This window comes from Myotis nattereri (assembly GCF_964212035.1).
Source record: "Myotis nattereri genome assembly, chromosome: 10".
Taxonomy (NCBI): Eukaryota; Metazoa; Chordata; class Mammalia; order Chiroptera; family Vespertilionidae; genus Myotis; species Myotis nattereri.
In genome coordinates this window covers 39,109,417-39,375,511 of record NC_138085.1, presented here as the reverse complement: position 1 = coordinate 39,375,511, position 266,095 = coordinate 39,109,417, and the positions used below count along the sequence as shown (strand labels likewise).

Genomic DNA, 266,095 nt, shown 5'->3' with positions numbered 1-266,095 from the left:
AAGAACTACTTTTCTAGAACATAGATTTGGTCATGTTACTTTCTAGGTGAAAAAGCTTCAATGGCTCTCGATTACCAAAGCGTAGGCTCTATGACATGGCTCAAAACATTCCTTGTGATCTGGACCTAACTTGTCTTTGTAGGTTTTGTCAAGTCCCTCAACCAGATGCCCTCAACCCCAGCCGCCACCAGACTCCAGACTCCAGCCACACTTGAACCCTGATACCCTAGACCCCAGTCATCCTTGACCCCACATGACCTTGACCCAGACGCACCAGATCACACACAGTTCTCTGAAAAGGAGGACAAATCACTCCTGGGACTTAGTGCCTACCATTCCCTGAGTCTGGAGCCCCTTTCTCCCTTCCAGGCCAGATAAGAAGGCAAATACATAGGATCGTCATGGAGAGACGAGATAGGGCAGAGAGAGGGCCCCTGAGGGACCCCTGTCTGGGCATTACCTGCTCCCTGGAATAGCTGAGTGCTGGGGTCTCCCGCTGTCGGCACTGCCTCTGGCCCCAGCCTGTTTCTGCTGTTGCCACCCCGACCACTGCCTCCACAGGTCCGCTTCCTGGCCGGCACAACAAACTCACTTTTGTTTCCAGTTAAGCACCAGGGGAGGCATGGGGTGAGGAGAGGCAGGCGAGGGAGGTGGGGGGAGAGAGAGAAGGAAAAGTATGAGTGACTGGGAGGCTGGAGAGAGAGGACTAGTTGTGAGAGAGAAGAGAGATGTAGTAAGTGTGAGAGAGATTGTGTATGTAAGAGAGAAAACTATATTGTAAAGGGAAATAAAGATACTGTGAGTATGAGAGAAGTGTTACGTGTGAGAGAGAGAGAGAGAGAGTGTGTGTGTGAGAGAGAGAGAGAGAGAGAGAGAGAGAGAGAGAGAGAGAGAGAGAGGAGAGGGAGGGAGACTCTTAGGTGCCCTGGAAGAGAAGGGCTCTGTGGCTGCAACAGAACCTCAAGAAGGCAGCCAGGGGCTCGGAGGGGACTGGCAGAGCTGCCCCTCCTCCTCCCCCATGAGCCCTGCCCTCAGTGCCCGGAGCTCCAGGAGAGCCGGGCACCTCTCCTCAGACCCCTTTATAAGGCAGAGGCAGGATTTGCCTTGAGACTCCCCGGGGCCTCCTTAAGAGCCTTGGCCGGCAGGGGAGCTGGCGGGAGTGGCCTAAGCCCTGAGGTGGAGATGGGGTTGTTGGGGAGAGGGTTGCTGGCAGGTAGAGGGGGCCTCACATTTCACAGCAACCACGCCTGGGGCTAGTTTCTCTCCTCCTAACTTTAAATGCTTCTCTTCCTCTTCAGCTACTTCTAAGACAAGTCCCAAATGTCATCGCTCAGTGGGTGTTTTCTGAGAGTCCCCGGACGGGACGGGACGGAAGGTGGGAACCGGTCACTTCAGGGTGTCCCGCAAACCCCACCGGGGAATTACTGCTCTGCCCAGAAACTCCTAATCTCCTGGGTTCAGTTCAACAAGTGCTTACTGGGCACTTAGAATGTGCCAAGGTTGATTAGAGGTCACTGCTCCAAGGCGCTCTGAACCCTGAATTCACGAAGGCTTAGAGCCGGAAGGGAGCTTAGCAGTCGCCCAGCCCAAAGCCTTCATTTCACGGGTGAAAAAACCAAGACCCACTTTATAGCACAGAAGGTCCAACAGGCCCCGCGAGGGGAGCCTGGAGGAGAGCCCAGCCTGCTGACCGCTGCCCCCCCACCGCCCTGCTGGCTGCCTCACTTACCACATTTTCAGACCTGAGGCCCGAGGGTCAAATATGGTCACTTTAAAGCTGAGAAAACACCAGCAGAGGGTCAGGGCATGTGTTCAGCTGCAGAATCTAAGCCAACCCCACCATCAAGGAGCTCCTGCCTCGGCAGGCTCCATCACAGGCAGGACAATGAGGGGCTGGGTGCCTCCGAGCTCCCAGGCGCCACAGCTCACACTGCACGGTGGGTGCTGCCGGCCCAGCACCTCCTGTGCACCACAGGGCAGCCACTGCACACCGCACCTCAGGCACTGAGGGTGACCTGGACCCTCCGAGAAATACCAGACACCACCAAGGATGCCAGAGGATTCTCTCTACTCGTGTGGTACTGCCTCAGCCCAGATCTGGCTTCCACTCCTGACTGCTAATTATGGGCAGTAGGATCTGGGCAAGGCAGTAAGCTCTCTGAGCCTTCGTTTCCCCATCTAAAAAGCAGGAATTTTCACACTTCCCTCACTGGATTGTGCTGGACAATGAGATACTATATGTGGTGTGGTTGGCACAGTGCTTGGTACACATCAGTCACTCAAGAAATGATTTCACGATTTTTGTTGTTGCCAACAAGTGACACCTTCCTCCCTTAAGACCATCACCAGTCTGGCCTTTCTAATACTCCAAGGGCTCAATCCTTTTTAACTTCTAGATGGCCATGCTACTCCCACACTGCTCCCCTACCCTGCACCCTGCACCCCTCTCCTCTTTCTGCTCCTTCCTCCCACCCAGGGAAGGTGTAGCACACCAGGTGCTGGGCTGCTGGACCAGGTGGCTGTAATGTACAGCATTATATAGCATTTAGTGACTCACACACCTTAGCGTGCCCAGCAGTCCCGGTTTGCTTGGGACTGACCTGGCGTTAGCACTGCAGGTCCTACGTCCCTTGTCTTGGGAAATCCCTGGATCCCAAGCAAACTGAAGCAATTGGTCATCCCACAAACATCTTTCCGTCTACAGATGAGGATACCAAGGCCCAGGGACTGCACAGCCAGGTCGGGCTTGGCTGGTTGTGTTTCTCTTGGATCTTGGCTCCAGTTCTTATTAGCAGCCTAGAGAAGTGGAAATGCAACCACATTGCGAAAGCTGCTTCTGTCCACGTGCTCCTCATAGCCTTTCTAGAGGTCCTCAGGACCAGAAAAGGCATTCTCTCCAGGGCAGGAAGCATCGCTCTTACTGGTTCTCACCACAGCTGGATAGTTCTATTCCCAATTTATGCTCTGCTTGAGTTTAAATCGATTGGTTGCAGAGTATTGACTTCCTAAAATGATACTCACACTAGAGGCCCGGTGCACAAAAATTTGTGCACTGGGCGGGGGGGTCCCTCAGCCCGGCCTGTGCCCTCTCTCAGTTTGGGATCCCTCAGGGGATGTCCACCTGCTGGCTTAGGCCCACTCCCTGGGGGATTGGGCCTAACCTGGCAATCAGACATCCCTCTGGCAGCCTGGGAACCCCCGGGGGATGTCCACTTGACAGCAGGGAGCAGGCCTACACTGCAGTCGGACATCCTTAGTGCTGCTGAGGAGGCGGGAGAGGCTCCCACCACCACCGCTGTGCTGGCAGCCATCAGCCTGGCTTGTGGCTGAGCAGAGCTCCCCCTGTGGGAGTGCACTGACCACCAGAGGGCAGCTCCTGCATTGAGCGTCTGCCCCCTGGTGGTCAGTGTGTGTCATAGTGACCAGTCATTCCCAGTCGTTCTGCTGTTACAGTCAATTTGCATATTACCATTTTATTATGTAGGATAGCGGCCTGGTGCACGGGTGGGGGCTGGCTGGTTTGCCCTGAAGGATGTCCCAGATCAGGGTGGGGGTACCTCTGGGGTGCCTGGCCAGCCTGGGTGAGGGGCTGATGAAGGCTGCTTGCAGGCTGGCCAAACCCCCCAGCGGGGACCCTCACCCCATGGGGGTGTAGCCAGCCTGGGTGAGGGGCTGAGGGCTGTTTTCAGGCTGGCCATGCCCCCCAGCGACCCAAGCCCCCAGCCTCTTCTTTTTTTCTGGGATTTATTTATCTTCTATAATTGAAACTTTGTAGCCTCGAGTGGAGCCCAGGGCTGGCCAGGGCAGGAGGGAAGCTTGGCTTCCTCCATCGCTGGGGGCAACCCAAGCCTCCTGCTCACTCCAGCTCTGTGGCTGCCGCCATCTTAGTTGGGTTAATTTGCATACTCACTCCTGATTGGCTTGTGGGTGTGGCTTGTGGGCGTGGCTTTAGTGTAGCAGAGGGATGGCTAATTTGCATGTTTCTCTTTTATTATATAGGATTGGGGGAAGGGGCAGTATGGAGAGAGAAAGAATAAACAAGCCCACTGCTGAGGCATATTCACTACCTACCCATACCTTTCACCACAAGGCAATCGGCTGCTTGGAAACGTGCCATTCCCGGCCTGTGTGGAATATGGTGACTGAGCAATGAGGTCTTACAAAGGACAGCGGTGGGGCGGGAGGGGCACCCACAGGCTTTGGAGTCAACAGACCTGTTTTCAAATCCCAGCTTCACTGGTTACAGCAGCATCACACTCATCCCTTTGAGCCCTGATTTCTCTATTTGAAGATGGGAGAGTAGTAGCTCCCTGTTATGAATGCTATACAATTAGTTAACAAAATTATAATGAACTGCCATTTCGTGGTACAAAACTCCTTCACATACACTGCCCTGCAGGATCCAGGCCGTTCCTCCGTGAGGCGGGAACTAAAGGTGTCTCCTGTCAGTTCTGCATCTGCACAGCCTGCCTTATGCTCTGGCCCTGCCACATCTAACCACCCCGGCCCGGCCCAGGCCCCCACATTCTGCATGGACCCCGTCCGGTGTAGTGGGAGTTCCCACTGGGCCTACGTGGCCAGGCCAGCTGGACCTCCTGCCTGGGCTGTCTGGATGGATTCGCAGAATATACAGGACACTCCGCGAGGAAAAACACATGTGGTCGGGTGCTCTATAGCAAGGAGAAGTGGGAGACTCAGACAATTATCTAGATGGTGCAGGTAAAAGGGTTCTGGCAAAAATATATATATATATATATATATATACATATACATATATATATATATATATATATATATATATATACATATACATATACATATACATATATATTTAAATTTCAGAGAGGAAGGGAGAGGGAGAGCGAGAAACATCAATGATGAGAGAATCATCAATCGGCTGCCTCCCATAAGCCCCCTACTGGGGATTGAGCCTGCAACCCGGGCATGTGCCCTGCCTGGGAATTGAACTGTGACCTCCCACAGGGACCAGGCTATTTTGGCGTGTCCTGCTCTCCTCTTGCAGGTCATTGTCCCTGACCCTGTGAGGTTGTGGAGTGGGTCCGTATCTGCATCACACATGCAGTGCCCCATAGCCTGGAAGGAGTGAATGACTGAGGGGTCATTCTACCACCTTCTCACCCCATGGAGAATGGCAGGAACCAGCTCGGCCCCCAGGCTATAGACAACAGCTGTGGCTGCTGACTTCGTTAGCAGCTCTGTGGCTCCCTTAAGTCAAGCACATCTAGAACTGCGCCTGGAATGTATTCTTAGGAGTAGGTGGGTTCTATGGAAAGTTTTAAAGTTTGTGTTTCTATTTTCATGATAATCTTTAAAAGATCTCTTTTATCGCTGCAAGGGAAAAACTTTTCTATTGTTATCATTCAAAACTGGAACACATTTTGCCAAAACCGGTTTGGCTCAGTGGATAGAGCGTCGGCCTGCGGACTGAAGGGTCCCAGGTTTGATTCCGGTCAAGGGCATGTATCTGGGTTGCGGGCACATCCCCAGTAGGGAGTGTGCAGGAGGCAGCTGATCGATGTTTCTCTCTCATCGATGTTTCTAACTCTCTATCTCTCTCCCTTCCTCTCTGTAAAAAAATCAATAAAATATATTTTAAAAAACACACAAACTGGAACACATTTCTATGGGCTAAAACCTTAATGAAGATATTATTTCTCGCCCTAGCCGGTTTGGCTCACTGGATAGAGCGTCGGCTTGGGGACTGAAGGATCCCGGGTTCGGTTCTGGTCAGGGGCGTGTACCTTGGTTGCAGGCACATCCCCAGTGGCGGGTGTGCAAGGAGGCAGCTGATCGATGTTCCTCTCTCATCAATGTTTCTAACTCTCTATTCCTCTCCCTTCCTCTCTGTAAAAAATCAATAAAATATATTTTGGAAAAAAAAAAAAGATATTATTTCTCAAACTGGGACCCAATGCCCCCCTGGGGCTCTACAAATGTGCAAATACATTTTCATGGATCCACAGACGTTATTTTCTTTTTAAAAGGTGTCCCTACTTTACTTCAACTTGAAAGATACAGCCTGACATGTCCTGTCCTCCTAGGCTCTCCCATTCTCCCTCCCCCAGTTCCATACCCATTCCAGGGACAAGCCAGTAACACATGCACGTGGTATGGGAACAAATGTATCAAAGGATTCCTCCCATTCTCTCTCCTTTGGTTTCCAGGTAAAAGCAGTGTTCCTTTAATTGAACCAGAAACCACCAAAATAATCCACCATTCATGACGCCATGTGATGCACCATGTCACATCAAGAAATGCTACTTACATCCTGGCCGGTGTGGCCTAGTAGATTGAGCATCATCCCATGCATAGAAAGGTCACCCGTTGATTCCCGGTCAGGCACATGCCCGGGTTGCAGGCTCGATCCCCAGTAGGTGGTGTGCAGGAGGCAGCAGATCAATGTTTCTCTCTCATCATTGATGTTTCTATCTCTCTCTTCTCCCTCCCCCTTCCTCTCTTTCTAAAGTCAATAAAAACATGCCACTTATTAGCTCTCCTCCAAACCCTCTGAGCAGAGAACGCTAACTCTAAACCATGTGCCTCTCCCCTGGCTCAGGAGGGACCCAGCAGACTCAACTTGCAGAGGGTGACTTTATCCCTGAATGTGGTGGTGGCAGTGGGGTGACAGGGAAATGCCCCTGAAAGCGAGCCTGAGGCATCCAGTTCCAACGTGGGGAGCACCCAGTTCCCACCAGGTATGATCTCCACTTCGTCTCGATGTTCTTACCCCTGAGCATGTGTGTGTGCACATGCATACGCATGCGTGTTTGTGTGTGTGTGTGTGCGCGCGCGCGCGTGTGCACGCACACAGATGTATTTTAATCAGCACTTCTCTCTTACCCTGGGCATATCCAACGAACTCCCCATTAACCCATCTCCCCTGTAGACGCGCTTACTCTGGGAAGGCCACAGGCCTGGTAGACTGGGTGCCTGAACAGTGGTTCGGGGCAGCAGCAGGGTTGGGGGGGCTCTGAAGGCCTTTGGGAGCATGTATGTCAGGTCTTCTCCCACGGGGACGCTAAAACCCTGTGATAGCCTCTGGCATGCCTCTGAGGGTTTAGATGGTAAAGTCACTAATTTTGCCTTGCTCGAGACAGTAAAAATAGGTAATAAAAACCAATTAAATGTCAGGCAGGTTTGGGATATGATGGGAGTACATATTTGTCCCTAGAAATAGTAAAGTCACAATAGAATAAAATGTCTCATCCGTGCTCTAAGAACTCCGGTTGTTTACTCCTCTTGAGACTGATATCTTTCTTTCCACGGGAAAGAACAAAAGAATGATTTGCAATCAGCCCAGAACTGACTTCTGCAGCCGCAGAGGAAGCCCCGGGCTCTGGGCCTGGAGAAAGGGCCCAGGGCTCCGCAGCCGCCCTGCAGGTCCTGGACAGCTCTGCCCAGTTCCTCACCGACAGGCAGGCCATGACGGAGCAACTCCCTCTGCCGAGCACAGTGCCTCACACCCAACGGGCGTGTTCGTATTGGTCCTTAGGGCAACGGCCAGGTGGCCCCTAGGAATTTAGAAATGAAGGAAATAATCCGGAGCATTAAGCCATGAAATCAGCATGGAATGGATCAAGCAGAGGACTGAACTCCCCCCAGAGAGAGGCGCTCAGCTTGACTAAAGGCGGCCGGGGCAGCGAGCCCGCCCGCAATGGCAGCGGCGGAGAGAGGGGGACTGGGACACCGGGCCACGTCTCAGGAGGCGCCCTCCTGCCCGGCCATGCCCCGCCTGCACCCACAGCAGACGGCCCGCCAGAACGCACCCCTCAAGAACTCACGGGTCCTGCTGGCACGGTCCGCACTGCTGTCCCCGCTGCTTGCCCTGCTCCCCGCGCCGGCCGGGTCCCTGTCCGGCCACAGGCCCCAGCGGACCTTCTGCTGGCCTGAGGGCTGTCCCTTCTGGTCTCTCTTCCTTTGAAGGTAACTGGGGACGGAAAGCCCAATGTGGATGGAATGGCAGTCTGTGGGCACAACACAAGACGGGGGAGCCAAGAGTTACTAAAAGCTGGCATTTCTCCTTAACAGCCTCCAGTCCCAAAGAGCTAAGGCCAAGAGCAAAACCCGAGACGTGGGATTCCTGGCCAGGGCACTGCCCGAGGCACGGGCTTGACGGAACCCCACTCCAAACAACTCGGTGTGGCTGGAAAAGCTGCCCTTGGCGCTGCAGCCTGAACTCTGGCAGCATGAGTAGAACCCCCAGCTGCCTGCTCATCCAGGCAGCGATGACCACATATGGCCTGTGACGCAGGACAGAGGCCCTCAGGGGGTCCCAGGCTTAGTCCCAAACACCAAGCCCCTCCTTGGCTGGTATAGAAAAGCCCCGTGCACCTTATCAAGGGCCATTTTTACTAACAACCAAGGGCTACATGAACCACTTACCAGAAGAGCACGTTATTAACGGTTTCTCAAAGCTGGTTGTGTAAACTAGAATTTTCAAGAACTATAGTTACCAGGAACCTTAAATTCAGAATTCTACTAGGAAGCCTGGCTGCTGCGCAAACCGCCACCACCCTCCCCCTTCCCCCCACCAACCACCCCAAAGGCCGGGGCCACAGGGACAGCGGAATTCTCCCCGCCCTCAGGAAGGACTGCTGCTACCAGCTTCTCATCGGTGTTGTCTTGCAGTCAACAATTTTTAAAAATAATGAATAGACTGTTCAGTACAGTTTTAGACGTACGGAACAGTTGAGCAGATAGTACATAGACTTCCATGTGCCTACCCCCCCTGCCCCCACCTCCACAAAGTTCCCTCTTTTTTTTTTAATTGAGGTATAATTGACATATAATATTGCATTCATTTCAGGTGTGCAAAATAATGATGTGATATACACTGAGTGGCCAGATTATTATGATCACCCCATCAGTACAATGAAGTGAATTAGTTATGCAAATAATAATAATAATAATAATAATAATAATAATAAAACCTTGAGAGTATTTGCTTAGGAAGTTTTCAATATTCAGTATTTTTGGAAGTTCAATGAAGTACTGATGGGGTGGTCATAATAATCTGGCCACTCAGTGTATGTATACACTGTGAAGTGACTACTACAGTAAGTTTAGTTAATATCCATCATGACATAGTTACATTTTTTTTTCTTATGATAGGAACTTCTAAGATCTACTCTCTTAGCAACTCTCAAGTATACACTACAGATCGACTATCGCCACCATGCTGCACACTACATCACCAGAACTTACCTTATAACTGGAACCGTGTACCTTTGACAGTCCTTACCCATTTTGTCCGTTCCCCACCACCTGCCTTTGGCAGCCAGTCATCGGTTCTCTTTTCCTATGAGTTGGGCTTTTTAGATTCCATATAAATGAGCTCATGCGGTATTTGTCTTTTTCTGTATGACTTATTTCACCTAGCATAGTGCCTTCAAGACCCATCCACGCTGCTGTAAATATCAGCATTTCCTACTTTCTAATGACTGAATAATATTCATACATATAAACAGTGCTGGACATTGTTGTTTCCATACCTTGGCTCTTATGAATAATGTTGCAATGAACATGGGATGCAGACATCTCTTCGAGGTAATGATTTTGTTTCCTTCAGATACCACAGTATATACCCAGTTGTGGGATTGCTGAATCATATGATAGTTGAATCTTTAATTTTTTGAGGAACTTCCATACTGGTTTCCATAGTGGCTGTACCAACTTACATTTCAACCAACAGTGTACAAGGGTTCCCTTTTCTCCACATGTTGTCTTTTTTTTTTTTTTTTTTTTAAATATATTTTATTGATTTTTTACAGAGAGGAAGGGAGAGAGATAGAGAGTTAGAAACATTGATGAGAGAGAAACATCGATCAGCCACCTCCTGCACATCTCCTACTGGGGATATGCCCGCAACCCAGGTACATGCCCTTGACCGGAATCGAACCTGGGACCTTTCAGTCCGCAGGCCGACGCTCTATCCACTGAGCCAAACCGGTTTCGGCCACATGTTGTCTTTTTTGTAACACTCATTCTGACAGGTGTGAGGTGATATTGCATTGTGATTTTGATTTGCATTTCCCTGGTGATTAGTGATGTTTAGCACCTTTTTAAGTACCTGTTAGCCATTGGATATCTTCTTTGGAAAGGAATCTATTTAGTTCCTCTGCCCATTTTTTAATTGAATAGGTTTTTTTGGGGGGTGGGGGTTGCTATTAAGTTGTATGAGTTATTTGTATATTAGTAATTGGATGTTAACCCATTATAAAAGAGGTGATTTGCAAATATTTTCTCTCATTCTGTAGCTGCCTTTTCATTTTGTTGATGGTTTCCTTTGCTGTACAGAAGCTTTTTAGTTTGACATAGTCCCACTTGTTTACTTCTGTTTTTGTTGTCTTTGCTTTGGGTGTCAAATCCAAAATAAATAAGTTGTTGCCAAGATCAAAGTCAAGGAGGGTACCCCCAATATTTTCTTCTGTGAGTTTATGGTTTCAGGTCTTATAGTCAAGTCTTTGATCTATTTTGAGTTGATTTTCATGTTTTGTGTAAGATGGTGATCCAGTTTGTTCTTTTACATGTGACTGTCGCATCACCATTTACTGAAGAGACTGTTCTTTCCCCAGTGTGTACTGTTGGAAGTGGAACATACGTGTGTGGGTTTATTTCCGGACCCTCTGCTCTGTCCCATTGATATATATCTTTTTAATGCAAATACCATACTGCCTTGGTTACTATGGCTTGGTGATATAGTTTGAAATCAGCACGCAGGATGCCTCCAATTTTGTTCTTCTTTCTCAAGATTACTTCGACAATTTGGAATCTTTTGTGGTTCCCTACAAATTTTTGAATTATTTGTTCTATTTCTGTGATGCCATTGGAATTTAAGGATTACATTGAATCTGTAGATGGCTTTGGGTAGTTTAGACACTTTAACAATATTAATTCTTTCAAACCATGAGCATAAGATATCTACCTTTTCATTTATTTGTTCTACTTCAGTTTCTTTTATCAATATCTTAGTGGTTTGTTTTTTCTTATTTTTCTTTGTTAAATGGCATTTATTTATTTATTTATTTTTTTAATTAAATCTTTATTGTTCAGATTATTACATTTGTTCCTCTTTTTCCCCCCCATAACTCCCCTCCTCCCAGTTCCCGCCCCACCCTCCGCCCTCACTCCCCACCCACTGTCCTCATCCATAGGTGCACGATTTTTGTCCAGTCTCTTCCCGCATCTCCCACATCCCTTTCCCCCCCACAAGAATAGTCAGTCCATTCCCTTTCTATGTCCCTGATTCTATTATGATCACCAGATTATTTGTTCACTTGATTCTTAGATTCACTTGTTGATAGATGCATGTTTGTTGTTCATAATTTGTATCTTTACCTTTTTCTTCTTCTTCCTCTTCTTAAAGGATACCTTTCAGCATTTCATATAATACTGGTTTGGTGGTGATGAACTCCTTTAGTTTTTCCTTATCTGTGAAGCTCTTTATCTGACCTTCAGTTCTGAATGATAGCTTTGCTGGATAAAGGAATCTTGGTTGTAGGTTCTTGGTATTCATCACTTTGAATATTTCTTGCCATTCCCTTCTGGCCTGCAAAGTTTCTGTTGAGAAATCAGCTGACAGTCGTATGGGTATTCCCTTGTAGGTAACTGAGTTTCTTTCTCTTGCTGCTTTTAAGATTCTCTCTTTGTCTTTTGCTCTTGGCATTTTAATTATGATGTGTCTTGGTGTGGTCCCCTTTGGATTCCTTTTGTTTGGGGTTCTCTGCGCTTCCTGGACCTGTAAGTCTATTTCTTTCACCAGGTGGGGGAAGTTTTCTGTCATTATTTCTTCAAATAGGTTTTCAATATCTTGCTCTCTCTCATCTTCTGGCACCCCTATAATTCTGATGTTGGTACGCTTGAAGCTGTCCCAGAGGCTCCTTACACTATCTTCGTATTTTTGGATTCTTTTTTCATTTTGCTTTTCCAGTTGGGTGTTTTTTGCTTCTTCACATTTCGAATCTGTGACTTGATTCTTGCGCTCCTCTGGTCTGCTGTTGGGTGTCTGTACAATATTCTTTATTTCAGTCAGTGTATGCTTAATTTCTAGTTGGTTCTTTATCACAATATCGAGGGTCTCATTAGATTTCTTGAGGATCTCACTACATTTATCGGTGGTCTCACCAGTCTTTTCGAGGGCCTTACTAAGTTTATCGGCAGCTTCTAGACAGTTCTTGAGAGACCTTAAAAGTGTGGTTTTGAGCTCTATATCTTCCATTTCTGACATTTGTGTCCTGTTTCTTTGTCTCCGCATTTTTTTATCTTTTCTTGGTGCACCCCCTAGTGGTCTTTGTGGGCAGTCTTGTTGTAGTTAAGCCTTGATTGTTGTCGGCAATAGTGGGGGTGATTTGACCTCCAGGCTAACTGGCTATGAGAGTCAGCTGTGTCTGCAGTGGGGGAGCTTCTGTGCTGGATCTCTAGGGCAGTGCTAATCTAGCCTTTGCCTGAGGCTATCCGGCAAATGGCTCTGTGCAGGGCTTGGGCGGGGCGGGTCCCTGGGGATCTACAGGGCGGGATGGAGGGAGCAGTTATGGCTGCTCTCAGTTCCATCCCTAGGGGCTCTGCCTCACAGAGTCCCAGCAACCGCTGCAAACCTCGGAAAGAAAGCTGCCTTCGAGTTCCGACCGAAGCCAGACAGTCCCACTTCTCCCGTTTGAGTCTGGGTCCTAGAGACTTGCCCGGATCTGGAGCTCAGAGTCTGAAACTCCCTCCCGGTTGAAAACAACAACCACGCCCTCCGCCGCCAGCCCGCTCTGCGCGCACTCCGCACCTGAGTATTTCACTTCAGCACTGCGCCTCCTCTGAGTCTGGGTATGATAGTCTCTTTCCTCCTAGTTGTAGAATTTCCACTCAGCCAGCCTTCCTGTGGTTCTGGATGATGTCCGTTCCGTCTTTTAGGTGTACCCTTGAATTGGTTGTTCGAGGCAGCAATCTCTGGCGTTAACCTATGCCGCCATCTTGGTTTTCTCCTGGGGCCTGCTCCTTTGAGTGAGTCCCTGAAGTGTGTCTCCAAGAAGAGTCTCTGAAGCCAGTCTCCTACCAGTTAAATCAATATCTTAGTGTTTTGGGTGTACATGTCTTTCACCTCTTTGGTTAAATTTTTTTATTCCTAGGTAGTTTGTTCTATTTGTTGTAAATGGGATTGTTTTCTTTCTCATAGTTCATTAGTGCACAGAAATGCAACGGACTTTCCTATGCTGATTTTGCACTTTGCAACTTCACTGAATTTGTTTATTGGTTCTAACAGGTTTTTGGTGAAGTCTTTAGAGTTTTCTATATATGAGACCATGTCATCAGCAAATAGAGACAGTTGCATTTCTTTTCCAATTTGTATGCTTTTTACGTATTTTATTTTTGCCTAATTGCTCTGGCTAGGACTTACTGTGCTGTGTTAATAAGAGTGGTAAGAGTGGGCATCCTTATCCTATTCCTGATCTTGGAGGAAGAACTTTTGACTTTTCCAGATCTACATTGACTTGATATATTTTCACGGAAGGGAGAACTGCCTCTGGGCTCAGACTCCTGAAATGCACGTGCGGGATGCACACGCTGAGGGCAGACATCACACAGACGTTGCATCAAGCTGCGCCTGGGAGAGTCACTGCCCGGCCGGCCCCCTGGCTCGTCCTTCAGTTGTCTGTGGTCATGGACATCGTCCTCTCTGGGACTCGGTGTCCTCATCTGTAACTCAGGAATACAAAGTCCTTTCTTTACTGGCTGGGCAAGGTTTTTCAGAAGATAGAATGACATGGTGTATGGGAACATGATTATGAAATTGTAAGGGGCTAGATACGTAAAGGGACTTATTAAAGAAATCAGGGGAGATGGTTGTCAGGGACATAGTTCACTTTCCACTCTGCATCTACCTTGTTCCATGTTTGTTTGTGTGCTTTTTAAATATTTTCCTTCATGATCTTTATTTTATTTTTTTAATCCTCACCCAAGGATATTTTTCCATTGATTTTAGAGAGTGGGAGAAGGAAAGACAGAGAGAAATATCAATGTGAGAGAAACACATCGATTGGTTGCCTCCTGCAGGTCCCTTGACCAGGGCCTGGGCCCAGGAGGAGCCTGCAACCAAGGTACATGCCCTTGACTGGAATCGAACCTGGGACCTTTCCGTCCACAGGCCAACGCTCTATCCACTGAGCCAAACCAGCGAGGGCCATGTTTGTTTCTTTTTCAGTGTCTTTTATTTTTTGGCTCCCATCATCAGAGCATGGCCATTAAGCTGGTGAACCATGGGGAATGGCTAACCCTCTTCCTTCTTTGCTCTGTGGGACCTCTTCTCCCACTGCGAACAGTTGCAGTTTGCTCGGGGCAATGCCAAGTTCTCCCAGGAACTCCTCACTGCATTCTTCTCCCGTGGCAGCCTCAGAGTGTCTCTTTACAGTCCGCAGCTCAGCAAGCTTCCAGCTGGGCAGCGAGATCAGCCTTTGCCTCCACGTGGGGCCACAGCCTGTCTGGTTGCCTCTTATAAGCACTGTGGCTGCCTCTCTGAGTGTAGGATCCTTGGGGGCCTCTGAGTCAGCAACGGAAATACCTCCACTCAACACTCTCTTGCACTGGTTTAGCTGAACTGCCATTTTTAGAATCCATAAAAGGTTGATATTTGGCATTAGTATGGTTTGTAGATGTTGTAAAATTAGGTGAGTTTCATTTTGTGCCCTAATCCATACAAGCAAAGTGCCACTTTCCTGTTCCAGCCTGACCACGTGGTCCCTTTAAGACACAGGGAACGCTGGCTCCACAGGATCGAGAAGAGACAATGTGGGTGAGTCAGGAAAAGGGACCAGCTCTGCAGATTCCCCAGCTGGAAGGGTGGTTATAAGAATATTCAAGGGATTCTCAGACCCTCCTGGGCTCTGCATCAAGTTCTCAAGGCGACCTTACCTTCTTGGTCCTGGCATGGCCTCTTGTAGCTAGCAGGGTCCAGCTCCCCTACCCCAGCCTCCTCCTCCTCCACCTTCATGACTGTAAAGTAGAAGACGAACACAGCCTCAGTATGTGTGCGACACGAGAAGCTAGACTTTCAAGGAGAAATGGTTAAATCCACACGCATAGTGGGAGACCTTAACGCAGATGAAAAAATTCAGGCAAAAGAATGTACAGTGGGGCCTTGACTTACGAGTGTCCTGACTAACGAGTTTTTTGAGATACCAGCTGTCTCTCCGCAGATTTTTTGCATTGAGTTGACAGAGTAATTTGAGTTAACGAGCTCCTTAATGAGCTCAGTCTCAGAACGAATTAAACCCGTAAGTCAAGGCCCCACTGTCCAGCCGTGGGCAAACTACGGCCCGCGGGTCAGATCCAGCCCGTTTGAAATGAATAAAACTAAAAAAAAAAAAAAGACCGTACCCTTTTATGTAATGATGTTTACTTTGAATTTATATTAGTTCACACAAACACTCCATCCATGCTTTTGTTCCGGCCCTCCGGTCCAGTTTAAGAACCCATTGTGGCCCTCGAGTCAAAAAGTTTGCCCACCCCTATAGACAAATTGAAGCTCAACTATCTCCAACAAAAAGAGAACACACCTGTTTTTTCCATTACCAGTGGAACATTTACAAAGAGAGCATGTTTACTAGGTCACAGAAAAGCCCTAGTACATTTTGAAGAATTAAGAATTTTGAGAATTAAGCAATTTTTTCTGTGTCACAGAGCCAGGCATGGTGGAGCCAAGATTAAAATTGGAATCTCCCTGATTCCTGGATCCAAGGAAGGGAGAGAGGAAGAAGAGGACAGAAAGAAATGAAGACATGAGAGATGGGAGGAGGGGTGGTCTAGATAAGCCTCCCACTTCGGAGTGGTACCGGGCCCTACCTAAGGCCTAGCTGAATTCCTGACACTCCCAATGGCCCTATAATACCCCCTTTCCTCTTCAGCTACCTTCAGTTGATTTGAGTTACTCGTATCCAAAGAGTCTTCACCAGTACAACCATCCACAGTAAAATGTTACCTAAGGAATTGTGTCAGCAACACACCAGCCCCTGCCATGTAGCAAATGAAAGAACTTGTACCAGCAGTTTTCCCTACACCAGCCCCTCTACTGTCCAACTAGCCACCGGTTATTTTCCATCCATCTTTAGATCATAGATCAGCCGTGGGCAAACTACGGCCCGCGGGCCGGATCCGGCCCGTTTGAAATGAATAAAACTGTTGAAATAAAAGACCGTACCCTTTTATGTAATGATGTTTACTTTGAATTTATATTAGTTCACACAAACACTCCATCCATGCTTTTGTTCTGGCCCTCTGGTCCAGTTTAAGAACCCATTGTGGCCCTCGAGTCAAAAAGTTTGCCCACCCCTGTCATAGATGGTACTGGTGGGAAACATGGCTTCACAGTGAGCGATCAGATCAAATTATCTTCTGTTCTCAGTCACTTAAGGGCCCCATTCCACTTTACTGCCCCTGCCAGCAGCCTGGAATCATACCTGGGGTCCCTGGGAATCCAAACCCGACTGTACGGTTAAGGACTGGGTGCCACACCCACAAGCAGACACTCGGGGCCCCTGCCCAGCAGCCTTCTCATCCCCTGCAGCAAGGAGATGGAGGTACAGCCAACCTTATGGATGGCCAGCACATTTTGACCATCAAAACCCTAGTGACTGAACCACCTGCCATTGAACACTCCCCCCATCTCCATCCACAGGGTACATCGACGTGGTCCAACAAATCCACTTTGTTCCAAATGTTTGCATAGACACCGGAAGCAGAACAAATATTTCAATTTCTAGGGAAGAAGGGCATAATATGTCCTTAGTGAGATAATAAGCCCTCACGATTAGGCGTCGTGTCTCTGCAAGAAAATGAACTAGGTCGTGCCATGTTCATCAGCCTTTTGAGAGCTTTTTCTTCCATCCTATCTTTTAAGCCATTTGACCTTATTATCTCTAAGAAAATGGGACTAGCCCAGCAATGCACACAGTGAGCCCCTCTGAGAGCCCAAAGTAGTCCATTAAAGGGCTCATCTGGGATTATTTTATAAACTAAATTGACAAGAATGACATAGGGTAGCGGTTCTCAACCTGTGGGTCACGACCCCCTTGGCGGTCGAACGACCCTTTCACAGGGGTTGCCTAAATACATCCTGCATATCAGATATTTACATTACGGTTCATAACAGTAGCAACATTACAGTTATAAAGCAGCAACAAAAATAATTTTATGGTTGGGGGTCAGCACAACATGAGGAACTGTATTAAAGGGTCGTGGCATTAGACAGGTTGAGAACCACTGACATGCTGGGCTTTTAAAAGCTAAGCTAGAGCCCGGCCAGTGTGGCTCAGCGGTTGAGCATTGACCCAGGAATCAAGAGGTTAGCGTTGACCTATGATCCAGGAGGTCACGGTTTGATTCCCAGTCAGGCTCAATTCCCAGTAGGGGGCGTGCAGGAGACTGCAGATCAATGATTCTCTCTAGTCATTGATGTTTCTATCTCACTATACCTCTCCTTTCCTCTCTCTCTACAAATCAATAAAATCATTTTAAAAGTATTTAAAAAAAATAAAAAGCTAAACTAGAAGCTAGAGAAAGGCCACCCTTCCAACATTGCACCTGCACCTTCCCCTTCCCCACCCCCACCCCACGCATGCCCCAGGAGAGGAAAGACAAAGCAAGCAAACAGAATATCCCTAAGCAAACCACCAGTAACGAAACCAGGGGCTGCATTCAAGGCCTAACTACAGAAATGCATAATGAAAGGAGGCCAGCCATGATTCAGTTTCTATCCCGAGATGTTACATTAACAGATGTGATTTATTTTCCCATAGTTTTCCTGGAAAGAGGCAAATCTCAGGGGTTTTTCCTACTTTATAAATATTTCAGCCAGTCTCATAAATTTGGCAAAGACGATAGAAATGCACATGCCTACAAGAAACGATTCTCAACTCCATCAGAGGAGAACAAAAAAAACACCCTAACTGAACAGGGTGTCAGAGGGAATGAGTCTCCTGTCATTTCTATTCATGTGGCGTGATGTTTTGTGGCCCAAACCAGCAAACTCAAGGCACCAGGTGACTAATACATCTTTTTTAAGGAGAGGCAAATGTCCAGTGGTCATTGGGAGCATTTGCCCGGCTTTCGTGGTGTTTTCCTTCTCCGTGCGTGGGGCTCAGCCTGCGCTCTCACTGCGAAGCACGTGTCCCTTGTGCACAGCCTGTCCACTCCCCCCGAAGCTCCGAGATGCAAACTTACCGCCACAGTCTCAGCACCAGAAACCACGACCCAAGTCTCCAGAAGGCCAGACTCCCTCGCTCTGTTGCTGTTGGATGGCAAGGACACACTGTGATTTCTAGGCTGAAGAGTATTTGGGGCATAGGAGATTGACTTGTGGGCTCGCGGCGGCCAGCCATGTGACCAGGGTGGGGGGAGGGACAGTCCTGCAGGGTGAGCCTGTTGGCTAACAGACCGGCGTAGTGCAGGGTCTTAACAGAGCCGGCCGAGATCATAGGCAGATGTCTTTGCTCTAAATTTCTTCTTGGATTTTAACTTGGTGGTATTTTATTTTATTTTTATTCATTTATTTTTTTAACTTGGTGATCTTTTTATGGGAGTGTTGGGTCTCAGCCTGGATTCTGAAGGGTTGGTTTATCTCCCTGCATTGTTTCTATTCTTTTTGGATTCTGTCTTGCAGGGATGTTAGAGGTGGAGGTCTGAGTCCTTACAGATGATCCAGCCCCACCCCAGGGTCACCCATTATTATAGACAGGTGGTGGCTTATCCAGGAGCCTGCAGAGGCCTGGGTCTGGTATTACTTATTGAGGTGACCCTGATGGCTGGCACCCAAAATTACAACTTCCTTCAATGTCTTTAACCTGTAGATTGTTGCATTTGAGAACTGCTGAGGTGCCAATAGTAGACCTTATCACATTGTAGGTGCCTAAATATGCACCTATCAGATTGGGACATGGCTTAGAAGTTTGGCAGTCTGTACTCGTGATCAATGAATGAGTTTGTATAAACGTGTGTACTTATGTTTCTTATCTTTATCACAATCTTCATTAAATACTCCAAGGTTATCTTTTTTTGAGGGAACAGGGGAGATCAAAAGCTGGAGAGGTCCTGGATCTCAAAGACTTGAAGACTTTTCAAGACCAGAGCCTTGTGAGTAACCTTCTAGTTCACTTCTGCCTCCCCACCCACATGGTCCGTGCTGGCTGCCTGCTAACAAAAAGGGAAGTGGTAGTAATGATGGTGGAAATGGCAGAGGTGAAAGTGGTAGGTGTGGCAATATGGTAATTGTGCATAAACTGAGGTGGTAAGGTATAGATGAAGGTGGTGAGGTATAGATGGAGGTGGTAAGGTGCAGGTGGAGGTGATCATGTATAGATGGATATGGCGAGGTGTAGATGGAGGTGGTGAGGTGTGTATGAAGGTGGTGAGATATAGATGGAAGTGGTGAGGTGTAGATGGAGGTGGTGAGGGGTAGATGGAGGTGGTGAGTTGAAGGTGGAGGTGGTGAGGTGTAGATGGAGGTGGTAGAAGTATAGATGGAGGTGGTGAGGTGTAGATGGAGGTGGTGAGGGGTAGATGGAGGTGGTGAGGGGTAGATGGAGGTGGTGAGGGGTAGATAGAGGTGGTGAGGTGTAGATGGAGGTGGTGAGGTGTAGATGGAGGTGGTGAGGTGTAGATGGAGGTGGTAGAAGTATAGATGAAGGTGGTGAGGTGTAGATGGAGGTGGTGAGGTGTAGATGGAGGTGGTGAGGTGTAGATGGAGGTGGTAGAAGTATAGATGGAGGTGGTGAGGTTTAGATGGAGGTGGTGAGGGGTAGATGGAGGTGGTGAGGGGTAGATGGAGGTGGTGAGGTGTAGGTGGAGGTGGTGAGGGGTAGATGGAGGTGGTAGAAGTAAAGCTGAAGGTGGTGAGATGAAGATAGAAATGGTGGAGGCAGTGGTGGTGGTGGAGGAAGGGATGAGAAGACCTTTTAAATGATGGCGTAGGAGGTTCATGTGACCTGCTGCGAGTACATAAAAGATTAAACAGTAAAGCCTCTGCATTAGGAGTCTAGTGAACCTTATTCTGTCCCCAGAGCTCTGTGACCCTGGAGCAGAGCTCCCACTTAATAAATAGTGGCTTGTCATGGGGAACTCCCCTCTCCCCAAGCACTTTCCCTTCCCTACTAAGTAGAAGCTTCTGTCCTTTCTGACGTCTTGAGAAAAGTACTCTCTACTCCCCTCTCAGCTGGAGGGTGAGTGGCTGGTGTGTTTGAGGAATCTGGGGGAATACCATGACCTGTGCCATGACTCCTCCTTCTGAGAACCACCTGCCCCGGAGAAGGCCTGAGCTGCCCTCCTCACTCCTCTCTTTGCAGTAAACTTTCCAGGACAGGTTCTGACCCAGGTAGGGAGTCTTCCAGTGCTAAGTAGATCAGCTTGATTCTAGAGGGGAATTGGGAAGCTCAATTGTTATACATCCTAAACCAAATCCTCCCATCAGCTTCACGTGAAATCAAGCTATCTTGATTTCTAGCTGTCTGACTTCTGTATCTTATTTCTCATTTGATTTCAAGCATAAAGGAAAGATCATGAGTAAATATCATCCCCAAATCCCAAAGCCGATGGATCAATCAAAGAACCTGCATGGAGTCGACGGGACTAAATGGTCTCTAGGTTTCCTTCAAGCGCTAGCAGCCTAATTGTTTGAATCTGTGTCTCTGCAGCATGACAGACATTCATGGAGCTGGGGTGAAGGTTGAGACTCTTAGTGGACGACTTCCTAACTTCTGACTCTCTTCCTTCCTGCTTTTCAGTCCAGTGAAGAACTTGAGTCTTTAAACATCGTCCTCTTCCCCCTCCATAGTCCCTCATGGCTTCATGTACTGCCACCTCCGGTCTGGACCCCACTGTGCCGAGCCAGCACTGCCATGGGTGAACCTGAGAGGGGGCGGTGAAGGATTTAGAAAAGACAGGCAAGAGAAAAAGGCTGAGGCTGGGTGGGACACTGCTCTCTGAGGGAGAGACAGCGCCACGGCCTGCAAGCCGAGTCTTTATTTTATAGCCAGTTTCCACGAGGCGAAGTAAGGGCATGGTCACAACGCTCTCGTGGGTTTCCAGTGTACTCAGTTACATGCACTGGATCAAGCTTTGTTTACTTGCTGCACCTCCCCCAGCCCATATCACTCAGCCACGTGGGACCAGAGGTTCGGACCGTAAGGTCAAGCTTACAACTATAGCCTTTGGATATAATTGTGCTGGGACTTGCACGTGGCTTTGCCACGAGAGGACCGTGCCCTCTCATTAGTCCCAGGCTTGAACCTGTCCAAACGCTGTAGCCGCTCTCCACACCCCTCCAGGCCCCCTCACTGATACCCATAACCTCGTGTTACTGCCTGTAAACCTCTTGGTCTAGAACAGCCCACTACTGACCTTCTCATCCTGCACTCAGCTATCTTTCATCTCTGGAGAAAGCCTGTCTTCACAGGGAGAGAATAGAGCCAATACAGAGTGGCAGAGGGTGTGTGTGTGTGTGTGTGTGTGTCTGAGAGATGGTAGTATGGGAGAGAGTGAGACCTGGTCCCATGATGCCAATGACCAACTCCATCCCTGCCCTCCCCCCTGGTTTGGCTCCATGAGGGGAAGACTATTGAGAGAGGATCCCTTTTCTCTCCTCTCCCTCCCCTCTGGCCTCTTTCCACATTACTGCCAAGGAGACTGGTTCGCCAGCTGGCTTTAAGCACTAGGGTAAATGCTTGGGGCTTTCAGTCCTTCCTCGCACCAGAGTGGTCAGCTGAGACCCATGTGTTGGCTTAGGAGAAAGGAAAAAGATTGGACCCTATGGCTCTTAGTCAGAGGTGTTTTATATTTGGCCATATCTGGAGACACGTTTGGTTGTCACACTGAAAGGAGAGTTTACTTCCCTCCGGTAGGCAGAGGCGAGGGATGCTGCCAACATCCCACATTGCACAAGACACCTGCACAAGGAGTTGGCTGGACCCCAACTGACAATAGTGCTGAGGCTGAGAAATCCTGGATTAGACTGTTCACCCCTCTCTAGTTCTAGGCTCTAGGTTCCCTCTAACCCAGGCCAGAAGAGCACTCCACATGGGTCACCTCAACCATGGGCTCTATAGGAGGGAGGAGGGGCAAAGAGCCTTGGTAATTTGCAGCTTTTGACCTCTGTGCCTCCATTTCCTTTAGAGACCTGGCAGACAGGGGTGGCTACTCACAGGGACAGGTTTCCTTCCATCTCCTGGCCAAATGCCAGCTGAGCCCCACCTGGGTTTAACACATGGCAGGGTTTAGGCAGGATTGACCGGGGGCCCTGGCATGTGGTGGGGGGCAAGTTTCCCTGAAGAGAGAATGAGCTCGCTACCCGGGAGAGGCCTGCGAATTTCAGGCCCAGGTGTTGGTGGGCATATGAGTTCACTGAGGGCCCCAGCAGGCTTATCTAGAATTTACCCACAAGACTCACTTCAGCATGTGTAATTTTTGGCTCTCGGATTGTTTGCGCCAAGCTTTGGCGGGTGGTACAAGACTAGCTGTCCCAGATTCTTGTCGACTTTAGCGGCTTTTGAACTGTATCCAGGGTTGAGGAGGGAACATACTGTGACGGTGTCAAGACCGAACAGGAGGGCAAAAAGAAAAAGATGAGATATATTATAGGGAAGCTGAGAAGGCCAAAGAGGCCAGGCTCAGATTACACCGTGGACGGGTCCTCTCCATGCCCCATGTCACCTACCCCCTGGTCATGGCTGTGGCCTGTGGCCAGCCAGCAACAGCACAGACCTCGGCTCACTCTTCACCAGCCAAACCGCACATCCTGCTGTTCCTCTATCACAGCGGTTCTCACCCTGTGGGTCGCGACCCCTTTGGCGGTCGAACGACCCTTTCACAGGGGTCGCCTAAGACCATCCTGCATATTAGATATTTACATTATGATTCATAACAGTAGCAACATTAGTTATGAAGTAGCAACGAAAATAATTTTATGGTTGGGTCACAACATGAGGAACTGTATTTAAAGGGCCAGAAGGTTGAGAACCACTGCTCTAACACCTCAAGCTCATTTCCACCTCAGGACCTTTGCACGTATTGCTTCCCCAACCTTGGGCATGTATTCAACTCTCTGATCAAATGCCAGCTACGCAAACAGGCCCTCCTGAACCAGCCTTCAAAATGCCTCTCCTAGCCCTAGCTGGTTTGGCTCAGTGGATAGAGTGTCAGTCTTCGTACTGAGGGGTCCCGGGTTTGATTACAGTCAAGGGCACATGCCCGGGTTGCAGGCTTGACCCCCAGTGGGGGGTGTGCAGGAGGCAGCCAATCAATGATTCTCTCTCATCATTGATGTTTCTATCTCTCTCTCCCTCTTTCTTCCTCTCTGAAATCAATAAAAATATTTAAAAATATATATATCAATTATTATTTTCAAAAACCAAAAAAAAACACACACCCAAAATGCCCCTCCTTAGTGCTTAACTCTGCTTTTGTCTAGATGGCATTTCTTCTCAAAACCATATTATGTATTTATTTGTTTACTCATTTATTGTCTGTTCCTCTAATATTGCAGGGATTTTGTCCCGTTCACTGATGTATTCCTGGTACCTAGATAGAGACTCACAAATGGTTGTGTTCACATACTGGCTCTAGCCCTAGCTGGTTTTGCTTAGTGGATAGAGCGTGGGCCTGCGGACCAAAGGGTCCCGGGTTCGATCCCGGTCAAGAGCACGTACTTGGTTGCAGGCTCCTCCCCTGGTCCTGGTCGGGGCTAATCAATGTTTCTCTCTGTCTTTTCCTCTCCCACTCTCCCTAAAAATCAATGGAAAAATATCCTCGGGTGAGGGGGAAAACAAAACAAAACACAAATACTGGCTCTATTAACTGTGGGATCTTGGATAAGTTCTCTCTCTCTCCTCTCTCTCTCTCTCTTCAATTTCTACCACTGAAAAAATGGTAATACTAATGATATCTACCTTGAATTGCTATGAGAACTACTAGCGCACATATATATATATATATATATATATATATATATAACCTTAGGTTAGTGTCTGGCCTCTGGGAAATAATTAGTATTAACTATAGCAATATTATTATAATTATGACACTCCCAGGAGGCTCACGGCACGTCTGTTGGGAGGAGGTGGGAGAGATATTCCTGGCAGTTTGCTGGAGTGGAGCAGTCATTGTTACTTCTCAGGGAACCAGACTCCCCCGGCAGGTCCAGAACCAGGCGCCCTTCCTTCCTCTGCGCTGCTCTCTGCTGCCCTCTCGAGGCCGGGGGTGGAGGCTGGCAAAGGCGGACTGTTAAGGACTCCGCAGGCGCTGTATTTCCCAGAGAAGAATGAGGCTTTACTACTGGATGGCAGACCCTTTACCTAAGCGGGCTGGCCCCACAAGGCCGCAAGTTTGGCCTTTGACAAAGCTGCCGCTGGGGCAGACGTGTTGGGAATAACTGAGGTCTCAGAGGAGCTGCAGGTACCTGGGAACTCATCCCTCAGACAGGCCCTGGGAGAGACCCAGCGCTAGCTCACTCCTCCCTACCCAGGCTATACTTCCCAGGCCCTGGGACCATTCTCTGGCCACCTGTGCCTCATTTCTATCAGTGGGTATGTGATGGAAATTGTCAGCGTGAAATGAGAGGGCTGTGGGCCCTCTGGGGGTGATTCGTTAATGAGAACCTGGAAACACCAACACTGAGGAAAAGATATAAGGGGGGGGGGGAGCTATAAAAACAGTCATGGGGATAGGTAGGGAATGTAGTAAATAATATTGTAATAACTAGGTACTAGTATGGCATCAGGTGGATACTAGACTTATTGGGGTGATCACTTTGTAAGTTATATAAATATATCATCACTTTATTGTATACCTGAAACTAATATAATATTGTAGGTCAATTATGATTGAAAAACTTTTTTAATTAAAAAAGAGATAATGTGGAAAATATTTTATTTTCAATAGTGACAAAATTCCTAAAACATATAGAAATAAATTTATCTAGAAATGCACATCTTATCTGAGGATATATGATAACATTTTGCTAAGAAACATAAAATAAGGTATATTCCTGGATGAGAAAACTGAATAGGGCAAATATGTTAAATATTCAGAACATTTTTATACATTTTAAATGCAATTTCAGTGACATTTGGGATGCAAATGACCAAAAATCATGATTAAAATATCAGCTTAGAATTTATTGAGCTTTTACTCTGTATCTCATAGGTTTATGATCAGGATAAGATAGTCTAATATACATAAAACATTAGAACAGTGCTCGGCGAGTGTAAGCACTCATTTACAGATGAGCTACGTGCCCTTGAACTGGGGACCCTTTGGTCCACAGGCGGACGCTCTATCCACTGAGCCAAACCAGCTACGGTTTGAGTAAAGGAATCTTGACGGGCTCCTGTCCTCAAGGCTGTATACAACCATCCCAATGATGTACTTCAGAGATAATACATTAGCAGAAACACAGAGCCCCATTCTTCTGATAGGGACATAGATCTCAAGAAGCTCAAAAGCAAACGTTTCTACATTTGAGCCAAGGAAACCCAGGGCCAGTTGATTCTGGTTTGGGTAATGGTAACATTGGAGAACATACTGTCTCACCCATTTCCTGTGCCAACATCACTCATGCTGATGTATCTCCTTTGTTGCCATGGCCACCATGGCTGGGCAAAGAGCAGGGCAGGGAAGGAGAAGATGTTTGTGTGTCTCCATTGCTAGGTCTAAGTGCTCCATTACTGCCTCTCTGGGAAGAGGCACTTGACTGGAAGGAGAGTGAGCGGGCACTCGGTCAAGCCACAGCCACGTAGAGGGCACTCGGTCAAGCCACAGCCACGTAGAGCGCCTGCCGTAGATGGGGACACAGGCTCTCCTTAGCTGGGGATGAGGGGGAGAAAAAGCATAGCTGGTGGGTCATCAGGGTACTCCTGCGAACATCCCCCAGATCATGAGCTCAAGGATCAGTTCCAAATCCCCCGGTGACCGCTTAGAGCAGCGGTTCTCAACCTGTGGGTCACGACCCTTTCACAGGGGTTGCCTAAGACCATCCTGCATATCAGATATTTACATTATGATTCATAACAGTAGCAAAATCACAGTTATGAAGTAGAAACGAAAATAATTTTATGGTTGGGGGTCACAACATGAGGAACTGCATTTAAAGGGCCAGAAGGTTGAGAACCACTGGCTTAGAGGGAGGGTGGAACACCCTGCCTTGGGGACAGAGGGCTCTGTATTCCTAAGCCAGAATTCCATGAAGGCATGGGTGACCCTTTTCTTGGGAAGCTAACCGATCTCCAGGTTCCCGACACGCAAGAACTGCACAGCCTGTTATATCCAGGGAGACGGATGTGGACTGGTTCCGGGGCCCCTCGGGCATCCCTTTCCTCTCATTCCCTAAAGAGCCCAAGAAGCAGTGAAAGGACGCCAGCTTAGCTGAAGTGGGGATTTTTACACTAGTCCATGCCTGCTGGGCTCTTAGGAGCCTCCGGGAAGATGCCCTTAATAACCGGATTGAATTGGAAGAGGGTGAAGTAGGCACAGGACCAACCACTGTGAAAAGCATGGACTGAAGAGAGGTGGTCAGACCTCCGTGCGGAGAATATAACCAGGCATAGGTCTCAGCCCCCCACTGCAGGTCTGACGTTGCACTGACGTGCAGGCATGGACACGCTCCCCCCTCTGAAGGTGGGGACAGAGGAGCATAGAAAGCGACACTGCTACAGGACAACCTGGCCACTGTCCTACTTGTCCTTTCCTATGTAGGAATAGCGATAGCTTCATTTAAACAGATTGTCCCTTATCTTTGCTCTCTAAGTCGAGCACAGGCCTTTGGCAAAAAGCGATCAAATTCTGACCTGACCCTCAGTGGACTGGGGAATATTCTCTGTATTTGGTTCATTCACTCACATCCCAGACCAGCACCCACAAATCCGTAACTCAATAATCAAAATCCACTCTACTCACCAGTGCAGTGGCCTGCTGCTTGCTCCTGGGCCCTGAATCCAATTCCTTTGGGGTGGGCCTTGCGGATGGAATCCACCCACCTCTCCTTTTTCCTACCTCTGCAATTAACATAGCCCCTCCTCTATTGCCTCACCAGCCATTTTAGAACCAGAAGGTCTTTGTCTATTCATAGACACTGTAAAAGTAACATTGGTCTTATGCTTTTTAATCTAATTTCAGTGTCTTCCATGATTCTCATTGGTTTATCTAATCAGCATGTCCTAGGGAGGTTTATTACGGGCCCCATTCGCTTGTCCAATCACCATGGAGCCAGCGAAGGCAATTCCCTGGATAGAAGGGGCTCCTCTAAAATAGACAGCTCTCAAGAAAAATGTCAGACTGTTTGCCTCCTTGCTCCATGGGCCTGAACCTTCCAAGTCCCACCTCCACTCTAGCTCTTCCAACCCCAAATCCTGATTCTTCAGAGAATGATACAGACTAGGACAATCAAGAAGTCATTTGTACAAACCAAACCCTGAAAGAAAAACATTACGGGTGGTTTTCCTAAGTTTTATGCAGATTTTGGCCTCATTTTTATTAATTCCTCTTTAGTAAGTAGGAAAGATCTGACGAGGAGGAAGAAGTGGGCAACGGGACGTTTGGAGGGAGGCAAGAAGGAAGAGACAGTGAGTGGGAAGTAGGTGGGGAGGTGGAGAGGAGCATTCTGGGAAGTCTCCAGCAGCGAGGCAAATCCAGGTGCCAGGTGCTGGGCGTGGTACTACACACGCCCTCCCTCATGTAACTCTCTCAACTGTCCTGTGAAGAGACAATTTCATCCCCAACCTTGCAGACATGAGGCTCAGAGAGTAATACTTGTCCGTGGGCTCCTAGACATACGAGAAAGAGCAGGGGCTGGAAGCTCCATTAAAAAATGAACTCTGCCTCCCCCTTCCTCAGGCCCTTCTGTGGATTCTGAGTGTCTTCAGGCCCGTATCTTGCGGTTTACTTTCCCTTCCAGGTAGGAAACTTATCTTCTGGTTTAAAGTCCTCACTTTCTTCCTAGATAAGGTAAAGTTTTCCCTTGGTGAAGAAGCCGCCCCCTTGGGCCTAGGGCCACCTATCGCAGACGTGTGGAAAGCTGTGTTTCAGAGGCCATGGCTGAACTATCACAGTCACCCTACATCCTAGTTTCTCTCCTTAATCCATGGGATCAATGGTGAGACTAGGCGACCAACTCATCCCAGTTTCCCTGAGGCTGCCCTTGGCCCTTTCATTTTTTACAAAGGAGTATCAAGACGGGTTTTAAGTGATTTATCTTGGATTTTGTTCACTGGGGCTTTGGAAAGCAAAGTTTGATTTCACAACCTGGTAAGCAAGTTGTGTTTACTCCTCGAGTTCACGAAGTTCAGTCTCACCTTCGGTCCTTGCTCAATTGTTTGAGGTCCTGGCTGCCTGCCAGGATAACCAGTCCTGGCTGACCTTCCCCACTAAAGACAAAAAAAGTGTTGCTTCTTGCAAAACAGGCCTGGCTTTCACTTTTCATGAAAACCTGACAAGCCGTTGGTGCTGCTGAAGGGCCCAGCCAAGGGTCTTTCTAAGCCAGGTGGTGCCCTTGGCTGCCAAGTATGTAGGCGACCTCGAACTCCACAGGAGGGTCTGCCGTAGCTCAGCTCCCTTGTCCTATAGGGAGTGTCAAGATCTGATGGCCTAAGCATGGAGAGAGAGTGAAAACGCGTCGCTCTACTTCCCTGAGAAAGGCAAGGAGCATGGGACCATTAGTAATCAAGATAGTTTTCAAAGCACATTAAATCAGCTAAGCTAACTATTTCAACATAGGCCCATCATTCCAATTGTTCTGACATTTTCCAGAAAGTTCTTTATCATTGTTAGGAAATAAAAACCTAGAAATACCTGTATGCCAACCCATCAGGAGAACAACCGCTATCTCACCCAATATTGTACCTGCAGCCACCCCAGTTGTTTTGACCTTCCTACTTCAATGGCTGACTGCAACAATGGAATGCTAGGCCTCACCCAGATGGTGACCTTGATGGCCAGCCCCACTGGGACAGGTAGGAGTCAGCCACTCCTGCAAGTTCCCAGGTGATGCTAATGCTGTTTGGACAGGGGACTACACTTTGAGAATCACTGCTCTACATCTAACAATGCAGAGGAAATGCAAGAGGCAGAGGAAACTAGTAACACCATGAGGATGCACTAAAACAAAATTCAGACTCTGAGGTACAGATCATTCCTTATAATTTATAAGGAAAAAAACAAGCAAGAAAGAAAAACCAGAGATTAAGGACTCAATAGGCACAGAGAGCACGGCCAAGATGGCAGAGCACAGCCTCGTCTTGCACGTGGAGCTGGATGCCCACATTTACCAGATGCTGCCGTGGCCTCCGGCAGCAGACACAGGCTGGAATTTGGCCCAATCTGCTTAGACTGGTCATGGCCAAGTCACTTTAATAGGGAAGAGTGCTTATGTCAACTCGAGTATGAAATATCACGTGATCTCTTTGCTCAGGCACCAGTAGACCATCCTGGCGTTGCTGAGGGGACAGTGACAGATTCTAGCTTCTACTGTGGAATCTGGTTCCCGGGTTGACACTGGGCACAGTGCTTTCACTGGCATTCCCTTCATACGTCAGGACAATGCCTTTGACTTCAGTATCTTTTGCAGAATCATTTCAAGTGAGTAAAACAGGTATCTGAGATGTCCAAAGGATCTGAAACCAAATATGGCTATGGAAAACCACTCTGACTTCCTGTAGCATAGGATATACAAATTACATGTATTTAGCTATATTGTATTCAATTATTGTTGCCCTTAGTTTAAAATAAGGATTGCTATTGTATTTAAAGTAATCAATGAATGTTACTATTTGTGAAACCAAATATTTTGTTTGTGCTTATAAACATTACCTATAAATCAGCACTTGGGAAATTTTTACTTTCTTAACCTATTAATACCAGGAATTAAATATGAAAAATTAAATAGAAAAAAAAATGACGCTTGGGGCACAAATCTTTGAGAGGTTGAAAACCCTCCACCTCAGCGTTTATAAGTCCAGGATTTTGACAGGGATAGGAATGGAGAAGGTCGTCTTTCCTGGCCAGTGTTCTATACTCTCCTTCACCATATCCAGTGCTGAGGACAGCTCCATCACCCTCCCACGTGTCCATGTCTCTTCCTATGAAAAGAGGGTGTGTCAGTGGCTCCTCCTCCATTTTCTGTTGGCTAAAATAGCGCAGCATCTTGCCAGGCCAGTGTTGCTGAGTGGTTAGCATCGACCTATGAATCAGTTTTGATTCCCAGTCAGGGCACATGCCTGGGTTGTGGGCTTGATCCCCAGTAGAGGGCCGTGCAGGAGGCAGCCGACCAATAATTCTCTCATTATTGATGTTTCTGTCTCCCTCTCCCTTCCTCTCTGAAATCAATACAAATATATTTTAAGGAAAAAAAGGAAAGTGCAACATCTTTGTATGAGTTGGAGTTACAGTTTCAGCTATTTGGCAGGTTCCCCAAAGTGAAGGCTTTGATACCCATCACCTAGAAGAGCATCTCAAAAGCAAAGTATTCTCTATCACTGTCCCTTCACACTGCCCAGCCTTTTCATATACAATCCTTCTCAGCGGGGTGGGCACCATCTGGTTGGTTCAGTAATGGGCAACTTGAGGCAGAAGCAGAGGATAGAACTTCTTCCTGTGGCACCTATTTGGAGGCTTTGTTGAAATCTAATACCCAAGGTGACGGTACTTGAAGACGGGACCCATGGTAGGTAATTAGGTCATGAGTGTGGGGACCCCGTGAATGGGATTAGTGCCCTCAGAAGAGGCAGAGAGCTAGTGGACTCTTTCTGCTTTGTGAGGAAGTGAGAAGTCAGCTGCCTGTAACCAAAAAAGCACCCTCTCCAGAGCCGGACCGTGCCTTGTTGACACCCTGATATCAGACTTCCAGCCTCCAGAACCGTGAGAACTAAAATTTTGTTGTTAAGCCACATGGTTTACAGTATTTTGTTATGGCAGCCCAAGCTAGGACAGATGCTTACACTTTGAACGAATGGAATCCTTGTAGTTTCAAAATACAGGGTGTCTCCCCAAAAATGTATACACACTTTAAGAGCTGATAGTTCAATTCTGAAAATGAAAAGTATTGTAATAAACACTGCCTTTATAATTATTCAAAGTGTGTGTACACCTTGTTTTGGGGACACCCTATATTCTGTCCTTGACTTCCATCTTTTATCTCTTCCTAACTTCGGGTCCATTTTATTTTTTATTGTACTCCCCCTCCAGCAGCTCTATTCTTGCCGTGCCATGGCAGGGCATCTTTAATAGAAAACACCAAGGAAAACATCTATTCTCACCAGTGACTAAGTCCTGGGACACTGTTCTCCGTCTTCTCCATGTTGTGTTCTTTGTATCCTCAGGATGATAATATAGAATATATTTGAAGTGCTGACACACTGCAAACGAAGTTAAGACGTATACATCTAAAGCATATGTTGTATTGGTGCAATAATGGTCATCTAGAATATGGGACTCAAGAGACAACTATTTGTAGTATATTGTCTTTCTCTTGAACTTTCCCCAAATACACATACTGCAAAACAAACATTTATGAGGCAATCAGGGAAAGCTGGACACACTGGTTATGTGACAAATTACTTTTCAGGTAGTTGTCTTTTTCTAAGAGTGTTATCTTTTAGTACTAAAATATTTCAGAATGAAATGATGTCTGAGATTCGCTTCAAAATAATTGGGGGGCGGGGTGTGATTGAAAAAGGGGGTATAGGTAAAAAAAAAAAAAAGATCTGTCTTGAAATGATAAATATGGGCACAGGGAGATTCATAACATTCTACTTCCTTCATTTATATGTTCAAGTTTCCCATAATAAAAAGTAACAAAACTCAGGGTGACAGACATTTATTCTGACTCCAGGTCTCACCCCAAACTCCCCAGCTCTGGAGAGGAACGGAGGCCAACACCAGGCCCCCTCCCCTGAGCACCCCGGCAGTCGTGCTGTCTGTCCCTGGAGCAGCGCTGCCTGGTCCCGCTGGCATGCGGTAGGGATGGAGGAAGGCTGGGTGAATGACATGCTTCTCAACACGCACAGAGGAGAGGGCAGAATAGAGCATGACGCCCCGGGAGGCAGGAGGGGCTGCTCGCTCGCTCTCACCACGTGTCCCTGGGTGCCCCAATACTGAGCAGGGGCCAAGTCTCCTGTGGTGTGAGGCTTCCTTGGGTGGAACACCTGTGCTTCTGATTCACTTTCTCCCAGGCTGGGCCGGACGGAATTGGCCTGGGCCTCGCAGCTCCTAGGATTAGCTGCAGACTCCTGCTCCCCACAGTGGGAGCTTGACACAGGTACAGTAAAAACGGTCAAGCAGCCCTAACCGTTTGGCTCAGTGGATAGAGCATCGGCCTACAAACTGAAGGGTCCCAGGTTCGATTCCGGGCAAGGGCATGTATCTTGGTTGTGGGCACACCCCCAGTGGGGGGGGGGGGGTGCAGGAGGCAGCTGATCAACGTTTCTCTCTCATTGATGTTTCTGACTCTCTATCCTTCTCCCTTCCTCTCTGTAAAAAGTCAATAAAATATTTTTTTTAAAAAAAAAAAAAAAGGTCAAACAGGTGAATTCAAGTTGATTTGGGGGCAGGGGAAGTGCCACAAACCTCCGGCTCTCCCTCAAACCTGGCCTGTTAACAGTAGGAAACAAACAGAGCCTGTATGGCAGAAAATAAGATGGTAACCACCCCTGGAAACCAGCCAAACACTGGGGTACCAATGACTGCCTATCTTTTGGGACCCAAAAGCTGGCTGTCGTGTGTATATGCTGGGAACGTGGCTGCGTGTATTTCACTTCATTTTCATTTGTTCCGTATCAGCCTCTACCGGGGATCCTTTTTTATTGTACCTGTGTCAAGCTTACTAGCTCTTAATCTTCCCCTGACAGTTACCTGAGGAAGGTGCTATTCATCAGCCTCATACGACAGATACAGAAGCAGGTCTGGAGGTTAACTTGCCCAAGTTCACAGCTGTAGGTGGAAGAGCCCTATCTTATGTCACAACTGCCTTCCTCAATGTTGGGGAAGAGTATGCTAGCCCTAGAAATTGGCCTGAGAACCCCAAAAAGAGGGATTCCTAGGGGACAAAATTGAGACAGCTCATACCCTGCCACTGCCCACTGCCCACTGCCAGCCAGTCTACTTGTCACAACTGGCAGCTCTGGGTTTGGATGGAAGGAGCCTGTTACCATGTGTGTTCCATCCTCAGTACACAGAGGCCTCTTGCCCCACCATCACGTTTCCAGAAATTCCTCGGGCCCATGAACAGCCCCCATTATCATCCATGGACAGTGAGCTTGCACCAGCTGCCATTCCCTGCTTGCCCGACCTCCCTGGCTGAACGTTGGACACAGTAACACACGTGTGCTGTTCTCTCTGACTCCACCACGACCCAGTTTCTGCTCCTGTGTCCACTAAGACTGCTCTAGCTGCTCACCAGGTCCTCAGATGCCACTTTCCAGAACTCAGCTCACTTGATCTCTTAGCTGCATAAGAGGCTGCCGATGGCCTCTCCTTCTTGGCCCTGCAACACTTCCTCTGAGGGCCTCTTCTCTAAGTGGGTGTGGGCTCTTTAACGCTCAGGGCTGCACAGGGCTCTGCATGTGTGTACGTACACACACACACGCACACACACGGCCCTGCACACTCTCCTCAGGTGGCCTCCCCTGACTCCCAACCCTCTGGCAGCGTGCTCTGCCTTGACCAAGGCCTGTAGGCCGGTGACATTCTGCTCCCCTCACCAATTAATGACTCGGGTAATATGCCATGCTGTGGGTCATGGGGTCTGGCCTTCCAGTAGCCAATTAATACAATCCCAGCAAGAGAGGGGATTGGACGTGCCACAGGGCGGACTGGGAGCCACAAAGGACAGGAGACAGGAGAGCAGGTAACTTGCTCTCCATCCCTCCATCAACCCCAACCTAACGACCCAGCCAGGCACGATGTTTTTGTGTCGTCTATCCAGAAACATCACTGAAGCAGTGGCCACCTCGCTAAAACAAACCTCATGTTTTCTTCTCCTTCCCTGCCCAGCTACCCTCTCTCGCTGCTCTGGGATGGCATCTGCCAATAAACCACTAGCACTTCAGCTTTGGCTCCAAGTTCAGTTTTCTAAGGAACCTGAATTAAGACTGTGCCTTGCCCTAATCGGTTTGGCTCAGTGGATAGAGTGTCAGCCTGCGGACTCAAGGGTCCCAGGTTCGATTCTGGTCAAGGGCTTGTACCTTGGTTGGGGGCACATTCCCAGTAGGGAGTGTGCAGAAGTCAGCTGATGTATGTTTCTCTCTCATTGATGTTTCTAATTCTCTATCCCTCTCCCTTCCTCTCTGTAAAAAATATATTAAAAATAAATTTAAAAAATCATCATTCTCCCCTTTAAAAAAAAAAGAGAGAGAGAGAGAGACTGTGCCTTCCCCAAACCACGCTGGCAACCACCACTAACACATCCTCAGCTCATTCCCCGAACTGTCTCTCTGATCCGGACTTCTCTACTGACTTCAGGCCCAAAAGACGTGTCCACTTGGACATCCTCACAGGCACCTCACACTCCTGTCCAAAATGTCCTCCTGGGTTCTGGATGCAGAGATGGAAGACCCCTGACGGAGCTCTCAGTCTGTGTGAGTGGGAGACAGAGGGACTAACGTACAGAGAAAAGTGCTCGCTGGCACATAACCGTATCGTAGGAGCACGTACTGAACAAGCGAGCCCGCCGGGCCCGGTGCGTGGGGCTCGAGGCTTGCCTGCGTGGACGCATTGGCCTTCCCCACAGCCTTGTAAGGCATCGTTACCCCCATTCTGCCGCTGAGAAAGCAGATCAGAGATCAGAAACCGGGCCAAGGTCACAGAGCAGCTACATCCACGCACGCCTGGGGAAACGTTCATAGTCTTTGCTGACTTCAGATGAGCCCCTAACAGGCCACGGGGATTGGAGATTTCCTGAGGTGGCAATGCCCCCGCTGTCTTCATAGAGAAACAGGTCGGCTGAGGAATCGGTGGGATGGGCAGGGAAGTGGGCGGAGGGAAGGAGCTGGTGGGCATTGTGGGCAGTAGGAGGCCTGAGAGATCACAGGGGAGCAGAAACTGCAGGGGTTTCCTACAGCCACCCCACAGAGCAACGTGGAGAAGCAGCCCCATGAGAGGATGGACGAGACCCAAATCAGGGATGGCCTCACGTGCCATTCTAGTGAATTTCCATTTTAAATTCTAGTTGGAAGCACCATTTGAGGCCTTAAAGCAGGGAGTGGCATGGCCCATCTGCACTTTGAAAGGTGCCTCTGGCACCAATGAGAACTGGTTGAGAGGCAAAGGAGGTAAAGTGACCAGTTGACAGACTGCTGAAGTACCCAGAGAAAGAAACTGTACACAAAGTTAGCAGTGCAGGGTTGGAAAAAAGTGAGATTTAAGATAGTAATGAAGGAAAAACTGAACAGGACTGAGTAACTGAATTAGCTAAGGAGAGCGAAGAAGGCGTCAGGAATCCAGGTTTGTGGCTCATCACATCCAGGACATGGAAGATGATTTCTGGTTTAGACATGCTGATGTTGAGGGGCTCGACTGGAAATGTGCCCAGCACCATGGGCACTGGGATCCACCTCGGAGCCTCCTCGTCCTGCCGGCTTCCCTCCTGCCCGGGAGGAAGCACACAGCAGAGGGCCTGGCCTAGCTGGAGATGCTCCTAAGTGCTAAGGGGCTCTTCCTCCAACTGGATCGGAGACCGCAGGGGGAGAATAAGAGAACTAGACTAAACTGGTGCTAAGCTCTAAAATGCTGGGGTCCTGGCCTAAGGGCCTCAAATCTAAGTGACTGAAGCAGGTCTGGGTCAGGGCCCAGAAATGTGTAAATTAGTTAAAGAAATGCCCCAGACACTAATTGGTAGAGGGACTTTGCAACTTCTATCCCTCCTTACCAGTCTGCTACTTTGGTCTTCCCTCACTTGGTCCATGTTCCCTCAGAGGAGCCCCAGGTCTCATGGGCAGATGCGGCCAGTGCCTCAGAACGCTGGCTGGGGTGTGCCCACATCGTTAGCCCGGCTCCAACACTGGCCTGAAGAGCAGTGGAAGGCCCAGGAAGCAGGGGCTGCACACCTGCGCCCTCCTCGCTCCACAAATGAAGCCGGTGCTGAGCCTGGGTCTAGCGCAGCCGTGGGCAAACTACAGCCCGCGGGCCAGATCCGGCCCGTTTGAAATGAATAAAACTATTGAAAAAAAAGACCGTACCCTTTTATGTAATGATGTTTACTTTGAATTTATATTAGTTCACACAAACACTCCATCCATGCTTTTGTTCCGGCCTCCGGTCCAGTTTAAGAACCCATTGTGGCCCTCGAGTCAAAAAGTTTGCCCACCCCTGGTCTAGCCCTTTCTCGCTGCTGAGAGTAAGACACTGCATGTGACTCTGAGGGACGCGGCATCCACTGGTCACACAGAGGGGCCCCAAACACGGCACAGCATCCCTTTTCCTCCATCCTGCTCTGAGCCGAATGGCCCAGGACCCACTGCCAACACCACACGGAAAGCACTGAAGCAGAAGTTGCTTTAATCAAGGGGTGAAGTCCTCAATCGGGGGACCTCACACAACCTTTGGTGGTGGGGTCTCAGCCTGCCCCCCACATGCCCTGATGCCCCCCAGGAAGGAGGGAGCACCTGGCAGAGGCCAGGGGCTGGAAATCGGGAACCCAGGTCAAGGGGAGGACAGGGCATTGGCAGGTGGAGTGAAGCCGAGTGGGGTCCAGAACAGCTTTACACACGCTTCTACCTGGGCCGGCTGAGGGGGCCGTGCATCGGGCGGAAGGGGCCAGCGGGCGGAGGAGCACTAGAAGATGAGGCGGCCGTGCAGCTGGTGCAGCTGCTCCTGGGTCAGCACCAGCCGGTGTCGCTGTCCGAGGCCAGCCGCACACGAGAAGGTCACTTTGCCCAGGTAGACAGTGTCGTCCTGCTGCTCCTCCTTGGCCTGGGAGTCGGTGAGAAGAGACCCCCCCGTCAGGGTCTCCTGAGCTGTGTGCCACGGACGGGCCCTGAGCCTAGAGACCCAGGCAGTCCCTGGGAGGTAGGTTGTGGGGCTCCTGGGCTATGGTGATTACATTTCCAAATAAAAACTGGGGCACACAGTCTGACAGGGAGTTGAGAGCTCCTCCCGGTGTCAAAAGGCAGAGAAGTTGTTAAACTACTGACCAGTGCACTTGCTGGAAGCAGGGCAAGGACTCCCTGGTGGAAACCTGGCCAGTAACTCAGATGTGCAGCTGTTGGACCTGAGACCCCAGAGGCCTCTCCAAATTCGGGGGAGAGGGAAGGACCCACCCGAGCCTCCGTACTGCCCCTCCCCAACCCCATGCTCCCGCTTACCCTGAGGAAGGCTGAGGAAGGGAAGGTGGCAAAGGCCGTGGGGACTGTGGCTCCAGGGCGCTGCGACACAGTCTCCTTGAGGACCTCATCCTGACGGCAGAGGGGGGGACAAGGGTTCATTTAGGGGATCCCCACAGGCTAGCCCAGTACCTCCCATTTCACAGGGACACTAATGCCAGGAACAGGGACCCAGACCTTCCTATCACTTCTGCTCTCACCTCTGCCCCATTCCCACCCCAACATCCTTATGGTATAGATACTTACCCTTAAGGCCCAACCCTTCTACTGCGAAGACCTCAGCCCTGATAGAGCTGCGCCTGAACCCACCCTCTAAAGATGACCCTGCTCAACCCACTATGCTGATGAGAATCTCCCTTCCCTTCCACCTCCCCTGCCACGTGCCATGCAGCACAGGACTGGGCCCAGGGGACTCCGGGAATACCTATGGACATGAACCAGCTAAGGCTCCACCAGGGAATGCTCCAGAGCAGAGGTTCCAACCTGTAGGTTGTGACCCCTTTGGGGGTTGAACGACCCTTTCACAGGGGTCGCCTAAGACCATCGGAAAACACATAATTACATATTGTTTTTGTGACTAATCACTGTGCTTTAATTATGTTCAATTTGTAACAATGAAATTGGGGGTCACCACCACATGAGGAGCTGTGTTAAAGGGCCGCGGCGTTAGGAAGGTTGGGAACCACTGCTCTAGAGCAAACTCTGTAGGGGAGGAAGGACCGGGCCAGAGCTGACCTGGAGCTTCTCGATGGTGTCGCTTAGGGACTTGAGCTGAGCCACTTGCTCCAGGAGCTGGGCCGACGGGCTCTTGGCAGCTGTGGGAGAAAAGGCTGGTGAGGCCCACCAAGGCCCAGGCCGGCAGCGCAGGTCCTGGGCCCTCTTCAGGAGCAGGCACCTAACAGTGGATGAGTCGAGTAAGCTGGACACTGAGCCCACAGAGCAGCGTGGGACCTGCCTGGGCAGGGCTGCCTCCCTGGGGCAGGGGCAGGTGTGTCACTCATCCCGGGGTTGGCGGGTCCCTACCAGGGTTGGTGCGAGTGATGTCTACTACGTGGGTGTGCGTGCTCAGCTGATTCAATGTCTCCAGCAGCTGGTTGGTCTTACGATACAGCGCTCCAGGGGCTAACTCGCTGCCAGAGCCCTCACGGGGTGGGAAGGAGAGCTTTGCCACATGCAGAGGGGGCAGGGCTGCTAAGGAGGCCTTCATCTGGGCACCCTGTGGGGGGGAAGAGAGGTGGTGGTAAGGAGTGACAGAAGGCCCTGCCATCCGTCATCGATGGGACAGGTATGTGCCACCTCCACCCCGGTCCTCCCCATGACCCCCCTCACCTTGAGGATGCTGTTCTCATGCTGAAGCTGGGAGATGTGCAGCCTCATGGCAGAGATTTGCTGAAGCAGCAGCGGCGAGTCCTTCACCAGCCCCGGGCCTGGCAGAGACCCGAGTGCCTGCCCAGGAGAGCCTCCTGTAGTGCCACACGAATGTCAGCCGTCTCAGGTGGTGAGCGTTGAAGGTGGGCTCCATCCCTGCTCACCCCTTTCCTTAGCTCCTCCCACCCCGTCCTGGTTGCTCCCAAGGGAGAAGTCACCCTGCTCCCCAAGCCCCAATTCCCACCAGCCCTGGCAACCCCCATCCAGGGTGGGTCTCTACCTCGCTGCGGTTCCTCTGTGCTCAGGAGAGCCCACGGCAGCAGGAAAAGAGAGAGGAATTGGGTGAACTGAGGGTTAGGGGGACACACCAGAGGAATCCCAGACACACCTACAGGAAAAGCCTTTTCCTGATCACCACATCTTCTCTGACAAGACTCTACCTCTGAGGGAAGAGCGAGTGTGTGGGAAGGAAAGACAGGGAAGGGGAGTGAGGCCTGGAGGCAGGGGTGACGTGTGAGCCCGAGTGCAGTGGGCTGAGCGCTGGAGGAAGCACTTGGGGCTAAGGCTGCTCCTGCCTCCCTGCTCCTCCTCCACCTCCGGGAAGGGCAGAGGGGACACTCCTGAGACCTGACAGGTCAGTGCCTTCCTTCTCCCAGCAGTAAAGCTTACGTTGAGGATGCAGAAGCATTCCTGTGCTCCTCAGCTTCCCACTGCTCTGAGGCAAAAGACACCCTTTTTTGGTGGAAAGGTTCATAAATTCAGAACCAGTATCTGCTTACAGAGCCTATGCTACACAATACAATGTGGTCATTCTGGAGACGCCACCCCCTCCCCAAGGAACTGGAGCCATCTGCACCACGAAGTCTACAGTCAAGGAGGTACTTGGTCACCTCCCAAGATCAAGAGGCGCCAGTGGCAAGGGGCTTTGATGAGGGCAAGACCTAGGTGAGAGCAGCTGATAAGACAGGTGGGGGGAGGGGGGAGCCACTGAGCCCTGAGGGCTCAATTCTAGAGTTTGTCTTCCAGAAGTGAGATGGCTAAGTGAGAAAATGAAGAGAGAGCAATAAGCAAACTCTAGGGCAGGTGAGAACGAAGATGGCAGTGGCCACCTCCTTGGTCAGGAAACTGGGGACAAACCAGGCAAACTCAAGGTAAGGAGCCCTGGCCACACTATGAGACCAGGCCAAGGTCTCACAAGCCACAGTGAAACTGAGAGAAGTCAGCCATGAAGGGACAGCCACACCAGAGGGTGAAGCCACATGAACTCTGGGGAAACGCGCCCAAACCAAAGAGCAATCAAGAGCAGGCATCCGGCCCAGCGGGGTCCACAGCATCACCAGCCTCCTCAGGCCGGTGACCCTCAAGGACATGGGGCTTGGTCAGACAGGCCAGACAGGCCAGGAGGGACAGCTACGGAGTCCAGTGTCACCGTAACTCTGAGCTGAACTGACAACTCGGTAGGGCCCCACCTTGGTCAGAGGGACTCTGCACGTATTCTCGGTAGGAAAATCCTGGTGAAAGCTGCCAGCGTGAAAGTGGGCAAACACGTTCCTGGCTGCACATCCAGGGGTAAGAAGGGGCAAAAGTAAAACTGGGGCCAGGGACCAGAGGGAAGCCCTTCAATCTCCTGTGGGCCAGTGCTGCCTGTCCCCCTGCACTCACCACCCGCAATGCCAGAGACCAGGGTAGCAATATCCGAAGGAGGGGGCCCCCGGAGCCCCTCGATCGTGCGCTTGGACTGGCTGTTCAGCCGCTGCTTCAACTCTAACTTCTCTGCCTCTAGCTGGTCAATGTCGGCCTGGAGTGCATCCATCGTCTCCTCGAAATCTCTGTGGAAGAGAATCGGGCTGGGGCAGTGTCCCGTCCCCACGACCCCCTCCACTGCTCAGCCCTGACAGGTCCCTGGAGTCACCCTGCTGGTGAGACTCCGTTTGGGGTGACATAATGGCAGTGGGCAAGGGAAGTGGTGCCTGTTGGCCTGGGGGGTCTCAGTGTAAGAGGGATGACTGGGAGGCAGAGAGCTGCTGGCGGGAGGGCTGAAGCTTGCAGGGCCAGGGAAGTGCTCACTTCTCCTTCTTCCGCAGCAGTGCCTGCGTCTCCTCCAGCAGCGTCTGGACCTTCTCGATGCGCTCGTCGGCGTCCTTGGCCGCACTGTCCAGCTTCTTCTCTAGGAGGCTCAGCCGCACATTGGCCTCGCTCAGCTCCTCCCCCTGGGCCAGGGCAGAGCTTCTAGTAGCTGTACATCCTCCACAACCCCTCAGGGACCCAGGATAGACCACGGATAGAAAGCTCCTTAAGGGCCCACTCGAGCTCCCACTGATTACAGGCACCTCTTCTGCCCTCAACCCAACCCATCGCCCATCTCATCCTGATCCCCACCACTCACTGCTGCCCTGTGCCCCACAATACTCCCTGGCCCCCAGATCCTGAGCCTACCCTACCCTCACCTTGATCTTGAGTGACTTCTTCAACTCCTTGATAACTGTCTCTCGGTCTTCAAGCTTCAAGCCCAGGCCTTCAGCATCCGTGATCTCTGCACGAAGGGCTGCAGCCCGCAGTTCAACCGGGGGAGGCTGAGGGCCAAGGTGGGGCGAGGGAGGGAGGGAGAGGACATCACCAACGTGCTTCAGAGAGACCCATCTTGCCTTCTAAGCAGGATGGTGCTCTCGAGACTCCTTCCTCCACCTCCCAGCCTCCCACAACTAGCAGCAGCTCTGCAAGCCCTGCTCCTCCAGGCCCCGGAGTCCCTCCAAGGAGCTCCCGCCCAACCTTGCTGGGGGGCCGTTCGGCATCGTACTCTCCCTCCTGCATAGCTGTGGCCAACTTGTTCATGGTGCTAATGAGGATGTTGCATGACTGGCGCAGACACTCATAGGGGCTGCTGGAGGGGCTCCCATAGATCTGTGGGAACCAGGGGGCAACAGTGAAAACCTCACACCGGCCACCTGACTCCTCTACACCTTCCGCCCAGCCATCCAGGCCCACCTGCTCGCTTGCTTTGAAAGCCAGCTCCTCCAGGGCAGCCACAGGCAGTCCCTCATTCTCCGCCAGTGGGGCAATGAGCTGGGCAGCAGCAGCTGCCACCTCCTGCAGCACAGCCACCACCCACGTCAAGTGTTTCCTGCAGTCGAGGAGTGTGTCGGACACCTGTGCGACAGGCCCGCGTCAGGAGCCGCCCTGGGTCCAGGACGGCTCCCCGCTACCTCAAAACTATCCTTGCCCCATCCAGATCCCGATCTTGACATACTGAGCCCCTCCTGGTTCCACTCAGCTTCCTTCCCTCCCCTGTCGCTGCCCTAAACCTGTGGTCCAAAGGCCAGAGCGGCTGGGATCCCAGGAGCATCTGTCCCTGGCATTCGCCTTCGGATCTTCTTGCAAAACTGGCGGATGTCACTGCACGACGTTTCCAGGTCCCGGAGCAGGAGGGCAATATCTGAAGCCTCCTGTCCACCCTCCTCAGGGAATGGGAAATGGATGGGAACAAAGTCAACAACAGCTGAAGGTGAGGAGGGGGAACGAAGAAGGCAGAGGCGCTCAAACAGATCCAGCTGTGCTTTTACCTGCAAGAAGGCACGCAGCCGTCCCACCTCCACGCCCATGCAATCCAGGGCACTCTGGGTGAACTGTGAAGACAGAAGCACGTGCTTGTCAGCACCCAGTAGGAACCCTCCTGCAGCCTCATCGTCTCTAAGAAGTCCCCACTCTCTGCTGACCCCATACATAAGAGGTTCTCTGGCTTCCCTGATCGGGCCTTAGGGACCCTGTTCCAGTCTTAGGTGAACCCTGAGGGCCAGACCTCTTGACCTGAGGGCCAGACCTCCATTTCTGATCTGACAGGGGCTTAACCACCAGCCCCGACACTTCACCTTGATGTGGTCGGCCAGCTGCATGGTACTGTCCTCAGGTTGCTCGGCAAGGTGGATGCTGTACAGGTGCTGAGAGATGACAAAGAGACAGACAGCCTTCAGGTCTTGGAAGGATGGAGAACTGTTCCCCAACAGTTTGAGCCCCAGTCATCACAGGGCTCCAGAGGTACCAGAGGACTTGAAACCCCCAAGGGCTGCATCCTGAGGCTAGTTCAGCTGCAGGGAGCTGAGCCTTAGGCACACAACCTGGGCTACACTGGCTGCAGCCCAGAATGAGAAACCTTCCCTCCCTGCTGCACCAGCTGGAATCCTCGCACCAAACCTGGTAGTACTTGATGGCCTTGGTGAGAGGCTCGACGTTGACAGTCTCATCCAGCTGGTCCTTGTGCAGCAGCTCAATGAGGAAGTCCAGGGAGCGCTCATGGGCACTCATCTCAGGATAGAGGCTGCCCACCTTCTTATACACATCCACGCTGCACTGAGAGAGGGCACTGGAGACCAAAGAAGGGCCCTGTGAGGCCAGGGTCTGCCAGGCAATCCCAGTTCCAGCCAATCTGGAACCTGCGGCCTTGAATGGGGGTCAAGGGTCACTCACTGCTCATAGCGGTGGAGCGTGGCCTGCAGCAGGCTCAGCGAGTACACCAGCCCAGCCGCAAAGCTGAGCTGCTCCCCCACAGCTCCTCGAAGCCCGGGCCGCTCGGAACAGTTCTCACTTAGTTCAAACTTCTCCTGGGCCTGCTTCCGGATCAGTTCTGCCTGTGGGAAGAAGTGCCAGGGACCTGGGCTCAGAGCAGAGGACGGAGAACAGACTCAGGGATACAGAATACAGATGGGCAACTACGGCCGGGGTGGAGGAGGAGATAAAACAGAAACAGCTCTTAGCTGGGCAGGAAGTCTCCCATGGGGAAAGGGCAGTGATGTGAAGATTTGAGATGTGGGGATGAAAGGAGAGGGAACCAGTGGGACCAAGCTCTTTCCTGCAGGCTTCAAGCTGCTGCCCTGCCACCCTTCCACCAGCATGCTCCCTGGTAGCTGCCCCCCGCCCCAACTCCTAGTCATCTTCTGGGTCTCAGCTCAACTGTTATTCCTCAGTGACATCCCTCCATCTACATCAGCTCCCCAACTGTGCTCTCTCAAAGAAGCTCCCTCCCCTTCATAGCAGGCCCCATCTGCGACTCTGCTGACTACATCCCTCCACTACATCATACACTGTGAGTAGGGGCGCTGACTGGGGCTTCACTCGGCGTCCTCACAACAAGTTCAACAGGTTCCTGCTGAACGTATGGCCGTACCTTGCAAATGAGACGAGGCATGAGCAGCAGCACCAGGACACAGTCATGGTCCCCACCTGGCCGGAGGAAGCTGTCAGGCATGAAGGCTGTCAGCAGGGATGTGTGCCGGTTGGCCTGGGCCACCTCCATCTGCCTCAGTTCCATCTCAATGGCCTGTGAGGTGGACAGGAAGGCAGGCTCTCAGCCAGGCTGAGAGTCCCAGACCCATGCTGCCTTGTTCCACCAGGTCCCCTGCTTCCCCGCCCCCAGGAACCCCACACCGGGTCAGTCCACCCCACACTCAAGCTGAGCTCCCAGCACTCTCCCCTCTCCCGCCCACTCGCTTTCCTGACCTTAGCATGGGCCTTTGTCTCAGCAAACTTGATTTTGAAGTCAAAAGTCTCTGGGGGTGGCTGCTGCTGCCGCTCCACAGATGCTTCCTGCTGGTTTGTCAGTTCCCGATTCACGTCCTGGGGGCAGAGATGGACAGTGAGGCACAGCTGGGTCATGAGGGAGCCCTGGGGTGATCCTGGGTGGAGAGCAGGGGTGAACAGGCACCTGCAGGTGGGCGGTCAGCTGGCGGTACTTCTTTATCGTTTGCTGGTAGTCTGCAACTGTCTCCTGGGCCGCCTCCACACGCTTCTGGGCCTCCCGTACCCGGGCGCCCGCCATGTCCAGCTGCTCCCGCAGCTCCAGTTCTGTCTCACGTGCATTCTCCTGCAGCTCGTCATTCATCTCGTTTATTGCTTCCTGGGAGACCACGAGAGAGTGGGGGCAAAGGAAAAGCAGGGTCAGGGTAGCAAGCCAGGGTGGGTCCACTCACCATACGCCCTGCTCAAAGGTCAGGGGTCATGTGTCAGTCCCTCTCTTAGCTGGTCCCTTCATCCAGGTCAGAAGTCAGGCTCTGCTCTCCTCTTACCAAGTCCCCCACGGTCTCTCTCAATTCCCGCACTTTCTCTTCCAGGTTCAGGTTCCGGTCTGTCAGCATCTCCACCATCTCCTCAGCACCCAGAGCAGCATCCACCTGTGTTCCAGGGAAGGAATGGGGAGACGGGCTGCTAAAAGGTGCCTAGAGAGGAGGCACCTACAGGAGTCTGAAGGGACCAATATGGGGACTCTGGGAGAGAGGCTGGGCTCCCCAGACCTGCTCCTTGAGCTCATCGATGGTGCTCTCTGCCTGGCTCAGCTCCTCCTGCAGGCGCTCCCGCTGTTGCCTCACAACTTCCAGCTCTTGGTTCTTCTTTTCCATGAGCTTCTGGAGTTTCACGTGCTCCTGCTTCTCTGAGGAAGAAAGATCCCGCATCCTGTGGGGATCGGGGAGGAGAGGGAGAGCGTGTCAGGGTCACTGGCAATGGCGCTCTCACGCATCTGCACAGGAGAGAGGACTCCGGAACCAAGCGGTGAGGGGCCCTACCTCACCAGGGCATCCTTCAGGCGGGCGTTCTGCTCCTCGAGCTGCTTGAGCTGATAACTGGATGCAGCCCCATCTGAGCCTGAGGAAAACCATGAACACCTTCAGCCGTGATTCCAGCCCCACCGTCTGCGCCCGCAGCCCCGGGCCTTACCCTTCTCTTCGATCTCAGCCTTGAGGATCTCCAAGTCAGTGGTGAGCTCCTCCACACGCTCCCGCAGCGCCTCCACCTCCTGCTGCAAGGACTCCGCCCGCTCCTCAGCCATCTCCTTGTCCAGAGTGGCCATCTCGATGGCGTCGGCTGTGTCCGCCATCTCCTCCATGTAGCGCTCCTTCGCTTCCAGCGCCTCCTTGGCTTCCTGGAGGGTAGAGGTTGGTGGAGGCACAGGTACAGGAATGCCTGATCTCACAGAATGTTCCAGGCTCCGGCTCCCGCTGAGTTTCCAGGACAGTTTCGGGCCCCAGGCCTCCCAGCCCCGCCCCCCTTCCTCCCGAGTCGCACCTTCCTCGCCTCTTTGAGGCGCCGCTGCAGGTCTGCCTGCTGCTCCTGCATTTTGCTCTTCCATTCCTGCACCTGCTCCAGCTGGATCTTGTGCTTCTCCAGCTCTTTCAGCTTTGCCTTGTCTTCTGCCCGTTTCAGCCGCAGGGTCTCCAGTTTCTCCTCCAGGTCCCGTACCTGGGCCTTCAGCCCCTCCTCCTCCTGCAAAGAGACCCCTTGTTCTGCCCATAGTGTCCCCCTCCTCCCCACTAGAGGTTCTTGTCTCAGCTGGAGGAGAAAGGACAGGAATGTGTGCAAACATCATTCCAGCCCCAGACTCAAAAGCAAGTGGCATATAAATGTCTGAGAAGAGACCAAACATATGGGGAAAGTATGAAGAAGGGCAGAGAGAAAGCGTAGCTGAGTCAATGGCAGGGAACCCAAATGCCATGTCCCAACCCTTCCAATCCGAGTTCTGGATCTCCCCCAACCCTGGGAAATGTCCAAGACCTGCCAGGATCACAGGCCTCTTTGTGTCTCGGCTCATCCTCACCCTCCCCAGTCCTTACCTTGGAGGGAGAAGGAAGTGGGGGGGCTGCTCCAGGAGAGGTGAGGGCCGGCGTGGGGATGACGGGTGCTGCCAGCGGAGTCTGAGCCGGGGTGCTGGGCTCACTGCTACTCAGCTCACCTGCTGATGCTGAGCCAGAGGGGCCCAGGGAGCTACTGGCTCCGGCCACCCCAGTACTACTGGCTGGACGGGTGGGCTATTCAGAGAGGGTAGGGGCAGACGAGAAAGAGTAGGGGGCAGAGGTTGTAAAAGAGAAAAAGACAGAATATGAGAATATGGCGAGGGAAGGAGACAGAAAAGGAAAAGGCAGAGAATATCAAAGCACAATGAGAATAGAGAAACAGTGAAGGGAAGAAAGAAAATGACACAGTCAGAGATAGTGACAAGGGACAGGAGGAGGGAGGGAGGTGAAGGGGAGGGGAAGAAGGGATGGAGGAAGACATAAGATTATAAGGCTCCTCCCTTGGCACTGGCCCCACATTCCTCCCAGCCCTGGCACTCTCCCCTCAGAGCAGGCTCCCTTACTCCCTAGGACTCCCTTCTGTGACCCACTTATGATCATTCTAGCGGTTTAGTCCTCCCAATGCCATCATGCTCTGGGCCCACGCCCTCCTCCCCCAGAGATAAAAAGGGCCTCGGTGTCATTTCCAGAGAAAGAATAGACTGCAGTTTGTTCTCTTTCAAGTTCCCGGAGAAGACTGGGCTAAAGGTGGGGTACCAAGCTCTACACCCCGGCTGGGCCCTCCCTGCTCTTTGGGAGTCAAGCTGACTCTCCCTCCCCTGATCCATTTCAGGGGACCCTGCATGTAAAAGGGCCAAGGTGAAGGTTGTATCACAGACACCCCCTTGAAGCAAGGCCAGCACAGCCAAGCCTTCTGCCGTCTCCCTCCTCCAAGACCAAGAGGCTCTCACCAGGCACCACTCCCCGGGCTGTGCAGGGCTGGGCGGGGAAGCTGCCCTGAGGCCCCTGGTCGTGGAGCAGACAGGCCTGCCCAGTGCTCTCCATGGAGTGCTGAGCTCGGAAGCTCTCCTGATGGGCCGACGCTCAGAAACCACTGGTACAGACAAACACGCCTACCTCCTTGTCCACTGACATTTGTAAGGCCAGGTTCTTCTTCACCTGTCTTTCAATCCCTGCCTCCGTCAAAACTAGTCAAAACACCCTTTTCAAGAAAGCCTGCCTTAACCACAACCACTCTCATTTCTCTTTTGCATTCAAACAACTGGCTCAGGCATCCTCCCAAAAGCCAGAGTCTTTTTCCCAGGAGTGACCTGTCACTACCTTCAGCCCCCTCACTCCCAGGAAGAGAGAACCCAGGATGCACTGTGACAAACGTTTGCTTGGTCATACACATGCCCACATACATGCACATGCCTGGAATGTGCGTGTACACTCTGCAATGGCTTGCACAGAGGCCTGTGTTTTCTCACCTTAGGCCGCCGAGTTGTGGTCTGGACAGGCAACAGGAGCCAGAGAAGTCAGGAAAGAAAGGACAGTGGCACAAAGACAGACAGGAAAAGGGACAGCAATGAGAGCAGAAGAGGTAACAGCAATGGGGCTACGATTAGCCACCCACCCTCACCCCCAGCCCACCCACTTCTCCCTCCAGTGAATCATCTTGCTCCTACTCCAGGAACCCAGAACTCTAACCTCCCATTGGTTCCTTCTCCCACTTATGGCCAACCCTTGCAGACCTCACCACTTCAAACACCCTGGAAATCCCAGAACCCCATTCTCCTTAACTGAGCCACAGGGGACCAAAGGCAGCAGCTGGTGGAAAAGGTCTCCAGAGACCAGGCCTTCTGAAAACAACTTCTGGCAGTCCAGCCCAGAGCCAGAGGCCTGCCCACCCACCACTCCCAAGGACGTTCCCAGGTCAGCCCCCTTCTGTCAAGTGCTAGACTCCACAGAGGATCCCCTAGAAATAACAGGTGACAAGACTGATGACAGGAGACCAGAGGTGAGTGATACTAACCCAACAGAGGGAGATCAGGCCACAAGGCAGAACAACATTGCTGTCGTCCCTACCCCCACTCCACCCACTGCCCAGGAACTGATCCTATAGCAGTCTCCATCCCTAGGGCAGAGGGCTCAGGTGTCAGGACCGTGAATACTGCATTAGCCAGAAGCCCAGAGCTCAGCAAAGTAACCCCACCCTGCTGCAAGGAAGGAGGTGGGGGTGGACAGCAGCATACATTAACTACTGCTGAGAACAATCTAGAATCCCTCGGGTTACTGCAAAGTGGTAAATAGATGATGAACTTCAACCCCAAACAGCATTCTTGCTACCTAGTATCTCCGGGTTCCAGCAAAGACAAGATTGGGCCTGGGCCCCGTTTGTAGGAGACACTGAGCCCAAGGAAACCAACCCCTATCCCTCCTACCCTGAGCTAAGCCTCCACGGCAGGTTGTAGGTAAAAAACTATTCTAGGGTCTTCATCCCATGCTGGGAAAGCCCACTGATACAAGCCCTGGTGGGGGGAAGGGTGCTGGGAGTACAACCAAGAGTCATTCTAGCAAAGGTCAGGGGAGGCAGGTCTGCTGGAGGCAAGGAGACATCTGAACCTGCTTCCCCAGATTCTCACAGGAAGCTCCCAGAGCTGCTTTGCAGCAGAAACTGCCTGAACCCCAAGCCTGAAGGCCACTGGGTACAAGGCCTAGAACACAGACTCAGAGCCAAAAGCAGGCAGGGCAGGGAGCAGAATGCTCAGGGCATGGGCCATGGGAGTGACACACACCTCTCCCTGCCCCCACTGTCATCTCTACCCTCCTCCCAACCAGGTAGACAGATGAAGTCCCCACCCCCACCCCAGCAGCCGGCTGCCATCGCCCTGGCAACCCGGCAGCAGGACCAGAACAAGCAAGAGTACCTTTCGGGCTGTCGGTGCCTGTCTCATCATTGCAGAAAACCAAAGAAAGCCAGGACAGGAAAGAGGAGGGACAGAAGAGGATGGACACACAGAGGAAGGACAGACAGAGGGAGGGAGGGAAAGAGACCAAACAGAGGGAAAGGCGGCGGAGACAGATTAGTGCATCAAATCCCAACAATGCAGCCTCAGCTTCCCGGCCAGCAGCTTCCCAGCCTGCAAATGGCTGTGACTCGGATGCAGAAGCCCCACAGATGCACAGAGGGGCAACCAGGCTCCTGCGGGCACCACAGAGGCGCCGGCCCAGTTCTCCAGCTTAGGCTTATGGCAGCCTCAGTGGCCGCAGCACCAGCTCCACCTGACGTCATGCACCCACCCTCCTTTGCTCCTTGGGGGTGGAGCCACTGCTCCTCGGTCACCTAGCAACCGCCTGACTCCGCAGGCTCCTCCTCCTCCTCCTCATGACTGGACAAAGCCCTGCGCAGAGCCCGCCCGGCTTCTTCCTCCCTCTGAAATGTGTGTGTACATTTGTGTACACGTGTGTGGCTCCTCCCACTCCCCTCCCCGACCATCCCCAAGTGTTTGTTCCAAGAAACCGGGCTAGGGGCCATTCCAGAAATAGTACCCTCTGGGGCCAGTGCATCACTGGGCAGGGATCACTGCTCCATCAACCTTGCTCATACTCATGCTCCCCTCAGCCTGCAACCCCATCAACTCTACTTCTGCCTCTTCTCATCAGACACACACACACACACCCAGAGCACCCCTCTTGCAGGGGCATTAGCTCTGAGGGGCACACAGTGAGACTCAGCAGCAGCTCTAATGACCCCCCCCCTGGCTGTAGGCAGGTTCAAGCCTGTCTCTAAAGGGCTCCCAGAAAGGACTGGCACCTTGCAGAGACCTCTGGGTTCTCTTCTGCCCTCCTTCTCAAAGTATGTTTTGTTCTGGAGTTAGCTCCCTGTTCCCTGGCTAGGTGAGCTGCTGTGAGAGAACACCAGAGAGGAGACCTGGGGGGACCAGGAGCAGAGAGGCACTGTACCCCAGCTCAGGCAGCCCAGGCTGGGCTTTGCCACATTTCCCCCAGGATTGGGGCATGGCTCAGGCCCCACCAATATCAGGTCAGGCTGCGGCCAGAACTCCCCCATAGACATCAGACTACAGGTCCATGCTCTTCTCTACGCGAGGCCTGATGTGAGAGGGGAGCCCTAACTAGGAGACAATAATTAAGGGAAGAAGCCAAATTTCTATGACCTTGGAATAGGTCCAGCATCCTTTAGAGCAGCAGTTCTCAACCTGTGGGTCGCGACCCCTTTGGGGGTCAAATGACCCTTTCACAGGGGTTGCCTAAGACCATCAGAAAACACATATATAAATACATATTGTTTTTGTGATTAATCACTATGCTTTAATTATATTCAATTTGTAACAATGAAACTGGGGGTCACCACAACATGAGGAACAGTAAATTAAAGGGTCGCGGCATTAGGAAGGTTGAGAACCACTGCTTTAGAGCGTTATTGTCCTTCTTACCTCCCATTCTCACCTGAGCCAAGACCCAAAGCAAGTACCAGCATGTGGTCTCTTCTATGCCAAGACTTCAAAGTGAGGACCCATCACCAACCAAGAGTCAAAGGGAGATGTTTTCCTCTTCCCTCCCACTGTCCCCATCCATAGCTTTCCATGCAAGGTCAAAAGGGCCTAAGACAGGCTGGCAACACGGAAATCACAGAATCGCACGTACAGCACAGTACATACAGGTCAGACAGGCACATGCAGGTCAGAGACAGCCTGGGCACGGGCCCAAGGCACGGGCTGGTGTGAGGAAGTGGCCATGGCAGCAACGGAAGAACTGAGCCCCACTCCAATGTTGATGGAAGACTGCAAGGGGTAGGAGGTGGGCCTCGGGCACAACACCAGAGGAAAGAAGAGGCAGGGAAAGACTGGAGGAACAGAGTGAAGGTGGGCATTCATGGCAGTGCCCACCCAGAGTTAGCCACACAGACTCTCAGGCTTTCCAACCTGGGATGTTCTTACTGTGATATGACTTCCCCGCTCCTTGCCCAACCACCTCACTTAGTACTTTCCGCATCCCCAGCCCTGCAGTCTCTCCTCCCACTGCCCCGAGCTCGGGCTAAGAAAGAACCCACTGTAACCCAGTGAGGGCTCCAGTCCATGCTGCTGCTATTTACAGTGAAGTGATCTCAGTCTCTGACTAGAAGTCCTGAGGCAAGGAAGTGCAGCAATTGTCCTAATGAATGCTAACTGGGCCTCTACACCGAGCCTGATATCCTTGCAGCCCTCAAAAGCACTCTGAAAGACAAGGCCGCCATGTCCTCTGGCCAGCCCAGCCCAAGGTCACACACACATGCATGCAGCAGCCTGAGACATGCAGGACAGCTGGGGAGGGGGCCCATGGCCCTCACCCACCCAGGCACAAATAGTAAACACACCACCTTCTTAGGCTTCAGTCCCCGCTGCATGAGGAGTAGGAAAGGGAAGAGTTAGAGAACAGACATCACACTGGCTAACTGGCCAGACATCAGAGTGTAGGTATTAATATCAATGCAGGCATGCACAGGGACAGAGGGAGTTAGGTCACTGCCAAGCTCTGGGTAAGTGAGGTGAGGGGTCCCTCAACGACCAGCTTCTAGGGTGCCCACACCTTTGCCAGAGAGCTGAAGAGTCTGAGCCCCCCTCACACACCCTGTGCGAAGCAGCGAAAAGGAGCTAGGATGGGCCCTCTGCATACCGCCTAAAACAGGTGGCAGAGGCCCAGCTCCTTCCCATTCATCTGTGAACAGGAGAGCCCCTTCTTCCTCTAGCTCCTCCCTTCCCCTTTCCCTCAGACCTTTTAGATCTTGGCAGGCTTGGGTACCAAAAGGTAGGAAGTTGACAACAGTACACTAGGGTCAGACCTGTCCTTCCTCTCACCCCTAGCCCAGGTCCCATTTGAGCCTGAACTTCTGGGTCCTAATAGTTGTTCCTTGCTGCCACCTTTACTCACCCCTAAAACAGCAACTCATACCCAGAAAGCTTCCTTTCCAGGGAGGATGGAGACTGGAAGCCTAACTCAGTTTACTCACCTATGGCTTCTACCTGCCTGGCACTGGGTCTCCCTCCTCTCTCTTTTTCCTTCCCCTCCTCTCTATTACTTCTCACTCCCACCCCAACCACTCACCAGTTTGCTGGTCTTTGCAGCTGAGTCAGTTCCCTCTGTAGAAAGCAAGAGAACATTATGGCAGATAGGAAAGTTATAACAAGAAAAGATGGTGATGATGGGAAAATCTTAGGATCCACTGTGCCCACTATGGACTCCTGGATGTGGAGTGGCAACTTAAGTGGGTGGTTGTTACCTCTTTTGAGGGCCTTTGAGGCAGAAGAATCAGGTGTCTCTGGGGAAGTAGTATCTGCTCCATCTTCAAATACCTGGATCTGAGGCCACAGAATAGATTCAATAAAACCATATTAATAATGTTATGCTGTAATATGGGGCCTTCCCCAGACCCCAAACAAGCCTGGGGTACAGAGCAGAAGATAAGGGTATATCTTCAATCTTCCCTCCCCCACTACCTCCCACTCTCTCAACCAGAGACTTATGTTCATGCCCAGAAAAAGGGAGCATCAACACATTAGCTGCACATGCAACAGAGCATGTGAACATGTGTGTTCACACACAGAGGAAGGGTGTAAGTACCTGGGATTGGCGCACAAAGATGCCATGCCCTTCATCACAAGTGAAGTACTTCCTGCCTTGGACAGTTCCATCATTCTTGCCCTTTGCTTCATCCAGGATCACGCCGACCCATTTGCCAGTGGCAAAGAGTGTGGCTCCAACATAGGCCACAGTGCCCCGGTGCCCTTTTCCGATCACCTCCACACGGGAGCCCACTCGCAGAGGCCGGCCACTGGTCTCTGCGCTCATTCTGTTGCCGCTGGGCGTCTGAAAGGCACATGCAAACATACCCAGTTAAAGCCCTCAAAGGTGTCTTCCTAATGCAGAAGAAGGGCCCCAGTCAGGACCCTGAACTAAAAAAGGACCAGGAGTCACTTCCCTGGACCCCACTTACAGGGTGAAGTGGACCCCCAAATTCCCTTCTGAAAAAAGTCTTCTTCTAAGACTTCTCTAAACTCTTCTGAAATCTGACAGAATTTTTAAGAGTTTATATTTAAATTTTATAACAAATCAGAATTTATTGACAGATCTGTGAATGTCACCACATGGCTGCTTTCTCAGGAGCACTGCCCCCCACACTTAAGAAGGGAATGAAGCTCAAGCAAATAACTCCATTTAGAACAGGCTCCCCACAACCCAAAGCTCTGACTCGGGAGCCTGAGCTGGAAAGATGGGTGATTCAGTAGGCAACCCCACTGACACCAATCCCCACCCCCACTGTCGCCTGTCTTCCCTCTGTTTAAACAGCTCTCCTAGGCCTCTCTCTTCCAGAAGCACACAGTTGTGCCTCCTTCCAGCCCTCAAGTCATCACCATCCTTCCTGACCTGACTCCCCTGACCCCCATCCACACACCTACCATGACACTCCTGGCTGCCTCACTGCAGCCCACTGAACCATTTAACTTAACTCCCTTCTTCCTGACCTGAGCACTGTTCCGCCAACTCTCTCCCCCCATGTTATATCGCTACAAAAAGTAAAACAAAGGCCAGGGAAATCAGGTTCCTCAGATCTGTCCTGCACCCTGCCCCTGAGACTGGCCAGCAGTCCAAATGGATGGTTAGCACTCTGAGGATGGACAAGGCAAAGGAACAGACTAAACACTGTCCTTGGGAAGCTCCCGTCTCTGACACACCAGTGATGACAGGACACAACTGAAAGTAGGTTCCAAATAGGCCCATGGTTGAGAAGAAAATCACACCTGAGCCATTTTCAGCAATAGCAGCTCCATGAACCAGGGCCTTGCAGCACACAAATGAATGAGGTGTGAAGAAGTGACACCATGGTCCTACAGACTCCACAGGGCTCCCTCCTGATGCCTTCACTTGGCTTCAGAAGGGAGCTGTGCAAGAGCATGTCACTCCCTAACTCCCTTTCCCAAAGAGCATATCCAGGAAGGTGAGGAAGGTTAGCCGCTCCAAGAGGCCCCAAGACCCCAAATCATACCTGGGATGTATAGGGTGCCTCTCACGGACCCATCAATAAAAGGAACTGACACTGACACCAAGGCTGGCCCCAAACTTAGAGACGCTCCCCAACCTCCCAACCCTAATACGCCTCTCAGATCCAGGTGGACACAGCAGTGGGTACTGATTCAATCACAGCCAGAAGAGAGAGAAAGCAAGTGACAAACAACAAAGCGGCTCTGAAGAAAGGCTTTAGTATAAAGCCATTCCAGTCCACCGACCCCATTCAGAGTCCCCAAGACTGTCTATCCCCCATCACCAACCTCTGCCCTGAGGTCCAAATAAAGTCAAAGGTTGGGCCTCGCTTGTCCCCAACTCTGGGAGGGGAAGCGGGTCCAGCCTAACCATCAGGGCTGCAAGTGGCCCCGTCCCAGCTCCAGCCTGTCTCCCCAGCCCCCACAGCCATGTCCACAGGCACCAGGCCTTTCCCAGCAGCCTTCCCAGGGCCATCGCAGATCAGGGCCACTTACCCGGCTGTACACGTGCCTCTTGCTCTGGGCCATGTTGCTCCCCCGGCCTGGCCTCTACCCCCTCCCCGGCTGACCAAAGACAGAGAGAAAAGGCAGAAACCCAGGCGGAGGGTCAGGGCCCCAGGCCCTCGTGGACAGACACAGAAGCCATGAGACGCGGCCCACCCCAGTCCATGGACCTGCTGGGATGCGGGTGGGGACGGAGGTGGGGACTGAGGAGCAAGTCCCCTCTGCTGCCCGAAGATTCCTGAGCCCAGAGACAGGAATCCTGCTTGCCAGCTGATGAGTCTCACTCTGCGCTAGTGCTGCTCTAGACTTGTCAGGGACCGTGCTAGCATCTGGGTCCTAGTGCCCCCAAGCTTCACCTGGGCCAGACAAGAAGGGCAGGGACTATGGGGCCAGGCCAGCGGTTCGCAACCTGTGGGTCGCGACCCCTTTGGCGGTCGAAGGACCCTTTCACAGGGGTCGCCTAAGACCATCCTGCATATCAGATATTTACATGACAATTCCTAACAGTAGCAACATGACAGTGATGAAGTAGCCACGAAAATAATTTTATGGCTGGGTCACAACAGGAGGAGCTGTATTTAAAGGGCCAGAAGGTTGAGAACCACTGGGCTAGGCCCAGCCACAGACCCTCAGCACTCATCTCCTACACCCCCACAGCCCACTCTCCCCCCAGGATGTGAGGCCTCAGCAGGCCTGAAAGCATCAACTGCCAGGGCCTCCACAAGCCAAAATCAGGGTTAGTCACCCCTTTCTGGTGCTCTTCTCCCGCCCCTCTCCACACTCTGGACTCAGGGTCCAGGCTCATGATGTTAGGGTCTGGATTTCAATCTCACGCTGGGCCCGAGGAGCCAGGCCCTGCCCAGTACCCAGCGAAGGAAGGGTAGCAGCAGAGGCAACGTCGCGCACACAGCAAAGCCAGTCAATGCCCCAGTCCCACCTGCATGGCAGACTGCCAGTCCCTCCTCTCCCTTCTGGCTGTTACAAGGGTCAGGCTCTGAACCTGAAGATTATCAGGTTCAACTGGATTCACAGGGTAGTGGCCAAAAGCACAAGGCCCAGCACCTCGACCACCTGGCCTTGTACTCTTGGCCCTGCCTCACAGGCATCTCCTTAACAAAAGGGATCAGACGGTTTCTTTTCTATAGTTCAGGAGTTCACAAAATGTTTTTAGCCATGTATTACTTTTATAATGAAAAATGCTTGCCCGGCCGGCGTGGCTCAGTGGTTGAGCATCATCAACCTATGAACCAGGAGGTCGCGGTTCGATTCCCGGTCAGGGCACATGCCCGGGTTGCAGGCTCAATCCCCAGTGGGGGGCGTGCAGGAGGCAGCCGATCAGTGATTCTCTCTCATCATTGATGTTTCTCTCTCTCTCCCTCTCCCTTCCTCTCTGAAATCAATAAAAATATATATTTTTAAAAAAGAAAAATGCTTAATAAGATGGTGAATTCTAGTAAGCGGTCTCCAGAGGACTATGTAATGACACTGCTTCATTCATTCCACCCATCTAACATGGGTGAGAACCACAGACCCAGGTCGCTGCCACTGAGTAGCCAACAAGGTCGGCCAGGGGGTCTGACCTATGGCTCCACTGGGCTTTGTCTGAACTGGGTTTCCCTGGGTCTTCCTCCCCTCCACCCTCTAAGGCAGGCCAGAGAGCTTAAGAGTAGAATGATAGCCAACAGCCAGGTCTAAAGCCCAAAACACCTCTCCACACCTTTAGTCCGGGCCAGATCCCCCAGGAAACCACTTTTCTCCTCTCTCGCAGAATCTCCATGTTGCCTCCTTTCTTCCCTAAACACTATTACACAGGCGGTTGGGGCCATGCAGATCCTTGCAGCATGGACTTCACATATTCAGAATACTTTACAGTCTACGGAGCATTCTGGTTTCAGACTCAGGCTGCTTACGTTTAATTCCTGGCTTCACCACCTGGTAGCTACATAAACTCGGTCCAGCCACTTAACAGCTCTGTGCCTCAATTCCCTTATCTGTCCATTGGAAAAAATCAAAGAACATATCTCAAAGAGCTGTTAGGAGGACTAGCCGAGATAATCCATGTAAAATATTTAAGACATTGCCTGGCCCTAACTGGTTTGGCTCAGTGTTTGGAGCATCTGCCCACGGACTGAAGGGTCCCAGGTTCAATTCTAGTCAAGGGCCCGTACCTCAGTTGCAGGCTCAATCCGCAGGCGTGAGCAGAAGCCAACCAATCAATGTCTCTCTCTCTTTTACATGGATGTTTCTCTCTGTCTCTCCCCCTCCCTTTCACTCTCTCTAAAAATTAATGGAGAAAATATCCTTGGGTGAGGATTAACACAAACAAAAAGACATTGCTGGTATTTAGTAAGTATTCAACAAAAGTCAGCTAATAACAAATATGATGATAACATTATCATATTTGGACATCACAGCAACACTATGGAAAGGCAGGCCAAAGAGAATGCTGACAAGGAAACTGAGGCTCAGAGAACTGAACCACTTTCCTGAAGTTACACAGAAGGAATGGAGCCAAAACTGCAGCTAAAGCCTACACTGAAACCCTCCGCACATCCTGTTATCACATAGCTCCAGGCTCCCAAGGCCCTGCTCTTCCTCCAGACACACTGCCTTCAGAAATTCAAAAGAGCTGAGATCTAAGAACAACCTCACAACTCACTAGCCACACAGGTATATATAGCCACCTAACTTATTGGAGGCTGTTTCTGCTTCTATAACATGGGAATAATTATCTACATTAATGTTATGAGCCTCGAAAACACGTAAAAGTGCTTTGTAAAAAGTGCAGAAGCCATACAAGTAGAAAAAAAATCACCTGACATGGCAACAGATGGTATCTAAGTCTTAAAATAAAATATCTATACAATCAATATTATAAGGATTGCAGACAGGAAAAGGATGAGTCAGAAAGAAAATGGGTGCCTGACTATGCCTCAGATTTTAGGTTGTTTTTTGGGTATGTTGAGAGGAAAGATCTACAAACACTTTAAGTTGTGAACACAGTATGAGTAGAGACAGAAACAATTTTGTTTCACTAGGGAATATCAAAGAAGACTAGCTGGACTGAAGTGAAGAATTCAAGATGAGTTCGTCTAGTAAACCATAAGCCTTTTAAAATGGGGCCCACAACTTCTTCTCTTTATGACCCCATCACCCTTAGCTCATGGAGTCAAATATTTATTGGCTAAATAAATACATTAATATTGAGATATACTAGAAGGTTAAATATGGATAGCCAGAGAGTTTAACATCATGTAGAGATAGATGGACTTGATCCAATAACAACAGGAAGCCAGTCTCTTCCTGAGCAGGGGACTAGCATAATGAAAACCACTTTAGGAAGATCAAACTGGTGGCTCAGTGGGATGGAGTGGAGACAGGAGCAACTTGGTAAAGATGGGGGTAGCAGCAAGGGGGCTCCTGCAATAATGAGCAAAGGCTGAGGAGGGTCTGAACCAGGTTCATGAGAGAGAGACAGAGAACAGAGGAAAGGGGCCCATTTTGAGACAGTAGCAAAAAGCCCGGGGAAGACCAAAAGGTTACACATGGGATAAGAGGCAGCAGGCCTGCATGGGCGCTGGAGACAGAGAGACCTGGCTACAGCTTTGGTTCTACTTCCTCACCTGTATGACTCTGGTCAAGATATTTAACTCAGAGCCCCAGTTACCTCATCCATAAAAAGGGGGAAGTAATGCCTACCTCACAGAGAAGTGGTGAGGATTCACTACGATTGAAACAAAGCATTTAGCACAGTGCCTGGCACAGAACATGTGCTCAAGGGATTGTTGACATCGTCTTCATCATGACTGAGAGGGTACATTAATGATGACATGCACACACACAGTAGGGACTCAAATTCTGCATAAATAAATGAATGCACGAATAAGTGAATGAATGAATAAACTTTGGAGTTTTCAAGCATGAGTAATGGAAGAATGATGATTGAAAACATGAACAGATTTGGGTGGGGGGATGGGAAGGAAGACTGAAAGCATTAGGAGAAAGTAAGTCTTGTTCTTAGGGCCTCCTCTGGGGCAAATTTATGTGTGTACACTAACACATGTATTCCACTGTCTCCTTCCAAAATGCACCTGTCATGCAGGCAAAACAGGGCCCATTATCTCCCATCTACAGGTGATGGACTGAGTCTCAGAAGTCAGACTCACTCTGAGTCTCATGGCCAGAAAACGGCAGGGGGCACGTTTGACAGGTACCTAATCCTTCCACAGCCGACTGGGCCCCACCCCATGTCCCATAGGACAGTTCCAAGTTGCATGTTCCCTCAGGCAAGGAGAAGAGATATTCGCTAGATGTCTAATCTATTTTCCTCCCCCATGATATTAAATACGACTAAAATGTCTAGGAAAATAGGAAGAGAGGAAGGGAAAACCGTGTCTGATAAATTGGTTACTCATGATCCTGGAGAACATTTCAGAATATGTATGACAGGATAACAGGTAGACTGCTGGGAATTAAAGAGAAAACGCCTCTTTGGCACCCAGCCTGCACCACTTCTCTCTTGCTTGTACTGACGCCCCCGCATCCTTTAAGCCCTTGACCTCCTCTTGTCTTGCCTCACCTAACCTTGACCATGGCCTAACCCAACTGTTTGATTTCCCTGATCCCACTCATAAAGGAAATCCAGGCAGTCTTCAGTTCACACTTGAACTGAACTGCATTAGGCACTGGGCACACACTGGTTTGGTTACAAAGAGATAAAATGAAACACAACGGTAATTAGCAAGATCCAGATCTTAAGACTAGGGTAAAACTGGACATCTCTGAAAGGATGGCAGAGAAGGGGTAAGTGTGGATGGAAGTCCCTCAGGAAAGAAAAGGTTATGCTCACTGAGGGGGGAAGGGAAGCTGGGGGGGAGCTGGAAGCTTGGAAGGCTGGATTCCAGATACACACAGGAACCCAGAGAGAAAACGCATACAGAGCCCTTTGTTCCCAGGTCCTACTCCTATATCTGCTTTACAGATCTCATACGGAGAGGGCTAGACCCTAAATGGACTTTCTTTACCTCTCCAGCTCTTCATTATCCCCAGAACTGTCTGCAGCCCATTCCCAATCTGCAGCTCTATCCCCCTCCCAAAGTATCCCCCTACTCCAGGAACACCCAGTGACTGCCAGGCCAACTTCCCAAGGGCCCAGACCTCCAAGAGCCAGCAAGGAAAGCTACACAATATGTCCCACTTATGCTCAATAAAGGACCTTTGGCAGGAAGGCAACAGGCACTACAGCAAAGGTCTGAACTCAGGAACTGCAACCTTCCAGTGTCAGCAGGAGTCCTCCTTAACAACCTGTTTGAAGTTCCTGCTGGTTTCTCTCCAGGAATCAACCAGCAAGTCCCTGGCACTAGGACCCTGCAGACAGGGAACCCTGAGCCTGCGCTCTAAAAAGAGAGATGCACCATTTCACAACTTCAGCAAAAGCCAAAGCAGCCAACAAAGCCACAGCCACCTGGGCTGTGCTGGGCTCTGCCTTTTGAGCAGCTCCCTGGCCACTCCCCAGAAACAGAGCATTCTGTCCTTTTTCTTTTTAAATCCACGTCATCACCTGATCATAATGGAAATCAATCTCAAGTCACCGCGCAAAGGCGTATCCATGGCAACCTCAAGAGGAAGGACAGAGAAATGATGCTCCAGTGGCTGCAGCAGAAAAGGTAAGTCCATTTCTCTTCTATCCATACCACCCACCATCTTCCCCTTTCATTCAAGTCAGGCATGGACCTCACCTGCACATTCCAACTGTCACACCAATGGGGAAAATACAAAACGTGGGTGTTAATAATCTATGCTATTATGTAAGGTCATAGGTCTTTCTGGTCCCATAATGGCAGAAAAAAATTCTTTTTCTGGCTGGCACAGGCAAGATCTCTTTTCTCATTCACTGTCTCAGGTGACAGTCTCAGTCTACCTTATACTGGTAGTCTCTTATCTGTCTGGTCAGGCTGCTGAGATGCCACTCAAGGATTTCCGAGTTCCCTACATATTTGTAAAAAGCCAGCAACGACACTGACCTCGCCATCCCGCCCACCCATGTCATGATCATGCTCACAAACTGGCATGGTAAGCCTCCCTCCTCAGCAGCCCTAAACTCCAGCCCCTTGAGCACTGCTGAGCCTAAGTAATCCTCTATGCCTCAATTTCCTCTTCTGTAAAATGGAGATAATAACAATACTTTTCTAAAGGAATTGTTGTAAAAATCACATTAAGAATGCCTGAACAGTCCTAACCGGTTTGGCTCAGTGGATAGAGCGTCGGCCTGCAAGCTCAAGGGTCCCAGGTTCAATTCCAGTCAAGGGCATGTACCTTGGTTGTGGGCACATACCCAGTAGGGAGTGTGCAGGAGGCAGCTGATCAATGTTTCTCTCTCATCGATGTTTCTAACTCTCTATCCCTCTCCCTTCCTCTCTGTGAAAAATCAATAAAATATATTTTTTTTAAAAAAGAATGCCTGAATAGCCCTAACTGGTTTTGCTCAGTGGATAGAGCATTGGCCCAGGAACTGAAGGGTCCCAGGTTCGATTCCAGTCAAGGGCACGTGCCTGGGTTGCAGGCTTGATCCCCAGTAAGAGGTGTACAGGAGGCAGCGGATCAATGATTCTCTCCCATCACTAATGTTTCTAACTCTCCCTCTCCCTTCCTCTCTGAAATCAATAAATAAATATTTATTTATTTATTTATTTATTTATTTATTTTAAATGCCTGAACAGCACTTAGAAGAGTGCCTCGTATAAAGCGCTCAATAAACGCCAGCCATTATTATTATGAGGAAGAGGACGGAGAGACTATAGTATAGTTCGGGGGGTACTCAACACTCTTGGAGGGTATTTCAAGTCTGCGTCTCTCTTTCCTCTGGACAGCCGTTTCAAGTTTCCCTTACTACTTTCAAGTCCCTATTCCTGTCTGAGCCCACTCCAGCACCCGCACCCCTCAGCACATAACCTCGTTGAGAAAGAAGCTGAGCCTATTACATAAGAATTCCTTTGCAAATTTAGATATATCTTCAATAGTCATTGTCTCTTTCTTCCCACATTCTTCCCTTTCTTGTCATTCCTCTTCCAAGGAAATGATGACCCCATCTTTACAGAGCCGACCCGTACACCCTTCTCCGGGGACCTGATTTTACAATCACTTCTCTTGTGCCTTCAATTGCACCCTCTCTCCTGGCTATAATATATATATATATATATATATATATATATATATATATATATATATATATATAATTTCAAAGAGGAAGGGAGAAGGATAGAAACATCAATAATGAAAGGAGAATCATATTGGCTGCCTCCTGCATGCCCGCTACTGGGCATGCCCGGAATCGAACCCAGGACCCTTCAGTCTGCTGCCCGATGCTCTATCCACTGAGCCAAACCGGCTAGGGCTCTACTGGTTCTTATATTTCATCAAATAACCTGTGCTCAAGACTTCTCTATTCTAGAAAAACTGTTTCTAGTCTCTGTTACCTCCTCTGCAAGCTGCCACCATCTCTCTTCCTTCCTTCCCTGCAAAACTATTCAGTGAGTACCCCGTCCCTGCCCTCACTTCCCATCCACTCCTCAATTCGCCGGACTCCCTTCCCTACCCCTCCCTCCACTGAAGCTGCTCACACTAAAAAAGTAAGAGAGCCCTGGTGACAACCTCCTAACTGCCCAATCTCAACGTGCATTTTCCAAACTCATCCTACCTGAGCTCCCCCTGAGCAGCTGAGGCTGCTGATCCTTTTCCTGGAACTTCTTCCTCCCCTGGCTCCCTGGACATTCTCTCTCACTTTGTGTACCCATCTCTCCCTCCTCTGTCATCTTCAGCCTTCTCTTGAGCGTGGCTGAGCTCATTTACCCCCACAGCATTGACTACCACTTTCACCTACCTGTGCACGGACGCTCTGAACCTCAGACCCACATTCCCACCTGTCTGCTGAGTGCCACAGACCCAAGTTCAACATGACCCAAAACACACTCTTCCCCCTTCCTCCTCTGCATTCCCTCTTTACTTCTGGCACCACCAACCATCTAAAACAGGAAACGGCGTCATCCCCAGCAACACCCTCTCTCTTGTTCTCAACAGCCCATCAGTCATTATGTCAGATTAATTCTGTCTCTACAGTCTCTCAGACCCTCCCCTCCTTCCCATCCCCACCGAGCTAGCCTTAGTTCAGCCTTAGACCATCCCAGGTTATTACAAGAGTCTCCTGACAGCCCTGATCCAGATTCTCCCCTTTCAGTCTCCTTCCGGTTAGCCCCAAACACAATCTCACCACCTCCCTGCCTAAACCCTCCAGCGGTTTCCCTGCCCACAAAACGGAATCATCTTAGTACAGCACTACAAGCCATTACAAACTTGGCTTCGTTGAGCATAGACTCATCAATCACCGCTCCTTTGATCCCAAGTTCTCTTAAATTCCAGCCACTTGGATTTACTCACCTTCCCCCTTATGCCTCTGCACATGTCACCAGGGCCATTCTCCCTCGTCATCTTCAAGGCTCCGCTCAATGGCCACCTCTTTCCTGCGGATTCCCCTGACACCTCCATGTAGAGCTAGTTATTCCCTCCTCTGCTTCATACAGCGTTTTGGACATATCTCTTATGATATCACATTTTATATAAAATACTGTTTCCCTTATTCCATTATGAATTCCTCCAGGGCAGAGAGTTTTTATTCACCTCAGTACCCCAAGCACGGAACACGAAAGACACTCCATGTTGAATAGAAGCCTGAACCAGCACCAGGCCCTGGGGGATATAAGCTGGCTCTGAGCTTCCACATAGAAGAGCTCCGGCATTGAGAACTGCACCATGGCAGGAATTACCAGTCACACACACACTCCACAGAGATAGCTCTTTCTTCTCCAGATAGGAGCCTAAGAAACTAAAATTGCAGAGACAGCCCTAACTGGTTTGGCTCAATGGATAGAGCGTCGGCCTGCGGACTCAAGGGTCCCAGGTTCGTTTCCGGTTGAGGGCATGTACCTTGGTTGCGGGCACATACCCAGTAGGGAGTGTGCAGGAGGCAGCTAATCGATGTTTCTAACTCTCTATCCCTCTCCCTTCCTCTCTGTAAGAAATCAATAAAATATATTTAAAAAATTAATTAATTAATTAAATTGCAGAGACAGCCCCCAGGCCCTATGGAATTGGGTAGTGACACTGTTTCAATCTCTAGGCTTCCAGGATGAGAGGGCCATAGCCAGACCACTAGGCTCAAGAATGTGCAGCTCATCTGGGAAAACAGCTCTAGTGGGTGTGACAAGGGTCCAGTCTCTGCTTCGGTGAACACGCCTCCCCCTGCCACCCCTCGCCACCCCCCTCAGGGATATGTAGGAACTTGGGAAGGTCAGACTGGATACCAAATTTGCCCATCAGTCAAGTGCAAATGGTACGAGCCTGAACTTCAAAAGAAAAATGATATAAGCCAAATTCAGAGTCTCCAGGATGGCAAGCCCTAAACATCTGAACCAGTGAATGCTCAGCACTTACTTTCTCAGGGGACTCTGAGGACCCAGCTCTCATGTCCCTTGGTATGGGACAGATAATCCATGTCCCCTCGAATCCTCTGCTACAATCCCTCCCAAACCGTAACTCCAGGAAGCCACTAGCCATGAGGGCAGAGTAAACTTATAGTGGCAGTTGCCAGTGGTATTATGATCCTCCCAACTATTTTGAGTCCTCCCTAACAACTTCTTCTCCTTTGTAGCCTCATGTCAGTCAGGCCCAATTTATCCATTTTTCCTTAGTGTTGCCTCCAGCATCCTTCCTCTATCCCCCATTAGCACTATCATCACTTTGGTCTGCCATTGAATAGCTTCGAGAATTAAGGCAAATCATTCTCCCTCTTTGGTGTCTCAGCTATAACACAGGGTAACAGCTACCTCACAGGATTATTAAGTCGAATGGGATCATGCCTGTGAAAGGTTCTGTAACCTGTGAAATGTTATACATAAATATAAGGCATGACTATTATCAGCAACCTCATCCTCTATTACTGATATGTGAAGCGTATCTGGCTCCCTGCCTCTCTGCTTTCCCATTTCCAACCACATTATACACCACAGTAAAACTATACATTCTAAATGCTGCTTTCACTAACATGCCATTTCTTACTTGAGCCAACGGTCCTGGATCTGACTTATGCACTGTCATCTCCGCATTACTGTCAGCTGCTTTCCCATAGAGCAGCGGTTCTCAACCTGTGGGTCGTGACCCCTTTGGGGGTCGAACGACCCTTTCACAGGGGTCGCCTAAGACCATCGGAAAACACATATATAATTACATATTGTTTTTGTGATTAATCACTATGCTTTAATTATGTTCAATTTGTAATAATGAAAATACATCCTGCATATCAGATATTTACATTACGGTTCATAACAGTAGCAAAATTACAGTTATGAAGTAGCAACGAAAATAATTTTATGGTTGGGGGTCACCACAACATGAGGAACTGTATTAAAGGGTCGCGGCATTGCCCTGGCCGGTTTGGCTCAGTGGATAAAGCGTCAGCCTGCGGACTGAAGGGTCCCGGGTTCGGTTCCGGTCAGGGGCATGTACCTTGGTTGTGGGCACATCCCCAGTGGGGGGTGTGCGGGAGGCAGCTGATCGATGTTTCTCTCTCTCATGGATGTTTCTAACTTTCTATCTCTCTCCCTTCCTCTCTGTAAAAAAATCAATAAAATATATTAAAAAAAATAAATAAATAAAAAATAAAATAAAATAAAGGGTCGCGGCATTAGGAAGGTTGAGAACCACTGCCATAGAGGATGCTTTCCCTAGTCCTGCAAGCCCCACCCATCCTTCAAAGTCCAGCTAAAGCCCCACTACACTCCATGAGGGACTACATTTAAAAGAAAGGAACTGAGCCCTAGCCGGTTTGGCCCACTGGATAGAGCATTGACCTGTGGGATAGAACACATGTCCAGGTTGCAGGCTCGATCCCCAGTAGGGGGCATGCAGGAGGCAGCTGAGTAATTCTCTCTCATCACTGATGTTTCTATCTCTCCCTCTCTCTTCCTCTCTGAAATCAATAAAAAAATATATTTAAAAAGCAAATAAATAAATGGAACTGAAACAGTGTCATGGAGCATTAAGGGCAACTTCATTTGGAGAAATCGTGGTGGGAACATCTGTCACCTAATCCTTTTAAGAGTCACCTTTTTAAGAGAGATTACACTTTTTTTCCTATTTGATTCTAAGAGACAACCTAGGAACAGAGTTATCCAGATGTATTTCGGCAACAAAACTTCCTTATTGAACTATCCCAAGATAAAAGGGGATGCCGTAAACTTCCCATTCTTAGAAATGTTCAGGCCCAAATTGGCCATCGGGCAAGGCTCTTTTAGGTGGAAGTCACAGGAGTGTCTGGCCCAGAATCATAGCATTGTAGGTCTGAAAGGAACCTTAGCGATCTAGTCCAGTCTCCTATTTAACAGGCGCGGACAGGTGAAGTGACTCATTCAAGGCGACAGCTCCCTCTGGAAAGCAGGAAGAGCATCTCTGGCTTTCAGTCCACTGAGCTATACCCTTGCTACTCAAAGTGTGGTCCATGCCCCAGCAGCATCAGCACTGCTTGGGAACTTGTTAAAAATAAACATGCAACCAACCAGAATCTGTATTTTAGCAAGACGCCCCCCCCCCCCCAGGGGTATACACTATTAAAATTTGAAAACACTGGCCTACGCTGCCCCTTCCAGACCTTGGGTTTCTAACGCTGAAACTGCATTTCCCAGACGGTTTCAGATGTTAAACAGGGCAGCACCCACGAAAAACACTATTTCCCCCGCTCAAATCTGGGCAACTCTCCATATTCTACTTCCAGCAGGAGCTTCCTGGTAATACCATCAGCATATGAATGGCTCTGAAATATTCTGCAGGAGGAAAAACTTTAACCATGAAGTTCCTGGACGTATTTGAGTACAAAATGCCCTTTAAAATGCAGGCACATGCCCCCCGCTCAGGCTCTGGCTGTGCACCAGGTAACGAATGTCAGCTCTGTCCCAGAGCTCCTTGGTTCTCAGTCCCGGCAGCACACACACCAGGTCGGTCGGTGGTCAGCATGGGCTTGCTGCTCGCTTCGCCGCTTTTACATCACTTTCCCTTTCAATTCGGCGGAGTCGCTCGCCTGTGTGACTGAGCTGCGCTTCTGCCCAGAGACGAGGGATGCGCAAGATGACTTCTCCAGGGTCATCCCGCCGGCGAGGGCGGACCCCGCAGTGGGCAGCGCAGACACCCCACACCCGCACCCAGGCCCCATGCTCGAGTCCTCTATGTTTTTTGGTTATTTTTTGTTTGATACCAACTTCTCAACCACGTGCCCACGAGAAGCCTGTGGCTCGGAATGGGTCCGGGGGTGCCTCGGGCGCGCCCCAGGAAGGAGCGGGGAGGGGACCCCGGCGATCCCGGAGGAGGCGGGGGCACCACCACTCGGGCCCGCAGAGAACAGCGCCGGACGGAGCGCTCTGCTGGGCGCGACCAGCCCGGACCCGGGCGGGCGGCCACCCCGCCGCGGCCCACCCCCGCGGCCCCCGCCCCGCACCCCGGGCTCCTGCTGCTCCCAGGCCAGCGCCGAGCCCCCGGTCCCCCGCCGGCAACCTCGCGAGCACGCGGGGGGCGGCGGGGGAGACGGTTGGCAGGGTCGCCGCCTGCGTACCTGTCCGGTCAGGGGCTCCGCGCCCGGCTCCGGCCCCACCGGCGAGCGACGCCCAAGACCGAGCCGGTCCCGCCCCGCCCCGCCCCGCCCGTGTGGGCTGCCCGACGCGCCGTCCGACCACTCTAGGTCCACCCCAGACCCCCGCCCCCTGAGGCCCAGAGGCGCTCTGCGTCCAGGGGACACACTACTTTTCCCCAAGCACCGGTCCAGGCTAAAAGTGGGGCGCCGAGCGCGGCCGAGGGAGCGTCGGTCAGGCACAGAGCTGGACACCTGGAGGGAAGCGGCGCGTGCGCACTGGGCCTGGGAAGCCGCTTAGGACCACAGGCTCCGGCGCGGCGCGGCCAGCGCCCCCTGCCGGACGGTGGCGGCAGCGCGGAGGGGCTGGAGGAATTTTTGCCCCGGGCGAAGGGTTCCCCCGAGAATGGCTAAGTTTTTGCGTGCTAGACTGCTAATTAAAACAATAGTAATAAACCTATCTCGTCAGTTAGCTGGAGGAAAAACTTAATTTTGGCTGCTACTCAGTGTCGTCCACCGTATGGGGATACAGGCATTCTCACGCCTTTATGATGCGGATATAAAATAACGCAAATTTACGTAATGGCATTTTGGCATTTCTTTATTTAAAAAGAGAAAACATTTAAAAGTACAAACCCTGCCCAGCCAGCGTGGCACCGTGGTTGAGCATCGACCTATGAACTGTGAGGTCACCGTTGGATTCCGGTCAGGGCACCTGCCCAAGTTGCAGGCTCGATCCCCAGTGGGGAGCACGCAGGTGCAGCGGGCAGCAGATCGATGTTTCTATCTCTCTCCCTTCCTCTCTCTAAAACTAATAAAAACATGTGTGTGTTTTTAAAAGTACCTCTCCGAGGGCAACTGTAAGGATAAAAGCCTATCTCATCCTTGGTTCTTGGTATAGTGGGAGAAAAATTATTTCTGGTAACTCAAAATAATATACTACTTGTACACATACAAATTTGGGGTCAAAATGTATACCACATGAGTGCACCCCAAATCCAAAGACACAGTGGTCCCAAGTCGGTAGAGTATCCTGGGAACCTGGCCAAACTCAATATAAACCCTCTCTAGGGAATGCACGTTAACTCCAGGCCTTAAATAATTCCTATAGCTATAGTTCCAAGAACCATGAGTGGTCAAAGTGACTAAGCACACTATGAGAAAGAAGCTACCAAAATTATTCAAAACTGCAAAGATTACAGATACTGGGATTTTCAATTACTGTGTGTAAAATGAATAGGTTTAATATTTTTAAAAACAAATTTTAATATAACAAAGGAACAAGCAATTATAAAAATTGACTAGGTAGATTGGCAAAATAACCAATTATAAAAAATAGTATGCCCTAGCTGGTTTGGCTCAGTGAATAGAGCGTCGGCCTGCGGACTGAAGGGTCCCAGGTTCGATTCCAGTCAAGGGCGTGTACCTTGGTTGCAGGCACATCCCCAGTAGAAGATGTGCAGGAGGCAGCTGATCGATGTTTCTCTCTCATCAATGTTTCTAGCTCTCTATCCCTCTCCCTTCCTCTCTGTAAAAAATCAATAAGATATATTTTTTAAGAAATAGTAATAAAAATATAGGAATTAAAATATAGAGCTCTTAGATGGCACAAAAGATTAGTCATAGCAATTAATCTAAAATAAATAGCCTTTCAAAATGAGAGGCAACAAGCATTACTTGAGATATATTTTTTTAAAAGCTATTGGGAAGCACTGATTCAGCAGAAGCCCAATAGTGTTCCAATTAAGAGACAAAGGCAAGGAGTATTAATGAGACAGGGAAGGGGAACAATAAATCAATAGAAGGAAGGTATTTCTACTGGTTGACATATGCTCACATAGTGATATTAATTCTAAACAATGTTTTTAATTTTCAGTCTGGTAGACATCAGTCCAGTAGTCATAACATCTGCTTTCTTTGCGCACAGTTCTTTGGAAGGCAATGTTGCTTTAAGCCCAGTCCAAAGGTTATTTTGCAAAGCTTGGAGCATAAAATGTACAAGGCAGTTTCTCTGGGATTGCAGCTCCATTTTAAAGTGGCTCTGTGGGCAGCTCATCAACCTCATAAGCTAGCTCTGTTTCTATTAATTTTTTGCATAGCTGAAGAAAGAATTAATGAATTGGAAAACAGATCTTAAGAAATGAAAGAGAATAAAGGACAAAAATGCAGCATTAACAAGAAGAAGAAAAATGTGGAAGAGACATGAAAGATAAAGTGAGAAGGTCCAACCTTCATCTAATTGCAAATCCATAAATAAAGAAGATAATAAAAGAGAGACTGAATTTAAAGAGAAATACAGATTCATATGTAGCCTCAGATTCAGGAAATCCAAGGGATTCCTACCTGAATAAACAAAGAAGTGCACGTCTGGATTAATAAAAGTGACGCTGTAGAAAAATAATAGCAAAGATAAAATCTTAAAAGGAGCAAGAGAGAAAAGGCAGTTCCCTGCAAAGTAACTGTTATATTAGCATCTGACTTCTCAATAGCAACAGTAAAAGCCAGAGAATAAAGAAATACTCAGCAATATGAGAAAATAACTGTCAACCTATAACTCCTTAGCCAGCAAAATGATCCCTCAAAAATGAAGATAAAGTGCCGAAACTGGTTTGGCTCGCTGGATAGAGCGTCAGCCTGTGGACTGAAGGGTCCTGGGTTCGATTCCGGTCAAGGGCATGTACCTGGGTTGTGGGCACATCCCCAGTGGGGGATGTGCAGGAGGCAGCTGATCAGTGTTTCTCTCTCATCGATGTTTCTGGCTCTCTATCTCTCCCCTTCCTCTCTGTAAAAAATCAATAAAATATATATTAAAAAAAAATGAAGGTAAAGTAATAAATAAATAAATCTGAGGACGTTTACTATCATTAAGTTCCATATTCATTTTTTATTGCGGCATAACAAATTACTACAAACTCAGTGGCTTAAAAGAACACGTGTAGCCTGCCTGGTGTGGAGTTGCTGAGTATCCATCTATGAACCAGGAGGTCACAGTTGGATTCCTAGTCAAGGAATATGCCTGGGTTTCAGGCTCAGTCTCCAGTGTGGGGCATGCAGGAGGCAGCTGACCAATGATTCTCTCTCATCATTGATGTTTCTATTTTTCTCTTCCTCTCCATTCCTCTCTGAAATTATATTCCCATATATATATATATTATATATATATATATATAATATATATATATATAATATATATACCACATATATATACCACAAATATATATATATACATATATATATACATATATATATATACATATATATATATATATATGTACACACACACACACACACACACACACACACACTCTAGAGGCCCAGTGCACAAAATTCGTGCGGGGGGGGGGGGGGCGGGGTCCCTCAGCCCAGCCTACACCCTCTCCAATCCAGGACCCCACAGGGATCAGGTCTAAACTGGCAGTCAGACATCCCTCTTATAATCCAGGACCACTGGCTCCTAACCGCTCACCTGCCTGCCTGCCTGATCGCCCCTAACCCACTCTGCCTGCCTTCCTGATCACCCCCTAACTGCTCCCCTGCCAGCCTGATCGCCCCTAACTGCCCTCCCCTGCCAGCCTGATCGCCCCTAACTGCCCTCCCCTGACAGCCTGATTGCCCCCTAACCACCTCTGCCTGTGGGCCCGATTGCCCCTAACTGCCCCCCCTGCTGGCCTGATCGCCCCCTAACTGCCCTCCCCTGCCAGCCTGATCACACCCTAACCACCTCTGCCTCAGCCCCTGCCACTGTGGCTTTGTCCATAAGGACGTCTGGAAGATGTCTGGTTAATTAGCATATTACCCTTTTATTAGTATAGATACACACACATGTATTGTCCCTCAGTTTCTGGGTCAGAAGTCTGGGCACAGGTTAGCTGGCTCCTCTGGGACCTTAGAGTCTCACCAAGCTGAAATCAAGGTGTCATCAAAGGCTGCAATCTCATCTGGGTTTTAGGTCCACTTCAAAGCTCAGTGATTATTGGCAGAATTTAGTTCCTGGGAACTGCAGAACTGAAGTCTTAACTCCTAGAGGCTATATGGCCACCTCCAAAATGTGACAGTCTGCTTCTTTCATTGTAAACAAGAGGATCTCTGACTTCTGAGAAGGTCTGACACTTTTAAAAGGCTCACCTGCCGAACAGGTTTGGCTCAGTGGACTGAGAGGTTCCGGGTTCGATTCCGGTCGAGGGCATGTACCTTGGTTGCGGGCACATCCCCAGTAGGGGGCGTGCAGGAGGCAGCTGATCGATCTCTCTCATCGATGTTTCTAACTCTCTATCCCTCTCCCTTTTTCTCTGTAAAAAATCAAAATATATTTAAAAAATAAATAAAAATAAAAGGCTCACCTGATTAGGTCAGGCCCACCCAAAATAATCTCCCCTTTAACACAAAGCCAACTGATTACAAACTTTAATTACTTCAACAAAATCCCACTTTTCAGGTATATAACATAATCAGACATGAAATTTCATCATATTCACTAGTTCTGCTCACACTTAAGGGGAGAAGATTACAGAGAATGTATACACAGAGGGTATGAATCTTGGGGGCATCTTAGAATTCTGTCTACCACAAATCCTCATTAAAGGAACTTCTAAAGAATGTACTTTGGATAGAAGGAAAATAACCCCAGATGGAAGATCTGAGACACAAGAAAGAAGAATGAGCAAAGAAAATAGTAAACATACAGGTAAAGCTACACAAATCTCCACTCTATAAATAATAGCAATATATCTGATTTGTGAGTTTAACAAAATAACAATATAATTAAAGTACAAAAGCATACAGATTCAAAGGAAATAATGTTGAAGAACTCTACATGTGGGTCTCAGAGGATCAGTCCACCTTGTCCAGGTTTGTTAGCTTGACTGAGGTATTCCAGAGGCTTTGGGCCACCTGAGGATCCTGAGCAGCTTTTGCGGGAGGAATTATCACACAGGACCTGCTAAAATATTTTCCAGAAATACCATCCAGCTCCTTCGCCAAGCTCAGGTAGAGAACTGGGTTTGCACCTTGTGTAGGATCCTGTGGAAACACCGAGAGTGGGGGTCGAGGGGAAGGACGGGCGGTCTCACCAGGCAGGCTTTGGCGGGCTGGGGACACTGCGAAGTAGAGCCCTACACCACCCTCTTCCAGCCAAACCAGCTCCTCCGCTCCCCACCTTAATAAAGAAGCTGGAGATCCAGAACGAGAAGCGGTAATACAAAGGTAACAGCCTCATGATCTCCGTGTACACCACACCTGGCTCCACAGAGTTCACCGTCACACCTGAGGTGGCGAGACAGAAGCACAATGCAAAGTGAGGTGAAGGACGATGGGAAGAGAGGATTGAGTGTGGTTCTGCCATGTGCAAGCAGGGAAGGATCCTACCAGGGCAGCTGGGTAAAGGCGACCAGAGACTTGGGGGTGGTACGAGGGACATGAGTGCTCTGTAACCTACATGAATGGTGCTACCCAAGCCAGTAAGGAGACACAAGTATTTGAACGTGTTGGGTTAACTTTAGGAGGAACGTGATGTTTGGTGTTGGTATTGGAAAATACTGAGAGGAGAGGGGTGTTACCGGTGATAAGAGAATTGGAAAAGGTTGAAAAAGAGACATGAGGACAGGGTTGAGAGAACTATAGGGGTACAGGTGGTAAATGGAAGACATTAACAGCTGGCTTGGGATATATTGGGAGTAATTTATGGCCAGGACATGTGGAGAGGTGTGAAGGATTGGGAGTGGAGGAATAGGGGGTGTCAGAGGCAGTTACCTGTCCCTTGAAGCCTCCGGGCAAATTCCCCAGTGATCGAGGTCAAAAGCAGTTTGCTGCAGTAATAGTTCTGGTTGAAGGTCAAAGGTCCACCAGCCCCTGTCAGATGTTCCTCATCAAAGTACCCTTGTGTTTGCCAAGAGGAAGACACGTTTATCACCCGGGCTGACCCTGCCCGTTGCAGCGCTCCTGGGAGGAGAGAGGACCACGTTCCTTCAGTCTGAGTCCTAGTGTCAACTCCCATGCCCACTCCCAGCCTGCTGCTCCAGGGGGTCCGAGGAGAGCAGGGCCCATCAGGGCTTTCCGGAGTGGGCCCCGCCCAGGCACCAGGGCTAGGCACAGGGGAACTTAATGGGAACAGAGACTTCACGTTCATTAGCTGCTTTCCTAACACTCTCTTCCTCTTTTATTTTTTTAATATGTTTTATTGATTTTTTACAGAGAGGAAGGGAGAGGGATCGAGTTAGAAACATCGATGAGAGAGAAACATCGATCAGCTGCCTCCTGCAAACTCCCCACTGGGGATGTGCCCGCAACCAAGGTACATGCCCTTGACCGGAATCGAACCTGGGACCCTTGAGACTGCAGGCCGACGCTCTATCCACTGAGCCAAACCGGTTAGGGCTTCCTCTTTTATTTTAGTGTTTAGTACTTTTCTTCCACTTGCCAGCTGGAACTAATTTAACTGATCCTTGTTTATGTTTGACCACTAAGAGGGGAGAAAGGAGAGGGTGACCCTAGCCTAGCTGGTTTGGCTCCATGGTTAGATCATCAACCTGCGGACAGAAGGGTTGCAAGTTCGATTCCAGGTCAAGGGCATCGATTCCAGGTCAAGGGCACGTGCCACAGTTGTGGGTTCCCCAGCCCTGGTAGGGGTGCATTCGGGAGACAACCAATCGATGTGTCTCTCTCACATCAATCTTTCTCTCTCTCTCTTTCCTCCCTCCTCCCACTCTCTCTAGAAATCAATGAAAAAAGAAATCCTCAAATGAGGATTAAAAAAAGAAAGGAGAGGCTAGGACACTGTCAGAGTTGTCTTTGATGTATTCACACACTCATTCATTCCACAAATGTTCATTAGGCCCCTGGACTGTGACAGACACCAAGATGGGTGCTACGGACACAAGGACACTAGGTTTGGGGGAAAAGAAATATGCAGAGATACTTGGGAAAGTAGTTTTTTAAAAAATAACCATCTCTCAAAGGAACAAAAATAAAATTATAATCAATAAAACAAATTTAAAAAGAAATTAAAAAGAAAAAAGAAATAAAACAAGTTAAATCTTTAAAAAACGAGTATTAACTACACACAAAAAAAGTCTGGATTGTGTAAATTATGAAAAATAGTAATTGTCACATGAGTTTACAGTATTGTTTTCAAAATGCTCAAACTCTTTTGAGCCCTACATTGAAATGAAGAATCACAAGTGGCAATTTGAACAGATGCTGTTTAGCCAAAACTTGCTAGAGAGAAAATTATTCTTAAAGAGGACAACAGGCCCCAAACTTGCAGACACAGTGACATAAAAACCAAAAGGGCTCACAGCCTAGGTGGAGACTGATCCCCATGTTAGTTTGAGAACAGAGAGGTGCACAAAGGGCTTAGGGGACCCCTGATAATTGGGGCAGCTGGAGAGTTGGAGGTGTCAGGGCAGGATCACAGCACAGGCTATATCTGTGCTGAGTCTTGGCAGATGAACTAAAGTTAGCCAGCCTAGGGCAGTGGGAAAAGATTTTCCAAATAGAAGACATCACATGTGCAAACACAGCCAGAGGGGGAAAAATAGAGTGTGGTCCAAGATCTACAGATGGTCTGGCTGGAGATTGGGAGTTGGGGGGTGGGGAGGGTTAAGGAAGGGCAAAAAGTAAGTTTCTCAGTCTTGTAAGTAAAAAGAAGAGGCTTAGACTTTATCCTATAAAGAACAGAGTACCTTCAAAAGATTTTAAGCAAGAAAGTGATATGGCTAAAGTGACTTCTAGAAGTGGCAGAAGGGAGAATCTACACTAATAAAAGAGAAAAATGGTAATTGGCGTACGGCGATACCTTTTTCATTGGCTAATCAGGGCTATATGCAAATTAACTGCCAACTAAGATTGGCAGTTAACTGCCAACTAAGATTGGCAGTTAACTGCCAACAAGATGGCGGCTAATTTGCATATGTAGGCACAATGCAGGGAGGCGAAAGGGAAAGCAGGAAGAAGCCCCCTGCCACTGACAGTGATCAGAAACCCAGGGGGGAGCTAAGAGCTGGGGGGCAGGGCAAAGGCGGCCCTGGGGCCGCCTTTGCCCTGCCCCCCAGCCATGATCGGAGAATCAGGCGCCTTTGCCGCCCTGGCCAGTGATAGCAGGAAGTAGGGGTGAAGCCAGCGATGGGAGCTGGGCACAGTCGAAGCTGGCAGTCCCAGGAGCTAGGGGTCCCTTGCCTGGGCCTAAAGCGAAGCCCACGATCGCGGCGCCCCCCGCTGCCACTGCAGGTCCCCGCTGCCCGGGCCGGACGCCTAGGCCAGAGGCGTTAGGCCTGGGCAGGGGCGGAGCCTGCAACCGCGGGGAGCTGGGGGTCCCCTGCCCAGGCCTGACACCTCTGCCAGAGGCCTCAGGCCTGGTCAAGGGGCCGATCCGGTGATTGGTGATCGGAGGGTGATGAGGGTCAACTCCTCTGGCCGAGGCCTCAGGCCTGGGTGGGGGGCGGAGCCGGGGATTGGGGGGATATGATGGTCCCCTTGCCCAGGCCTGAAGCCTGGGTCAGAGGCGTCAGGCTTGGGCGGGGGGTGGAGCAAGCGATCAGAGGGAGATGGGGGTCCCCTGCCCAGGCATGATTCCTGGGCCAGAGGCCTCAGGCCTGGGCAAGGGGCCGATCAGGCGATCGGAGGGTGATGGGGGTCAATGTCTGAGGGCTCCCAGTATGTGAGAGGGGGCAGGCTGGGCTGAGGGACACTCTCCCCCGCCCCCTCCACACCCAGTGCACGAATTTCGTGCACCGGGCCCCTAGTAGACTATAAAAGGGAAGAGACAAACAATTTAAGAAACCATTCCTTAGGAACACAATTGAGGTTGCCACCTGAATCTCTATATTCCAGGCTGCAGCAACTTTTGCTCAAATAAATGCTTTTTCATAAAAAAAAAAAAAAAAAAAAAAGCAAGCCCTAGCCAGTTTGGTTCAGTGGATAGAGCCATCGGCCTGGGTTTGGAAGAGTCCCGGGTTCGATTCCGGTCAAGGGCATGTACCTTGGTTGCAGGCACATTCCCCCAGTAGGGGTGGGCAGGAGGCAGCTGATCGATGCTTCTCTCTCATCGATGTTTCTAAGTATCTCTCTCCCTTCCTCTCTGTAAAAAATCAATAAAATATATTTTTTTTAAAGAAAGAAAGGAAAGGAAAGAAAGAAAAAACACTAATACTGAGGAAGGTACAAACACCTTGTAATTTGGGGGAAGAGAGAAAAAATATTCATACTCAGAAGTGCATAGAATTTGGCTCGCTCTTTGTTCAATTTCCAATTGGGTTAATGTAATCAGTCCCTAAAGGGTAGATCCTGACAACAGTAGTTGCCTCCAAGCGTTGTGCCCAGATTTCAAGGTTCCCAAGACCCCCAGGGAGCCAGTCAGCCCGATGCAAAAGCAAAGAGTCCCCCAATGCAAGCCGGCTTGCGCTCCCACGGAAAGTCCAGTGGCCGAGAGAGGGAGGCCTGATGGGACAGGGGGCTTTAAAGGGGGGTGGCGTGAGGGCAGGAGAGGGGACTGTGGGCCCCGCCATTGGCCAGGCGCCAGTCGGTACAGGATGTGGTCATAGTGATGGCGTGCACTTCCCTTGATTATTATTGGTCAGTCCAGAGAAATCCTGGGTGTGGCTAGCAGCGGCATCTTCTGGGAAGAAGCACATGGCACCGTCCCAAAATGGAGGACCCAAGGCAAGATGGAGGGCGCAGTCCTCGCCCGGCTCCCGCTGCTGCCGCTGGAACACGCCGCAAGGCAGGATGGCCCTCCCGCACAGCACCTGCAGCCGGCCCGCGGGCGGACCGGGACTCCCGCAGCGGCGTCTGGGCGGCACAGGCCCAGCACACGGGGTGCGGCCGGCGGAGCGGCCCAGCTCTGGAGGAGCGGCATCCGCCCGGAGCAGGCCCGGCCCACGAGGCTGGCACACTGCAGCACGGCGGCCTCCCCGAGCTAGGGCACGCGCCCCACTCCGCTGCCTCCGCTGCCGCACTGGGGCCGGGGGTCCATGCGGCCCGCGTGGGCCCGGCCCGGGGGGCAGCGGGCGGGTGGCAGCCTGCGCTGGGCTCCCGCTGTGGGCCGGGGAGCCGATGCCCGAGGCCGCCAGCAGCACGGCTGGGCCGCGCCTCATGGGGCCTGGCGGCCGGCCCATGCAGGCCCCGGTGACCGGGCCCCGAGGGCCGGATGGACCCCCGGGCCCAGCGCGGGCAAGCGGGGAGCCCACCACGGGGGAAGGGAGGAAAGAGCCAGGCGGTGAGGCCTTCCGCTCCCACGACCTCCCCGGTGGTCGGTCGCCGCCTGGCCCCACCCCTCGGCCTGCCGCCGGCCACGCAGCCGGTCCGGACACTCGGACCCGCTCCGGGGAGGCCAGGCCCTACAGCCGGCGCGGAGGGATTCCAGAGCCAGCGGCCAGACTCCTCCTCCCGCACCGCCCGGAGAGGCCGGCCGTGCGCCTTTCACAAGGAGGGGAATGGAAAGTTGATTTTCAAGGAGAGGAGATTTTCTTAATTTATTTTTTTCCTTTCACTTATTGATTTTAGAGAGAGAAAGGGGGGAGAGAGAAAAACATTGATTTGTTCTATTTATTTATGCATTCATTGACTGCTTCTTTTTTAAAATGTTTTTATTGATTTTTAGAGAGAGTGGAATGGAGAGGGAGATAGAGATAGTGAGAGAGAGAGAGAGAGAGAGAGAGAGAGAGAGAGTCACATCAATCAGCTGCCCTCTGCTCTGCAGCCCCCTACTGGGGATTGAGCCACAACCCAGGCATATGCCCTGACTTGGGAATCAAACCAGTGGCCTTTTGGTGCAGGGGCAATGCTCAACCAACTGAGCCACACCAGCCAGGGCTCAGAAGTTGCTTCTTGCATGTGTCCTGATGGGAGATTGAACCCACAACCTTGACCTATCACAACGACACTCTAACCAACTGAGCTATCCGGTCAGAGCCAAAGAGACTTTTTTTTCTGTATACCCTGTTACACATCTTCAATTTTGTATTTTAGACATATGTTACCTGACTACAAAAGAGGTTATTTCACAACACAGGGAAAATATGTTATGGAGAATTTGCCTGCCACCCATTTCCCCACACACACCTTCCCAGGAAAACCTCAAACCTCCTTAATCGGAAAAGATTACAAAATCAGAAAGTCAATAGACTTGGGCCCAAGGCAATGAATTTTTGGCTGTTGTCCCTGCTGGCCCCTGAGCTTCTTGGTGTTTATGTTCCTAGTGACCTAGTACCAACCTCAGGAAGCTTCGGCTGAGACGATTGACTCTACTGGTCTGACTGGAATTCAGAGCTGAGGGAGGGAGAAGTGGGATCTTTTATCCTCTTGGCTGCATGTTTGTGGGGAGCTGCTATAGGGTTAAACCTCGGACTGACCTGTTGGCAAAGTCACACACAAGTCCCAGCTTAGAGGGCACAGTCCTCTTAGCATAATTAGGCTTGACCTTATGCCGCTCCCTAGATCTTACCTGGGAAGCTAATGGGCTGAGGAAGTGCAGCAAGAACAAGAACAAAAACAAGTGAAGCTCACAAGAACAGTGTAACTTTGGTAACCACTACCTGTTGACCTCTGACTATAAAATAAAGGCTCAGTTTGCCTCAGGATCCTTCTCTGTGGCCTCAGGCAGGCACAGGAAGATCCACGGAGACTAAAGAGAGCTAGAGTTCTGAACGCTGTCTCCGTGTAAAACATTCTTCGCCGACTTGGGAACCCCTGGACCCCCAGGGCTGGACCCCGGCACATGTTGGACTGTCTGGTTCCATTACCAGAATCCTAACCCTGACTTGCGTTGGGCGGTTCCCCTGCTATGTGCCAAAGGAAAGGAAGCTGCCAGGAAGATGCCATGGGGACGGAGAAGCCGGGCTCACACAGAGGGCAGGCACATTTCCTTACCTTGCAGTAGATTTGTGAGCAGAAAGGGCCCGATATAATTGGTGGCAAAGGTGAGATCAAGGCCCTCTGGGGTTAGTGTCCTGGGGATTCCTGGGCGGAAATGAAAACACATGAAGTGGATGATGGAGCGAATATACCGAGCGGGACAGAGTCTAGGGCAATATATTGGGGTTCAATAGGAATGCTCTAGGAGCATGTATGTGCAAAGATGGGGCAATTAAGTGTGAGGCTATAACTGAGGCGGGCTCTCTCGGGCTGTGTGAGAGTCGGGAGTGTTTCCGCAGGGCGCACAGGTGAGGCTTTGGGGATGCCTGTTTTGTGGTCCCTGATCTAGGAAGGAGCCTCCTGAGATGTGTTTGGGGGAAGCACGTCAGGGCACACATACCACAGACTGCAGCGTTGTTAACCAGCAGATGTATCTCAGGACACTCTTGCAGGAGCCACCGGGCAAAGCTCCGGATGGAGGCCATGGAGCTCAGGTCCACCTCCCCAAGCAGAAGGCTGGCATCCTTCGTGGCTGCTTGGATCTCAGCCAGGGCTCGCTGTCCACGCTCTCGGCTACGGCAAGCAAGGACCACCCGAGCCCCACGGCGGGCCAGCTCCTGGGTCACAACCTTTCCGATACCTGGATGGGGGGGTGGGGGGAAGCTTCAGAGCAGGCTAGTCTGGGAAGTGACTAGAGGGTAAAGGAGCAAGGGGGAGGGACAGAGGTGTTGACAGTGGGTGCTGCTTCTCCCCGCTGCCCTCCTGGGGAAGGCTGTTGGGGCTGAGGCCCCTCGTGAGGTGACAGGGTGGAAGGAGCACTCACCGCTGTTGGCCCCAGTCACCACGGCCGTCTTCCCGGTGAGATCTGTGGGGCAGTGCTGCAGGTCCCAGAGCTGAGTCTGATGCCAGAGCCGCACACTCAGTCTGAGCAGGAAGACCAGAATGAGGAGTACAGAGCCAGGACCCCAGGCCTGGGTGCTGAGTAGAGACCACAGTGGCATAGCAGATGACTGGCCTACCACCCAGAGTGGGAAGAGGGTTGTAGAGAGCTAGTCAGTGCTGAGTGGGCGGCAGTAAGGCCGTGGTGGAGCCCAAGATGCAAAATTTAAGGAGGCGCTCTCACATTTGCTCAAGCAACCCATCTGAACCTGAGAGAGAGTTCCTCCTTATAAATTGTGTGACCGGAGCACTTGATTGCCTCACCTCCAATCAAAAATTAACAGAAGGGCTTTCCCTGAGCCCTAAACCCTGCCAAGGCTCAAATCTGCCTCTGAGCCAAACTTGGATTTGCATCTAAAGTGAATTGACAGAGTTCCAGGGACGAGGGAAGCAAGAAATCAAATTCCTCATGTCTTGAATCACTTTATGCCCAAGCGGGGCCATTCCCTTGCTCCCCAACTGATAGGGAACTAAGTTCTCCCAACTGAGGTAGGCCCCACTTGCAGCCCTTACATCCATCTGCTCTTTCGTGAGGAGAGAATGGTTCTCCAGAATTCTGCTGGAGAGTAGCCTTGGCCCTGAAGCAGGGTCTCCTATGGGTGCAAATGGGTTTATTTCCTGGACCCAGTGTTCTATCTTCTTCTGGGCCTGCCAGGACCACTGCTCCTCTCCAGCTCCGCGAGAATACACATCTTTGGAAGAAACTGACAGAGATACCAGGCCAATTCTTAAGGCAACTCAGGTGTTTATTTTGGCAAGCTGACGGAAGGAAGATAGGATTCCCGCTGGCTGAGGTTCAGGGCTCAGAATGGGGCAGGATCTTGGAGGGGAGAGACCACACTTTGGAGGTTGAGTTCTTCATTAGCTGTGCCCTGGTCACCTGGGCTTCTGTCTGGATGGGGTGCAACTCAATGGGAGGAGAGGTACAGCCTTTTTTGGCCTCCTGCCGGGGTGGGCCAGACCTGAGCAGCACCTGTGTGGTTGGGTTCCACATGCTCACACCAGGAGCCAGCTTCAAGGCTTCTGGCAGCAACACTGGCTGCCACATCACCTGGGACGTGGGCTTGAGGATTTGGGGTTCAAGGTAAGACCACCTGTGAGGATCCTGGCCCTCCTGGTCCTGGCGGCCCTGCCGAGGTACGTGGCTGCGGCCGGCCCACAGCTCTTCCAGCAACTCCGCCTCCCTCTCCCAGCCCCTCGGCCACTTGGCACCTGGCCACGTGCAGGGGCTGGGGCTGCGGCTGTAGGCCATTTGGGAGACCTTCAGGTGCTTTTCAGGGAAGCGGCTCTCTGGGCCCGGTAAGAGCCCCTTTGACTGGGAGCATGGTGATGATGGGCCTAAGCTTAAAGGGGGAAGTTGGGAGCCGGGGCGCAAAGTAGGGAAAGGACCCCTGGGAGGGAGAGGGCAGAAAGCTCGGCAACTGGAGTCATTAGTTTGGCGTCTGGCCAGGGCCACTGTCTTCTTGGCCTGGGGGGGCCTGCGGTAGACTTCCAGGGGGTGTACCTCAGTGTCTGTATCCACAATCTCAACTTCTGGGCGTACCCACTGGCTCGGCAGCACCGGGGCCCTGTGGCCCGCCCTACGAGGAAGTGTTCTCAGCTGTGAGCCCATCCACCACGGCTGCTGGAAGGAGTGGCCCAGTATGATGGGGTCCAAGGCAGCGTGGGGCTTCTCGCCCTTCTTGAACACCTGCTCACTTAGGTCCTCAGTGGAGGGCGAGAAATAGAGGTCCTCTAGTGAGAGCTGGGAGCTGAGGGGCCGTGTGCTCTCCGCCGATTCCTGGGAGCTGGCTGCCAGGGACTGCTCCAGAGAAGAATGGGGGCTCCCAGGGCGACCTGTCTCCACCACTGTCTCCACCGATGCTGACGGCTGTTGGAGGCTCATGTTCCTGGACCCTGCCGAAGCCGGGCGGCCTCCTCCCTGGTCTTCCAGTTCCTCTAAAGGATCCCTGGGGCCTGCCTCCTGAAACAGCTCTGGGATGGGTGGAGGGCTGAGCGGGTCTCTTGGCTTGGAGGATTCCATCTGCTCCTCACAGCCTCCATCCATCAACGATCTTCCTAGAGAAATCTGGTCGACGCTCCCTTGGTCCTGGGGAAATGCACCAGAGGTAGGGGCGGGAGGTAGCTGGTGAGAGGCCAGAAAGGGGAGAGAGGAACTAAGGGTGGAGAAACTGAGGGTAGAGAGGCCGTAAGGAAAATGAAGGTGCATTGGGGGTGGGGGTGGGGGTCAGAGGGAGCTGGGGGCTTACTTCACATCGGAAGAAGTCCTCCAGCTCCACCGAGGCTGGTGCGTGCATTAGGGGCACAGATCCCTGAGCCCAGGCGTCTGTTGTGCTTGCCAAGGGCTCCTCGTCCTCTCCCCAGGTGGGGTCCTCAGCCACTGCAGACTCTCCCTCATCTCGAGCCAGGAAACGCCACTCGATGATCTGCAGCATGGCCTCCCGGGCCTGGCTGATGGTGAATGGGACGCACTGCAGAAGCGAGAGAGGGGCTCAGCCAGGCAGGAAGGGGTGGGAGAGGGGGTAGATGGGTTTGGGGGGGTCCCATCCAGGCTCACCTGCTGGGTCAAGTAGACTTTGAAGGCAGAGTCCATGACACGCCCCAGCAAATCTGCCAAGATGTCCCCCACCACGTCCTCGCCCTCCTCCACCATTGTGAGCGCCATCCACTCAGCCTCAGTGAGCCGCCCAGGAACGATGTCCACCTGGGGCACTGGCACAGTAGGCGGCCGTGCCTTTTCCGCCTTGGATCTGGTCGCCCCGCGATCTCGGACCTGCCTCTGTGGGAAGGGAACAGGGCAATCAGGGCAGAGAACCGAGGAGTGGGAGAGAGAAGCAGCTACAGGCTCTGGGAAGCTTTCTCCAACTCTTTTTTTTTTTTTAATATTTTATTGATTTTTTTACAGAGAGGAAGGGAGAGAGATAGAGAGTTAGAAACATCGATGAGAGAGAAACATCGATCAGCTGCCTCCTGCACATCTCCTACTGGGGATGTGCCCGCAACCCAGGTACATGCCCTTGAGCGGAATCGAACCTGGGACCCTTCAGTCCGCAGGCCGACGCTCTATCCACTGAGCCAAACCGGTTTTGGCTGGGAAGCTTTCTCAATTGGTCTAGTACCGTGGTCGGCAAACTGCGGCTCGCGAGCCACATGCTGCTCTTCGGCCCCTTGAGTGTGGCTCTTCCTAAGCCTTAGGAGTACCCTAATTAAGTTAATAACAATGTACCTACCTATATAGTGTTAAGTTTAAAAAATGTGGCTCTCAAAAGAAATTTCAATTGTGGTACTATTGATATTTGCCTCTGTTGACTAATGAGTTTGCCAACCACTGGTCTAGTAGGAAGGAAAAGCCTTCTGAAAGGGATAATTTTCTAAGTAAGCCTACTGTGTGACAGGTGCTTCTCAGGGGTTGGACCTAGCTAATTTAATTTTCACAACAGCTCACTGAGCCCATTTCACAGACATAGAAACTGAAGCCTGACACAGTTAACCAGAACTTGCTTGGGATTCCACAATAAACCCAGGCTATATATGGCTCCAACTCCACAGTCCTTGCTATTTGCACTAGTCCAAAGTGTTCCAAGTTCTTGAGAGGTAAAGAATTTGAGATAGATGAGTCAACATATGAGTGCTGGAATAATTGGTGCTGCTTAGAGTCTCCTCCTCCCCCCCAAATCAACTTAAATCCTTATTTCACAATATACGTCTAAATAACTTCCAGATGGATTAAAGGACACACATACACACAAATAAAACGAAAATATAAACAAAATATAAAATGTAGGAAAATAGGATAACCTGTCATATAATCTCTGGGTAAGAAAAAACTGTATATTCTTCAATAGCTTCCCTGTGGTGTGATTGTCAAATTGTTAAATTTTCCTGTACTTATTTTTATAAACTTTCCTAATTTTTAAGCTGATATTAGTAATTATCATTTTCTGGCACTTAGAGTATAATAGTTGCATACATCGTCTGGGCTCAATTCCTGCATTTTTTATACTACATATTATTTTTATTTCCATTTTACAGAATTTGCCTGGATCACACAACAAGGAAATAGTGGAGTGATAATTTATATGCAAGTCTGACTTCAGAGCCTGACTTTATACTGCTTCTCAAACAAAAAATACAGGGTGGGGCAAAAGTAGGTTTATAGTACACAGAACATAGCTTATTCATGTATTATTTATTTATTATTGTATTATTTTCCATACAAACTGTAAACCTACTTTTGCTCCACCCTGCATTTGTAGCAAATATTAAAAATATTTATATTCCTAAATATATTAAAACTCATATAAAATAATGGAGAAACCAAGATGGCGGCATAGGTAAACACCGGAGTTTGCTGCCTCGAACAACCACTTCAAAAATACAACTAAAAGACGGAACAGATATCATCCAGAACCAAAGGAAGGCTGGCTGAGTGGAAATTCTATAACTAGAAGGAAAGAGAAAAGCATACCGAGACTCAGAGGCGGCGCAGTACGGAAGGAAAATACTAAGGTGCGGAGGTGCATGTGGAGCGGGCTGGCAGGTGAGAGCGCGGTTGTTGTTTTCAATCGGGAGGGAGTCTCAGGCTCTGAGCTCCAGTTCTGGGCGAGTCTCTAGGGACCCAGACTCATATGGGAGAAGCGGGACTGTCTGGCATCAGTCAGAACTCAGGGCAGCTTTCTCTCCGAGGGGCTTGCAGCAATTACCGGGACACTGAGAAGCAGAGCCTCTGAGGGCTGGACTGAGAGCAGCCATAACTGCTAGCCTCGCCCTGTTGATCCCATGGGACCCGCCCCACCCAAGCCCTGCAGGGAGGCTTTTGCTGGATAGCCTCAGGGAAAGGCTAGATTAGCACCTCCCTAGAGATCCAGGAGCCAGGAAGCCCAGAGGTCAGAGTGGGACCATCCAGTTTGCAGCTCCGTGGAACCATAAAGGACACACTCAGGGGACAGACTCAGTGAGCACCAAAGCCCCATTGAAGCAAGCCTTTGCCCCAGAGGGGTGTCTCCAGCACAGAAGTTCTCCCACTGCAGACACAGCTGATTCTCACAGCCAATTGGCCTGGAGGTCAATTCCTCCCAGTGATAACTACAACAATCAAGGCTTAACTACAACAAGACTGTGCACAAAGCCCACAAGGGGGTGCACCAAGAGTGTCTACCTCAGGTAACGGGGGGAGACTGAACCACTGGGCCCTAGAGGACACTCAGCACAGAAAACCACTTTATCAACACAGGGAAGCATAAAAAATGTGGAGACAAAGAAAAAGGACACAAATGACAGAAATGGAGGAAAGCAAACTACTGGATATAGAGTTCAAAACCACACTTTTAAGGTTTTACAAGAATTTTCTAGAAACTGCCGATAAACTTAATGAGATCTACAAGAAATCTAATGAGACCCTCGAGGTTGTGATAAAGAACCAACTAGAAATTAAGCATACACTGACTGAAATAAAGAATATTATACAGACTCCGAACAGCAGACTAGAGGATTGCAAGAATCAAGTCAACGATTTGAAATATGAAGAAGCAAAAAACACCCAACCGGAAAAGCAAAATGAAAAAAGAATCCAAAAATACGAAGATAGTGTAAGGAGCCTCTGGGACAACTTCAAGCATACCAACATCCGAATTATAGGGATGCCAGAAGAAGAAAGAGAGCAAGATATTGAAAACCTATTTGAAGAAATAATGACAGAAAACTTCCCCTACCTGGTGAAAGAAATAGACTTACAAGTCCAGGAAGTGCAGAGAACCCCAAACAAAAGGAATCCAAAGAGGACCACACCAAGACACATCATAATTAAAATGCCAAGAGCAAAAGACAAAGAGAGAATCTTAAAAGCAGCAAGAGAAAGAAAGTCAGTTACCTACAAGGGAGTACCCATACGACTGTCAGCTGATTTCTCAACAGAAACTTTGCAGGCCAGAAGGGAGTGGCAAGAAATATTCAAAGTGATGAATGCCAAGAACCTACAACCAAGATTACTTTATCCAGCAAAGTTATCATTCATAATTGAACGTCAGATAAAGAGCTTCACAGATAAGAAAAAGCTAAAGGAGTTCATCACCACCAAACCAGTATTATATGAAATGCTGAAAGGTATCCTTTAAGAAGAGGAAGAGGAAGAAAAAGGTAAAGATACAAATTATGAACAACAAATACACACCTATCAGCAAGTGAATCTGAAAATCAAGTGAATAATCTGATGAACAGAATGAACTGGTGATTATAATAGAATCAGGGGCATAGAAAGGGAATGGACCGGCTATTCTTGGGGGGTAAAGGGGTGTGTGGGATGCGGGAAGAGACCGGACAAAAATCGTGCACCTATGGATGAGGACAGTGGGTGGGGAGTGAGGGCGGGGAGGGTGGGGTGGGAACTGGGAGGAGGGGAGTTATGGGGGGAAAAAAGAGGAACAAATGTAATAATGTGAACAATAAAGATTTAATTAAAAGAAAAAGAAAAAAAATCGTGCACCTATGGATGAGGACAGTGGATGGGGGAGTGAGGGAGGAGGGTGGGGTGGGAACTGGGTGGAGGGAAGTTATGGGGTGGGGAAAGAGGAACAAATGTAATAATCTGAACAATAAAGATTTAATTAAAAAAAATAACTCATATAAAATAAGAATGTCTGGCCGGCATGGCTCAGTGGTTGAACATCCACCTATGAACCAGAGGTCCTGCTTCGATTTCCTATCAGGGCACATGCCCAGGTTGTGGGCTTGATCCCCAGTGTGGGTTGTGCAGGAGGCAGCCAATCAATGATTCTCTCTCATCATTGTTGTTTCTCCCTCCCTCTCTTGCTCTCTGAAAAATCAATAAAAATATTTTTTTAAATAAATAAAATAAAATAAGAACAATCATAAACTCCAAAGATAATAATAGGCAAAGGACATGACATTTCACAAAAGTGGAATGGTAGTCCTGGCCAGGTAGCCCAGTTGGTTATTGTCCCCATATGCCAAGGTTGTGGGTTCAATCCCCAGTCAGGACATATACAAGAATCAACCAATGAATGCATAAATATGGAAAAACAAATCTATGTTTCTCTCCCTCTCAAATAAATAAATAAATAAATAAAAAGTAGAACTGTAGATGACTAATAAATATTTGAAAACATGTCTAACCTTCAAAAATATTAATTATAGTTTAACAGTGCATTCAAATGTATAATCTAAAATTAAGCCCTGACCGGTTTGGCTCAGTGGATAGAGCGTCGGCCTGCAGATTCAAGGGTCCCAGGTTCGATTCCAGTCAAGGGCATGTACCTTGGTTGCGGGCACATACCCAGTGGGGAGTGTGCAGGAGGCAGCTGATTGATGTTTCTAACTATCTCTCTCCTTTTCCTCTCCCTTCTTCTCTGTAAAAAATCAATTAAAAATAAATAAATTAATTAATTAATTAATTAAATTAAAATATATTCTTCAGCCCAGCCAGTGTAGCTCAGTGGTTGAGCATCGACCTATGAACCTGGAGGTCACAGTTTGATTCCCGTTCAGGGCACATGCCTGGGTTGCAGATTCAATCCCCAGTGTGGGCATGCAGGAGGCAGTCGATCAATAATTCTCTCTCATCATTGATGTTTCTATCTCTCCCTCTCCCTTCCTCTCTGAAATCAATATATATATATATATATATATATATATATATATATATATATATATATTTATTCTTCAACAGATTCCCTGTGGTGTGATTTATAATAGCAGAATATTGAACACATATGTCTAACAAAAGGAGACTAGATGGCTAATTGTGTACTATCTACATGATGCAATATTATACAATGATTAAAGGTAATCTTTAGGAAGAATTTGCAAAAGCATAGAAAAATACTTAAGATTTAATGTTAAATGAAAGAACAAGTATGGTCTCAGATAATGTAAACCTGTATGTGTTGAAGAAAAAGAAAACACCAAAATTGTAACAGTGGATATGTTTCTTTCCTATGCTATTCTCTATTTTATAAGCTCAGGGAGATAGATAGCAGAAATCCAATTAGTGTCATTTGTGTCAACCACACCTAAGGACAGTTGAAGTTAAGGGAATAAATCTCCTTTTGATTCATCAGCATGAAGCTGATAAATATTCTATTGCGTGCCTCCTCTAAGACCTCCCCTAAACTCCCAGCTTTTATTTTTATTTATTTATTTTTATATATTGTTTATTGATTTCAGAGAGGAAGGGAGAGGGAAAGAGAGAAACATCAATGATGAGAGAGAATCATCAATTGGCTGCCTCCTGCATGCCTCCCACTGGGGTTTGAGCCTGCAACCCTGGCATGTGCCCTGAACAGGAATGGAACCGGGACCTCCTGGTTCATTGGTCGAACGCTCAACCACTGAGCCACACCGACCAGGCTATTTTTTAAACTTATCTTTATTGTTGAAAACATTACAGATGTCTCCTTTAAACTCCCAGTCTTTGAAACCCTCAAGGCAAAAGACCCAGGGCACTCTCTCCCTCCTGGGAGAAGGCCCATGCCTCTCTTCCCTCTCAGGTGTACATCTCCTAAACTCTAAGGGTCCCCACGAGACTTGCAACCAGGGGAGCAATGGGCAGCAGTAGAAAAGAAAAAAATCTACTTAAAAAGATAAAGATGCCTGGCCAGCGTGGCTCAGTGGTTGAGCTTGGCCTATGAACCAGAAGGTCAAGGTTCAATTCCCAGTCAGAGCACATGCCCAGGTTGCAGGCTTGATTCCCAGTGGGAGGCGTGCAGGAGGTAGCCAATCCATGATTCTCTCTCATCATTGATGTTTCTTTCTCCCTCTTCCTTCCTCTCTGAAATCAATAAAAATATATTTATTTTTAAAAAAGATAAAGACTAGGTCCCAAGTTAATTTCAGGACATAGGAATTTACTAGTAGATTCCTGGGAGCCTCCTCACTTCCCCATAAGGGTCTACTTGAACCTGATTCCCTCCAAAATTTACCTCCAGATGGAATCTCTCAAACCTTAGCTTCCTCACCCCCAACCTCACTGATACCTGATGTTCCCTAAAATTCTCCCTCAGAACTGATGTTTTCTAAACTTCACAGGGGACTCAAAATCCCTTAAGCCTCATTTCCCCCCTCTGCTAGTGAGAACAGCCCAAAGACCAGTTCAAGACAGCGCAGGCCAGGTAGGGCTGGGCGAGGAGAGTCAGTTCTTTAGACTTCCCCGCCAAGCTTCTCTCTTTTTAAAAATATATATTTTTATTGATTTCAAAGAGGAAGGGGGAGGAAGAGAGATAGAAACCGGCTGCCTCCTGCACGCCCCCTACTGGGGAATTAGCCCACAACATTTGCATGTGCCCTTGACCGGAATCGAACCTGTGACCCGTCAGTCCGCTGGCCGACGCTCTATCCGCTAAGCCAAACCCGCTAGGGTTCAGAGCCTCTCTTGTGCCTGGACGTGGCCTGACCAGAGGGGCCTGGGATATTGTTGCACAAAGGTTCTTCAAATGTTTTATTTTAAATTATCTTGTTTTAAAACAATTTGATTTTCAAGTGCAGCCACAAGATTGTTGTTATTTAATCCATTTCTTCCTCCTGAAACTCTGGAAATGGATAATTTATCTAGCAACTCCTCTCCCCAATCCCTGGCCAATTCTCGTTAATCCATTTAAATGGGTACCTCGGTGCAAGAGTCGTATTACATCCATTAGCTGTTTCCCAAAGTAATTATTTGCTCTTGGACTCTGCACCTCATTCGATCTTTTCCCTCGGCTTCCGATTGTGACAAAGCATGTGAGTGGGCATAGGTTTTTTGGCGCACGGTCATCTTGAACGCCGGCGTGCTGGGCGGGCACCGGGTATCGCGGGGCTGGTCCACGGTTCCCGACACCGACCTTTTTTAAAAGGCAGATCCCGGCTCTGGCGCACCCCCAGCTGAGCTGAAGCTTACCGAGCTTTCGTGGGCCATCGCTGCCTCTGTCTTCAACCTCGAGGTTTCTACGGCTCCCTGCGCCCCGGCGGCCGCCGCCGCCTAACGGTCGCCCCGGCAACCATGCTGTGCGCTGGTTGGCTCGCCCTGTCCACAGTTACCCCGGCAACCGCGCCGCGCGCCGCAGGTTCCGGTGGTTCGCCCCGCCCATCGGCCTGCGTAAGTGCGTCCTCTCTATGGTGGCGGCGGATTCGGAGGGACCTAGCGATCCTGGAGTCAGGCAAGCCGACCAGGGGCTACTGGTGTGACCTCTAACCCGGGCATGGGGCTTCGGGAGCCGAACCGAGGGTGGAAGGGCCTGGAGACTACCCTGCCTTAACCCGCCTTGGCTCGGGCGCTGGGGTCCACCGGATCCTGTGCCATCACCATTCCTCCTCTAGGGTTCCCCCATCGTCCATGACTCAGCCTGGGGCTCCACTCTCTCGCTCCATGAGACCGCCCTCTGGGGCCCCCCATTACATCATGGCCCAGTCTCAGGGGTCTCCCCCAGTGTCTTATGATAGCACCCGCCACCCTCCGGGAGGAATCATTGCTGTCTTCTGTTTAGCTCTGAGCTTTTGGTGATTGGAGCGTCTCTCCCCTAGGATGTTCCGCCGGCAGCGTTCCATCCCTCTCCGAGGCTCGGCTGCCGCCCTGTGCAACAACCTCAGCGTGCTGCAGCTGCCGGTCTGCAACCTCACACACTTTGGGGTCGTGCATGGACCCAGCGCCCAGCTTCTCAGCGTTGCTCCTGAGGGTGTGCCCTTGGCCCAGCGCCAGCTCCACGCTAAGGAGGGAGCGGGAGTGAGCTCCCCACTTATCACCCAGGTGAGGAATGAGGTTGGAAGTGGTGTTGCTGAACCCAGTCCTAACCCCGCCCTTTCCTCTCCAAACCTCAATAGGCCTTCCCTAACCCCCTGAATTTCTGCTCTTCTGAGTCCTCATGTCCCCTGCTGACCACTTGTCCCAACTCTAATCCACCTCCCTCCAGGTCCACTGGTGTGCCCTCCCCTTTCGAGTATTGCTGGTGCTCACCTCACATCGAGGAATACAGGTAAGGGGAGGACCTTCCTGCCCTCTCGGACTAGAGTCTTCTCAACTCCTCTGCAAGGACCCACGCCCTTCCGCACTTGCCTCGAATCACTCCCTTACTTAGAGGCAAGCTTAGCCCACTCTTCCTTACTTCTCATTTTCATTCCTTCCATCTTTTTAAATGCTTTTTATTTTTTGAAACTCTTATAAGAGTTTGAGCCAAACTTACAGCATAAGCCAGGGACAAGATCTCAAATGTTCTCACTCCTTCCATCTTTTTAAATTTCCAAGTGTCACCCTAGCTGGGTTGGCTCAGTGGATAGAGCGTTGGTCTGCAAACTGAAGGGTCCCAGGTTTGATTCAGGCCAAGGGCACATGCTGGGGTTGCGGCTTGATGCCCGATCCCCGATCCCTGGTAGGGTTGTGCAGGAGGCAATCAGCGATTCTCTCTCATTGTTGATGTTCGCTCTCGCTCTCTCTCTCTCTCTCTCTCTCTCTCTCCCTTCTCTCTGAAAATTTTAAAAAATAAAAAAATGTCCAAGTACCCTCTCCAATATCTGCCCCTTTGCTGGCTGTATGACCTTGGGCAATTTAATTTATCAGAGCCTCTGTCCTCTTCTGTAAAGTGCCTACCTGCCAGAGTTGTTTTGAGGGTTCAGTGGGCTAAGGTTAACATGAGTATAGAACAGTGGTCGGCAAACTGCGGCTCGCGAGCCACATGCGGCTCTTTGGTCCCTTGAGTGTGGCTCTTCCACAAAATACCGACTTCTGCACATGGGCCACGAAGTTTCATTTGCACTGTACGTGCGCGCCCACACGTGGTATTTTGTGGAAGAGCCACACTCAAGGGGCCAAAGAGCCGCAGTTTCCCGACCCCTGGTATAGGACATAACTGCCCTTGTCCCTCCAGATGTATGAGTCTGACGGCTCCGTCATGGTCTATTGGCACGCGCTGGACTCCAGAGATGCCTCTCCAGGTACCTACAGGACTGACTTGGGTGTGGGTAGGGAGTGTTTGCTGGGGCTGGAAGAAGCACTATTTCTAATAGTTTTCCCCTCTCATACTCAGTACAGGCGATGTTTGCCCGAGGAATTGCTTCCTGTGGCCATTTCATCTGTGTAGGTGAGAGGCCCGAGGGCAGGGCATTGGTGTGTATGTGTGTGGGGTGGGGGGGAAGGAGGGTGCTGGGGTATAAAGGTGTGGGCTTTGGTCTGGAAGATGCTGCAGGTCTGAAGAAATTGTGGAGGGTTCAAGGGAAGGGTGGAAGTGAAGGGGGCAGAGACTCCAAAGAGCCATGGACGGGATCAGAGGGGCAGGGTGAGGGAGAATAAGGGTAGTCATGGAGGGGCAGAACTGTTGGGGCAGTGAGAGATGGGTTTGTTACTAAGGCTTCTGGGACGGAGGGAGTTCTGAGTGTGGTGGCCGGAGACGCAGGAGGACTAGGACACACTGCTTTTGTAGGAATGTGGTCAGGCCGGGTACTGGTATTTGACATACCAGCCAAAGGTCCCAACATTGTACTGAGTGAAGAGCTGGCGGGGCATCCGACGTCAGTCACCGACATCGCCAGCGAGCCTGCCCAGGAACAGGTGCGTGAAAGCCCCTCTCATTCCCGTGAGCCTGGGGTCCTTCCCCCCTTGGGAGGCAGGAGACCTGAATGCAAGTCTTGGCTCTGTCGCTAAGCAGCTGGACGACTTTGGGCAAACTGCTGCGCTTTCCTAGGCTTCAGCACCTCAGGTCCAGTGACAAAGCCAGAGGTATTTCACGTGGCATTTCAGTGGTCCACTAACACTTCTCATGCTCGTGTGCATCGAGGAGTCGGGACAGACGGCTTCTAAGATGCTTGCCAGCTCTGACATGCGCAGCTTCCTTCCAGCACCACCCTCTCCAGGAGGTCTTCCCCCTGTTCCAGCTCTCACTGATCCCCCTTAGCTGACCCCTGAGTTGGTACTGTCTTCAACGAAAACTCTTGGATTGCAAACCTCTTGAGAATGGGGTTTGTATCTTCTAATTCATATTCTCTACTGAATCTGGCCCAGAGCCGGGCCCATGGGCTATGCTGGCTGCCTAGGGCTGGGAGTCAAGAGGCCGAGCCTCGTTATGACTGTGGCTTACTGTAAGACCTCCAGGTCATAACACTATGGCCTCGTTTCATCATCCACCCACTGAGTACAGTGATATACTCCCTCCTAACATGTGTGTGTGTGTTTGGGGGGGGCGAGGGGGGATTGTGAGGGATGCAAGGAAAGCATTTTATGCTTCCTGAGGGAACCCTGCTTCCAGCCTGCGAGGGCTCCGTAGCTTCCTTTTCCCGAGAAGCCAAGATGCATATACTGCCTCCCCTCCCTGTACACAGGGCCCAGCAGGGGAGAGAGGGAAGGGCTGATCCTGCCTTTCCCCTCAGGACTGCATGGCTGACGTCGTGACAGCAGACGACTCAGGCTTGCTTTGTGTCTGGCGGTCGGGCCCCGAATTCAAATTACTGACCCGAATTCCCGGATTTGGGTAGGTGAGGCGAAGGGGCTGAGGACTTCCTGAAGCAGCTGCAGGGTGGGGTGTGGGCTTGGGTGTGGGGAAATCCAAGTGGGGCATTGCCCTTGCAGGGTCCCATGCACTTCCGTGCAGCTGTGGAAGGGGATCGCAGCAGCGGGCTACGGGAACGGGCAAGTGCGTCTGTATGAGACCAGTACAGGAGCTCTACACGTCCAGATCAACGCCCACGCCCGGGCCATCTGTGCCCTGGACCTGGCTCCGGAGGTGGGCAAGGTCAGTCTCCTCCACCCCTACACACCCTGGCTCCTGGTGGGGGGATGCTGAGAGGAACTCCACAGGCTCGTCTTTGCCGCTTGGTGAAGCACTCCAACCTGGACCAGTTCGTCAGCACCTTCCGACCCCCACTCATCCTCCCTGCCTTTTCTTAACAGCTACTTTCTGCAGCCGAGGACACCTTTGTACACATCTGGAAGCTGAGCAAACGCACAGAGAGTGGCTGCGCCGAGGTGGGTGTGGAGAGGGGGCGGAGGGCCAGCGTGGGGCAGCGGCCCTGAGCAGCCCTCTCTCCCCCAGGTGGAACACTGTCACGGCGAGTGTGTGCCCGACACTCAGGTGTGTGGCGCCCGATTCTGTGACCCCTCAGGCAGCTCCTTTGCTGTGACTGGCTACGACCTCGCTGAAATCCTGACATTCAGCAGTGAGTGAGAACAGAAAAGCCCTCCTTTCTCCCTGGGGTGTTTATAAAGTGCCTCCTCCGCCTAGCCCGTGTCTAATTACTCAGGATCCAAGTCATCTTTCACAGCCGGCGAACTAAGCTCCAGGGAAGAGGGGACGGGGCAGGTCCGGGCCAAGCAGAGAGGCAACCTGATGTCAAGAACCAGGTGAAGGCTGCTGTTAAATAACTTTAATGGTTGATGAAGGAGTCACAGGGAAGGTGTGTTCCCTCCCGGCGCTCTCCAGTGCCATCCTCAAAGCTGGTTAGTGCAGGAGGTAGGGCAGGGTTGGTTCCAGTTTTCTCCCAGGAAGGGTTCAGGGGGGTCCCAGCCAGCCCTGGGAATGAGTCCCTCAGCACCATGACAACCATAGCTTAAGAGGGGCTTCGGCTCCCCATCCCCCCACCTACCCCCAGTCCAGCTGAGGAAGGGAGGCCACTGGCCAACCTGCTGCAGACAGCACCGTCTCCAGAGCCCAGGCGCACAGGTCCTCTCCTCTCCTGGCCGGATCCTGCTGCCAGCACCTTCCTCACACTGGTGACTGGAGCCAAGTGCGGGGCGAGCCTTTGCGGCAGAGGCTTCTAGAACGTGGGGATCGGTGCAGGGGGAGAGGGGCAACCAAGCGGGGAGCCTCGGAGGGGTGGTCTGGGGGCACAGCGTCCAGGGAGAATGTTCTGGGGCGCCCCCAGGGCAGGGGGTGGGTCCGAGCTGGGGTCACTGAGGCAGGCGAGCAGGGGCGAGGCAGGGCAGGCTGGTCTGCAAACATGGCTAGCCAGGGTGGGGTCGTCTCCAGCCTCACGCCCTCCCGCTGGGCCAGGATATCTGTCACTGCTGCGATGTCATCCAGAGGCTCAATAGCTGTGGCACCAGGAAGGGGTTGAGGGGAGGGGGCTAGTCAGAGCTTAGGCCCCAGGTCTACCCAGCCCTGACCATCACCTGTCACTGTAATAGGAGGAAAGCAAAGCCCGGATCTCAGCCGAGATTGCATTATCCTGCAGGAGCAGCCCCTCACCTGGGCCCCCTGGAGCTCCAGGCTCTGATAAGACTATGGGATACGGCAGGCAGGGTGGACACAGATTGGGAGTGGGGACGTGGGTGAAGACATCAAGAGAGAGAAGGAAAATGAAAGCCGTGCCAGGCAAGTAAAGGTCAGAGGAAGAGAGAGGAATCCGCATGCAGAGAGGGAAACAAAAAAAGAAGAAATTAGGAAGGAAATCCATGAAATGAATCTGGTTGTTTGGGGTTTTGTTCTGAACTTGGGTGGGAGTGGTTCTGAGAAGGTCAGAGGAAAGAAAGGGACACAAGAGGACGCGGTGGGACCCGATTCCCGAGCTCTTCCTCGGCCCAAAGTGTGCCTTCTGTCTCTTTCCATGGTCTGGGTTCCCTTGACGCCTCCAGCCCCACTTCCCTTCAGCTTCCTGGAGAAAACTTGCACTCACCCATCTCATGGTACAAGGACCTCTGCTTGGCCAGTGCTTGGGGTGGTTTCCGGGGAGCCGGGGTTTCAATTTTCATGATTTCATCACAGCACTGCTTCCACTGGCCTGAAGGGAGAACACTGATTGGGGGTGGAGAGGGAGAGGACAGGGCCAGGCGACCCTCTCCCCTGCGACATTTCCTTCCACGTATTCTTGAGACAGAGGCCTACAGTAAGAAATCACAAATGCCAGTTCCTCCCAAAAGTTCAATCCAGCCCCCTACTCTTACTCATGTCGAAGAAAAGCTGCCACAGGGCCTCCATCCAGCTCTGCAGGGCTCCCCGACTCTCTGTCTGAAGGGTGTGTGTCACCTTGTCCTCCCCATATTGGTTACTGATGCTCAGAGTGAAGGGCCGGCCTGTGGCCTGGTCCAGTTCCCCTGCCTGGACTCGAGTATCCTGCAGGAGAAAAAAGGCGTCCGCTTCCAACTCCACGTTGTTACAGAGGTCAGCAGTGACTTCAGGCGGGCTTGATCATCCTGCCTTAGAAAGAGGAGCGTGCCCTAACCGGTTTGGCTCAGTGGGTAGAGCCTAGGCCTGCAGACTGAAGGGTCCCGGATTCAATTCCAGTCAAGGGTACCTGCGGGCTTCATCCCCAGTAGGGGGTGTGCAGGAGGCAGCTGATCAATGATTCTCTCTCATCATTGATGTTTCTCACTTCCTCTCTGAAATCGATAACTATGTTAAAAAAAAGAAAGAGGAGCTTGTGGGGCGTTCACCAAACCCTCTCATTTGCCTCCTACTGAGCTGAGTGGGAAGGCATGGCCGGAAAGGACTGGGGATGAGACAGGTGGCCTTTAGTCAGGGATAGAGGCGCATAGAGACAGGAAAAGGGTGGGCAGGGGAAGGCACAGAGGCTGGCAGGCATGCTGAGGCCTAATGTCCCTCACTACTTCCTCCATAAAAGTCAGCAGGAAAGCTAACAAAAGGGCTGGTGAACAGAGGGGGCTCTGAACTTGGCCTGGGAGAGGAAACCAGGAAAGGATGGAGTAGATGCAAATTAGAATCTGAGGGGAAAGATGGAAGGTGGATGAAAAATCCTAGACTAGTTATAGAACCCTCTCTGAGAATTGGCTGAGGTTGGTAACTAGAAGGGACAACCCTTTTCCAGTGATGCTGGTCAGGGAGAATGGTCCCCTCATCATTCCTGGCCCTGGAGTTAGGTGGTGCAGTGAGGCCCAGAAGACTTTGATCTCTCTAAGGTCTGCACCCACCCTGGTGGGACCTGAAGGGGAGGCTCCAGGCCCAGGCACCTGGTGGCTTGACCATCAGGGGACCAATCACCTTGTTGATCGCAATAGTCAACAGCGGCTCTTTCCCAGTGTCTGCATCCTCAGGTTGCCGGTAACAGAAGAGGTTCGTGCCTTTCAGGACTCCGTGCACTCGTGCCCAGTCCTGCTGCTCCCCAGCTTGCTGCATAGATACTCAAGGTTTCCTGGGGGAATCACACCTCCCAACACCCTCTTCCCAGCCCTCCATCAAGAATCTGCCCCTTTCTGCCCCCCTCCTGTCTTGCTATGTCCCTCCTTCCACCCGGACCTTGGTTTTTCAGTTCTAATTCCCAGGTGACCCAGCTCTCCGCTGCCTTCTCCGTGCTCCCTTCCACTCCTCCGGGGCCCTCACCTGCACCCTGAGGGAGCCGCTTGCAGTCGGCTGCGTCATGCAGAGAGGCTGAGCCACCAGGCGGCAACACACGCTGCCATACAGGGGCAGCCAGGCAGGGTGCTCCTCTGGGCGAGAGGAAGTGCAGAGAGCGGGTGGAGAATGAGGAGGGGGTCATCCAAAGGCCCCTCTTCTCACCATCCAGCGTGCTCCCCCCACACAAACTCACCATGGCTGGCGAGAGTGAGGTCATGTGTGCGGAACCCATCTTGCACTGCTGCCAGGGTGAGCGTGGTGTGAGCCAGGAGGTGGTAACGAGGACCACTGCAGGACAGGCAGAGAAGTGGGCCTCAGCCAGGTGAGGAGCACGTGAGGGCCACGGTAGAGGGCAGGAGCTATCGTGCTGAGCAGCTCTGCCCCGTTCAGAGAGCCACACAGGAAACCAGCTTGCCTTCCCCCGGGGAGTGGGGAACATTCACTGCGCTCCCGCTGAGTGCCAGGTCCTGTGCTTCCTACATATGTTGTCCTCCTGCATTCCCACCTCAGCCTGGGAGGCGGGTGGCATTCTTTAGTTAATAGCTGAGGCAGAGAGGTTAAAAAATGTGCCCATAATCTATAGCCCATAGGTAGGTGGTGGAGCTGGAGTCTGAACCCGGGTATGTCTCCAAAATCAGCATTCTGTGCATTACTCTAGATGTTCTCACATTGCTCCTCAGGGGCCCAGTATTCCACAGGTGCTTCCAGACTCCTGGAGGCACCGCCAGAGCCGGGCCACCCTCCTCCACCAGGGCACTCTGCTCTATCCACACGAATGCCTGTGCTGCAAAAAAAAGTGAAGACCCAGAGCCTAGCTCTCCCTGCACTCCTATTGGTTATCAGTTGGCTTGGGTCTAGCTCTGAGTGCCTCCCATGTGGCCACTGCTCATCTGTGTCTGTCTGCATCCTGGCTGCAGTGCAAAGTAGGTTCTACAAGCTCACTACTGCTCAGAGGTCGCCTGTGGCCAGGATAGGCATGTGCGGGCAGTGGGGGAATGCATGGCCTTACCTCACAGCCGGGGTGGGGAGCAGGACGGGACTGCTTCCCGAACCCCCAGTACTCTCCAGCGATGCCCTGACACGCCTCCCAGAGGAGCGACCCAGGGAGCTGCTGAGTTTGGTGGCAAGCCTCTTGGGGGCACCAGCCAGGGCCCCCTCCTCTTCCATGCAGGCCCCATACAGCTCCAGCCGCAGCTTGAAGTCTGGCCCTGCCTCGGTGCTGTAGGAATGTGGGGAGAAGAGAGGAGGATGGTCCTGGGGAAGTCCAGGGAGGCACGAGGGAGGGAAGGGGGAAGGATGGGTGTGGTATGAGTTCAGGACAGCTCCGCTGGGAAGGCCCATCTCCCTTCCTCCCTCTCCTCCCCTCCCCCGTAGCTGCCTCACCAGAGCACTGGGCAGAGTGGAGAGAGGAGAGCCACACAGATGAGGCACTCACAAGAGCAGATGGTTCTGAAAGGAGATGTCCGTGAGGGTCCTGTCCACTAGGATCATCTCTGTGTCCTGAATGTCCTCCCCGAGCTGCAACAGCAGGAACACAGCCCAGCGGCGCAGATCTGGGGACAGGAAACCCGTCTGGAGACAAGTGCCCCCCGGGAGCGCTCAGCCCCAAAGCCACTCCCCTAAGTGCGTCCCGTCTGTGTGACACTCACCGCCTTTGTTCTTGAAATACTCTGTGTCCTTCCACATGAGTGGAATCCGGAGGTCTAGGGGGCAGAGGGGGAGGAACAGATGCTGAGACGGGGCAGGAGACCTCGTGGCTGGGCAGGGAGCGCCAGGGCTGGGGCAGTTGTGCTTCTTACCAGAGATGCAGACGCGGCCTCGGCAGGGGGAGCGCTCAGCCAGCAGCCCGCCGTCAGAAGGCCTGTGGGCAAATCACAATGTCCCAGTCTGGCCTTCACACACGACCGCCCTGGCTCTGGTTCCCAAGGGCTCTAGGACCACCCACCACGCCCAGCCCGGGCAGCCCCAGCCAGGCTGACATCGCAGGGCTGAGGGCCTGAGTTGTCGACTGAAGCCTGGGGGAGGCTGGGGACACAATGAGGTCGGCTCATCTCCACCATCTCATCTCCTCTCTCTTAGATATAGGAGGGCACTGGGTCAGTTGAAAAATCAAGCTGACCAGTTTGTTATGTAAGGAAAAAACCCAAGTAGGGAACATTTGTGTTCTATTTACCACAAACCTCTCTCCTTCCCCTCAGTTTTGAGTTCTCCTTTACCCTCCTGGCTGTGCCTTCCCAGTGCCCCACTGTAGGGTCCCAGACACCCGGCCTTTCTCACTCCCCGCCCATCATCAGGACTCACTGAGGATGTCCCCCTAAGGTGACGAAGGCAATGAGTATTATCCATGCTAATTCATGATGCCAGTGATAACTAATCAGTGACTTAGTCGGGCCTTAAGCTAAACCATGTGGCACTCAAGTTGACGTGTTAGCTGCCAGGGACTCGGGTGTACTCAAGTCACACTAGGCCCCGTGAGCAGGGCAGAGACTGGTGATGGCTGCCTCTCGGGAGACAGCAAACTCATAGTAGAAGCAGACCCCTGCCTGCTTGCCCTTCCTTTAGCTTTATGGGACAGGCGCAGAGTGGGTTTTCTGCCTTCCCTGTGGCTTCCTGGGTGAGCTCTGGAGGCTCCTGGCAACCTCGCCTGCGTCAGCCTTCATGGCTGAGCTGGGCCTTCTCCCACTCGCCCTTGTGGGGTCAAGCAAATTACTTTGCCAGAAGCCAATTTTACAAATGACCAGTTTACAAAAAATGGCCAATTCTTGGAATGATTAACTTGCCAAATATTGTCTCAAACATTTTAGTTTTATTAGAGCATAACCTCAACCATTTCACTACAGATTTCTCAGATCAGCAGAGTCCAATGTTAGCATAGCTTGTGTTTCACATCCAGAAAGAAGCCAAGCCCCTCTGGAGTGCACAATCTTATTTATGTGAAGGGATAGGCTTTCCCCTCAATGACTTTTTATTATTTCCTTTCCCAATCTCTGCCTCTGATGGTGAACCCGAGGTATAATAAACTATCATCAGGTTTTGGTAAATTGGCCATTCAGCAAATGGCCTGGTGAGCTGACTGAGAAAATAGGCTTTCCAGAAGCCAGCCTGCCAGCCAACCTCATCAGATCACAGGCAGGGCTTAGCAAATTAGTGTTTCTGCATTACTACCCCACAGACTGCCACCCTCTCACCAAAAACCCTGGCTTTCCTGAGTCCAGCCCCAGCTTCTCCCTAGTGCACCTCTGGGCAGCACACTGCAGTGGTGAAACATCAAGGTGTCTTCCAGGCCTGACATGAAGAGGTCAGCTTCAGGGAGTCCACCCTCCATATACACACATGCTGTACCACCACCCTCAGGGGGCCGCGCTCCCCGTGCTCACCGCCGGCCGGTCTTCCCCAGCACCTGCGCCTCCTTGCGCCGCTGCAGCTCGCCCATGTAGCTGAGGATGCGGCTGTTGCACACCAGCAGGCTCTTGGTGGCCTCCAGAGTCTGCTCGCGCTGGGAACAGGCTGCCAGCAGCTTGCAGGCCCCTTCCCTCATCCGGATCTCGTGGTCCAGCTTTCTCTGCAACTCTGTGTCCTAGCGGGAGTGGGGAGAAGGATGAGGACATGTCAGTCAGGGAACAGGCAGACGCACCCTCTCGTCCCCAAGGGGAGGTTGGGCCCAGGAGAAACTGGCAAGGTGATGTTTCAGATTCCTCATGGGCAAGAGTTAAACCTCAACCTCAGCTGTCCAAGAACAATCAGAGCATCTTGTAAAAACACAGGTGCCCTCATGCCTTTGAAGGGGGGAGTAGACATTTCTTCAGCATCTTTTGAGTACAGCTGGAAAAATCTATGAAAACTACAAACTCACATCATTTGATACAGCTATCCAATATCTACGAGTTTATCGTTATACATGTGGGCAAAGTCATATCCATTGCAGCATGGTTTTAAAACACCAAGATTAAAAGCCCTCAACAGGGCCCTAACCGGTTTGACTCAGTAGATAGAGCGTCGGCCTGTGGACTGAAAGGTCTCAAGTTCAATTCCGGTCAAGGGCATGTGCCTTGGTTGTGGGCACTTCCCCAGTAGGAGGTATGCAGGAGGCAGCTGATCGATGTTTCTCTCTCATCGATGTTTCTAACTATCTCTCTCCCTTCCTCTCTGTAAAAATCAATAAAATATATATATTTTTTAAAAGTCCTCAACAGGGCATTCGTTAAATAAGTTATAGCACACTAGACTTATTGAGGTGGGAGGGGAGTACTTCATAATTATATAAATGCCTAATCACTATGCTATACATATAAAATATAAAATAATATTGAATGTCAACAGTAATTGATAAATTAAAAAATGGGATAGGTAAAAATAAATAAGTTACAGCACATCCCTACCATGGAATATTGCAGACATTAAGAGTGTGCAGATAAATGAAACAATCTTCAAAATATAGGATTGTCCCCAAAAAGTGTGTACACACGCTTTGAATAATAATAAAGGCAGTGTTTCTTAAAATACATTTCATTTTCAAAATTGAGCTATCAGCTATTAAAATGTGTGTACATTTTTTTGGGACACCCTGTATATGAAGTGAGAAAGTAGAACAATATTATAGCATGCTACCATTTGTGTACTAAATATACATGCATTGACACAGACATGTATAAAATAGTAGTGGTTGCAGGACTGGGAGCCAGGAATGGAAAACAGGTTTATGATACTTTATTCATATGTACCCTTCTTTACTACTATGCTATTGGAAATTGTTGCCTTTTTAAAAAATTAAATCTTAAAAATAAAGAAAGTACCAGACTTGCAGAATAAGAATCGTTAAGAGTGGGACAAGCACATTTTTTTGACAATTCCCCCCAGTGATTTTAAGGTGCAACTAGGGCTGAGAACCACCAACTAAAGGGAATGGACACAGACAATAAAGGCCATCCTGGGTTACCCCGAAGACTCAAGCTATGGGGGAGGGGATCATCTACTTGGCAAGGGATCAGTGGAGAAGGAGCATACCACCTACAGAGCTCACCCCATGCACACCCCAAATTAGGGGTTCTGCCACCTGTGGGCACTCTGAGCTTAGAAGGTGAGGACAGAGACCAGGAAGGGGGATGGGAAGGCAGGTGGAGCAGGAGGGCAGGAGCGAGGGCTGAGCAGGCTGTGCACAGGGCCAGACTGGGGCACTGGGTGCGGCACCCGGACTCTCAGGAAACCCTCTTCCCGCAGAAAGGAGCCCTGGAGGTCTTGGCACGGAGCAGAGGAGGGGAGCACCAGTTTGACACAAGAACCCCGAGTCCGAGTCGCAGCCCTGCCAGTCTTAAGACGCTGGGAAGAAACTTATTGAGAAAGCTCTGGGCAATTTGATTAACCCCCCTGAGACTTGGTTTCCCCATCTGTAAAATGAGGATGGAAACAGTTCCCTCCACCTGGGGCTGTGGGGATACAGTGAGGCAGGAAGGCGATGCACCAGCACATGGTACGGTGAAGGATGGGGATGCAGACTTAGTGATGCTCCTTCAGCAGCAGGAGCAGTCACCCAACAAACGCTGGAGTGTCCCTGTGCTGTCCAAGGCTCCATTTAAAATCCAGCTGGGAGGTGAGAGATGCAGACATTAATGGCTGCTCCGGAAGTGCTATGTCATGGCATAAATATGCTCACAGAAAATAGACCCTGTCTGCTTCTGGCTAAGAGATGGGAAGGCTTCAGGAGAAGGTGGCAGACTAACCCCAGTGCAGGGACAGTCAGTCAGTTCGGGAGGCAAGCTGACGGCCGCACTGGGTTGGGAGACAGGTGAAATGTGACCACCCAAACCTGTCTTCTCCCTCACACCAGGCCTCTCCACACCCTGTGCTCTTGCTTCTGTCCCTGGTGGCTCCAGCCTTCGAGTCCCCAAGACCTGAATACCCCAACTTCCCGCTTCCAAAAGCCTTGTCTGGCCTCCCTGCAAATTCTTCCTTCACTATACCGGGGCCGTTGTGCAAAGCCAGCCTCTCATCACCCCTTACCTCAGCACTATCCATGCTTCCCTTCCCGACCCATCAGAAATAAGCCAACCCGGTCCCAAAGCCTCTTCCACCCGGAAGCTCTCCGAGACTACACAGCTCCCCCAAACCCCGCTAGGTCTGTCTGCACCATGGTCCACCTCTGCTAAGCTTCCCCGCTTGCCAACCCCCATCCCATTCTGCATCCAGCTTCTTCCACAAACACCCCAAATGGGGGGGCGGGTGGGGGGAGGAACAGCGGGGAGGGAACAGACAGGCATCCTCAAGGCCCCTCCTGGCTGGCAGCCCAGCCCCAGCACTCACGGATCCTTCCCTAGCCCTGGCCATTGCGCCTGCCACGCAGCCACAGGCAGCGCGCTGGTCTGGAGCCGGCTGCACCGTCTGGCGTCTGGGTGCCCACTCAGAGGCCCCGCCCGCGGCGCTCAGGGCACCGGTGACATCAGCTCCCAACCTCCGCGAGAGCGGCTGAGGGGCTCCCGGGCTCCCGAAGAGCCAGTCGGGTGTACGGAACCTCTGAGAGCGCCCCCTTGTCCTGGAAAGGGCTTAGGGCCACAGCACTCGCTGGAGCTGCAGGAGGCTCCTGGCGGTGCAGCTGCCCTCCAAGGTGACCCCTGGCCTGGGGAGGGGGCGGGGAGAGTATAGGGTGTAAATTGGAGTAACCGGCCGGAGAAGTCCCTGGGCCCAGCCCAGATGACCCTAAGGACCCAGACACCCCTGCTGCGGTCTGCCCACCGCCCTCCAGCCCCAAATCCAGCTTCCCACGGCCTAGATATCCCGGCTCCCACCGCTGGACAGAGCATCTCAGGAATCCCGGCGCAGTCTCTAGATCCCTGTGCTTGCGCCCACCTCCCCACCCACCCCAGGGATGGCTTTTTGTCGCCCCCTCCCCACCCACACACCCCCTCTCCCCAGGGAGGCAGCATTTTCACCAGACTCTCCAGAGAAAGAGCTCAGAGATGGATGTCAACTGGACCTGGGTCAGGCCCCAAGGGGTGAAGGAGGATGAGCAATGAGCAGAAGCCCCAACACACATCAGGCCCCCCAGGGACATCCTTTCCTGTCCCCTCCCCCCGCCCCACCCCCACCCCCCCCTCTGTCCCTGACTTCCTGCTCAGCTTCACCTTCTGTTCCCTTCAGAATCTCCACCAGGGCTCAGCTCAGATCAGCACTCAGGAACTTGACTAGCTATGAGAACATAACCTCTACAGCCCCAGTGTGTAAACAGGGGTTATTCCACCCCCTTCTTCGCATTGCTTGAGGATTAAGTGGGAAAGTTTAACCTCTACCTGGGGCCAACACATATATTTTTTTAAGTATATTTTTTAATTGATTTTGAGAGAGAGAGGAAGGGAGAGAGAGAGAAACATGGATGTGCTTCAATAGGCTGCCTCCTCACAACCCCTACAGGGATCCAGCTGCAGGGGGCATGTGCCCTCACTGTGAATGGAACCAGCAACCTCCTCATGCTCTGGAGGACACTCAGTCAACTGAGCCACACCAACCAGGGTGGGCTCAGCACATGTTTGAAGACATGAAGATCGCCTTTCTTTCACCTCCCCTTTACTTGTAGCTTACATTACCTCTTCCAGAAAATTGTCTTGGATTTATTCTGCCATGACTACCTCTCTTGCCAATCCCTGGCTGGTGTAGCTAAGTGGGTGAGAGTCAACCTATGAACCAGGAGGTCAAGGTCATGGTTCGATTCCCGGTCAGGGAACATGCCCAGGAGGCAGCCGGTGATTCTCTCTCATCATTAATATTTTTATCTCTCTCTCCCTCTCTCTTCCTTTCTGAAATCAATAAATATATTTTTTTTAAAAAAGAAAGAAAATCATAAGAGGAAATACATCAAAAACAAATAAACAAACAAAAACACAATGGGTCTCCCTTGGTGGGGGTACTGCTGAGTTTCATGGAGAAAGAGCACAGCACAGGCTGAAGGAGAGGTGGCAAAAGTGAAACCTAAGCCTCCTCCTCTGTTCCAGAACGTGGGCAGACCTCACATGGAGAAAACCTACATGGTGGGGGTAAGGGGAGGTCGGAATTTAAACATTTCAACATCTAGACCAGCTCTGAGCAATAAAATCTCCTGCAATGATGGAAATAATCAATAGTCATCTAGCACTTGAAATGTGGCTAGAGCTATTAAGGAACTGAATCTTTTATTTCATTTTAATTAAATTGTAATTTTAAATAGCCACATGTAACTAGGAACATGGACATTGCAGAGGACTAGGGATGGCAAACAGGTTTATTTCCCGTGCCAAGACAGGACACTACATAGTGTCAAAATCTCAATGGGCTCATTGGGTAACTTTCTGCATATGAGAAAAGGGTGACCTTCTCCAGGTGAACAAATTAGGTAAAGGTGTCCCCTCCTGATGCAGCCCCAAACCAGGTCAGGACTCTTAACTCTACCTGGTACCCTTATGGAGGAAGCAACCTGCATAATTTTTTGCCAAGGTTGTGCTGAGAAAGATTCCTAGGCCATGATTACCTGGCTGGTGTGACTCAATGGTTGAGCTTTGACCTACGAACCAGGAGGTCACGGTTCGATTCCGATCAGGGCATATGCCCAGGTTATGGGCTCAATCACCAGTAGAGGTTGTGCAGGAGGCAGCCAATCAATGATTTTTTCTCATCATTGATGTTTCTGTCTCTCTCCCTCTCCTTTCCTCTCTAAAATCAATACAAATATACTAAAAAAAGAAGAAGAAAACAGAGTGCTATGATTGACAGGTAATGTCTACTCTGCTCCAGGGAGTGTGTGTGGGGGGAGTGGGGCCAAGAGCGGTGACATGAAATAAATTGCCATTTCTGATCATGACTCTTTAGTCCTGCCTCTGACCTTCCTCAGCAGAAAACCCCTGCCTGGTCCAGGTGGTCAGGTCCACAGACTCCTCCCTCTTCCTCATTCCAGTCCACTGCCACACTGCCCAGTTGCTTAGCCACAGCCTAGGACTCATCCTCGAGTCCTCTCTTTGCCTCACCCCTCACGTCCAATCCATCAGCAAGCCCTGTCAGATCCAGTGCCATCATTTGAAGTCCACCCCCTTCTTGTCTCCACCACGAGCACTCTCATCCGCACCATCAGGTTCACTACCCTGAGGCTGTAACAACCTTTTTTCTGGCGGTCTTCTGCTACCCCACTTCCAACCTTCCTCTCTTCTACCCCCGCCCCAGCCTAGCCTACTCTCAGCAGCCATCACTTTAAAACATTAGATGAGTCATCCCTCTGCTTAAAACCCTTCCATGGGCCAACATCACAGTGAGAGTAAAATCTAAGTGCCCTGGCATGGCCTTCAAGCCCTGCATAATCTGGCCCCTGCCCACGAGCTCAACCCCAGCTACTATGTTCCAGCCACACTGGAACTGGAACTGGAACTCATCCCCATTTAAGGGCCTTTGCGCTTGCTTTGCCCTCTGTCTAGAAAGCTCTTCCTTCATTCTTCACATATCTTCACACCCCCCTGGTCTCAGCTCAAGGGTCTCCTCACGGAGGCCTTCCCTGACCTCTACATCTAATGCTACCCTCACTATACCTCACGCTGTTTATATCTCCATTTTCATCATGATTTCACTGTGAGATTATGTGTTTGCATGTTTATTATCTGTTCCCCAGCAGAATGGACCTTTCCTGTCAGATTCACTTAAGTATATACCATGAACTAGAAAGGAACTTGACATATAGTAAGTGTTCAATAAACGTGTTTAAGAATAACTATATGAATAAATAGCTCGCCCTGACCGGTTTGGCTCAGTGGATAGAGCGTCCCAGGTTCGATTCCGATCAAGGGCATGTACTTTGGTTGCGGGCACATACCCAGTAGGGAGTGTGCAGGAGGCAGCTGATCGATGTTTCTAACTCTCTATCCCTCTCCCTTCCTCTCTGTAAAAAATCAATAAAATATATTTAAATAAATAAATAAATAAATAGCTCCCTGCCATCTCCAGGGTCAGCAAAATCTTTACATCCTGCCCCAGGGCCCCTTCCCCTTCTCCAGGAAGGCCATATCCTTCCTGCAAACCTCTCCCACACTGAACTCCTCTTTTCTTCCCATCTACACCCACCCACAGAGCTTCCATAAGTCGTGTGAAGACAAGACCCCGCTGTCAATAGAACGCTCTGATTGGCAATACTGAGCCTGATCCACACAGCACCCAAGGCAGGGGATACAGAACCACCTGTGCCTCTCCCACTCTGAGCAGGCCTGCCCTCCCCACTCAGCCCCAGGAGGGTTGGGCAGGGCAGAAACTGGGGCTGGGATGCTTGCCAAAGAGGTGCCCTGGGGGTGGGGTTGGGGGTCATTACCTCCAGGCTGAGCGCCATCTGCCGAATGTAGAGCATATTCAGGTCCTCCAGGATGTGCAATCTGTCCTGCATCTCTGTGCCCCCTAGTGCCCCTTCCCTCGTCAACCCCTCCAGAGGGAAGGGGCGGGCCGGCACCACGTTGCCCCACAATTCCTCCTCCCACTGCTCCCCTGGGTCTAGAAAGAGGTGGGCAGCTCTTGGGCAGAGGGCAGAGGGTACTCTGCCCCTCTGCACTCCTGTCAGACCCCTCTGGCTGCTGTGACAAACTTCCTCTGCCTACCGCTGTTGCAGGGCCCTGGCGGGAGCCGGGCATGAAAGGAAAAGAAAGTAAGGTGAGGATAAGTGGGGTCCCAGGAGGGGAGGCCCGCTGCAGAGGGGACTCTGGGCACAGAGTGTCCAGTCTTGCTTTGGTGGCAGCTGTTCTCCCAGCTGTGGAAGAAAAAGGCCCTTTCATTCCGACTCTGGTCCCTCCCCAGCCCCCGCCCACATCCCTGGCGGGTGGACAGAGAATCTGTGTGCCAGGAGGGCCTGAGGGGCAGGCACAGCTGGAAGGGGGCAGGGAGGGGACGCCTCCCTTAGGTTCTGCAGAGTCCGGACGTTTGTCAGGAGCTTGGAGCTTTCTGGAGAGGAATGGAGGTGAGGACCTGGGGGAGTGAGCCAGGCAGTGGGACAAAGGGGTAAATGCGGCCCATCCCCCAGGGCCACTTCTTCCAACTCGGGGCCCCGTCCAGCCCGACCCACCCTAGGCTCACAGTTACCTCGCTTTTCCAGCAGAAGGGAGAAGAGGGAGGGAGAACGGCAGGGGTGTGCCTGCGTGCTGCCGCTGCCCCCGCTCCCCTCTGCGGGCCCCTTCCCTCCCAGACAGGAAACCAGCCCCGATTCCCAGCCAGCTGCAGCTCTGCCCCCCGACCCGCCTCCACCCCAGACCCACGGAGTCACACACCCCAGGGCGGCCGGCCGGCCCGCAGCTCCGCCCCGCTCCTCAACGCCAGACCCTAGGGCTTCTCCCGGGGCCGCCCCAGCGCACAGGCCCCTCCCCCCCCTTTTACCCCCCCACCCCCGCCTCCGGGCCTCACCCCTCACTCTCCCACGCTGGCCCGGGACGGGGTTACTTTTGGGGGACCCGACAAGAGGGCCCTCTCCTCCAAGTTCACTAGCTTCTGAGTCAGAGAAGGCCCGGGACACCGGAACATGCGTGAAAGGGCCTTTGTTCTGGGCAGGCTGCGGTGGGGGGGGGGGGGGGGCCCGCAGGAGCCCGGCCTGGAATCCCGGCCCGAGGGTGGGAGTAAGGCCCCTCACTTAACTCTTCCAGGCCCAGCAGTGAAGGACAGCTGCCCTTGGGCAGCCCCCTGGCTGTGCCCACTCCCCGCGCAGCCCCTCCCGAACCTCGTTAGGGAGTTACAAGTGGGGTTCAGACCTTGCATCGCGGAGAGCGCTGGGCCCGGGAGGAAACTGTCAGACTAAAGACTGAACTCCTCTCGGGCCCAGGAAAGGAGGCTGATAGTCTGGGTGTGGGAATAGTCCCTGACCATTATAGAGGGACCACACACGCGGGCGCACACACACGCACACGCACACACACTCCCAGCCCTGCAGCCGCACAGAGGGGTGACTGGGAAGTGCCTGGGCGAAGGGGCCAACCGGGCTGACAGTGGAGACTGAGGGTGGAGAGGGGGCTGGCGCCCAGGGGGAAGGTCCAAGCTGCTGGGCCTAGCTGCCCACCACCCTTTGCCCGGGGATGCCGGGAGATGCCAGATACATTTTGGGAATCGAGCCTGGGACCCCTTAAATTGAGACCAACCGAAGCTCGTCCCGACAGAGGCAGATCATCCCAACTGGGCCAGGGAGTCTGGGGTGGCACAGGTCCGATGAACGTGCGGACACTGGGTCTGCGCCCGACTTTTAAAGCCAGCAAGCCCCAGCCGGTTCGGCTCAGTGCATAGAGCGCCGGCCTGCGGACTGAAGGGTCCCGGGTCCATTCCGGTCAGGGGCACACGCCCGGTTGCAGGCTCGCTCCCCAAGAGCGTGCGGGAGGCAGCAGAGCAACGATTCTCTCTTATCATTGATGTTTCTCTCCCTCCCCTTTCCTCTCTGAAATTAATAAAAACACGCTTTTTAAAAGTCAACAAGCACGGGTTTGGACGCGGCGGCGGCGTCCCCGCCCCTCCGGCGTGCGCGCGGGCGGGGGCCACACGGCTGGCCCCGGGAGCTCCGGCGGCGGAGGGCGGGGGGCGCGGGGTCTCACCTCGGGGGGGTCGCTGAAGAGGCTGAGTCGGAAGCGGCCGCGCTTGAACTCCATCTCCAAGGCGGAGCCCCTGGCCACCGTGACCCGGCTCCGGTGGTTTCGAGAGAACATGCTGGCGGCTGGGCGCGTTGGCCCGTCCAGTGCGCCCCCCGCGCCACCGCTCTCCGCCGGGTCTCGTCGGCTTCGGTCCCTCGACGCCCGCCCGCCGGTCCCGCCGGGAAGCTCCGCGGCCGGTTCCCAAACTCCGCCCCCGGAGACAATACCTGGGCCGGGCAGGGCGCGGCCCCCTCCTCTTCCACCCCCGCCAAAGGCCCGTTCGGTGGGGCCGGTTCCGGGGCGCCCTCGCCACCCTAGCTCAGCCCCTCCCGAGCAAGCCTGGCCCGACAGCCCGACAGCCCGTCCGCCCGCGGACCCCGCACCTCCGGAGCACTGCGGGGGCGCACAGTCCCTTCCGGCCGGGGTCCGGGCGCCACACCTGGGCGAGGGGAGGGCCAAGGGAAGCCCCGCCCCCAGCCGCCCCCACCTGGCACGCCTGGCTACTTGCGCATGGAAAATCCCGGCCCCACGTGGATCGCCCGGGGCGCAGGCATCTCCAGCCTAATCTCACCTGTCAGCAGCTTCCCAGCAGACCCTTTCGACTTCCCACAGTCCCAAATATTCCTTCTTTGTCGCCTTCCTTTGTTAGGCTTCCTCCCAACTATCCTGCCTTCCCTAACGGCCACAAGTCAAGGGGCACGGCTAGGAAACCTGTTCTGGCACTTCCTAACTGACGCCCTGACTCAGAAAGACGTTTAACTTTCTGGGCTTCTGTTTTCGTATCTGCTCAATGGAGATGCAGTAATTATCCCCAGGTGGCTATGGGAATTACGTATGACAGTGAGGGTAAAATGCCCAGCGTTGTGCCTGGCGCAGCACAAGTGCCCCTTAAGTGGAGCTAAGAAGAAAAGGGAGCAGGTGCAGCGCCCTCGTGCCCTTGGAGGGGGCACCAGCGACCTCAGCTCCCTGGACCCAGACCTTAAGAGCCTTAAGAAGGGGAGGATATAGCAGCATCCATAGTGGGTATCTCCCAACTGTTTTTGCTGGGTCAGCTGAGGCAGGATTACCACTCTCTGCCTCTGCAGAAAAAGGGGGCCCTTCCTCACCCCCAGAGAGCCCGGTTAGAGAGAAGGAAATGGCAGAGGATGGACTTGCTGACCACACATGAGGAGTCTCCTGGGGACCGGAGAACTTACTGGGAGAACTTGAGAGAGAGAGGGAGGGGGCTCCATAGCACATGGGCTGGAGCCAGAAAAATGCCTGCCTTTGGCTTTAGAGAGCCCAGGTTAGCACAGCTCTGCTACGGCAAATTATTCAATACCAGAGGCCCAGTGCACAAAATTGGTGCTTGGGTAGGGTCCCTAGCGGCTGCTGGCCAGGGCCTTCCTTCTTCCCCACCGCCCCCTGGTGATCAGCGCACATCATAGTGAGCAATAGAACTCCCAGTCTCCTGGTTGAACTCCTGGGAACACTTTGCATATTAGCCTTTTATATATATAGATTCTTTTAGAAAACCTGAATTAAAATTACTTCAGCAAAAGGGGAAATTTATTATTTTAAGGAACTAAAATGGCAGAAGAGGTCAGGCTTTGGATGTGGCTTGACCCAGGCATTCATTTGGTGTCAAGAGATCCCATCTCTTCCAATCATCTCGCTCTTCTTTCCTCCATGTTGACGTCACTCTCTACAGCAGTGGTTCTCAACCTTCCTAATGCTGCGACCCTTTAACACAGCTCCTCATGTTGTGGTGACCCCCAATTCCATTGTTACAAATTGAACATAATTAAAGCAGAGTAATTAATCACAAAAACAATATGTAATTATATATGTGTTTTCCGGTGGTCTTAGGCAACCCCTGTGAAAGGGTCTTTGACCCCCAAAGGGGTCGCGACCCACAGGTTGAGAACTGCTGCTCTATAGCATAGCAAGATGGTTGAAAAAGAATTCTGGGTCCATATCTTTTTAGAGTAAAGGGAGATAAATGGTGACAGGAGGAGACCTGAGTTTTGGTGGTAAACACACAATAAATTAAAATTCTTATTTAAAAACACATAGAGCCTAGCTGGTGTGTCTCAGTGGGTGAGCATCAACCTATACTAGGAGGTCATGGTTGGATTCCCAGTCAGGGCACATGCCAGGGTTGTAGGCTCTATCCCCAGTAGGGGGCGTGCAGGAGGCATCTGATCCATGATTCTCATTGATGTTTCTATCCCTCTTTCTGTCTCCCTTCCTCTCTCTGAAATTTAAAAAAACAACAACACACACACAACATAAAAACACTCCTAATCCTACCTTTTAAAAATAATATAAAGTTAAAAAAATTAATCAGTAAAAATGCCTTCCCCACCATCACAGAGAAATGCCAGGATAGTATGGTACCTCACACTGGCTCATGAGAGACAACTGCTGAATTGTCCAGAATTGTGCATTTCAGTTGTTACAGGTTTAATTAAAATTTAAATTAAAAATTCACAACTAAATAAACTTAAATTTATTTATTTAATTGATTTTAAAGAGGGGAATGGGGGTGGAGGGGAAACATCCATAAGTTGCCATGACCTGGAATTGAACCACCACAGTTTGGTATATGGGATGACACTCTCCAGTGGTCGGCAAACTCATTAGTCAACAGAGCCAAATATCAACAGTACAACGACTGAAGTTTCTTTTGAGAGCCAAATTTTTTAAACTTAAACTATATAGGTAGGTACATTGTTATTAACTTAATTAGGGTACTCCTAAGGCTTAGGAAGAGACACACTCAAGGGGCCAAAGAGCCACGTATGGCTCGCGAGCTGCAGTTTGCCGACCACGGCTCTAACCAACTGAGCCATACCAGCCAGAGCTAAATAAATTTCATTAAAACAACGTGAGCTCTGGTCGTTGTGGCTCTGTGGTTAGAGTATCAGTCCAAGAACTGACGGATCTCAGATCCCTGGGCACATACCTGGGTTGTAGGTTCAATCCCTACAGGTTGGGGCGACTTAGGGAGGCAACCAATCCATGTGTCTTTCACCTCTCTCTCTTTCTTTCCCTCCCTATTTCCCTCCCTTTTGGAAATCAATGGAAAAAAATATTTTGGGGTGAGGGTTAACAAAGTAAATTAATTAATTAATTAAAGCAAAACCCACTGTCTCCTAATTATTTTACTGCATTTTCCTATTACCTCTTGAGGTTGTTTACATCTATAGTATCTGTTTGGTGCAATTGCTATGTAATGGTGACCTACTGCACACCTCCTCCCAGCTCTGTCTTGACTCACATTTGAAGCTGGCCATGGTGGAAGAGCTATTTACACAACAGAAATAGGTGAACACTATAAATAAGGGCCCAGACGCACACCCCGGAGTTTGTGTTAAACATTTACCAGCATGGTTTGGTGCATAATCTTTCCAACCTTTTCTTTAGCTTATGACTCAATCTCTAGTAGGAGGCTGCAGATCTCCAACTATGAAGTAGATATTGGGGGGAAGGAGGTGTTGGTCACTCAGGGTTCAAATAATCTTCCTATTTCTGCACAGCCCCCTACTGTGGATAATATTAGCAAGTTAAGGCTCTACCCTCTTTCTGGCTGGCAGCTGTAGGACATTCATCCTCCCTCCCACGCTTCAGAGCCCAGAGGTAGGCACTTCGCCTAAGCCAACCAACTGAAATGCTCCCAACTGGACTTTGAATCTTGAATGAGTGAAAACAGGATCCAGGGGAGTCCAGTTATCATTACTGCACCTGCAGCCCATGAGGAGTGGGAAACCCTCACCAGAAGATGCCTGAGGTGGGAATTTGGTGTGACCTGGTGTAACCTCAGCAATGTGTTCTTCCTGCCTAGCCTCCCTTGGTTCCCACCCCTTATCCAGGAAAAGTACAAGATGAGCCCAAATCATTCTGTAGTGCAAGGAAGTAAAAAAAAAAAAGTGCTCAAAATATGATGGAGACATGTCAAAAGGACACAGAAGCCATCTTAAAGAAATGCCCACTGACAAATCTGAGACAAATTTGAGCATAAAATAAATAATGATGGTAATGTATTACAACCTGCTGACTGAAACAGGAATCCTTACTGATATAAATAAATACACATGTAAATGAATGTAAGAAGAGAAAGCTCTTCTTCACAGTAGAACGCCAACTTCACAGTAGATGGAATAATGGAAGTAAAAAGATTATTACACCATTTGGCTATTGTTAAAGTGGTGTGTGTTGATTTATACTGTATTTATCAATGGATACTAAGCCTTGACATATACCATTTTCTCCCTTACCCCATTATCATTCCTTTTCTAATTAATCTGAGAACAAATTGTAGACATGATATTATTTCAATCTTAAATATTTCAGTCTTTTTCTCAAAACAAGTGCACTGTTCTACAACCTTGGTGCCACCCTCCCAATCCGGAAATTAACATCGATACAGCACTGCTGTCTAACCCACAGACCCCGCTCAAATTTCACCAACTGCCCAATGTTATCTTTTCCTTTCTAGCCCAGAATCCAAATTCAGGATCATGCATTACTTTTACTTATCATGGTAGGTGGAGGTTTGATGAACAGCATATTAGTTTCAGAGTATTTTCCCCAGAAAATACTCATTAATTACAAAGGTGAAAATGGTGACTTTAGCCCTGACTGGTTTGGCTCAGTGGATAGAGCGTCGGTCTGCGGACTGAGAGGTCCCAGGTTCGATTCCAGTCAAGGGCATGTACCTTGGTTGCGGACACATCCCCAGTAGGGGGTGTGCACGAGGCAGCTGATCGATGTTCCTCTCTCATCGATGTTTCTAACTCTCTATCCTTCTCCCTTCCTCTCTGTAAAAAATCAATAAAATACATATATAAAAAAAATGGTGACTTTATAGTGAAGAAAAGTGACAGATACCGCCTTGACCAGGTGGTCAAGTTTAGTATCATCAATAGTGGGGTAGGCTGACATCATGGGCCTCCTGAGGCCAGACTCTGAAAAGAATACACCATAATCATTTTTTGTGTAGTACTCCTACCGAGAAGTTACGGGTCTAGATATAATGAAACACCAGATGGATCCAGGTTGAGGGACATCCTACAGAGTCACAGGCCTGTACTCTATAACCGCCAAGGACACAAAAGAAATGTTCCAGATTAAAGCATATCAAAGAGTTTGGCCAGTGTAGCTCAGTGGTTGAGTGTTGACCCATGAACCAGGATGTCATGGGTCAACTCTTGGTCAGGGCACAGGCCCGGGTTGCAGGCTCAATCCCTGAATAGGAGGCATGCAGGAGGCAGCGGATCAATGATTCTCATCATTGATGTTTGCATCCCTCTTTCCCTCTCCTTTCCTCTCTCTGAAATCAATAAAAACATATTTTTTTAAAGGGGTTGGGGGCTGGCGGGTTTGGCTCAATGAATAGAGCGTAGGCCTAAGGATTGAAAGATCCTGGGTTCCATTCCAGTCAAGAGCATGTACTTCGGTTGCAGGCTTGATCCCTGGCCCTAGTCGGGGCGCATGCAGGAGGCAACCAAGCAATGTGTCTCTCACATCATTGATGTTTCTCTCTCTCTCTCCCTCTCCTTTCCTCTCTGAAATCAATAAAAACATATTTTTTTTAAATAAAATAAAATAAGTAAAAGGTGGGGGAGGGGGAGCAGATCAGAGACATGATAAGTAAAAGTAATGCATGATCCTGAATTTGGATTCTGGGCTAGAAAGGAAAAGGTAACGTTGGGCAGTTGGTGAAATTTGAGCGGGGTCTGTGGGTTAGACAGCAGTGCTGTATTGATGTTAATTTCTGGATTGGGAGGGTGGCACCAAGGTTGTAGGACAGTGTACTTGTTTTGAGAAAAACACAGTGAAATATTTAAGGTTGAAATAGTATCATGTCTACAGATTTGTTCTCAGATTAATTAGAAAAGGAATGATAATGGGGTAAGGGAGAAAATGGTATATGTCAACAACGGAACAATCTACTTAAGGAGATAAAGTTCTTTGTACCCTTCTTGAAACTTTTCTCTGAGTTTGAAATTATTTCAAAATAAATTATATTTAAAAAATAAGGCCAAGAACTCTTTCAGCAGAAGTTTTTCCTTTCCGCCTACAAACCTGCTCAAATCTCTGCCACTCTAAACAAAGCAAAACTAAAAACAAAGTCATGAAGCCAGTGGCTGCTTGCTGCCGCCATTTCCTCCCGGCAGGATATCAGGATGTGGAGGAAACACCACTGGACCCAGTATCAGGAAGCCTCGGTTTGAGGCTGGCTCTGCCACTCCTTAGCTACGTGACTTTGGCCAAATCATTTAACTTCTCTGAGCCTCAGTTTCCTCATGAGGGAACAACAGCATCTTCCTTAGGGAGCTGCCCTGGGGATCAAGGGAGAGCAGGGATATAAAAGCAGGTTATCAACTCTAATTCTAACTACAGGTGACTCCTCATTTTAACTTCTGGTGATACAGGACTATTGTCCTCACATCCTGCTAGAATGTATCCTGCTCTTAAAGTTCAGCCTGCCCTTTGCAGAACTGTACACAGCTGATCATAGCCTTTCCCTGGCGATACCCTTTGCCCTTGCGTGCCTTTCTTGCCTCTCTTGACCTCCTCTTCTCAACATAGCCTCTTCTCCTTCTGCCTGCCCAGCCAGGACAGGTGCCCACTCAGGTCTGTTCCCAATCCTTTTCTCTCCATCTACTTGCTCATTTTGGAATGTCTATGTTCCCAGCTTTTTAGGGACCTCCATTATTATGCTGATGACACCCACCACTCAACCTTCTGCACTGGCTTCTTCTCTCAGTGGTCCATCTTATTTGGGCATTCCCACAGGCAGTTCAAATGTACTGTAGGTGCCCTAGCCTGTTTTGCTCAGTGGGTAGAGCGTCAGCCTACAGACCGAAGGGTCCCAGGTTCGATTCTGGTCAAGGGCACATGCCCGGGTTGTGGCTCGATCCCCAGTAGGGGAAGTGCAGGAGGCAGCCAGTTTCTATCTCTCCCTCTCCCTTCCTCTCTGAAATCAATAAAAATATAAAATAAATAAATAAATAATAACTTCATTTAAAAATCTACCTTAGGCAACACTAAATGTTCCCTTCTTACTTGCTTCTGTCCCTATATTATCTTTATTTAAAACACCTTGCTCCCAAAAAATATTTGGGCTAGAAATGTAGTTGTTTACTATTCTTGTTGTTGTGTGCTTATTGAACATCTATGTGCCAGATACGACCCTAGGTACTTTGCATTCTTGATTTGCTTTACCCCTTGAAAAAGCCCTATGAAGTAGATAGATCCTAATTCATTCGATCTTACAAAGCTGGAATCTGAGGTTCAGAAAGCTTAAATAACCTTGAGCCCAAGGTTACATAAGTAACAAGTAATAGAACTGGGATTTGATACTAGGCTTGTCTTACTCTTAATATTAATCACTTTCGCCCAGCTGGTGTGGTTCAGTGGTTGAGCATAGACCTGAGCACTGGTTCTATTCCCCACAGGGCACATGACGGGTTTCCGAGCTTGATCCCCGACAGGGGATGTACAGGGAGCAGCAGATCAGTGTTTCTATCTCTCTTTCCCTCTCCTTTCCCCTCTCTCTAAAAATCAATAAAAAACATTTTAAAAATATCAATCACTATATTACATTGACTTCTTCCTGATGGAATTCCCATATATAATTGCTCATTGATTCCTTTTCATTTTTATCAAGGAGATATCTCTTGAATCAGTTCTTTGTTCACTGCTGCTACCTTGTTCACATACACAGCTCAGACTTATTTAAATATATGTATACTAGAGGCCTGTTGCACAAAAATTTGTGCACTCGGGGGGGAGGAGGGTCCCTCAGCCCGGCCTATGTCCTCTCGCAGTCTGGGACCCCTCGGGAGATAACGACCTGCTGGCTTAGGCCTGCTCCCGGGTGGCAGAGGGCAAGCCCAATCCCTAGGTGCAGCCCCTGGTCGGGCTTAGAGCAGGGCCAATTGGGGAGTTGGGGCGCCACCCCCTGTCATGCACAGAGCAGGGCGGATTGGGAGTTGCGATGCCACCCTCAGTCACGCTCAGGGTAGGGCCGATTGGGGGGTTGGGGCACCGTCCCCTGTCACACTCAAGGCAGGGTCGATGGGGAGGTTGCGGCGCCACCCCCTGTCACGCACAGAGCAGGGCCAATCAGGGGGTTGGGGCACTGCCCCCTGTCACTCACAGAGCAGGGCCCATCAGGGGGGTTGGAGCTCCGTACCCTGTCACGCACAGAGCAGGGCCCATCAGGGGGTTGGGGCGCCGCCCTCTATCACCCACAGAGCAGGGCCGATCAGGGGGTTGGGGCGCTGCCACTGTCACACTCAGGGCAGGGCCGATGGGGAGGTTATGGCTCTACCCTGTCACACACAGAGCAGGGCCCCTTGGGGGGGGGGGGGGTTGGGGCGCCGCACCCAGTCACACACAGAGCTGCAGGGCGATCAGGGGGTTGGGGAGCTCCTCCCTATCAGGCATAGAGCAGGGCTGATCAGGGGGTTGGGGCGCCTTCCCCTGTGGATAGGGAGGTTGTGGACCCAACCCCTGTCACACACAGAACCGCAGGGCGATCAGGGGGTTTGGGCGCTGCCCCCTGTCATGCTGATCCTGGTGCCGGGAGGCCTCGCGGCTCCGCTGATCCCGGTGCTGGGAGGCATATTACCCTTTTACTATATAGGGTAGAGGCCTGGTGCACGGGTGGGTGCCGGCTGGTTTGCCCTGAAGGGCATCCTGGATCAGGGTGGGGGTCCCCACTGGGATGCCTGGCCAGCCTGGGTGAGGGGATGATGGCTGTTTGCAGCTGGTCACACATCCTTCAGGGTGGGGGTCCCCACTGGGGTGCCTGGCCAGTCTGGGTTAGGGGCTGAGGGCTTTCAGGCTGGGGGTGACTGAAGCTCCCAACCGCTCCTTTCTTTCTTTCTTTCTTTTTTTTATTCTGGGCCAGCTTTAGCTTTGAGGCTTGGCTCCAGCTCTTAGGCCTCCACTGCTGAAAGTAGGTTTCTGGCCTTTGCTTACAATGTTGCGATCCTGCTGGCTGAAGCCGGGCGGACTAAAGCAGGTTTCTGGGGTTTTGTTTAGCTTCTATATTTGTTACATAGTTGCTTAGAGTTGCAGCTCAGAGGCCTGCAGCGGCAGGCGGGGAACGTTGGAGTCCTCTGTCACTGAAGCAAGCAAGCCTCATGTTAGTTTCAAGCTGCCTGGCTGCCGGCAGCCATCTTGGCTGGCAGTTAATTTGCATATCTCGCTGATTAGCCAATGGGAAGGGTAGTGGTCGTATGCCAATTACCATGTTTCTCTTTTATTAGATAGGATAGGTGGTAATTATTTCTAATTATAATTTTGATATACACTGGCTGTAAGAAAATTCCTTACAGATCTGGGTAGTGAAAGTTCTCCAACCCAACTTCTAAAGATAAGCACCATTAACAGTATAGTATACACTCCTTGATTTTTTTCTATATATATATATATATATATAGTAGCATATTATGTCTTTAAAATTTTTTTTAATTGATTTTTAGAGAGGATGGGAGAGAGAGAGAGAGAGAGAAAGAAACACATCGATATGAATTGGCTGTTCCCGATCTCGGGATCTGACCAGAAATCTAACCCACCACCTTCTATTACACTGGATGAGTCCCAACCAACTAAGCCACACCAGCCAGTTACTATGTCTTTTAAATGGAATCACATCATCTTGAAACTTGCTTTATTTCCTATATCAACACACACAGAGCTACCTTGTGTTTTTTAAATTAGTTTAAACATACACATTTTATACAAAATTTAATAGCCACAAAAGGGTATTTTACGAAAAACAAGCCTCCCTTCAGCCACCCATCCGTTTCTTGGGTAGCCTTCTGGGGCCTCGTTTCTTTTAATAGCAACATAGCCTCCCATTGTATGGATGTTCCAAATCCATATACCAACTTACTTTGGTGTTTCAACAGATTGTTTGCAATGCTATTACCTACTAGAATCTACATTCCATGTCAATCTTATCAATTACTTATCACTCTAATTTTTTTAGCAACATGGTGCCCCACATTGCACAGATGCACCATAATTCATTTATCCATTTCCCTACTGATGAGAACTTAGGCTTAAACACTAAGCATTTGCCCTGCTCGTAGGACTTGTGCTGTTAAGCACTTCTGCGATTTGGCGGGCACTCTAGTTTATGTACCGAGCTATGAGCTAGCTCCTCGAAGTCAGAGGAGAGTGTCCACATTCATCCTGGTGTCCTCACTGCCTAGCCCCGAACTTGGCCGGGAGCATACGCTCACGACGCTGGAGTGTAATAGTCACACCGCCCGCACTGGCACCGGTTCTGCCACGGAGAGACGGAACGAAAGCGAAGCCGAGCCTTTTGAATTGTCCCAGACTGAGGGGCCGGAACTTTGGTTGGGAGGATCGTTGTTTCTCAGGGACGATTCTAGCGCCAATGTGTACCCCGCACAAACATGGTTGCTACGCACCGGAAGTACCGGTTATTTTGCTGGAATCGGTTCTTCCGCGGGGCGGAAGAGGCATGTCTGCCTGTTCCCTGATCATTTCCAGCCCCCTTTCCTAGCAGGAACCCATGAGTAAGCTGTGGCGGCGCGGGAGCACCTCTGGGGCTATGGAGGCCCCTGAGCCAGGTAAGCGCGGGTCGATAGAGCAACTTAGGAGTTCCTTCGCAGAAAAGGAGTTCCTTTCTCGCTTCTCGGAGCTTTCAAGGTACTTGGCCACAGGTGGGAGGAGAAAGGCGGGGCTGTTGCTATGGTAACAGCGAGTACCGCGGGAAGAGTGGGAACCCTTAGGGAAACTGGGCTCTTCTGGGCTCTCACTACCCCACTCCTGCCTCACACCGATGACAGGCTCTCCTTCCGCAGGGGAGGCGCTGGAGTTGAGTCTGGCGGGTGCCCACGGCCACGGAGTGCACAAGAAAAAGCACAAGAAGCACAAGAAGAAACACAAGAAAAAACACCATCAGGAAGAGGAAGCTGGGCCCACGCAGCCGTCTCCTGCCAAGCCCCAGCTCAAACTCAAAATCAAGCTGGGTGGGCAGGTCCTGGGCACCAAGAGGTGAGGCCAAGGGAATCGAGGTTTTACTTGGGGAACTTTAGAAGGAGGCAAAGAAAAGAGACGCTGGCTGGGCTTTCCAGAAGATAGAGTGGACACGGTGACTTGGGGGCCCAGGAAGAACCTGGAGGGTGTGGGGACAGCTGGAGGTAGCTCCTGAGCGGAAGGAAGATACTTGCCCCGCTTACAGAGTGGTGTTGCTTCTCTGCAGTGTTCCTACCTTCACTGTGATCCCTGAGGGGCCCCGGTCCCCCTCTCCCCTTATGGTTGTGGACAATGAAGAGGAACCAATGGAAGGAGTCCCCCTTGAGCAGTACCGTGCCTGGCTGGGTGAGAAGGAGCTGGAGGTGGGGAAACAGGGTTCCTCATTATACCTGATGAAAGGGAGGAGGTTACTTCTGAGGAGGGAGGGAATTTTGAGTACTAACTTGGCCACATTCGGGTGCCCCACCTGAACAATTCTACTTTTCTCTCTCCAGATGAAGATAGTAATTTGTCCCCCTCCCCACTTCGAGATTTGTCGGGGGACTTAGGGGGTCAGGAGGAAGAGGAGGAACAGAGGTGGCTGGATGCCCTGGAGAAGGGGGAGCTAGATGACAATGGGGATCTCAAGAAGGAGATCAATGAACGGCTGCTCACTGCTCGACAGGTAAATTGGTTCATTCTTCATTCAGTTACCAGATATTTAGAGAGGACCTTCCATGTCCCAAGAACTTTGCTGGGCATTGGGCAATCACTGATGGAGAAAAGACACTTTACTGTTCTCATGGAGCTGGTATTCATGTGTGTGTAGGTAAATAAGGAAATAATCTTGAAAAGCAGTTTATAAAAAAAAAAATAGGGTGATGAAACAGAAAGTGGTAGGAAAGAAACATTAGATAGGGAGGGAAGACCTCTTTGAAGAGCTAACATTTCCAGTACCAGAGGAGCTTTGGTCTGGCATTGAGCACTTGTCTAATTGATGCTTCAATGAGATAAAGATTTAACAACAAACAGAAGTCCTCAGAAATATGGTGCAGAGAATTTGGTACACAAGGCAGGCAGGTAACATTACTGATACTTTTCCCCTTGAGCGTCAAGGACCTAAAGCTGAAAGTCTGGAGACCCGGGGGGAGGAGGCAGTAGTAAGGGCTCCTGGAAAGGGCACTCATCCCACCCTCCTCCCAAGGCCTTGTGACCCTAGCTTTCCACGTGCCCTCCTGGCCCTTCCTGCAGACCTCGCTTCTCCATTTCCTGATTTTCTGACACCACCTGTCTCTCCCCAGCGAGCTATGCTCCAGAAGGCGCAGAGTCAGCCTTCCCCGATGCTGCCGCTGCCTGTGGCTGGGGGCTGCCCGGCCCCCGCCCTCACCGAGGAGATGCTGCTGAAGCGCGAGGAGCGGGCTCGTAAGAGGCGGCTGCAGGCGGCGCGGCGGGCGGAGGAGCACAAGAACCAGACTATCGAGCGCCTCACCAAGACGGCAGCGCCCAGCGGGCGTGGGGGCCGAGGGGCCGCGAGGGGGGAGCGGCGGGGAGGACGGGCCGCGGCCCCGGCCCCCATGGTGCGCTACAGCAGCGGGGCACAGGGGTCCACCCTTTCCTTCCCACCTGGCGTCCCCACCCCCGCACCAGTGTCTCAGCGGCCACCCCCGCCTGGCCCTCCTCCGCGGTGTTCGGTCCCTGGCTGTCCGCACCCGCGCCGCTACGCCTGCTCCCGCACAGGCCAGGCACTCTGCAGCCTGCAGTGCTACCGCATCAACCTGCAGATGCGCCTGGGGAGACCCGAAGGCCCCGGGTCCCCCCTTTTGGCCACTTAAGGCCCGTAACCAGGACTCTGTACCCTCCCCCCTGCCCGATTCAGTGTCTTCCTTATTAAATGTTATCCGGGGCCTCGACTTGTACCGAGTTTACAGAATTGAGTGTATGGGGTGTGGGAAGCCAATTCCCTGTCCACACATACTGCCCCCATCAGAGCTGCGCTCACGCCTCGGAAACGTCCGTCAAGCCCGGGCACAGGAAGGCTGGCCGCTGGCGCTCAGACTCCGCCGACTTTGGGGACTCCCACCTCTTCCAGCGGGATTACCTGACGTGATCGGGCATTTGGCGTCATTCCAGGAAACAGGACTCAAGCCAATCAGAGGGGAGCTTGCTCTCCTGGGCGGCCGTTCATTGGTTGACAACTTGAAGCCTGTTCTGTTGTCCACGTTGGCTATTGTCGCTGTCAGTCAGGGCCGTGGGTCGAACCTTACCCCACTCTTTGTCTGGGAGAGCGCTTGTTGTCTGGGAGAGTGGCAGGGGCGCTGCTGTGGATTGGTCACCAGCAAAAGCCTCCGATCCGATCCTATTGGCCCGTTCGCCGGAGGGCGATGCTGATTGGTAGGACGGAGCAACCTGGCTCCTAGTTGGCAGAGCTCTCCCCGGATGGGAGCTCCGGCCGCGGAGTGATGGTGGCGGCAGCGGAGATGGGCCGGGCAGGGACCATGGCGGTGGCGGCAGAGGTGGCAGGGGCGGGGCGGCTGGCAGTAGAGGAGGCTGTAGTCTTCAGGGGGCTGTAGGTGGAGGCATGGCTCGGGCCAGCAGCGGGAACGGCAGCGAGGAGGCCTGGGGGGCACTTCGGGTGCCGCAACAGCAGGTATCCCATCAGCTCCAAAAGCATATCCCGATAGCCATCTATTTCCTTTTCCCCTTTTCTGTCCTTTTCTTTTTTGGGGGTTGGGTAGAAACTCACGGAGCCAAAGGTATTGTGAAGTTCCTAAATATGTCCCTTTCACTCTTTGTTTAAACTTCGTAATGTAGATGCAGTTGACTTTGCCTGCAGCCTCACAGACCCATCCCATGGCTGCAATGGGAGCTTACAGTGACTCTCCAGTGACCAGAGGCATAGTGAGGCCCCAGGGAGGCTCCCTGTCTTGCAACAGTTATTTGTGTTGCTTTTCTGTGTGCCTATTGTCACAACAGAGCCCAATAGCGTCTTCTCTTGAGGGAGCAATTTGGAGAAGAGCTGGAACCCAGACTCACGCCCTGGATGCCATCCTTTATCACCCACAGCAATCCCACCTCGTTGGGAGCACTGCTCTGGGTCTCACACTGTCCCTCCTCTATCCTAGGAAACTGAGACTCAGGGGTGGAAAGGTCCACCTTGGGGATGGGGAATGGCAGACCATGGGGGATGATGAGCATCTTAGTGTTGGAAATTACTTTAAACCCTTTACCCATTGTCTGAGATTTTGAGATTGCTCTGATTCTGGCTTCTGCCCAAACACCCTGTTAACAGAAAATGCCCTGGGGCCAGTCTATATGCAGAGCTGAAATCTGCCTGTGTTCACATCGTCATCTTGTTCTCCAGGCTGATTTTTGCTATTCCAAATCCTCTTCCATGTTGACAGCCCTTTAGACATTTGAACAATCCTCTCAGCATCACTCTTGCCTCCTCATAGATCTGTGCTCCACTTGGTTCACAGGGTGGGCTTGTGGATGTGCATGCAGGGGCTGGGTGTGGGGGTGAACAGTGCCTTGGGCTGGAATCTCCCTTGGTGCCAAGTGCCTCCTTGCTCCCAGCTTCGAGAGGTTTGCCCAGGAGTGAACAACCAGCCCTACCTCTGTGAGAGTGGCCACTGCTGCGGGGAGACTGGCTGCTGCACCTACTACTATGAGCTCTGGTGTGAGTCTCTGTGGGGGCTGTTCTCGGGTCCTTCTGCCCACCCTCCCTTGGACCTCAGAATTCTAGCCTTCAGGGACCCTTCTTTGCATGGGAGGTATCTGAGACTCTTCCTCTTCACCCCCCTGCAGGGTTCTGGCTGCTCTGGACTGTCCTCATCCTCTTTAGCTGCTGTTGCGCCTTCCGTCATCGACGAGCTAAACTCCGGCTGCAGCAACAGCAGCGGCAGCGTGAGATCAACTTGTTGGCCTACCACGGGGCATGCCATGGGGCTGGCCCTGTTCCTACCAGTTCACTGCTTGACCTTCGTGAGTGACTTGAGGCTCTGGGCTCACTACCAGTGGCTCCTCCTCAATGAGGACCCTGAATCATCCCCACATTTTGTTTTCAGACATTTCAAAGCACACTTTTCCCTAACAGTAAAGAGACCACCACCTCATCCCTGGTTGCCTTCAACCAACTATGCCATTCTTTCCTGCAGGCCTCCTCAGCGCCTTCAAACCCCCAGCCTATGAGGATGTGGTTCACCGCCCGGGCACACCACCACCTCCTTACACTGCGGTCCCAGGCTGCCCCTTGACTGCTTCCAGGGAATGTACCTGCTGCTCCTCCACTTCTAGCTGCCCTGCCCACTTCGAGGGAACAAATGTGGAAGGTGTTTCCTCCCACCAGAGTGCCCCCCCTCATCAGGAGGGTGAGCCTGGGGCAGGGGTGAGCCCTGCCCCCACACCCCCCTCTTGCCGCTATCGCCGCCTGACTGGTGACTCTGGCATCGAGCTGTGCCCTTGTCCTGACTCCAGTGAGGGTGAGCCAGTCAAGGAGGCTAAGGCTAATGCTATTCAGCCAGATCTGGGGGACTGTCCCCCGTGTACACTGTCCCTAGACCCCATACCCCAAGTTTCTTCTATGGGGGTGGCTACCAGTGAAGGGGGCATCCCATAAGCAGTTTGAGGATGGGTTGGTTGCTTGCCCACTAGAAACAGCCCTGGTTCCAACTCCTGGAGTTCTCGGCCTCTCCCTGCCTTCCTAGAATCTGCCTGAAAGGGCTGGAGTCCTGGGACAGGGGCCATGTTTGGGGGACTGTGCTAGCTCTACCCCCAGTGACATACACAGGAGCCTTTGATCTCATTAAAGAGATGTGAACCAGCTGCTTGTGGACTTGGGTGGTCTAGTGCTCAACTCACTTCATTGTACCTGAATGGACTTGGAGGGGACAGGTAATGGCCACCTTTCCTAGCTTCCCTGAAGGATAGGAGGCAGCCCGAAGGCCTGGGCTGAGCTAAGACCTCTTGGTCAGGCAAAGCTGGCAAATACAATAATTTGGCATGGTTTTCCAATTTATTTAGAAAAATAGACTCTGAATTCACATTCACCCCTGGGTTGTGTGGGATGATAATGAGACACCTGAGATGAGGGTTTGGAGCACTGGTATCTGAGGGTTGGGGGCAGAAGTTAGAAACCTAGTCCCTCTAGTCCAGAGTGGTACAGGGACCTCACTCCCCTCCCACACTCTCCCTTTAGTAGTCTTCAGCCATGGCCAGTAGAACAAGGCTGGTCCAACCGTGGAAAGGGCGGCAGCCCATGCCCCGCCCATCCCGGTCACTGTACTGCTCCCACAGGAAACCTGTGGCCTGATACTGCCTCAACACATTGCCCACCACATTGGCACGGAGCTCACTGTGGAGCTTGGCGGCACGGGCTTGGTGAGGACCCTTGAGATGCCCATAGTGGTGGAGTGCCCCTAAGGCCAGGTAGTTGACATTGACCCACACAGCTCCTCGCCAGTAGGGAGGATCATGCTCTGAATTGCGCTGGCCATAAAAGGGGCTGGAGGCTGCAAGGGAGCGTAAACCAAAGGGGCTCCAGAGATGGCGACTGTCAGCTAGAACATCCAGCAGTGGCCCAAGGCGGGATGAGTGGGGGTCCAGCAGCCGCAGCAACAAGGGGAAAAGACTGACATAGCCCAAGGCATCCACATACTGCAAGCGAGGGTGGGGCCGGCCCACCACCCGAACCAGCCCATGAGGGGGACGAGGCTTCAGATGCACTGCTTTTGTGTGGTTCCCATAGTCTGCAAAAACTCCTAGCTCTGGGGCCCAGTGTAACTCATCCAGGATCTCCTCTGACACCAGTGAGGCAGCCAGCGGGCCCAGCTCTGCAACTGCGTCAGCCTCTCCCAACTGCTCTGCTAGCTGCACCAGCACACGGGCACCCAGTGCCACCCAGCACCGCAGGTCCAGGTGCCGTTCAGTGGCTGAAGGGTGCGAAGCACGGGGATAATCATCCAGCCCTGAAGGCAGTGTCTTGGGATTCAATAGGGTTGGCAAGGCTGAGTCCCGACCCCGCCAGCGGTAAGACAGTGGCACTGGCCCTGCCTGGCTCTGATGAAGCCAGGAGAACCAGGCATGCAGGCGGGGGAAGGCCCTGCGGAGGAAGGCTAAGTCGGCAGGATCGTGACCCTCTAGCATGTGGGCTACAGGCAAAAGCAGGGTTGGGGGGTTGGCATGGGCTGCCCGTTGCACCAGGAATTCTGAGGGTACCCGGACTCTGGCCTCATCCCCCAGCACCTGCTCCCGCCCAATCCACCCATCAGCATTGAGTAGCCCCAGCCAGTGGCCTAGGGCCTCCCGGGTGAGGCGGGGATCCCATCGCTGGACCAGTAGCTGGTGAAAGCCCTCATCCCAAAGAAAGCCTCGTGGGAAGAATGACCGGGAGGGCACTGCTGTGAAAAGAGGGACAGGTGGGAAGAGGGCCGGGGCCACCTTCTGCTCAGATCCCTCCACCTTCATGTCTGGCAACACAAGACCCTGCCCATAGAAGTAGCCAATCCCACCAAGGAGACCGCTGAGGGCAGCCTGACCCAAAGCTTGCTCCTCAGGGCTCAAGCCCTTCTTCTGTAACTGGAAGGTCTTCTCAAAGCGCTCTCTAAAGGCTTCAGCATGGCTCTCCAGGGCCTGGGTCAGCAGGCTGCCTGCCAGCTGCCCCAGGGCTTGGTTTCCTCCCGCCTGGGCACTGCCAGATTCAAACACCAGCTCCACAGAAAAGGGGACTTTCACTGTCACCTGTTGTATCAGGAACTGCCCTTGTCCCTGTCCTTGCCCACTCGGGCCTCTGTCCTCCCACTTCAGAGATCCTGGCAAGCCAAGGTAGCGTTCAGGGGAAGCCCCTGGGGGCCGATGCTGAAACCAGCTATTCAGGCGACTCTTCACCGTCTCTGTCAGCAAGGGAAGTCCTGGGTTGGAGGACCAGAAGACATTGTAGCTTGAAGGGAAGAAGACAAATAGGAAATATTATTCAGGAGGGGAGAAGTAGGAGGGATTATAAAGAAATATGAGGTGATCAGGGGTTAGGATGGCAAGGTCTTGACAAAGTAGGGGGCATGGAGTCTGGTGTGAAGGGAAATAACTGGTGGAAAGAGGGCAGAGTAGAAGAGATGGAAACCAATCTAAGTTAGCATCCCTACCACCCCTACCACCACCCCCACACTCCCCCCACCCCAGTTACCTGCCATACTTGGGAGTAGTATTCCCTGGACTGGTTGGTGCCAGAAGTGTAAAACGGAAGTCACCAAGTTCACTGGAGTGCCCACTGATGAACTTCAACTGCCCCTTAGCCCCAACCTCTGGCACTAGGACTTCCTTGCCATCTGTCACCACATAGAAGAACAGGGACACCAAAGGGAGGGCAGAGGTACCTGAGGCCTAGATGACCAAGGAGGACAGAAAAAACATTGCATTAGATTTACATTCTCTCTTGAGAATCACACTTAGTGAGGGAAAGGGGCACCAGGTCAGAGCAACATGAGAATCAACATATACAGTGGAACCTTGGTTCTCGAACTTAATTCGTTCCAGAAGGCTGTTCGAAAAGTGATTTGTTGGAAAACCGAATCATTTTACCCAGTAGAAATCATGTATATGGAATTAATCCATTCCAGACCCCCAAAGACCCCGTTTTAACCTTTCTTATATACAGCACATGTCTAATGTACTGTGTAATATATAAGCAAACACTTCTTTTCTCAAATTTACCCCCTACCAGCCTTAAATGAGTCACTTTTAGCATTCGGTCCAGGGATGTCTCTCAGGTCAGCATACAGCATATTTGCTTGTTCATATATCACCGCCTCCGAAAATGGCTGTCACTGGCTAACTGCTTTTCCTTTATCTAAAGCAACAGTTTTTCTACCTCTTCAATTGCCTATGAGCATTGTTTCTTTCACGCCCTTAGCAACATTAGCACTCTTGATGGTCTCTATGTTTTAAAAATGTGCTAATCGTTAATTTCACCAGCCACAAAAGCATTCTCTCCTTTGTTGCCTGAGAGACGCTTTTTGTCACGCTGAGGTATCAGCACGAGAGGGTTGTCAGGTCCAAAACCAAAGTTTGGTTTGACAACCAAGACATTTTTTTCTGTGAACAACTTGGTTGAGAACCGAATAGTTGGAGATGGAAGTTGTTGGAGAAACGAGGTTTGACTTATCTGGCAGTGTTGAGGGTCAACACCCAGTGGGGTGAGTTAAAGATCCCCGCACAGAGCTCTCTGGGAAATAATGAGTATTTCTGTGCCATGTATTATGCTGAGAACTCTACATATATTTCCTTGAATTCTTACAACCCTGTTGGGTGCTATTTTTATCTCCATTTCACAGAAAGGAAACCAAGGCTTAGGAATTGTAAATACAGGTGGTCTTACAGGCAAGTGTTTCAGGCAACCAGATCCAAACCAGATGGCCAGACCCAGCTCCAGCCGTCACCCCCCACTCCGTACTGCACTGCTGGCAGCCAAGGAAGAATGGAGGGAGTCTGGGCGGGGGAAGGGTGCCCTGAGGCCCTGACCTGAGGCTCTACAGTCACTCTCCAGCTCCAGTCCCCTCCGTGCTGACCCCCGGGTCTCTTGACGAATTCAGTGGTGAGCCTTAAGGCCCCATCCTGGATGTGTTGCCGCCCGAAGGAGAGGCCGTCGTGGAACTCCCAGCCATAGGGACCCACGCCGTCCCCCTGCTCACACGTGTGCCTGAGCTTAGGGGTGGTGCCATGCTGTGCCCACATCAGTCCTGGGGGTAGAATGGCCACGTAAGTCAGAGAGCAGCGCCCCTGTCCCTGTGTCTACGAGGACTGCCGGGTCATCCCTCCTCGGAACTCTCCTGACCCGCTCCTCCCCACCCTTGCTCTGGAGGACAGCTGGGGCGCCCAGATGAAGGCTTCGCTTGCCTGCCCGCCGGGGCCCGGTTACCGGTGAGGAGGGGCTGCGGGCTGCGGGTCTTCATGCCGAAGTAGACGTGAGGGCGGTAGGTGCCCCAGAAGAGGTCGGGGGTCACGGCGGGGCTAGAAGAGTCGGGAGGCAGCGCCGGGGGCGCGGAGTGCAGCGTGACCGCCCGCCGCGCACGGTGCCACGCCAGCAGCCAGCTTCCCGACAGGGTCAGGGCCAGAGGCAGCACCACGATGACCAAAACTGCTGCCGCGACCGTGCCCCGGGCCACGCCGCCCCGGCTTTCCCGTCGCGCGGGGCCGCCCCGAGCCGCCCCCTCCGCCACCCGCGCTCCATCTACCGGCGCGCCGCGGCGCCGCCGCTCGCCCCGAGCCATTCTGGCACGGAGGTCGGCGTCGCGAGAGCTTCGAGGGGCAGCCGAGAACCTGCGTCCTGCCTCTCCGCCCCAGCGTAGCGCTCAGGCGGCCACTCATTGAACGCTGCACCTCCTGTTCCGCTTCCGCCTCTCGCCGGAAGTCCCGCCCCGCACCACAGCTTACGTTCCCTAGCCCGGAACTGGCGTGTCGGTGTGGCACGCGTTAGGTCCCCGGGACCGTGTCTACTGGGTCAACGTTTATTTGGTATCCTCACGGAAGTCCACAGACTCGTAGAAAAAAAAACACCTCCCATTAGGCTCCCTTAAATATATTTATTATATATTCGCTATCCCGAGTGTTAGCGTATGCTCTGACCAGAAATCCACCTGGTGACCTGGTGCAGGGAAAGACTCCCACACTGCTGGAGAGAACTGGGAAGTTATCATTCAAAACTAGGAACAGCCCTAGCTGGCCTGGCGCAGTGGATAGAGCGTGGGCCTGCGGACTGAAGGGTCCCAGGTTAGATTCAGGTCAAGGGCACATGCCCGGGTTGCAGGCTCGATATCCAGGAGGCAGCCGGATCAATGATTCTCATCATTGATGTTTCTCTCTCTCTCTGAATTCAATAAAAATAAATTTTTAAAACACCACAGCAACACAACACACACACCAAACTACAACCAACCATGGGTGTGGGCTGTAAGTTACAAATTATATAGGGCAAATCCACAAAACACCATGGGTTAAAGGTTCTGCTGGGAGTTTATTGGTTGGAGGTAAGCATAATAAATCATTTCTTCAGGTTTTTAAATATATATATATATATATATATATATATATATATATATATATATATTATTGATTTTAGAGAGGAAGGGAGAGAGATAGAAACATCAATGATGAGCCCTAGCTGGTTTGGTTCAATGGCTAGAGCATCAGCCTGGGGACTGAAGGGTCCCAGGTTTGATTCCAGTCAAGGACACGTGCCTGGGTTGCAGGCTCGATCCCCAGCAGGGGCCACGCAGGAAGCAGCCGATCAATGGCTCTCTCTCATCATTGATGTTTCTTTCTCCCTCTCTGAAATCAATTAAAAAAATACTTTTAATTAAAAGAGAAAAAGAAAAAAAGAAACATCAATGATGAGAGAGAACCATTGATCGGCTGCCTCCTGCACGCTCCCTACTGGGGATCAAGCCCGCAACCCAGGCACGTGTCCTTGGCCAGAATCAAACCTGGGACCCTTCAGTCCAAAGGCCGACACTCTATCCACTGAGCCAAACCGGCTCGGGCTTCTATATGTCTTGAGGGCAGCTGAGGTGTGTTGCCAGGTCCCTCTGTCTGGTTTTATGGGAAAGCAGTCAGAGAGTGCTCCACCTTAGGACTCAGCTGCTGAAACATAACTTAGGTCAAGATGTTATCTTGCCCTGGCTGATGTGGCTCAGTTGGTTGGAGTGTTGTCCCATACACCAAAAGGTGGCAGGTTCAATTCCCAGTCAGAGCATACACACAGGTTGTGGGTTCCATTCCTGGTGGAGGGGTGTGTGTGGGAGGCAACCCATTGATGTTTCTCTCATAGGTCAATGTTTCTCCCTTCCTCTCTCTAAAATAAAAATTTAGCGGGGAGGGGGGATGGGGGGAAAGGGGACATATGTAATACTTTTAACAATTAAGAAGTATTTTATTTTTTAAATATATTTTTATTAATTTCAGAGAGGAAGGGAGAGGGAGAGAGAGAAACATCAATGATGAGAGAGAATCACTGATCGGCTGCCTCCTGCACGCCCCATACTGAGGATTGAGCCTGCAACCCTGGCATGTGCCCTTGACCGGAATCGAACCCGGGACCCCTTCAGTCTGAAGCCGATGCTTTATCCACTGAGCCAAACCAGTGAGGGCTAAAGAAGTATTTTAAAAATAAAATAAAAATTTAAATTAAAGCCATAACCGGTTTGTCTCAGTGGATAGAGCGTCGGCCTGCGGACTAAAGGGTCCCAGGTTTGATTCCGGTTAAGGGCATGTACATTGGTTGCGGGCATATCCCCAGTGGGAGGTGTGCAGGAGGCGGCTGATCGATGTTTCTCTCTCATCGATGTTTCTGACTATCTCTCTCCCTTCCTCTTTGTAAAAAATCAGTGAAATATATACTAAAAAAATTTTTAAATTAAAAAATAAATCTCTATCAATGTTATCTAGCCTGCCAGAGGTCTGGACCACGTGACTATTAGTCATTTGAACTACTGTCTTTTGCTGCCTTGGAGGTGGGGGAAGGGGATGCTGATAAGGGGCTATAGGCTAGGTCTCTGAGGGATATTCACAGTTGTGAATATGTGAAAGTTTATTCTTATATTATAATTTAATTATTGTATTATTTTCCACATGTACAACTGTAAACCTACTTTTGCCCAACCCTGTATATGGAGAGATTGGTATTATTTCTAGGGCTAGGATTTAAAACTAAATTTAATCAAAGTCGTAATGACCCTAGGTTTCATCATCATGACCCAATCTGGTGGCTGAAAGCTGTGGCTTAGAAAGTTCAAATAATTTGACCCTGGTCAGAGATAGGAAGTGGCTAGCTTGGAACCCAGGTGTATCTGAATCAAACTGGATCATTTTGCCCACTTTCCTCGTAGGAGGGGGCTAAAGTGGACCCAGAGGAAGCCCTGAGATCTGTTCCAGCAGTGTCTCTCAGTGACCCACTCAGTCTATGATTCCTTATCTTTCTAGAGGAACCCTAAAAGGACCATAATGGTGATGCATGCACTTAGAGAATTCTTTTTTTTTTTCCTTTCCTACAACCCAGGAAGCAACGGAGCTTAAGGAAAGGATTGCCTATGTCCAGACTAGGGAAGGCTGTAGATAGGAGCACTTCAGTTTGACCTAGAAGAGTCAATTATTACATTTGATGGTGGTTCAGAATGCAACTTAGATTCAGTTACTTATTTGTAACCAACAGCTCAGCATAAAAGGCGTTAAAATTTCTTGGGGCTGACAGATGGGAAGCTCCATCATTTCATTGAGTTTAATTTTTAGGCTCCCACTATGAAAACTTTTGCATTGGAATTTCCCACATTTGAGGAAACCGCAGGGGTCAGCATATCTGGAATGCAATGGATAAGCCTCACCCTGGGAAAACCCCCTTCACCACCTTTGTGATCATGGTATCTCCCCTGCCAGGTAGGTACACATCAAGAATTTATCAAGGGAATTTACATATGAAGTGCGCCTTGTGGCAAAGACAACATGGAATATCCTCCACGCCACCTGGCCGGCGCTAAGGGGTGTAGCCCACCCCAGGTACGGGGGAATGCCTTGTATACTTGCCTGGAGCCGGACAACAGTGCTTTCTAGGAACCAGCATGTCTGGGGCACAGGGGACAGGTAGATCAGATAGTCTGGGGGATTTTCAGGAAGCAATGTGTTTTGACCAGGATCTAGCTGATGAGAGAGAATCACTGATGGGCTGCCTCCTGCACGCCCCATACTGAGGACTGGGCGTGGGGCCCAATAGTCACTCATGGAACAGTTTCTCCTCCACAAAAGGTATTTTCATAAAGTACAAATCCCTGTCATTTAAAAACCCTACTTCACACCCTTATGCTACTAGCTATTATCAAACCGCTCACGGAAACTCATTATATAAAATATTTTATGTTGCATGTCTACTCCAATTTCACTATAATCCGATTTCTGGCCCCACCCTACACTGGTAGACTTTTTGCTCATTCAAAAATCACCTTCTGCCTTAGCCAGTTTGGCTCAGTAGTTAGAGCAGCGGTCACCAACCTTTTGGACCTCACGAACCACCAGTGGTCTGCGCACCACCAGTTGGCGACCACTGAGTTAGAGGGTTGGCCCTCAGACTGAAAGGTCTCGGGTTCATTTCCGTCAAGGGCATGTACCTCGGTTGCAGGCTCGATTCCCAGGCCCAGTCAAGGCACATGTGCAAGAAGCAACCAATTGATGTGTCTTTCTCATACTGATGTTTCTCTCTCTCCGTCTCCCCTCCCTTCCACTCTAAGAATCAATGGGAAAAAAATATCTTCAGGTGAGGATTAACACCAAAAATATCACCTTTAAACCAAACCCAATGGTCAGTCCTGTCTTTTTTACTACCAATGCACCTGGTCCACATCTCTATTATAGCATTTATTACATACCTGAGTTTTATTATTCATCTTTGTATCTTAGTACTAATGAAAGTTATAGGCACAAGGTAGATACTAAATATTTGTAAATCCAACAAATGTTTATTGTACACACTATATCAGGCACTATACAAGGTGCTGGGGATGGAGAAAACAGCCCAAACCTCAAGTTCATATGTTTACAGCAATGTTTGAACCATCTCATTTAAAAAATAAGGAGTGCTTAAGAGTGGCCAAAGATAATAGCCAATTAACCAGAGCTGGGAAATTTAAATCTAGGCTGTAACTTTGACTGTAGTGTAAAGGTTCTTGTATATTATATGTCATTGAGTCCGCTCAGACTCCTGGCAAGCCATAAATGAGTTTTGTCCCCAGTGTCCTATCCTCAACAGTCCTGCTCAACTCCTGTAAACTCATGCCTATGGCTTCTTTTATGGAGTCAATTCACCTTATACTTGGTCTTCCTCTTTTCCTTCTGTCTTCTATTTTCCCCGGCATTAATGTCTTTTCCAAAGAACCCTGCCTTCTCATGGTATACATAGAGTAGGACAACAGGCCTCTTACATAGCACTTAGTTCATTCCCAGTAATGTTCTAGGTGTTAACAGATGTCAATTCTTTAATCCTCTCAACAGTCTTACGAGGTAGGCACTATTATTTTACAAAAGAGGAAAGAGGCACTGAGAGTAATTTGTCCAAAAGTTACACAGCTACTTAAGAGTAAGGCTGGAAGTTCGACCTCAGGCATTCAGGATCTTTACTGCACTATACTGTCTTATGGCAGTTTTCTTTTTTTAAAGGGGGAGGGAAAAAACCAACCCTTTGTAGATAGTGCCCCTTTTTTAAAAAAAAAAAAATATATATATATCTTTGTTGATTTCAGAGAGAAAAGGATAAGGGAGAGATAGAAACATCAATGATGAGAGAGAATCACAGCCCGCAACCTGGGCATGTGCCCTTGACTAGAATCGAACCTGGGACCCTTTAGTTCGCAGGCTTACGCTCTATCCCAGGGGTGGGCAAACTTTTTGACTCGAGGGCCACAATGGGTTCTTATACTGGACCGGAGGGCCGGAACAAAAGCATGGATGGAGTGTTTGTGTGAACTAATATAAATTCAAAGTAAATATCATTTCATAAAAGGGTACGGTCTTTTTTTTTTTTAGTTTTATTCATTTCAAACTGCCGGATCCGGCCCGCGGGCCGTAGTTTGCCCACGGCTGCTCTATCCACTACGCCAAACCAGCTAGGGCAAGATAGCACCCTTTTAAGCAGAGAAGCAGTACAGTAATGCTGTAGGAGGCTCATGGAAAATGTATTTGGCAAAGCACCCAGCAAGCAGTGTCTAGAGATCCTGGATTGCCTAGCTGAGCATTCTGAAGTTCTCTAAACCAGTGGCTGGCAACCATCTTTTCCTATAAGCCAGCAGTTCTCAACCTGTGGGTCGCGACCATCGGAAAACACATATAGCATATCAGATATTTACATTACGATTCCTAACAGTAGCAAAATTATAGTTATGAAGTAGCAACGAAAATAATTTTATGGTTGGGGGTCACCACATGAGGAACTGTATTAAAGGGTCGGGGCATTAGGAAGGTTGAGAATCACTGTAAGCCACAGTAAAAAAAACCAAAAAACTACTTTGTAACCAAGTACATTCAGATGTACACATACTTTATATATCTATACTCACACATATAGTGTCCCCCCAAAAATGTATACACACACTTTGAATAATTTTTATAAAGGCAGTATTTATTAAAATACATTTCATTTTCAAAATTGAGCTATCAGCTATTAAAGTGTGTGTACATTTTGGGGGGATACCTTGTATGTAGATTTATAATTATATACTTATAATTATATAGTTAACTTTCTTAAAAGAATACTTCTCATTTCATGTGCCATGCATGCACTGATACTTTTATTCTATTTTACTTTATTAAAGGCTATTTAACCTCCTACATTGATTCACGATCCACACTAATGGGTGGTAACTGTATGAAAAGTACTTTAGGTGCTGTTCTCTGAAACAAGTAGTAGTGAGACATAACCAGTGATATGCTTTGGAAAGATAAAATTAAGCAGCAGCAAAAATGATGAGAAAAAAAGGAGAATGTAACAATAATACAGGAGAGTGAATGGGAATGAAGAAAGCATTTCAGGGGCTTTTGTTTAACATAGAATAATATGAACTTACTGACTGGGTATGCAAGGAAAAGGAGACAGCAGAACCAGAGACAATGCTGTGATTTCCAGCCCAGGCGGCTGGGCACATGGAGTGCCTGTAAAAGGAATGGGGAAGTCAGGGAGAGGCAAGTATATATGTATGTAAGATTATCAATTCTATTTTGAACAAAGAATGTTTGTAAGATTCGGAGAAAATCGATAGTAGGTAACCTGACTGTAGAACAGAAATTAATATTAGACCCAAACAGAAATGCATGGTTTAACCCAAAAGGGTAGTTCAAGTTATAACAGAAGATGAGATACCCCAAAAATAAAGAGGGGGGGGAGTTTATGTTTAAGAGAAGGAAAAGGAAGAGATGTTCCATAGGGAATGAATTAAAAGCGGCAAATGCTACTTAGGTGGAGAGCTCAGGGCTGAGAAAACAGCACTGGATTTAGCTAATAAGAGTAAGAGGTATCACACTTGAGTGGTGGGGGGAGCCAAATTCAAAACGGTTAAGCGTGAGCGATGGTTAGAAAATGAAATAAACTCAAGTTTGTCTAGGCCCTTCCCGGATCGGATCGTCTCATCCCAGAAGCACTGGTTAGATGTGTAGTCATAGGGCTCTTTGGGGGGCGGGGGTGGTGTCTGCGGCCTCCAGACAGTGATCTGGGTGATCAAGTCGAGCTTTTCGCGGATAAGTGTTCGCTAAGGCCCAGGCTGGCATCTGCTCGATGTCAGCGGCCCGCCTCAGCGCCAGGGTGGTCCCCGCTCCCCGCCGCGCTCCGGGCCTGGACGTGGGAGGCGAAGGCAGTGAGCATTTCTTGGGCGGTGAGGTGGGCGCCGCGCATCACCAGGCGGTGCCCGTCTCCTGGGGAAGAAGCGAATGAATCAGGTACGAGAAGGCCAACGGGGCGCAGGGGGCGCGGGCTGCCTGCCGCCCCTCCCGCCCGACTCCCCACGCGAGCCCACCGAAAAGCACATCCACGCAGGGCTCGGAGCCGTCGTGCCTCACATCCACAATCACGGAGCATTTCAGGTTGGTGGCGCGGACCTTCTCGCGGCTCACCGCCTGGAGGAAGGTCCTGCGGTGGGAGAGCGGCGTGAGCGCCGGGCCGCAGGGGGTGAGACCCCCGGCGGCAGAGAAGTGCGTCCTTTTCCGTCCCCTCTCCCTTCCCCCTGGTACCTCGTAGCCTCCACGTTGTTCTCGAAGGGGCAGAACTGAACCCGAACCTCCTTGACCGCCCGGAGTCCTAGCCGAGCCAAGGCCGCCGCCGCCATGGTAACCTCCGCCCCGGAAGCACTCGCCCGGCCAGCGGTGCCGTCAGGGAAGGGGAGTGAGTGGCCGCGCAGCCGCAGGCCCCGCCCCCCGGCTTCCGCCGAGTACAGGCTCCCCGGCCCCAGACCAGGAGCGGAGCTTTCGGCACAGGTGACAGAGGGGCCCGAAGTAATCGGTCTGCGAATCCTACCACCACTCCTAGCCCGGTTGTGCCACAGCAAAGGCTGTGTAAAGCCCTGCACCTGCGTTCCCCTTCCGCTCCCTGCTGTGCCCACCTAGGTCAACACCATCTTAGGTGCTGTCCCTTAGGAGGACACCGTCACCACGGCAGGGACATTGAAAATTAAACCTGTGGAACTCTGAGTAACCAAAGCTTAAACGGGAAGGTCCTGCAGCGCAATATGGTCCCACGGCTGAAAGCAGGAATGGGGGGGACAGGGTAATACAAGCCTGGGGACAGATCCAGCTACAGACTGCTTCACCTCCGGTTCCTGATGCACTAACTTTATGTTTGGTCTGACTCTAGACACTTAAGTGGCATCTAGGCTCTCTGTTTCCTGCAGCTTTTTCTCATTCCCTTTCCTCTGGGATACAACCCTATGGCCCTCCTCCCAGTGTCTAGCCCCGGGACGTCTTCACTGATGGGGAGTTAGGCCTGAGCCTCCTGGCTCCAGGCTGTGGTATTGCCATTTACTCTGGATTCTCAGCTTGTCCGCCCAGGCGGTGTAGTTTGTCCTCACGTATGTTTCCTTCCAAGCTTCCAGGTGTAGGCTTCTTTAGCAGGCAGTTCCAAGGCCTGGGCTTTCCCAGCCAGAAATGCAGAGCACTGGCTTCCTGACCGCTGATTAGACTCCTTAGGGTTCAGGACTGGTCTCCAGGCAGGAAAGAAAAGGCAGCTGCCACCAGGGGCGCTGCTGGTGCTGCCTCAGGGCCAGCCAGGCCTGCTGATTTCCCACCAGGTAGGCCTCGGGGCTGGGTCCCCCACCCCAAAGCATGCTCAGCAGCTGAGCTGTCTGTGCTGGGGGTGCTCCAGGCCGAAGAGGGGGCTCCAAGCTCTCCAGGCTGTTGAGGCTGCTGCTGGGCAATTCTGAGGTTTGGACCTCCTTACATGCACCTGGTAAGGCAGGAGTGGAAGGGAGATGGCTGCTGGGGAGTTGCTGAAGCCAGATCAATGATGAGTTTGGGGAATGGGGCCTTTAAAGTAATAAGTGAGGGCCCAGAGAGCCTGGAGTTGAGAAGGGGGAGTGACTCACAGCAACAAGGAGGCCTTCTGTGGACTTGAGTCTTGGGCAGGGGCTGCTGCAATAGACACAGCAGGGCCCCATCCAGCTGCTGGAAGATGTTGAGCATGAGCAGATTCTGGCGAAGTTCAGGGGACAGGCCCCACCGCTCTTCTTCCAACAGCTCTCGGACCACTCCAAAATCTTGTCTAAGCTGCAGTGTCCCCTGCAGGCTGAGGGCCGAGGTGCAATGTGACCACCTGACCCTCTGGTCTCCCTAAACTGCTCTGCCCCACTTATCCCCTCCCCTTTTCCAGTTCCATTCATCCCCCTGCCACTACTTTTTTTTCTCCCCACCTGAACCGGATCCCATGGGTGAGGATGTGGTCAAGCCAGGCACTCAGGATGGCTGTCAATGCCTGGACAAGGGCAGGGGCCTGGGCTGGAGGTAGCAAACCCTGCAATCCTTGCAATACAGGTTCCAGTACAGTGCGGACCACCAACCCAGCATACTCACTAGGAATGCTGGGAAGTTCTGGGGTAAGAGAAAAGGAAGGACAGAATATCAGGTTACTGAGATCTATTGAGCACCTAATGAAGTGACTGGGGGAAGACAGTAGAATTTCCAGTGTGGGGGTAGGATTTGGAGGGGTCTGGATACTCTTACCCCCTGGGAACCCTGAGGATGCTGGAATGAGGAGTTACCAGGACAAAGACGATGCCGCCAGTACCGACCCCGTGGCATGTGAAGTCCGAAGCCCTGTGTAGCCTGTTTATAGCATTGTTGAAAAAAGAGACTCAGTGACTCTTCAGGCAGGAGCTGTGGGCACAGTGACAAAGTAAAAGGGGATTATCTGTTAGGGGCTTGTCAAGTTCTGATGCTTTTCTAAATCTGAGGTGTTTAACCTGGCATCCATAAAACCCAAGAACAAAATTGTATACATAATTGTGTGGGCTCAGGCATTTTCTGAGGACAGATGCCATTGCTTTTACTGGATTTTCCAAAAGGTCTGAACCCAGAAAAGATTATGGATAATTGCCCTAAGGTTATCCTGCTCTTCCCAGCTTGGTTCAGAGGATAGAAATCCTCCAGATTAATTTTCTCCTATAGGAACATTAATAGGAAAAAGAGAGACCCTCACCACAACCAGTGTTGAAAAGCAAATGCGAGGGAGAGGCTGAAGAAAAGGGAGCTGTACAATATCTGGCTATCATTTATGAAAGGAAAGCAGGAACTGTGTGGAGATCAGGAGCAATGACTAACTTTCTGAGATTCAAGAACCTTTGGGATGTCTTTACACTGCGTATTCTAACAGCCTACTTGCATTTCCCCAGAGCAGCGCAACCCATAAAGTAAGGAAAGGTCCATGTGCTGGTTTGGTTTCTTCGGTTTGACAGGTTTTGTTCGTTTTTTAAATATATTTTTTTATTTCAGAGAGGGAGAGGGAGATGGACGGAGGGAGGGAGGGAAGGAGAGAGAGAGAGAGAGAAACATCAGTGATGAGAGAGAATCTGATTGGCTGCCTTCTGCACGACCCCTACTGGAGACTGAGCCTGCAACCCAGGCATGTGCCCTTGACCAGAACTGAACCAGGGACCCTTCAGTCTGAAAGGCCAACACTCTGTCCTCTGAGCCAAACCAGCTAGGGCTAGGTTTTGTTTTTGAAAGGGGAGAAGATAACAGAAGAGGGGGTCTCTAGAGCCCATCTTGGAGGAGAAGAACCCCAAGAAATAGGGTGTGTAGTAGCAGGTCTGTAAAGAAAAGGTTCCTGGTACACATCCTGACAATAGCCTCCCCAAACCAACCCTCTTCTCCCCCCCAAATCAGTGCCCCTCCTTCCTTATCTGTGCCAAGGAAATGACACCTCTGTCAACTGATATTGGTAGGGAACCCCTGCACTCAATACTCAGTAAGCACAAGATCACACGATGAGACAGTCTCTCTCTCTGGGACAGTCCAGTCCAGTTGGGGAGAAAACTCACAACATCAGTTCTTCTTTTTCATCCCAGTACTGTATGTGGTGGAATGCCCAGACAGAGGAGCAAGGCATCAGAGTGCTCTGTACAGTGTTTGGTTCACACAGTGAGCACACTACCTCCGTTCCTTTTGCTCTGTTCTCACCACTGTACCAAGAGCTGGGCGGTATGTCTCCTCACCGCCCTTCCATCCTGACCACTGTAGCTGGATCAAACACCATCACCACCTTCACTGTTCCCCTCCCACTCTTGCACTGGCTCCCTATCACTCATTAGATAAAGTCTTGTCTCTGTGCACTAGTGTTCAATGCCCTCCATCTGCTTCCTCCTCCACAGTCCCTCACCCCACCCCACACACACACAAACCCACTACATACAAAGGGAGTTTCTGCTTTGGTCAGGCCATCTCTCCACTACTCTCCCAAGGAACTATGAACTGTCCACCTCCTGCCACTCCTCTAAAGCTGCCAAGCCACCTGTGAGCCATAGGCCTTGTATGAAGCTTCTGTCACCACATGCCTGCCATTGTCTTCTGTCCTCAGAGCTCCCATGACCATCACTGTCCACCCTAATCATAAGGAGCCTGCTTTGGGGCATGCTGAGTTGAAGAAGGCAGCAGTAAATGAAGGTGGAAATGTCCAAGAGGCAGATGCAGATGCTAGATTAAACTGGGGCTGGAGTGGGGGTGCATAGCACCAAGGCACTGTGAGTAGCAGGAATGCAGAGAGAAAAGAGCAGGGAGACAAGAACTGAACTCTACAGCTTTGCCCTTATTCAGGGCAATGAGGAGAAATTTGGGTAGGAAGAGAAGACAAACGATATAGACATCTTCCATAGTAAGAATAGATAAAATGGAAGCATAATAGTTTTATTCATAAATTTAGAAGAAAATAAGAAATGTTAGAAGAAACAGCCAAGCCCAACCTGCGAGGCTCAGTGGTTGAGTTTCGACCTATGAACCAGCAAGTCATGGTTCAATTCCCAGTCGGGGCACATGCCCAGGTTGTGGGCTCATCTCTGGTGGGGGCATGCAGGAGGCAGCCGTTCAATGATTCTCTCTCATCATTGATCTTTCTATCGCTCCCTCTCCCTTCCTCTCTGAAATCAATAAAAATATATTTAAAAAGAAGAAGGAAGAAGAAACAGCCAAGAGTGGATGAAAGTTACACTGTGGAACAGGAATCAGGTGGGAGTGGACATTAGAAACCTAAAATTGTATTCTATTTCACTTTTAAACTATGGACATGTATTACTTTTTAAAAAATATGTTTTTGTTGATTTGAGAGAGGGAGGGATAGAGAGATAGAAACATCAATGAGAGAGATATCGATCAGCTGCTTCCTGTATGCCCCCACTGGGGCTTGAGCCCACAATCTGAGCATGTGCCCTGACCAGGAATGGAACCAATGACCTCGTGGTTTGTGGGTCGATGCTCAACAACTGAGCCACACCAGCTGGGCTGGACATGGATGACTTTAATAAAGTACAAATTAAATGTTTTAAAAAGAGGAGAAACATTGTACTAAAAACTAGTAAATAAAAGGACTCAACCATTTATCTTGCTTTTTCTCTACAAAATAGACCTCAGAATAACTGAATAATTAATGAGGGCAAGTTTCATTTTATAGGAGTAATCCAAGTAATAAAAGAAAAATAAATGATAGAATTGGAATATCACCACTTTGCACCCCCTAATGAAATCATGGATCTAGCCCTAGCCAGTTTTCTCAGTGGTTAGAGCATTGACCCTCAGACTGAAGGCTGGGGTACTGAATGCATGGGGGCACAAGCAGGAGGCAACCAATCAATTTTTCTCTCTCTCTAGCTCCCTCTCCCTTACCCTCTCTAAAAATCAATGGAAAAAAAAATATCCTCGGGTGTGGATTAACACACAAAAAAGAAAAGAAATCATGAATCTAGGCAACAGTGGCTGTTCACATGACCAAATGAGAGGCTGACATGGGGAAGGGATACATAGATAAAACAAAATTGACCATGCGTTGATCATTGTTAAAGCCTCTGTGGTAGGAATATGGGACTCCATTATACTCTTCTCTCTACTTGTGTATGTTTGAAATTTTCCATAATAAAAAAAATGAACAAAGCAACAAAGATAAATTTAGCAGAGACTCCAAGAAGATTCCAAGTCTCTGAGATGTTCTGTGCCCCACGCCCACCCCCAACACTAAAGCTAGCCACTGTCAGGGGGCCCTTCTCTCCTCACCTGGATCTGTATTGTCAGCTTCCGGATTTCCAGGCCCAGCTGCTGCTCCACCTCCAGGGCCAAGCTGTCCTCTGAGGCCAGGCTAGAGAGAACTTCTGCCTGATGTAACAGAGGCTTTGGCAGAAACAGGGAGTGAGGTCTGAGCCCAGCCTAGGCGGCTCCCCTCCCCATCCCTAGCTACTTACAGGTAAGTCCTTCTGGATCAGAGGCAGGAAGGAACCTGGGGCCCATGCTGCCAGATGCTGCTGAGCTCTGCCCCAAAACCAGAGCAAGGTTGTCTGCAAGGTGCAGAGCCCCAGGGCAAGGGGTACAGGGCCTGGGGAGGGGAGGGACAAGTCTCTGAGGGGTCATGGAGCACCTCTGGGAGGAGCCAGCCTTTAGAACAGAGGGAAAGAAGAAAGGAGATATCCTCAGCTGTGCTCCTGTTTGGCCAACCCCAGCTGCTTGTCTCACCTGGAGGCTGACAGAGGAGCAGCCCTGACTTGGGCTCTCGAAGGGCATCCAAGAGAGGAGGGAAGAGCTGCTGCAGAAGTGCGGTGGTACGAGAGGATGAGGAAAGGCGGCTCTGATCACCAGCAGACCCCAAGGCTTGGCAGAAGACTGCAGACGAGGGGGCACGGTTTGATAGGGAAAGGTCAATTGGGGCTTGCGTCACTCCCAGTGCCCTTTCTCCTCACCTTGGTCCCAGCTCGGGATAAGAGACTGATGAAACAGGCTGTGGCACAGAGAAGCCAGCTCCTTCTCACACTCCTGGGGCAGGGACGCTAATGGGAGAAATGACTCGCGCCTGCAAACAAAGCCTCCATTTTCTACAACCACTGCCCAGGCGACGATGGGGGGAGAGTGGAGGCATCCCCCCCAAACTCAAGACGCGGGTGAAAAGCAAGACTTTGCCTAGAAGGCTCAGAAGGGATAGCCTGGATCCCCGGGTTGCAGAGGGGTAGGAGCCAGGGGGTGTTCATTTTAAAGGGCCTTCCCTTGTAGTCAGGCTGGCAGGTGAGAGGTGACTAACGGAGAAAGGGCTCCAGCCTTCCCACACGCCCGCCCAAGGCCACCACTCACCCCGACGCGGCGGCGGTGCCGGTGCCGCTGCTCCGGGGTCCCTCCAGGGTCCTAGATTGAGGTCCAGACGCTGAGCACAGGCTGCCCATAGCAGGGTCCAGTACTGGCTCCACAGGGCTCCCGCCCCACCAAGCCCCGGTCCACCGCCGGCCGAACCTGCCACGCCCCCGACCAAGCCCAAGAGACCCAGCAGCAGCTCCCGCTCCTCACACCACCACGAGCCGAGCTGGTCCCACGAGCCCGATCCCCGGAGCGCCTCCTGCAGCCGCCCAGCCACCTGGGAACCCCGCTCCTCCGCCAGGAGGCAGAGCACGCGGCCCGGGGGGAAAGGGCGCGCTGCCCCCGGGACGTGGCGTGAGGCTTTTCCCTGCAGCTGGTGGTAGGTGGGAAGCGCCAGCAGCAGGTCCGCCAGTTGAGATGACAGGACGCGGCTGGCGGGCGCCCGGCCCAGAGCGCGGAGCTGCGCCTCGATGACGGCATCCAGGCGTTGGGCGGCCAGTCCGACGGGGCGCGCCAGGAGCAGCGGCTCGGGAGTCTCTCCAAGGCCGGTCCGCGGGGCTGCCTTTCGGGGAAGCGGCGGCAGCAGGTCGCGGCACAGCTGAGGCCAGGGGTCCGGGCCCGGGAACGGCGCGCCGGGCTCCAGCATCCTCAGGAGGCGCACGGCCGCCTGGAGGTGGCGGGCGCAGTCCCGCACTTGCAGGAGCCGCTCCCGCTCGCGGTGCAGCCGCAGCAACACGGCCCGGAGACGCTGCAGCGCGGGAGGGACCGGCCCGCCGGCGGCGGCTTCCTGCCTCGGGTCGGCGGCGCCAGCCTCATAGTGGCTTCCCTTGTCCGTCGGCGCCGCCCACCACGGCTGCCCTCTGGCAGCTCCGCTGGGCCGCTGGTCCAAGCAGGGGAGGCTCCCGGCCACCAGCAGCCCCGGCTCGCCGCGAACGTCCCCGCCGATGGCGCCCGCTCGCCTCCTCTCCCACGGCTCCTCCCCCGCGGCTCCCGCCGGCGCCCACGGCTGCGGCCCCGGAGCGAGCGGAGGCAGGCCATCGGAGCGGGACGCCCGGGCCATGGGTCGGCGGGCCCCGAACAATCCTAACGACTCCCACTGGCCCGCCCCGCCCAACGTCTGCCGGAGCCCAGACTCCGCCCCACCCACGGAGCCGTCATTTCTGGCTCGGCGGCCGCGGGACCGTCCTGAACCCTCTCGCGCCCCGTAGTCGGAGGCTTCCGCCCCTAACAAAGATGGCTGCCCGCGTTGCCCTCTCACCCCTCCGCCCCTATCCCTTCGGCCCACATCAAATAAGCGACTGACTGTCTTTCACTTTCGGGTTACTGTGGACGCGAGATGCCGCTGGTTCCGAAGACAGCGGGGCGGATCAAGCTAGGTAAGCAGGCGTGACGGGACCGGGGCATCCAGGCGGGCAGGGCAGCCTCTCTCGGTCTGTCTGTTTTCAGCAGGGTTTTGAGTCTCACGCGGTGGGTGAGGTCTCCGGCCAGTCCCTCTCCCTGACAGGCGGCTTTCTTTCCCCGTAGACTGTCCTCTGCGGCCCGGCTGCCCGCTGGGGGGCGCTGCTGTCCCCCGACTCTGCAAGGAATTTGGTCCCGAGGACTACGGCGAAGAGGTAAAGGGACTCCCAGCTCCCCCGCGCCCTGTTCCGGTCGATCACGCCTCTGTCCACCCCGCGGTGCCGCGTCTCCCCCTGGCCGGGAGCCCCGCTGGACGGCGGGCTTGGAGGGGCGGGGCCTCGGGCCCTGACCGGGAGCGCGCGGCGCGGGGCGGGGCGGGGCGGCGCGGGGCGGGGCGGCGACCCGGGAGGACGCGGCCGGATCGATTGGTGCGAGAGGTGCGCGGGGTGCGGCACCGGAGAGTCTGTGGGTTGAGGGTGGGGGCGGGGGTAGGAGCTCCTTCGACGGCGTTATAAGAGGAGGCAGTGGGAGCAAAGACACCAAAGCAAGGAAAAGTTAAAAGAACTTCATCGACGTGAAGCCTGAGCGGAGGGCTTGTTTTAAACTGTAGGAGGCGAGGAGGGCGCGAAGGCACTTGGCGGGCCTTGCCCAGCCCAGGGTTGGGGCGTTGTCAGGTAGGTGCTGTGGTTATCGAGGGAGGGGCAGGACCAGATTTGGGAACACTCAGAAGCTGTCCTTCCAGCGGCTTCCTGGTTACCTCGAAACACCGCAGACTCACCAGTCCAGAGGTTCATCATCTTCGCAAATGGATTGCTTTCCCTCTGATCTTAGTTTTGGTGGATAACGCAGACTTCCATCCAGAAATCTGGAAGTCACTCTATGTAGCCCCCCCTTTCCTGTCGCCACACATGCAGGTAGTCACTCCTTCTGAAGTGTCTCTCGAATGGAACCCATCGTTTCCGTTCCTGCCCCTGCTGCCACTGCCTCAGTTCAAGACTCGTTCTCGCCCAGCTGGTTTGCTCAGTGGATAGAGCGTCCGCCTGTGGACTGAGGGGTCCCAGGTTCCATTCCCGTCAAGGGCACATGCCCAAGTTGTGGGCTCGATCCCCAGTGTGGGGCGTGCAGGAGGCAGCCAATCAATGATTCTCTCTCATCGTTGATGTTTCTTTCTATCGCTCTCTCCCTCTCCCTTCCTCTCTGAAATCAATGAAAATACATATTTTTTTTAAAAAAAGACCTCATTCTCTCAGGCCTGGACAGTGGTAATGGCCTTGTTACGAAACATTCCACCAGGAGTATTTTATCTGGATGTTTCACTTCCCATATCAGGTCCACTCCCATCACTGACCGGACAAAGTTCCAGCTCACTGAGTCACACGGTGTTCTTCAGATACAGCTCCCGGCAGCATCTCTGTTAGAATAGTCTCCTCCCCACTCTGTCTGCCGTTACCCACTCAGCACACACTCACTGAGCACCAGCTGTGCCCCCAACACAGGCACTGTTTTATGCTGGGAAAACAAGTCTATCAAACAGATAAAAGCTCTTTTATTAAATGGATTTGAAGTATCTAGTGGAAGCAGCCAATGAATAAATAAACAATATAGTATGTCAAATACAAGAAATGCAAAGGAAAATAAAGCAAGGAGGAGGCTAGTGGCCACTGAGTGGCGTTCAGAGACTTGTTGCTTTAAAAGGAATGGTCAGAGAAGGTTTCTGTACAAAGGTTTAAGCAGAGAGTTGAAGGGGGCAGGAGATTGTGCCACTCACTGGGGAAAGAGCATTCCAGGCAGAGGAAATAAGTACAAAAGCCCTGAGATGTTAAAAGCGAAGCTTCTCAGTGCACTTGGTGTTGTGGGGACTTAAGAGGAGGTCACTGTAGCTGGAGGAGGGTGATAAGATGGGAGGAGGTGATTCTTGAAGGTATGGGGGGAGGAGGGGCATGTCATATGTGGCCAGGTTGTGAATAAGACAACAGCATAGAATGTGTTTGGAGGAGAGGTGGAAGGTCAAAGAAGCCTTTTTTGTTTGTTTGTTTGTTTGTCTTAAGATGGCTGGACTGGGCTGAGGAGGAAGAGGGAGGTTGCAGATAGAGGGAGTGATATATACTAGTATTTGAATGGCAGTTACATCCTGGGGAGGCTGCTTCAAATGGGCCCAGAGCATGCATTATTTATGTCTTAAGTTCCAGTTTTGTAAGTTGAAATAAACCCACCAGCCATTCAAACTTGAGAATAAAGCTTGATGAAAGTGCCCAGCAACATACGTGAAGGGCCTGTTGAGTGCAGACTGTCTCCTGAGGGGAGCCCTGCGTCTAACATTGTTCAGAGGTTGCCTATAGCTCAGTGATCGGAAGGCCTGCCTACACATTATTTTAGCACTCTGGAGTTTCATGTGGCTTCTAACTTTCTCAGTCAGCAGGCCACCACCTAGTCAGGGTCTGCTCTGTTTAGGCCTGATTAGCCACATGGGGATGTGATGATTCCTGTACTTCTTAGTGTAATTTTTTAAAAAATGTATTTTATTTATTTCAGAAAGGAAGGGAGAAGGAGAGAGAGAGAGAAACATCAATGATGAGAGAGAATCTCCGATTGGCTGCCTCTTGCACATCCCCCACTGGGGATCGAACCTGAAACGCGAGCATATGCCCTGGACTGGAATCAAACCCAAGACCCTTCAGTCCACAAGCTGATGCTCTATCCACTGAGCCAAACCAGCTAGGGCCTGTCCTTCTGAGTTTACACTAACCGAGAAAACAATTCTCATCAGAACCACAGAACGTACAGGCCAGGCCTTGAAGAATCTTGCCTCATTTTGTGAATGAGGAGGTTGAGGTCCAGAAAGATTAAACAACTTGTCCCAAATCAAACAGCCAGACAGTGGCTGAGCCAGAACCAGGATGCAAGCAGCTCTGCTCTGACACAGTGCCCTTCCCTGTTCCGTAGTGCCTCACCAGCAAGAGACCAATAAAAAGCAGTGAATAGCCCTAGCTGGTTTGGCTCAGTGGATAGAGTCAGCCTGCGGACTAAAGGGTCTCAGGTTCGATTTCTAGTCAAGGGCACATGCCTGGGTTGCAGGCTCCATCCCCAGGAGGGGGTGTACAGCAGGCAGCCAATCAATGATTCTCTCTCATCATTGATGTTTCTATCTCTCTCTCCCTCTCTCTTCCTTTCTGAAATCAATAAAAAAATATATATATTTTAAAAAGCAGTGAATAGTAAGGCTCTATATTGTATAACACAGCCTATGTGAGCGCAGCTTGGTTGAAAGAGGGTAGAGATCATTGGAGATGAAAGGGTCTGGCATGTGGTTGAGGAGAGATAGAATTTGAACTGGACCTAGAAGTTGAGACAAGATGTGGTAAGAAAGCAGGTCAGAGCCAGGGGGGATTTGAGGACCACTGGGGGCAAACTGTAAGGCTGGAAAGAGCTTGGTGGCAGAGAGAGGGTTGGAAAGGTCAGCCAAGTGGCTTTTTTGAAGGTTCCAGATCCCAGGCTGAGGAGCTAGATGCCAGTGTGTGGCCTTGGCAGTGGGGGATTACTGGACGGGTCTCAGTAGGGGAGTAATTGTTGAGAGCTTGGCTGTGGGAGGACATGAAGTGCAGGGGAGAGGCCAGCCAGGAATTGCTGCACTCGGTTAAGCGTGAGGTAGCTCCAGGCGGGTTGTATGGGGCTGTTCATATTCCAAGATATGACAGGGAGCATAACTGGACGAGCCGGTAAGAGGACTCCGTTTTAGGACTTCGTTTTAGTGGCGGACCTAGTGGCAAATCAGGGGAGGAGATACTGGATGGTTGAGAAGGCCAGGCTGAAAGCCACATCAGCCCTGGGGAAGGCAGGACAATAGTGAAGTGAGGTGATACACCATGAAAGCTGAGAGCAGTGTGTTTGAGGTGCTGAGCTGGGAGAGGTTGGCCAGTTAGGTTCTCCAGGCTGGGTGGCTGCTTTGTGACTTCCATGGTGGAGGGGTTAACCTAGCCAAGCCCCTTGCTCTCTCCCAGAGCTCCCCCCAACACCAGCCTACCCTCCCCTCCTCTCCCAGGACATAGTGGATTTTCTTCGACGGCTGGTGGAGAGTGATACCCAGGGCCTGCACCGGATTCGTGTGGATGGGAGCAGCGGGCGGCTGCAGCTGTGGCACCATGGTGGGGAGTGAAGGGGCCGGGCCCAGGGATCAAGGCTGGTACCCTGGGGAGGGCGGACCCTCAGATTCTCCTCTCTCTCATGTTCTTTCTTTCCCTTCTCTTTCTCCCTCCTGACAGATTACCTCCTGGACCAATTCCATGATGAGGGAGAAACGACTAGACAGAGTGACAGGGGCAAGGGGGCTGCGGGACCGGGTACCTACTGTGGTCTCCAAAAGTCCTTCCTGTACCCTCCCCAAAGGTCTAAGCCCTGCCCTCAAAGACCCTCTGCCTCGGCATCCTTGCCCAGCGGCTCAGACAGCCTGCTGCAGGTGCCCATGCCCCAGAAGCTCCTGCTGACGGAGGAGGTGAGACTGTCTGCATGGGGCTTCACCCTCCCCCAGGGATCTTCGAAACCCCATATTCCCATGTCTATATCCCCCTAATATGGACCTTTCAAGATCCTTCCATTCTTGCCTCTTTGTTGCTTTCTCTCTCTTTTCCTGCCACCTGCCCTTCCTCCTCCAGGAAGCCAACCGTCTGGCTGAGGAGCTGGTGGCTGAGGAGGAGCGCGTGAAGCAGAAAGCAGAGAAGAAGCGACTCAAGAAGAAGGTAGCTAGAGGGCCAGGGGAGGGAGCTCAGAGGAAAGCTTGGAGATAACTCGGGGTAGCCTGCAGGATCCTCTTGCCAGGGGGCCCAAGGGGCCCAGGGACTATAGGGCCTCCCGGAGGCCATGTGGTGCAGCAGTTCTGGGGCCACAGCCTACTGCCTGGGCTGGGCTCTGCCTCCTGTTTGCTGTGGGATGCCTGCCTGGTAACGCTTGTCTGCTTTCTCACCTGTAAAATGAGGATAACAACACCTACCTCACAGAGTTCCAAGGACTAAATGAGATAGTATATGTAAAACTCCTAACCAGTACATACATGGCATATAGCATATATTCTACCTCATGAAGAATTTATCTCAAGATACAAATTGTATCTGTGTAATTTAAGAATAGTGCTCAGAATACATCATCATCACTATTATTACAGCGCCAAAAGGACCGAAGGCGACAGGAGCGCCGGGAGCAGGACGGTGGGTTGCCCAAGGTGAGTGTGTACAGGCAGGAAGGTGGGGAATCAAAGGCATGTGGCTCCAGGCATTCCCCACTCTGTACCTGTTTACCTTCCCTCCAGGTCGAGGCCACCCCAGATGGGAGTGGGAGCCCCCCATCCAGCCCTGGGAACCCAGCTCAGGGACAGTGTGGTGAAGAAGAGGTGAGAGCCCCCTTTATTCCTCTCTTGGCCTCTCCTTACCCCCTACTCCCACCTACTCCAGGACATACTTCATCCCCACCCCTGCCCTACCCTTTCTTTCTGCTCACAGGATGTACTGGATCTGTCTAGCACTTTCGTGTCTTTGGCTCTGCGCAAGGTTGGGGATTGGCCCCCTAGCTCTCTCAGAGAGAAGGAACTGAGCCAGGAGCCCCAAGGCAAGAGCCTGGGCCCTCAGAAGAAGATGAGCCAGGAAGAAGGGAGCTTGCCAAGAGAAGAGGGCCCCAGGCAGAGCCCTAAGGCAGAGGTGAGGTGAACGGACGAACCTCAGTTGTAACTAGTGGAAAATTCTGGGAAGTCAGATGATCTAAGGGTTGAGGGTAGTGACCAATAGAGGGAGATCTCTGGCCTCGTGTTTAAGAGACTTGGGGTCAAGCTCCATCACTGACACCCTGACCCTGGCTGGTTTCCTCTGCAGGAAAGTAGGGCTGATAGCGTTTTGCAGAGCTGTTATGAGAATTACTTGAGTTAGTTGATGCTAATTGTAATGTTAATTGTGCGAACAAAAGAGAAGAATTTGGGGAGGTTGAGGCCCAAGTCCTGCTTGACTCTTCTCCCCTTGCCATCCCTAGGCATCTCCAGGACTGCTGGCAGCTGCCTTACAGCAGAGCCAGGAGCTGGCAAGTAAGATCCTCTCTCTCCCTCCTCGCTCCACCCTCCCTGGGCCAGCCCCATCTGAACCTTCCCATCCTCTCTCCTTGCCAGAGTTGGGTACTGGCTTTGCCCAAAAAGGTTTCTACCATGAGGCCGTGGTCTTCTTCACCCAGGCCTTGAAGCTCAACCCCCGGGACCACAGGTAGGTGGGGCTTGGCCACTGTGCTGGGAGGTTGGGGCAAGGCAAGGTGTTGACCTGGACTGTTGGTCACTTTGTCTTCATCAGGTTATTTGGAAATCGCTCTTTCTGCCACGAGAGGCTGGGTCAGCCGGCGTGGGCCCTGGCTGATGCTCAGGTGGCCCTTACCCTGCGGCCTGGCTGGCCCCGGGGCCTCTTCCGCCTGGGCAAGGCCTTGATGGGACTGCAGGTACTCGGTCCAACATTGGATGCAGAGGAGGACTTTGGGTGGGATGGGGGGGATTGGGTTGACATTGACATTTTCTAGGTAAGCTCGATGTCACAATATCAGTGATATTAGGAGCTGGGGGCCAGTTGGAGAAAGGGGGCACTTTTAAGTTCCTTGACCACTCCCCTCCCCCCCAGTACCTAAACTTTCCTCTTTCTAATCTGGGACCAAAGCGTTTCGAGGAGGCAGCTGCTGTGTTCCAGGAGACTCTGAGAGGTGGGTCCCAGCCGGATGCCGCCCGGGAGCTCCACACTTGTCTTCTGCAGCTGGCTATGGTAAGGGAGCCAGGCATGCTCTTGCTGAGGGGCAGCAGGGAGAATTGGCTGTGATTGCAACACCAAGCGGTGCTACCTTCTGCCTCAGTGGGGCAGGGGGCGGGGCAGAATGAGTGGGATGAGGGGCAGGAGCTGTGCTGCAAGGAGTATATCAGGTGCCCCTCCCTTTCCCTTCTCAGCAGGATCAGCCAAGAGGATACCGTGCACCACCTCCGCCAACTGGGTTCCCCCAGCCATTTCCCCACATTGAGCCCGTGGCCTCGGGCCTTCTCTCCCTCAGTCATCCTCCAAGCACTGCTCCAAGGGCCCCTGGCCTTCTGTCTCCACCCTTGCACTATCCACCTCCTCACCTGAGCCTCTCTAACCAGCCCCACCCCCAGGCTCAGAGTAGAAGACCTCCTCTCCATCTCCAGAACCCCTCAAAGGGCTGGGGCACCCTGGGACTTGGGCCCCAGCATCTACCTCAGGCCAGATGAGGGAAGACCTGTCCCTCATAGGACAAGGCCATGGTTATATCCCACAAGGATGAGGGACACTGTGCGGTGGCTGTTCCCTGAATATTTTGAGACCTTGTACCTCAAAACCATAGTTAAAGAGACACCCCTGATAGTCATTCCTCTTGCCACAGAGACCTTCTGATGAGAGAAGGAGGCCCCACGACCACTAAAACAGCCCATCTTTGGCTCTCAAGCAGATGGCTTCTCCTGGGCAATAAGGAAAAATAAAACCCACCAAGGCTCAAGAAGGGAACCTTACAAGTACAGAAGTTCAGGTGTTAAGACTATAGGGGGCATTTGAGGCTTGCTCTGCTCCTGGCCCTGGGGAACTCATTCGCTAGCCACAGCTCTGTGCCTGGGAATGGGGTCATAGTGATGAATAAGGCTGAGTCCTGCCCTTCACCTTGTGGGTGCTCACCTCATCTTAATCCTAGTCCTTGCCCTGTTTTCTCCAGCCCCAGCCCCTCATGACTTGTTTCCTGCCCATATTTTTGTGCACATGTGACCTGTCCTTTGCCCAGTGGTCTGATGCTCACTTCCTCTGACTGCTAGAAGATTCACCAAGGGTTTGCCTTTGGGAATTCCCTTGCCCAGTTCCTGCCTGGAGCTGGCAGAGCCCATGCAGCTCCACACTTCCCTCTGCTGGCTCTCCTGCTGATGTGCTGTCCTTGCCATGTTCTTCACTTCAGCACTCGGCATTGTAACCAGTCTTTACCTGCGTGCATCTACTCAGTTTCCCACCAAGGGTCGCTGCCCCAAGAGATGGATATAAGTCTCTACTTCCTATGTAAGAATCAGGAGTTCTTTTTGGTTTCTCTGATTCTGGCAGCTGCCCCTGGCTTGTTCCTACCTAGTCTTGCCTGGGACTCCCAGCTCATTTAAATGTGGATCTTCAGGGGATTTTTAGGCCTCCCAGAATGCCCTCCCAAGAGGTACCATTCATCCGGATAAGTGATTCCTGTTGCCTTATATGGGTCTTGCTCAATACTATTCATACCTAGAGATAGGAGGTGCTGAAACTGTATAGTAGGATAAAATCTGCCATTATTAGTTGGGTCACCTTGGACAGGTCTCTCAACATCTGTGCCTCAGTTCCCTCATCTATAAAATGGGTGCAATCCCTACCTCACAGGGCTGTTGTGAGGACTGAAAGAGAAAGTGAGAAAATATCTACCAAGTGCCTGGTACGTAGTGACTGTTAAATAAACCAATTTTTATCTGCAACTGTCCTACATATTCATGATTCCCGTGGTGGGAAGAGAGGAGTATGAGTGAATTGCTGCTTATTTCACAAAATACAGAGTTCCTGGGACGGTGGTTCTCACAAAGTGTGGTTCCTGGACTAGCAGCATCAGTGTCACCTGGGAACTTGTTACAAATGCAAGTTCTCAGGCCCCACCGGAGACCTTGTAAATCAGAATCTGCAGAGCAGGAGCCCAGCAATTTGTGTTTCGGTGGTCCTCCAGGTGATCCGATATGCCCATCCAGAGGCCCTTTTGAAGGACAGGTTTGAGTTTTGTTTGTTCAAAGCTTGATGATGAGAGATGGCAGCGCTGGGCTAGAATTTAGGAAACCTCAAGTGGAGGAGGGTTATGGCTCAGAACCAACGAACTTGACTGGCCCCTACCTTCCTAAGTAGAATTATTTGCCCTGGAAGTTCTTTGCTTATGCCTGGTTGGGCGTGGTGTTGGGGAGAAGAGGTTATTGTTTTAAGGGATGACTCCACCAGAGCCCTGCCCATCTAGCCTTGTTCTGGGAGGTAATTCTCTGCTTTGGGGACTCCACTGAGGCTCCTGGCGTCTCTAAGAATAGCTGATTACCACTACTGTGTGGTATCTTTGCTTTCCGGCTGAGCTGGCTCCTTGCTCTTCCAGCCTCTCAAAGACATGTTCCCTCTTATCCTATACTTGAATCTTCTCCGAGAGCCACAGGACTCCTGACATTTTGTCCCCATACTCATGCTGTTAACCAGTAGGGTTGTGACAAAGCAGCCTGAGTTCTGAGCCCCCAGGGCTGGAAAGCAGAGCGCTAATCCATCCTGATTTTCCTGGGACTGAGGGGTTCCCTAGGGTGTGGGGCTTTCAATGCTAAAACTAGGAAGGAAGTCTGAATACACAGGAATAAGTTGGTCACCCTACTCTAAAGGTTCCAGAGAGGCCTTTAGAAGGGGAAAAAGGAGATAAGCAAGGGCCTTGAACATGAACCAGGGTGTGTGTGTGTGTGTGTGTGTGTGTGTGTGTGTGTGTATTGAAGGGACAACACAGTTACAAAGAATACTTTTTATATATAATGGCTGACAGATTCATAGCTCTCTCCTAGTTATCATTGTCTGTTTATGTCCATGATGCCATTTTCCAGTTGCCTAGGTTTGCAAGGTTGTCACTGACTCATGCAATTTTTCGTCACTGGGAGAATCACACTGTTTCATCTTTTCTGACAACCTCCGTCTTTCCCCACTTCAAGTCTGGCCCTGAATTCTCACTGCTCTTACCTTTTACAGTAGCCAGAAATACACTACTTCTTCGGTCTCTGTCCACCCTAAACACTGCTCTCATGCCTCTCCTCCAAAACCCCCAAGGACCAGGTTCTGTTTACAGTGCAATGCCTACATTTCTACCCTTGGCCCTTCTCCCCCCCCCCCCCCCCAATCTCTTTTCTTTCAGTTAGGCCCAGTCACACTTACAGGGACAGAACCTAACGTGGCCAACATGAGCTATGAGTCAGACAAGCAGTTGAGTCCCAGCCCCACCATTTAGAAGCTTCATGACATGACCAGGTTCCCTTGGGCTTCTGTGATCCATCCAGTTTCCTTATCCTTAAAATGAAATTAAAGCCTCATTATCTCCTGGGGTTACTGTGAAGATTAATCTTTGCAAGGCACCTGGAACTGCTCAGTGAGTGGGCCAGGTTCCCTCTGCCTTCCAGCCTTGTTCCCTCTCCCTGAAATATCCTCTCCTGGGATCTCCCCTGCAACTGAAACCCCAGCTGAGCCTCCTGAACCCTTGCGAATGAGCCTGTGGTTCCTGGGCAGATGCATGGCAAGATCTGACAAGGGACTGACTGGGAGGGGGGGAAGCAGGAAAGACACCCAAGCATCCTCTTCCGCTGATTATCTGGGAGGGACGTGCATGGACGAAGGTCTGTAGCTACTGAGTGCCCCTCTTCCCGCCCCATCACACTGCGCCAGGGTGATTAGTCGCCAGTGGGATACATTAATCTCAGAAAAGCCTGCCAGTGGAGGTAGGCTGGGGTCTCCACCCCGCAAGGCGGTTACTCCAACCTCCTCCTCGGTGGGCGGGGCCACCCCACCCTGTCGCCACCGCCTCTGCCATCCTAGTGGGAACATTTTCCGCCCTAGAGTGGAGTGGAGGTCCCAGAAGTAGGGGTGTCCCCCCTCCCCCACCTCAGCTTGCATCACTTGTGACTCAGCTTAGGGTTCTTTCAGGTGGGGTGGGGAGAAGGGGCGGGGCTCCATTAACAAATGGCCTCAGGTGGGAAAAGAAAGTCAGAAAAACGTCCTCAATTTGGGGCCCGGCTTGAGGCTAGGGGCAAGGTCTCAGAGGTTTCGGGGGATCAAAGCGCGGGGAACTGCGACCCAGGCAGCTCGTAGGGGAGGTCCTCCCGCAGCTACTGGAGTTCATCCCCCTGCGCAGCCCCGAGTCTCCTGAGCGCTGAAGGCCGGCGAGATGCCAGGGGCCAGGCCCCACCAGGGGCTCTTCCTTTGTACAATGGCCACAATCAGATCACCTACCTTGTAGGGTTGCTTGCCATGAGGGTTAAAGAAAACCGCTCCGCACATGCCAAGCAAGGAATACCCGAAATAACCAGCAGATTTTGCTCTCGCCGCTCGGGGCGGGATTGAGGCGGGGCGCAATGGAGTCTCCTCTTTATTCTCAATAACTAGGAAAGGTGGGCGTCTGCACTGTGAGCCGGAAGAGGCTGAGGTCGACAGCCACCCTCCATCCGCACCCCGGACCGGGTGCGGGTGCAGGGGCGGGAGGGCTAGAGGTCTCCGCTCCGGAGCGAGGGCGGCGGCTTTGCCTTCAATCGTCCACCTGTATCTCCTCGTCCGACAGGCGGGGCCCGGAGTCCGGCCGCGCCGGGCCCAGGCCGAGGCCAAGACCGAGACCGCGGGCGCTGTCTGGCAGCGCGAGGCGGCCCTGGACTTCGGGGTTCAACGCGCGCAGCGAGGCCACATCGGCGCGCATCTCCTCCACGTCGCGCCTGAGCTTGGCGCGCCGGTTCTGGAACCACGTGACGACCTGCGCGTTGGCCAGGCCGAGCCTCGCCGCCAGCCCGTCCCGCTCGGGGGGCGCCAGGTACCTCTGCAACCCGAAGCGCCGCTCCAGCTCCAGCACCTGCTGCGCCGTGAACGCCGTGCGGGACTTGCGCCGTCTGCGGCCCGCGGGGCCGTGGCCCAGAGCGCCTGGGGCCGCGCGGCCTGCGGAGATGGGGTGGGGGTCAGTCTCCAGGCTGCGGGAATGGGCTTCCGTCCTGGGGGGAAACCCCGCAGCTACCAGAGTTCCAGGGTGGGGGTGAAGGTGCGGGAGGTCACCGCGGTCGCTCAGTGAAATGCGCGCGGGGCAGGCCGAGGAGGGGGTGGGGGCACGAAGTGGAACCAGCCACGGGGATGCGGGAGGCAGCAGGCTGAGGGCATCCGGCGAGAGGAGAGGGAGGAAGGCGGGCCCGGCCAGGGGAGGCAAGCTGCAGGGTCAGGACGTCCGGCGCGGGGCCGTGGAGGCCTCCCGGAGGCTCCGATGGAGCCGGCTTGCAGGTTGGGGCCGGCACCAGAGGTGGTGAGTGTAACAGGACCCCGATCGGGCCCTTCTCTAGACTTGGGAGTCGTGTCGGGCACTCTCGGCTACTCTCTCTTAGTGACATGCTCTCCCTCCTGCCCTCCCACCCCACTCCCACCCCCCCACCCCTAGCACAGAAGGGAGGTAGTGGGTGTATAGAGGGCAAGGAAAGGCGGAGTTCGAGCCCGGGGCCCTGGCGGCGCCCTCCCGGGAAGAGACGGACTCCGGGCGGAGCGTGATTACCCGGGGAGCCCGAGCCTCGCCTCCCAGCACCTTCTACGCCCGCCTCGCCCTAGCTCACTGTTTTACAGCCTCTGGCTCAGGCCTTTTGTCTCCTCTCCCCGGCCTTTCTGTTGCGACTGCCCCGCCTACAGCGAAAGGACTAATGGGTCGCTCAGTTCTAGACCGCCCGGCCCTTCCCCTCGGCGCCGGCAGCCGGGGAGCCTGGGAACCAACAGAGGGGAGGTGAGCAGCGGGAGGTGCAGGCCCCCGCACGTGGGCTGAGGGCAGGGGGCAGATTGGGGTGGCGGCCGGGATGCACAAAGTGGGGCCCGGGACCTTGGAGGAGAGAGATGGGGAGAAGGCCAAGTCCCAGGGCGCGACCTGGCCCCGCGGTACCTTCGGAGCGCTGCAGGGCAAGCCCGTCTAGTCCGCGGAAAGCGTTGCTCGTCAGCTCCTCCAGCGCGCATAGCGGCGACGTGGGACCTGGGCTGGACTCTGGAAGCTGCGGCGCAGAGGGTCCTCGAGGGGCCATGCCAGGGCCTAGGATATCCGCGATGCTGAAGGGTGTGCGGGCTGTCCGGGGCTCGGGGCCCGAGCTCATGGCCGGCCGGGCGGGCTGCGGCCGTCCTGCCGCCCGCTGTGCTCGGCTCCGCAGCCGCCTGGGCCCCAGCGCGCGGTTCCCGATCTGGGCCCCCGCCTCGGACCCGCCCCCCACGCTGGGCCCGAGCCCCGAGTGCCCCTCCTCCTGCGCCCCCACTCCCTAACCCCGGGCCGCCGTGGGTCTGGAGCCGGTAGACGTCCCGGCAGCGGTATTTCTTCTACAGGCTACGGGGCGCGCAGAGAAGCCGGCGAAGTCACTGGCCCCCTGGCTGCTCCGCGCTGCCAGCGCGGCCCTGTGCTCACTCTGGCTGGACCCTTCCTGGGCCGCCCCCTCCCGCCTAGCCGCCGCTCCGGCTCATAAACTCTCGTAGGCTATAAAATTGCTTTCCCTGGTCGCAGAGCTGGAGATTTGCAAAATTCCGAAAAATTCCGAGGAGCTCAGAGTTGACTGTGCTAAGATCCCCATCCCACCTAGGAAGGACCTCAGTCTCCTGACCTGGCCCCCTCCTCCCCGCCCCACTCCTGCTGAAAGCTCTTAAAGAAGGTCCCCGCGGCTGGAAGTTATTAGCGGGCACTGGGCCTGAGGGCACTCAAGCCCGGCAGAGCGACTGCAACTGGGTATAGTGGAGATGCGACGCACAAGCCGGCGCAGGTGAGTGGATTCCAGCAGGCTCTGCAGCCGGACCCAAGGCTGCCCCAGCAGGGCTCAGAGGCCCTCTGAAATCAATTAAAAAAGCAAAACAAAACATGGAGAAGCGGGGAGACCTGGCCCTCAGGAGAGAAGACACAGCAAACCCAGAGCGAGGGTTATTGCTCAGGAGGGGTCTTTGCCAGGAAAGACTGACCTCCACAGAGGGCCTTCTGGTTACCCCTGAGTCTATCAGTTGATGCCTTTGTCTCCTCATTAAGCTCCTGTAGTCCCAGTTGGGGTTCCCCAGCCTGGGAGCAGTGGTGAGAGGGGTCCCTATAGAGGAGTGACTCGATACATCCAACCAGATTCTGGGACAGAAACCCGGCCAAGCCAGGGACAAACTCTAAGGACTGGGATAGTCATTCCTATTTTATCTGCATCCTAGGTGTCATTCGCTCTTCTCTTCTCTCTCCCGGCTCACCTACCCCAGGGCTCACACCTCCACTGCCCTCTGTTGTAGGAATAAGGCAGTTCTGGGACAGCTGCTCCACCAGCGGAGTCCAACAAGGCAAGGCTTTTGTTCGCATATCACACCCCAAATAGCCGGTGGGTTTACAGCCCAGACACAAGCCCCACCACTCCTGCGGAACTCTGCACTCTGAAGGAACTCTCTGCGATGGGTTTCTTCTAGTTTTTTCCTATCAGTGCCATGAAGAAGTAGGCCGGTCTCTCCTGGACTGTCCATTCTGTCACCTTCTCTGTAAACCTCTGCACCTCCCACATCTGTGCAGTGATCTTCTGGGTCTACCGGTCTATTCCCTGGGGCAAGCGGAGCCTGTGGTTGGGGTGCCCCAATCAGAGCTTGGGAGATCTGAGGCATGTGGGCCAAAGACTCCTTGACAAAGACAGGAAGACACTTTGATCACAGTGGGGGGCGAGGGAGGGTATAAGAAACCTCACAGTGTGATACTGACCTCGACACCCAACAGAAGTAGACAAACACAGAGTCTTCTTATAAAGGCTCCCTTCAATGACCACCCCTTCCCCCCATACCCACAGATACTCACAGTGCTCTGATGGCAGCCTGAGCAACACAGCCCAATGGGTCAGAGAGCATAGCCAGGCCACAGCAGAAAGCTGAGATGCGTCAGGACCTTGTTAATTGGTTATTAATGGTGGGGGGCAGAGGAGGGTCAGGAGAGATCCTCCTAGCTGGAGGCTTTAGCCCTCTGAACCATCCTGGTGGTTTCACTTAATATGAAATTAAAGAGGGTCCCAAGAGGATGCAGGAACTGGCTAGCTCTTGTACCAGGCCAGTCACCAGACACTACAACTTTCACTCATGTATCATCTGTGTTGCATTTGTCATCTTTTGCTCTCAGTATCTAGTGTGTGTCTGTGGGGAGTGTGGGGCTCTCCTAAAGGGCCCTGGCCTTCCTCCCCTGCCATCTCTCCTGCCTACCTTCTCTGCTATGCTAACTGGGCTCTGGTAATGGGGTTGGACAATGGGGTTAGGGGCAATCCCCAGATGTGCGTTTGTGGGAGGAGAGACTAGTAATGGGAGGAGGCTGCTGACAGCAGAGCCCAACTAAGGTCTCCCCAGCAGCCAGCGACTTGTCCAGCCTATTGTGGGGCCACAGGAGGGGACTTTTCCCAGCGAAGCCTCTGGAACCTGAGCTGGGGAGAAACCGGATCCTCTGGTCCTCGGAGGGGGTAGGAGGAGGGTGAGTGATTAATGAGGAAGATTAAAAGATTAAACCTGGGTTCTAGGCTTGGGGGGCACTCAGTTGACTCGACTTCCCCCACTCCAGTTTGCGGGGGCTGACAGGTCCCAGTGCTCCCTGATGTGAGCCTCTTCCTCCCCCCTCCCATGATCCAACCCTCCCTGCCTTGGGTCCTTCCTAGAGCCATCCACAGACATAATCATTCACCACTGCCCACCCCCAACCCCTACCAGGACGACAGTTTTCCTCTCCCAGCATTCTCAAGCAATCCCTCACGTCTCACTCAGATTCCCCTCATTGTTCTGTTCAGAAACTTCAGGGTCTTCCACTCCCTCCCCTCATAGAGATCTCCACATGCCGACGTTCACTCCCTCAGGAAGGTGCCTCAATTCTCTCAAAATAATATGTTGCCCTAGCAGGTTTGGCTCAGTGGATAGAGCATCAGCCTGCGGACTGGGGGTCCTGGGTTCAATTCCGGCCAGGGCACATGCCCGGGTTGTGGGCTCGATCCCCACTAGGGGGCGTGCAGGAGGCAGCCAATCAATGATTCTCATCATTGATGTTTCTATCTCTCCCTCTCCCTTCCTCTCTGAAATCAATAAATATATTTTTAAATAAAAAATATGTTTTTATTGATTTAGAGAGAGAGGAAGGGAGAAGAATAGAGAGATAGAAACATTGATCTGCTGCTTCCTACATACCCCCCACTGGGGATCAAGCACGCAACCAGGCACGTGCCCTAACCTGACCAGAATTGAACCTGTGACCTCTTGGCTCATGGGTTGACACTCAACCACTGAGCCACACCGGCTGGGCTAAATTCCCTCTTTTTAAAAACATTTTTTATTTATTTCAGAGAGGGAGAGGGAGAGAAAACATCAGTGATGAGAGAGAATCATTGATAGGCTGCCTCCTGCACGCCCCCTACTGGGGATCAAGCCCACAACCTGGGCATGTGCCTTTGGTGGAAATCAAACCCGGGACCCTTCAGTCCGCAGGCTAACGGAGCCAAACCAGGTAGGGCTCAATTCCCACTTAATACTTTCTCTCACCTCCCATCAGGCCCTTTCAGATTTCCATTTCCTCATCTCTGCACCTTATCTCCAACCTTATTCCCCTTCCTCATCACCCCCACCTTTTCTCTCATTCCAAGACACCGCGCCTCTCACTCACCCAACCATCCGCAGCCTCTCATCTGGTGAGTCCCTTCAACCTCACCCAGGCCTGCCCCAGATTGACCCTTCTTGGTACAGACATCTGCTCAATAAACTACCTTTAGTCTTCAGATGTTGCACCCTAGGCAATCCTCTGAATTTTGTGAGTGTGTGTGGGGGAGGTATTGGGGGAATCCTCAGAATAACTCCCGTGGGGTGGTGCAAAGGACAGTCTGGGAGATATGCCCCTCACACACACACACTTTGCCCCAATACCTTTAGCCAGCATGAGAGGTAAGTGGGAGTTCATGGGGGAAACTCCAAGCAGAGGAGCTTGGCGCGGGCATCCATCCATCTCGCACACTTCTGGGATTTTCTCTTGCCGAGAACATTACTGCAGAGTGAACGGATTTGGATCCTGAAGTTTCAGTTTCATTATTTTTAGGACGCGGGTTTGTAAGTTCTTCCGGCCCTTTACACTGGTTCACACAGAGCTCTGCGTAACCGCCGCCAGCCCGGGGTGTGCGGCCGGGATGGGGAGCTGCGGAATACTCAGATGCCTCCGGCCTCTGCACACACTTACACCCTGGGCCTCAGGGTCCGGGGGAAGTCAGTCCCTTGTCCCTATATCCTCTCCCAGCCTTCCCCCCTCCCCCAAGTCTTGGGAGAAACAGGCCGGGCTGAGAGGGACGGGTCCCCCCCTCTCTGTGCCAAAGGCTGGGGCAAATCTCAGCGTCCCTTTTCCCAGGCGGAGGCGGCTGGGTGAGATAGGGCGGCGGCAGAGGCACAGGCAGGCGAGGGCCTGCGGTGAGGACTGACATGGACTCCGGGAGGGGGCCGGTGAGCGCGGGTCGTCAGAGCCCAAGAGAACCGCGGGCGGGATTCATCCGCCCTGGCCCCTGGCGCAGATCCAGAACCAAGTGACCCAGGGGATAGGGTCTGCTGCGTGGAGCAGGCCAGAAAGCAGGGGAAGGAGCCCATAGAAGAGAGAGAGATGAAGGGAGAGAGATGCGGAGCCCGCAGCTGGCCTGCGTCAGCAACCTGGGGAAGTTGGCCGCTGCACAGCCGCCGACAGACAGAAATCAGGCTGCCTGGAGCTGGGGGTGAGGCGGGGCAGCTGCTCCCCCAGATCCGGCCCGAATGCCCCGGTTGCTCCTGGGCCCCAAGCCAGGTGTCATCAAAGGCCTCACCCCCAGGTTTGGTCTTCAGGCCTGGGGCTCTCAGGCAGCCTCTCTTTTAGCTGGCCATTCTTTTTGTTTATTTTTGTTAATCGTCACCTGAGGATATTTTTTTCCATTGTTTTTCAGAGTGGAAGGGATGGAGGGGGAAGAGAAACGCCCTGTGAGAGACACCCTTCACTGGTTGCTTCCCCCACACACCAACACGGGAGGCAGAACAGGAATGAACCTGCAACCCAGGGACATGCCCTTGGCAGGGAATCGAACCATGACCCTCTGGTGCACCAGTGGCCACTCTAACCACTGAACCACCAGCCAGGGCTAGCTGGGCATTCCTGACCCAAGCCAAGCTCCAATCAGACACTCCCCAATTCCTGCAGCTGCTTGAGCTGCCCAAGTCCCCAGGGGTGTCTACCTTTCCCCCTAGCCCACACCTCTCCCTCCAGTCACTCCTCAGAACCACCCTTTCACACACACACACACACACACACACACACACACACTGCAAGTTTCTGGCTACCCCAGTTAGAGACCCACAGAACAGGAGTGCTGGCTGGGTTTATTTCCAGAGTGCAGTGCTCATGGCCAGGCTGGCACAGACCAGGAAGCTGCCGACTTACTCAGTGGAGTGCTAGCCTTGCTGCTCCCCTCTTGTTCCTTGGAGCTGCCTTTGCCCTCCCGGGCACCAGCTCCCTCTCCCCCTCAATTCCTCTCTCTACAAGCTGGCCTCCCCTCGCCCAGGTACCTGAAGGCCTGCGGAAGCTTGTCTAGACAGCCATGTCTCCAACTCGATCCCTGTGAGTGTCCCATGCCCCCATTTTTTTTAGCCTCCTCCAATTATGCACATCTTTGGACTTTTCTTTATAATATCACTCTTCTCCTGTCCTGCAGTGACCACTGTCCAACCCAAGCCCTACTCTCACCACTCTTGCATTAGGACACTCAGGCCTTTGCCACATGTTGCCACATTCAAGGACAGAGAGCTCCCTTCCAGAAAAACTTCCCTTCACCAAAACAGCTGGTGTGGGGGCCTGACTTCACTCAGCTCACCTGGGTTTTACGTAAGTAGGGTCCTCTACCCTCTCCTGTGGTCACTTGCTGAGGGTCATCCTTCTTGATGACACTCAGAGGATTTCTGAGGGAAGCAGGACACAGGACAAAGTATGAGTGTGTGGTAGGGATAAGAAGGAAGAAGAGAGGTGCTTTTTAAAAGTTTTTATTTCAAAAAATAAAGCCACAATTTCACATAAATATCTGGGGAGGGACGGGGAGAGGGTGGGGCAGGGGCTTGGCCCCTACCTCCTCTTCTCTTTCACACTGTACTGTAAAAGCAAAGGGGCTGGCTAAGGGGAGAACAAGGGGAAGAAGTCGTCAGGGGAGAGTTCCTGCGAAAAAGGCCCCCTCAGCCCACCCCTGCCCTGGAACTGCCTTGGACCTGGCTCACCTTGCCGAACCATCGGGAGAGCCAGATCTGTTTCATGGTCATGTGATCAGGGAGAACTTCATTGTCAAAAAGCAGCTGCACCTAGCAGGGAGGTGGGAGCACTGTGTTAGGAACTCTCCTTTCACACCATCAAGAACTCACCCGGTCCCCTCTAAACTCTCCCTCCCCCTGTGGCCCCTTCTCCTCCCAAAGAAACCTTCTGTGGGACACTCACATGCTGGGGATTTAGCATCAAGCGGTGACAGAGGACCCTCCGGAGATGACGAACCTCAGCTCTAACAGAACACCGGACATATTTGTTCTGAGGGTGGGCAGGGAAAGGAAGACAAGGTGTGTGAGAGAAGGGCCCCGAGGAGGTGAGTCTCCTGAGAGGCCCTCCCACAGCCCCTCTCACCTGCAAGACGCTTTTATTCTTGTCTTTGCCAGAACTGGGGGAAAACAGACACAGGTTAGCGAGCACTATCATCCCCTCCCCCGCATCCCCACCCAGAGCCATGACATTATCTCTTCAAGGGAATAGACATTCGCTTAGCTTACTGCGAGCCCTCTCCCTGAGCCCCTCCCTGACTCTGGCTCATTGACACTCTCGCTTCAGACAGCCCAGGACCTGCCTCTCACCTCAGCCGCTCCAGGCACAGGCTCAGCTGCTCATCATAGCGATAGTAGTGGGCTTTCGAATGGTCAAAGCTGCAGAAGGGGAGGCCGAGGTTGCTCAGGGCTGGCTCTGAGAAAGACAGAGTAGTGAAGCGAGCAGCACAGATTCCACACTCCTCTTCCCCCAGAGAGCAAAACCGGGCAGGAGGAATGCTCTGGGGGCTTTGCCTTACCCTCCTGCTGCCAAGGGACATACCTTCCCCACCGGGCTGCGTGACTCGGTCCAAGCCTCGGGACTGGTAGAATTCTCGAATTCGTTTCTCTTCACCTGGAAGGGAGTGGAGTATGGGAGTCAAGTCTTAACTGTCCCTCTGGCTGCCAACCTCTTTACCTACACGATGCCCACCACAGCCCTCGTCACCGCAAGCTGCTACGCAGCAGTGTCCTCTAGAAGCCCCTCAGAGTCAGGTTAGTCACTCACTGTCTTGCAAGCCAGGCACCAGCTTGTACACGATGTCCTGCATGACCCGGTCCAGTTTGAGGTTGAGCAGTGGCTGTGTCTCGTGGATCTTGATGTTGCACATGGGGCAGTACTTGCTGGTTTGGAGGTACTTCACAATACAACTCTTGCAGACTGGAGGAAAAGGAAAACAGACTCTCAGGCCCTCGGGGAATCAGGTTCTCGGGCTGGCCGGGGTGCCTGGGTGGTTGGGGCAGGCGGTGCAGAGGCTACCAGCCAGCTGGGTGGGAACCAGGGCCTGGAAGAACCAGCCAGGGTCCAGGGAACTCACAAGTATGGAGACACTCTGTGATGGTGGTGGCATCCACGAAGTAGCCAGCGCACAGGCAGCAGACGATGTGTTCATTCAAGTCTTTAATCTTCACTCGGACCTCCTCCTGCGGACACACCCTCCGTCACCGAGCACCCTTCCCAATCCCAACCCCGGTGCCTTCCCAGCCTGGGAGTCGCCTCTTTCATCACATCTCACAGCCAAACCCCGCACCTTGCATGGTCACAAGGGCTTAGCTCCCGGGGGCTGACACTACCCCTCGCCCAGCAGAGGTCTCCGCGCATAGCGGGGGCTCCCTTCACGTGGACTGGCCCGATCTTCCTTTCCCAGGGGAGACCATACCACGACGGCGGCACAACACGCAGGCGTCTTAGCCCAGAGTTTGGCAACTCGGACCAAAATCGCGCAGGCGCACTGTGCCCCCCCGCCTCTGCGCAGGCGCACTGGGCGCCCGGCCGGTCCCGGCCTGTCCTCTAGTCGGCCCCAGTCAGCCCCGCTAGCCGACCACAGCAGTAACCCTGCCGCCCCTGCACCTCGTTCCGTAGCGGGTCCATCTTGTACACTGACTGGAGCTGGTTCCGAAGCCTCATCGCGATCGCAATCTGGCCCCCCTGAGGAGACGCCATCTTAAAGGCTGATCCTGGCCTGCCACTTCCGGTGCCGCCTGCAGGGCGGGACTTGTCGCCGAGCAACGAGGGCTTAGGTCTTTTCGGATTCGCTGACTCTCCGTAAGGCCCCACCCACGTCCTTTCTCCCCCGTGTGCTCACCTGAGCCCCAGTGGCCCCTCCCCCTCCGCAGTTGGTAATTGGGGAGCGGGGGGGGGTGTGGGGAGGGGCCGATCTCATGGACCCCCTGCAGTAATAATCATCGAAGACCCGACCGGACCTCGGGACGAACTTTTGGGGCCTGCAGAAGCCTGCCTCCTCCTTCCCCCGACCCGCCACCGCTCAGGGTCGCCCAGCTCTGGTGACAACCAGGCTAAAGCCCCTCCCGCGCTCTCCGTGTTATGTCGCCCTCGTCGGCCGACGCTAGACAATGCGGAGCTACATCCGACGGGGGGCCTTCTCCCGGCTCCAGGGCGGGAGTTTCTCGGGGCTTCGCGGAGGCTCGGGGAGGGCGACGGGAGGAGGAACCCCTAGAGACTTGGTAGTGATCTTACATCCCCCCCGCCGTCCTCCCCTGCCGCCGGGAGGAGGGGGGCAGGCCCTCGTTAATGATGATGATTCAATCACCGGCGCCTGCGGAGGCCTGGGACAGACTAATGCAGAGCAGATGCCGAAGGAGGAGGGGAGGACGACTAGGACACGGCCGCACGCCGACGCGCCCCGGCGGCGGGTCCCTGCAGGAGCAGAAGCTCAGCTCGGTGTTTGGGGGAGACGCAGGGGTCCCGAAAGCTTGCGCGCCGCTGTCCCCAGGTGCCTCCGGTAGCACTGAAACCAAGTGTCAGCTTACTGTGAAGTAGTAGCACCAAGTGCAGTTGGAGATGGAAGAAGGGGGGATCCCAGTGCAGACCTCGAAAGGCATGCTGAAGGAGGTGGGGCGTGGTGTGGGCACAGTTTAGAGCTGGGGTGCGGAAGAAGTGTGGTGGGAATAGAAGAGGAAGGCTGCGTGGAGGGGAGGGGCCGAGAGGGGCAGGGAGGAGGCCGAGGGGTGCATTGGAGAGCAGCGGTAGAAGCAGCAGGACTGCACGGAGCTGGGACTTTGAGCCTGTGGGCCATGGAGAGCCAGCTGACTCTTTTGCAGAGGGGGGTGACCCTATGAGAGAAACATTTTTGTGCATTGATGTTCAGAGTGAACTGGAGTGGATAAGCGACAAGAAGTTTTGGGAGTGGTGATGCTTTCATCACCATGGCTTACCTCGTTGGTCCAAGATGCCATCATCTGTCCTCTGGATGAGTACTGGTTTTTTGCCCGCTTTTCTTGCCTCCACCGTTGCCCCTCTTTCAGCAATTTTCAATACAGCAGCTCAGGGTAATTCTGGTGAAATATGAATAAAAATGGATATAAGGAAAAAAATTTGAGTTGATGGGTATGTTTATTATCTTGTTTGTGTTGGTGGTTTCATGGGTGTATGCATAGGTCAAAACTTATCACATTGTACACTTTATTTTTTTCACATTGTACCCTTTAAATATGTGCAGTGTATTGTATGTCAGGTTTACCTTAAGAAAGCTGTTAAAAATAAAATTTAAAAATGGGTGCCTTACTTATTTGTTTATAAACTTCCAATAGCTTCCCTTTATTAAAAAAATATATTTTCACCTGGGACCTGGGCATGCACCTTTGACCAGAATCCAACCAGGGGCCCTACAGTCCGCAGGCCAACGCTCTATCCACTGAGCCAAACCACTGGGGAAGCTTCCCTTATTTTTTTTTTAAAATATATTTTATTGATTTTTTACAGAGAGGAAGGGAGAGAGATAGAGAGCTAGAAACATCGATGAGAGAGAAACATCGATCAGCTGCCTCCTGCACATCTCCCACTGGGGATGTGCCCGCAACCCAGGTACATGCCCTTGACCAGAATCGAACCCGGGACCCTTCAGTCCGCAGGCCGACGCTCTATCCACTGAGCCAAACCGGTTCCGGCCAGCTTCCCTTTTTAATGAGAATAAAAGGCACAGTCCTTACAGTGGCCTGCAAGGCTCTGCATGGTCTCGCAGTCACTCAGTCTCTCTGGCCACACTGATCCCTCACTGTTCCACAGACACACAGAATGCACTCCCACACTGTCACCAACTGGAAATGTTCAGATGCACAAATGGTACCTTTCTTCCTTCAGGTCTTTACTCCACAACGCCTTTATTATTATTATTATTATTATTATCATCATCATCATCATTTTTATTGATTTCAGAGAGGAAGGGAGAAGGAGAGAAACATCAATGATGAGAGAATCATTGATCAGCTGCCTCCTGCAGGTCCCCTACTGTGAGCAGAGCCCCCCAATGCAACCTGGGCATGAGCCCTGACCTCCTGGTTCATAAGTTGATGTTCAACCACTGAGCCACACCAGCCTGGCACTCAACAAGGCCTTTTTGATTATTCTAGATAAATCATAGCTCCCTACCCTTTTACTTCTTCTCCCCCTTCCTTGCTTTATTTTTTTTTAGCAATTATTATTATTTAATGTATTGTATATTTTTCTTGTTTTACACCTGCCTCCCCCACTAAAATATAAGCTTCTCAGTGGCATAGACTGTTTTCCCCTGTTGTATTTATACATCTATATCTCCAGTGCCAGGTACAGAGGACTAACAGTGCCATGTTCAATGAAGAATTTCTGGATGGCCCTAGCTGGTTTGGCTCAGGGGATAGAGTGTTGGCCTGCAGACCAAAGGGTCCTGAGTTCGATTCCAGTCAGAGTTTGATTCCAGTCAAGGGCATGTACCGTGGCTGCAGGCTCCTTCCTGGCCTGGGTCCTGGTCAGGGCTCTTGCAGGAGGCAACCAATCGATGTTTCTCTCTGTCTTTCCCTCTCTCTAAAAATCAATGGATAATATCCTTGGATGAGGATTAAAAACGTTTCTTTTCTGGATGAACAAATGAATGAATGTAGGTAGTCCTGATGATGGCCTAGATTAGGCTTTTATCAGTGGGAATGGAAAGGAAGGGCTGTATATGAATTTCAAAGGAAAGCACAAGAGGAGGGAGTAAGGAGCTTGGGCGGAGAGCCTGGCTTCCAGCCTGGTGGACTTAAGGTGGCTGCAGCAAAGGCAGGTGCAGTTGGCCAGAAGGCTGACATGGTGGGGCTGGAGCACCAGTGTCAGAACCAGGGATGAAGGTCTCAGAGTTTTCTGGGTGGATGTAGTAGATGGAGCTATTGAAATGGATGAAACCTGAGCAGATGGAGACGGAGAGAAAACTGAAGTCTGGACTCTAAAGAATGCTCACAGTCGAAAGTGGAAGAAGAAAAGTCAGTGGAGGAAAAAAACATAAGCAGTCACTATGCAAGTCCAAAGATGTAGAATGAGACAGTATTATATAAGGAAACCAAAAAAGGGACATTTCAAGAAATAGTTGGTGATCAATGAAGTAAAACATGTCCAAAATTTCTGGATAATGGACACTGGATACTGACGCTTCCTGAGAAGGTCGGTGTAGTGAAGCCAGCTTGCAGTGGGTTAAAAGAATAAATAATGAGGAAATGGAGGCAGTGGGTGTGGGCACGAAAAGAAAACAATCTTCCATGAAGAGTCAGGCAAAGACTTTGCCTAGATAACAGCGATCTAAGACAGTTGGGGTAGGAAGAGCTAAGTTAATGAAAGAAATGATGACACAGGAGTGGGGGGACCATCTCAAGGGAAGGCTACTATACTAATAGCAGGAAGGAAGGGAAGGCACAGAAGCACAGGCTGGGCACGTGGCCTCTTCTTGTGAAGGTACAGGCTTGAAAACTTGAAGAGTTGGGGGCCACATGCGTGTAGAATATGGCAAGATGAACCCAAAGCAGTGTGTATGGGAGGTGGAGGTGCTGACCACAGAGTCTCCATCTTCAACCTAACCTAGCAGGAACCGCCCTTCTGAGAGAACCAGGGAATCCGCAAAGTGAAGGCAAGCAGAGGAATTCCTAGGACTGTGGCTGACAGACTGAAAGCCCTTGTTCTTGAAGTGGGGCACTGGAAAAACAGTTTTAACTCCGTAGAAGATGTGTATGTACTATTGGTTTATGGCCATCCTCCTCAAAGGATCAGTTAGGCCATCTCTGGGTGGCAGTGCCATCTGTGCTGACCTTAAAAGGCAGGACGTAGAGTAAGGAGGTATACAGGTCTGTACCTATGCTGACTTTTTCTTCTTCATTGATTCACTCGTTGATGCATTCCATTGATGCATTTATTCCGCTTGTTTGGAGATACACTAGTGCCACACTCTTCTCAGAGGCCCACCCCCTAGAGTGGGAAAGGGACTGGCAAACTCCTAACCTGCAGGTCAGCCCCCCTCAGAGGCTTTATTTATGTATTTAAAAATTTTTTTATTTATTGATTTTAGAGGAAAAGAGAAAAGGAGAGTAGGAAGGAGAGAGGAAGGGAAGGAAGGAGGGAGGGAGGGAGGGAGGTAGGGAGGGAGAGAGGGAGAGAGAGAGAGAGAGAGAGAGAGAGAGAGAGAGAGAATGAATGAGAATCTAACCAACTGAGCTACCCAGCCAGGGCCAAAGGCTTATTTAGTTTGCTGCCTCCTTAGCCTCTCTGTTCACATCTGGGGGGATCAGCCACGCTATTTCAGAAGGTTTTGCCTGAATAGCAGGTTGCACGTGCCCTAGTAGCCCCATCCCTGTATTGTTGAAAAGGTTGCTTGTGCTTTTGTGAAAGGCTAGGGGAGGGGATGATGTCTGTCTTTTTCACCAAGATAAGAACACACCTGCCAAATTTGCAGACCCCTCCCCCCAAGCCCCCTTTCAGAAGAGGTGGTTGTCAGGGTGGGGTAAGGGCTGGAAGAATCGGATGATGGGTGTGAACAAGGTTGGGAAAGAATGTTAGTATTAATGCCCACTGCTCCCTCCCCCAGCCTTCAAACTGAGGCTTCTGAGAACAGAGGGGCTGGTGGCTTTGGTGGGGAGAGAGCCCACTCCCTTTTTCTCTTCTTTATTTTCCTGCCCAGATGCCCAAATACCATTCCTCCATTCCCTAGAGAGAAAGGACCCATCACCCTGCCCCAGGCACCAGTCTGCCAGCCCATCTGCTGGGAAGAAAGAAGGGGCAGCGCCTTTCCCAGAAGATCCCGAAGAAGCAACTGGAAGATTCCGCGCTCCTAGGGAGACCCATCCACTAAGCTTAGAAGGAGAAGGCACGCTGGCTCCCATGGAGCACCAGGCAGCCTGGAATGGGGCACGGAGTGGGCTGGGGTCGAGGAGCTGGGTTGGCACATCGGGGTGGGGCCCTTTGGCCACCACGTGTCCGAGGCGGGCCAAGCTGCTCGTCGGTGCCAACCCGCCCGCGGGATGTGAAGAAGCCCCCCCACCCCCCTGCGCCCAGTCTCACCGGCTTGGAGGCGCCAGGGCCCCCCCGGGGCCGGGCCGGGCGGGGGAAGGTAATGTAATTCCGACCCAGCTAACCCGATTATGGCGGCCTGCACCGGGCCGGGCGGCGGCAGGGGCGGGTCTACGGCGCAGGGGCCCGCCCGGCCAGGGGTCCCATCCTGGGGAAGGACGCCGAGTTCTCGCACTCCCAGCTCCAGGGTCCCGGGCCAGAGGTCATGAGGTCACCAAACCGCTTTGGTCTTTGCCCACCTCGCTTCTCTGACGCGCTCCAGGCACAGTGTCCTGCGCTTGGGTAGGTGGAGCGTCCATGGGAAATGAGGCGGCTGGTCCTCCGAAGGCTTCAGTGTCTCCCGTGGAGATTTCGTCCTCCCGCCGGGGGGTGGGGTGGGAGAGTGTGAGACGAGACTTCCTAGGCGCAGAGTCCCCGCTGTCGGGGGCAGAACAGGCAGCCCCAAACTCACACTGGCCTGAGCTGGCTCGAGTTCAGCCGCGAGTCCGCTTTACACCCAGTTCAGAAAATCGAAATTCTAAGAAACACCAGGGCACCCATTGCTGGCGCTCCCGAAAGGAGCGGGGGGCCTCGGGAAGAGGCCAGGAGGAGCCCCAGGACACCGGCCCAGGGTGGCTGCTCCCCGTCCGAGCCCACCAGCTGCGCGCGGCCGCCGCTCCCCACACCTGTTCCCTTCCCGGGCCTGCCCGGGCCAGCGCCGGTCCCCAGCTGCTGCCCTTCGCATCCTGGAAGCCACAACGAGATTTGGTCTTGGCGGGCACGTAGGCGGGGGGCACAACGAATCCGGGAGTCGGCAGGCAGGACCCATCGGGAGGCGCAGAGTGCGGGGTGTGGGAAGAGACACCCGCGAGGAACCGCCGGGCGGAGGCCGGCGAGGACGGAGTCGCCGCGCGCATCTCGGCTGACTCAGCGCGCAGCCGCCCCGGCCCTCGCCCCTCCCGGACTGAGCTGGGTGCCTAACACCCTGGCCACCTCCTCACCCCACCCCCGCCATCCCCATCGGCCAGTCTCCCCCTCCCTGGGCGCAAACAGGCGCCTCTTCCCCTTTAACGGGCCGGCCCCGCCCCTGCCCTACCCCCAGCCCCGCTGCCCACCGGAGGCAGATCTGTCAGTCACTGCCCCAGCCCGAGCCCGAGCCGCCACCCTCTCCACCCCGGACGCGGGCAGAGGCCCGGCAGCCCAGCGTCCATCTGCGCTTCAGAGTCGGAAGGGCGCTCCTGGGACCCTGGTCGGTCGCGCTCCCCCGGGATGCGAGTTCCTGCACCGACGCCCCGCAGAGGCCGGCATGGGCGCGGCTACTGCCCGTGCACTGGGATGAAGCTGTCCCGGGGGCCCCGGCGTCCCGCCGCGGCCAGCTCCGCGGGCCCCTGAGGCCGCCGCCCTGAGCGCTCCCCCGCCGGGCTCCCGGAGCCGCCTGGGGCGCCCTCCAAACCGCCGACCCTCCTGCGGTCCCCCCGAACCCGGGCCCATGGAGCCGGCGGTGCTGGCCTCGCACCACCTCCCGCACCACGAGCCAATCAGCTTCGGCATCGATCAGATCCTGAGCTGCCCGGAGTCCACCGGGAGCGGCCTAGGCCCGGGTCGCGCGGGCCAGGGCCCCGGGGAGAGCGCGGCGTTCTCGGGGGGATTTCACGGAGCCTCGAGCTACGGTCCCTCTGGCGCGCTGGGCCCGCTCCCCGGCAGCTCCGGCCTGGGCCCGGGCGGCGTGATCCGCGTCCCCGCGCACCGCCCGCTGCCGGTGCCGCCGCCCGCGGGAAGCGCGTCTGCGGTTCCCGGCCCCTCGGGCTTGGGCGGCACCGGGGCCCTGGCGGGGCTCACCTTCCCTTGGATGGACAGCGGCCGCCGCTTCGCCAAGGACCGGCTCACGGGTGAGGATGCCCAGCCCCTCCGCCGTGTGGTCCCGCAAGGACTGGGTTTCCGCATCTCTGACCCTTGGGATCCAGATCCGGGTGCCTTTCCTGCGCCTCCCTCAGATCCTTTCAGGGGGTTCCCTCCCAACTACGTGTCTTGGTCCCGCTGATGAGGGCATGGGAGGTGAGCTGCCGTCGATGCCCGCGCCCTTCTCTGCAGGCCACTGTCCACGCCGCGGGGAGAGCAGGGGGAAGTGATGGGACCATGCTCCCTCCCCCAGGGCCGCTGCTCCCGAGTCCGTCCCTGCCGGAGGCCTCTGCTGGTGCGGGGCGACCTGGGGGCACCAGAACTCGGCCGCCCCGCCAACCCTGCCCCGCTCTTTCTTCCTCCCGCAGCCGCGCTCTCCCCCTTCTCCGGGACGCGCCGCATTGGCCATCCTTACCAGAACCGGACCCCGCCGAAGCGGAAGAAGCCGCGCACGTCCTTCTCGCGCTCTCAGGTGCTGGAGCTGGAGCGGCGCTTCCTGCGCCAGAAATACCTGGCCTCGGCGGAGAGGGCGGCGCTGGCCAAGGCCCTGCGCATGACGGACGCTCAGGTCAAGACGTGGTTCCAGAACCGGCGCACCAAGTGGCGGTGAGGCGCGGGGCGGGGAGGGGCCGCGGGTCGGACCCACTGGCGGCGAGGAGCGGGGCGGGCGCGGGCCGGGCGCGGGCCGGCCTCGCTGACCCCGCATCTCCGCCCGTCCAGGCGCCAGACGGCGGAGGAGCGCGAGGCGGAGCGGCACCGCGCGGGCCGACTGCTCCTGCACCTGCAGCAGGACGCGCTCCCGCGGCCGCTGCGGCCGCCGCTGCCCCCAGACCCGCTCTGCCTGCACAACTCGTCGCTCTTCGCGCTGCAGAACTTGCAGCCCTGGGCCGAGGACAACAAGGTGGCTTCGGTGTCCGGGCTCGCGTCGGTGGTGTGAGCTCCGCCTGCCTGGCTGGCCGAAAACTTTCCCGGACCGAGGCGCTGCGTGGAGCGCGGGGCCCAGGGCTGTGGGCGCGCGGCCGCCCTCGCCGTGGTCCTGCAGCAGCGCAGCGCGCGAGGAGGAGCCGGCCTTGAGCTCTCTCTCCTCGAGGGCTCCTCGGCCGCGGCCGGCTCCCAGGCCCACGTGGCCCGCTAGCCCCGCAAGCAGACACTCGGCCTTTCCCGCCGTTTTCTGCCTGGATTGTCCCATGGCTGCTGGAACCTGAGGGGCCGACTGGGCGGGACCTTCAGTACAGTAGCCAATGAGGTGCGGAGAGGGGGCGGGCCGGCCAATGGGAGTTGCTCCCCCTAGGGACTCCGGGGGTCTTCTGCAGGTGGGTGGGACTTGCGGAGCCAGAGCAGGTAAAAGATGATGCTGCGATGGGGGCAGCCCGCACTGGCTGGGTGGGTACCAAAGGTGTGATGGGAGGAAAATGCCAATGACAGCGGCGTAATGGAAGAGGTGCTGGAGAAGGAGTCTGACTGTGACAGCAACCAGAGGGTTATCCATGTTGGGCATCACATCTTTCTACTGTAAAATAATCGCTAAGGATTCTTCCTGTTGAGCCTCATGTTGTTCGTGTGTGTTCAAACTGCTGACTACATTCCTGACAAGGCGCTTGGGTGGCAGGGGAGACAGGTAACTTCTTTCATCTTTCACTTGGTGAAAGAGAAAATCTAGCAACACTAATCCCTTTGGGACAGAGAGGAGAGAGGAGGAAGCAGGGGACAAAGTTAATGGACCCAGTGGAGTTAGGATGAGCGGAACTTTGCAAATAATTAGAAAGTGATAGATCTAAGAAGAATCGCAGATAACTCCAAGGTTAGAAATGTAGAGGATCAGGATATCAATGGTGTTGTGGATGATGGAGAAATTGGGAAGATAGTGCCAAGATAAACTCTACAGGAAAAACTCAATGCTAGACCTAGAAAGAATAAATTCTGGCAAAGTACTTTTGGGGGAAGTCAGTTGACATCCACATAGAAGTGGAGATAGAGTGATGACAGAAACTCCAAAAGAGGAAACTATTAAGAGAAGGCAGAGTTCTAAGGACTAAGTCTTTTTTCCCTCCAAATTCTACAAACACATTTACAATGTGCAAGGAATGGAGGTCATCAAAGTTAGTAGTCCAAGGGAAGGAAAGGGAAAGGAGTACCCAGCTGGAAAGAAAGGAAAGCATGATGTCCCTGAAGTTGTTAAAGACTTTAGCTTGTAGGTGGGCCAGGGGCTGCTGGGAAGTTTTAGATGGAAAGTTGAGAGTTTGGGGATGGTTGCAATAGTCTTGAGGTTTAAGAAGGAGCAGGATTTAAGTTGTATGAGGACAAAAGGGAAGATTTTGTCTGATTCCTTTGGCATCCCAATTCTTTCCTGGTGGTAGGAGCAGTATAATAGAGGCAAGTGAGCTTCAGGCAGGGTGAGGCCAACTGTAGTCAAACTAATCATGTTCTGTATTAGTGACAGCTAGGTCAGCCATAGCACAAAGTCTTGACCAGAAGTGGGAGCCTGGCAAAGGGATATTGCTTGAGGAGTTGGCCCTGAGTCTTTGATACTGTGTCATCTTTTTTTTTTTTAATATATTTTATTTATTTTTTACAGAAAGGAAGGGAGAGAGAGACTTAGAAACATCAATGAGAGAGAAACATTGATCAGCTGCCTCCTGCCTCCCGCAACCAAGGCACATGCCCCTGACCGGAATCGAACCTGGGACCCTTCAGTCCGCAGGCCGACGCTGAGCCAAACCGGTTTCGGACTGTGTCATCTTTAACTCTTTGTTTTTATAAATGTTATTATGGATTTTTAGAGAGAGAGGGAGGGAGAGGGATAGATAGAAACATCAATGACAGAGGAACATCATGGATCAACTGCCTCTTGAATAGTCCCTACTGGAGGAGGATCAAGCCTACAACCTGGGCATGTACCCTGACTGGGAATTTAACCAACAACCTCTTGGTTCCTGGGTTGATGCTCAAATGCTTACCCACATTAGCCGGGATACCTCATGTTGTATATGCTGCTGCAGAACCAACCTCAAATTTGGCACTATAGAAAAAGAATTTTTGTAGCTCAAAAGGAAGCATAAGAATAGGTTTAGCTTAAGTTGAGGATATGGGGGCATGTCAGTCCCTCTCCAATAAATAGGCTAAGGAAAGGGTCCTACCCTATGTAGATTGTGGCTTACCCGATTCCTTTTATTCCAAGCCCAACACTTCTTTGATTTGAGAGAGGGGTGGGGGTGGGGGAGAGAGAGGTTGGTTGATTTGTTGTTCCACTTATTTGTGCGTGCATTGTTGATTCTTATATGTGCTCTGACCGGGGATCAAACCCACAACCTTGGCATATTGGGACGAAGCTTTAATCACTTGAGCTACGTGGCCAGGGCCCCAGCCTACCAATCCTTGAGACTCAGATTCCAAGATTTATATTTGATCTTAAACTTTTGGCTTTTTTAAAAAAAGTTTTAATTGATTTCAGAGAGGAAGGGAGAGGGAGAGATAGAAACGTCAATGATGAGAGAGAAACATGGACCGGCTGCCTCCTGCACGCCCCCCACTGGGGACCAAGCCTACAACCCAGGCATATGCCCTTGATGGGAATCAAACCTAGGACTTTTCAGTCTGCAGGCTGACACTTTATCCACTGAGCCAAACCAGCCAGGCTTGGCTTTTTTTTTTTTTTTTAAGATTTTATTTTTTAAATTATTTTTTTATTGATTTCAGAGAGGAAGGGAGAGGGAGAGATTAGAAACGTCAATGATGAGAGAGAATCACTGATTGGCTCCCTCCTGCCTGCCCCCTACTGGGGACAAAGTCTGCAACCTGGGCACATACCCTGACTGGAAATCGAACTTAGACCTCCTGGTTCATAGGTCTACGCTCAACCTCTAAGCCACACCCGCGGGGCAACTTCCGGCTTTTAAATCTGGCTGGTTGCCTTGGTGCCAGAGTAAGGAAGTATTGAATACAATGAGATGAGATCTGCTCCATTCCTCAGGCAGGTCACTGCAGGACACAGGCATCTCTAAATTCTTGGGTGGAGGAGGATTCACTCTCTGTCATTTCTTCCTTCAGCTGGTTCAGGAAGTCTCTGCTTTCACTGGGAGGCAGGTTACTCAGGAAGTATGTAGGGGCCAACTCCACCAGCCTGACACACAGAGTCAGAATTAGATGATTTCTATATACGCTCTCATAAAGCATATTCTTAAACTTCTTACTATCCCTTCCACAAACCTTGTCTTCTCAAATCATGTTACTACAGACCACTGTGATTCCCTCTTCTTCTTAAGGCTCTCTAACTCCCCAGCCATATTTTGGCCCCAGGAAGAGGAATGGGCAGTGTAGGAGGGGTGTCATGGAACTCACATCTGTGGTTGAATCTCAGAAACAATGGAAAGGCAGTTGTCTTTGGAAATGGAGAAACTGTGGTAAATCACCCACGGTGGGGGCCTGGCTGGAGCCCGGCGGCTTCGGTAGCAGCAGGATGGGGAGAGCTGGGCCACATGCTTATGCGTTAGGAGCAGGTAATTTCCAGTCCCATCTGTGTCTTGGGCCACCTCATTGAAAGGCAAAGATATTGAAGGAATAAGTTATAGAGAAGAGGCAGACAGTAGAAAAACAGTAAGGGGAGATAAGGAATTAGTAAGGGTGATGAGAGTATTAAAGTAAAGCATTTCCTCTAGATGTTATAGTTCCTCCACACCAAAAGCTCCTTGTACCCCAAAGGAAGTTTCTGCTGGTTCTATAGAATCCTCTGAATGGCCATCTGGACCCCAGTTTCAGACATGGCATACCAATCTTTGGTCTCTCTGACTTCCAATCCTTTCATGACCCCAACTCTTTCCCCTAACCTTAAGGAAGTATCCAGACACCAGTGCTTTCTGAAGGTCTCTGCGATTCTTCTCAGAGCCAAAGGCTGGTTGGGACAAGGGAAGTTCAATTCGTTGCATAAGTTCTAGGAGTTCTCCTCGAAGTTTCTGGGCTTGGCACAGTGCTGCCCAGCTTAGACCCCGAGCCTGGCACCAAGCCTTGTCTGCTCCACCTAGGAGAGGAAAAGGACCAGCTACAACTAAAGCCCTTAAGACCCCTGAAAGAACCAAACCCTTGGCCAAAGGGCCTCCTCTTCCTAGGCATAGAGATCTGTCAGCTGGTTGCACACCACTTGTGGAATATCTGGGATTCTATAAGACAATGCAGAGTGGGCCACTCACTCTGTAGAAAGGCTTCATACACCTGGATCAGAGAACTGTGGTCACCGTCTGCATGCTCCAGGGCCCGGCGTAAAGCAGCTTCCTCTGCACAGAGTGGAGGACGGGTAAACCCGGGGGCAGCTGCAGGCAGGAGAGAGGAAGGATGTTTGGGGGAATTCGAAAGGATAGCAGAACAGGTAGAAAGGTACAAAGGTAGAAATGTCACTTTGGGGACTTAATTCAAAAGATATTGATAACTTCTAAGTGCTATGCACTTTATTAGACATTGAAGGTAAATGAAAGACAGTTTCTGTCCTCAAGGAGTCTGGTGGGAGACAAACAAGTGAACAAACTTGATGAGCAAGATAGGTGTGTGGGCCAATATTTGAAGTTTGAGTAGGAATTAGCTCAGTGGCAAAGGGCTGGAGAGAGGATTCTGGACTGTGGGCACAGCAAGTTAGTAGCATAGCATGTTTGGAGAACTGCAAGCGCCTAGTGTGGGTGGTTGGAATGGCGTGCATGGCAGTTACAGGGGATAAAGCTGGGGAGGTAGGTAAATGAGTTTACCGTCTGTCTAGAAGGTAAAAAATAGCTGTTGAAGAGTTTTTAAGTAAGAGAGTCCCTGTGTTTGAAGAAGTTCAAAATTCACATGACTAATTAGGAGGCTGCTGAAGGAGTCCAGCTGAGCACTGACAGAACCTGACAGTGAATATGGAGAACAGCAGATTAATTAAAATAATACGTAAGAGATAAAAATGAAAGAAACCAGAGATAGATTAGTCTAAAATGAGGGTAATGGAGCTGCGGAGATGATGGTATCATTTTGTGGTGAGAAGGTCGTTTAAGAAAGTGTTCAAGTTTAGTACTGGCTTGAAGTACTGTGGACTGTTCTGGTAGACATATCCATCAGGAGTTAAACATATAAATCTAAGATTCAGAAGAATGGCATTGACAGGGAGATACAAGGTTTGTATATTTTAAGTGTGAGGGTATTCCTTCAGAGCATGGGTGTGGATGAACTTGCTTAGAGAGTTCAGGGAATGAGAAGACACAAAGGGCAAGAATACAAAACCCTGAGGTCCAACTTACAGTGGATGAGCAGAAGATGAAGCGCCCAAGTAAGACATTAAGGGAATGGTAGGGAGGTAGGATGAGAACCAGGAGGAGTGGTCACAGAAATTTAGTGGGGCAGTTTCAAGGTGGGAGTGGCCAACATTCTGAAGTGTCAAAAGGTCATGAATGAGCCCTAGCCGGTTTGGCTCAGTGGACAGAGCGTCGGCCTAGGGACTGAAGAGTCCCAGGTTTGATTCCGGTCAAGGGCACATGCCCGGGTTGTGGGTTCGATCCCCAGTAGGGGGCATGCAGGAGGTGGCCGATCAATGATTCTCTCATTATTGATGTTTCTCTCTCTCTCCCTCTCCCTTCCTCTCTGAAAAAAGAAAAAAAGAAAAAAAAGATCATGAATGAGAGTTCAAAAGTGTTCACTGGTCTTCAGGTCACTGGTGAGCTGAAAGCTGTCTCAGTGTGGTGGTGGACCTGAATCTGGAGTGTGGTGGGTGAGAAATACACTAGATGGAATAGGGTAGAGATTATACCATATAGCTGAAGAGGAGTATAGGGTTGAAGAAGAGGGGGGAAGAGTTTTAGTAATAACAGATAGAAGAGATTCAAGCATGTTGAGAGGAAGAACCAGCAGAAGGAAAAAGGCTAAAGAGACAGAAGAGCGATAACTGATGAAACCTGGTTCTGTAGGCATCGCGTGGTAGAAACTGGAGCTCGGGGGAAAGGGCTAGCCTTTGGAGCACCAACACACCAAGGGGAAGGACTGAAGTAGCCACAGGAGCCAGGGAGAGAGGTGAGTTATACCAGTGAGCATGGCAGCAAGGGTGAGCATCTCATCCACACACTCAAACTCGCATGAAGCCAGCAGGGCTTTGGCCAACTCAGGGGGCAGAGGGAACTCTGATAGGATGACACCCAAGTCCGACAGGTGTCCGTTGTCATCCAGGGCTGCCAGGTAGTCTAGGTCTTCCAGGGCCTGCATCAGTGCTTCTGGAGCTGGGGAGGAGACAGGGCTTACAGCGCAGAGGACCTCAGAGCCTGTGGCCAGATAGCAGGACTTGGGCGGGAGGAGTGCTCACCAGGCCGGTCCAGGAAGTGACACTCCCCTGGCTCTGCAATCTGTCTCCTTTTCAGCAGTAATACCAGGGGGCTCAGATTTTCCTCACACACCCTGGGTTGGGGCAATGGGGTAGCTTCTAGTTCTTGGAAGGACTTAGGATACAGGCAGAGGCAGGATCCTGAGGGGAAAAAGACCTGGGAAAGAAGACCACTGTAGATTTCTCGGGGCTTGCGTGTCAGTGACTTTCATGGGCGATGTCGGGGAGGACAAAGGCTCTTACCTGGAGGGGCCCCTCTTGCCCGTAGTTGTCTTGCCTTTGCCTGACACTTGCTGATTGGTCTCAGCACTTGGGATTCTGCTCGGATCTGAGGATTGTACACCTGTCACCACCCGCCAACCAAGGTCAAGACAGATTAGAGTGGGCCATTCATATCTTTAGCCTCCACAACCCCTCATCTTTGTCACTCACACTTCGAAGCTCCAGTCCTGAGTCAATGACATGTCGAATGGAAGGGAGGGAGAAGGAGAAGTCAGCCAGCCAGTGAGTGACCACAATCTTTCGGGCACCCGAGTCTGTGTCTTCATACACAGCCTGAACAGCTTGGCCATGGCCTGGGTGAAGGGGCAGCACCCGTGGTGGAGGTCCTTGGATTGCCAAGGTCCCTACCTCCCTGGACAAGGATTCACAGCACAGGGAAATTTCCTGAGGAGAGGGTTGGGGTGTTAGGGCACTTCTCACCTCTTTTGGGTCACAGATCTCTTTGAAAAACTGATGAAAGCTATGGCCCTTCACTCTGAAAAAATGCACGTACTCATAAAAGTTGTGGAGTGTTATAATTTCAGGAATTCATTGAACCACTAATCTCTGCATTTGATGGAATAAAACAGAGGGTAGTAGACATCTTTACCCTGAAATCCTTGAGTGTTTCCCCAGGACCCCAACAGAGAGTGAATATTACAACTCCAGTGTTCCTAACAAGCAGTGCTCCCGTTCCCAGGACAGGAAGGTGGCATAAGGAGCACCTCCTTTTGCAGCCCGTTTTTTTACCTCCTCACTGGGCAGGTACACTAGCACGTCTCCTGGAGCCTCCTTTCGACACAATTCAAGCACAGCTTGGCAGGCAGCTTCCACTCGATCAGGAGGGGCAGTGTCCCTGTAGGTGGGAGTGGGACACCTGCCAGGCCCTCTGGGTACATGTACAATAGGAGGATTGCCCCAGAAGGCTTGGAGCTTAGGTTCAAGGGCTGGGTCAGTGACCACCACCACTTTGGGGTCCCCTGGAAGGTTTCCCAGCCTGGCATCTCGCAGCAGCCCCTGGAGCAAGTCTGAGGCCACTGACCGCTCTTGAACCTCATCCAGTACCAGCACATCCCAGGCTCCAGTGCCCCGGGTTGAGGCCACCTCCTGAAGAAGCAGCCTGTCCCAGCAAAACCTGTTGACATTGGCAGTGGGCAGGAGTCAGTGTGGATATTGGCCAGCCTGTCCAGGGGAGTTTCTATCCAGGGAGCCTAGATTTTGATAGTTAAGGTCAGAAAAAGACTGTGACTGAATTTCTTAACAGTGACCCACAACCTTACTGACTGGTGACACTTTGTTCAGAAGCTGTACCCCAGCTGGGAAAGTCAGACTTTTGTAATGAGTGTGAGGATGACTGTGAGGTCCAGGCTAGGGTTAAAGAGTCTAATTCAGCAATGCATAGTGCATGCTTTAAAGGGCGAGCTGGGCTGAGAGGGTATGGTGAGGTGTCAGAGGGCTGGGTCTGCTCCTATTGCGCGAGGGGAATTAGATTTGAATCAGGCCTGGAAGAAGCCTCACCTGAGCAGGGTTTGGGGCCCAGTGCAATCCTCCTGGGGGATGCTGTATCCAACCTCATGACCCAGGGTCAGGTCCATCTCATCAGCAACCTGCAGGGCCAAGCTCAGGGCTGCCAGAGGGTAGGGCTGAGTGACAGTTACCTGGCATCCCCTGGCCAGTGCAAACTCTGCACACCACTGAGGGATCTGGGGTAGGGAAGGACAACCAGTCAGCAAGACACAGGACTTCAGTCGGAAGGGCTAGGGGAACTATGGCCTTATTTGGGGGCATACACTGGTCTTTTACCACCCGGGGGCCAGCTTAACCTGACTCCTTTGCCTACCTCCCCCATAACCCCTTGCAGTCCAATCCCCCTATGTCCAAGGAAGGGCCAATTTCCTAGCCTCTCCCCTTGTCTCTCCCAGAATCTACCCCCACCTGGGTGCTCTTGCCAGAGCCAGGCTCTCCAGACACAATCACCACTCCACTGGGGCTACTCTCCAATTGCTCCAAGAAGACAAAGCGAGCAGCCCAGATGGGCAAGGCTCGGCGCTGCTCAAGCAGGTCGTAGTAGTGGGAAGAGAAGGGAAGCCCGTCAAAGGGGTTCACAGCCAGTTCAGACTCCCCAGGGCTCAGGCCAGACTCTTCTGTCAGGCCAAGAAGCCGAGAGGCCATGATAGCTCACCGCAGTACCTACAGAAGGCAGGGCAGTCATTAAGGCCTCATACCATCTTTGCACCTCAGCCCTGATCCCCAACCTTTTACCCTCAGCTGGTAATGCACTGAGGTCCATCCTTCCAAGAACTTTTTTTAAAAAAATCATCACCTGAGGATATTTTTCCACCGATTTTTGAAGAAACATTGATATGAGAGCCATATTGATCGGTTGTTGAACCTGCAACCCAGGTGCCTTTGATCAGGAATCAAACCCGAGGCGCCTTGGTGCCCAGGGCCCTCACTCTAACCACTGAGAACACCTGTCAGGACTGTGTGTGTCTGTTTTTTCAATCCTTACCTGAGGATGTTTATTGATTTGGGGGGTTGGGTGGGAGAGGGAGAGAGATCAGTCAGTTGCCTCCCATATGCACAATTGGGTAGAATGAACCTGCAATCTAGATATGTACCCTGACCAGGAACTGAACCCTCCACCTACACGTATATGGAGGTATACGGGGTAATGCTCCAACCAACTGAACCACCCAGCCAGGTCCTTCCCAGCACTTCTTGGCTGCCAGGAAATAGTGGAGACCTAAGTCTCCAAGTAAAGGACTATCAGAAGTGGATTATCCTGAAGCAGATAGTAAAAATCCTGTGACTAACACAGGAGCCCTCAGGGCAACAGGAATTATGTGAGACCCGGGGGAAGGACCCCAAGGGAAAAGGATAAAGAATAAAAGGAGGGGAGTAGGGCCACAGGATCCTGGAATCAAACCTGCTAGCAGCTCTGAGACGTGTCAGGACGGCAGCCAGTTCCAGAACCACACAGCCAGTTCCCACCAACCTTGACCAGCATTAAGTACAAAGGTCAGTTCCGGCTCCACCCTGGGGCTTGGCTCAAATACAATTCTAGACACTTCTGGGGTGGAGCCATTTGCTCCGCCTTATTTAACCTAGTCAGGAGCCTATGGAAAACAGACTCCAGCCATCACACTGGGCGTATGAACTCTATATAAACTATGTTCAGTGAAAGGCATCCTGGGACTTGTAGTTTTGCAGCTGTTTCTTCACAAACCTGGGCTGAACACCCCAGCTATGTTCAGTTGCTGTTGGGTCTTCAGTTCAGTTACACTTCCTTAATATCATTCATTTCTTGACATGAGGAGGCGATTTCAGACAGTTCCATTCTGACCACCCCCCACAAACCTACAAAGAAGACCTCATCCCCGTTCCACCCACATGAGGAAAAAGGAACCTGTTCAGGATGCTTTTTAGACCCAGAGAGGCAACAGAGACCTTGAGTGAAAGCCCTGAATTTAATGTGGTACTGGGGGGAGCCATCTCTCCCTTTCTACCACCCACCCATCCGGCCTGTTGAGTTGGGTGAGGGCTGCCCCCAGGCTCCGTCCTGCGGCTCTGGGTGCCATCCTGTGCTCAGTCAGCCTCCTGGGCCTGTCTTTCTGTGAATCTCCTGTGGGACACAGGGGGGAGACATCGTGTGGGCTTTGCCATATTAACTCCATAATTAGCTCCCTTCTTCAACCTGCCCCTTCCTACCCATTATTCTCTAAGCCCCTCACCTTCTTGCATATTCATATAGTGCTTGCTTGCGCTCCTGTAGGCTTTCTTGCCGGGCCCAGGAGGACTTGGCAAATGTTAGGGCTGTGGGCTGAGGGGTCACCGGGCCAGAGCTGGGGAACTGAGGTGATCACAATGTCAGAGGGCTTGCGAAGTCATCATCATTAAACCTGCATCGAATGCCTACTTTGCAAGAGAGGCACTGTGCTAGGGTCTCAGGATCAAAGCAGAGACATCAGGGAAAGGGAGTATGCAGACTGCCCCACCCACTCCAGGTCTTGGGTCTGACCATTTCCTGGGTCTCACCTTGGGGGCAGAGGCTGTGGGAAGGGCCTGGGCCCCCTCAGTGATGTCTTCAGGTATGAAAGCTACAGCTCCCTCAAGTAAATTGGTGATGGTCAAGTCTACACATCCAGTCCTGGCTGGGGAGAAGGGAAGAGAGGAGAAGGGGCCTGTTTCCCTGCTCACCTTTCCCCCTTTTCACCCACTTTTCCTCTCTGTGTTTTCCTGTGTGGGGCTACCCTTTCCCATACCGAGATCTCTCTGGATGACGCCCAGTGGCACATGGGGTAAAACCTCCTTGACTCTTTGAGCCAGAGTTGCCAGCTGCACATCAGGAGAAGGGCCAGGGGAGGGGGGAAAAGAAGACTGGGCTGCAAAAAAGAAATCCAAAATACGGTGAGTGGAGACGGGGAGGAAGGAAAGACCAACAGGCACAGGAAGAGGGAGGACATCACAATGAGCTGAAGGAAAACAAAAAGCTCGGTGTACAGAGACCACACACCTGACTGGGGGTGCAATCTGGCATGTCTTAGTCGCTTCACGTGCTCTGCTTTGTCTGCGGGAGTAAGTCGTGTCCCTGTCTGGCCCAGTTCTTTGGCCACCAGCTAGGGAGAATCGGAAGGTTGGGAGTGTCAAGGTCTCAAGCCTTCGTCCCTCTCCACCTGAGGAAAGACCCCGCCTCCACCCTGCCTGTGTACCCTACCACCTGCTGTACACGGAGGGCGAACTCCTCATTCCCCTCCCCCAGCTGGCGATGAACAGGACGGAGCCACCTGCAAAAAACAATCCAGGGCCATGTTGGGGGCACCTGCTGATACCTCTTTTCATGGGATAGTGGTGGTGAGGGCGGGGAGAGAGTAAATTCTTTGTATGCCCCTCTGGTGGAACCTTGCTATTAAGAGATCTGCAAGTGGACAGGGCAGAGGCAACTACTTTCTTGACCTTGAGGTGAACTTTTCCCAGCCACCAAAAAACGAGGACAATACCTTACTTGGTACACCGTGAAAGGGACAAAAAGTGACCACAACAGTTCTGACACCCAGGAGGCATCTGACACCGTCTGAGAGAAAGGCACGAAGTGAGATCTAAGTCAGGGCCGGGAGTGGGAAACTCTCCCCCACGCCCCAAGGATTCCCTATGCAACATGCACTCACCACAGAGACCAGGGGTCTCTGGACTCGAAGGGTAAGAGGCTGTACCACATCCTGGATAGAAAATGGCCAGGAACTGGAAGGAAGAGAGAACAGAATGGGACTCCAGCCAGCCCAGCCGGCAGCTCATACCTGACTCAAAACAGGAACTGTCACACTGCCCATGTGGATACATGGGGACTAACGGGACTCGGGGGTAAGAGCCAAAAGTGGACAGGAAGGAAATGAACAAAGAATGGAGGGGGTTAGGGCTGAAGAAGGTCGTGAAAACCCAAGGGCCCTCAAGCTTGACTACCAAGGCATGTGGAGGCCAATACCTGTGCTCACCCACCTGAAGCGCAGGAGCCCCTCCCGGCCATTGGTGGCCTCTTCCTCGGGGAAGAGCAGCAGAGGGGTTGGGGGAAGCCTCGTGGAAGCACAGAATCTCTTGAGTGACTCCACCAACTCCCCCCGCCCATCCATCTCCAGGAAGCCCCGCGACCAGCACACAAAGCTGGGGGGGGTATTGAGTAGAGGCTGGGAACAGGGGAGAGAGAAGGCAAGAAGAATGTTGTGGAGTGACAAAACTGACAAATGGGGGGCGGGGGGAGAAATGGGGTTCGGGGTGCGGCTCAGTATCTGGTGGCGTCCCAGGCAACACCGGGCGGGCAGAGGGTGGCCTGGCGCTGGGCCCCCGGGCACTGCCCCGGGAGTGCTGGCTTTGCCCCACTCACGGTGCTGCAGCTGGTGAGCAGGTTGACTATGTTGTGATCGAAAGGCGTCACGTGGTTGGAAATGAGGACCCGGACGCGGTGATCGCGGAGCCCCGAGTCCTCCTGCCGGGCCACGAGCCCCAGCACCGCACACATGGTCCGCACCACGAACCTGCGGGCGCAGGCGATCGTGACGGCACTGCTCGGGCCGAACCCGGCCCAGACCCTCCCCGAGCGCCCGGGTCGGAACCTGCGAAGGACGCTGTCCGGCAGCGCGCAGCTGACTAGGAAGACGTGGATCCCAAGGAAGAGGCGCAGGACGAGGAGGCAGAACCCGACGGGCGCGTAGAGCAGCAGCGCGAGGAGCAGGAAGCCGTCACCCGGGAGCCTGGGGGCGAGAGGCGGGATGATCGGGCGCCGAGGGCCGAGGGAGTGCGGGCGCCGGTGTCTCCCCGCAGGCGTTCTTACCGGTGCGAGTCAAAGAGTCGCTCCGGCCCCGGCGCTTGGGGAGGGTCCATCGCGGTTGCTTTAGGGGTGTCCGGTCGCCGCCGCCGCCGCCATCTTCGCGACCCGCCGCAGGGGCTCCTGGGAAGGCGGAGTCTCCGGGCGTCGGCCCTGGGTGCCAGGACCCGAAATCCTCCTGCGCCCCGGAAGGGCTAGCCGCCCCAGCATGCCTCGCGGGCCCTGGGGCCGCCCCAGCGCTCGCGTGCCGCAGGGACTACAATTCCCGGCATTCTCGGGGCGGGGGCGGAGCCGGCCTCCCGGAATCAGGGGCCGGGTGCGCCTCTGCAGGACTTCAGGTACCGGCGTGCCCCGCGCCCCGCGGTCACCTGCTCACGTCCCGGGCGCCGCCTCTGTGTAGGGCGGGCGAGGAGGGCGCCGAGGCGGAGCTGATGGCTGCACTGAGGGCGGGGCGGGGTGCAGGCTGGAGCCTTCGGGGATGGCGGGCTTTGGGGGGATTTCGCTGGGGGAAGGCGCCCCTGTTGACCCCTGACCTCCGGGCCCTGCTGACGTCAGGAACCCCTCGGGCCCGAGTGACTTATGGGACCCCCAGTCTCCGGGCCGGGTTCTCTGTGGGGGTCCCTGGACCAAGAACGTGTCTGACGCCGGGGACTTCGGATTCCCGAGCACGGCTGACTGCGGGGGCCCCGGATCCTCAGACCCGGGAGGGCTCAGGGACCCCTGGGTCCCCTCCGCGCACGTGGCTGGCTGTGGCCCTGGGCGCTGGGGGGGCAGTGCTCCTGTTGCTGTGGGGCTGGGGGCGGGGTCCCCCGTCCGTCTTGGCCGCTGTCCTTCGCCCGCCGCCCACCTCTCCCCGGAGCCAGTACAACTTCATCGCCGACGTGGTGGAGAAGACCGCACCTGCGGTCGTTTATATCGAGATCCTGGGCCGGTAACGGCGGGGTAGACCAGCGGCACCGGAGTCGCGGGCTAGAGGGCGGGCGAGCCGGAGGAGTCCGTCCTCCTCACACCCGCGCTTCCCCCCGTTCCAGACACCCCTTTTCCGGCCGCGAAGTCCCCATCTCGAACGGCTCAGGATTCGTGGTGGCTGCGGACGGGCTCATCGTGACCAATGCCCACGTGGTGGCTGATCGGCGCCGCGTTCGTGTGAGGCTGCCCAGCGGCGACACCTACGAAGCCACGGTCACAGCCGTGGATCCGGTGGCCGACATCGCCACGCTGAGGATCCAGACCAAGGTGGGGTCCGGGCCGGCCGGGTCCGCTCGGGGCTGTGCGTTTGCCGGCACCCCCAGGTGACGGGCCCCTTTGACCCATTCTCTGTAGGAGCCTCTCCCCACGCTGCCCCTGGGACGCTCCGCTGATGTCCGGCAAGGGGAGTTTGTGGTGGCCATGGGAAGCCCCTTTGCACTGCAGAACACGATCACGTCCGGCATCGTCAGCTCGGTTCAGCGTCCGGCCAAAGAACTGGGCCTCCCCCAAAACAATGTGGAATACATCCAGACTGATGCAGCCATTGATGTGCGTACTGATGGGGGGCGACGGGGGGTGGGGTGGGGGGAGGGGATGGCGATCTAGGCTGGGAGAAGGGGTGAGGCTGTGTGGTGCAGGCACCAAGTGTGATAGATGGTGGACGAGCCTGTCAAGGGCTGGGAAAAAATATCTACAGTTGCCAGTACACGAAACACAGTTTATCCTTGTATTATTACTTATTATTGTGTTGTTATTACTTATTGTATTACAACTGTAAAGCTACTTTTGCCCGCCCCTGTATATCGAGGTTGGGCTACAAAAATGTGGCCCCTGTTCAAGGGCTGGGAAAGGAGATAATTTGGAGAAAAAAGGCCTACATCCTGGTATGCCCCCAGGCATAGAGTCCCTGGATCTCTTCCATATTTTCTCCTTGTCCTGCAGTTCGGAAATTCTGGAGGTCCCCTGGTTAACCTGGTGAGTGGGACATTCTTCTTTCCAGGAATCCCTGCCCCAGGTCAGTGTGGAGAGGGGTGGGTTTTTCCCCAATTCAGTGAGGTTTGGTCAAGTTTCTGAACAATCCCTTGCTAGCTGTCGTCCAGAATCCAACCAGATCTCCCCACCTCCCCAACACTCCCTGCTATTCTTCTTGTTCAGGTACCCCCATCTCCCACTATTGGTTTGGGCTAAGGAATAGTGGGCTCTGTCCCTGCAGGATGGGGAGGTGATCGGAGTGAATACCATGAAGGTCACAGCTGGCATCTCCTTTGCCATCCCTTCTGATCGCCTTCGAGAGTTTCTACATCGTGGGGAAAAGAAGAGTAAGCCTGGCTTGGGTGGGGAGGGTCCTTCAGGTGGTGGGTGGGGCGTTCATTGGGCCTTGTTGGAGAGGGGAAGGAAGGATGTAGCTAGGTGAGGCTCATTTGTCTTTTTATCACAGATTCCTGGTTTGGAACCAGTGGGTCCCAGCGCCGCTACATTGGGGTGATGATGTTGACCCTGACTCCCAGGTATGAGGACCACCTGCATTGGTGGGCAAATGGAATTTCTTTTGAGCTTTATTCTCAATTCTGTCTTTATCTATAGTGAATTACCTCACACCTGGAGATATCAGAACAGCTGTTCTCTTGACTTTTCACCCCACTCCGTTTTGCACAACTGCCACCAGATTGATTTCATCCCGTTACTTCTTTGATTGACAGTCTGTTAATTTAGTGTTTAGGGGCCATTTTTCAGACCTGGTTTCCTACGTGAATATATTCTGTTCCAGTCAACCTGATTTCCTACTCCAGGTCTTTATTCATGTTGTTCTTGTTTTATATACTTAAATATCAGGCCTATCTACCCCTTTAGGCTAGTGGTTCTCAACCTTGGCTGCACATTAGAATCACCTGGGAATCTTTTTAAAATCCTGATTTCTGGGCCTCATCCTCCATTCTAGGCCCAGAAATCAGGATTTTAAAAAGATTCCCAGGTGATTCTAATGTGCAGCCAAGGTTGAGAACCAGTGCTCTAGGCTCAGCTTAAATTCTACTCCCTTAAAGCTTCTCTTAGGATTCTAGAATGAGATTAGTGCTATTGACTTAACATTATGTGTTACATGGAATTAGGTATCTTTTCTATAATGTTCCATTTCCTAGCTAGTAGAAGGCAGAAAGAAAATTGCCTTTGTATCTGGAGTACGTAGTTCATTCCCTGTCCATACAATCGCCAGTGTATTGAGAAATTTAAGGTGAACCTCAAATGGGCTTGAGAGTACCTCGGAGTGGTTACCAGCATGGTTTGTGTCCTTTCAGCATCCTTGCTGAACTACAGCTTCGAGAACCAAGCTTTCCTGATGTTCAACATGGTGTGCTCATCCATAAAGTCATCCTGGACTCCCCTGCACACCGGTGAGGGAGAGACTGCACTGTGCGGTGGGGATGGGTAAGGTGTGCATGTGCCCTTGAACTGGACTATCTGCTCCCTTCTTTCTCTCTGCCCATCCTTTGCCTTAGGGCTGGTCTGCGGCCAGGTGATGTGATCTTGGCCATTGGGGAGCAGGTGGTACAAAATGCTGAAGATATTTATGAAGCTGTTCGAACCCAATCCCAGCTGGCAGTGCGGATCCGGCGGGGACCGGAAACATTGACTTTATATGTGACCCCTGAAATCACAGAATGAATGGATCAACAAGAGAATGGGGCTCCTGCTCTGATTTCCACCTTGCTTTCCTGGCCTAGGCTCTGAGGGCACCTGGACAGAGGATTAAAGGAGCCAGCGGGGGGCCGGTCCCTCCAACCACCAGCACCAATCCCTGGGCTCTGAGGAATCACAAAAACATTTTTTATATAAAATAAAATTATACCTAGCAACATGTTATAGTCAAAAATGAAGAAGGGGGCACTGATCTTTTCCCCCATAAAAAGGCTCGAGGTAAAGCTGCATTTCCCCTGAACTGAGAGGATATACTGGAGCTGACCGTCCTGACCTCGCTATTCGAGAAAACGAGCTGCTGCCGTCTCTTGTTCTGGCCAGTTATCAGGTGCTGCTCTTTGTCTCGAGTTCAGCTCCGTGCTGGGCCTGAGAGCCAGGATCCCCCATGCTTGGCCACAGATCCGGACCACTGGCCTTGGAAGGAGGTTGATAACTTATGCTTGACAGTTCCACATCCTTAGTACACACTGGATGATTGCAGTGGGCCTGCTGACGTCCGGGGTTCCTTTTAAGCTCCTGAGGTAATGGCAGCCTCAGACCCCTGCCATTAGGGGCCAGTGGTGGTTTGAAGAGGTGGGTGTTGGCACCTTAGATGATCTGGTTGCTGGTCTGGCCAGGGTAGCGCTCGAACCTCTTATTGGCCTCTTCACTGAAGGCATCACCTGTAAAGTGAATGGGTGGTTTGGGCAGGAAAACAGACCCTTTGTGGGGAAGGGTGGGGGGAAATGAAGAGGCTGGGAGATCCAGAGGTGGGTGGGAAGGCAGAAACAACTTAGGGAGAAGAGAATGAAGGGCTTTCCCTCCCATCCCGTCTTCCCGGGCTGCTTTTCCCACCAAATACCAATGTGGCAGTTGTGCACCCAGATGCGATGTCCATCATATTTGCAGTTACATTTCATTGCATTGTTGGTGAAGTCAGTCTCTGCTACTTCATAATTGGGGTTGATGACCACCTATGAGTGGGAGAAAGGCAACATAATTCTAAGCTGTCTTGAATAAACACTGCGCCCCCTCGCCAGCTGGAAATCTCAGACCCCAGGCACCTGTAGAATGTAGTTTCCTGGCTTCACATCTGTGATGTCAATCCACTGACAGTCAATGTCATGTCGGTAGAGATCCCAGCAACCCACAGTGATGCCCTGCTCTCCAAAGTTGGCACACTCATACCTCTTGGAGACATCTGAAGGGGTTGGCATGGCATTTGTCAGTGTGAGGCAAGCTTATGGGATGGAGATACTGTAGCTCATTCTAGGCACCACTCACCCTCCTGACACTCGGTGTCTTCGAGACAGAAACTAGCTTTGTGGCCCTCGGCCACCTTGGTGCCATTGGGGGTCAGGATATCGTAGTGAGTGAAGATGTCCATACTGTGGTAATGCCTGTGGGGACAAGAGACAAGGGAACCCCTGTTTCCTTCCCTGCGCCCAGCAGGTTCACTCTATCCCCAGTGGCTTTGCCCTTCTACTTGACCCTCTCACCCATGACACTCGTGCCACACCCAGGAGTGGCGCCCAGCCTTGGGCCTGAAGTCAGCTCTTCCCAGGTTGTGAATCTGGGAGGAGAATCGGAGTAGACGGCGGTGGCCGTAAGGCCAGTTGGCCGAGCGGGCCGAGCGGGACAGACAGTTCTCTTCGGCAGCGCAGTACAGCATGTGCAGGGGTCGGTCCTCGATGTAGGCGGTCTCCTGCACCAGCGCCGAGTGCAGCAGCAGATCTGATGCGGCTGCGCCCAGGAAGGAAGGGGAGTGTTAGAAGTCACCGCTGAAGGGCGAGGACAGATGGGGGTGCTTCCTCCCCCCACCGCCGGATGTGTGCGAGGCTGGTTTTCCACAGGGAAGGAGTATCTCTCCAGATTAAAGACCTCTTTCTCCAAAAGGGGTGGCCCAGAATCTCCCTTCCCTGGCTGGCTTTCCACTCACTCTCCGAACAGATGACTCCAGCAGTGAAACGGGTTTCTGTCCTCTTGCAGGTGATGTGGGTGCCATGATGAGCACATTGGTCCAGGGACAGCTCAGTCCCAGTGCAGCGCACTCCACTCATCACCACCTCTGTTACATTCCCTGAGTCCCAGTACCAGGTCTCCTGGGGACATACGTAGGTGTTTGTGAGGCCCCACCATCCAGCCTCCTGGGCCAAAGGACTCATTTCCATGGTCCTCGGCCCCAAACACAGGCTTTGGAGGCAATAGTCTTGGTTCCCCTCCTTGCTACTCACCTGCAGGCCATGGTTGGCATAGCCCAGTCCGAGTTGCCTACAGACCACCATGGCCTCCAGTGTCCCCCAGTCATCCCCACAGATGAGGCCCCAGCGAAGGGGCCCAGGCCCCCCTATTTGCACCTCAACTCGCCCTTCATGTCGGCTGCGGCCCCCACTGAGTCGGATCTGTAGTGACAGAATAGAAGAGCTGGGGAAGCTTTTGGGGTGGGGTAGTGGGAGTCTGTAGCAGGCATGTAGCTGAAGGGTGGTTCAGAGGCACGTAAAGGGTGAACAGCGATGGTGTCAGGTGGGAGCTGCAGTATTGCAGGGGCCTAGGCCAGTGGTCACACTTGAGACATGACAACGACTGGATAGGATGCGAGGCACCTGAACCAAGGGGGAAAGTATGACTGACCCTGGTCTCTACCCCAGTGTAGGGCAGGTTGCATCGGACGCCAGCATCCTGGCCATGGGAACAGTCCTCAGCTGTGATGTTCTTGTGAGGGCATTTCCAGAGGGTGGATTCCTGTCCAGAGCATCGGACTTCACTCAAGTGGATGGCACCCATGCCTAGGGTCAAAGGCCAAACAAACATCAAGAGGTTGTAATTGGGCTTTCATTGTCCAGGGGTCTCCTCCCCAAGGATTACACTCCCCCAGGAGTGTGTACCTCTTCCTTCCCCTTCCCTCCCACCTTCATCCCCCTCACCCTGCCCCATGCGGGCACCACTGAGAGCCTCTCGAGCAGTCCCAAAGCCCAGCTCCCGACACACCACGCTGGCCGCCTGTAGGTCCCACTTGCGGTCACAGACTGTGCCCCACGTGCCAGCCTTCAGGACTTCCACCCGGCCCTCTCCGGGGCGGGCCCCACCCTTCAGACGCACTCGGGCCTATAGAGAAGAGAGACAGTCCAGTGGCAGTGAGTGGGAACATCAGCAGAGAGGGCTGAGCAGAGCTGGAGAGGAACGGTGGAAGGGATGGGGCGATGGTCCCAGGTGGCCCACCCGCGGGGAGGTTCCTCTCTGTCCTTAAAGGTCAGGGCTGTGCTTAGTCATGGGTGACCAGGCTAGGGGCGTTCTCCACCTGGGGCGGGAAAGGTCATGGTCAGTGTCTCACAAACCTCCTCCTGAAGTTTCAACTGCTGTTGCTTCTTCTGGCCGCTGGAGGCTGCATAGAGAGGACCTGGCACACAGCTCACCACCACAGGGGCACCCCCAGGGCACCTGGCGGTGTCATTGGCACGATAGAACTCCAAGGAACAGAGGGAGAGGTGGGCCTCCGTGCCCACGCACGCCACCCCATGCAGACCAAAGGAGTGTTGCTGCCGCTGGGCCAGCAGCCTGTGGGGACGGGAGCGGGGAGCAGTAGGGTAAGACAATGCTCCTGCCGCTTTGCTCACAACCCTCCTCCCACCCCATGCCGCCGCCATCCCCTCACTTTTCACGACCACTTTACCCCTCTTCTTCCCCTCGTCTCTGCAGTGCTGCCCTCCACAGGGCCAAGGGAGTGGCAATTTCCAGGCTGAAAGGGCCCGGGTACCTAGACAGAGGGCTTTGGGGGACCTTCTGCAGCGGAAGAACCCTACGGGAGGGTGGCTAGTCTTGACTTGCCTGACAGAGACCTTGTTCCAAATGGTTGCAGGCTGCTGAGCCTAACGGAGGCTGAGGCTGAGGCTGAGGCTGCTGTGCAAAGAGAATGGGAAGCTAGGACTTCCCAGTGGGAAGAGATGGGCAGGAGGGGCAGTCGACGTGAACAGGAAGCCTGAACAGCCAGAGTGAGCAGATCCTTCTATTGTGCTGAGACGGGACTAACTAGATGAGTCAGAATGCAAACAAGTGAGTATCGGCTCTAAATGGGTCCGTAGAGGCCAGAGGGACTTCCAGGCCAGAGGCTCTATAGGCCAGAGTATGACAGGCAGTTATGGGAAGAACAGACCAGATGGTGGGCACACGGAAGACTGGAGCTGGCATATGTAGTGATGATGTATAAATGCAAGACAAACAAGAGTTAGAGGGTCCACATGGCCAGAGAAGGAGAGTGAATGTGAACAATGGTAAAGACATCCCCTCCCCAGACTTGAGCGGGCTGTGAGTCTTTAATGAGGCAGTCTGTGCTTTTGCAATTTAAACCTATTAGAAAGAATGTTCCATTGCCACCAGAGCAGGACAATGGGACTCAACCAGGGATGTTAAAATTTGGAAGTACTGCGGAGAGATGCTTGAGAGAATGAGGGGATTTATTTATTGACGATAATGAAATAAGAGATTGCACCTAGGCATGTGACAACAGAAGTACATTCTTCCCAGGACAGCTGGTTCGAGCCCAGAGGGGAAGGGAACCAGCTGAGGCCTGGTACTGGGAGAATGGGCCTGTGAGGCTGGTTTGACTGTGAATTATCACAGTAATGTGCCTCATCACTTGATGTCAGAGGAAGGAAGAAACATGACAATTTGAAGACATTGGCTAGAAGACACAGAGGAGGAACCGGTTATAAACACAGCAAAGGAAGCCTGCAGACTCGACAGAATACCTTTGGAAGCTCAGGATAAGTGGCTTCTGAAGCTCAAAGAGATCAGGTACTCTCCCAAAGTCCTGTTTGGCTGAAAACAAAAGTCAAAGAGGCCATCACAGGAAAAAGACACCTCTCTTCTGAACTCCCTCCTCCCCTTTTCCCACAACTATCAACGTAAACGTGGCAATGCGCACTTCAATGAGGGGTCAGGGAGGGCTAGAGTGTGGTTATGCCGGGCAAAGATGACCCAAAGCCAGAAAGCACCACAAGGACACCCTCTGAAGCCACCAGAGGGAGGAGCCGGAGAATGAGGGGTCCCAAGAGCCCAGTGGGTGATCTCAGAATGCACTAAGAGAGGAGGGCACAATAGAAAGGGATGGATTCTCTGTGCCTCAGCCACTGCCGAAGAAGTTATCAGGGAGACTTTGTGTGTGCAAATGGCCTTTGGAAGCCTAGTGAGATGTAATCACGACTTGGAACCTTTCCACTCCCTCATGTTCTCTTTGAAGAAACCCAGGAGGAAAATTAGGGAACTGGGAGCCTAATTGTGTCAATGGGGCCACAGGGGACCCCATCCTTGGTAACGGTTCTAGAGGGAACACTGAGTCTTACATCCAGGTCAGTAGCACTTTCTTTAAAAAAATGAATCAAGCCCGGCCAGTGTGGCTCAGTGGTTGAGCATCCACCTATGAACCAGGGGGTCACAGGTTTGATTCCCAGTCAGGGCACATGCCTGGGTTGTGGGCTTGATCCCCAGTAGGGGGCGTGCAGGAGGCAGCCTATCAATGATTCTCTCTCATCATTGATGTTTCCATCTCTCTCTCCCTTCCTCTCTGCAATCAATAAAAATATATTTTAAAAAATGAATCAAACAAAGGTAGGATGGGAACACTGATCCCTCACACAACTTCTTAGGGGAGAGGCAAGCATTGGCATCTGAAGGACAAACGTGCCAGAGTTTCTGCGAGAATTCACTGAGGGAGTAAACGAGCATGTGGAGCAAGGGCAGTCAGTGGATGAACTCCTATAGGGCTTTCCACAAATCCCGTGATGAGCATAATTCCCCAGAGACCACCATAAGGACCAGCCTTACTTTCCCTTTCAGTGAATCATCTGGAAGGGGGTCTGTATTAGCTGCTGCTGCTCCTCCCCCGCGCGGTGGAGGGCTCTCTTGGACCCCTTCCTGACCAAAGCCCAATCACAGGGCTCACCACTAGGCAGTCCATCTCCTGTCCGCCCAGCCTGACCTTTATTTACCTCTTGATTGGCCCCCTGCCCACTCGGGGTTTGGGTTTGACTTTACGCTTGGTGATTGGTCTGAAAAAAGGAGAAATAAGTTAGTGGAAGTAGTGGTTAGGTACATGGCCCAGGAAAGGCAGAGGGTGATTTTGTTTGTTTGTTTCTGGGAAGAACCCCTTATGCAGAGTGTGGGAAAGGGGTGGAGTGAAGGTGGCCCAGTGTGCCACCGAACTGTATCTCAGGATCTCATGCTGCTCTCTGATTCAGCAACAGCGAGGAGAAATCGAATGGATGTCAGTCCAGGTGGGGGAGGGGAGGAGATAAGAGGAAAGTTAAGGCAGAAGAGAGAATGGGAATGTGGGTGAATTAAGGGAGGTAAAGATTGGGGGAAGGTGAGAAAGCATGCGGGTGGCTCACCTATTTGGGGGAAATATAAGGATGAGGAGGCTTTCCCTCAGCCATTCATTCCTACGTTATTCCTCCTTGTGCTTCCTAAGGTCAAAGCTTGCCCATTCCCATGACTGCCTCCCTCCTTGCCCCACCCCCAGTCATAGCCTTAATTCATCCGTTTGGGTTTGGGGATGGACATGGATAGGCTGCCTTCCATCCATCCACCTCCTGGGCCACTGAGGCGGCAGGAGGTCCCAGGGCTCTCGCCCCATTACCTGCCAAGGGGCTTGGGGCGTCGGGCCGAGGCTTTGGCCGCTCGCTTCCTCAACTTTCTGTGAGGATAAGACAATAGCAGAGTCAAGATCAGGCTAGACCAAGTGGGAGAGGCTGGTGCAGCTGGGACCAGGGGCAAGGTTTCTTTTCCAAGAATCAAAGGGTTCCTGATGGCAGGATGTTAAGAGCATCAGATATATGCAAGGCTCTACCCTTCCCAGCTGCTTGGCTTCATAGGCACATGACCAGGTGGGTGAGCAGCAGTGAAGGACATGGACTCAGGACTGATTGAGCCCCTATACCAAGACCCACAGACATTAGGTTAAGGTAGATGGGGGATAAGAAGTCTTGGCTGATCTAAACCTGAGGGAGGGCTAAGGGAAAGGGTGGAAGTAGAAAGGTGTTAGGACTGTTAGGCTTGCCAGACTGACCAGGTGAGGAAAGAGAACTGACCTGGTCACATCTAGGGAGGTGGACTGTCTTTTTATTCTTGGATGCTCTCTGGTTTCTGGCATTTCCAGGCCTGAGGCTAGTGGACCAGGATTAAGGACTGAGGTAGGGATATCTGAGGACGTTAAGTTGGTTTGACAGGGAATATGAGGCCAGGCTGCTTAGGATGACACGTTAAATCCCACATCCTTTTGTCATTCACAAACTCAGCTCATCTCCCAAACTTACTTCTAGGGAAGGGAATTCTAAAACCTTATTTCTTTTTAATTGGCCTAAATATTTGACCTATTTTATTCTTCAAAAGGTTGCCTTAAGTCCAATGTCAGGAAAGTAGGTCTGTTTCTCCTCTCATTCTCCCTTTGATATCAAAGACTTTAATCCCCCCCTCTTTGTCCTGTCCAACTATGTATGAATGAAGGCAACTATGTTTGTCTATTCTTATAAGTTTATGACATTCCCTGTTATTATCTTAGTTATCATTTCTTTCAACATGTTCTGCTCTGCTGTGTCTCTCTTTTTTTTTAAAAAAAATTCTTATTTCAGAGGGGAAGGGAGAGGGGGAGAGAGATAGAAACATCAATGAGAGAGAGAATCACTGATCGGCTGCCTTCTGCACGCTCCCCACTGGGGGTCAAGCCCGCAACCCGGCATGTGCCCTTGACCAGAATCAAACCTGGACCCTTCAGTCTGCAGGCCGATGCTCTATCCACTGAGCCAAACCAGGTAGGGCTTTGCTGTGTCTCTTGAGGAGTCGTATTTGGGTATAGTACACAGTGTGCAGAGGCACTAAGATTTTAATATAGATTCTAAATAAGGCTGAAGCTGGTGAGTATTTCCTGCCCTGGCTTCTCCCTGAGGATGTACTGAGTTGGTGTTTCTGCCAAAACATCTCATATGTCCAGCATTGCTAGCCAAGGGTCTGCAGTAGCTCTCAGGTCTCTTTCTTGAGACATTGCTAAGAGTTTAGAACCTTTCATCATATAAGTATAGTCTGAAACGTTTTCTCCAAATGTCTTTTTCTCAAACATGTCTAAAATAAAATGTACTTGGCACTTCCTTTGGCCAGTGACTCAGAGAGAGCATCTTGAACTCCAGAGTAGTACTCAGAAAGACATCACATTATCTAGAAATTTAGAAATACAGTAATTTCCCCTTAGCCACAGGGGATACATTCTAAGACCCCCAATGGATGCCTGAAACTGTGGATAGTACTGTACCCTATATGTACTATTTTCCCTATGCATACATACCTACCTACAATAAAGTTTAATTTATAGCCCTATCTGGTTTGGCTCAGTGATTAGAGTGTTGGCCTGCATACTGAAGGATCCTGGGTTTGATTTTAGTCAAGGGCACATGCCTGGGTTGTGGCCTGGGCTCAATCCACAATAGGGGGCATGCAGGAGGCAGCCGATCAATATTCTCTCTCATCATTGATATTTCTATCTCTCTCTCCCTCTCCCTTCCTCTCTGAAATCAATAAAAATATATATTAAACAAGTTTAATTTATAAATAAGATACAGTAAGAGATTAACAATAATAAAATAGAACAGTTACAACAATATACTGTAATAAAAGTTATGTGAATGGCTTTGGGGACATGATTAAGTAAAAAAGGGTGAATTGAACACAGGCACTGTGATACTGAAACAACTGAGTGATTAACAATGACTTTCCCAGTGTTAAGTCCAGTGTTTGCTGCTCAGTCCTTATGTTTTTAGAACCATCTGCAGCCCTGACTCAAGTGGTCACTCTCCCTTCCTCGAAGCACTTGGCTTCCAGGCCACCATACGCATCGCATCTGGTTTTCTTTCTACCCACCTCACTGTTTGCATTTCACCTTATCTTCCTGACCTCATACTGTTTAAAGTTCTCAAGATTCAGTCCTTGGACCTCTTTTTTTTTTTTTTTTTTTTTTTAACACTCACTCCCTTTTTGATGTTGTCCAGTTTCAGGATTTAAAATACTTTCATTCAGCTGAACTCTAGAGTCATATACCCAATTGCCTACTCAGCCTCACCATTTCAATGCCTTAAAGAACTTCACATGTAACAGATCCGATAAAAAGTTATATATAACCCTTTCCCTCATGCTCCACCCACTGTGTTCCTTATCAATTGAGGTCAACTCCATACTTAGCTTACGCCAAAAACCTGGGAATGATCCTTAATTCCACTCTTTCTCACATCACATCGAGTTCATCAAATTGTATTGGTTTCACCTTCAACTATAGACAGAATTTGATAATTTTTTCATCATGTTCCCTGGTTCACTTTCTTCACTTGACTTTGAGGAGACTATAACCTCCTAACTCAGCGGTTCTCAACCTGTGGGTCGCGACCCCGTTGGCGGTCAAACGACCCTTTCACAGGGGTCACCTAAGACCATCCTGCATGTCAGATATTTACATTACGATTCATAACAGTAGCAACATTACAGTTATGAAGTAGCAATGAAAATAATTTTATGGTTGAGTCACACATGAGAAACTGTATTTAAAGGGCCAGAAGGTTGAGAACCAGTCTCTCTGCCTCGTTTATTCTACTTATCCCTCACAGTCTATTCTTTTTTTTTTAAAAAAAAATATATTTTATTGATTTTTTACAGAGAAGAGGGGAGAGGGAAAGAGAGTTAGAAACATCGATGAGAGAGAAGCATCCATCAGCTGCCTCCTGCACACCTCCTACCGGGGATGTGCCTGCAACCAAGGTACATGCCCTTGACTGGAATCAAACCCGGGACCCTTCAGTCCGCAGGCCGACGCTCTATCCACTGAGCCAAACCAGTCAGGGCACACAGTCTATTCTTAATTAAGCAGAAAGTAATCTTTAGAAATGGAAGTCAGATGTTACACTTCTGCGCCAAATCTTACCTTACACGGAGTAAAAGTGAAAGCCTCCTAAATTCTTTCACTACCTTCTTCTCTATCACATCTATACTTTCCTTCCTTGTGCACTCGGCTCCAGCCCCAGGGGCCTCCTGGAGCATGCCAAGAATGCTCCCCTGCCCCAGTACACACTCCCAGGATTTTTTTCATTTATGATCCCTGTTCCTGAAAATGCTGGTCTGGATATCTGCATAGCTTATGCTCTTACCTCCTTAAAATCTTTTCTCAAATAATGCCTTTTCCAAAGAGGACTTTATTGACCGCTCTATTTAAAACTGCTGTCCCACTACCACTTTGTAACCCTTTCCCTGCTTTATTTTTAATGATCACACCTTTTGCCATTCTAACATTTTGTAATGTTACTTATTTTCCAATTCTTCTGTAGTCCATGAGATCAGGGATTTTTGTCTGTTTTGTTCACTGTTGAATCCCAACAGCCCCTGGCACACAGTAGGCACTCAGTAAATAATACTGAATGAACAAATCTCTACACCTTTGTTCATGCTACCCTTTTCACTTGAAATGCCTGCTATTTAACTCATACTCATCTTTCAGAACCTGGTTTTGAATTAGGAAAGACAAAGAATAAACACAGAGAAAGAAATACAGCCCCAAGATAGATAATAATAGTAGAGGAGCACAGCATATAGATGTTTTACAACAGTTGTGTCACTAGTGCAGATAAAGTATATTTTTGGGGAATGAAAGAACTTCCAGATGTGTCTCAGAGCCGAGGCAGGAAAATTTGAGCAAGAATGGAAAAGACTGGAGGTTGGATCATGTACTGACTTTCAAAAAGGATTCCTCAACCTACAGATAAATAATATTCTAGAGTAAGTTATGTAATAGAAAGTTTGTGAACATTGAGGAAAAACTAGGGTAATCCTTAGAGACCTAAAGGGCTTTCAGGAAAAATTAGCTCAAACCACCAGGATTTTCTTTTTTGAACGATTGCTAAATCAGAAGGCTGGAGAATGGTGAACATAATGTATCTGGATTTTAGCAAAAACTAACAAAATTTCCCGTGATTTCATTAGAGATAAGATGGTGAAATGTTACATCATTGTAGTGTTCAGTTTGTTCCAAATTGTTTGGACAAACATTTTACAACTAATGATTAACGGCTTGATGTAAACCTGGAGGGAACTTTCATTAAGAAGAGTCAGGCGTTGGTTTTAAACATTTCAACTCTTCTCACAGTCGCTCTGATGGAGCCAGAGGCCTAGCTAATGTTTGTCTACCAGAGGGAGCTGGGAGGATGACACAGGGGGTGTAATGTCAAGATTCCAGATAATCTACGCGGTCACCATGACTTTTAAAACGGTTTTAAAGTGATGTAACAAACTTACAGGGTACACTCAGCACAGATGGAGGTTCAGACAGGCTGCTCTGTCAGGAGCAGAGATAAGGGAAGACCTGAGTTGTGGTTACAAGTTCAGTACGCGCCGTGGGCTGCTGCCTCAACAGAAAGGCAATGCAAAACCTAGGCCGGCTTTCATGGAAGCCGAGCATTTCCACGTGTCCCTCCTCTGACATGTCAGACCACGTCGGAGGTCGTGTGCCCAGCGGAAGGTCACCTATAGATGTCAAGTGTTCTTTCTGCAAAACCGGTCTAAGGAAAGGTGAAGAAAAGAAGCATTAGCCTGCAAAAGCAGATTACAGAGACTAAAGATTTCCAGTTGTAGTGTACGTGCTGCCGAAGGGAGCACAAAGGTTTCCAAATTTCTTGAATTTCTCAAGTTAGATGCACCAGGGAAGCGAGTGGCTGCAAACATCGAGCCGGTCGCCAGTGCGGTTCGACTCCTTTTTCGGAAGCGGCTCTCCGGCAGGTGGAGAGCACGGCGCCTCCGCCGCGGGACCTGCTGGCTAACATTCCTGGGAGGCCTCGGGGCTCGGGCCGGGACCGCCCTCTCCCGCGGCCTCCGGGCTGGGCCCCGAGGCGGGGACACGCCGCCCTGCCCCGCGGGCGACGCCGGGCAGTTCCAGGCCTCGGGCTCCCCGCGCTGCACACGCGCGGCGCCACCTCGGCAGGGCGCGCCCTCGCCCTCCCTGAGCTCAGACCGGGTTCCCGGCCGCGCCGGCGCGGAGGCCCTGACCGCCGGCACCGCGGCTGCGGGGCGTGGCCTGGGGCCCGGGGCGTGGCCTGGGGCGCGGGGCGGGGACTCCTCCCGCCCTCCGCTGGCGTCACGGCACCGACGCACCGCCCGCCGCCGCTCGCCCCGCCCGGCTTCGGGCGGCAGCGCGGCCTGGGGAGCCCTCCACGGTCCCACAGTACCCCTCACTCTCCAGCCTCCCAACGCCCCCACCGCCCCACTATCCCAGGACCCCATCTCTCAAACCCCTTTCTTCAAGGAGCACCCCCCACCCCAGCCTGCTCCCCGGCGCCCCCATCCCTTCACCTGTAGAAAGCCGTGTTGACCCTCTTTTCGCCGGGGAAGCCCAGCATCCCGCAGACCACGTGGCTGTTGTGGGCGCTCCAGCCTTGGTCACACACTCTGGACCAGCCGCTGGGAAGCCGGACTTCCACCAGCCCCTCGGTCACGGGCAGGGGCCGCCGGCCCCGCCCAACGGCTGGCTGGAGCCTCACCTCCTCCACTTGCAGGTGATGCTCCACCTGAGGATGGGACCACAAGCAGAGGAAGGCACCCCAGTAGCACCTTTCACACGTCCTGCCACCTTGAAGGAACCCCGACCGAGTGTGCTTCCTGCAGACCCAACGGGGAGCAGGAGCTGAGAGAGGTGCCATGCCTCCCGCAGTGGGTATGGAGGGGTGTGTGGGGTGGGCGGACATGCTGTGCTGTGCCCCAAGGGTGCTGAGGAGCTGAGGAAGGAGCACCCGCAGGAGCAGGAGGAGCACTTCATGAGGAAGTGGCATTGAAGGAGGGGCAAGTAAGGAGTGAGAAGTTCTAGGAGAGCACAGGTCTCCCTGGGGACGGGGAGGAGGTTGGAGAGGTTCCTGCCGGGTTTAACGCTGGAACAAATCTGGAACTTACATCCAGGAGCTCTACCCCGGGCCCCACCCACACCAGCCCCCAGCTCCTAACAACCCAAACTACCCCATGGGGCCTATGGAACCCCCTACCTTCTAGTGTCTCCTTAACCACACATAACACCCCACAGCCCTCCCTGTCTGGCCAACCTGGCTGGTGTGTGTGTGTGTGTGTGTGTGTGTGTGTGTGTGTGTGAGCTGCAGACCTCGATGACATTGGAGTCGGAGAAGCCAGGGAGCCGCTGGTCCTTGCAGATGACCCCAGCATCCTCATCGTGGGTGCAGTCACTGTTCCCCCAGCCCCTCGAGGTGCATTCGGCCACACTCCGCTCGGTCCCACTGCAGCTCAGGTTGTCCAGCCAGATGCGGCCTGTGGAGGGAGAGATGGCGGACAGAGAAGTGTGGGGAGGGCGCACATGGAGGCCTCACTCTTGGCTATAATGATCCCATTTTTTTCTGATAAGATAATGGGTGGGGAAGGGACAGGGCACCTTGGAGGCAATAAAAAAAAGAGGCATAGGATCGATGGAGGGCTGGTGGTGGTCTGGGGATACTCAGGAATTTGGTGAATAAAAAACCAAGGGTCGACCTTGAAATTCTGCCTGGTTCTTACCCACTCAACGACAGCTAGAGTTAACCAAGCACCTGTTGTGTTAGGCACGCTGCCGTGGTGTGTACATACATGACCATGCTTAGAACAGAGCGGCCAGAAGTATTATCACCACTTCATATTAAAAAATCAATGGGGGTTCAGAAAAGTTAAGTAACTTGCCTGAGACCACGTAGCCCACGGAGGCTAAGGAGTTCGAGCCATTGGCGAGACTTGGAAATCTGAGACCTTTCACCTGAGCCTCCCATGTGCCCGCCCTGTCTGTGCTTCCCCATTGCCCCTTGTTCTGTTCTCTGCCCGGACCTCACTGAACTGAGTGTCGCTGCCTTCCTCTCAGAACTGGGCGGCCCCTCAAAGGCTGTCTGTCCCAGCCATTGTGTAGGGATCCTTGATGCCTATTCTGACAGGACTTCCCAGCCTCTGCTGGGACACCGACCTCCTGCCCGCCCAGGCGGCCGGAGCCATTACACAGTCCTTGTGATTCTTTATGACTTTCCCCTACCAGGTCTGATTCAGTCCTTTGATGCCATCCAAAAAAATCCCGCAGCCACATGACTGTCCTCATATTTGAAGACATCCGTCATGTAGCTGCTATCCAAGTTTTTCCTTCAGATCAGAAATCCCTGGTTTCTTCAGTGACTACTCCTTGAAAGTTGGCTTCAAATCTTCCACATCTGGGCAGCTATCCTCTGAAAATATTTCTATTTTCTACCACCTCTCTTAAAATGTGGCACTTACAAGTGACACTTTATTCCAGAAGTGTCCTGGCTGGTGGGAATTGGGGTATCAGCTGCAGACTGCACCAGCTTCTATCACTCCAACTGTGGGCTCATACAGTGCAAGCACCCCCAGGCCTCAGTTGGAATTGCTCCTAAACATTCATACTTGCCCTAGTCAATTCCAGCTTGGTTTCGGCTCTGGCCTATAACGTGACTTTGTCAGCTGCAGGATCTAGGATCCTGACTGGCTTGGGGACATCCAGACATCATTTACTTGCTCTCAGCTTCCCACGAAGCAACTGTACTTGAACCGTACAGGGCTCACTTGATCAGGGCTGTGCTCATACATGGCTTTGGAGAATCATACTTTGAAAGGAACTTAGGTATCATCTAGTCTTGTTGCTCATGGGACATCAGAGGCTCAGAGAAGGCACTGATCAGCGTAAGATCACACAGTTCTGAGAAGTGACTATGTTGGCTGGTTTGTCACTCATGGCTTAACGTGACTATTTATTCTCAGTGTCCTGTGGTCCTGTGGCTGTGCCATCCTGCTGTTCTCTCCCTGCACGGAGGCCACACTTGGGCAATACCGAGGCTACACCTGGCGCTCACCTGTTCCAGGGCCGTATTTGGCGCTGTGGGTCCAGCCTGTGGCCTCCGTGAAGCCCAGCTCCCGGCAGAGGACATGGGCTGCCTGTAGCGTGAAGTCATCATCACAGATGGTGCCCCATTCGCCAGCTCGCTGTATCTCCACTCGGCCTTCGAAGGGCTTCCTGGGGAAGCCAGCCAGCCGGAACCGCAGCCCCTGGCTTCCAGCCCTCTTCTCGGGGGCCGTGGATGGGGATGGAGATCCCAGGCATGAGCTGCACAGCAGGCACAGCAGCAGTCCCCACGGGCTCCACCGCCAGACACTGACAGGTCGCATGGCAGAGAAGGCCTGAGAGAGAGAGAGAGAGAGAGAGAGAGAGAGAGGCTGAGATTGAGAGAGAGAGAGAGGTCAAGAGAGGAAAGGAGACACTTAGCAAGACCAGAGACAGAAACACAGGGGGAGAGAACGACAGGAACTAAGATAGTGAGGGAGAAACACACACTACACAGGGGCTGAAACACAGAGTCAAGGAGACTGAGAGAATCAGATTGGGGGGAGGGAGAGAAGGGGAGAGGGAGAAAGGGGGAGAGGGAGAGAGGAGGAAAGGAAGAGAGGGGGAGAGGGAGAGGGGGAGAGGGAGAGGGGGAGAGGGAGAGGGGGAGAGGGAGGTGGAAACAAGGGGGGGGGGAGAGGGGGAGAGAGACTGGCTCTCTTTTTGTAGAGTAGAACTCTCCCTATTAGTTGTTAATGTGTCACATCGACCTCCCCTAGTTTTATAATTATCACCTTCATTACCTACTCACAATATAAGAGACCCAGAGATCAAAATCAATGATTAGAGACCAAGAGTCTATCGAAATAAAGGATAGAGACCGAGCAAGAGACACAAAGAGGAAGACCCAGACAGACAGGATGTGAGAGGAAGGGAAATTATGGGAATGAAAGGGTGCCAACAGAGAGAGAGGGGAGAGAGAGAGAGAGAGAGAGAGAGAGAGAGAGAGAGAGAGAGAGAGAAGAGAGAGAGAGATATGGGGAGACAGCCAGGCAAAGAGAATTGGGGAGTGGCTGAGAGGCGGGCAACAGGTGAGGAGGAGAGGGACTGACAGGAGCTGAGAAGCAGAGGCTGGCGGGACCCAGATGACCCGTTCAGCCAGTCAGACAGGGGACAGACAGCTACGGAGAGAGAAGCAGGCAAGGGGGGGCCTAGGAGGTCCTCGGATCTAGGGTCCCGTGAATTGAGGCCAAGCCCAGAGTCGTCCTATCTGGGCAGATTCTGAGGCCGAGCGGGCAGAAGCTGGAGTCCACGGAGACCCCACTGCACACCCTACCCAGCACACAGGCTCTCAAGTGCCCTGCCGGGTCAAGGGGCCCAGGAGGACCAGGCCTCAAGCTGGGTGGGGTGGGGGGCTGGAGTGGGGTTGTCCAAGTCTCCTGCCAACATCGCCACCCCCACCACTGTCACCGGGCAACCGGAGGCGGGGGCACCATTCATCTTCTCAGCCAAGGCCTTCCCTCTGCCTGGGCTGAGAACAGCTCCCGTACTGCGCAGGGGAGGGGCTGGGGGCGCCCAACATGCTTCCCCAGACTCAGACAAACGACCCAACAGGACAGCATTTTTTTTTCTGGGGACAGTTAGGCGTGGGGGCCCAGGGGTAGGGCCTCACAGAGGTTTCCCCAGCCTTAGGACCCTCCCAGCTGCCCTATTTGGAAAACCCTGCCCCCTCCCTCGCTCCCCCGCCCCCGAATATCTGCCTCCTCTCTCCAATCTTCTCTTACTCTTTGACAATAATAATAAAACCTCCAGCTGGTTGGCTTCCCCTGGGACTCCAGCCCGCATTACCCCTTTGCCCTGGACCCTCCACCATCATCTCCATCCGCAACTCCCCTTCCTCCTGCCGGCAGCGTGACCCCCTTACCTTGGGCTGAGCGGGGGCCCTAGACGCTGGGAGAAGAGTCCTGGTCCTGGAGATCAGTCCTAGGACTTCCCCAAAAAAGTGCTCGGCCAGGGGAGACTGGACCCCCGCCCTCTCCCCCCTCTCTTTTTGTCCCTCCCACGTCCCCTTGAGCCCTCCCACATTCCGCCCTCTCCCTGAATTCCTCCCCGGCCAGGTCCCTCCTCTAGGTCCTCCCCTCCCCGGTGGAGCTAGCTGGCCACTGTTGCTCCACCTCCCCACCCCTGTCCCGCCCCTCCGGGCCGGCTCAATGAAGCTTTCTTTTTCCTCGGGCTGGAGGCCGGGCAGCTGCGGTCAGGGATCCAGACACGCAAGAGGCCACGGGGCTGTGGAGCGGCCCAGGAGGCGGCCCCTGTGGCGGCGGGAGCCCGCGGCTCAGCTCCGGGCTTCGGGAAGCCTTCCAGTCCCCAGCCCTTCCTCCAGGTCCCCGGCTCCGTGGAGCGTAAACTGCCAGGCTGGGGGCGGGTCTGGTAGGGGGAACTGAGGCTAAGAGGGCCCACGCGGCCCCTCCGGGCCCCCAGGGTGCCGGTCGGCATTTTCCAGGTGATGTCACAGCCTTCACTCCTACGTCACGTTGAGCATATGACATCATGCCCAAGCCCGGGCGCCAGAGCCCTCCTGCCGAAACCGCGAGGTTGCTCTTGGTGGAGCCACCCGTGCGCGTCCCAGGGCTGTGGGTAGGGTAGGGGCCTGGAGGGAGTGCGCCGTCCAGCTTATCTGGGGACCCTCTCCCCTTCTTGCTCTTCTCTGTCCTCCCAGCTCGGGGCCCGCGGGGTCCGGGGCGCCGGCGGGAACGCCCCGGGTGGGCCCGGCCCCGCCCCCGCCCCGCCCCCGCCCCGCCTCCTGCCTGCAAGGCCAGGAAGCAAAGAAGGAACCGCCGGGGGCGATGGACGGGGCCATGGACGGGGCCGTGATGGAGGGGCCGCTCTTTTTGCAGGGTCAGCGTTTCGGTGCCAAGGTAGACCGGGGCGGGGGGACCGAACCCCACCAGAGCCAGGGGTGGGCGATGGGGCCCGGGAAGGGGGAGGGGCAGGCAGCGGGTGGGAGCGCGGCGCGGGGAGCCGAGAGCCGGGTGAAGTCCCCACGAAGCCTCCGCACGCTGCGGAGGCGCGTCTGCCCGCCTTGGGGTGCGCGCTCGCAGGCCCCGTCGGGAAGCCTGAGCCTGGGAAGCGGCCTGCGCGGGTCCTTCCTTCCCCGACGGGCGCTCGCCCGCTGCCTCCCGAGCGCCTCCCGCTCTCTTTCCCCAGAGGTGGAGGAAGACCTGGGCCGTGCTCTACCCGGCCAGCCCCCACGGCGTAGCGCGCCTCGAGTTCTTCGATCACAAGGGGCCGAGCTCTGGAGGGGGCCGAGGGAGCTCGCGCCGCCTGGACTGCAAGGTGATCCGTCTAGCCGAGTGCGTGAGCGTGGTGCCCGTGGCCGTGGAGAGCCCCCCTGAGCCCGGAGCCGCCGCCTTCCGCCTGGACACCGCGCAGCGCTCGCACCTGCTGGCGGCCGACGCGCCGTCCAGCGCCGCCTGGGTGCAAATGCTGTGCCTGAATGCCTTTCCGGTGAGGGGGCCAGGACTGCCCGCGGGGGGCTGGGGCGAGCCGAACTGGGCCCTAGGGACGATGCGGGATGGGGGTAGGAACTGGGCAGGGGGACTGGGCTGGCTCAGACCCTCGGGACCGCGTTGAGGGAATGACAGGGTTCTGGGTACTCTCTTTCTCTTTACCCCAGAAAGGCAGCTGGGGTCCGGCGCCTGCCGAGAACCCACCCAAGCTTTCTGCCCTGGAGATGCTGGAGAACTCGCTGTATAGCCCCACCTGGGAAGGTAGCCGCCTGGAGAGCTGTGCAGGGAGGAGGTGGAAAGGAAGGGTGCCCCTGGGAAGGGACCGACTGGGGTGCCATGGGGAAGTGGGAAGTTACTGAGAGCTGATTTACGAGGGAGTGCCGGGACCACCTGTCCCCGCCCCCAGCCAGGTGCCAGTCTCATTGAGCATTCCTCCCAGGATCCCAGTTCTGGGTAACCGTGCAGAGGACCGAAGCCGCTGAGCGCTGCGGCCTGCATGGCTCCTATGTGCTGAGGGTGGAGGCTGAGAAGCTGACTCTCCTGACTGTGGGAACTCAGAGTCAGATACTGGAGCCACTTCTCTCCTGGCCCTACACGCTGTTGCGTCGCTATGGCCGAGACAAGGTAGGGGTGCTGGCTGGGAAGGCCGGCTTGCTGGGGCTGGGGCTGAGGGCTGGGTGGGCAGGGAGGAAGGAGCCCACTTCCCTCACCAGCTAGTCTTCTCTTTGTAGACCCCCTGGGCCTCACCTCTCCTGTTGACTCCTGGGAATGTGTTTCCCTTCTCACTCTTTCAGGTCATGTTCTCCTTTGAGGCTGGTCGGCGCTGCCCCTCCGGCCCTGGAAACTTCACTTTCCAGACGGCACAGGGAAATGACATTTTTCAGGCAGTCGAGACTGCTATCCACCGGCAAAAGGCCCAGGGCAAGGCTGGTCAGGGGCAGGATGTTCTTAGAGCTGATTCGCATGAAGAAGTGGCAGAGGGGAAGCTGGCTTCCCACCCTGGTGCCCAGGAGCTCCCAGACAGCCCGCCGGCTCTGTACGCTGAGCCCTTAGACTCTCTGCGCATTCCTCCAGGTCCTTCCCAAGATTCCCTATATTCAGACCCTTTGGACAGCACTGCGGCTCAGGCAGGGGAGAAGGTACAGTTAAAGAAAACTCTCTATTGGGACTTGTATGAGCATGTGCAGCAGCAGTTGATGAAGGCCAAGCTGACGGACCCCAAGGAGGACCCCATCTATGATGAACCAGAGGGCCCGGGAGCAGCTTCTGCCCGGGGCCTTTATGATCTGCCTCAGGAGCCCAAGGATGCATGGTGGTGCCAGGCTCGAGCGAAGGAGGAGGGCTACGAGCTCCCCTACAACCCTGCCACTGATGACTACGCCGTGCCTCCCCCTCGGAGCACAAAGCCCGTCCCAGCTCCCAAGCCCCAGCGCCTGGCCTTCCCGGAACCTGGTACAGCTGGCAGTGGCAGCAAAGGTCACAGCTCAGACACTGCCCTGTACAGCCAGATCCAGAAGAGCAGGGCCTCAGGGGACTGGGACTGTGGGCTCTCTAGAGTAGGGGCCGACAGGACTGAGGTCAAGTCAGAGGGCTCCACATGAGAAGTAGAGCAGGGCTGGGGTTGCTGATAGGAGGACCTTGGAGAGGTGGCATTGGGGGGATCAAAGAAACCTGTTAGAACCAGAGGGACCCAGAGGACTGGCGGGGCCTGTGTGAGACTGGAGGATCAGACAAATCAGGGGAGTCAGGGGAGGATGATTAATCCCCAGAGGTCCTGGAAGTGGGACAGATGAGAGGGGCTCAGGGATGGTACCTGGGGAGGCCAGCATCTCTAAGTCATCCCCCCAAAAGAATGGACAGTTGCTGGACCAAGTCTATGGATTAGAGTGGGTACAGTTGGAGGGCCCTGCATGGAGGCTGTAGGAAGATGCTGGACTGCCTGGATCCTTTCCCCTGTATTTTTCCCCCCAGAGATTTATTTAAAAAAAAGTTTTATTCTCATTAAAGCCAGAGGGTTTAAGAGGTCTATGTGTGTGAATAGTCACAGAGGGGACACAGAAGCAGGGTGTGCTGGGTGGGTGTGGAGGGGATCAGGAGGAGAACCAGGGATGTGTTGGGTGGTCCATCCAGCCCATCTGGGCTTGACCCCATCTCTGTGACCCTGGGTGAGTTTGGTAGCACCTGCAACCCTTAGTTACCCCTGCTGCTCCTTTGTAAGCTGGGAAAACTTAACAGTTTCTACTTCATGGGGTGGTTATATGGAAGGAGTTAAATTTCTCAAGTAGTACTTAGTGCAATTTGAAGTACAGAGAAGGTAAACATTTTATAGTTATTCTGTGGATGGAGAGGGCAGATGGGAAGGTGGACAGGTGTGAGGAGAGGAGAATAGGAAAGGAATAGATCTTTTTCATACCTTCCCCGCCACCCATCCCATCCATACACACTTTCATGTAGGTACTGAGTACCAACCCCTTTTATGTTTGGAGCCTAAAGGGAACTACAATGGGGTAGGTGTAGTGGAAAGGGCACAGGCTACAAAATCATGCTTGGATTTCAATCCTGCTTGTTTTCCACGAGCTTTGAAAGCCTTATCCTTGTCTTCTGAGGCCACTTCCCGAAGATGATCTGATATCCACCTGCCTCCACAGCCACAAGGAGAAATTCGGGGCCTGAAATGCTCCTAAGAATGGTGTTGGTTTACTGAGAGTTTAATCTTCATCTGTGTTAACAGAATCAAATGACCCAAAAGAAAACGACAAAAAAAAGAAAATGAGTCCCCACTTGGAGAAGCAGGAGCGTGGGGTGCCCTCCCAGGCTGAGGAGTGGGGTGGGGGGCAGCACTGAGAACAGAGGGGAAGGCAGTTTCTCAGCCACCTGGAGCTCACAGAGGCTCAGGTGGGTGGAAGGCAAGTCTGACCTCAGAACACCGGCACGTGAGCACTAACGTGGATGTGGTTGAGCAGGGCAGCCAAGGTCTGTGCTTAAGGCCCTGAGGGATCCTCCTCCCCCTCCGTTTCCTCCTCCTCAGAAAGCTGCAAGAAGGCTTCTGTGGAGGCTTTGCTGGCCGCTGGTATCTTGGGGGCTCTGCCAGGGGCTGAAGTCATAGGTAGAGGGGCCACTGTGGCTCGAACTCGATTTGTCTGCAGCTGCCCAGGCTGAAAAGAAAGTGAGTAGAGCCATCTCTGAAGACCCGAGTTCCTGATCCCTCCCATTCCCTTCTGGGTCTGCTGCCCTCACTCCTTCCCTTGTCCCATCCGGAATGACAGCCTCAAGGCTCAGGGCAGTGGAGCCTCCTGGACTCCAGCCTCCACAGTGCACAGGTCCTGGCTGGGACCCTCTGTGAGCTTGCCCACCAGCTAACTTATGGTGAGTTCTGCTCCTCCTAGTCTGAAACATCGCTTGTAACGTCAGCTAAGGGAAAGAGGTTTGCAAGCATGTCAAACTCGTGGCCGGCGGGTTTGTTCTAAAGGCTCCATTACTGCAGAACTAGAAAAAGTTAAGGGCAAAAGGAAGCTCAAATATAAAATACGAATTTCATAAAAATACGTAACTGTCCACATTAAATTACTCTTCTCTCTTTAACCTTTGTCATAGAGCCCTCTCTGCAAGCTACTACCCTTGGCCAGACTCCCTTTGTTTTTCTGTAAAATGACTCTTACCTTGCAGGGATGCTGTGAGGAGTACATGAGAAAATCATATGTGAAAGCACTTGTCACACAGCCTGGCAAATAAATGACTGGTGCTCAGTAAATGCTAATTTCCCTTCCCTGGGGCTTTTCTTTTCCTACCTTCCCTTCAGCCTCTCCTTTCAATGAAGGCCTATGGCTGTAGTTCCAGTGCAGCCGGTTTGCATAGTGGAACAATGACTAAACACTAAACTAAGATACCTGAACATTATCATGTCACTGCCCCAGCAGAAGAGCTCCCTTAGTGGGGAGGGATTGTAATTTCCTCTGTCTAGGGCAGTGGTTGGCAAACTGCGGCTCGCGAGCCACATGCGGCTCTTTGGCCCCTTGAGTGTGGCTCTTCCACAAAATACCACGTGCAGGCGCGCATATACAGTGCGATTGAAACTTTGTGGCCCATGCGCAGAAGTTGGTATTTTGTGGAAGAGCCACACTCAAGGGGCCAAAGAGCCGCATGTGGCTTGCCAGCCACTGGTCTAGGGCAAAGGGGTGTTCTCTTTCTTCCCTGTTGGCCTGGTCCAGAGAAGAGGGCTACTCCCTGGGATGGGGTAGGGTGGGTATTAGTAATGGGAGATGGGGGTCTCTTGGATTCTGGGCATAAAGGGGGAGGAGGGGAGTACTGAGGGAAGGATGGAGGGGAGCTGTACCTTTCTCAGGGCCCGGCTCTCCCAGCTTGGGTGGAGTCGGCTCTGGGGCTTGGCAAGGGTGCTGCTCAGGTGTGAGTACAGGTGACTCCAAACCTGCAAGGGGTTGTAGGTGGGCTCTAGCTCCAGGCCGTCCAGCAAGCTCTGAGGAAGAGAGGAGGAGGAACTTGAGATTGCAGAACACAAGATGTCAGGCAGAGCTCTTGGGGTGTAAGAGGCATGAACACTCAGGTGTCTCTGAAGACTGAAATAGATGAGTGTCCCACAGGCTGTTCTGGCCCCCAGCTCTGATCTTGAGGCATGTGTGTGTCAGGCACAGGTACAAGAAGTCTGAGAACCCGGACTGGCTAGGGACACTGAACACTCTGGCCCCGAGAGGTGTGTCATGGGATTCTGGAGCGTCATGAGGGTTATAAAGGATCCAGTGTGCAAGGCTGTGAGGGAGGGTGTGTCCCCGGCTTGCGGGTGCTTGCAGTTTGCAAGGCGAGTGCAGAGTTCTGGCCTGCCTGTGCCGTGAGGTGAGCAGAACTAAAGGACACGCGAGCACAGCATTCCTGAGCTGTCAGGTTTTCCGGCCACAACATCCTGTGCCAGGAACCACTGGCCCTGAAGTGAGACGCTGCGTGAGCCACAGCCACTGTGCCCACCTCTCTGCATCCCTGTGGCCGTCAAGCCGAGAGCACAATCCCAGGCTCTGTCCCCTCTGCACGTAAGCCAGTGATCCAGAAGCGAGGTGGTTCCAGTTCTCCCCACCCAGAGCCGCCCTCCTGTCCTCTGACTGGGGAGGCTGGTAGAGGAAATCCAGAATCCAGACCCAAGGAAGAGGAGGAGGAGGAGGAAATGGCCTTCAGAGCTGTTCCCCCCTTTGCACCCCAGTCTGATTTTGAAGCCCTTCCTATTCTGGGCGCCTACATTGTCTGCCTTTTCTCTTTCCCGCAACAGACAGAAATAGATGCACACAAACACAGGTACACACACATGCACACTTAGAATGCAGAGTGACCGTGGGAACATACCACGCTGCTTTCTTCCTCCTGCTCGGCCTCAGTTCCTACCCTTGCTTCTCTGACTCTCTCACCACACCCTTGGGGCCACTTCTCCCTCAGCTCCCTGTCCTTCAACTCACTGGCTCATTCCTCGCCCTCATCCCTTTCTTGAATTCCCTTCTCTCCCCTCTATCTGTCTCATGAGACCTGGGCTCCACTTGCCTCCACAATCTTAAGGCTGTCATCAGGCGGGTTCTCAGGCAGCAGGGGGAAGGGGCTGGGCAGCATCAGTTCCCGCGTGGCCACTGCCTTTACCAGCAGAGTGGGGGAGCGTGATGGCATGATCACGTAGAAGGTGGTGGCAGCCTCTCTCAGGCTGTGGCCTCGGCTCGGGGGTTCCCCTTTGGCCAACAGCAGCCATTCTCTTTTCTGAAACAAGGACATACATACACTCTGGTTCATCTTCAGTCTTTGGAACATTTTGAAGATCAATCCCAGCCAAGGTTTCCCCGAGGGAGGGGCTTCCTGCCTGAATCACCCGTGCCCCTAGATACTCCTCTTCCTCCCCTGTGGGGATGTACACAAAAGTGTTGACAGGTCCGGCTGGTGTGGCTCAGTGGTTGAGCATAGGCCCATGAGCCAGGAAGTCATGGTTCAATTCCCAGTCAGGGCACGTGCCCAGTTGAAGTTGTGAGCTCATTCCTCAGTGGATGTTGTGCAGGAGGCAGCCAATTTGATGTTTCTATCTCTCTACCTCTCTCCCTTCCTCTAAAATCAATAAAATATGTATTTTAAAAAAGTTTTGACAATACAGAGACAAGTTACGAGATTCCTTAAAGTAGATGTTCACCTTAGAACAGTGGTTCTCAACCTTCTGGCCCTTTAAATACAGTTCCTCATGTTGTGACCCAACCATAAAATTATTTTCGTTGCTACTTCATAACTGTAATGTTGCTACTGTTATGAGTCATCATGTAAATATCTGATATGCAGGATGGTCTTAGGTGACCCCTGTGAAAGGGTCGTTTGACTGCCAAAGGGGTCGTGACCCACAGGTTGAGAACCGCTGCCCTAGAGGGACCTAATGTCTTACTAAATGGTAAATGTAGAGTTTTAAGAATTATAATTCTATATTTTTTTAAAAAATAAATGATTTCAGAGAGGAAGAGAAAGGGAGAGATAGAAACTTCAATAATGGGAGAGAATCATTGATCGGTTGCCTCCTGCATGGCCCCACACCAAGGATCAAGCCCACAACTTGGGCATGTGCCCTGACCGGGATCAAACCTTGACCTGCTGGTTCATGGGTTGACACTCAAACACAAAGCCACACTGGCCAGGCAAGAATTATAATTCTTTAAAACAGAGTGTTGAAACAAAGACTTGTGTGTGGTGCTGTGAAAATTGAGGTCTTATTTTGAGGGTGATAAAGTCTGCTTGTGTTGCATGGCTTGTGTAGGGGAACCTCTGGAATGCCCAGAGAGGATTTAAGAAGAAAGTAGTCAAAACTGCCTGCACGGTGATATGGGGAGGGGAGAACAGGGAGAGGAAATCTTTGGTACAACAAGGTGGGGGTGGGGGACAGGGCTTTTGAGGTCAACTCAGCCAGTCACAGGACAAAAAGAAGGGTCAGAATTCCGGGGGTGATGACTGTGGGTGAAGGGTACTGAAGAACAGAGTGGTGACACTTTGCCATGTGCCATGGAGATGAGAGGTTGGCACATGGATAAGGAGGAGACAGACAGACATGGCAGGTTTTCTAGGTGCGCCCTTTGAAACCAGGCACGGAAATGAGGCAATTTTCTGTGGTAGTTTTTCAAGGAAAACTACAAAACTCCAGGAAACATGGAATCAGAATTGTGTTCTTTTGCTTGAGGTGACCACCACTTATAGTACAGACATAGTCTCCCTACTACAGAAGATTAACAATAGCAACCTTGCTCTACCCATTTGAATTTATATGAAAAGTTGAAAGAAATAATATAAAAGGCAAAAAGGGGAAAAATATATTAAGGGAACAGAGGAATATCAGTGTCTTGTGGAAAACAAGTGGAAAGTGACACAGTGAAGCAAAAAAACTACTCTGGCAGTAAGAGTTCTACCCCAATGGGATGTGCTGGGGTGGTGGTGGAAGTCTCTGGACAATTTACATCACTGTCATCATTCTGTGCAGCACAGAACTCTGGAAGTACTGGAAGGCCCAGAAGGTGATAGGTACCTTCAGAAGTTTATTCTTTCTTTCTTTTTTTTTTGGGGGGGGGGTCTGCAATTTTTTTTCTTTATTGATTAAGGTATTACATATGTGAGCTTATTCTTTCTTTTTTTAAACATATACTTTATTGATTTTTTACAGAGAAGGGAGAGAGAGTTAGAAACATCGATGAGAGAGAAACATCGATCAGCTGCCTCCTGCATACCCCCTTCTGGGGATGTGCCTGCAACCAAGGTACATGTCCTTGACCAGAATCAAACGTGGGACCTTTCAGTCTGCAGGCTGACGCTCTATCCACTGAGCCAAACCGGTTAGGGCGAGCTTATTCTTTCTTAACATTTTGCTTATATCTGGAGACGTGCTGTCTTCCTGAGAAATCTTCATGATAGAAAGTCTACCCAATACTTATCAAGTCCATAAAATTGAAAATAGATTATATAGCATTTGTGGTGTCTGTGTACATGGAGGAATTTGCCACTGCTCTGAGGACATGGCCTCTTTTAATTTTATTTAGTTTTGTTAATCCTCACTGGAGGATTTTTTTTCCCCATTGATTTTTAGGGAGGGAGAGAGGAGGGGCCATTGATGTGAGAGAGACACATCAATTGCTTGCCTCCTGCACAGCCCTAAACAGCTTGGGATTGAACCAGCAACCCAGGGACATGCCCTTGACTGGGAATTGAACCCAACCCACAATCCTTCAGTGTGCAGCCTGACATTCTAACCACTGAGCAACACCAGCTGGGGCAGGACATGGTCTCTTTAAGCCTGGCAGGGATGGTCTCTGGAAGGAATAAGTAGGACGTTGCAGAGCACTCCATTTCATTGACTCAAATAACTGCTGATGTGGCTTTTGAGATCAGGCTTTGGATTATTATTATTTTTTTATTATAATCTATTTTTATACTGTTTCATGCATTTGTTTGTGAATTAGTTTGTTTATTGAGAATTTATTGAGTGTCTATTATCGGAGCACTAGGCATGGGTATATAGAAATTCATTAGACATGTTCATTGCCTTTTTTTTTTAAAACACATTTTTATTGATTTCAGAGAGGAAGGGAGAGGGAGAGAAAGATAGAAATATCAAGGATGAGAGAGAATCATTGATTGGCTGCCTCCTGCACACCCCCAACTGGGGATTAAGCCTGCAACTTGGGCATGTGCCCATGACTGGAATTGAACCCAGGACCCTTCAATACGCAGGCTGATGCTCTATCCACTGAGCAAAACCAGCTAGGCCTTCATTGCCTTCTTAGAACTTATACTATAGTAAGGGAAAGGATTGATGTTTGTCCAGACTTAGGGTGGCCAACTGTTTCAGTTTGCCCATTTTTAGCACTGGAAGTCCTGTGTCCCAGAAAACCCCTGGCTCCTGGGAGAATGGACTGGGGTTAACTACAGTCATGAGACATTTCTTGCACCTCAGTGCTATGGGAAAAACTCACATCTGCTACATCCGGTGATTACTAGGAATCTTTGAATGTTGGACACAAAAAAAAATCATGACCCAAGGATTTTAGTCAACTGATTTTGAGACTAGCTAGCTAAGATTTTGTTAGAGAATGGGTATGCAGAAACAAGTGAGGTCTCTCCAAAGTAACTCCTGATGTGGAGATTATCATAGGGCTGGGAAGAGATTGAGTTGAAAGGATTTTACAAAATGCTTTAAAATGTTTGGGCTGATTTAAAGCGATGTTGGCAGAAGGTTCTGGAAGGAAGAGAGACAAATCCATCCTTATTAGAGTTTGATAAAGATATTGGTTTATCTGTAATTTTCAGGAGTATTCTGAGAAAGTGAGAGGTAAGGTAGTTGAACTTTAAGGCCCCTATTTTGGACTCCAAATTTCTAACCTTTTCAGAGACTTGAAATCCAAACTTGAACATGTTAGCTAAGTCATGGGTTGACCTGCTGGGACAGGCAGTTGTAGCTGTGTTGGAAATGGTTAACTGCCATAGCAGGTATCTGAGACTGAGAAAAGGCAGGGGCATGGGGATGTCTTTTGGGATGTCCAGACCAGCCTTTGAGGCCCTCAAATCGAACAATGTTTAATGACTAGATGACTGCGGAGTACTTAGAATATGCTTTTGCTAATTCTAAAGAAAGGAACATGAGTTAGATGCTGAATTTATAGGAAAGAAGGTGAAAGGTGTCTATTTATGTTGTGGTTAGAGACTTTGCTATAGAAGGGGCCACGGAACTTAGATTTTTAGAAAGTGGGACTGATTCTGTTTAGGACAGGTGTGGACTGGGGCAGAGCTGAATGGCGTGCCATCCTCCAACCTCAGCCTGACTGAAGTCATCCTCCCCCACCCTCGCCCTAACTTCTTTACTAAGGTTATGAAGGAGGGTGTGGCAGCCCATTTTTGGTTGACTGGCCACTGCTCCCCTCCCTCTTTCCTTTCCCCTTTTCTCTATCCATTTTTGGCCTTTCAGTGATTGGTTTAGGGGTGATTTATGACCTAGATTTAAATAATGAGACATAGAAGTTGCTGAGTAATATTCTAGAAAAGCTTTGTAATATGCTGGCAAGCCTTTTGTCTCTGTACCTATTCCTTCTTTCCCCCTAGGACAGGACTTAGTCTTAAGTTGCATCTTTTTTTTTTTTTTTTTTAACAAACACATATTTTATTGATTTTTTTACAGAGAGGAAGAGAGAGGAATAGAGAGTCAGAAACATCAATGAGAGAGAAACATCAATCAGCCACCTCCTACCGGGAATGTGCCCGCAACCAAGGTACATGCTCCTGACCGGAATCGAACCCGGGACCTTTCAGTCCGCGGGCCGATGCTCTATCCACTGAGCCAAACCGGTTAGGGCTTAAGTTGCATCTTGTGACCATGAGACAATTAGTATAAGGATGAAGTACACCTGTTATGGTTGCTGCAGTGGAAAAATGGAAAGAGCCTGGGTCTTTGATGGTATCATTGATCAATTGCACTAACTCCTAATTGTCTGTCCCCACACTTCTTGTTAATGAGAAAAATATACTCTTAATTACTCAAGTTAGACTTATATTGGTTTTCTGTTAGTTGCAGCCAAATTGATCCTTTACAGATACCAAAGGGAAAGAAGAGGATGTGGTTATTCACTTCTGATATCTGGGAAAACAGGAATAGAAGGGACAATTTTAGGCCTTGCCAAAGGGCCAGTAGGAATTTATTATAGCAGGTAAAAGCTCTAATTCACCTAACCAGAGCTCCCTTGGTCTGCCAATAGTGTGATGGTCTGGGACCAAGTTCAGTGATTAAAGAAGCACTGACTGACCAACTCCTGAGTAGGAGTGTTTTTGAGGCAGCCATTGAGAGCACGGAAGCAAGAGCACTCATTTTGCTTTGCTTGTGGGCAGGGACACATTCCTTGTCCTCATGCGTCCTGGAAGAGAAATCACAGCTAGGTATGGAAAAGCCGTGCATACCTGGGATTTTTTGGAATCTGGAAGGGCATCAGGAGGAAATTAGGTTAGTTTGAGATTATTTGCTTATTTTCTCACACCAGAAGGAGGGAAAAAAAATGAAGCTGGAATATCCATGACTCTGCTACTCTCATACTGGTGTCCAAAAAGGAGACTGGGGAAAATAGTAAAAGACATTGCAACCCCCACACAGCAGGTTATACATTCTTCTCAAGTGAACATGGAACATTTCCAGGTTAGACCATATGATAGGTCATAAGTCAAGGTACAATAAATTAAAAAATATTAAAATCATCAAAAGTCTCCTCTAACCACAGTGGAATGCAATTAGAAATCAATAACAAAAACTTTTTTTGGGGGGAATTTATGAATATGAGAAAATTAAATAACATATTCCTAAATAATCAATGGTTCACAGAAAAAAATCACCAGGGAAATTAGAAAATACCAAAACGTATGAAATACGGCTAATGCAGTGCTAACAGGGAAATTTATAGCTGAAAACTCCTAAACAAAAAACAACCCACCAGATCTCAAATCAATAACCTAACCTTTCACCCTAAGAAATGAGAAAAAGGCGACAAAACTAAAGCAAGCAGAGGAAGAAACAACAACAACAAAAAATACTAGAGTAGAAAGAAACAAAATAAAAGAATAGAAAAATAATAGCAAAAATCAATGGAAATAATAGCTTGCCCTTTGAAAAATTGACAAAAATTTAGCTAGACTGATGAAGGAGGAAAGAGAAAATATCCAAGTTACTAAAATAAAAAAAATAAAAGAAGGGCATCATTACTGACCTTACAGAAATTGGAAAGATTGTAAGAAAATGTTATAAATAACTGTATGTCCCCAAAATATAGATAACTTCCTAGAAAGACACAAACCACTGAGACTTACTCAAGAAGAAATACAAAATCTAAATAAATCTGTGTCATGGGTCTCCAAGACCACTCCCAGGTTCAGTAATTCACTAAGGGAACTCACAGGATTCAGTATGTATTCATACTCATGGCTATGACTTATTATAGCAAAAAGATACAAAGAAAAATCAGCAAAGGAAAAGGCTCATGGGGTGAAGTCCAGAGGAAGCCAGGTACAAGCTTTCAAGAGTCCTCTACCTATGAAGTGACACAGAATGTACTTTTTCCCTCCAGCACTGTACTGTGACAACATGTGTAAAATGCTGTCCACCAGGAGAAGTCATTAGAGATTTAGTGTCCAACATTAAATGGGTGGGGAAATGGAAAGTCCTTGAGTTTTGTTAATTCTCACATGAGAATATTTTTTTCCATTGTTTTTCAGAGAGAGTGGAAGGGAGGGAGGGAGAAGGAGAGAGAGAAAAACATTGATGTGAGAGAGACATATAAACTGGTTGCTTCCCGCATGTGCCCCGATTGGAGATGGGAATCGAACCAGCAACCTGGGTACGTGCCTTTGACTGGGAATTGAACCCAGACCCTTTGATGCACAGGCTGACACTAACCACACTGGCCAGGGCAGTGTGTGTCCAACATTTTTATTGGGGATTGGTCACATAAACACCCTGTACCTAGCACATATGAAAACTCTAGACTCCTAGAAGAAAAGCAGATGTTTAGCATAAACCATATATTTTTTGCACAGTTTAGGCACAGGGTGCCACTCTTATTATTTAGGGAATGGTGGGAACACTCCCCAAGTCCAAGTGCTCAGATGCCATCCAAGAGTCAATCTTGCAAGTAGGACTATCTATCGATAGGAGTCTTAGGCTTGCTATATTAACTTTTTAGGTACAACCTAATACAAGTAAAGATAAAGAATTAGTAATTAGTAAAAACCAAGGCCTAGATAGCTTCACTGGGAATTGTACCAAACCTTTACAAAATAATATTAATTATTCACAAATTCTTCCAAAAAATAGAAGATGAAGGAACACTTCCCAAATCATTCTATGAGACCATTATTACTCTGATACTAAAACTAGACAAAGACATCACAAGAAAAGAAAATTACAGACCAATATCTCTTATGAATATAGATGCAAAAATACTCAACAACATCCTAGTCAACCAAATGCAGCAACATATAAAAGGATTATACACCACAAAGGAATGGGATTTATCCTAGGGATGCAAAGTTGGTTTAACATAAAAAAATCAAACAATGTAGTACACCATGTTAACAGGACAAAGGACAAAACCTACATAATCATCTCAAAAGATGCAGAAAAAGCATTTGATAAAATCCAAAACCCTTTCACAATAAAAACATTCAACAAACTAGGATTAGAATTGAACTGCCTCAAGTTGTAGAGACAAAGGTCTCTACACAAACCCACAGCTAATATCAGAGGTGGTGGTGAAAGACTGGATGCTTTGCCCCTAAGATCAGGAGCAAGACAAAGATGTCTGCTCTTGCCACTTCTATTCAACAATGTGCTGGAGGTGTACAGAAGACCAAAGGGCCATTTCCCATATTTTCTGGACTGTGAGCCCCCAGGGATTCTGAGAAAGGGGGAGGAGACACTCATAGAGATATTGAGTGTGTCAATATCCTGGCACTTGGGGACTAATATTTTCTAAATTTCATTTAGGAAAATACAGCAATGTGACATTTCTCAAATCAGAGAGCAAAGATAAAAATTCACACCACTTATCAGTGCTATGAAGCTCCAGATAGATGTGGCAACAGGTTCATGGTTGGGGAAGGGACAAAAAAGAATGAATAAGTGGGGGCTGGCTGTAGATGGGATGGGGGAGTACAGGAAAGGCTTCATAGTGAAGGTATGTAAGCAAAATCTGGAAAAAAAAAAAAGTAGATATTTGTCAGGTGGACAGAGGCAAGGGGAAGGAGCAGCATGAAAAAAGATGGAGGTGCAAACAGCTTAGCATATTTGAGGGAGCCCATTGACCACATGTTAGCCTGCTCTCCTGGCACATCTGTTTCCATGCATGTGCTATACTTTAAACTCATTCTGATAGTTTTTTCCCCCCCCCCCCCGCCATAAAATGGCTTCTGACCTGCCATCACCCCACTCTCAGCTTAGTTTTTTGCTCTTGACTCTTTGCCTAATATAACCAAGGACTTTCCATTTCCCCACCCATTTACAGCCCAACCAGGTCATTGCCTGTGTACTTAGACTCCTGCTGGACACATCCTGGCTTGAATTCTGTCACTTCTGTGGCCAATTAGGACAGACATGGCCAGTAAAACTCTGGAATGCATCTCCAGAGACTCCGACATTTTAAGTAGGAAACTGAAAGACCTAGGTGGTATTTTCATTTCTCTTTCTAGTTCACACAGACATGACTTTGTAAGAGAAATGAGGACGTGGAAAATGAGTCACTAACTACATAACTGGGACTACATAGTAGGATTTGGTTATTGAAATTATGTTTTCCTGGTGATGGGTAGATTCATCTCATAAATACTTGGGAAAAACTAATTATATATATTCCACAAAGCATGTATGCCAGTTTAGAAAAGTAAAATAAACAAATAAGGGGATTGGGCAAAGGAAAAATAAGGCAATAACAGAGCCAAGATTAGATAAGCCACCCACTTTTACTAGAAGGGAGCCTAACAGCTTTTCCTGATATAAATAAAGCCTGGGTGAAGCTATTTTGTGGATTCTCACTGAGTAGTGAATGTGTTTCAGAGAACTGAATTTCCACAGGGTTATAGAGTGGTTAAGTGTTTGGGTCCTGGAGTCAACCTTTCTGCTCTACGATTTACTAATGGTATGATCTTGGGAAAAATACCTAACCTCTCTGGGCCTCAATTTCTCATCTGTGAAACAGGAATAATAATTGCTATTTTATAGGTTGGTTATGGAGATAATATAAATTAATATTTGTGAAATGTTTAGAACTGTTTCAGGTGGGTTTGAGCCCCAGTAAGGAAGCATATGGGAGGCAACCAACTGATGTTTCTCTCTTCCTCTCCCTCCAGAATCAATAAAAAACACACATATCCTCAGATTAAAAATACATTTAATAATTATTAGATAATGTTTTTAAAAAATGTTTAGTTTAAAAATAATTTAATAATTCTTAGCTATAGATCTATAAATTTTGAAGAATGAAATCAAAACATATAGCTCCTGCCCTGGCCAGTTTTCTCAGTGGTTAGAGTGTTGGCCTGCAGACTGAAGGGTACCGGGTTTGATTCCTAGTCCAGGGCACATATCTAGGGTGCAAGTGCCCCAGTCCTGGTAGGGGTGAGTGCGGGAGGCAACCAATCGATGTGTCTGTTTCATGTCGATGTTTCTCTCTCTCTGTCCCCCCCCTCCCTTCCACTCTCTCTAGAAATAAGTGGAAGAAATATCCTGAGCCCAGCCGGCATGCCTCAGTCATTGAGCGTATACCTATGAACCAGGAGGTCATGGTTTGATTCCCAGTCAGGACATATGCCTGAGTTGTGGGCTCGATCCCCAGTATGGGGCATGCAGGAGGCAGCCAATCAATGATTCTCTATCATCACTGATGTTTCTATCTCTCTCTCACTCTCCCTTCGTCTATGAAACCAATAAAAAAAATGTATCTATCTATCTATCTATCTATCTATCTCTCCTAATATATAAAGAGCCAGCGTCCGTGATGTCTAAAACAACCAAACAAACGATTGAACACCAGGCTGCGCACCAGCAGGCTCGGGTGGGTGGGGACTGGCGAGCAGGCTGAACTGCTGACCTCTCGGTCCCTCCTGGATCATGGGCCCCGCAGCGACCCAACACTGGCTGCCACTGCCAAGGCAGGTGCGATGCGATTGGTTGGGAAGCCCCGCCATCACCCCATGATCGCCCTGCAGATGGAGGCCCAGGCTACCTGGCCAGTGGTGGTGGGTGGGGCCTCCTTCTGTGGGGCGGTCAATTGCGGGGCTCCTGGACTGCAAGAGGGCGCAGGCCGGGCTGAAGGACCCTCCCCCCCTCTCCCCGAATGCATGAATTTCGTGCACCGGGCCTCTAGTGTGTGTGTGTGTGTGTGTGTGTGTGTGTGTGTGTGTGTGTATATATATATATATATATATATATATATATATATATATATATATATATTTTCAGGTGAGGATTAAAAAACAAAACAAAACAAAAAACCCCACAAAGCACCCAGCTGGTGTGGCTCAGTGGCTGAGCATTGATCCATGAACCAGGAGGTCATGGTTCAATTATTGGAACTGCTTTCACCATGGCATATGCCCAGGTTGTGACCTTGATCCCCAGTGTGGAGCATGTAGGAGGCAGCCAATCAATGATTCTTTATCATCACTGATGTTTCTATCTCTCTCTCCCATTCCCTTCCTTTCTGAAATAAATACAAATGTATTTTAAAAACCCCACATAGCTTTGTTGTGGTCTGGGGTGAAATTTATGGGAATGGTGGATGGCACATATTTTTCACAAAGGGCTGGGAGATGGATGTATCAAGAGCCTTGGCCATCTGATTGAAGGGATATTCTGAGGAAAAGGAAGTAAAATACTAAAATAAAACAAAATAATCTAGGAGGAGGACAGAAAGAAACAACTCTACTCAATTGTCAAGTAAAAAATAGATGAGGGAATAAAATAATACTTAAGGCTGCAGTTGACTAAGGTTTTAGAGTATGTGTAAAATGTAATTTGACAAGTTACACAACTTTTACAGTTGAGGCCTGGTGGCTGGCAGTAATAATTAGATTATGGCAGTGTGGACTTTGTTCAGAAGAACTGCTCTGAAAGGAGGAACAGACACAATTGAATGAACTGAGCTGTGCTTATAATTGTAGGGAAACCCAGGAAGCTGGAAATGAGAACACAGTAGAGTGCCAACTGTTTGAGAGTAAACCAGAAAATGCATTATGGGGTGTCTAGCCAGATAAGGGGTGAAGAGAGGGAAACAATGAGGATTTAATAAGCATCTACTTCTGCATTTGAGTGGGTTGAAACGGCCAGAGGCAGACTGGTTCTCCTGCCTAGAACAATTAGAAAAGCTGGATAATACACAGAAACTGTTGGTTTGAAAGCAGTGAGGAGGTGCAGTGACAATGAAAATGAGAGGTGGCTAAGTCTCTGGAGAGGAAAGAATCCAGAGAGATGAAGGAATTATTGGAACTGCTTTCACCATGAGGGCATATGTTGGTTCTGAGTTGGAGAGAATCAGGGTGGGGGCTGAGAATCTAGGATTTGTACCTGCTGAAGCACCTGCAAGGGAACAGAGAAAACAGCAGATCTTTCGGTAGAGACTTGACAGGGGTAGGGTAGCCGCTAAAGCCAGTTTTTCACTCAGCACATGTGCCAAATCCTGGGGCTGCACAGAACAAGAGACAAAAACACCTAAGGAGAAAGCCTCTAGATGTAGAGCATTGCAGCAGCCGAGGGGAAGGGACACACTCACTATACACCAGGTTTTCAGTGGGAAATCTTGGAGGGCCAGGGGCAAACGTGGAGCCATAGCAGGACTGCAGCCCAGCCTTGACCCAGCAGAACTGAGGAGAATGAGATGACCTGCCACCACTCTATCTGCTTAGCGCAGGGCAGGATGGGCCCTCTCTAGAGGAAACCAACACCAGCTGGAGCCTCTACAATTTTTTTCACACAATGAGCATGTTTCATTGTAATATTATTAGGTGCACCAAAACTCAAGACCACATGTCTGAAAACCACAAGAAAAAAGGGACAATATGCCGAAACCGGTTTGGCTCAGTGGATAGAGCGTCGGCCTGCGGACTGGGGGGTCCCAGGTTCGATTCCGGTCAAGGGCATGTGCCTGGGTTGCGGGCATATCCCCAGTGGGAGATGTGCAGGAGGCAGCTGATCGATGTTTCTCTCCCATCGATGTTCCTCTCTGTAAAAAATCAATAAAATATATTAAAAAAAAAGGGACAATAGAAAAAAAGCCACAGGTGATCCAGGTATTGGGGTTAGTGGATGAGAACCTTAAAATAACTATGATGAGTGTGCTCAAGACTATAGGTGAAAATATGGAGAATTTCTACAGAGAATTAGAATAAAAAAGGAACAAATGGAAATCATAGGGCTACTAACCAAGCATGATGTGTAAATTGTATGCCAGGTATATGCTAGGTGCTTTAAGCACCCACCATTACTTACTCATCTTAAAAACTACATGAGGTATATTTTTATTATCTCTATTTTACATTTGACAGGGACAAGAGTGAATAATGTGTATCTGTCATACACCGCCCCCCCCTTTTTTTCCTTCTCTACCACCTCTCTTCTACTCCAAAAAGGAGATCTGAGAGGAAGGGGACGATGTCAGAGAGGCTGTCAATCTACAGAATCTATATATGGGAGAAAGAGAGAGAGAGAGAGAGAGAGAGAGAGAGAGAGAGAGAGAGAGAGAGAGAAAGAAGAAGAAGAAGAAGAAGAAGAAGAAGGAGGAGGAGGAGGAGGAGGAGGAGGAGGAGGAGGAGGAGGAGGAGGGGAGGTAAGAGAGGGAGAGAGGAAGATGATAAAGGAACAGGGAGTTGGGTGTTTTCGTGTTTGTTTATTTAGTGTGTGTGTGTGTGTGTGTGTGTGAGAGAGAGAGAGAGAGAGAGAGAGAGAGAGAGAGAGAGAGAGAGTCTTGGAAAAGATCAATAGATCCAGGTTAGATATAATAGAGCAGCAGGGCAAGAAAATTTGAGAGAGAGAGAGAGAGAGAGAGAGAGAGAGAGAGAGAGAGAGAGAGTCTTGGAAAAGATCAATAGATCCAGGTTAGATATAATAGAGCAGCAGGGCAAGAAAATTTGAGAAATGTCATTGTAGGTTATGAACTATTTTCTGGGGGTATTCTTTGAAAGCACAAATAAATTAATTAAAAAATACCTTTTGGCCTCTGGAGAGTGCTTCTTTATCTACCATTTATGCAGAGACTAAACCACATAGGGCCACTAGATTTGTTAGGGTTACAAATAGATGAATACACTGATGCTTAGAGAGGTTAAGTATGTTGCCTAAGTTCACAAAGTGGGGAAATACTGAAGCTGTCATTAGGGCCATCTGACTCTAAAGTCCATGCTTTTCATGGAAAAACACAAATTATATTTTACCTCAAAAAAAATAGAGGTTAACAATTTCTACTCTGAACCTAAATTTGACTAAGGTTGAGAAATTAGTTGGTAAAAGGGAGAAGTGGTAGAAATGTCAGGGAAAGGCAATCATGTTATCCTGGAGCCTGGGTAGTCAAATTTATCTCCTAGATTTTAATACATATCTTTCAGGGTCATATATTTAAAATGGATTGAAACCTACTTTTCTCTAAAAATAGAGCACACAAAGGTCTAATGATAAATATAGGGATGAAGAAAGGCTTCAGTGCAATAGGACTATTTGAACTGAGTCTTTCAGGGTGGGATAGGATTTGAATATATGGAGATAGAAGGGACAACATGAGCAAAGGTTGAAAGGTGGGACAATTTAAAGTTTGCACATTAATTTGGTTGGTGTGGATAGCACATGAAGGGAATAATGGGAGACAAGACTGGAGTGTAAGTACTTGGTTAAGGAATATGGACTTTAAAGTATAATGAACACTAAGTCACAAAATATCTTTAAGTTGAAAAGGCAGGATCAGTGCTGTGTTTCAAGAAGATTCATCTGGTGGCAGCATGTAAAATGGATTGGGAAGGGAAAGGTGCAAAGCATTTAGACAAGTTGAGATATTGCCCTGACCGGTTTGACTCTGTGGATAGAGCGTCGGCCTGTGGACTGAAGGGTCCCAGGTTCAATTCCAGTCAAGGGCATGTACCTTGGTTGCGGGCACATCCCCAGTGGGGAGTGTGCAGGAGGCAGCTGATTGATGTTTCTAGCTCTCTGTCCCTCTCCCTTCCTCTCTGTAAAAAATAAAAAAAATATATATTAAAAAAAAATCAGAAAGGATATATGCACTCCTATGTTCATAGCAGCACAATTTATCATAGCTAAGATCTGAAAACAGCCTAAGTGCCCATCAGCCAATGAATGGATTAGAAAACTGTGGTACATCTACACAATGGAATACTATGCTGCTGTAAAAAAGAAGGAATTCTTACCATTTGCAACAGCATGGGTGGAATTGGAGAGCATTATGCTAAGTGAAATAAGCCAGTCAATGAAGGAAAAATACCACACGATCTCACTCATTTATGGATAATAAAGAACATTATAAACTTATGAACAAAAATAGATACAGAGGCAGAGCAGCATCAAACAGACTGTCAAACTACAGCAGGAAGGCCGGGGAGGGTTGGGGGGTGTGGTAAGAGATCAACTGAAGGACTTGTATGCAGGCATATAAGCATAACCAATGGACACAAGACACTGGGGGGTAGGGGAAGGTTAAGGAGGGGGGGAAGGAGACATATGTAATACTCTTTGTAATACTTTAAGCAATAAAATAAAATTTAAAAAAAGTTGAGATATTATTCCAACATTAAAGGAAGGAGGTAAAAAGGGACTGAACTAGGATAGTGATAAATAGAACGGAGAGGAGAAGATAAATGCAATACCGATAGGTACTATGGGATAGAATAGATGAGGCTAAAGTCACTGAGTACTGGCACCATGGAAAAACATGTGATAGTCAAGAGGATGCTTCAAGAAGATTCATCTGGTTCAATGAGCTGGGCAAATTAGAAGAGGGAGAGATTGGAGGTAAGGAAGGTAGATAGGAGTTTATTGATGTCTTGGTTCGAACAAGCAGTGGGAAAAGGAAGGACAGTTACAATTCATGTTATGAGAAGAAAACTGATATGACTTAGTGACAAAGCAGGTGTGAAGGGTGAGAGGGCTGGAAGTGACTGAAGTTTCAAGCCTGAGTGAGTAGCTATTAAAAGAAACACAGAAGTTAGAATGAGAAGTCAGCTGGAGGGGAAACATCACAGTGAGAAACAGAAGGCAAGAATGTTACATGGGGAGCTGACAACACCAGATTTTAAAAGAACATAATGAAAAAGGTGTAAGAAAGAATACAAAACCAAGGGTGAGTGAAAGAAGTGCTAAAAACTTCTACAAATAGAATCAGGAAGGTTAATAGTCTTGTCACATAGTAGGCACTCAAAAAATATTTTGTTATTGAGTGAATGAGCTGAGGCTTGTGGAAAATTCTTCTCTCTATAACACACTGCCCTTCGGGCTTTTTGTTGCTTGGAGAAGATGTCATGTGGAAAACAAGAAGGAAGAGCCATTCAAATGCTACTTTGCTTCTCTCCTTTCCAGAAAAAGAGTGATCTTTAATCTGGATGAGGTGGAGCAAACATAGAGTAGAGGGAACAACAGTAGTGTAAGATGGGAGAGGAGCTGGATAAGTGCCCAGTCCCTTTAATTCATGTCCAGTGACACACAGAAGCATGGGGGTGTTCAGTGAAGGGAGAGTTAGCCTCAGTGTTGTAGTCAATTTATCTGGCTACATCCTGAGTAGAGTAGGAATTTAGCAAGACGTAAAAAGCATTGGCTTTGCAAGCCACAGAACTAGATTCAAATTCTGAGGTAGCCACTTTGGTGAACTTCAGTAAGTCACTTGATCTCTTCAGATGTCAGTCTTCCCCATTTGTGAAAACAAGGTCAATGATCCTTATTCTCACAGAGTTGCCGTGAAGATTAAATGAGGTAAAATATACAGAACCTGGGTTAAGTGACAGGCACTTAGTAAGATGAACATGCTGGTACACATATCTTTGCTCCTTTTCTGATTGTTTTCTTGGGTCCAGCAATGGCATTAAAGTGTGGAAGGGTACCACTCTCCAGAACATGTACACTCCCTCAAGCTGTGTATTAAAACGTACAGTATTTTATTTTGAGCCTCTAATAGCCAAACAAGAGTAAAATTAGATCGGTTAGAAAATCGAAAGCCAAGCTGGGAGTTCTAGTCACAGAGCTCCACCGAAACAGGGCCCAGATGTTGTTGGGTACAGCATTATAAATTTACTTGAGCTTTTCTATGAATATGTTACCGAGGATTAAATGCAGAATTATAGTAGGGAGGAAACAAGACATACTTGGGAGAGAGGCAAGACATACTCCTCACCAAATCTGGTGGCTAGAGGGGATTCACAGACCACCACCACCTGGTTCATCCCATCTAGCAGGGAAAACTTCCTGTTCTAGAGCCACCACCAAGAACTCCATACAAAAAAAAGAAAGAAAAACATTCATGATACAAAAGGGAGAACTAAGAAATGAAAAATGAACTAGAAGGATTCACAGCAAACTCATGGTTGGTAATTGCCAGGGATTAGGCAGAGGTGGGAAAGTACCTTTGACATTGGGGATCAAATGTACTTCACATGTATTGGGGAAAATTTTATTACATACATAGAAATACATATAAAGGCTAAAAGCAGATATGTCAACATGCTAACAACTCTTAATTCTTGGAGCTAAGAAAATTTTGTACTTTATGCTTATCTGTATTTTTAACTTATTTAAGATGAAAAAATGAAAAAAGGAGAGATTACTGTAGGGGATGGTACATTGGTAAAGGATTCCTGGAAAAGATGAGGCTTGAGGCAAACTATAAAAAATGCACTTTGGGCCTAGCCAGTGTGGATCAGTGGTTGAACATTGACCTATGAACCAGGAGCTCACAGTTAGATTCCCAGTCAGGGCACGTGCCCAGGTTGTGGGCTGGATCCCTGGTGGGAGATGTGCAGGAGGCAGTGGCAGCTGATCAGTGATTCTCTCTCATCATTGATGTTTCTATCTCTCTTGCCCTCTCCCTTCCTCTCTGAAATCAATTATACACACACACACACACACACACACACACACACACACATTTACTTTGGATGGCCTCAGGAGATAGCTGTTGGTCAGACAGGAGCTTTCTGTTTGAAAATAGTCCCTGTTTTTTCAGAAGTCAGTTAAAGATATAAAAATATGTGAAACACCCAGATTCCAATTCACAGTAACACAGAATTGAAAGTTATATCTCTTATTGCTAATAAAAGAGAAAGCAAAAACAAAATTACTTCAGAAGAAGTAATTCAGAGTTTTTCATATGACTTAAACTCAAAAATAAAAAAAGAGCCGATGTCTGTTTAAAATACTATCATGTACTGTAAGACTGTACTAAAGCCACTTGAGAGAAATTCCTCCCGAGTGATGCAGCATCTCCGAGTCCCAAGGAATTGGGTGGAGTAAGTTGTCAGCCAAGCTGTTGGGCTCTAAGAGTCAGAATATATCTGCTGTCTCTGCTCTGCAAAGACAGGAGATGGGTGTTCTGCAGATCGGAAACAGGAACTCAGTGGGTGGACCTAAAAGGGAGTGTGGGCTTTGAAACAGGAAAAAAAAGAAGTCTGCTTCTGATAGTGAAAGAGACGCATGGCTGTGCTGTTCGGATCACACACATCCTGCTGGGTCAAAACTCTAGTCTGTAACCACTAGCAGTTATACACGTCCTTGGGTTATCTCGGCGGTCGTTTTATTTTGCTTTGTAAGTGTTGTGTTACTGCTTCATGTATGTGACAGTTTTGCCATTTTAGGAAATGCCATACACTCACTTGTTCAAATCAGAAACCATGCAGTTATTTGAGCTTTTCCTTTTCCTTGCTCCCCACATTCAATCCTTCACCAAGTTCTCATTCTTTCTTTAAGTTATTTAATTAGTTTACCTTTCTTATCTTGACTTCCAATACTGGAGTCAAAACCACTGTCATCTCTTTCTCAGGCGACTGCAGTGCCTTCCTGCCTTGTTTTCTTGCCTCTGCCAGTTCTTTTCCAAATTTTGGCCCAAGTAATCTTTTAAAAACTTAGATGATTCATTCCTCAGGCTTTCTTTCTGTGCTTAAAGTCCCATATCCTTAATCTGGCCTACAAAGCTTTGCCTGGTTTGACCCCCAGTCACATGTCCTCCCCACCTTTTGGCTCTCTCCCTCACTCTGTTTCAGTCACAACTGCCTTTTTATTCTTGACTAGAGGCCTGGTGCATGAAATTTGTGCAGGGGGGGAGGGTGTGTGTGTCCCTCAGCCTGGCCTGCAACCTCTCACAATCTGGATCCCTCTCGCAACCTGGGACTGCTGGCCCCTAACCGCTCACCTGCCTGATTGTCCCTAACCATTCTGCCTGTCTGATCGCCCCTAACTGCCTCTGCCCTGTGACGCCCCCACCTCCCCGCCCCCTGCCACTGCGTTGCGGCTTCATCTAGATTAGAAGTTTGTCCGGAAGGTCATTCAGCTGTCTGGTCTAAATAGCATATTACCTTTAAATTATTATAGATTATTCTCTCAGCTCTTTCTAGGCTTGGGTTCTTTGCACATTCCTTTCCCAGCACTTGCGGTGCTCTTCCTACCACCCCTCACCTGGCTCATTACCATTTATCTGGTAGGTCTCAGTTTAAGTGTCACTTTCACAGAGACGCTCTCTGATAGCAGCTACTTCTTCTCCTTCATAAACGTTTCACAATTAAGAATATATATGTTCAGTTGTCTCCTCCATTAGAGAGTAAATTTCTTGAAGCCAAGATAATGTCTATTATGTTAACCATTAAATATCTAGGGCTTAGTACAATGTCTGGCACAGACAAGGTGCTCTTCTTTTAAATGAACCATAATGTCCAGCACAGTGTGAGGAAGAAAATAGGTTTTAAAATACTGTATAGTTACTTATGGAAAAATCCCCTGCTGCCATTTAAATGTAAAAAAATCAGGGTCTTGTAAATTTAATATCATAAAACTGAATTCAGGTATTATTCTCTACAACATAAAACCAACAGAGGCAAGTCATACTTAACCCACATTTAAGAGTATTTCCAGTTTTCTCCTGTCCTCTTGAAGATTGGGACAGGTCTGGGATCAGGGCAGGATTAAGCTAAGGGCTTTTCTATGGTTGGTACTTTAACATTCTTCTTCTTCCTCACCTGGGGACACAAAACACTCACCAGCAGGCTGTGACACAAAGCATGGAAATTCTGCTGATTTGTCTCCAGCTCATCCCAGTCCAGCTGCCAACAGCTTGTGGGTCTGAGGATGAATGGGAGACCATACGTCACTGACTCGCACATCCCACTGGATTTTAAAGCCCTGGGAAGAGAGAATGACAGTGAAAGTCTCCTCAGTGATAATAAGAACCTCGACCCAGATCCACTCAAATTCAGTAAGTCTAAGGCCCTATTGTGAAATCCTTTAGGTTAGGGACTATAAATTATTCATCTACGTATGGCAGTGCCTAGCAAGGTATCTGGCACATAGCACATTCTAAAAGCCTGTTAATCAATGAATGAAGCAGTCATCATGAAGGCTCCAGACACTGTTGGCTATTTCTTCTCCTGAGCTCATTCCATTCTAAGTAACATCCCTGGAGACACTTCCATAATTCCGCTGTTACAGCAACCGTATAACACAATATGGTTATACCATCTGCTCCCCAGTCCTGGCTCTTTTGTGGTGACAGAGGATGCGTCTAAGAAGAGCATGAATTTTAAAAGGCTCCTAGCAACATCCATGGTCACAAACCTATGGACGAGCTTACTCAGATACCTGTGCATGGGCACTGTGATAGGAACTAGGAAGCAATAACAGTGGCCTTTGCCATCATTGTTAACTCCGCCTTGGACTTGGTTCCCCTGGAGCAGGAATTCTAGTACTTAGAGCAGCAAATTCCAACCGGTGTGCTGCAAGTATTTTTAAAACATGAAATACCTGACTATTTAGTCAGTACTGACCTCTTTTCCCTTAGATTATCAAATAAAAAAATGTTAATAGCCATTTGATTCATTCACATAGCTGTTCAGTGTGAATGAATCAAAATTATATCTATTTTTGTTGTCAAATTGGCAAAAAGTAATATATTTTTTGGTGTGCCACAGAATTTTAGTAATTCATTTATGTGTGCCATGAGGTGAAAAAGGTTGAAAGTCGCTGACTTAAGAGAAATGGGGTGGGGGGTGAGGGGCGGTGGGAGGGCGGGGAAGATCCTACGTGCCACTTGCCCCTTGAAGGTCATATCTCTGTCCTGGTGCCTAAACACAATATGTACGTAATAAACATTTTCTGCTGACCTTGTCTTGCCCTGCATTCAGACACTTTCTGGATTTCCAATCCTCATCCAGACCTCAGAGTGTCCTACTGAGGCACATCTCCGTCATCTGCTCATTTGTCTCCATGTGCGAGCAGCTTGACTGCGCTTTTATGCCCACCTTAGTTGCTGCTTTGGACCTGACTCCCTCCTGCCTGCAACTTGGGGATGTCCTCTATCTCTGGACTTTCTAGCCATGGAACCCATAGAATCAGCCTTTGCATGGATTGGGGAGGTTCCCATGACCCATACTTGATCACCCGGAGCTTGTAATAAGAGGCCGATGACTGGGAAGCCATCTGGTAGAGTGTGCTGAAGTCTCCTTTGGGGTCATCCATTTTCAGGGAGCCATCAGCTGTGCCAGGCAGTAGGGACGGGCTGAGAAGCCGCTCTTGGAGATCACATTTCAGGCACACTATAGAAAAAAAGAAAAAGAAAAAAAAAGGCATTGGGGGAAGGATGCTTGTCACAAGTTACCTCAGGCTATGTGATAACATCTGCCACCCATTCCACCTCCATTAGTTAAGTAAGAATTGGGAGAAGGCAGGAGAGTGGAAGGCAGGAGAGAAGAGAGGTTGGTTTGGGAAGGCAGAGCAGGTCTGGAGCCTACAGTACTGCACTACACAATAGGAAGCATTTTCTGGGTCTGACATGATTTTTACTTGTTTTACATCTGGGTTGGCTGAGCTGTGCCTCATAGTGAGAAATCTGGCTTGTGATCCAGTCTGAGAGGAACGTGTGTCCTTTGGGGAGGAGGCAGCAAACACTACAGTATGCAGAGACCCTTTGGCAACCACACAAGGAAACGTTGCCTCTGCTGCTTCCCTGTGGCTAAACTTTGGCAAGATTACAGGTCAGATGAAAGCAGAGCAGGAAAGCAGAAGTCAGGCAGTCAGCTGACAGCCACTGTTCCTCTGTGGGCTCTTCTAGGGGCATTTGACACCAGGGAAAAAATAAGTTCCTGAAATAGTTTACTGTTAAATTCCCCAAAGAAACTAAAGTATGGAACCTTCTGAGCCTTGGAGCATTACTGTGGCATTAGATCACAATTCTGAGGGGGCCTCAACTAGGTATGAGTTTTTATTCATCAAGGTCTTATGCTCATCTTCCTTAAGCTTCTGCTTCAGCAGGTGTGCTTACATACCACAGTGAGTGTGCAATGTTCTGTTGCACTAAGCTTGGATCCTTGATATTACAAAGATTTTCAGTACAATTTATACCAGGTTTGAATACTGTTAACAAAGCTATGAATATACAAATGTGGAGTCCTTGTGAGAAGGCTAGTAGCTGATGTTGTAACTATACTAACTGCAACATGAGGTAAAAACAAAAGTAGAAATAAGGTAGAAAAAAATAGGATGACAGAATAGATGTCAGGTCCAGCTGGCCCTCCTGGGCTCAGCAATCAGACCTAGGCATTAATTTTGGGTGAGGTACCTCTGGTGTGTCCCAGAGTCCAAGAAGTCAGTAGGAGGGAGTTTGCCTAGGACTCCAGCTTCCCCTCATTCCTGTGTGCCTGACTTCATTGTTGGGCCCCTGAGTTTTAGGATTGGACAGGTGTATTAAACTGGCTGAGGTTTTCAATTCTGATGGAATTAAAAATCACCCAGGGAACTTTTAAAAGATACTGAACTCTATTTCACGCCAGTCAAATTGGAATCGCTGGGGATCAAGCTCAGCTGTTGGTATTTAAGAAAAGTTCTTCATGTGCTTTTGAATGCAGCCAGTGCTGAGAACTATGGGAACAGTAGTCTTAGCAGTGTTTTCAAAGTTGTTTTAGTAGGTCTTGGGCCTAGACCAAGGCACGCTTCTCACCACACAGAACCTAGGTGCTGAGGTGGCAGACTCCAAATTCAAGGAATGGGGAAAGGCACTCATCCGAAACTGATTGTGCACTCTGTCCATCATAAGGAGGCCTCCGAAGGAAGCATCTATAGTGGGGTGAAGGGCCATAGGCAGCTACAGAAGAAGGTGGTATGGGGTGGAGCCCTTAAAGGAGGAGAACTTTATAAGGAGGAGTCAAAGTGAACATCTTAGGGGCAGTCCTCAAAAGATTCTGTTGTAGGAGAGCTCAGGGTTTTATTTTGTTTCATTTTTTTTGGTAATGAGCCACATATGTAGAAATCCATGTGTGTGGCAATGCATTAGTTTTTTAAGCAATGGGTAACTACAGTTTGGTCTTTATTGTGGTTGCATAAACTCTTAGGTGGGTCATACCTAACGCTGAGTAGGCCTACTTTTCCCAGACCTCATTCCAACTATGTCTGAGCATCTGGATGCCAGTGAAGTCCTCCCCAGCAGAAGAGCTGATGAGTCTGGATCTAAGTTCTACCATGCACCATGAGGATCTATGGACTGCTGAAAAATGGTTGTAGATGAAGACAAACATTCAGGCTCTGATCATGGTGCTGAAAGTCATGGAAAGAGAAAGGGCAAAATAGAGAAGTTCTCAATGGTACCATGAGCAAATGCTGTGCAACATTGGAAGAAAGGCTGGTTTCAAGAGTTCCTGGCCTTTGAGCCCCCTTCTCTCCTTAATAAGAAAAGTGAATCTCTAGCCTCTTTGTTTAGAATTACCCAGCACGAGGCAGGCTGAGTAGTAAGGACATGCCCCAGCTTTGGAAGTAGATAGACTTGGTATATCTTTCCCTTTGGGGCCAGGAGTCTGAACCCATTTTGAACAACTCCCAAAGACACACCTCTCCCTTTGAAGCGGGGCCTTAAGGAGTCAGCTTTTCCAAACTGAGTGTGGCTGACTGTACTGATGGGCCCATTTGCAGGTCCTTGTCACCCTGGGTCCTGAGCCAATCTTTAAAGGGGATGGAGACTAGAAATGGCCTTACCCCTATCATCTATTGGGACCTGGAATGAAGTATCCCTACCAGACAGAACAATATCCAGGGCCATGTTGGCATGTTCAAAACACTGACTGATCTCTTGCTTTTCATTGCCAGAATGTACTTTGTGAAATGGTCTTGGGCCTCTAGATATCCTCTCTGGGGCCTGCCTTGGTAGTTGCTTTTGATGTCTTCCTATATAGAAGACCTCTATTTATACGGTTTTTAAAATTTGATTTTTTTAGAGAGGAAGGGAATGGTGGGGGGAGAGAGAAAGGGGGGCGGGGAGAGAGAGAGAGAGAGAGAGAGAGAGAGAGAGAGAGAGAGAGAGAGAGAGATCGACTGCCTCTTCTACCACCTGACCCCTGACCAGGGAGGGATCGATCTCTCAATCTGGGTATGCACCCTGACCTGGAATTGAACCAGTGACCCTTTGGTACATGGGACAATGCTCAACCAACTGAACCACATCGGCCATGGCCAGAATACCTCTATGTAATATTGGTTTAGTCTTGGTTCTTTTCCTCTACTCACAGGCCCTGTTGATATTGTTGAGGTGCCAGCATGCCTCAAATTATAGTGTCATGAATATCTATCTCATTAATAAGAAAAAACTTGAGAAATACATGATTTACTGTGCTCTTATGCAACATAGCTGCTGTCCTGTTATTGAGATGTCTAAGTCTTTGCCTCTAAACTAGCAGTCCCTTGCTATCTGGGCTTAATTACATTCAGTTTTCTAATCGGTCACTTTTTAGAAATTTTCCTACTCTGCCTGCTTATACTGGACAACTTCATCCAAATCCTCCTCTAATCCCTAAACCTCAAGGACTCTGTATTCTGATGACTCACCAATCTTGAGTACTAATCCTAGACTAGGATAATCATAGCCTATATAGTATGTTTTCTTAGGAGTGTATACTTGGCTTATCTCTGGCTCTGGAAATGTTGCGGAAAGACTGTGAAGGAAGAAGAAGATGAATATGTTCTTGGTCTGTTCCACTGTTATGTAGCCAGGCTTTGAAGAAAATCTCCATGCTGACAACATCATTGTCTATAGTCTGAAGGTCAATGTCAGTTCCCAGGAAAGAGCTTTCTGCAGAATAAAGGGAAAGAGTAGTGAAAGTGTTTAACTCTTTAATTGTAAAATTTGAAAAATATAACATTTTAAATGCACCATTTTTTGACCCATCAATTCTACCTCTAGATATCTAGCCTATAGACATTCTTGGATAGCACACAAAGAGACATATGCAAAGATGTTCAGCACAGTATTGTTATAATAACCAATAATCAAAACCTAAACAGGAAGCAATTCAAATGCCCACCAATATGGGAATATTTAAATAAATTATGGCACAATCAAACTATGGAGTATTATGCAGCTGTTAACACACAAAGTAAAGCTAAATGTGCTGACATGGAAAGCTACGAGGTAGTAAGTGAATAAAGAAAGTTGTAGAACAGATGTACAGTATGAGCCCATTTATATAAAAATAAAACTAATGGCCTAAGTACATACTTGTGCATGTAAATGTATTTTACAAAGGTCTGGATGGCTACCATCAAACTTAACAGCGGACAGGAGTAGAAATGGGGCAGTTCTGAAATACATTTCTTTTTAATATTCATATTTCTATACTGTTTGAATTTTATTTTAATCATGTATTTCTTATATTTAAAATGCATTCTAGAAAAAAAACAGTAAAATAATACAGCAATGTAAGTTTAATAGTTAACAAGGGGGAACTTCAGTTTTATGTTGTTGTTTCATAGTGAAAATGTATTCAATTATTACTTCTTTCATAAAAATAAAATTTAAAAGGATGAAAACAACAACAAAAAGATGAACTCTTGGGCCCTACCTTTTGACACAGATTATACAAGTTTGTCATTGGTGTGCTGTATCTCACAAGTGTGATTAGAGCCCAGAAGACAGAGATGGTGGAGTATGATTTGATACCAAATATGAATGAATGGAGCCAGGTGGGTGGGTGAGGAGGCTCTGCTAGTCTACTTCCTGTTTCAGGCAACACTAGCTCAGGAACTGGGATTTGGGTCTGCAGGTAAAGGTTGTCAGTAAAAGCCAAATATAAGGTGGTGGAGGAAATGAGGCAGGAGCTGGAAAGAACTTTGGTTTTTTTCTTTCCTGACCATGAGGGGCTCTCTGAAATACTTTTACAAAGAGCCTAAGAAAATCCAGTTGCTCCAATGAATTAACTTCTGTGTATGACTCATGAACCCCAGGGAGAAGGCTGGTTTATTTCTAGAACGACATTCCTGAGGACAAGTATGCAGAGGTGGCAGACTTTCCACAGGGAACAAAGGGCTTCAGTCCAATGTGTTGGTACCCACACAGGGGAGGTGTGGTGAGACCTAGATGACTTCACATCATATTGAATGACTTATTCTTTGGCTGAAAAGGGGCATCACATGCATTTCTCTTGTGACATGTGTGAAAGAAACTCTACCATCTTCTGTGGATAGTTACAAGGATTCATTAGTGAATTAGTTATTTCATTCATTTAAGCAGTAATATTTATTATGTAGAACATAGAAGATTAAATACCACACAGTGTACAAAGATATATGAAATATATGGTACTCTGTGCTCTTTTGGAGTTTATAAAGCAACATTATATATATTTTTAAAAGGAATATTTATTGCAGTTATAAAGGAACATTATTCTTTTTTTTTTAATCCTCACCTGGTGATATGTTTATTGATTTTAGAGAGAGAGGAAGGGGGAGAGAGAGAGAAAGAAACATTGATGTACAGAGAAACACTGATCAGTTGTCTCCTGTATGCGCCCTGACTGGGGATTGAACTTGCAACCTTGATGTATTGGGACAACACTCTAACCAACTGAGCTACCTGGCCAGCACAGGAACATTATTCTTGACCATTCCTCCTTAAACTCTACTGCAGTGATAAATATGAAGTCATTGTCAAAGGGACATTCATCATAAGTTAAGAGAAATGTTCTTTTATTTTTATTTTTGAAAGGTTCTTTTAAATAATATGAATCTTATTTTGTCACAGATAAAACAAGAAATAATTTAGATTTCTGAGCCTGGACTTCACCTTGAATGACATATGGAAATGACTGAACAGCTTCTCTTCAGGGAGGCAAAATAATTATTAAAACATAAGGAGGCAGATACAGAACTACAGAAATGAAATTGAGCAAAGGATCTCAAAGAACAGAAAGGATAATATTACTTAGAGTTCAAACAACAGGATTTTGAAGAGAAAAAGTGTTTCATTTTCTCTCCCCAGGGATAGGATAGAAGAGTAGAAACTCCTCCCATGGGCCATATAAGGAGACAACAAGAAGTTACTCCCAGCAAGAATCTGGACATAAAATTAGAGGTTTTTCTCAGGTAGTTAAACCATAAAATCAACAGACTGGTGAGATCCATAAATACAAAAAAACCCCCCACTGATCTTAAGAAAGGAGAATGGTTTACTGACCAGAGCTAGATTGGGCTGGAGCCTATGGATGGCACTGGCTTACCCAAAGGATGAATGTGCCCCTTAGAAGGGGAGAGGGTTGGCCAGAAATGGAGCACAGAGAAAGGCAGCAACAGGGGCACACACTGACAGCATTCATCCCAGAGTGGCTCAGTGGAGAGGGCGTGCTGGCTCAGTGATGTGTCCCAGTGGCAGGATATGTTTGTCAGGTCTCTGCTCCCTTTGGTGATGATGGTGGTTATGGTTCTCTCTCTAAAATATTCTGGTTTATACTTTGGTCTTGAGTTTGATAGGGTGAGTCTATCTCTGAGAGGGTGCTGACAAAATAATTTTCCAATCCTGCAAAGCTGAAGAACCAAGCCTGAAACATGGCATCTCTACGAAGGATAATGACAGTCTTCCCTGCAGATACCCATCAACATTCCCGAAGTTCTTTCCAATTTCTCAACCTACAGGTTCTTTTTCGGGAGAGCCACAGAGCAGAATTTCTTTCTTTGAAAACGTGCTCATGTAATTTCCACCCAGACACTGTGCAACAAGTTCGAGTCTGCAGTTTTGCAGGCTCAGGAGGGAGTCAGCAGCTTCTCAGAGACAGTCACGTGGTCCAAGCTAACGGCTAATGTGTAAAAAGCAGAACACCCTAGACGGAGAACTTCTTTTTCATTTTCAGTCAGTGGAGTAGGCCTTGTGCCTGGACCATGGCAGTAACCACTTCGCTGTCCTATCAGGCTCCATTCCTTCTCCTCCGTACGTACTACTACCAGCCAGTTTCTAAAGTATGGTTTCATCAGATCCCACCGTTGCTGAAGAGTACATCCTGCCTTCCTGCTCTCATCTTCTTCATTCCCCTCACTCGACCTATACCATTGGCGATATTCATCACTCCTCAAACACCTGGCCCTTCCCTTTTTCTGTGATGGCTCACAGGATTCCTCCCGTCTCCACCTGTTGAGATCCCATATTCCAATCCCCCTCAGGTAGTTTGCATGGAGCTGAAGCTTAGCAAATGCCTGTTGAGTTAAACAATAAGTTGAACAATTGCTTCCTCCTTCTCAGCTCTCATTAATTTTTCCTGTAACTCTTCTGCTTCAGCTAAGTTAGCCTCCTTACCTCATGACTTCCTTCCTTCCTTAGTGCTTTTACTACTCTGTCAGTCTATGGCCTGCACCTCGCCCAGAATTCAACTCAGCGAGCGCTGACTTTGTCCCAGAAGCTAGCTTAATTACATCCTTTCTTATTCAGTTTTAATCAGCATCCCCTGGATATCTGTGGGCTTCATTTGGTCAGTGCAAACTATACTTGTTCATTGGTTTCTTCTGAAGGTTTTTATTTTCTGTGAGTTTTTGAAACATGGTAGTAGAAAGACCAGGGTTTGAGCTGTGACTTGAAAGTTGTTAGCTTTGTGACTTTGAGCAAAGTGGGGATGGTACAACTTATTTCAGTGGTAGTGAGGCATAAGAAGTGAGATGATTATGAATAACACGCAGTAGGTTAAACAAATGGTATTTTCTTCCTTTACTCTTCATCAACAGAATGATTTGCTTTTATAGGACAAGAATGTGCTTTCCTTTTTAAGACATTTCCTCCTATCTCTTCCCTTGGTGACTGCTTCCTCCCCACCACCAACATAACTAAGAACACCAACATTTAGTGCTGTGTCCCTCACAGGTACAGCTCAATGTGCTAAACCTGGGCATGGGGAGGAGACTTCTCACTTCTCAGATGTTGAAGAGCAGCTCCCACATTGATTGGCGAGCAGGGTACTGGGCACTGGATAAACCAGGTCCTACTGAGGGTATGAAATAAAAAGGTTGCCAGAGTGAGGGTGCAGGCAGCTCTAAGTGTGTGGGTGGTTAAGACAGCAAGGAAGGCCTGATTCACTGCAGCTGATACAGCAGCCAGCATTCACATTCAGTTTTTGGACTTATCCTGCCCCACTGTGGCCACAAGCAGTAACAGCCTTCACTGAGGTTCCCCTCTACCCCCAATTTCCTCTTTTTCTTTTTTTTCTCTTCTTTTCTTTTCTTTTCTTTTCTTTTCTTTTCTCTTTTCTTCTCTTCTCTTCTCTTCTCTTCTCTTCTCTTCTCTTCTCTTCTCTTCTCTTCTCTTCTCTTCTCTCTCTCTCTCTCTCTCTCTCTCTCTCTCTCTCTCTTTCTCTCTCTCTCTCTCATCTATTTATTTTATTGTTGACAGAATCACAGATGTCTATTTCTTTATTGTACTTTCTGAGAGATTTCCATGACCTTATCTTTCAACATTTAAACTAAAAAAAAATATTTCTCTTATTTTAAATTTTCATCAAGAAGCAAGATTTTTTTGTTATGTTTTTTATAACTTCCTTTTAAAAAACTTTAAAATTAAATTTATTGGGGTGACATTGGTTAATAAAATTATATATGTTTCAAGTGTACAATTCTATAATACATCATCTGTATATTTCATTGTGTGTTTACCACCCAAAGTCAAATCTCCTTCCGTCATCATATATTTGATCCCTGTTACCCTTCACTATTTCACCTGTTTCCCCCTGGTAACTACCACACTATACTGTTGTCTGTGTCTATGAGTCTTTGTTTGTGTTGTTTGTTCATTTGTTGCTTTCAGTTTTACATTCCACATCTGAGTGAAATCATATGGTTCTTAACTTTTTCTGTCTTACTTATTTCAGATAGAAATAAGCATGAGCTCTTTTTAAGCTTTTCTGGAAGGGCCACAATAATGAGAAAAACTAAGAAAGCCTAATCACTGACGATAAGGTAATGTCTATAGCAGTCCTTCTCAGAAGTCAACCTAAAATCAGGGTTACAAAATCGAAATGTGTAAACTTAAAAATGGGAACATTTAACACTTTGGCACACATATGCATGGATAATGGCTGCATTTCTCTCTTGACATAGAATGTCTAAAGTAGAGGCCCAGGAAAATGGAGCTCTTGGCCAGTCCTGCACATCCTCCACAGTCCTACAAAGGCCCTGACCTACAGGCTAGCCATGTTTCTTTCCAAATGGGGATACAGTGCAGCCCCACCACCAGTCCCAGGCTTCTGCCCCATGAGAAATACACAGGTCTGAGAAAAAGTGATTCTAAAAAGATTACTCTCCTAGCCAAAGTAATTGCTCTACTTTGACATATGGGTAATTCAAGTCCCAGAAGGAGAGAAGAGGGGGAATAAGACAAAAAATACTTGAAGAAATAATGGCAGAAAGTTTCCCAAATTGGGTTAAGGATATAAATTGACAGATTCAAGAAGTTCAGTGAGCCCCAAATGAGAAAGAAATCCATGCCTAGTCACATCATTGTAAAGCTGCTGAAAGAACAAACATAAAGAGAATATTCTTGAAAGCAGCCGGAAAAATGATACTTCATATACAGGGGAAAGTAATTAAAACTGTGACTTTTAATGAGAAACCATGGGCAGTAAAGTGACACCTTTAATGTGCTAAAAGAAAAAAAGATCCTGTCAACCCATAATTCTATATGCAATAAAAATATCCTTCTAGAATAAGAGTGAAATATACATTTTTACAGAAATAAAAATTAAGAGAATCTGTAATCACCAGAACCAAGCTGCAAGAAATACTGAAGTTCTTTGATTGAAAGAAACAATACCCAAGGGAAAATTGGATCCTCAGGAATGAATGAAGATAATTGAAAATGGTTAATATAAAAGACATAGTTTCTCTTAGTTTCTTTAAAATACACAGAATTAAAGGGGAAAAAATAAAATACACAGAATTGTTTAAAAGAAAATTTATAATGTTGTCTTGTATAAATTATAAGTTAGATGCAATATCAGGACAACTGTAACAAAAAGTCAGTGTGTGTGTGTGTGTGTGTGTAGGGAATAAATGGACCTATATAGTTATAATGTTTCTATATTTGACATGAAATGGTACTATATTAATTCTCAGTAGGCTGAAAAAAAGTTTAAAAATAGATTTTAATCCCTACTTATGTGAAGTATTGTAATTCAACATTTTATGTGAAGTGGGACTATTTTGACTCAAGCATACTGTGAAAAGTTAAGGACATATAACATAATCCCTAGAGCCACTAAAAAATAAGGCAAGGAAATATAGTTAAATGGCAATAAATTAAAATAGAATTCCAAAAACATTTAATAACCTGAAAGAAAGCAGGAAACAGGGAAAATATGAACAAAAAACAGAGAGGACAAAAAAACCCCATAAAAATAAAATGGAAGAGCTAAATTCAATCATATCAATAGTTACAGTAGATGTGAATGGACTATACATTCCAAATAAAAGGCAGAGATTAACTGAATAAAAAGTGAACTCAATAATATACCATTTATAAGAGGAAAACTTTAAGTAGAAAGATACAAATGGATTGAAAGCAAATAAATGGGAAAAGATGAACCATAAACACAGTAAGACCTAAAAGAAATAAAAACATATGTCTACAAATATTTGTGTATAATATTTGTGGCAGTTTTATTCACAACAGGCAAAAATTGGAAACAATTGAGATGCCCATTAACAGGTGAATGGTTAAACAAAATGTGGCATATTCATACCACATAATATTACTGAGCAACAAAACGATACAACAGAAAGACATGAACTACTGATATAAACAACATGGCTGAATCTCAAAATCTGAATGGAAAAAATCAGACACAAAAGAAGAGTATACTGTATGATTCCATTTACTAGTATATAAAATGCAAACTAATCTGCAGACAAATAGAACAGTAGTATGCACCAGGAACCGAGGGAGGGATGGAGTGGATATAAAGGATAAAAGGAATCTTTTGGGAGTGATAGAAATATCTTGGTTGTGGTGATGATTTGTGGGCGTAGTCAACTGTCAAAACTCATTGAATTGTACACTTCAAATGTATGCAATTGTAGTATGTAAATTATTTCTTAACAACATTGGCGAAGAAAATTGCTAATAATCCCAATTTTCAAATAACTTTATATTTTCCATCGAACTCTAAAAAATTATTTAATTCAATTTTAAAAAGGGAAGAGTCCTTTTTCCTGGGCCATGGCTTCTGTTGAAATAAATGTCTCTCTGTGTTAAAAATGTTTAGGTAATAAATACAACAGTGGTTGTAATTTAGTTCTAACACCACAGGGAAATGACTTCAATGCAAACTCACGGAACAGCAAACTCAAGGAACAGCTATACTTTCTGGTCTATTTTCTAAGACTCTTAAAGGGGAAACAAATTAATATGTGGAATCCGACAATTGCACTGAAGCACCCCACCCCCACTGGAATCCTTTAGGAAGCAATGAATCTTTATTTTCTATGTTTGGGTTGTTAACATGTGGTGTTTCCTTAGAACACATATGGATAAAATACTTTTCCAAAAGAGCTTGACATCGAGCGCTGGCAAAGTCTAGGAGGAAATATTAAACAGATGGTTTGTGAGCACTTAGAAAGGAACCTGATATCCTGAGAGATGTAGGCTGGTTGACAGCATCATTAGGTTGATTTGTAACTGTTTGAAAGACTTACATACCCAACGAGTTCAGACTTTTGTCAACCTGAACAGATGCCCTCTGGATGCTCAAGTGCATTGATCATCATGGCCTTTTAAGTTTTGGCATATTTATTACTTATGCAGTCTTTAGAAAGCTATTATAAAATTTTTATTATATGCAAATGAATACATGTAACATATATGTAAGCGATGAAGTATAGCAGCATTTGGACACTCATGAATCCTTCATTCAACTTAAGACACAGAATATCATCAATACTAAGATATCTGTATGCTTTTCCCTGGTCTTCTCTAAGGGAAGCTTGCCACACTGAAATTTTTTTTTTTTTATCATTCCTTTTCTTTGGAAAGTAGTTTTATTATTTTAAACAAAATATTTATTATTTTAGTTTTGCTTGAACTTTATGAAGAGGCACCGTATTGTATATATCTGGTTATCTGCTTTTTTCTCAATATTAAGATTCATTCTCATTGTTGTATGTAGCTGTGGTTCATTCATTTTCATAACTGTATAATATTCCACTTTGTGACTATACCTAATAATATTTATTCATGCTTCATTCAATGAACATTTGTGTGGTTTCTAATTTTTGGCTTTTTGAATAATGTCAATATTTACATTCTTGTCTCCAGGTGCATATGATAAAAGCTTTTTTCTGGCAAACTGCTAGGAATAGGGTATTGTGAATGTTACTTCAACAAAATGACAAGTTGTGTACCAATTTACATTCTTCCTATCATTGTATAAGACTTTCCATCGCTCTGCTGTTGTCAATACTAGTTATTCCCTTGATTGATGGCTTTTCTATGCGGTTAACTTTGGCTGCTGGAATTGGCAGGCTTTTCTAGATCCCAATTAGGGATTTGCTCTATGGTGTAGAGTTGGCTTATATGTAAAGAGGGCACAGAAAGATAGAGAAGGCATCCAGCTTCCCCCATGAGAGGTATACTTCTTCATATTTGTATTTCTTTTTTTAACTATATTTTTATTGATTTTGGAGAGGAAGGGAGAGGGAGAGAGAGAGAGAAACATCAATGATGAGAGAGAATCACTGATCAACTGCCTCCTGCATGCTCCCCACTGGGGATTGAGCCCACAACCAGGGCATGTGCCCTTGATCACAATCAAACCCAAGACCCTTCAGTCTGCAGGACAATGCTCTATCCACTGAGCCAACTCAGCTAGGGCCATATTTGTATTTCTTAGATCAACACTTCCTAGTCCTCTTTTAAGAGCAAAAAAGAAATGAAATAAATAACAAAACTGTGGGAAAACTGTATATTATGTTACATGAAAACAAAAAATTACATACATGAATTATAATTATGTAACCTAAACATGATTGTGGACACCTGAGAAACAATGTGCAAAAATAAATTAGTGTAATGAGGAAGTGAGATTATGAATGATTTTAAATTAAAAAATTGTTTATGGTCATATCTTCTTTTCAATAAAAAAAATTAGAGCCGGATATTTGCTCAGTTAAAAGACATGTAGCGCTGGCCAGTTTTGCTCAGTGGTTAGAGTGTCAGCCCATAGACTGAAGGGTTGAGGGTTCAATTCTCTGTCAAGGGCACATATCTCAGTTGTAGGTTCCATCCCTGGTCCCAGTCAGGTGCATGTGGGAGGCAACCAGTCAATGTCTCTCTCTCACATCAATGTTTCTCTCTCTCTCTCCTCCTCTTCCCTCTCTTGCACTCTCTCTCTAAAGATCAATGGAAAAAGAAATATCCTCAGGTGAGATCAACTGAAGGACTTGTATGCATGCATATAAGCATAACCAGTGGACATAAGACATTGGGGGATAGGGGAGGCTAGGGGACTGTCTGGGGGGGGGGGGATAAAATGGACACATATGTAATACCCTTTGTAATACTTTAAGCAATAAATTAAAAAAAAAAGACATGTAAAAAAGTACTACCCCCTACTGATATTAACCAATAACATTTATGTACTGCTCACATGTATTAGGCACTGTCCTAAGTGCTTTACATGCAAGTTGTATTTAATCCTAATGAAACCCATGTAAGGTAGCTACTATGATTAGCCCTATTTTATAATTGAGAAAATCCTATATAATAAAGAGGTAATATGCAAATTAACCCTCACACCCTCATAAGATGGCTGCCTACAACCAGGCCGGCAAGGGGGTTAGTGAGGGATGACCAAATAACTGAACAAGCAGGCTGTGTGGGGTGACCAGGCCGGCAGGGGGAGCAGTTGGGGGCGAACAGGCCAGTGGGGGTGGGGGGGGGCAATTAGGGGTGACCAGACAGGCAGGCAGGTGAGCAATTAGGAGCCAGCAGTCCAGGATTGTGAGAGGGATGTTCAACTGCTGGTTTAGGCCCGATCCCCGGGATCAGTCCTAAACCGGTAGTTGGACATCCCCCGGAGGGTCCTGGATTGGAGAGGGTGCAGGCTGGGCTGAGGGGATCCCCCCATGCATGAATTTCGTGCATTGGGCCTCTAGTTGTAGAATAAAGAGCTTAAGCAACTTGTTCAAGGTCACACTGTTCTTTAGTAAAATGTAAAAATCCCACTGGATGGTTATTTATATGGTGATGAATTTACACATTGGAATACCTCACAGATATTAAAAGGAATGGGTTAGAACTCTATGTGCCAATATGGATAAAAATATTGGGTATACAGTTAAATGAAAAACATAAAAATGCAGAGCAATAAGTACTGTATAGTCCCATTTGTATAAAAGTAGATAATATCAATAACAATAAGACTGTTACATGTATGCCCAGATCCATATATGTGTAGGGAAAGCAACTCAGTAGAACGTGTTTTATATTGCTGATGGTGTTTACCTCTGAATGGTAGAATTTTGGGTCATTTCAAACTGTCTATATTATATTTTTATAACATTTAAATCTATATAACTTGTAATAACAAATTACACTAACCAGACAAGCCCTAACTGGTTTGGCTCAATGGATAGAGTGTTGGCCTGTGGACTGAAGGGTCCCAGGTTCGATTCCGGCCAAGGGCACATGCCTGGGTTGCGGGCTCGATCCCCAGTATGAGGCATGCAGGAGGCAGCCAATCAATGATTCTCTCTCATCATTGATGTTTCTATCTCTCTTTGCCTCTCCCTTCCTCTCTAAAACCAATAAAATATATTAAAAAAATAAACTAACCAGACAAAAGCTACTAATACAAAGAGTGCTAGGCAGAATCTTCCAGCTAATTTTAAAGAAAAAGAGAACAAGTTAGATCAAGTAGGAGGAGATGAAAAGAAAGTACTATTTACCATAGTTAGAAGAAAACATACAATATAGATTACAGAGACTGAAAATTTATAGAAAACCTTAACAGATATAAATGTGATTTAAAGTTAACCTTCTCATTTCAGACCCTATTAAAGAACTTTCTAAAATGTGAGTCTACTTTCTTAATTTCTAAGTTCACTTTTTCTTTTATGATTCTGGGTCTTTTAGAGTCTGCAAGTCATCTCTGTGATGATTAGTTCTCACTGTAAAGGGCTGTACTCAAGAAGAGGGAATTTAGACCAATCAAAGGATATAGTCTCATAGTTACTTTTTAAATTTATCTGCAATATCAACATTTCCTTATAACATGTTTTCTTTCTTTTAAAAGTGGACTATAGGCCATTTTTATTTAATTGATGATCATGGTTATCAGAGTTTAAAAATTATATGTAATAGATTCAGGAAGTGTTTGAATCAATTCATGATGTTCATGGGCTACAAAGGGAAGGTATGGGTGATTGTGATATGTCCCTAACTATTTCAGTTGGTGTCAAAGAGAATGACCATGACCTTTCCCAAATCATTTGATTTTTTTAGCCATTCATTTATTTATTCAACAAACATTTATTGAGAGTCTATTATGTGCCGGGTAGAATGCTATATGCTGGTGATACAAAGATATTTTAGACATAGTCATATCCTCAGGTAACTCATAGTCCACTTGGGACCTAGCTATTAAAAAAAATCTCAGAGGCTGGCTGGTATTTCTCAGTGGTTGAGCATCAGCCTATGAACCAGGAGGTCATGGTTCCATTCCCAGTCAGGGTACATGCTGGGTTGCGGGCTCAATCCCCAGTAGGGGGTGTAAAGGAGGCAGCTGATCAATGATTCTCTCTCATCATTAATGTTTCTATCTCTCTCTCCCTCTCCTTTCCTCTCAAAATCAATAAAAATATATTTAAAAATAAAAGTAAAAAATCTCAGAAATATTATACCATCTATATACAAAACCTTTTAAAATGTTAATAACAATAGCTAACTTTTACTGAGAACTTATGATGTACTAAGTAATTAACATACATGAGTGATCTCATTTAATTCCCACAACAACTGCATGGGGTAGGAATTAATAACTAAGGCTTAGATAGGCTGAGTACCTTGTGCAAAGTCACATTAGCTAGAACATGACAGAACTGAAATTTAGACTTAGGCAACCTAATTCCAGATCATGCATCCTTCTGAGAATGAGAGAAGCTAATGTTGCTAGTCTCTTGATAAGGACACCAAGATGACACAAAACATAATAGAATAAAGGAATTAATTATAAGGCAAGTACAGGCAAAGCAGGAAGATTTCAAACCACGAATCATTTGTACACTTACCCCACAAAGAGAAATTACAAGCAATTTGTGGGATGCTGTATTATTTATAAGCAAATAGGAAGTTACTGGAAGAATCATCAGCAGTGACACAAAGTAGAAAGCTCCTTTCCTGCATTTAAAAGCTCTTCCATACATCTCAAGCCACTATTAATTCTAAATAAAGGCATCAGGCAGCCTCAGAGTACTCTGAACTCTGTTAGAGATACAGTAAGTTCTTTCTGGGTATAGTCACTGAAGGGAGAAAAGGGCATAGTCCTTGCCTGATCTGTTCATGGCCAAAGAGAAAGAAAAAGAGTTTCTAACTCACAAATTCAGTTTGAGAACCCATTGGGAAGGACTATGAATGGAGGATGGGGAACTATTATTGCCTCACTTGGGTCATGGCTCACTCTGACTAGAAAGGTGGAAGTGTCACTAGAGATAGGGGATGCAAGGGATGCTGGGCAGACCGAGAAGTCTCCACAGGTATCATTGTCATCAATTCATTCAACAGTTATCTACTGATAATCTAGTATATGCTACACTCTGGGACACAAAAATGAGTAAGACAAATTTCTAATTACTGCAGAAAGAAAAAGATATTAAGTATTTTACAATTTTAGAGAGAAGGCAAAATTATCATACTATAACACAGTGGTAAACAATTCTATATGGTATACATAAAATGCTACATTGTATGGTGCAGACCACAAGTGGTGTGGTTGTGCTAAGGAAAGGAAAATCAATGGTAGTCACAAACGTGAATCAGGCCTTAAATGATGGGGAGGATTTGGCGGGAAGAAGATAAGGGAAGGAATTTAGAGGAAAGAAGAGGGAATTCAGAGGAAAAGGCTACTGTGAATGGAGAGATGGAGAGAGAAAGAAGGGTAGTCAGTGAGGAGACTGACTTGAGGAAAGCAGAGTGTGTGCAGTAGGCGAGAGCTAATCACCACACAGCTAAGGCTGGTTACCCACCCTTCCTCCCTGACTAGGATAATGTCAGTGGTCTCAGGATGCTGGAAGGATCCACATGTGTCAGAATCTGACAGGAATCTAGATACCAACCCCCTGACTAATTAGGGGGTAAAGGGCAGAGTAAGATTATCCATTTGCACCAGGAAGAGATCAACGGTATCAGTATACTGGGGCACCTCCCTGGTGCATAACCTTGGAGAAGGCCAATACAGCTAGAAAGGACTGCTAGAGGGTAAACTGTAACTTGAATGTTAAATTAAAACTAGTTAAGAACCTCTTAAACTCCATAATTTGGGAATCTCTTCTTGACTTCCTGACTAAAATATTTTAATAAATTTCCATTGTCTTAGATGGACTAGGGCATATATGGCCCTTCTTGATCTAATCCTTGCCTACCTTTACAGCCTCATTTCCACCTCTGCCTGATGAAGTTCCAGTCACAGGGAACCATGGGCATGTCTCTGCAAGTTTGACCCATCCTGCTTTCTTATGTCCCTGGGTTCCCCGTTTGAGTGTCCATTTCCTCTTCTGCTGCTTGGTTACTTCCTACTGCCCTTTAAGACTCGGTTTGAAGATTTTTTTTTCTTTTGGAAGTGTAGGATTATGGGTGATTTATGTAGAATTTATTGACAGGGCCATGGATGCCACTGGTTGCTGCGTGGGGGTGGACAGGTAGTGGACACCAGGACTGGGAAACTGGTGACTGAGAACCCATTCTGCAGAGATGGGAGGGATGTAGAGACAGAATGCATATGAGCAAAAACTCTAATCCTATGGCACCTGCTTCATTGCTCCATCAAACTTCACTTACAAATCATAAATTCAAAGATAAAAATTATTAAGGATGCCATGACAGCAAATGAAGAGCATTAAATCCTAAGCATAGGGCTTTTATGAGTGCAGGGCCCTGTGAGGCTGTGCTGGCCATAAGCCCATGAATCCAACCTTGCATAAAAGTCTGTTCATACAGCATTGATTAATAGCAAAATGTAATAAAGCAAATTTTTCATTAATAAGTGATTACAAAATAAATCATGGTCCAACCACACAGCAAAAGAAATCATGTAGCCAGTAAAAAATGAGGCAGATAATCTTAGAGACACTAACATAGATAGCTACTTAAAATACTAAAGTAGAATATTATGCATGTAACTATCCCATTAAAATATTAAATACAGCTGGCCCTCCATATTCACAGGCTTTGCATCTGTGGATTCAACCAAGTGGATTGAAAATGTATGAGAAAAAAAGTTACGTTGTTTTTGATGTCTTATGTAGTTATGCCTACTATGGTTTCATCCAGGGGTCCTCAAACTTTTTAAACAGGGGGCCAGTTCACTGTCCCTCAGACCGTTGGAGGGCCGGACTATAGTTAAAAAAAAAAACTATGAACAAATTCCTGTGCACACTGCACATATCTTATTTTGAAGTAAAAAAACAAAACGGGAACAAATACAATATTTGTATTTGCATGTGGCCCGTGGGCCGTAGTTTGAGGACCCCTGGCTATACTGAACATGTATAGATTTACCTTTCTTTTTTTTTTTAATCCTCATTGAGGATATTTTTCCATTGATTTTTAGAGAGAGTGGAAGAGAGAGGGAAAGACAGAGAGAAATACTGATGTGAGAGAAACACATCAATTGGTTGCCTCCTGCAGGGGCTGGGACCAGGGCCCGGGCCTGGGGAGGAGCCTGCAACCAAAGTACGTGCCCTTGACCAGAATTGAACCTGGGACCTTTCGGTCTGCAGACCAATGCTCTACCCACTAAGCCAAACTGGCTAAGGCCATACTTTTCTTTTTGATCAGTATTTCCTAAACAATACAGTATAACAACTATTTACACAGCATTTACATTGTATTAGGTATTACAAATAATCTAGAAATGATGTAAATTATTCTGATGGATGTGCATAGGTTATATACAAATTCTATACCACTTTACATAAGGGACTTAAGCATCTGAAGGTTTGGGTGTGCATGGAGATTCTGGAACTAATACCCTGCAGATACCCAGAGACAAATGTATATAGAAGAATGTCTATCTAAAGCAGGGGTGGGGAACATCTGGCTGGTGGGCCATATAAGGCCCACGAAATTATTTGGTCTGGCCCTGCCAAGGCATTAGGGGTGAGTTAATTAAATGTTTGACCAAATATAGCAGGCTAATTATTAAGCTGATAATTTTGTATGGCCCTCGAATGATGTTATAACCAAATGGCCCTTGGCAGCAAAAAGGTTCCCCATGCCTGATCTAAAGGAAAGTTGGGAGGAATACCTGAATCTCTTAAAAGTGATTAGAGGAGGAAATAATTTTTACTTTTTATACCTATTATATTTCAGGCTTTACATGAACATATGTTGTTTCTGAAATTAAAAATATGATTATAATTTAACTCTAACACCTAGAAACACATGTCTGACCCACAGTGAAATCTGTTGGCTTCATTTTATTTAAGAACATACAAAGACCATGGAAAATAACCTTCCTGACCTGTAAAACAGTGCTCATTAAAATTCTTACCTTCTTTTTATCTTTCCATTTAATTCTTACCATCATTGCTGGACTCTTCAATAGGGGATGCTGAGTCTGTACATTCTAGGGCTTCCTTCGTGATCTCAACCACCTGAAGCCTCCTGACCCTGACTAGGTCTGTGTCTTTCAATCCTTTCTCCAATTGTTTGACCACCTCTTTTCCAGGCTGGGAAGTCAGAATAGTAATCTGGAAATAAATCCACAAATCAATGTGTCTGCCTTCCCTGGTGTACAGAGTGAGAAACAGGTTAGATCTAGAGAATAAACACAGGAGAAATCTGTGGTAGTAGCTATTGTCTTCAGGGCAAAGAAGAGGCTTAATTGTAACCTACAAATCAAATTTCATTTGACATATTATTTTGGGATCATCACAGGACCCTTCCAAACAGGGTGAGCCTACCCTAGACAGAGACCAGTGAGGTCATCCCCCTAGTTTTAGTTTTTTTCAGATTTCTTGAAGCACTAGTGTCTGTCCTGCTCAAAATGCCTTGACTTTATGAGGAAATAAAGAACATTGGATCCTTAAATTCCACTCACTAAATGTGAACTAAACGGCAGAGAGCCTACATGCTGCTTTTTCACAGTGGCGCTTCCATGTAGATTTCTTTCCTTGTTCAACCTGGATCTAGCTGTGCTGTTTCTTTTGCTCTTAACTCTAAAATGTATTCAGGGTGGAAGGGGTCAATGGGGGAAAAAAGGGAGACATCTGTAATACGTTCAACAATAAAGATAAATGAAAAAAATGTATTCATCCTTGATCAATATATCTGACCTGAAGGAATATTGAGGTGTTTGTGTATAACGTGAATATTTGATTCGACCTGAATGAATATACTCTGTTTTTATTAGCAGTTTTGCCTTAAATTTGAAACTCTGGGAGGCAATTCTTTTTTGTACTTAGACATTTTGATTGAGGAAGAGAGATGCAGATGAAAGCACAATTATTTTTTAAACTGTTTTTAAAAATCTGTTTTATGCCTGAGGTTACCAGAGACTGAAAGTGTTTTTAACTCACACTCACACACTCAGTGCAGTATGCAGTCATAACTTAATTATATATATATTTAAATATATTTTATTGTTTTTTTACAGAGAGGAAAGGAGAGGGATAGAGAGTTAGAAACATCGATGAGAGAGAAACATCGATCAGCTGCCTCCTGCACACCCCCTACTGGGGATATGCCTGCAACCAAGGTGCATGCCTTTGACCGGAATCGAACCTGGGACCCTTCAGTCCGCAGGCCGACGCTCTATCCACTGAGCCAAACTGGTTAGGGCTCTTAATTATATTTTTAAGATTATCTCAGTCTGGCAACAGAATTTTAGAAATCTTTACACTTCCACATTTACTAACCCCAAGAAAAGTTACTCATTTTGGTGCTAAGATTTGATTAAATTCTTAAGAGTACCCAGAATGTATAAATATAGTCAGCCATCTAGGCAGTTTAACGATTGCTTTACAAGTTCCAAAAATCCAAAGGCAGATGGCATATGCAGATTTTATCTGATTTCAGTTTTCCCTTATAATTCACTGTAGTCCCCATTTTTAGAGCTCCTCTCTATACCTAGCTGTGTAGTAAGAGTTGCACAGGTTACAGGACAAAGGGACCATGTCTCCTGCCTGCAGGAAGCTGAAAACCTAGTCTTGGAAATGACATTCAATGTGTATGAAACATAGAACAATATAAGAATGATAAATAAGGAAGCATTTACGTGGACTGAAATGGGAAGATGGCTTAGACTCCTGAGGCCAGCATCTCCTACCTCCAGGGAAGTGTAGGTCAGAGCTGAGCCTGTGGTCACATGTCTGCAGTACTGTTTGAACTGTTGGAGCCCATCTTCTACTGCCAGCTGCAGAGAAGTACCTTGTGGTCTGAAACAACCTTCTTTCTGCAGTGTGCGGATCTCTGAGATGCAGGTCTGCAGCCTGGCAAAGTTCCCTTTCACTTGCTGCAGAGAAAAATGAATCAAAGATACAAATCTTCAGTGACCCAGGTTTCAGATTAATTGGGAGTCTAACTTCATTATCATTTATTCCTCCTCAGGAGTCCCTTCTGTTTATTTGATCAACATTAACTGAATGCCTACTACGTTCATTCTAGGCACTACACTCAAATCTTCCCTATATCAGAAGAACGAAAATTTGCAGCCAAAGGGCTTTAATTATATGGAGTTACCAGAAAGAGGAAAGGAAGGTCCAGTTGTTACTACTTAGTTTTACTAGTTTTACTTTGGTGGCCTGCAAATTGGAGGCTCAGGGCTACTCTTAAACATTATCTTTATTTCTCAGTCAGTCTAAGCAGTGGCAGCTTCTTTATTCAAAAGTGGTGTTTTCCCAGAAATGAGGATTTTGATGTGGTTGATCATTTCATAACTGGTAAGGTCCTACCTAATCTGCTCCTCAGGACTACTCCAGTAAGTAAGAGATGTTTGGTTTTGTCTGCAGTCAGCTTAAGGAGCCAAGAGATAAACTTGTTCTCCTCACCCTCCTTTATAAAACCTTGCTATCAGGAAGTGTTCTGATATAATCTGATTCTAGGTCAATGTTACATCTCTTAAGGATATATGCATTTTGAATAAATGTGGAATGAAAATTTGTGACACTATTTGAAGAAATTCCAGGCCTCAATAGCAGGTGTGGAGTGGGAGCAGATGGGAAGGATAGCCAAATTAGTCCAAAATCTCATTGTAGGTCATACACGAGAACTGTGTATGGTGCCAGGTAGGTCCTGGAAATATCGGAGGAACACTTTGTAAAGTATATGCTTATCTAACCACTATGCTGTATACCTAACTAAAACTAATACAAAATAATATTGAATGTAAATTGTAATTTTAAAAAATAAAAAAATAAAGAATTGGTAAGATCTTCACAGTAAGGGAATTCTTCTGAAGCTGCTTTGAGAAAAGATTAATCACTTTGGTCAGATTTATTTATATTAATGTCACAATGGATATAAAAGGAATTCTAATATTTTAATTATGATCCCTGTGTCATGATTCCTTATAAAAAGTTCAGGATTATTTGATTATACTCATAAATTAAATGTGAGGAGTTATATTGAGGTTTTCAGTTTGGGCAGGACTCCTAGTTGATATTGTTCTCCTTTTATATTTTGAGCTAACTCTGCAGATAGAAAACGTCAGATGCTTATATAGGTCAGAGGCAATGGGTTTAAAGTAACATTCTTCCTTAACCAAAGATTCAGTTGTTCTATACATAAGGTAATGGCATTGTTCAGTGATTTTCTTGAGCTTTTAACCAGGTTTGAATTTACTGTTTTTTTAGGGAAAAAAAGGGGCTTGTAATTTTTCCTGAGATACAGAACAGCCTGCCTCTCCTAACAGAGTAACTAAGGGATCAAGGGATTCATCCAGGGCCAGATGTGCTGAGTAGTGCCAGATGCATATAACTTAGTCAATTGAGGAGGGGGGAAATCCTTTTACCTTTGTTTGGAACATGAGCTCATTTCTCAAAAAGCCTCTTATGCTGGATACCTTCCATTTTGTCCTTCCAGGTTACTCTTTACTTTTCTCTACCACTATTGCCTGAGTGAAGATAGATATTACAGGCAAATATGTTCATGGGACAGACATGCACAAGGAAAATGGCACAATAGAAGAACATATCTGCCACATGGCCATAAATGTCAGTGTCACTTTCACTCTGTCCTCAGTATACTCCTAGGTATATAATCAGTGGATTATATACAGTCAGAGTTATACCATTTACTCACCCATTTACCAGTTAACAGACATTCTGTTTTCAGTTTGAGGCTATTATGAATAATGCTGCCATGAATATTCATGTATATTTATTTGTGTGAATGCATGTTTTCATTTCTGCCAGGTAGATTCCTGGGGTGGAATTGTTGGGTTATATAGAAGGTATATATTTAACTTTTTAAGAAATTGACAAACTATTTTCCAAAGTGGTTGTATCATTTAACCTTCCCATCATCAATGAATGAGGGTTAAAGTTTCCCTGTATTCTTACCAACACTTGGTATTGCCTGTTAGTATTGCCTGTCTTTTTAATTGCAGCCATTCCAGTGAGCGTGTAATGTTAACTCTGTTTTTCTTTAACTTTTTAATTTGAAATAACTATAGATTTACACAAAACAAAAAATTGTACATAGGGAACTTGTGTAACCTTCACCCAGTTTCTTCCAGTGGTTACATCTTACATAACTAGAGCACAATTTTAAAACAAAGAAATTGACCTTGGAACAATGTGTGCATAGGGTTCTATATCATATTATCACATCTGTAGATTCGTGTAATCACCACCTCAGTTAAGATACAGAATTATTCCCTTACCACAAAACTCTCCCTTGTGCTATGTTTTTATAGTCACCTCTGATAGGGGGGACTTATAATCTAATAGAGCACCTGAATTAATCTGAAAAGTAATCATATTATTTAAGAACATAAAAGACCATTATTTTAAATCTTAGAACACATATACTTATGTGACTAGGGGGTTAGGTTTCTCATATGTAAATAGGGGGTTAGGTTTTTCTTTTCAAGGCCTGTGCAAAGCAATTGAGGTGACTCAGCTGTGAATCCAGCAAGCAGAACCGATAAACATGTTCAGGCCGACCCACCAGGAGTCAAAACATTATCTCATCAACATCATCTCATCACCTGATGACTAATTACAATAGCTGATGTCTGTGGATCCCCAGGTCCCTGACCCCTTCCCCTTTATACTCCTGTTCCCTGCACCTTGGCTGGAAGGCAGAATTTGATGCTTATAAATGCCTGTCTTCTTGGCTGCCTAGCCTTCTCAATAAACGCCCAATACGATTCAACCCTGAATTGTTATGGGACACAGCGACAGGCAGCTGAGCCCAACTTCGGGGTTTCCTGATAACACCTCCAGCCCCTCCCATTTATAATCCTTGGTAACCATTAACCTGTTTTTATTGTTTATAATTTTGTCATTTTGGGAGAGTTACATAAATAGAATTGATGTGTGTGACCATATGAGATTGGCTCCCCCCCCCCCCAATTAGCATAATGCTCTTGAGATCCATACAAATTGTATGTGTTCATTTCTTTTAATTGCTGAGTAGTATTCTATGGTATGGATATATTAGTTTGTTTAATCATTAATCTATTAAGGGACACTTAGGTTGTTTCAAGTTTCTGGCTATTACAAATAAAGCTATTGTTAATATTTAAATATGTGTTTTTGTGTACATGTAAATTTTAATTTTTCTGGGATAAATGTTCCAAAGTGTAGTTGCAGTGTTATAAAGTAAGTGTATGTTTAGATTTTTAAGAATATTACAAACTATTTTCCAGAATAGCTGTGCCAGTTTATATTCCCAGCAGCAATGAATGGGAGATCCAGGTTCTCTGCATCCGTGATAGCTTTTGGCAGTGTTACTATTTTTTATTTTAGCTGTTCTAATAGGTGTAGTATTATCTCATCATGGTCGTAATTTGCACTTGCCTAATGGCTAGTGATGTTGAATATCTTTTCATGTGCTCATTTGCCACCTATATAGCCTCTTCATTGAAATTTCTCTTCATGTGTTTGGCCCACTTTGGAATTAGATTTCTTTTTAATGTTGTGTTGAGACTTCTTTGTATGTTCTAGATATGAATGCTTTGTCAAACTCGTGATTTGGAAATATTTTCTTCCAGTCTGGAGCTTGTCTTTTTATCCTCTTGACAGGGTTATTTGCAGAGCAAATATATTTAATTTTGATGAAGTCCAATTTGTCAAGTTTTTCTTTTATGGATTGTGCTTTTGGTGTCATATCTAGGAATCTTCACCAATCTCTAGGTCCTGAAGATTTCCTCCTATATTTTCTTCTAAAAGTTTTAGTTTTACATTTAAATCTACTAGTATAACCTATTTTGAGCTAATTTTATTTTTATTTTTTAAAATATATTTTATTGATTTTTTACAGAGAGGAAGGGAGAGGGACAGAGAGCCAGAAACATTGATGAGAGAGAAACATCAATCAGCTGCCTCCTGCACACTCCCGACTGGGGATGTGCCCACAACCAAGGTACATGCCCTTGACCGGAACTGAACCTGGGACCCTTCAGTCCGCAGGTTGACGCTCCATCCACTGAGCCAAACCAGCCAGGGCTGATTCTATTTTCAAGTTCATTGATTCTTTCCTCTGACTTCTCCATTCTTTGTTGAGCCCATCCTTTGAAGATTTTGTTTTTTTTCAGATTTTGGTTATTGAATTTTTTGGTTCTAAAATTTCTATTTGGTTCTTCTCTGTACTTCTCTTACTTTGATGAGATGCACTATTTATCCATTTGTTTCAAGCATGTTCATAACTGCTTGTTAAAGCATTTTTTACGTTAGCTGCTTTAAAACCTTTTTTAGATAATTTCAACATCTGTGTCATTTCAGTATTGTAGTCTTCTCATTCAAGTTGAGATTTTCCTGGTTCTTGATATAATGAGTGATCTTTTTTTATTGTATTCTGGACATTTGGGGTATTTGTTATAAGACCCTGGATCTTACTTAGATCTTCTGCTTTAGCAGGCCTCCTCTGATACTCTGCCAAGGGGAAAGTAAGGTTTCTAGATAATTATTGTCAGGTGGGATGTGACTCCATTTGGCCTCTCTGATTACAACCCAGAAGGGAAGGTACCTTGTTACTTCTGGGTGGGGGTGGAAGTTCAGTCTCTCTACATGGCCCCCACTGACACTCAGAGGATGGGGAAGCTTCTTTACTGTCAGGTGGGCATGAAAGTCCTGCCTTTCCACTAGTCCTTCATTAATACCACCCTGTCTTGGAAGTAAAAAGGTGCCTCATTGCTGCTCCCCACATGCCTCTACTTTTCCTCCTCTGACACCACCTTAGGGGCAGAGATAACTTTTTAATGTTGGGTAGGAGTGGGGGAGTCCAGGCTCCTACACCAATTCCATGGACACTAGGAGGAGGAGGTCTTATTTCCACCAAGTAGGGATAAAAGTCCTGGATCCCCAGTACGCCTTCTCTGATTGTCCTAGTCCAGTGATGGCGAACCTTTTGAGTTCGGCGAGTCGGCATTTTGAAAAACCCTAACTTAACTCTGGTGCTGTGTCACATATAGAAATTTTTTGATATTTGCAACCATAGTAAAACAAAGACTTATATTTTTGATATTTATTTTATATATTTAAATGCCATTTAACAAAGAAAAATCAACCAAAAAAATGAGTTCGCGTGTCACCTCTGACACACGTGTCATAGGTTCACCATCACTATCCTAGTAGCAAGCTGTCTCAGAAAGGGGATGCACTAGAATCTCTGAAGTCTTTCTGATCTCTGTGATTGTGAACTTTGTATAGGGGAGAAAGTGATGATTTGGATTTGTTTCAGGAGGAGAGATAGTTGTGCATGTGTGAGGGAGCATTATAAAAGCACAGCCCCTGACCCACCTTTGTCGTCTGGTACCCTGAGGAGTTTCACTTGAGTCCTGTGTGAAACTGTAGAGAACATATTTTCAGATTTCTGCACAGTTAGGGCTGTCTGAGCAAAGAACATTGAAGCCTGGGTTAAAGGATAAGTCTTGGCTATTTACTTGAATAGCCAGAGACATCTGAAGAAATTTAGACTTATTTTCCTGTGTTTGCATTTCACAGGGGTGTAAAAGAAGTCCATTGCTTATATTCCAGAGGGCTGTAAATGCCAAGGTTTTTCCAAGGAGTGGAGGGGGGAAAGATGTGGACTATTTAAACTCCAATATTAATAATTTTGGGGTTTCTCTTTTGCATATAAAACTCCCTTATCTGCAGGATGACATCTAGCTTTCATTGTGTTGGGTATTGGGCATGGGAACAGGCACAACTATTGCTGTAAGTAATAATAACTGTGATATGAGGTTTTTGCAGCAGGAACCTCATATTTACTTTCAGGACAAAATGAACGAATATAGATATACTCACCACAAATGGGAGGATGCACTCGTGTTGATTTTGCACCATGTATAAGCTGAAAAGGGACATGCGGCTGGGGCCCATCAAGCTGCAGGCTAGAGAGAAAAAGTTCTGCATAGCCTCACAGAGGTTGGAGCAGATGTCAGCCCAGGATGGTAGAGAGATATGCACAATGAGAAGCCTCGGAGGTTGCTGGTAAATCTGCGTGGGAGTGGAGGGCCCTTTACTAGTAGTTCGCCCATGATACATGGCAGTCAGACCAGAGGTGGAACTGCAGCCACCACCTTGATATTCTCTAAACCTATAGGGAAGAAAGAGAAATCACTGGTTTTTGTAAAGCTGAATTATATGCTCTGTTGAAACAGAAAGTCCAAAAAGAAGTCACTGGGTACTAATTCAAGCTTTTTTAGGCAGGCTACCCCATCTTCTTTTTTTTAAAGGTATAATTCCATTTCTGTGCAATGTCCAGAACAAGCAAATCCATAGAGACAGAGAGTAAATTGATGGTTGGGAGAGGTTAAGGGAAGAGAGAATTGGAGAATGACTGCTAATGGATCAAGTGTTTCTTTTAAGAGGATGAACATTCTGGAATTATAAAGTGTAATGGATGCCCACACTTGTGAATATAGTAAAAACCACTGATTTATACACCTTAAAATGATGAGTGTTTTGGAAGGCTATCTCATCTTAATAGCTCCTGAGGGATCTAGATATTTGCCTGTAATGTAAGGCTGAGAATATTTAGAGATTCTGAGTAGAACTAATGAAAAAGTTATACAAAAGTCAAACTTCAGTCTCAGAGTAAGCTATATCCCTTCATAAACTTTCTTTTTTTAAGAAATTCTTTTTTGTTGAAAGTATTACATGTCTCCTTTCCCCCCTATTGACCTCTCCCAGCCCGCCCCCCCACTAAACTTTCTTTATTAGCATTTATTGTGCTGTATAGTAGTTTGTTTCTATGACTGTCTCTCCCACTATATTGTGAATTTCCCAAGGGGGAGAACCTGTTTTGTCAACTTTATTTATCAGTGCTTAACACATTTATTTTTTAAATTAAATTCTTTATTGTTTATAGTATTACATATGTCTCCTTTCCCACTCATTGACCTCTCCCTGGCTGCTCCCAAACCCCAGCACATGCCCTCACCCCCCTATTGTCTGTGTCTATTGTTTATGGTTATATGCATTGCATGCATACAAGTCCTTTGGTTGATCTCTTAGGCGTCCCCCCCCCTCCCCCGCCTTCCCTCTGAGGTTGGACGGTCTGTTCGATGCTTCTAACACATTGAATTTTTTTTGGTACATAGTAATTATTAAAAATGAAAATATGACCACATTTTCCCCTTCAAGACCCATTCAAGACCCTTCATGACTTGACCTTCAGCTTTATAGGCCAACTTCCTAGAAAAATATATCTAACTAATACTAAATCACACAGAATATTTAACAACCCAAATACTCTATAACCATTGAAGAAACTTAATTGGTAGCCAAATATCTTCCCACAAAGTAAATGACAGGGAAGATGATTCCCCTGATGAGTTCCATCAAACTCTCAAAGACTAAGAATTTCCATCTCAGTTTCTTTCAGAGGATAGGAGAAGGAACATTGCTCAACTAATTTTACTAGGTTAGTATAACCTTTGATATAAAAATCAGAATACTATAAGAAAAAAATTATAGGATAATCTCATCCATGAACGTAGATGTAAAAATTTTAAACAAAATATAAGCAAATTGAAAACAATGGCATATAAAAAGAATTATGAAAGAAATAAAACTCATTGTTTGCAGATGCTACGGTTGTGTATAGAGAAAATATAAAATAATTTAGTTTAATCATTTTCTTCAAAAGGTCTCACATTTTATTAAATTTTATTCTTAGAGATTTGCTATTTTTTAATGTTTATTACATTACATCTTTAAATTTAGTTTTCAGTTTGTTGCTAATGCATAGAAATAGAATTGATTTCTAAATACTGATTTTTTAAATTTAACAACCTTGCTGTACTTTCTTACTAATTTTAATAATTTATCCATAGATCCTTTTGGATATTTTTGTTCACAATCATATGTGGTGAATAATGACATGCATAGGGTACATGAATAAAATTAGATCATAGCAGCATAAAGAGTATCCATAAGAGTCTTGTTCACAATTACCCCACACTGCAAACAAGACATATGCTAATCAATGCTAGAAAGGATGTATTATGGTATATTTACACATACAGAAATGGTAAGTGATATAATACAGAAAGTGAGTTGAGTCAAACATAAATGGAGTTGTAGAAGAAAGAGCTGAGAATATTGACAATGACATCATTTGATGACTCTATATAAACAGCCAGAGGAACTTAGTGAAAGTTAACAAAAAAGTGGTTATGACAAAAAGATGTCCTAGACAAAGTACCACTGCAAAAAAC

The 266,095-nt window shown here is 49.9% G+C and overlaps 20 protein-coding genes across 60 annotated transcripts; 7 read left to right on the top strand and 13 right to left on the bottom strand.

The window, feature by feature from the left end:
* Nucleotides 1–36,218: 36,218 nt before the first annotated feature.
* Nucleotides 36,219–67,527, bottom strand: DCTN1 (dynactin subunit 1). Of its 17 annotated transcripts, none has more exons than XM_081101053.1 (32): nucleotides 54,787–55,082; nucleotides 52,874–53,119; nucleotides 52,533–52,611; nucleotides 52,358–52,392; nucleotides 51,633–51,653; nucleotides 49,183–49,200; nucleotides 47,743–47,763; nucleotides 46,313–46,507; nucleotides 45,768–45,965; nucleotides 45,420–45,624; nucleotides 45,269–45,347; nucleotides 44,999–45,158; nucleotides 44,774–44,878; nucleotides 44,413–44,604; nucleotides 44,208–44,324; nucleotides 43,876–44,028; nucleotides 43,179–43,339; nucleotides 42,906–43,074; nucleotides 42,584–42,652; nucleotides 42,278–42,340; nucleotides 42,020–42,172; nucleotides 41,703–41,864; nucleotides 41,487–41,618; nucleotides 41,165–41,290; nucleotides 40,785–40,927; nucleotides 40,380–40,546; nucleotides 38,998–39,012; nucleotides 38,679–38,812; nucleotides 38,373–38,565; nucleotides 38,085–38,164; nucleotides 37,332–37,421; nucleotides 36,219–36,939 (listed from the first exon to the last, which is right to left on the bottom strand). In XM_081101053.1, exons 1-32 carry the CDS (start codon nucleotides 54,817–54,819, stop codon nucleotides 36,802–36,804), a joined length of 3,852 nt encoding a protein of 1,283 aa, XP_080957179.1. In that variant the 5' UTR covers nucleotides 54,820–55,082; the 3' UTR covers nucleotides 36,219–36,801. The 17 variants fall into 17 exon arrangements, 12 of the variants coding, with proteins under 12 accessions (XP_080957179.1, XP_080957180.1, XP_080957175.1 ...); XM_081101054.1 differs by having other exon boundaries at nucleotides 42,020–42,169; XM_081101049.1 differs by having other exon boundaries at nucleotides 42,020–42,169; nucleotides 51,630–51,653; nucleotides 54,787–54,906.
* WDR54 (WD repeat domain 54) lies at nucleotides 60,189–94,577 on the top strand. 3 transcript variants are annotated; one of them, XM_081101076.1, is made up of 11 exons: nucleotides 60,189–60,461; nucleotides 90,094–90,335; nucleotides 90,761–90,983; nucleotides 91,147–91,209; nucleotides 92,098–92,164; nucleotides 92,257–92,310; nucleotides 92,650–92,777; nucleotides 93,593–93,693; nucleotides 93,792–93,954; nucleotides 94,113–94,187; nucleotides 94,255–94,577. In XM_081101076.1, exons 3-11 carry the CDS (start codon nucleotides 90,762–90,764, stop codon nucleotides 94,384–94,386), a joined length of 1,005 nt encoding a protein of 334 aa, XP_080957202.1. In that variant the 5' UTR covers nucleotides 60,189–60,461; nucleotides 90,094–90,335; nucleotide 90,761; the 3' UTR covers nucleotides 94,387–94,577. The 3 variants fall into 3 exon arrangements, with proteins under 3 accessions (XP_080957202.1, XP_080957201.1, XP_080957203.1); XM_081101075.1 differs by having other exon boundaries at nucleotides 60,388–60,461; nucleotides 90,094–90,396; XM_081101077.1 differs by lacking the exon at nucleotides 90,094–90,335 and having other exon boundaries at nucleotides 60,399–60,461.
* Nucleotides 71,850–80,376, bottom strand: LOC308526082 (retinol dehydrogenase 11-like). The gene is made up of 6 exons (XM_081101078.1): nucleotides 80,133–80,376; nucleotides 79,710–79,949; nucleotides 79,325–79,414; nucleotides 73,211–73,399; nucleotides 72,618–72,724; nucleotides 71,850–72,481 (listed from the first exon to the last, which is right to left on the bottom strand). Exons 1-6 carry the CDS (start codon nucleotides 80,308–80,310, stop codon nucleotides 72,293–72,295), a joined length of 993 nt encoding a protein of 330 aa, XP_080957204.1. The 5' UTR covers nucleotides 80,311–80,376; the 3' UTR covers nucleotides 71,850–72,292.
* Nucleotides 81,045–90,155, bottom strand: LOC308526349 (uncharacterized protein C2orf81 homolog; the record flags this gene model as incomplete). The annotated part of the gene is made up of 4 exons (XM_081101496.1): nucleotides 81,045–82,337; nucleotides 82,498–82,719; nucleotides 82,806–83,027; nucleotides 90,138–90,155. The coding sequence occupies 4 exons, from the start codon at nucleotides 90,153–90,155 to the stop codon at nucleotides 81,045–81,047; spliced, it is 1,755 nt and encodes a 584-aa protein (XP_080957622.1).
* RTKN (rhotekin) lies at nucleotides 94,572–123,382 on the bottom strand (the record flags this gene model as incomplete). 10 transcript variants are annotated; one of them, XM_081101063.1, is made up of 13 exons in its annotated part: nucleotides 108,892–108,976; nucleotides 107,816–107,991; nucleotides 100,887–101,086; nucleotides 99,309–99,370; nucleotides 99,159–99,212; nucleotides 98,945–99,062; nucleotides 98,519–98,728; nucleotides 97,703–97,797; nucleotides 97,495–97,601; nucleotides 97,156–97,284; nucleotides 96,102–96,270; nucleotides 95,834–95,938; nucleotides 94,572–95,252 (listed from the first exon to the last, which is right to left on the bottom strand). In XM_081101063.1, the coding sequence occupies exons 2-13, from the start codon at nucleotides 107,885–107,887 to the stop codon at nucleotides 94,924–94,926; spliced, it is 1,650 nt and encodes a 549-aa protein (XP_080957189.1). In that variant the 5' UTR covers nucleotides 107,888–107,991; nucleotides 108,892–108,976. The 10 variants fall into 10 exon arrangements, with proteins under 10 accessions (XP_080957189.1, XP_080957191.1, XP_080957187.1 ...); XM_081101065.1 differs by lacking the exons at nucleotides 107,816–107,991; nucleotides 108,892–108,976 and adding an exon at nucleotides 123,184–123,382; XM_081101061.1 differs by lacking the exons at nucleotides 107,816–107,991; nucleotides 108,892–108,976 and adding an exon at nucleotides 110,061–110,309.
* On the top strand, nucleotides 120,610–122,995 carry INO80B (INO80 complex subunit B). The gene is made up of 5 exons (XM_081100505.1): nucleotides 120,610–120,697; nucleotides 120,932–121,124; nucleotides 121,333–121,451; nucleotides 121,601–121,770; nucleotides 122,387–122,995. Exons 1-5 carry the CDS (start codon nucleotides 120,640–120,642, stop codon nucleotides 122,915–122,917), a joined length of 1,071 nt encoding a protein of 356 aa, XP_080956631.1. The 5' UTR covers nucleotides 120,610–120,639; the 3' UTR covers nucleotides 122,918–122,995.
* A 162-nt stretch (nucleotides 123,383–123,544) lies between the features above and the next one.
* Nucleotides 123,545–126,102, top strand: WBP1 (WW domain binding protein 1). 2 transcript variants are annotated; one of them, XM_081101035.1, is made up of 5 exons: nucleotides 123,594–123,732; nucleotides 124,059–124,160; nucleotides 124,659–124,761; nucleotides 124,890–125,066; nucleotides 125,240–126,093. In XM_081101035.1, the coding sequence occupies exons 1-5, from the start codon at nucleotides 123,664–123,666 to the stop codon at nucleotides 125,698–125,700; spliced, it is 912 nt and encodes a 303-aa protein (XP_080957161.1). In that variant the 5' UTR covers nucleotides 123,594–123,663; the 3' UTR covers nucleotides 125,701–126,093. The 2 variants fall into 2 exon arrangements, with proteins under 2 accessions (XP_080957160.1, XP_080957161.1); XM_081101034.1 differs by lacking the exon at nucleotides 124,059–124,160 and having other exon boundaries at nucleotides 123,545–123,732; nucleotides 125,240–126,102.
* Nucleotides 126,078–137,070, bottom strand: MOGS (mannosyl-oligosaccharide glucosidase; the record flags this gene model as incomplete). 2 transcript variants are annotated; one of them, XM_081101030.1, is made up of 4 exons in its annotated part: nucleotides 126,078–128,019; nucleotides 128,263–128,459; nucleotides 129,597–129,814; nucleotides 129,994–130,345. In XM_081101030.1, 4 exons carry the CDS (start codon nucleotides 130,343–130,345, stop codon nucleotides 126,276–126,278), a joined length of 2,511 nt encoding a protein of 836 aa, XP_080957156.1. In that variant the 3' UTR covers nucleotides 126,078–126,275. The 2 variants fall into 2 exon arrangements, with proteins under 2 accessions (XP_080957156.1, XP_080957157.1); XM_081101031.1 differs by lacking the exons at nucleotides 129,597–129,814; nucleotides 129,994–130,345 and adding an exon at nucleotides 136,676–137,070.
* On the bottom strand, nucleotides 136,378–138,927 carry MRPL53 (mitochondrial ribosomal protein L53). Its single transcript, XM_081101037.1, has 3 exons — nucleotides 137,832–138,927; nucleotides 137,618–137,730; nucleotides 136,378–137,516 (listed from the first exon to the last, which is right to left on the bottom strand). Exons 1-3 carry the CDS (start codon nucleotides 137,924–137,926, stop codon nucleotides 137,383–137,385), a joined length of 342 nt encoding a protein of 113 aa, XP_080957163.1. The 5' UTR covers nucleotides 137,927–138,927; the 3' UTR covers nucleotides 136,378–137,382.
* CCDC142 (coiled-coil domain containing 142) lies at nucleotides 138,409–145,467 on the bottom strand (the record flags this gene model as incomplete). Of its 2 annotated transcripts, none has more annotated exons than XM_081101033.1 (9): nucleotides 138,409–139,038; nucleotides 139,178–139,377; nucleotides 139,502–139,679; nucleotides 139,850–139,964; nucleotides 143,346–143,459; nucleotides 143,531–143,661; nucleotides 143,799–143,945; nucleotides 144,023–144,163; nucleotides 144,408–145,467. In XM_081101033.1, 9 exons carry the CDS (start codon nucleotides 145,465–145,467, stop codon nucleotides 138,779–138,781), a joined length of 2,346 nt encoding a protein of 781 aa, XP_080957159.1. In that variant the 3' UTR covers nucleotides 138,409–138,778. The 2 variants fall into 2 exon arrangements, with proteins under 2 accessions (XP_080957159.1, XP_080957158.1); XM_081101032.1 differs by having other exon boundaries at nucleotides 144,023–144,109.
* Nucleotides 145,468–145,627: 160 nt separating this feature from the next.
* Nucleotides 145,628–154,299, top strand: TTC31 (tetratricopeptide repeat domain 31). Of its 3 annotated transcripts, none has more exons than XM_081101590.1 (13): nucleotides 145,628–145,783; nucleotides 145,932–146,020; nucleotides 149,845–149,947; nucleotides 150,065–150,294; nucleotides 150,455–150,538; nucleotides 150,961–151,017; nucleotides 151,105–151,185; nucleotides 151,295–151,489; nucleotides 151,815–151,866; nucleotides 151,948–152,038; nucleotides 152,123–152,264; nucleotides 152,477–152,578; nucleotides 152,758–154,299. In XM_081101590.1, the coding sequence occupies exons 1-13, from the start codon at nucleotides 145,744–145,746 to the stop codon at nucleotides 153,052–153,054; spliced, it is 1,563 nt and encodes a 520-aa protein (XP_080957716.1). In that variant the 5' UTR covers nucleotides 145,628–145,743; the 3' UTR covers nucleotides 153,055–154,299. The 3 variants fall into 3 exon arrangements, with proteins under 3 accessions (XP_080957716.1, XP_080957717.1, XP_080957718.1); XM_081101591.1 differs by having other exon boundaries at nucleotides 145,706–145,783; nucleotides 152,761–154,299; XM_081101592.1 differs by lacking the exon at nucleotides 149,845–149,947 and having other exon boundaries at nucleotides 145,731–145,783; nucleotides 152,761–154,299.
* A 2,819-nt stretch (nucleotides 154,300–157,118) lies between these two features.
* Nucleotides 157,119–158,694, bottom strand: LBX2 (ladybird homeobox 2; the record flags this gene model as incomplete). Its single annotated transcript, XM_081101574.1, has 2 exons — nucleotides 157,119–157,516; nucleotides 158,490–158,694. The coding sequence occupies 2 exons, from the start codon at nucleotides 158,692–158,694 to the stop codon at nucleotides 157,119–157,121; spliced, it is 603 nt and encodes a 200-aa protein (XP_080957700.1).
* A 5,892-nt stretch (nucleotides 158,695–164,586) lies between these two features.
* PCGF1 (polycomb group ring finger 1) lies at nucleotides 164,587–166,862 on the bottom strand. Of its 3 annotated transcripts, none has more exons than XM_081101453.1 (9): nucleotides 166,743–166,862; nucleotides 166,210–166,315; nucleotides 165,900–166,052; nucleotides 165,675–165,746; nucleotides 165,443–165,548; nucleotides 165,219–165,252; nucleotides 165,039–165,125; nucleotides 164,825–164,905; nucleotides 164,587–164,723 (listed from the first exon to the last, which is right to left on the bottom strand). In XM_081101453.1, the coding sequence occupies exons 1-9, from the start codon at nucleotides 166,833–166,835 to the stop codon at nucleotides 164,676–164,678; spliced, it is 780 nt and encodes a 259-aa protein (XP_080957579.1). In that variant the 5' UTR covers nucleotides 166,836–166,862; the 3' UTR covers nucleotides 164,587–164,675. The 3 variants fall into 3 exon arrangements, with proteins under 3 accessions (XP_080957579.1, XP_080957580.1, XP_080957578.1); XM_081101454.1 differs by having other exon boundaries at nucleotides 166,423–166,773; XM_081101452.1 differs by having other exon boundaries at nucleotides 165,039–165,252.
* A 6,802-nt stretch (nucleotides 166,863–173,664) lies between these two features.
* Nucleotides 173,665–175,011, top strand: TLX2 (T cell leukemia homeobox 2; the record flags this gene model as incomplete). Its single annotated transcript, XM_081101339.1, has 3 exons — nucleotides 173,665–174,064; nucleotides 174,443–174,680; nucleotides 174,795–175,011. 3 exons carry the CDS (start codon nucleotides 173,665–173,667, stop codon nucleotides 175,009–175,011), a joined length of 855 nt encoding a protein of 284 aa, XP_080957465.1.
* Nucleotides 175,012–177,501: 2,490 nt separating this feature from the next.
* On the bottom strand, nucleotides 177,502–184,470 carry DQX1 (DEAQ-box RNA dependent ATPase 1). Its single transcript, XM_081100527.1, has 11 exons — nucleotides 183,592–184,470; nucleotides 183,175–183,359; nucleotides 182,407–182,791; nucleotides 181,828–182,061; nucleotides 181,639–181,738; nucleotides 181,378–181,536; nucleotides 181,103–181,294; nucleotides 179,258–179,377; nucleotides 178,898–179,088; nucleotides 178,413–178,603; nucleotides 177,502–178,194 (listed from the first exon to the last, which is right to left on the bottom strand). The coding sequence occupies exons 1-11, from the start codon at nucleotides 183,826–183,828 to the stop codon at nucleotides 178,050–178,052; spliced, it is 2,139 nt and encodes a 712-aa protein (XP_080956653.1). The 5' UTR covers nucleotides 183,829–184,470; the 3' UTR covers nucleotides 177,502–178,049.
* A 639-nt stretch (nucleotides 184,471–185,109) lies between these two features.
* AUP1 (AUP1 lipid droplet regulating VLDL assembly factor) lies at nucleotides 185,110–188,233 on the bottom strand. Of its 6 annotated transcripts, none has more exons than XR_013996470.1 (12): nucleotides 187,982–188,233; nucleotides 187,764–187,901; nucleotides 187,535–187,685; nucleotides 187,153–187,337; nucleotides 186,825–186,897; nucleotides 186,657–186,730; nucleotides 186,374–186,443; nucleotides 186,173–186,275; nucleotides 185,922–186,041; nucleotides 185,695–185,810; nucleotides 185,391–185,571; nucleotides 185,110–185,281 (listed from the first exon to the last, which is right to left on the bottom strand). XR_013996470.1 is itself a non-coding variant. In XM_081100523.1 (12 exons), the coding sequence occupies exons 1-12, from the start codon at nucleotides 188,029–188,031 to the stop codon at nucleotides 185,245–185,247; spliced, it is 1,236 nt and encodes a 411-aa protein (XP_080956649.1). In that variant the 5' UTR covers nucleotides 188,032–188,233; the 3' UTR covers nucleotides 185,110–185,244. The 6 variants fall into 6 exon arrangements, 4 of the variants coding, with proteins under 4 accessions (XP_080956649.1, XP_080956650.1, XP_080956651.1 ...); XR_013996471.1 differs by having other exon boundaries at nucleotides 186,377–186,443; XM_081100523.1 differs by having other exon boundaries at nucleotides 185,391–185,509.
* A 29-nt stretch (nucleotides 188,234–188,262) lies between these two features.
* HTRA2 (HtrA serine peptidase 2) lies at nucleotides 188,263–191,796 on the top strand. 2 transcript variants are annotated; one of them, XM_081101222.1, is made up of 8 exons: nucleotides 188,263–188,906; nucleotides 189,007–189,211; nucleotides 189,299–189,493; nucleotides 189,887–189,919; nucleotides 190,158–190,263; nucleotides 190,383–190,452; nucleotides 191,239–191,334; nucleotides 191,440–191,796. In XM_081101222.1, exons 1-8 carry the CDS (start codon nucleotides 188,407–188,409, stop codon nucleotides 191,603–191,605), a joined length of 1,371 nt encoding a protein of 456 aa, XP_080957348.1. In that variant the 5' UTR covers nucleotides 188,263–188,406; the 3' UTR covers nucleotides 191,606–191,796. The 2 variants fall into 2 exon arrangements, with proteins under 2 accessions (XP_080957348.1, XP_080957349.1); XM_081101223.1 differs by lacking the exon at nucleotides 189,887–189,919 and having other exon boundaries at nucleotides 188,401–188,906.
* Nucleotides 191,752–206,827, bottom strand: LOXL3 (lysyl oxidase like 3; the record flags this gene model as incomplete). Its single annotated transcript, XM_081101221.1, has 13 exons — nucleotides 191,752–192,300; nucleotides 192,480–192,591; nucleotides 192,682–192,818; nucleotides 192,902–193,017; nucleotides 193,117–193,360; nucleotides 193,557–193,719; nucleotides 193,852–194,019; nucleotides 194,249–194,403; nucleotides 194,542–194,722; nucleotides 194,953–195,172; nucleotides 203,984–204,198; nucleotides 204,780–204,943; nucleotides 206,515–206,827. The coding sequence occupies 13 exons, from the start codon at nucleotides 206,825–206,827 to the stop codon at nucleotides 192,227–192,229; spliced, it is 2,262 nt and encodes a 753-aa protein (XP_080957347.1). The 3' UTR covers nucleotides 191,752–192,226.
* Nucleotides 206,828–209,323: 2,496 nt separating this feature from the next.
* DOK1 (docking protein 1) lies at nucleotides 209,324–212,018 on the top strand. Its single transcript, XM_081101198.1, has 5 exons — nucleotides 209,324–209,401; nucleotides 209,691–209,990; nucleotides 210,160–210,253; nucleotides 210,432–210,616; nucleotides 210,787–212,018. Exons 1-5 carry the CDS (start codon nucleotides 209,330–209,332, stop codon nucleotides 211,591–211,593), a joined length of 1,458 nt encoding a protein of 485 aa, XP_080957324.1. The 5' UTR covers nucleotides 209,324–209,329; the 3' UTR covers nucleotides 211,594–212,018.
* Nucleotides 212,019–212,973: 955 nt separating this feature from the next.
* M1AP (meiosis 1 associated protein) lies at nucleotides 212,974–263,918 on the bottom strand (the record flags this gene model as incomplete). Its single annotated transcript, XM_081101541.1, has 10 exons — nucleotides 212,974–213,147; nucleotides 213,652–213,663; nucleotides 214,326–214,466; nucleotides 215,531–215,737; nucleotides 234,752–234,893; nucleotides 236,140–236,302; nucleotides 239,647–239,820; nucleotides 255,788–255,956; nucleotides 257,534–257,719; nucleotides 263,679–263,918. 10 exons carry the CDS (start codon nucleotides 263,916–263,918, stop codon nucleotides 212,974–212,976), a joined length of 1,608 nt encoding a protein of 535 aa, XP_080957667.1.
* Between the last annotated feature and the right edge of the window lie 2,177 nt (nucleotides 263,919–266,095).

Coding starts and splice junctions, on each gene's coding strand:
- DCTN1 (XM_081101053.1), bottom strand. CDS start 54,819: ATGGCCCAGAGCAAGAGGCACGTGTACAGCCGG. Junction 51,654..52,357: donor CTGCAAAGACCAGCAAACTG/GTGAGTGGTTGG, acceptor CTCCTCATGCAG/CGGGGACTGAAGCCTAAGAA. Junction 42,173..42,277: donor GGCTGCGTGCCTTCTTGCAG/GTAAAAGCACAG, acceptor CCATTCCCTGAG/GAGGGTGGACAGGAGGCTTC.
- LOC308526082 (XM_081101078.1), bottom strand. CDS start 80,310: ATGCCACTGTGGTCTCTACTCAGCACCCAGGCCTGGGGTCCTGGCTCT. Junction 79,950..80,132: donor GGTGACTGGGGCCAACAGCG/GTGAGTGCTCCT, acceptor CCCCCCATCCAG/GTATCGGAAAGGTTGTGACC. Junction 72,482..72,617: donor TCTCCAGCTTCTTTATTAAG/GTGGGGAGCGGA, acceptor GTGTTTCCACAG/GATCCTACACAAGGTGCAAA.
- WDR54 (XM_081101075.1), top strand. CDS start 90,353: ATGGTGGCGGCGGATTCGGAGGGACCTAGCGATCCTGGAGTCAG. Junction 91,210..92,097: donor CCTCACATCGAGGAATACAG/GTAAGGGGAGGA, acceptor TTGTCCCTCCAG/ATGTATGAGTCTGACGGCTC. Junction 94,188..94,254: donor CAGAGAGTGGCTGCGCCGAG/GTGGGTGTGGAG, acceptor TCTCTCCCCCAG/GTGGAACACTGTCACGGCGA.
- INO80B (XM_081100505.1), top strand. CDS start 120,640: ATGAGTAAGCTGTGGCGGCGCGGGAGCACCTCTGGGGCTATGGAGGCC. Junction 120,698..120,931: donor TATGGAGGCCCCTGAGCCAG/GTAAGCGCGGGT, acceptor CTCCTTCCGCAG/GGGAGGCGCTGGAGTTGAGT. Junction 121,771..122,386: donor GGCTGCTCACTGCTCGACAG/GTAAATTGGTTC, acceptor GTCTCTCCCCAG/CGAGCTATGCTCCAGAAGGC.
- WBP1 (XM_081101035.1), top strand. CDS start 123,664: ATGGCTCGGGCCAGCAGCGGGAACGGCAGCGAGGAGGCCTGGGGGGCA. Junction 124,161..124,658: donor ACCCACAGCAATCCCACCTC/GTTGGGAGCACT, acceptor CCTTGCTCCCAG/CTTCGAGAGGTTTGCCCAGG. Junction 125,067..125,239: donor CAGTTCACTGCTTGACCTTC/GTGAGTGACTTG, acceptor TCTTTCCTGCAG/GCCTCCTCAGCGCCTTCAAA.
- MRPL53 (XM_081101037.1), bottom strand. CDS start 137,926: ATGGCGGCGGCGGCCTTGGCTCGGCTAGGACTCCGGGCGGTCAAGGAG. Junction 137,731..137,831: donor AACAACGTGGAGGCTACGAG/GTACCAGGGGGA, acceptor CTCCCACCGCAG/GACCTTCCTCCAGGCGGTGA. Junction 137,517..137,617: donor CTGCGTGGATGTGCTTTTCG/GTGGGCTCGCGT, acceptor CTTCTTCCCCAG/GAGACGGGCACCGCCTGGTG.
- TTC31 (XM_081101590.1), top strand. CDS start 145,744: ATGCCGCTGGTTCCGAAGACAGCGGGGCGGATCAAGCTAG. Junction 150,539..150,960: donor AGAAGCGACTCAAGAAGAAG/GTAGCTAGAGGG, acceptor CTATTATTACAG/CGCCAAAAGGACCGAAGGCG. Junction 152,265..152,476: donor AGGCCTTGATGGGACTGCAG/GTACTCGGTCCA, acceptor CTGGGACCAAAG/CGTTTCGAGGAGGCAGCTGC.
- PCGF1 (XM_081101452.1), bottom strand. CDS start 166,835: ATGGCGTCTCCTCAGGGGGGCCAGATTGCGATCGCGATGAGGCTTCGG. Junction 165,549..165,674: donor CACGCAGCCCGGTGGGGAAG/GTATGTCCCTTG, acceptor TGTCTTTCTCAG/AGCCAGCCCTGAGCAACCTC. Junction 164,724..164,824: donor TCTCCCGATGGTTCGGCAAG/GTGAGCCAGGTC, acceptor TTCTCCCCTTAG/CCAGCCCCTTTGCTTTTACA.
- DQX1 (XM_081100527.1), bottom strand. CDS start 183,828: ATGGCCTCTCGGCTTCTTGGCCTGACAGAAGAGTCTGGCCTGAGCCCT. Junction 181,537..181,638: donor GGCAAGAGGGGCCCCTCCAG/GTAAGAGCCTTT, acceptor TTTTCCCCTCAG/GATCCTGCCTCTGCCTGTAT. Junction 178,195..178,412: donor TCTGAGATTCAACCACAGAT/GTGAGTTCCATG, acceptor TCTGTGTGTCAG/GCTGGTGGAGTTGGCCCCTA.
- AUP1 (XM_081100523.1), bottom strand. CDS start 188,031: ATGGACCCTCCCCAAGCGCCGGGGCCGGAGCGACTCTTTGACTCGCAC. Junction 187,902..187,981: donor CGACTCTTTGACTCGCACCG/GTAAGAACGCCT, acceptor TCTCGCCCCCAG/GCTCCCGGGTGACGGCTTCC. Junction 186,898..187,152: donor GAGGGGCTCCTGCGCTTCAG/GTGGGTGAGCAC, acceptor TCTTCCTTCCAG/TTCCTGGCCATTTTCTATCC.
- HTRA2 (XM_081101222.1), top strand. CDS start 188,407: ATGGCTGCACTGAGGGCGGGGCGGGGTGCAGGCTGGAGCCTTCGGGGA. Junction 188,907..189,006: donor TATATCGAGATCCTGGGCCG/GTAACGGCGGGG, acceptor CCCCCGTTCCAG/ACACCCCTTTTCCGGCCGCG. Junction 191,335..191,439: donor CTGGACTCCCCTGCACACCG/GTGAGGGAGAGA, acceptor CCTTTGCCTTAG/GGCTGGTCTGCGGCCAGGTG.
- DOK1 (XM_081101198.1), top strand. CDS start 209,330: ATGGACGGGGCCATGGACGGGGCCGTGATGGAGGGGCCGCTCTTTTTG. Junction 209,402..209,690: donor GTCAGCGTTTCGGTGCCAAG/GTAGACCGGGGC, acceptor CTCTTTCCCCAG/AGGTGGAGGAAGACCTGGGC. Junction 210,617..210,786: donor GTCGCTATGGCCGAGACAAG/GTAGGGGTGCTG, acceptor TCACTCTTTCAG/GTCATGTTCTCCTTTGAGGC.